Source organism: Cavia porcellus, unplaced genomic scaffold (genome assembly GCF_034190915.1).
Source record: "Cavia porcellus strain 051 isolate PalLab524CR breed Dunkin Hartley unplaced genomic scaffold, mCavPor4.1 scaffold_11, whole genome shotgun sequence".
Taxonomy (NCBI): Eukaryota; Metazoa; Chordata; class Mammalia; order Rodentia; family Caviidae; genus Cavia; species Cavia porcellus.
The window spans coordinates 51,840,599-52,128,956 of record NW_026947494.1 but is presented as its reverse complement, the minus strand read 5'-3'; the positions used below and the strand labels follow the sequence as shown (position 1 = coordinate 52,128,956).

At 34.0% G+C, this 288,358-nt stretch overlaps 2 pseudogenes; both read right to left on the bottom strand.

The window, feature by feature from the left end:
- Window positions 1-132,690: 132,690 nt before the first annotated feature.
- On the bottom strand, window positions 132,691-245,620 carry LOC100721382 (14-3-3 protein zeta/delta-like; annotated as a pseudogene).
- A 5,226-nt stretch (window positions 245,621-250,846) lies between these two features.
- Window positions 250,847-252,037, bottom strand: LOC100721662 (testis-specific serine/threonine-protein kinase 1-like; annotated as a pseudogene).
- Window positions 252,038-288,358: the final 36,321 nt, after the last annotated feature.

Sequence of the window (288,358 nt, the reverse complement as noted above, 5' to 3'; positions counted from 1 at the left end):
CAATTAGAAATGAAAAAGGTAATATCTTAATAGCCACTGAAAAAATCCAGAAATTATTAACAGCTACTTCATAAACATATATGTCAAGTAACTTGAGAACTCAGTAAAAATGAAGAGATTCTTAGGTACATATGAATTGCCAAAACTGGACCAAAACGGCTTTAAAATTTTGAACAATCCAATAACAGGAAATAAAATTGAAATGGTAACTACAACAACAACAACAACAACAACAACAATAATAAAACTACCAACTAAGAAAAGACAAGGACTTGATAGATTAACAATTGAATTCTACAAGAAATTCAAGAAAGATTAAATATCAATACTTCCCAAACTTTTTAACATAACTGAAATGGAAAGAGTATTTCCAAAATCATTCTCAGAGAATAACATGATGTTGATCTCTAAACCAGACAAGGATCCAAACAAAAATACAACTATAAGCCAATTTTTCTAATGAAGGGAGATGCAAAAATGCTTAAGAAGATACAGACAAACAAAATGCGACAAACCAACCAAAAGAATTTACAACATGAGAAAGTAGGCTTCATCCCAAGAATTCAAGGACTAATCACCTGCAAATCAATAAACTAAATGTAATTCATCAAATAAGCAGAAGTGAGGACAATACTCATGTGGTTATTTCAATAGATGTAGAAAAAGCCCTTGACAAAAATGCAACATCCATTCATGATAAAAACTCTGAAGAAAGTAGGTATAGAAGTTGCATATCTGAACATGATAAGCCCCGTTTATTATGACCATCCTACTGCCAACATCATAGTGAGTGGGAAAATCATGATAACCTTCCGTCCAAAATCAAGAACAAAAAAAGATGTCTATTATCACTATTCCTATTCACCATAGTTCTTGGAAGTTTTACCTAGAGCAATCAGGCAAGAGAAAGAAACAAACGGGGGTAAGAACAGCAAAAGATAAGGTCAAAATATCAATTATTTGCAAATGGTATGATCCTTTATATTCAAGATCCCAAACTACACCAAAAGACAGCCAGAATTGATAACCTAATTTGGTGATATAGTAGGTTAAAAATACGCATACAAAAATCAGTGGCATTCCTATCCATTAATTATGAACTCACGGAAAAACGAATAGGAAAACAGTACCATTTACAATGGCATAAAAATTTTTAAGTACTTAGGTATTAACCTAAGTAATGAAGTGAAAGACCTCTAAACTGAAAAGAATAAGGGACTGAAAAAGGAAATTGAGAAGGATATTAGAAATGGAAAAATATTTCCTATTCCAGGATAGTCAGAATAAATATAATCAAAATGACTACGCTCCCAAAACTGATATACAGATTTAATACAATCGTAATCAAAATGTCAATGTCATTTCTCACTAAAAATTGTAAGGAATCAGAAAAGATCCAGAATAACAAATGCAGTCCTCAGTAATAAAAACAAATCAGTTGGGATCACAGTCCTGGGCTTTGAAGTTATACTATAAACCTATAGTAGTTAAAACAGTATGTTACTAGAACAAAACAGGTAAGTTAGTGGAACAGAATAGAAGAAGCATAAACCGTCTGAAGAACATAGAGCTATTTCGTCTTTGACGAAGGCACCAAAAATATACACTGGAAGAAATATACCATCTTTAAGAAATGGTTTTGGGAAGATTATACATTCACATGCAGAGGATTGCATCTAGATCCATAGCTCACTATGTATTAAACTAAAAGCAAGATGGATCAAAGATCTAAATGTTAAAACATAAACACATAATCAACCAGAAGATGAAACGGTTCAAGTCTTGAATACATAGGCATAGTCAAGAACTTTCTAAACAAAATTCCAATGGCACAAGAAATAATACTGAGAATTCACAAAAGAGATCATATAAAACTAAAAAGTTTCTGCACAGTGAAAGAAACAGCCAATGAAGTGAAGAGACAATCTACAGAACAGAGAAAAGTTGTCAGTTATTACATGGTCAGGGAACTAGCATCAAGAATATAGAAGGAACTAAATAGCTAGCTCCCTTCAAAATAAAACACCCTAAAATGGACAACTGAAAAGAATATACACTCCTCAGAAGTATGAATGGCTACTAAATATATGGAAAAAGTGTTCATCATTGATTATTACTAGAGAAATGCAAATTAAAGTGATAATGAGATACAGTCTTACCCCAGAAAGAATGGTTACCATTACAAATTCTAAAAATAACAAATCTTAGCAAGGCTAGAATAGGAAAAGATCTCACCACATTTTTAGTGAGAACGTTAATTAGTACAACCAAAGTGGAGATCAATGTGGAAATTCCTCAAAAAACTAAAACTGAATGTTCTGTTTGACTGAGTTATTCCTTTCTAGATACCTTCTCAAAAGAGTTAAAATCATCTGGGATACATACTTTCCGATACTTATAGCAGTGCAGTGTTAGATCTTGGGAAAAGTATATATGTTCATCAATAGATGAGTGGATAAGGAAAACACAGTATTTATGCCCAATGGAGTACTACTCTTCGTAAAGTAAGACAGACTTAAGGCATTTATAGTTAAATAGATGCAACTTGAAAACAATGTTTAGTAAAATAAATCAGACACATGAATGTATATATTACACGATTGCTCATTAATGAGATATAAATAAAAAGCAAAATAGAGATAAATGAGAAGTAAAGGGAAGTTCAAATAATTTTACCAATTACATATTCCAGTGTTTTAAAAATTTCAGTACTTATGGTAATTTGTTTCATTTATAAAGAGTTTATCTTAGTTTATTGAAAAGTTTTTTATTGTCTGTTGCTTTTCTGTAACAGTCGTTTTGGTTTACCTCTTGTACTGTGTAAATACTTTGAACATAATGAGGGACAGTATAATTAGAGAGGGAAAATTAAAATTTTAAACAAAATTAAAAGCCAAGACCAAATGCCAGCCAAGACCAAGCAGACAAGTCCCCAGCAAGCCTGATAACGGAACACTTCTTTTATGTAAACCCCTGTCTTTGCTACTCTTGTGTAACTGATGACCTTACAATGTAATTTAAAATGTAGCAGGACATTTGCTCGTTTGCATAGCCCTGCTTTGTATAACTGTCAGCCTTATGTAACCTAAAATGGTCATATTCGCCTAATAGCCCATCATGCCGCCCAACCCTCCAATCATCTGTGCTAAATCTGCCTTTGTGCTTCCCTGCTTGCTTTCCTTTCAGAAGCCCTGAAGCCCCGCAGGCAGGCCTCTGCTCTTTAGGAGAGCCTAGTCAGAAGCCTAGGGTGTAGTAAATGCCTCCTCCTGCCATTTCTTCCTGTGGTTGATCTGTTTTTTGTAAAATAATAGCTACTGTTTTTCTCATTATTTGAAAATGTTTTATTTATCTAAAGAAAAAGTAACTTAAAAAAGAGAGCTTTGTCTGTGATGCAGGACCTATGGTAATTTTTTTCTCTGTGTATCTTTAAGATCTATCACATGTATCTCTAGATGGAGCTATTTAACCTTTTCTGTTATAAACTAAAGCCAGACAAAAAGAAATCAAAGGAACATGCTCATGGAATTTGCTCTGAGGATTTTAGGTTATAACTTCCTGAGCATGTGCACTGGCTTATTTCTTCTCTTATTTTTCTTTATCACAAAATCCAGCTATGCCAGGAAAAGCCATCCATGAACAAATTTATTCCTTCTTAGGTCTGAATTCAGTGTAACAACTAATGATGTCATCTGTAGTTAAACCATTGTTCAGTATTTCTTTGATCAAGGTAACAAGCATTAATTCATAGAATAGCAGAGGTGAAGAAAATATATACTAATGTGCTAGCAAAAACAGAAACAAAAAATATGTATGAAATAGTAGAAAAATTTTCAGTTTAATTTTAATGATAAATAAGTGGAGTGTCAATTGCAGAAAAACATCATTATTTGTTATAGTGATACTGACTAAACTATATACAAATTTATGTCCACACATCTTAGCTCTCATAATACAAGGGCTTTACATAATTTGTCATTTAATCCTTAAGACAAGTCTGTTTTTCATGTAATTACATATAAATTAAGTAGAAAATATTGTCTTCTGGTCTCGCATGCACTATTTAATATGCATTTTAGTTGACCTACTGAATCTTTACCATACATTAAAATTTGTATTTTACCCATGCACCATTTTAAATTCTTCTTATTCTATGAGTTGTTACAATGATTTATGAATTTCTGTTTCTAGATAGTGAGATTTTTGAGTGGAGAAACTGTTCTGTTCATGGTAAACTCTGGTCCTATACCTATTTTATCCAATATGGTAGGTTCTAACCACATGTGAAAATTACACTTGAGTTTAAATTAAAATAATATAAAATTAAAAATTCAGCTCAACGTAGGCACACTGCAAATATAGTTACCACTTGTAACTACGGGGTTAGCTTACTTGATAAACAGTACATAAATATTTCCTTCATCACAGAGTTTCTATTAACATCATCACCTAGAAAATAGATTTGTCCCAAAACTGGTTCATTATTCTAGTGGATCTATTAATGCATCCGTATTTTAAGATGTAGACATAATCTAGGCATAGGAGGTAGAATGAAAGCAAAAGGTAACATGGTGACCTATTGAATTCTGTTATGTCCTAAAGAAGAAATAAGGCAGTCCAGCATACATATTTAACAACACATTATTTCAGATTTAGTGGAGAAAGGCCCATTTTGAAATTATCTTTGTAAGGTTTATTTCCCTTCGCTTAGAAGAATCCCATAATGGAAGTACTTTATCTACTTTTTCGTCCCATGGCATCATCTAATTACTTTAATAAGCAACATAAATACCAGAGGTACAAAAATCCATTGTCTTCTTATAACTTGACAAAAGAATAAGTTTCTGGCTCCGCTGTGTAGGGATCTAGAACCTATTTCCAACAAAAAGAGGGAGAAGAGAGAAAACACTTAATACAGCAAGATTACAAGTGCCCTGCATTAAGATTGAACGTAAGTGTGCTGTCTTCCTATGTCCTTGATCATGGATATTTTTATTTCATTTCTTATAATGCTTTTTGCTTGCTTTTCAGTTAACCAGTTTAATGTGTACTCTGACATCAAAACCAGAGAGAATAATAAAGAAATCTCATGAAGACTTCTAAGCCATTATGTGGTAATAATGTACTAATCCTCTGGGAAGCAACAGTAGTTCTGTTGGTAAATACAAAAGAGTCACTTCTACTATCAGCTGGAGAAATGGATAATGCCAGTGTAAATTTTTGAATAACTGGTGGCATCAGTAGTTTAAGTCATTTCAATTGGCTAGATTGTGTTCCTTGAACTAATATGCAGGAGTGTTTATGTATGATTGCTGACCCTGGGAAAACTGTACCCTTGAGTGCATTTCCTCTACCCTCTAAGGAGTGAATTTACTCACTATATGTAAATAATTACATCACTAAGCACTGGTAAAAAGGGAATGGAAGTAAAACAGTGGCATTCTGTTTGTAAAGACTTGAGATACAGGGAACACGAGATTGTGAAAATTGTGTAAAGAGAAAGTTTCACTTATAACATATGGTTCATTTTATTTTTGAAATGTTAGGGCTCTAATTTTATAATGGAGGGTCAAGTGTCTGATGGAAATTATTTGTGATTTTACCAATTTGAGCAGATTGCAGTTTAACTTTGAGCTTTCCCCCAACTGTCTGCAGAATGCATAGAAGAAACATAAATAAATAAACACAAAGATTTAAAATGAGACTAGAATGTGGGCACTGACAGCTTGCATGGGTTGAATTTCAGCTCACCTGGAAAACCTGGAACTTTGCTCCCCGGTGGTAAGACCATGCACTGCATCTGACATCACTGGAAAACTCATGGGAGGTACCAGTGAGCCTAACCAAGCCATGCCCAAACACCTCCAAGCAGCAAGCAGGGCCCTGAATCCAGTCCCAGGTCCTGACCTTGTGTGGGTTTAATTTCAGTACCTGGGGAAGCCTTAGAACTTTGCTCCCAGGCAGTAAGACCACATCCTGCATTTGAAATCACCAAAGGATACACAGAGTCCCGATGGGCCCAACTGGCCCACACCCAGAAAGCTCCAAGTGGCAAGTTAGCAGTCTTGCCTGGGAGCCAAAAGTGGACTAGCTGATTCTCAGTGCGCTGAGGAAGCTTTGAAACACTGCTCAAAACCCAGAAATAGGCACAACTCCAGCCAGCACTGAGGAACATTACACACCCTGGGACCTTGGCCTGGGCAGCCACTAGTTCCCTGCTCAACTCCCGCTGGCCCTGGGGAATGTGTGCTGCCCTTGGACCTTGGCCCATGCAGTTGCCTACTTCTTGCCTAACTCCATTTAGCTCTGAGGAATGCCACACTGCCTGGGACGGTGGCCCATGCACAGCAGACACCTGGACAAAGGACATCTGCTGGCCCCTCGGGGACACTCCCTACCCCCTAGACCTAATACTGCTGTTGGTCTTCAACTCCCAGCCTTTCTCCCAGAACCTTGGAAAACAGTGGCTTAACTGTGCTAGCTTGAAGGGAGATTCAATAACTACCTCACCCAAACAGAAGATCTCAGCAGGCTCCAGTCAGGGTGTTGAGTATGCCCCTAAAATAGAGATGTATAGTGGGTAAATAGGGCCAGTAGTAACGCTCCCTCCATCTAACTGTAAGACCTTGGTGAGTGTGGCAAGAGTGTGGGTGACCCATTTCTGCACACAGAAAACATCAGACAGAATGAGGAGTGTGCCATTAAGGACTCCCCCAACTTGGAGAAAATCAAAAGGGTATATGAGACACACAGGCACACAATAGGGACACAGCAGGACCTCAGCTGACACAAACACTATAGACAGGGAGATTTTGGTGACCTGGAGTAACCTGAAGACAAAATAATAGCAGGAACTAAAAATTGACCTACATTAATACTACTAGGCTTGACAGTCCAGAAAAACTATAGGACTCACCCAATAGGCCCTGCAGTGGGAAGTCAGGTGACTGGTCCATCTCACCATTGAGGGACCCAGTAACTGGACAAGCATCAGCCTTACATTAGGACCCCAAGATACACACTACTAACAGTTGACACTAGTGGGATTGAAGGACCAGATAGCAACTCAAAAGGGGAAAATGGTAAAATGATAAAGCAAAATGCAATCTCAAACATCTAGTCTACCAGGTGCAAGTACAGGAGACATTGAAATAGAAGACTTCAAAAGTCACACACCAGAAATCTCTGAAAAGATAGTGAGTGAAATAAAAAAAAAAAAAAACTCGATAGGCCATAGAGGAAATCAAATTAGAAGTACTCTCCCATGTAAAGATAGAAATAACCACCTTATTAAAGAGTTGCTCAGCAGCTAAAGAAGAAATAGAGAAAAGGTACAGGAACATGGGAAACTGAAACCTTGAGTGAATAATATAGAAAACAAGCAGAATTCATGAAGCAAACTTGAAGAGACATCTAAGAAACAAAAAATTCTATTCAGACCTGGCAGAAGAGTTTAAATGTAGCTGGGGAAAGGATTTTGGACCTTGAGGACAGGATCGCACTTACCAATCCTGAAAAGATAGAACTCTTAAAAATAACAATGCAACATGAAATGACAATCCAGCAGCTTCAAGGTGATGCCAAGAGCAACAATGTAAGATTAGTAGGCATCAGTGAAGATAAAGAAGTCAATGCAAATGAAATAACAAAAATATTCACAGAAGTAAGAGAAAATTTTCCAAACATGGAGAAAAAACCTGATATGTAAGGCATATAGAATGCTAAACAGTCACAACTAACATAACTCTACACCCTGATATAATAATTAAGATCTCAGACATATAGCATAAAAACAGAATACTAAAAACTGCTAGAGAAAAGACACAACTCACCTATCAAGGAAAGCCCATTAGAATCACAGCAGATTTTTCAGCACAAATCCTCATTAAGACTAGCTTGGAGTGAGGTACTTAAAGCCCTGAAAGAAAACAACTTTCAACCCAGACTGATGTACACAGCAAAAATTTCATTCAAATTTAATGCAGAAACAAGATACTTCCATGACAAAGAACAACTAAAGAAATTCACATCCACCAAAGCAACCCTAGAAAGACTATTGAAAGACATACTAGACAAAGATAAAAATGACCACAATGCTCCAAACAACAACCGAAAGAAACCACCAGGTAGCACAAGCAAATAAAAAATGGGGGGAAAACAGAAAGCAAGCTACTGGAACATAACATGGTAAAGTCAAGCCATGTTACATATCAGTGATATCCATAAATGTAAGTGGCCTCAGTTTACCTATCAAAAGAAATGGATTGATAGACTCAATCAAGAAACAAGATGCCACAATATGCTGTATACAAGAAACACATCTGACCCAAAAGGAACCTTATAGATTAAAAGTCAAAGGATGGAAAACAGTATTTCATGCAACAGGAATTCAGAAAAAAGCAGGGGTAACTTATCCGTTTTCAGAAAACATGAACTTCAAACATAAAATGATTAAAAGAGTTGAGGAAAGTCACTACATACTTGGTGGAAAAATTCAGGAGGAAGAATTAACAATTATAAATATATATATATATATATATATATATATATATATATATATGCACCAAATACAGGAGCACCCAACTATATAAGACAAATAATAATGGATATGAAAAACCAGATACACAAGAACACAATTATAACAGGGGACCTTAACAGCCCATTGTCACAAAGAGATAGATCAACTAGACAAAAAGTCAGTAAAGAAATAATAGAACTGAATCATAACTGTGAGCAATTGAACTTAGTAGATGTTTACAGAATGTTCCACTAAACCACATCAGAATACACATTATTCCCAGTTGGGCATGGGACATTCTCCAAAACAGATCATATATTATCTCATAAAACATTCTTAAAACCCACAAAGGTATTGAAATTACCAATATCAGACCATAGTGCATTGAAATTGGAAATTATTGGCAAAAGAAATGGCAAAACCTGCATAAATACATGGAAATTAAATAACAGCCTTTTGAACAACCAGTGGGCTACAGATGAATTTAAGAAGAAATAAATAAATACCTACAATTCAATGAAAATGCAGAAAAAACATACTGCAATCTCTTCGATGTAATGAAAGTGGTCTTAAGAGGGAATATATAGCAATAAATTTCCATATGAAGAAAACAGGAGCACAAATAAACACCAAATGCTTCATCTCTAGCTTCAAGAAACAGAAGAGTAAGTTAACCCAAAGCTAATAGAAAAGAGGAAATTGTAAAGAATAGAGCAGAAATCAATGCAATTGAAGCTAAATAAAACAATACAAAGAATTAATGAATCAAAAAGCTGGTTTTTTGAGAAAATAAACAAAATTGACAAACCTCTATCTAACCTTTTCAAGAAAAAGAAACAAAAAACCCAAATTCACGCAATAAGGACTGAAAAGGGGAAAATTATGACAGATCCCATGGAAGTTCAAAAGATCATAAATGCCTACTTTTAAAATCTCTACTAACATAAAGTATAAAACAGAGGAATTGGACAGATTTCTAGAAACATATGAACTACCAAAGATCAACCAAGAAGATATAGCAACTTTGAACAACCCAATATCAACAGTTGAAATTCAGAATGTAATGAAAAACTTACCAACAGTGAAAAGCCCTGGTCCTGATAGATTCATGGCTGAATTCTACAAGAAACTTAGAGAAGACTTGATACCAATTCTCCTTAAGCTCTTTAACAAAATTGAAAAGGAAGCAATCCTCCCTATATCATTCCTGGAGGCAAGTATTACTCTCATACCAAAAACAGAGAAAGACCGAACCAAAAAGGAAAACTATAGGCCAATCTCACTAGTGCATATAGATGCAAAGTTTCTCAATAAGATACTGGCAAATACAATGCAGCAAATCATCAAGAAGATTATACATCATGACCAAGTGGGATTCATTCCAGGAATGCAGGGATGGTTTAACATATGCAAATTAATAAATGTAATGCATCACATCAGTAGAGCCAAAAACAAAAACCACATGGTCATCTCAACAGATGCAGAAAAAGCTTTGATAAAGTCCAAAACATGATAAAAATCCTTCAGAAACTCAGAATACACGATGTCAATATTGTAAAGGCCAACTATGACAAACCAATAGCTAACATCTCACTAAATGGACAAAAACTGAAAGCATTCACACTAAAATCAGGAACAAGACAGGGATGTACACTATCAACCACTCCTATTTAATATAGTTCTGGAAACACTAGCCAGAGAAATTAGAAAAGAGTGAGCAATAAAAAGAAGAAAGATAGGCAAGGAAGAAGTTAAATTATCACTATTTGCAGATGACATGATACTTTATATAGAAGATCCAAAAAACTCCATTAAAAGACTACTAGAAGTGATAAACAAATTCAGAAGTGTAGCTGGATACAAAGTCAACGCTCAAAAATCAATAGCATTCCTGTACACAAACAAAAAACTCACCAAGAGAGAAATTATGGAAATATCACCCTTCACAATAGCATCTAAAAAATAAGATACTTAGGAATCAATCTAAGAAAAAAAGAACCTATATACTGAACAGTATGCTACACTAAAAAAGGAGATTGAAGAGGATATTATAAAATGGAAGAATATTCTTTGCTCTTGGCTAGGAAGAACAAACATTGTGAAAATGGCCATACTCCCAAAACTTATACAGATTGAATGCAATCCAGTCAAAATATCATTAACATACCTCACAGATCTAGAGAAAGCACTCCTAAAATTCACTTGGAAACAGATGAAACCTAGAATAGCAAAGACAATTCTGGGCAACAAAGGTAAGGCAGGAGGCATCTCAATTCCTGACTTGAAACTATACTACAAAGCCAAGTGATAAAATCAGCATGGTACTGGCAAAGAAATAGACCTGAGGTAAAATAGAACAGATTAGAAGATGCAAGCACATCTACAAAGACACTCAGCCACCTGATATTTGACAAAGGGCTAAACATATTCACTGGAAGAAGGATAGTCTCTTTAATAAATGGTGTTGGAAAAATTGGCTCTCTATATGCTGAGGAATGAAACAAGATCCATGCCTATTAATATGCACAAAACTAAAGTCTAAATGGATCAAAGACCTAAATATAGAAACAGAAACACGAAATCTACTGGAAGACAAGGTAGGTAGAAATCTTGGAGACATAGTGGTAGAATTCATAGCAGAGAATTCATGAACAAAATGCAAACTGCACAGGAAACGCTTCAAAGAATCAACAACTCTGCAGACATAGCAGAGAATTCATGAACAAAATGCAAACTGCACAGGAAACGCTTCAAAGAATCAACAACTAAGATCTCCTATTATTGAAAAGTTTTTGCAACTTCTTAAGAAATCACCAACAGAGCGAAAATAAAATCCACACAATGGGAAAGAATTTTAGCCAGCAACCCCTCAGACAAAGGACTTATATCCAGAACATATAAAGAACTGAAAAACCTCAAGCCTTCGAAATTCAAAGATCCTCTCTAAAAATGGACATCTGAGATGAACACATATTTCTCAGATGAAGATATACAAATGGCAAATAAATACATGAAAAAATGTTCATCATCACTGGTCATTTGAGAAATGCAAATTAAAACAGGCATTGAGATTTCATTTCACTCCGGAAAGAATGGCTGCCATCAAGAAATTATTAGATAACAAATGTAGGTGAGGCTGTGGGAAAAAACGAACACTGCTCCATTGTTGGTGAGGGTGTAGACTGGAGCAACCACTATGGAAATCAGTATAGAGAATTCTCAGAAGACTAGGATTGAAAGTTCCATTCAACCCAGCTATTCTTCTCTGGGGTATTTTCCCAGAAAAACTGAAAAGGTCATGTCACAGTGATATATGCACACCCATGTTCATAGCAGCAACAATTTGTAATAGCTGAATCTTGAAAATAACCAAGATGCCCATCAACCACAGAGTGGATGAAACAAGTGTGGTATTTTTATACAATGGAATATGACTCACCTATAAAAATGATGATGTTGAGGTCCTCATATGCAAATGAAGACAACTTGAGGCTATCCTCATTAGTGAAATAAGTATCATATTTATAAATATCACATTGTGTCTCTACTATGAAAAGTAATAAGACATGTAGGAGTAATAAAACCTAAAATGTGTAATTGTTTCTGTAAAAGAAAGGAAAAGAAAGTGCTCTAAAGGATATAACTGCATGTATGTTTAAGTGTATAGGACTGATTACCATATAACTAAGTTTTTGTTGCAAAGTTGAATAGAATTGTTTGAAGTCTTGCTGTTTGATGGTCAACTTTCTTTCTTCACTTTTGAAACTTGAACAACTATAAGAGGACAATATGTAATTATCAACTAGTGATTTCCTACCATTTATTTTTAAAAATTATGTGTTATTTCTGTTTTTTTTTTTAAATAAATAAGTGAGCCTAGAATTCCTTCAGTGTTGCTAGACAAGATTTTATTCATTAAGCAGCTGACAATGGCATCTGTTTCTATATAAGTTTTAAGTGAAGTAATGGCCCAGTATTTGCTGAAACAGAGTGAACTGGGTTTTATTCTTCAAATTCATTTACTATTTTAATGATTTTAAATTTCCTCTTACTTATTTTAAAATATATATTCCTTATACAATATTTGTTAAAGGCAACAAAAGAAATAGTAGTATAAAATGGATGTTAATAGAGAACACGAAATAATAACTTCTGTTCATCATCTCATAAAATGTGTCCATCTAAGTTAAATTGATATGTATCAACTAAGGATTTATTTAGTACAACAAAAGCTGGGTTAAAAATAAAAATTATATTTATCTTCACTCATTTTTTGGCAAGTAACATTTTTTATACATTTTAAAAGAATTATTTGCAAGCACTCCTTGCAAGTAGCACATAATAAAAAGCAATTTAAAAACAGGAAGTCAAAATATCATACACTAAAGATACATTTTTGTTTTGATGTCAAAACTAACTAATTTTCAGTTTACGTTCATATATACATTTGGCCTATCTAAACAACATAAAAAGTGTAGCTTTTAAATATTTAAATAAATCACAATTTAAATAAAATATTATTTTAAAAATGTTTTTAATTTAAAGAAACAAAATGAAATGAAACAGTAAAAGGATACAAATAATACAGAATTTCAAAAAAAACAGTAAGAAATGATTACATATTGTCATCTTAGAAATAGTTGATCAAGTTACAAAATTAAGCATACATAGTGGACATTCAAACAGTGAGACTGCAGACAGTTCTGTTCAATGTTCCAACGAAAACTTAGTAATATGGTCATCTATCTTACACACCTAAACACACTTGCTGTTGTGTCCTTTAGAGCACTTTATTTTCCTCTCTTTTTTATAATAGCATTTACACATTTTGAGTTTTATTACTCTCACAGTTCTTATTACTTTTTTTTGGAAGAGAATAAAACCAAATGTGACAAAACAAGGCAGTCAGTCAAAACAAAGGATGGACATAGTACATGATGTAAAAACAGAATACAAGGTAATCAACAATGGTTACCATAATGACACTTGCTACCTGAAAAAGAATTGCCTATATCATCAGGTATAATAAAATTGAACAAAACAGTACAGAACAAAACCAATAAAACCTAAACATTTGAGACATTACTGAACTTCAAAAGAAGATAATTGTCAAAGCCGAATGGGCATCATAGTGAATCTTATTGCCTTCAAAGTAGTTGCCTATACCCTCAAACTTGATGCTATCAAACAGAACAGTCAAAACAAGAAGGTGAGAGCAATACAGGGCTTCAAATTGAGTTAATGGGAGATCAAAAAAGTTACTATAATATATCCTGCTAATTTTTAAAATTTTTCCCTTAATTAAAATAAATAAATAAATCTTAAAGAGGGGGACATTGAGATAAAAGAGGACATAACAACCTAACAATACAGGTGAGAACATAACAATTTAAGCAATCTAGTGTTTCACCACAAGATAACCCGACTTAATAGTAGTTACCATAGTGTTTCTTTCCTTGAAATGTTTGAGTATAACTTCGTATACTGTAGCATCAAACATATCAAGACAGTGTGAAACCATTCAAAAGATGAAAGTATTACGAGGTATTTAGAACCAGCTACCAGAAAATGAATGATGGTTTCTATATTATTTCTTTGCCTATAAATAATCTTGTTTATACTATCACATATAATAAAATCCAATAAGATACAACATGATAAAAGCAATGGAGACAGAAGGTCAACAGTTTGATGGGACTTCAAAACAAGATGATATTAAATCAGCAGTAGCTATTATGATGTTTTGTTTTCTTCAAAATAGCTGTTCATATCATCACAGGCAACAATATCAAACAGCCTGAATAAAAGCATTCTAATTAATGAGTGAAAACTTTGTAAGGCTTCAAAGGCTTATAATGAGGAATAATGATTCCCACATACTTTTATGTATTTGTATCATTTCTTACACTAGGGAAACTATTTGGTATTCATACATGTGAGTTTGATTTATTTCACTAATGAGTATGGTCTCAAGCTATGCCCATTTATTTATAAATAACTCAATGTGATACTTCTTTATAGCTGACTAGTACTCCATTGTATAAAAATACCACATTTTTATCCATTCTTCAGTTGATAGACACTTAGGTTGTTTGCAAGACCTGGCTATTACAAATTGTGCTGCTATAAACTGGGTGCACGTATATCACAGTGGTATGATGTTTTCGGTTCTTCTGGGAATATGCCTAGAAGTGGAATAGCTATAATAAATGAGACTTCCAATTCCAGCTTTTTGTGAAATATCCAGACTGACCTCCACAATGATTGCACCAGTCTACACTCCCACCAAAAGTGCAGGAGGGTTCCTTTTTCCCCACAGCCTTGCCAGCATTTGTTTTTGGTGGTATAAGAGTTTTGGGAGAATGACCATTTTCACAATATTTATTCTTCCTATCCTTGAGCAAGGGATGTCTTTCCATTTTGTGAGATCATCTTCAATTTTATAACTTTCAATGGAATTTTAGATTTCCTGCATATCTCTGTGCATCTGCTTTATGTATTCTGTTTGTTTCTTATATTGCTCACTCAAGGATTTTATCTTTTTGTTTAGTACCTCCAATTTTTTAACCATGTCTCCATTAGATATGTTCAGCATCTTCTTCATTTCTTTTATCATTTCTTCTTTTACCTAGAAGATTATTTCTAGTTTGAATTCCTTTAAAGCTTCCCAGAGTTGCTTCTTTATTTCAGTTGATATTATGTCCAATATTTCAGGTGTATGGCATATATTCCCTTCTATGTACATTGCTCCTAAGGTTTCTTTGGATAGGCTGGAGATTTGAGATTGTAATTTGGTTTTTGTTTTGTCATTTTCCTATATTTCTGGGTTCAAGTGTTTCAACTGTTATTCCAAGGCTTCCCAAGGGTCTTTGGAGATCATCTTCTATGCCCTCAGCTCCTGGGACTCTGGCCACCCAGCTCCCCGAACTGAGAGAGGGTCACTGTTGGTGGGGCAGGCTGGCTCAATCCAGCCCCCAGAACTGATGGCACCCACTCACCCAGAACTCCAGAGTCCTCCAAGCACAGCCTGGAATGGGGAGGCCACCACAGGTCCGCCCAGGACTTGCCATGCTGGTCCAGCACACTGGGAAGCCACAAAGTTCCCTCTCTGGGGCTGAGCGAGGGTCCCGAACTAGTTGGACTTGGGGAAAAATGTCCAGGGCACTTACACCTGGCCACAGCCTTGAGAACTGATGGCGCCCATTTGCTTACTTAGAATTCCAGAGTCTGCCAAGAAAGTCTCTACCTAAATTATTTCTACATTTTCTACTTGAGCATTTTACATTTTCTAAAGAAATTCTTTCTTTTTCTCAATTTTCAATTTGAAAAAAGATATTATTTAGTTTTTCATCATTTAGTTTTTGTTCAGAGATACCACAGTTTGAGACAGCTAGAAGCCTATTCTGTTGATATTTATTCTTGTTAATAAGAGTTCTTAGGCATCCATACTTTTTCTGTATTTGAAATAATTTTTAAATCAAGATGAAGATATCATATACACTTTATAGGTTGGGTATTTTTGCTCAGGCTTTAAAAAGGATAAAGATACAAAATGGTGACTTACAATTTATACACAGTAGTGTGCACCCCCATGTAGTATAGTATTATAATTTACTGACAGAGTGATAATGATGTCTTAGGTATCACCCTAGTGCAAGAGTTCCTGTGCTGTGATCTAGCCTTCTGGCCCTCCTTTGGTTCTCACAGGATTCTTGGCCTCTTTGGCCCTGAACTTTGTCTATAGATTGTATAAGCTATAAGATCTTTCTTTCTTTCTTTCTTTCTTTCTTTCTTTCTTTCTTTCTTTCTTTCTTTCTTTCTTTCTTTCTTTCTATCTTTCTTTCTTTTAGTTTGTTTTGGTACCAGAAATTGAACTCATGACTCCACATTTGCCAGGAAGGTGATGTGCCACTGAGTCATATTCCTGGCCCTGTTGTTTCTTAATTATTAACTTTCTACTTTTTAAAATGAATAAAGTCAGTATCTCTTATGTATACTGGAGAATACTGCTAGCTACAATTTCACTTTCAAGAACTCAAAAAATAATACTTTTGATTTATTTTTCCTGGGGAATGATGTGATTTTGAAATTCTATTTCCTAGGAAATATTCACCATGATAAATATGGCATTTTAAACTATTTTTCTCAATCACTCTTGAAGGAACATTACAAGGTCCTTAAGAGCCAAGAAAAGAGGTATGTCTCAGCTCAGGGCTCCCTATCCCGTGTCTTGTTCAACATGAGCCACCCAACTTTCTGGTATCTTTTATTCTTAAAAATAAAGGCATCATCCAGAAAAGACAAAGAATTGCTTCCCACTGCCTCAAAGCCTTGATGTCACAGGAAGAACAAATCACTGAAAATGAGGAGAGCAGCATGCTTCTAGTGACACAGTCCAGAATTTTTAGATTTTGGAATGTGAATATAAATATAAATATTAGTATTTAATTTTAGTATTGCCTACAATTAGCAACAGTACAATATTTGATACATTTCAAATGTGCAAAGTTATAGGTTAGTGACAAACTTTATTGAGAATAATAAAAATTACATAACCAAATATTAAAAATACTTAATCATAATTGTTGGAATATATTAATGGAATGATTTCACTTCATTGGAATATATAATTTGACAGATAAAACTAGATAACTGACAATAAAATATATTTCTTGTGTTTTAAAAACTATAAATCTTAAGTGCATAAATTGTCACTATTTACTTGCATATATTTTCTTACAATTTTTCAGCTGCTGAAGAAACTCTGAGTCTAAATTAATAGGGAAAGATCGAAGAGAATTAGAAACCAATGTTATCGTACTATAAACAGCTTTTTTTTTAACTTAAATTGGATTTTTGCTCCAAAAGACGTACTTCCAATTTGTATTCAAACTTATTTTTTGATCTTGTATAGATACAAATTTTTATGCATAGTTACCTATATGGGTTTCAATATGTTTATGTTCACATTCTTCTTACTCAGAAACCTTTGAACTAGAGTAAGAACTATTGTTAAAATAAAAGCCATGTTCACTGGACTGTTCAACTCTTCCCTGTGCTCCCCTGATGATTAAGGACATTACAGAAGGATATTTTTGTTCAGTTTGAATCAGTGAAGCACATAACTCCTGAGTATATCTCAGGATATAAATTATTTTAATTTCAGATTCTTTAAAGTATGAAACAAATCCACCAAACAAGAGATACATGCTATTTTAGAAGATAAAAATAACATAGTGTACTATAGAAACAAAAATTTGTATTATGTGTTAATTATTATGGACTCAGAATTATCCACTCATTGAAGGTTATAGCATCCTGTTTCCAAAGAGACTTCAAGACCATAGCACTAGAGCTAATACATAAATGTAGTCACACCAGCTGGATATTATCCTTATTAAAAAACCAAATTGAATGAGAATGAGTAAGTATTTGAGTGTGGAAAGAACATGCCAAAGATTTGTATTTCAAATCCTTTAGCAGGGCAGGCAGCCAACTGCAGCAGCAGCTGAAATCTAGGAGGGAAGACACAGCTAGATCTGCCCCTGCATACTGCTGTGCTGCTATTAGACAGCTTGCTTCCTGTGGGCAACAGCACAACCAGAGAGGATGTGCTGCCAGACCCACGCAGTGTGCCCACAGGCTGCCATTAGAGACACTTGCTTCTTTGTTCAGCCAGTAGCCACTGAGAGAATAAGACAAAAACACCTCTGTGTGCCTGTCACCATCGAGGGAGTCCCAGTGTGGACATGCAGTCTGAGAGAGAAAGCAGCCCCTCAATGATGAACCTCTGGCCATCTGGAAAGTCTCAATGTAGCTGAATAGTTCTGCAGAAGTCACCCCATGGCTTGCTACTTACTTCCCTGAGAACCTAAAGTCAGAGAAAGCCAAGTGCCTGACCTACTCCCCTATACTGTGGTGGGATACCCAATGTGAGAAGTAGCTGGAGCCCCACAACTGGCTTGTTGGGGGGAACCCAGGAGAATGTCAAAATGTCAAAATCTCAGACCTCCAGCCCACACAAACCAAGTCTGAACATACAGCATGAAGAAACTGGAAGTCACACACCTGAAATCTCCTAGAGGATAGCAACTGAAGTAAAGAAACAACTTCATGAGACTGCAAAAGTAATAGATCTAAAATAATGTCTCAGGTAAAGAAGAAATCAAAAACATAATAAAAAAATTGCTAAGCATATCTAAAGAAGACATAAATAAAAAAGGCAAGCATAGGAAAATGATGGAAATGAACAATATAGGAAGGAATTACAATGCATGAAACAGATTCAAAGAGATATCCAGTAAATTAAAAAGTCAATCAAAATCTGGCAAAACTGCTTGAAAGAAACTGAAATAGACTTTCAGACTTTGAAGACAAGATCACAGCTAGAATCACGAAAGGAAAGATCTCTTAAAAATAACAAGGAACCAGGAAATAACAAGTTAATAAGTGCAAGATGCCTCAAAAATAATTTTAATGTGACAGGTATCAGTGAAAAAGCAGGGGTCAAGATAAGTGAAATAAAGACTATTTACAGAAGAATAGCAGAAAACTTCCCAAACATGGGAAAGGGATCTGACATACAGATAAGTGAGACATACAGAAATCCAACTAGCCATAACCAAAATAAATGTATACCCAGGCATATAATAATAAAGATCCCAGAAATTCAGCACAAGAACAAACTATTAAAAGCTGTTATAGAAAAGATACAGATAATGTATAAAGAAAAACCAATTAGAATCACAGCAGACTTGTCAACACAAACCATCAAGTTGAAAAAAAAAGAAAAGAGTTTGGAGTGAAGTGTTTCAAATCCTGAAAGAAAATAACTTCCAACCCAGATTGATATACCTTGCAAAGCTATCTTTCAAAACTGATGGAAAAATATGATACTTCCATGATAAAGAACAAATGAAAGAATTCATGACCACCAAATCAACCCTACAGAGAGTGCTGAAGAATATTCTAGAGAGGAATAAAGATGATCATGGTTTCAGGAACAGCAGCAGGATCATCAAACAGGACAGGCAAATTGAATGAAGGGGAAAAGAGGAGGGCCAACAACATGAGGACAGCGTGGCAGAGACAAACCAATGTATGCTGGTTGTAATCATTGATGTAGATGATCTCAGATCAGCAATAAAAAGAAACACAAAGAAGTGGATCAACAAACAAGATCTATCAATCTTCTGTATACAAAAAACACATTAAACTCAAAAGGAAAGTTATAGACTGAAAATCAAAGGAGAAAAAACAATTGTTTCATGTGACAGGAGACCAGAAAACAGCTAGGATAACTTGCCCATCAACTTCAGAATGAATAAACAAGACATGGTATTTTTATACAATGGAAAGCTACCCACCTAAAAAGTAGTATAATCTTTAGGCTCTTGTACGTAAATGGATACAACTGGAGATCATGCTCATGTATGAAATTGTTCAGACTCATACAGGTGGACACAAAGTTATCTCTCTAGCATAAAAAACTGAGGGAGTTCCTGGGATCCAGAAAGCACAATAGATACTAGAAAGTTGAAATGCTTAAAAAGAGAAAGTGGTAACCACTGTTCATTTCCTATTATCTTGTTCTGAATTTTTTAAATCATTTTCATACTTTTGTTAACTTTGGTGTTATTCTGTCTTTTTTTTTTTTTTTTTTTTTTTTTTTTTTTTTTTAGATTTTACTGTGCTTGATGGTATGGGCAGCTATTTTGGTAACCATCATTGAATTCCTATTATCCTGCTTTGAGGTCCTATAATGCTTTGGTTTTGATTGGTTTTATTCCATTTTGTTTTTTATTATGTGTGATAGTATGGAAAGCTATTTTGAAGAAGATGAGAGACATTATAATAGCCATTGTTTATTTTCTACTGTCTTGTTTTGAATTCCTGAAATGCTTTCATTCTTTTGATTTTATTGGTTTTAGTTTATTTGTATTGTTTGATTTTATTATGTGCGATGCTATCGACAACCTTTTTGAAGAAAGCAAAAGATATTACAGTAGCCATTGTTGATTTCCTGTTATCTTGTTTTGAAGTCCTATAATGCTGTCATTGTTTTGTTTTGATTGTTTTTATTGTTTCATATTGTTTGATTTTATTGTGCAGGTATTTTGAAGGAAATAAGAGACATCATGGTAGCCATTATTGATTTTCTGTTGTCTTGTTTTGAAGTCTTATATTGCTTTCATTATGCTGATTTGTTTATGCAGTTTTGTTTTGTTTTGTTCTTTAAAAACAGCAAATCCATCAATAGGATGGATAATTAACTTATAACTTATAATAATTAACTTATAACTCAGTGGATTTTCATTTATAGAGGGGATAAAGTATAAACCCTAAGGATCATTTAGCACTTTCAGAGGCTTCTTTGGCTATTCAGTTTCATATAATTATTTTAATCTATGTATAACAATACCTAAAAGGATTTTTTTAACTTAGGAAAGGACTTTTTGAAATGATCTTAACCTTTACTATGTTAAAACTGTATCCCTCACTTTTAGGTATTGGGAAGGTGATTAAGAAATATATTTTGAAAATTGATGTAATATCTAAATCATGAATATACAGAGTTGTGTTACCATAATCTTTAGGTAGATATAGTTCTGAGTCATATCCCATCCATGTCTAAAGGGAAACACAAACATCTTAACAGTCTTGAAGGTTGATAAGTACCCTTGTATGAACAAAAACTTGGGATGGGATAGTGTAAATGTAACCTTAACCATTAACCATTCCTTAACCTTAGCCATTCCTTAACCATTAACAGCAGACTGGAAATATTCAAATAGCAAGATTGGTAAGAACATTACCAACTTTTTTCATTCTTTGATTCTCTACCTTTTCTATCATTACTAGTATAACTAAGAAGCTGTATAAATCTCTATTTGCAAGTTACATTTACACTATCCCATCCCCAGTTTTTGTTCATACAATGGTACTTATCAAGCTTCATGGCTGTCAGGATGTTTATATTTCCCTTTTTATCAAATAATTTTTACCAATCCACCATTTTATGCTAATTATAATCCTTTTCTTTGATTTGTGAAGAGCTTCTAATATAGTTTATTTCAATATTAAGGGTGACATTGCAGTTTGAAATTTTTGTAGTCTAGAATATTTCCATTTTCCTGTTTTTTGAAACCAATTGTGGATTGTGTATTTATTAGTACTCAAAATGATGGCAGGATGGTAGGATAAGCAAAGCCATCAGCTAACGAAAGAACAGAGTGATGTCTCAATGCTTAACTACAAGGCACATTGGCTCATATGCACTTCATTCTACTGCCTCATAGGCCATGAAAGCAACATGTATGAACTGTCTTGCTCAACACTGTAATGGATTAGCACATTCAAATATAAAAACATTTTAGATAAATGACATTCTGTTAAATCATCACTATGTAGGCACATGATTGATCAATCCTATCTAGAAGAATGCTAACATGGGTTTTTAATTTGACTTCACAAGGAATTTTTGAAAGCTAAGATCCGTGGCAAAGGAGTATTATTTCTGTTCTCATTCTGGCCTAGATTTCCCCTTTTCTAAATCAGATGGTGTTATGGGCTTTAAACACTATGACTTCTGAAAAAAGGAATACTTTCCATATTAGGTTCACTTTTGAAAGGCTTCTCTGTTCAGGCAGTACCCACAAATCATTATGCTCCCTAATAAATTCAGGATAGATTGGTTAGCTTGTCTTATGTAGTCTACTTTTCTGTGAAAGAGGACAGCCACATACTGTTACACATGGATCAGGGGGATATTTTAAAAAATTTGGACTTCTTGACTTGGAATAGAGCAAACCTCACCTTGATACCTTAAAATGTTCCTCAGAATGCTTAAAATTTGAAGAAAAAAAGTACACTTGTTATTCTTCAGCTGTGTGTTAAGACATTAAAAATCCTTGCCAAATGAAAAGCAGCACATACACACACACAGCACATCTAATCCCAAGGAACTTGTGCCTGGTTTGACAGACTCTTTCCAACCAAAGCATAATGCCTGCTTTGTAATGATTCTTTTACCATTAACAGCAGATTGGAAATATTCAAATAGGAAGACCTTGCTAAGAACATTATCAATTTGTTTCATTCTTCAATTTCCACCCTTTCTACCATTACTAGTATAACTATGAAGCTGTATAGATCTCTAAATAGCTAGTTACATTTATAGTATCACTGTTGAATACTGTTCTATTGTTAGGATAGGTGAAGTTGTTCTATTTAATAGACTTAGCAGGTAAATAGTAGATCCATATTTAATTTTTTTCAGTGTTCATACTATGATTACATATTCCTTTTATATGGTTAAGGGCAGCAGTTTATTGGCCCTTAATATCTGTCAATATTCAGTTTACATTTGATGCAGTATCAGGTGCTGATTTTATTACTGCACAAAGCCCCTGATTTATGAATGAGTTCTTTTCTGGGAGAAGGTTGATGAGCTAGATTCATTTGTAGTCCCAACAAAGTGAGCCTTATACACCTTTGACACAAATATACAATGTCTCTTACCTTGGGCTTCCTAACAATCTCCTCTGCCTTCCACTGCTTTTCCTTGTGTTTCCAGATGTCTTGAGCTCTGTTGAGCACTGTACATTATCACATGGTGTCGTAAGCACAGCAGTAGCCCAGCTGTGACAGTGTCTGGCAGATGCATGAGCTAGCTCTATGATTGAGATCTATTTGTATTTGTGAAAGTTTGCAACTCAAATATTCATAAGTCCAGAATTTACTGTAAATGAAGGTGACATAGGCATTGCTATTAATTTGTTTTCTTGGGATGGCAGTATTGCTTTGGGGCCAGTAAGGATTCTATGGCCCATTCACGGAGAACCTAGTAGTTGATGTAAAATGCTGCAACCTACCATCACAAGTAAATAGAGGTGACTGGATCCTGGGACAGAGGAAAACTCTATTAGATAGTAATGCACAGATGGTAACTCATGAAAGTGGACATTAACTGCAGAGATTTCCATACTAGAAGTGTACAATCGAGCAGCAAACCTCAACACAAAAGCAAGCAAACAAACTAAGATAGAAACATGGACGAGGCAAGGAACAAAATAAAAAACCCTCCTCATACTACCATCTGCTTACAGGGCTGATGTATGGGGCTCTAAAGGAGAGGAAACCAAAAGTCACAAACTTGAATTATTTGAAACGATATCAGGAGAGATAAGAAAACATCAATAATGCATTTGATAAGCTCACAGAAGATGTTATGGATTTAAAGCTGGTGGTCAACTTAACACCACCTGGATTACATCAGCATGGTGCTGAGCATGGATGTTCCAGCTGAGGAAAGCTGTGGGCATAAATAGAGATGTGTAGAAGAAGAAAGGCATTAAGGTGTTAATGTGTCGAGACATTGTGGGTTCTCCTATGTGTTGCTATTTGAGCTGTTGGTTCTCCTGGAGAAACTCCTTACATTGAGCTTTGCTTCCTGGCTCTAGAGAATAAGACGTGTGCTGCTTGGTCTCCAGGTCTAGTCACACTGGCTTACCGGCATGTACTCGACTGAGCTTGTCGGAGGAGAAGCTCAGGACCTCTGTGTCACCGAGGACGGCTGTGGTGCTTCTCAGGACAGTGCTGGTCTTTGTTGTGAGTATGACTTCTTGGCTCCAGTGTAGAACCCTCAACCTACCAGCACAGCTCCTTCACCCTGCTGGCATAGACTTCCTAGCTTCCACCCCTCACCTTTGGGCCTTCCCAGCATGGATCTGTAAAAGAGACTGGCATGAATCCTCCAGCTGGACTCGTGGGAGGTATTGACATGAACTCTGAGTCTTCATCTGGACTCACGCGGGACATTGCTGTAGGATTCAGACCCTTGGCTAAATATCTATGTCTTTAGTGTTGTGGATATATTTCTTGCATTTCTTTGTGTTAACTCTGGGTGACCATCATAAAAATAATATTATAAACTCAATGTCCTGAGTTTAATTGCTCTCCTCCCAACCCTTGACTACAACAGAAGAGATGAGTAAACAGATATTGGGCCAAATAAAATTTTAAAAAATCAAATTAAAACACAAATAAACAAAATCACTAAGTCTACCGAAGACATAATTCAGGAGCAAGGAGATTTAGTAAAGTTGTTTTGTAGGTTAAGTTGAATCTCGTAGTAGGAGGAGCTAAGGAATTGAAGTGCTCTGAGCTAATAGAAAGACTGACTTTATTAAATCACAACTAGTTCTTAGAAAATCTCCAAGAGCCGGAGTTGCACCTCTTGACAGTGTCAGTTGGTGCACTTGAAATCTGAGGTAAACCTCTGAGCTGTGTGACGTTGGATATATTATGTAACTTCTTTCTGCTTCACTGTGTTTCTCTATAAACTGGTGCCAACAATCCTGTCCTGAAGTTAAGAAGATTATATGAGGCCATATTGTTAACATGCTTTACAGGAAGTTTGACATAATTTAAACTCTTATGAATGGCAAACAATGTGGTATTTCTACAAAATATAGGGAATATGGTATTAATAGTAATGATATTGTTTTATGAAGAGATGAAAGAATAAAAAAGAACTCAGTAAGATTCTCAGATGAAGAGACTATGAATGCATTTTCTGTATTTTCCATATGATTAGAATGTAGAATTGAATCACATGTAGTGTAGAAATGTATATTTGACTTGTTAGGTAAAATTTGAAATTGAGGATATTGCTTTTAAAGTGGATCAAAATAACAATGGAGTACTGAACATAGATGAATTGGACTATCTTAAAGGATGTAATAATTTGAATTGCAAGTAAATTATTACCAAATATAGTATCTTTGAATATCTGATTGATTGATGAGTTAGCAAAGACCGGTGTTACTAGATTAATTCACATGAAATTGTATTTCTTAGGGATTTGAAGATAAATAGTTCTTCTCATAAAGCAGATTAAAATTTCTTGGTGTGTTTTCATCTTATTGTGTCAACAAATTTTTTATTTTTTCAGTAGACATTAAAAGCATTGCAACTAAAATTAAAAGAAATTTGGTTTAGTGATTAATATGAACTGAAAACAAAAGACATGAGAATATTCACCTAAATAATAAATTATGGATAGATCATACCACCAATTCTCAAATATATGTGAAATATTGATATATATATATACTTGGTCAAACTTGTTTTGGCTACAGGTAATAATACATGTAACTCAAGAAAACCCAAGGATGAAAAGGAATTTGTAAGTTTATATGTCCTTAAAGTAGCAGAAAATAGATTTACTTTCACTCTTTGATGAATATTTGAGGACACAACCACTCTTTTTATTATTTTTTTGTCTGCACTGATCCTGTTTCCAAGGAAGCTTGTGCTTTCCACCAACGAGATGGTGGCTACAGTACCTACACATCACGTCCAAATCTGCTGAATCAGTGTGTTTTTATTACACAAAAATTGGAAGTAATAGCATTTGCTTTCTAGTTTTGTAACTTTTATATGAGACTATAAATCATATAATTTACAAGTGCTCCAGTCTTAACTTTTACAGTCTAAAAGCTTAGTCAAAGTATTGTTTCTTCCATGAAACGGAGAAAACTATGGAAAGTGCTATGATGATAAAAATTCATAGCTTTTGGTCTTTAAATAATTTTCTGCTCATATGATATTAACATGAAATAAAAAGGAATTAATAATTACCATCAGTTATGTGCTCAGTTTATTATACTACTTACTTCATTTAATCTGCACAGTATTTACAGGAATACGAAATCCATTTGTGTGTGAAAAATTCAAGGTTTATAAAGATTGCACACCTTACTCGAACTATTTACCAAAGTGTCTAGTCTTGCTCAAGGTCACACTTTTGTGATGAAAGAGACTAGTGTCAAGCCTCTATACAGATTTTCAAACCCATTCTATTTTCATCATCCTGCATTGTCTGTCTAAAGAAAGGAATTAAAAATTATAGACTTCATTTTTACTGATTTCCAGAGAGTACTAGGAAGTTCATTATTTCCTATTCATTTTATATTTCTGTTGATTTTCCTTGCAGATATAGGGAGAAACAGCACTGTAGGGAAATAAGTGCAGACTACTGAGGAAAAAGTAGAAATCAGAATTGAATCCATAACTCAGTAAAAGAGAAAAGTTGGTATACATTGTACAGTTTCAGGAGACAATAACAATGATTTCTGCAGAAGTAAGCATCCATAATTATTGTTACATTTCCTCTAATTTGTATTAAGTTGGTAAGGATATATCCCTTTTCTTCTGAACTTTTAACAATAATATCACTTAAAATAGCATATGGATTCAAGTACTTTGAAGTACTTTGAGTACTTTCAATTACTCCCAGTACTTTGATCTTTAGCTATACAGTGACTTTGACTCATTAATTTCTAGCCAATGATTTTATAAAAATTCAAAAGGAAGTATATTATTGATAATTATTTACTGTTGAACATATTAAAGAGTTAACTGTATGCAGTTTCCCTAGAAAGGGTAATTGTTTTGCTTTCCCATAAAAAATACTGTGTCAATATAAAGATGGGGGAAACTATTAGCATTCAACTCTAGATTGTATGAATGTATTAAAAATAAAAGCTGACACATAAAGTTATGATTTCATGAAAATAGATCATTTTCTTAAGCATTGTAATCTTGACATGTAGCTACATTAAAGAAAGGCTTTTGACTATCTGAGGACATGAGGCAAGAACAAGAACAACTGGAAGGTGATGGGTAAGGAAATTGTAGTATCTTCTGCTTACCAGATACGTTCTTTGGAGTCTGTTAGAAAAACTCACTTATATCTGATCCTCAGTAAATGAATTGTTGCACTGAAATCTAACAGGATATTTAGAAGAGATTAAATTTTTCCATTTTTTTTAGGTTGAATTAAACTGTTAAAACAACCTACCATTCTTACCTGGCCATAGGATTTTTATGGGCAATAAAATGAGTAACATGTTTCTATTTCTATGGGGTCAACTTTTAAAAACAGAAAAACCCACCTATCATTTAGGCAGTCCCCAGTACTTTGGGCTGCATAAGGATCGACTACAGTAAAATGTCTAAGTGATAGACAGCAAAGTATAAAAGCAAAAGAATGAGAAGACTGAGATTTGTATGTAGTTTGTGTTTTCTTCAAATTTAATACTGTGTGACCTTATGAAACTTCCTGATCTGTTAAACGTAGATAAAATAGCTGTTTTGTAGGCTTGATACAAAAATTAAAAACATCATATATGAGTGAGCAATAGGTAATAGGGACATTTTTAATCCAAGTTGATTGAATTAAATAAGAAAATTAGACCCACGGAACTAGTAGAGAGGTCACTTGATAGGAAACTTCCAATATTTATGATTGATCATTATGTGAATGTGATTATCAGAATATACAAATAGCACCAGCTTAAGCAGTGGAACAGCTTGGTTCTAGTAACAATGGCTACTGACGAGGCATGTGAGTAAGTCAGTTACCATCTCTGCAAGAAGAAAGTGTTACGGTAGATTAGGTGTATGGACCTATCTAACCCTTATTTTAATGTTTTTAAAGGAGTTACTTAAGATATGAATTTTATTTTTAAGCCCATATACATGTAACACATGTATTCATTCCCATTTATTAAGAAGCATCTGATGGATACCTAACTCTACATAATGGTCTGTTGTAGCCAGAAGACATTTATTTAGAGATAGCAATCTTCTACCTTAAGAATCCCACAGATATATAAGTTTTACCCTTAAATAACCAGTAATTGTATTATAGGACATCAGAAAAGACCCCAGAGGAAAAAGGGCTCATCTACGTGTCTACCTATTTACTTAGGACACATAATAATTTTGAGTGTTTATTGAAAGTCAGGTATTGTGTTAAGTTCTTAAATATATGTGAAAAATTTCAAATGGAGTTTTTCAGAGGAAAGTGTGTCACTTGCTGAAGAGTCATGTCACGATTGAAGCTGAAGATCAAGTTTTGGGATATGAACTCGTATTAGGTGAGCTTTCAGGGTGATTCATGGAGTGGAGAGAAGAAAACTTGTTTCTTGTGAATTCTAAGCTGGTTAATCAGGGTAAGTTAGGAAATATAGTATTTGGATGACAGATGCCATCATAGGAAATGTTCTGGAGCAGAAAATGAGCAACTATTGATAAAAAGTGTAAAATGAGCACTTAATTATCTAAAAGAAGAGTGATCTTAGTGAATAGGTAAGAAAGGAAAGATGTTAAAAACAGTTCAAAGAGTGAACATCTTACGAAGAAACTTTTAAAATAAAATCCATTGACAATAAGTTGCTGATTTTATAAGATTTGTTGAGAAGAAAACACCATGCCATATTCTAATGGGGTGCATTAGATAGAATATGAGATGTAGTAAAAAAAATAGACTGTTAAAATTAAAAAAAAAATACAGTAAAATTTCCATTGGTGTTAATTGCCCTCAAAATGCTTCCCCTTGTTTACAGCTTGGGGAAGCAACTTAGAGTAAAAATGCATGAGTCCGTATTATCTATTACTTACTCCCCTTGCTTACCATACTGTGCTTCCCACATTGTTCTCCCCACTTGGTGAACCAGTTCTGAAAGCCTGCTTTTTTGCCTCTAGTCGAACTGTCATGGATGGCTCTCTATTCCAAATGGATTCCAAATATTTAACTTTCATAGTCATTTTGACTTTGGAGAAGACCCAGAGGTAACACAGGGCCTGATTCGAGGAACGAGGCGGATGCGGAGACACTGTAATGTTCTTAGGAGCTTGCCTTTTTGTTGGGTGGCACTTGGAAGCAGCATTTACTGTATTGGTGATCATATCTTATGAAGACAGGTACAAAAGAAGACTTCCAAGTATAAGTGTTTAAATCCAGAGGCAGTACTTACAGGAGGGTTAATGGCAAAGTGTCTTTCATTGTATTAATTTTTTAAAATGTAAGGATTCACAGTATATTTAAATCACTCCTTGTTTAAAAAGGATCAGACACGTGGAGATTAGACTCTATACATTTTTAGTATTTTCCCTTCTATTTCCTTATTATATCCATCCAAGATTATAATGCCCAAACTTTTATTTTATTTTAATTGCTGTGCTTAGCATTATATAATCTACTGGACTTTGTCCAGTCCTCTGATGTGCATTTACATTTTACAGTGAGCTAGAAAGACTTATGGCTGAATAACAATGTAAGTAAATACTGCTATATATCACTAGAATAAGATTATATGTGTATAAAATCTAGTCCTGACATATCTTTCCATAAAAGAGTAATAAAGTGGCTTCTTTTTATGCAAATTTCACAAGATTCATTTAAAGCTATTATAGTATATCATAAGAATTTGAAAGACTGTCTATGAAGAACTGTATCCTGGTTCACATTCATTTCTTAAATATATTTTGAGTTGTTTGCTCTTTATGGAATGAATTGCAAATGTGTATAAGCATTTCTATGCATGTTCAGCATTAACCTAATATGTTGATCTCTAGCTCAGAAGATCTAGTAGATTAGTAACAATATAATCCTGATAGTTTTTTTAAAATAATAGAATATAAGCCATTGAAAAAGAGAATTTATGGCTTTCTTGTCTAGAAGGTCAGACCACCGAGAAGGGTGAATATAAAGGTATAGGTTGACTTTCCATTATTTGCAGATGTGCCTCCATGGATTTGAGGAACTGATGATGGAAAATATTTGGGAAAAAATTGCATCTGTACTGAACATGCATAGGATTTGCTTTTTTGTTATATCATAAATGGAATGGCATAACAACTATTTAAATTACATTTGTACGGGTCAGGGATTTAGCTCTGAGGCTCAAGCACTTGATAAACACAAGGTCATGAGTTCAATCCCCAGTACCAAAATAAATAAAATCACATTTATATTACATTAGGCATTCCAAGTAATCTAGAGATGATCCATTATGTATGGAGAATGTATGTATGTCTATATATAAATTCTATGCCGTTTTTATAAGGATCTTGAACACCTCCAGATTTTAATGTTCACAGGATTCTCAAAACAGTTTTCCAGGACGCTGAGGGACCATTGGGCAGACCCAAGGCTGAGATTCAATTGCATATGAAGTGTCAATTTTCTAGTCTGCATCCTGGGGATAGCACTGCTTCTGCTTCTGGCTTATGGAATACTTTTCCTGACCACTATTTTTTGGCCCTATCTTAATAATTACAAAATAGTGTCATGTGGCTACAGTTTCAATGCTCTTTACTGTGCACAGATCTTATATCACAGTAGGAGGAACTATAATGGTAGCATTTGCCTCAGATCCATTTGTCTCTTCAGAATTTCACATCCCACATTTTAAGGTCAAATTCAACCTGTTATGTCTGCCAGTCTTCATGCTGTGAAACATTTTCTGTACTCCCTAAGTCTCGAGATATATAGATAAGAAAGCAACTCTTATTATCAGATACCTTTTAAAAGAAACTATTCATTTTGAAATTTTCCAGTAAAATGCCTGCACTTTATGGAAAAAAAATTCAAACATAAAAGAAATGTGTTTTATATTTAGTGTATCTTAGTCATTAAATTGTTGAAGCTTATTCAAGTTGGGGCCTATGTAAAAGCTATGAAAATGATAATGTGAAGAGTTAAATATTGTGCTCTTTAGAAAAACTTGAATAATAACTCAGCTAATAAAAAGTTTGGAAATTCTTAGTGTATTCCTTTGCAGCCAAATGCTGTAGCACTGGCAAAATTGATTCATTTGCTTTGTTCCAACATTTAAACTATGGTTGGTGAATTTATATTAACTTTTGCTAGTGTGTTGTACTTTCTTGATCTGCAAAAGTGAGGACTGCTACAAAATTAATAAAGTATTGGCCTTTACTCCTAAATCAAAAGGCTTTCATATGAAATTGAATAAATCTCCAAGAATGCACAAAAAAAGAAAAATTCTGGGCAAGGACAATTAATCACAGTGTTAACAGTGCTAAAATTTATATTTCTAATGAATGAACCATCTTAGGTAGATGTAAGCTTTGGCAAAACTGGTTTAAATTTCCAAGTATTTTCCAAAACACTGAGTTCATGCATACTGAGAATGTAACATGGGCAAGATGAAGGTTGTAATGGGGACACTGGGTACCACAATAAGGAGCAATAGATGCTTTATGTTATTGCTTTTCAAAATAATTTCATTTACCATTACACTTTTGGGAGTAGGTTGTGGGAAACAAAAAAGATTAAAATATTAAAATCTAATGCAAGCTTTGTATTTCATTATTATTTCCACATTATTTGCTCAATTTTATTTAGTTATAATGTTTGCTTTAGAAACATATCATTATTTGTTTTGCAGTTTACAAATTGCATTTGTCATTAAATTAATGAAATTTTAGATTTATGGATGATTTATCTCAACACCCAGTATTATTGATCAGGAGAATGAGGTACAGAGAAACTTAGCAACTGCTTTGGATACAGAAAAATATCTATGGGTAGAGTACAAGCAAATTGCTCATGCAACTATCCAGTACTATTTCCACTGTTTCCTAATCAAATATATAAATGATTGTGCATATGTATGCATGCATGTGTGTACTGGGCCATGAAATTGGCCATGTAAATGTATCATGACATTGGTGTAGATTTTCTTCTCCACATAGTGTCAGTGTAAAGTATTAATTTTCTGTATCATTTGGGGTTATAAACTAACAAAAAAGTACTTGAAAATAATACCACTTTACTGTCTATATATGTTTTAAACAAACTTTTCTTTATACAAATGCAGATTTGTTTGAAAGAAGAACAAGTGTGCCTTTAAACCAGATAGATAGAGAGATAGATAGATAGATCTCTTTATCTACATCTTCTTCTTCCCTTTTCCCTCTCCTTTCTTCCCTTCCTCTCTTCTTTTGATCTTGTAAGCCACTACCACACATCATACCTTGCTAACTCACAGTGGGTCTTAGGAAGTATTGTGAAGATTGCTTTTGTCTCAAACCCCTAACATTACCTGACACTTTCTCATATACCACCTCATGTAATCCTCACAGTAACTTCATAAGGCAAATACGTTTTAGTTCTCCTTAAAGATGTAGGAATTGAATATCAAACAGGTAGAGCATCTTACTCAAGTCTAACTGGCTTCAAGCACAGAGCTGGTGGTCAATGAGTACTTGTTGCTTGGATTCATGCTCATGTGGCTCAAGCCTTGGAGAGTTTACAATGAGGATGCCATGCCTGGGAATAGCCATCACATTGAACTAGCAAGTTAGTATAGCACTGGACAGTTGTGACTAGCACATTCCCCTTACTCTGGTCACCTAATGAATTCATGGTGTGTATTTCTTAAAGTCTTCTCTCTCTACCAAGTTGCTGAGGTGCTAGGTGGCCTTCAGTAGCTCTCAGGTGGCCTACTTTTCCATTACTTTTCCATAGTCTTTTTTTTTTTTTTTTGGTACCAGGGATTGAACTCACAACCTTGTGCTTGCCAGGCAGGCACTTAAGCCACTGAGCTAAATCCCAGGCCCCCTTTCTTTTGTCCCTTCCAGATCACTTCCTTCCCCACAGAGCCCATTATCAGTTCTCTAATGGTGATCAGTTGAGCCAAGGTATTAGTGATTATTTTAATCATCTGTCTTCCTCTTTAAAATATTCCTGATGAGAATCTCTTGCATCACAGAACAGGTGAGATATTAAGTAGGAAGGAGCAGCACCTGCCTCTGACCATCAGTTGTGAATTTCCTGGTTGTAGGCCTCAAGAGGCAAAAATGGGTTATCATCACTGATTTGGAAAGGAGTATGGGGATCATCTCTTCTAAATAGTACTGGATATGAAATATCATCTAGCTTTTGCTTGAATCTTCTTGTAAGTTTTGGAAGCAGCAAAAATTATAACCGACTTTCTTTTCCTTTTAGTTAATGGGTTAAGAAAAATCATTTTTTATTTATGTTGTAACTAATATTGTGGCATTGTAAAACTGCACTATTTGTGGACATGAAAAATAGTATAAACCAGAAATTTTTTCCCCAATTCAGTTCCTTCATGAAATATGTCAGCTTGAAAGGTGGCTCAGTTAGAGTCAGCAAGCATTCCTATTTTTCTCCATTCACTCCATGGTTTCATCTTAAGAGAGGGCTGTTATTTTCTACAAAATAAGTAGGTGAAAATTACTTTATTTTGTTTAGTTTCACACAGAGAAAGTTAGTGTGAAAATTCTAAAGAGACAATTATTTTAATGTAACTTTTTCTGCCCAGAATAGCATACTTTAAAATTAAAATGCCATTGAGATTATAGCAAAGTAAACATTTTCATGCACTATAGCACGAAATGTAAATTGACACAACCTGTCTAAAAAGCAATATGACAAAATAACTTATCTACTGATGCAATAATTTTATTTCTGCAATTATAGTATGAAGATAGTTCCTAAATGTCCAGGATCTTGGGAGACAACAAATAGACTGAGAATTAAATATTTCATGTTTTAATAGTTAATTTTCCTTGTATTTAATACTTTTAATTTGCTTACTTTTGTTGTTTATTAGTTCATATTATTTACTGAGTCAGGATTATATGTTATTATATAGAGAGGTCTACTGACTACTTCGGTGGATCTGGATTTATCGTGGACCATTGTTTTAGGCACTGAGGTGTGAGGACACTAGCCAGAAGTGTGTGTGAGATGGATATTCAGAGATGAGGGACTTTTGGGTTCACAAGGCCTAAACCTCCTGGAATTCATGGTTAAAGATCAAAAGGTAGCAAACAGGTCTGCAAGTCCAAGTAGGATCAGGCACATTTCCTTAAGAATATATGCTCTTGCCCTTGTCCTCCCCATACCCCCACTAATTACTTAGATGAACTGTAACTTCAGTCATGTAAAGACCACCCTGACCTTACCCTGCCCATCCTGTGTTTTCCCCTATCTCCCAGTACCTCCCTGCACAGGTATTCTTCTTTTGTCTCTTGTTCCTGGTTCCTGGTCCTATCATAAAAAGCCACAGAAACTTCAGGTTGGAGCTGTTTTTTCCTGAGATTCTCATGCTGAGGGATCTCAGTTAAGGTAGCCCTTTGGAGCCATCTTAAAAGTTAAACTGGGCCAAGCATAATGGTGCACACATGTAATCTTAGTACTCTGGAGGCTGAGTCTGGAGGGTTGCTGTGAATTCAAAGCCATCTGGGCTACATAAGTAAGTTCAAGGCCAGGGCTACATAAGTAAGTTCAAGGCCATCCTGCACTACATAGTGAGACCTTGTCTCAAAAAAAAAAAAAATTAAATGGAAATGGACTCTGAGTAATCTGTCATCATTTGTACCATGCCATAGTTATGAACTGAAAAACTAATGTTTTGTCATTTTGTTTTGGAAAATTCTACCATGGCACTGTACGTACTATAAAGACGGTAGACTGTTAGCAATATATTCTGGGGACGGAGATGAATGAAAGGTCATATATGTCATGTATGGGCAATGACTAACTCCTCAAAGTCTCAATTTTCTTAGCTAGAAAACTGAGACACAAGACCTACATCTGTGGCTGAGGGAGCATGAAATGTGACATTACAAGGGCAGTGCTTAATAAGAGATTAAAAAATAATAGTCATCATCATCACAATCATAAAATTCAACACTATTGTCATCATCATTCTCCTCTTCTTCTCCTTAACATTATAATATTTTTACTTCTCTGTTCCATGAATGACTTTTGCCCCAACAATATAGTTAAGAAATACTAGCCTTCATCTCTTTATCTTGCTTATGTTCGTCCACTCATCAAAAAATTTATGCAAAAAAAGTGAAACCTGGACACAGGAGCTAATATAAGGCCTGTTATCAAAATTTTAATTCACAGATCTTATCAATAGGTATAAAACCAACCAGTTGCTGATTCTTTTTGTTTCTAGTAGCTATTCTTTCGTAATTCCCCCTTCAATTTTTTCTTTAGTATATGTGTGAAGTACATACTATTTACATGCATGTTAAGGAGTAAGTACTGGTATGTATCTCCCTCATTTTTATGTTATTAATGTTTTGTTGTTCACCATTTTTAATAATTTTAGTATTCCGTCATCGTCTTTTTTCTTGTCTCTTCATTATCCTCTAACTTCCATGTTCTCATTCCTTAGGTCTCTGGATTTCCCTTCATGGTGTCGCAGACTGGAAGTCATTGAGCACTTGAAAGCCCTTCTAACAGTTTTTATCTCATTTTGAACATAGGCAGACTCATGAACCAGACTTCCTTGATTTTTCTGCTTGAAATGGAAGTTAGCCTGTTTTCTTAGGGACTGCTTTTTATTGCTTCCAGCATGATTATGTTGAAACAAAGAGCATATTAAGAAGTGCTTTATTTTACTTGTACAATTTTCTCTATGGGGGTGGAAATAGGAGTGTGGGAATAACTTTTTGGCAGTCCTAGACTTAACACATATATATTTTGTTAAATTTAAATTAAGGAACAGAGATTGTACTACAGGCCTTGTGTCAAGATATTTATGTGGTGTAACAAAGAGCCTCACATACTTGAGAGGTGTTAGGTAGCAGGAATGGGGGTATTCTTCAGGTAGGCTAGTAAATTCTTTTTCCATTTTTTTGATCTTTTGTCTTTTCATATTTGTTTCATCTAATTGTGTCTTTTCATTTTCTTCTCTACATTCCACTTCTGTTTGGTACAAATTAAGTAATAAATAGCTGTGTTAAATAAATAAACACATGTTCAACAAGTCACTTGCCATTCCTCCTATCTGGAAAGCTCTTTATTATACAGAATTTGCATCCTTACTTTGTTCAGGTTTGTGCTCAACTATTATCTCATCTAAAACAGAATGTTACTATCACTCTTCAGTACCTTCCTTTTATTAGTATATTTGCGTTTGTGTTTGTGTATTTGTCCATTATTGGAATGCAAGCCCTAGATGTTGGTTTGTTCCCTATTATACATCCAGAGCCTGAAGTAATACTTGATTTAGAATTGTATTGAATTAAATACTAAATGAGGCTCAGTCCCTGCTCCCAAAGACTTCAAACCATATCAAAGAATGAAAAAATATTTAATAATTCTAGCATAAATAGAGAAGTTCCAGAAACATTTTTAAAATGTAAAAAAAGGTACATCTAATTATTTGGGAGAAACTGAAAGCGGAGATTAAAGCCGGAAAGATGAGCGAGGGTGTCTGCTCTGATTCAGATCATGTCCACGTGTCTGTTTAGGATCCAAAGCTCCAGCCACTGGTACCTGGGTATGCTGCTCACTTATTTTCCCTTGCCATTATTCCGTGTATTGTTTGGAAGAGGAAAACAGATGATTTTGAATGATCATAATTTATACCAGAGAGTGTGAATAGTACCATCCTGATCCTATTGAAAAATGCCCAAAATGAAAACTCAAACATTTGAAGGCTGCTGCCTCAAAATAATTGTTAGAGTGTTGATGAGCAGGTAATGTACAGCAGCAAGTGAGTGTTCACTTTGGTTTTTCAAATACAAGCAAGTGCCTTCCATTTGAACACTCACAGTGATGCCTAAGAAGAGACTGAGTATACTTTCTTCCACTTTCTTCCAATCTTACTGTTGTTAGGAGAGAATAAAGTGTTTGCACAGGTTGCAAGAAAGCCCAAATCTTTGTGTATGGGTGTAAATATTTCTTTTGGATCTCTCCCTCCACTTTACTAAAGGTGTACATTTTATGGAACAACCAACACTGCAATTAAACCTGAATGCTGAGATTTTAGCTGCAAAAAAAACCAACTGTCATATACTGCTGAGCTGCTGAGGTGGCTTGGCTTGCATGCCCAAATCGAAGGCTCTGTGTGTCACATGTGCCGCAGATTCGCCACCACTGTTTTATCTATTGCTCGTCTCTGGGAAATGATTGAAAAGTAGCGTTCCATGTGAGAGTTCAACCTGTTCATTGTGACTGAAAATGTTCATGCCACCCTGAAGGCAACTGCAGGAATTGAGAATCTAGACAGTGAATGCTGAGAATGAACTGGTATCCTCTCTCTAACCTTGGACATTGTGACTTTTGTTTCCTTTCTGTAACCCGCAAAGTAAAAATCTTTCTAATTATCAATATCCTTTTGTTATTCCGTGGTTCCCCGAGAAATGGTTTGACAATTAGTAGTATTCCAGGTCCTTTTTGCCTCAAACAAAGGATGGAATGAAAGAAGCCAAAAATGGTGCCAAAATTTTATGTGAAAAGTAAGGGGTGAAGGAATGAAGGAATTAGGGAGAATCTGGCTCTGCAGAATGAACTTGTGCTAAACCAAAAAGAAAATAATTAAAATACTCCTTTGTCTGTGAGACACAGTGTTGACTACTGTGAAGTCATGATAGCAGACTATTGATGATGTCTATCATTTTCATGCTGTTCACATATTATGCCCATGAGGAATTTTACACAAGGGGTCCTGGAAATTATTTGATACTGTTCTGGGATCCTGTAATTAACTAGCTCCACTTACTTTCCCAGCCAGCCTTGCAAGCCCATGTCCTATCTCACTACAGAAAAAACCATTTGAAGGTGAAGAGTCACACAACACTTGTACTAACCCAGATTCTGCTAATAACTGTCTTTATAGCCATTAAAGTGAAGCTTCCCTGCACTTCAAATTAATACACCAAACCATAGACTTTAGAATAAACAGCTTTTGAAAAATCAAGGAGATGAACCAAAGAACATAGTACAACTGTAAATTGAAAGACTAGTGATGGACAAAACAATGAAAAGGAAATCAGGAAATTTTATATCTAGTTTTAAATTGGTCACTAACTAGCTTTGTGACTTTGATACATCATTCAGGCTCCAGAAGTATCAGTTTGCACATCAGTTTAACAAAATGAGGAGTTCTCTTTAAACTACAGCTGTTCAGCAAAATTTTCTATAATGATCACAATGTTCTCTCATCTCTGTTCAACAGAGAGGAGAGTTTTCATGTGTCTATTGTGCCCTGAAAATGTAGTGAGTACAATAGAAGAACTAGATTTCCAATTTACCCAGCTACTTTACTTTATATTTGTATTTCTTCCATAATTGTCTGTTACCAGTCTATTAGGCAGCAGAACTTATCCATAACTATAAATGTTAAAAAAAACCCAGATATTGCCTTTTCAGCTTTCTTATGGTCACAAGGTAGAAATGTGACCTAGGTTCACCCAGTAAGAGGCACTCACGTTGATCTTCTAATAGGAGCTAATTATGCAGAGACAGAAGCAGAAGAAAATATATACAATATCAACCACAACATCAAAGTCCTAGGGCAGTAATAATAACAGTAGTTATGGTGGAATCTGTTGCTCAGAACTGGTGAAAGAGTAAGTAAGCTACAGTGTCCTTTATTCGGTAGAGCAGTGAGTCTGTATTTAATTGTCCTGTTACATGATGTTATCTATGAACCTTAGTGCTATAAGGCACTCAAGATTGTTTTGAAGCCTTGTTCAACAACTTGATGAGTATACTTTCTCCTTTTTGTTTCTCAAGGTTTAGAAATTCTGTTTTTATGACTTGTATCTTTGACATCTATAGATTATACATGGAAAAGAGACAAACATTTTATTAATGCTTATAATGTGTGTATTGACTAAGGTACAGTAGTTCTTAGTAATTACAAAAGAAATGTAAACCTAGGTACTATAGCTACTACAGGAGTTCCGCTGAAACTTCCAAGCAAATAGTATACTTTCCCTATAGAAATGGTGGAGATACATGACCATAGGAGAAAAGACATGTGCCAAACCTCAGGGTTATGATAAATCATGCTATGATTTGGTCAAAAAGATGGAGAAAGGAAAAATTATGAAGCTTTAAAGATGGATTGGGGCTATACTTAAAGAAGCTTGTCTTTATGTTATATATTACAAGGAGGCAGCATGTGTCTGGGCTGCTGAGTGGTCTCCTGGAGGTGTATGGAGGGAGGAGACTCACGACAGAGCTTGGTTAGGTGGAAATTGTCATTTTACAGTCAGACAGAACGAAAAAACAAGAAAGTAGACAAACCACAGTTGACACTTTGATTTTACTTTTTCTTTCTTCTTTTTTATTTCTTATTATGTGTAGTGTGAGTGGAAATTAAAAATAGACTAGGATTTCTTTGGGGATATTATAGAGATGATGATGATAATTGAAATTGAGTCTACCTGAATAACAAGCATGCATAAAAAGATAACCAATTTAGATTTGTTCTGATAGAGAATTTTAGGAAATTTTGGGATATCTAAATAGAAATATAGGTAAATAAGCAAGTTTGAAGGTATGAAGGTAAACACAAAGTTGGCATTGAAGATGTGCTGTATAATCACATAAAAGGCATAAAGGAGCTCTGGGGTTTAGAACATATGAAGTACTCAAACTGTAAAGAGACAAGGTCATCTGGCAAGTATGGAAAGGATAGAAATGACAAGTAGTTTAAAGAGAAAATTAAGATTGGAATATTGATTTAGTTTGGGTAAGGACTTGCAAAAATAATTACTAAATATTATCATGAAATTAGTTTTGGTTGTAAATTCTTGAGACTATATAACTTTTCTAGTAATGCATTACATTTTAGAAAGATTATTGTTGAACTGATCTCTGCCTGGGCCTGTCAGGGAATCACCAAAGATTAACACTGAAGGGACTCTAGGTACCAGTGAGGAGATGCTGCCCCACAGGGTCAAAATGCAATAACATATAAGCTTAAAATCAAATTGCCTATGATAGGCTTCTGGACCTGTACTTTAACAACAGCTCTGTTTTCATCTATTTTATGTTCTGTGTTTTGTTTTAGTTTTAGTTTTTAAGTGTTTTAGGGTTAAGAATTTATTTTCAAAAAGATTTTATAGGAAAGTTGAAAAATTATTTTCTTACTGTAGAAAAGAACTTCTAAAAATGAATATTTCTGTGATAAAGTAAATTGCTTTGAAAAATAAGGAGTCTGAAAGGTTTTAAATGGAAGAGATAGCTCTGTTGACTGAGTAGGCTGGATTATATTTCCGAATAATTTTCTATCTCTAAATTGTTATAATTCTAGGCATTACAATGGCTTTATTAGGTCTGAATATCTCACAGTGACTATAAAAACATACTTACCTATACAGCTTGTAGTCATCTGCGAGAAGGCTGAACATTTTGAGATGTGTGAATGCAGGGGGAGAGGTGGTAGCAACATTGCCATGAAGCTTCACCCAGGGCGGTGGTAGGAAATGCTATAAGATGCCCTGCCAGACAAGTTTTCAATAGAACCAGAGGTCCTGGTGAGCTCCTGACTGGTACATGGTCAGTTCAAAGTCTCATGTTCCAGGATGTTTCTTTTCTAACAGAAGATCCTATATAGACTATGCATTTTTGCTATATTTCACATGTTCTAAAGATGATTAGCAACTTCTGCCAATTTGAAACAAGCAATAGCAGTGAAGGGTTCAAGAAAAACAGTGACGTGGCATAGTACCAAGAAAAGAACTTCGGAAATAGATCAAAAAACGTGTATTTGAATCATGGTTTCATCATTGCCTGATTGTAATTTTAGGCACCTGCTTTAATTTCTGTAGAGCTTCTAGTTCTTTGTCTAATAATCCCCGTGTAAATGTAGGTAATAAGTTTGGTAGAGTAACAAGTTAGAAGAGACATAAGCTAATCAAGTCACTTTTGCTTCCTGTTTGTGTTTTATTGGTGTGCGGGCAACTCTCTAGTGATGTGGTGTTTAATCTTGACTCAATTTTAATAAATTTCTCTGGGCTCAAATTTTTCTAGGATTTAATAGTGAGCTCTTACATGGAAAAAATGTTAAACTGACCCTTTAATGTCCTTCGCCTTTCTCTTATGACATCTTTTTTTCTTCAGTCATTTTATTCTCCACTTAAACGGACTGATGATGCCAGGTCAGTGTACCTCACACAAAAATGAGTGCTAGCAGCTTTTGCTTCCCCTCTGCCCATATCAAGTATCCTGTAAAACTCCTGAGTTCTGTTCTCTCAAAGGAAATTGGTACATTAGCAAACCAAGGAATTAATGATAAATAAGCTTAATGTGCTTAACTTTTCACACATAGATATTTCATTTGATTTAAATCTTCCTTGTTGATTGAGAAAAACAGTGATACACTAGATACTGAAAAATATGCTCACAACGTTTAAATAAGGACTGGCTTATTCATTTTGTTTCAGGTAAAGCTGGACAAAAGTATTTGGCCAGATTCTGGATTCAGAAACCCCACCAATGGGTTTCTGAAAGCTGCCTCCATCCAAGTCACCATATCACCAAGTTCTGTCCTTAAACCTCACATGAGCAAAGTGTCAATTTTCAGAGAAAGTTTCTTAACTAGCTTCATGCGGATGTCGGCTTGTCTCACACCTGCTCAGAATAGGGATTGAGCGTTGAGGCCACAAATACACACACAGGGGTTTAGTATTAAACACCAATCAACAGAGAAATGGGAATAAGCAGAAAGTAATTTACTTCCTGTCTTATTAATCGGAGAAAAACACTTGTCCAGTAGGAAAATCAAGTGAGAAATGAAAGAAATTTTGGATACTTATGCTTTTATTCATTACATATAAGAAGTGAGGGGTTTCTATTTTATGGACAAGGAGAAACAAATCAGGACAAGTATATTTTCTCCAATTTTACTGTACTTTAAGAATAAAATGGTGTTAAATGACCAAGATGGTGGAGTGGGAGGTGGAAAGAGAAAGAGCCTCTTGGAGACTGGCAATCCCATTGCTGGTATACAGCACTGAGAAAACAAGAAGAAAGGAAGTGGATTCCTCAGAACCAGGAAGAATCTGAAGTGCAAATTGAAGTCCAAGGGAAGAAGGAAGAGAGAAACTTTAACGAAGAAGGAGGTGGTAGCCGGTAGCACCTTCTCCCTGATATAGGACACACTGCATGAGAGGAGCAGTTCAAACCCTGTAGACACATGGTGACAGTGATGGCTGGCAACCCAGAGAGACACAGCAGTGGAAGGGAGCTTCAGGCCTGAAGGACTTCCCTAGATGGTGGTGGGTTCAATCTTCCTCTGGAGGAGAGATCAACTGGCATGAAGTCATCTTGCAGAGGAACCAACTGAGGTCAGAACTCAGACATGCTGCTAGCTCCATCTAGCCCTGCCCAGCTAGGTTTAGCCCTGCACAAGGTTCTTGGATGGCTGCAAGCTGAATGACTCTGGCGTTGGCTAGAACATGCAGGCTTGCTGAGATTTTTTACTACCCCACCAAAAAGCTGGCTTGCTAGGATAGATCAGCAAGGTTTGGGACCCTGTTTCCACAGGTTGTCTACCCATGAAAGCAGTGAAAGCCTTGTAAGTGGGACTATTTGTTTTGTTTTGTTTTCCTCTCTCTCATTTGTTTTTTGTTGTGGTGGGGTTTTTTTTTTTTTTTTTTTTTTGGTCTTCTTTTCCTCCTTTATTGTTTGATCTTGTTTTTATATGAGTGAACATGGTTTCTAGCCTCTTGATGATTGTGGTTCAGTTCTGTTCTTCTATTGATCTCTCTTTCCCTCCAATCTTCTGCACTGATTTCCCAAAGTTAATGTGATCCTGCTTTGTCCTCCGATCTTACTTGTAACCTCCAGCACTTCTTCCATTCTCTAGTTTCTCCCTAACCCATTTTAAATTTTAACATCTGAGGACAAAATTGACATTTTAAGGACTTGTGCACTACATATAATTTTCTGGTTTGCTTTAGATGTCTTTATATAACCACAAATCTAGTTAATATGATTAAAAGTGGGAAAGAAGTGGTTAACTCAGTTTGTATTTTAATAAGGAAAGTGTAAAATAAATGGACAGACTCCAAGATACATATGAATTATCAAAGCTAAATGAAGAAGATATAAAATACCAAGTAAAACAATATCAGTTGATGAAATTAAAAACCTATTAACAAAGTAAAACCCAAGCCCTGACAGAGTCACTGTGGAATTCTACAAGAATTTTAGAAGAGTTAATACCATTAATTCTCAAACTCTTTAATGAAATTGAAAGGGAAGCAATACTCCCAAATTCATTCTTGGGAGCAGGAATTACTTTGATACCAAAACTGGAGAAGGACACAACTAAGAAAGAGAATTACAGGCCAATTTACACAATGAATATAGATCCAAAAATCCTCAATAAAATTCTGGCAAATGTAATATAGTAAATCATCAGGAAGATTATACACCATGACCCAAAGGGATTCATCCAGGGATACAGCGATGGTTCGACACGCACACATCAATAAACATAAAATACCATATTGATAGAGTCAAGGACAAAAATCGTATGATCATCTCAATAGATGCAGAAAAAGCTTTTAACAAAGTCCAGCATGCATTCATGATGAAAATCCTGCACAAAATTGGAATAGATGGTCTTTATCTCGGTCTTACAACATCACAATAAATGGACAAAAACTGAAAGTTTCACTGTAAAAGTAGGAGCAAGACAAGAATGTCCTCTGTTTCCACTCTTATTCAACATAGTCCTGAAAACTTCAGCCAGAGCAATTAGACAAGAGAAAGAAATAAAAAAATAAAAGATAAGAAGTTAAATTATCATTATTTTTAGATAACATGATACTTTACATAGAAGATGCCAAAAAACTCCATCAAAAACTTGTAGATTTAATACCCAAATTCAGTAGCATAGCTGAATACAAAGTCAACACTCAAAAATCAATATCCCTGCTGTACATGAATAACAAATTACTGAGAGAGAAATTAGAGAAACATCCTTCACAATAGCATCCAAAAACTGAAATACCTAGGAACTAATCTAACAAAGTATGTGTCTTAGTTACTTTTCTCTTGTCATTGAGACAAAATACCTGAAGCCCCAAATTATGGAAGGTTTATTTCTTACAATTTGGAGGTTTCAGTCCATATTCAGCTGGCTCCAAGGCAGGGTGGCATGTCATAGCTGCTGTTTACAGACCTCACAAAACAGCAAAAGCAAACCACACAAAAGAGGAAAGACATACCTTTTTCCAGCCCTTACACTGTATGTTGGCTCCACCTCTGGGTGGGCATAGCACTCACACCACCAATCACAGTGCCAGACAACAAACCAGTCAGGAATGCTAGACTCCTCCCAGTCCATGTTTGCATGAGGCTTGCAGGGAGGCATCCAAACACAAACCATAACAGTATGTAAAAGATCTCTACATTGAAAACTGCATTGAAAACTCTGAAAAAGGAGATTGAAGAAGATATTAGCAAAAAAGATATCCCTTACTCTTGGGGAGGAAGAACAAATATAGTGAAAATGGTCATACTTCCAAAACTGTTATACAGATATAATACAATTCCAATCAAAATTCCAATAGCAAACCTCACAGATCTAGAGAAAACATTCTTAAAATTCATTTAGAAATACAAGAGACCTAGAATAGCAAAAGTAATCCTGGACAATGAAGGAAAGACAGAGGACATCACAATTCCTAACTTAAAATTATACTATGCAGCCACTGGGATAAAAAGAGCATGGTATTGGCAAATAAACAAACAACAATAAACATCAGTGGAATAGATTAGAAGATGCAGAAGCATCTTCAAAAATACTAAGCCACCTTATCTTTGACAAAGGTGTCAAATACATTCATACCTCTTTAATGAATGGTGCTAGAAAAACTGGCTTTCTATATGCTTAAGATTAAAATTAGACCAGTATCTTTCACCATGCACTAAAGTAAATCTGAAGTAGATCAAAGATATAAATATTGAAATGAAAATATTAAATCTGTTGGAAGATACAATAGGTAAAACTTGAAGATACTGCTTTAGGCAAAGATTTTATGAATGAAACCTTGATTGCACAGGAGTTATCACAAAGAATAAAAAATGGGGATCTCAAAAAGCTTTTTCACAGAAAGAGAAATCACCAACAGAGTGAAGAGACAACCAACAACGTGGGAAAAAATGTTTACCAGCTGTTGCTCAGGCAAAGGTTTGCTATCAAGAACATAAAAAGGACTCAAAAAAAAAAAAAAAAAGATCTCCTAAACTTAAAGGTCCAATCCAAAAATGGGTATCTGAGAGGAATACACATTTTTAAGATGAAGAATTACAAACAGCAAATAAATATATAAAAAATGTTAAAATCACTGATCATTCAAGATTATGAAAACTGAAACAACACTAAGCTTCCATCTCAACCCAGAAAGAGTGGCTATTATCAAAAAAATCAACCAGTAACAAATGTTGAAGGGTATGTGGGAAAAAGGAACCTTTCTCCACTGTTGGCAGGAGAAAGACTGGTGCAACCACTCTGGACATCAATATGGAGATTCCTCAAAAAACTATAATGAGGGTCCTATCTGACCCAGCTATCCCCTTCTGGGTATCTTTCCAGAAGAATTAAAAGCATCTTACTACAGCCAAGTATATGCACACATGTTTACAGCAGCACAATTTGCAATAGCTAGATCATGGAAACAACCTAACTGTCCATCAACCACAGAATGGATAAAAAGGATGTGATATTTTTATACAATGGTGTACTACTTAGCCACAAAGTATAAACATGAGATTTTCATAGGTAAATGGATGCAAATAGAGACCATAATCATAAGTGAATTAAATTGGTCTCACATGTGTAAACATTGTATTGTCTCCTTAGTGTGAGAAACTGAAAGAAATAATATGTATAAAAGATAGTTAATATAGTTATACTACTAATTTCTCTTAGTTCATTGAAAACAAAGATTTGTGCTAATGTTGTTTGTACAATTAAATGTAGATGTCTTGTCCTCTAAGTAACTAAATTAAAGATGAAAATATGCAATGTATTAACCATCAATACCTTCTAAGTATAGTGTTTTTAAATTTTGTTTTATTTGTTTTCTTTAAAATAAAAATAAAAGAACAAAATGTAAAACTCAGATAATTGAGGCATTTTTAAAGGGCAGATGTGGGCAACAAAGGCTTTTCTGGTGCCATTTAATCATTTCACATATGTATAAACTAGCTGTGTTTTTCTGATTATTGAGTTAAGCAACTTCTGTTGTCTTGTTTTTTAAAAAATCTGGTTATTTACAATTCCTTTTTTTTTCATAGTGAAAAGTACCAATGAAGCAGCAGATATTATTAGAATATTTTAGGTTCACTTCTGGTTAGAACTAACATTTACCACAGATTGTAAGTCTTTTAAACTGAAATTATATTTTTCCTTTTGCTCACAGAAAATAACTATCAGTTATTTTCCAAAAGGCAATTGAGGAAAAACTGATCCAGAATTACCAGCAGGCATCTTATAAAGTGAGCCATATGAAACTAATAGATATTTATATTTTATCAGTTCATTTAACATCTAAGTTAACAAATGGTAACAAAAGGAACAATACTTTTTGAACCTGCAACAAATATAACTAATCTCAGGTTCTGTATACTTTTCTGTTTTTGTGTTGGTTTTGCTTTTACAGTTCTGAGAATTGAACCCAAGGCCTCACACATATCTTGCTTAAAGTTAAATTGAAATGATTATCACTATGGAACCCTACCCTAATTTTAATGGCTCTGAAAATATTTGTAATTTTTGCCGTCTTTCCGGGGAATTCTTCCAACAATAGAACTACTGACTTAGATTAAAACCTAAGCAAAATAAATAATGTAAACAAACAGATACAAGAAGAGTGTTTTCTATCTCATGAGAATTGTGTGGTAGAAAATTTAAATGATGTTTTAATATTAACAGAGGTAAATTAAAGAAAATAAATTAATAAAACTGTTCATAATCAATAATAGAAATTACTCAAGGGTTGTTGATTTGGAAACATTGGGTGTTAATAAAAATGAAGGGGTAAAAAGGACTGTTACATATTTTGGATCTAGTCACACAAAATTAGAAAGGTCTTGGAGGTTAGCCAAAACTTCTGGGACAGGAGAAAAGATAGTTTCAAAATAGAGACCATGGGAATAAATTCAAACAGATCAGTACCTGATACAAGAGGACAATAATAATTATTGGTGGTAAAATATTGGCCTCCAGGGACAGAGCTATAATTGTATTATACTTATAAAAATTGGTGAACCACCAAAGAGCTCAAGGGAAGACTTACATAATGTGCAAACAGACAGTTAAGAATGGGATCAGAGCCTAATACCTGGGTATTGAAACAAAGGTCAGACCAACAGCAGAAACTTTGTTGCTTGGATCTTAATTTGCTAAGTTTTGTCCTACGGGTACTGAAAATTCCTGTGACAAGGCACAGAATCAGTCTTAGAAGAAGAGGTGAGCTAAATTTGTAAAAAGAGCTTAGATGATACTAACTTCTAAATTTAGAAAAGAACCAAGTATCTTTATATGAGAAGTGCATAAAAGGAAACATTCTGAGTTCTGTGTCACAACAATTTTTGAAGTTAGTAATTGAACTTTTTTCATAGGGTTGGAGGTCACTGATTTAATGTATAAATCTACAGAAAATATTTAAGCATTAATTTATTCTTATTGATATTATCTATGCTATCATTGGTTCACAGTTCTGCTCAGTTTCTGAAAGAAGCCAGAAGGTAAACAGAAGGGTATGAGGTTCTTTTGGACAGATAAGTTTTGAAGCCTTGTACTGGATACATTTTGAGAAGTAAGAGATGCTTGGCTTGTATGGATTATAGAACATGTTCGCAGTCGCAGTCCATGCGAATTAATGCTCTGGAAGGCCTGCAGACTGCTTATTTTTGAGACAGCATAATCCTTGATTTGACTTGAAACACCTTAATGCATGTTGATAAAAGAGGCCTGGAGTCAGATAAGTTTAGTTAATGAGCTGTGAAGGTAAAATTTGTCTTTAGTGCCTCTTCAGCATATCCCATTCTAGAAAAGTTCTGATGCTTGTAATTTTCCTGAATCACCTGAGACCGATTCCATCTTTCACTCCCAGCAACTCCCATCACTTTGCTTCCATTCATGTACTGCTTAACTGATTGTTTCATAATTTCCATATCAGTCAATCATACAAAAACTTCCAAGGATTTAGTAGACCAATGAAATATTAAAAGAGTAGCACAGTCTGTTATATTTATTTTGTATACTAAAAACATCTGAAAACTATATGAGTAAAATGATCATTTCCTATACCAAAAGACATTTTATCACCCTAAAAAAGTAGATACAGCAGTCCTCCTACCTCGGGCTATTAAGCGCTGCCGTGACAGGCACACACCACAAAAAAAGTGGACATAAAAATTATAATGAAGAATGTTTTAAAACAGTGCAATAGATTTTTCTCCTTGACAAACTCATTTTATTTCCATTCTTCTTCTTCTGTGGCTCTGCTCTAGGGGAAACTCCGGTGTGGAGTAGCAGTGACAAAATTCAGAACCACTGCCTTAAACCAAAATCTCCCTCCCCTTTTTCCGTGCTTACTTCACAGCTCACCCACAGTATTCTTTGCTTCTGCCAGTTTCCCTGCCTGATAAATGATCTCGCCTTTGGACGCTGTATTTTAGGCTTAGACACATTTTTAAAAGATGTCTGGAAGGCTGCAATAGCTCAACTTACATGTAATGTACCTTAAAAGGCAAAAGGGAGATATATATCCTTTATGTTCATTCTAGGGCAAAGAAAGTAAATTAATAATATTACCATACTAATCCTAAAAACAGGACTTTTCTCACCATTTTTAACTACCCCAAAATATCTATATTCAAGTATTATTTTTAACTTTATAGATCAGGCAAACAGAATTATGATTCTAGACTTATTAAACTTTTCAGAGGGGCAGTCATATTATTATATTACAGATTTTTGTATTACTGAAATATTCCTGGGGATGATCTGTGAGTAAGGGAAAGTTCTTGACTTTTTCATTTTTTGTGTGTTGTTTTATGAGAAAAAGAATTGTAGGTTTAAAATACTTGGAAACTACCAACTGACTATACTCTGAGCTCACATACAGTCAATTCTAGGTTTTTTCTTTTTATAATTTCAAATCTCTCCTGAAATAAAGCTAGTCATTATAATAATGTGTATAGTAATCCTTAACCTAAAAGTTACATAAATTCAGTTATTGAAAAAGATGAAAGCAGGTTTGTTTTGCAGCCAATACAAGAATTTGAATAAGAAAGATTGTTGCCCAGAGTTGTGGTGCATGCCTATCATTCAGCGAGCAAACAAACAAACATGTAGGATAACTCTTTTTCCTATTATGAATTTTAAATAATTTCCTGAAAGTGTTTTCTGGGGGAAGGTACTATTAGGAATTCAGTTTAAGGCCTTTATACTGGGCTATACTCTAACCCTGTTAAAATTTATTACTTTGAGAAAGGGTCTCACAGGGACATATCCAGGTGCCCAGCTGTTTTTTTTTCTTTCATTTGATTCTTGTTGGACTGAGATCCTATTAAAATTTAAATGCAGAAATCTCAATGTCACCTTTTAATCCACTGGCAGGAAACATTGACTAGATTAAAATCAGTAGAGTTCAGTAAAATACAGAAGCAGAGTTAATAATAGAAACACAGTGGAATCTAATCAATGCATTTTGCTATTCAATCATCAACTTATCTCTCTTCCTTGGAACTTAGAAATTATATTAGTTATTAGACATATTACTGTGAAGCTAATTTAAATAAATAACAACCTATTAAGTATTACTATGATTAAAATGCCGGTGGCCCTCCAAAATTCATGTTAACAACATAATCATGTTATATGATGGTTCTAGGAGGTGGGTCTCAGAAATTATTAGACCACAAGGGCAAAGCCCTGTGAATGAGATTAGTGCTTTTCTAACAGAAGAGTCAAGGACCTACCTTCATCCTTTCACCATGTGAGGACACAAAAATGCTGCTTTCCATGAGCCAGAAAGGAGCCCCTCAATCAACACCAAATCACCTTAATTGTGAACTTCTCAAGCTCAAGAACTGTAAGAAATAAATTTCTGTTGTTTCAAAGTTGCCTGATTTGTTACCATAGCTTGAACTTTCCAATATATAACAGTGAATGCATAAATTTTAAAAATGATCACAGTACATTGATAATGTGATTAATCCCTTCAAAAATATACCTCTTTACTTTGAATCATTAACATTCTTACTACTTTGTGAAGCAATTCTGAAACTGCTATTTCATGGTCATTTTTAGTTGTGCTTTGTAGACCCCTTTATATGCTGAATTGATTCAAAATGTTTACTTTTCAAAGTTACTTTGATTTCAGGCAAGAATCAGAAGTTTCACAATGCCAGAGGTGGTGAATAAGGTGCATCAGGATATAATAAAGGTGACAAATGGCAGAGTATTCACTGTATATTTTTATAACATCTAATAAAGTTACTAACAAAAGCAAACTCCAGAACTCCTTTAGAAAGTGAGAAGGACATGGAATAAATATGTTGGAAGGAAAAAGAAACAATTTGAAGGAGGTTTATAACAAAACAATTTTTACTTTAACTTTTAAAAATTTAAACACACTAATTTCACTCATTTTTATCTTAAATATTCTGTAAGTTAAATTTCATGTTAGTTTAAAAGAACTACTTTTTTTCACTCAGTAAATTTTGTACCTGAAAATAGTTGAAGTAATACACTATTCTTATCCAAGCTTCCGTGGGTGTGATAATTAGGAGCCACTTTGCCATAGCTTTTAGCTTTAAATGTCTTATGAGGGTGCAGTTCAGACACCAGCCAGGGTTGTTTTGATGTGAAGGGTTGAGGAGCAGGGTTTCTAGGAGGCTCCTTTCACAGGCTGTGGCAGAAGGTCTCAGGTCCTCAACATACAAAGCTTTCCTTAGTGCTGCCATAGTTTCTGGAAACATGGCTTCTGCCAGAGGAAATGACCTGAAGAAGAGGGCATGAGATCTTTCTAATGGTCATCACAGCTGTATTCTTGCCAGTGAGGTGACATTTGTACTGGTTTATTAATCTACTATTTAAATAGTTCTGCCTCATTTAGGAAAATTTTTAGTTTTCTAGGAGTTGAACTATGCCATAAAAATATTATTCTCCTTATTTCTTTTTCCCTTCATTCATTTCTTACCCCCTCTGACTCCTCTGTATCTGTAGCTTCAAGAACAAGATGTAGATAAATGACCTGATGAACAATTCTGTGTCTTTGCATATGTAGCCATGGGTTTTCTATAATAACAACTGGCTTGTAGATAATGAGATGAGCTATATATAAATTGTAACACCATGAGAGCCAGGATCCAAGACCTAAAAATAGGTGGAAAAGGGGCGAGAAAATGATAACAATAAAATTATACTTTTTAAGAAAACTGCATCTTCAAAACACAATCAATATTATCCAAGGTACAATTCCCTCTCAAGGAAACTCACTCCAAAGTTCCTAAGAGCACAGTAAGATACATGTTTTCCCTCAAAGAAATATTGCTGTTGATTAGGCATCATATCTCTTCAAGTATATGCAAATGGTTTGCATTATAACATAGCCTACTAACAGATAACCTGAAAGACTCTAGAAACACATATCTTGAATTATGTGTAGTGAAGATATTCTCAAGGTCACACAATATTCCCATCCACAAATCAATTATGTACCCCTCTCTTGAGTGTCCACTCTTTGCTCTGAGTGTGTGTGTATTAGTTACTTTTCTGCTACTAGAACAGAATACCTGGCTTTTGCAGTTTAAGAGAGAAGACACACCTTTGACTCACAATTATCCGGTGGGTTTAGTCCACAGTTAGCAAATGGAGGAAACCTGCTTATTCCATGGGAACCAGGAAACAGAGCAGGAAGTGAGGAGGTGGGGACAGGTCGTTCCTCCAGTGACTCACTTCTGCCCACCTCCTAACAGCACATCCAGCTACTGGATTCTTTAATGGATGAATCCACTGATGAATGTAGAACCCTCATGGTCCAATCATCCTCCAAACATAAGAGATCTCAGAAACATTTTACAACTAAACTGTAACAATATAATTCTTTAATTCTGCCATATAAATCTGTTTATGCCTATCACTGAGGCATCCTAAAATACTTTTCTGTGACAAGAGCCTATTCTATGGGTAAGTGTGAGTTGAGTTTTCCCTTTCTCTTTTCATGAGACCTTCCTGGGACCAGTCCAGTGACAGTACAACCACTTATGACACCCTGAAAAGGAGTTTCTAGATATTTGGATCCTTCATGTATTACACATTGCCATTTTCAGTTCACACTCATCTTAGCCATAGTGTGGCAGTTTTATACTCTAAATATGTGCTTTTGTATTTCTATTTCTATTGACATAGTGTAGGTCATGTCACCTTTTTTATAGGATTTTAAAAATCTATGTCAAGAAAGTCTCATTTGTTCACTGCAGAAGAAGTAATTATTTTCACTTTTTATATACATTTTATCTTTCATCCAGTATCTCTCATTTAATCCTGTGTTAACTATGGACTGAATTTTGTCCCTCTGAAAAGTCATATATTGAATTCCTATCCTTCAGTGTGACTACACCTGGAAGCCAGGCCTCTAAGGAGGTGATGCACATGAAATGAGACCATAAGAGTGGGGCTCTACTCCCATGAATCTTGTGTTCTTACGAGAAGGGAAAAGAGTCTGAGTTCCTCTCCCAGGTGAGAACAGCAGAAGGGGCTATCTGCAGTCCAAGGAAAGAACCTGATTGACTTCCTCACAGATTGTTATCTTGGCCTTCCCGTCTCTAAACCTGGGAGAAAATCAATTTCTGCTGTTGAAATTACCAGTCTACGGTATTCCTCAGTGATAGAGTAAGCAGTCTGACACACAGTCATCCATCTCTGTCACCTCCTTCTGTGCAATTATGTCTCTGGGTCTTGGCACCCTCTTTCCAGAGAAGAGACAACATATTAAAATATGTGGTAGATCTTTACTTAGCACGAGGCTGGTTGCAACACTCATCAGGTGACCAGAACATTTAAAACAGAATATTTTAGATGTGAGCAAATGATTTCACTTTGTAAGAAGAAAAATTGAAAAGTAACATTATCAAGATAAAGGAATTAGTCGAGAGGCTATTAAGGTCACATATGAGGTTAGTCTTTTATGTCATATTTATCTGATGAGAGTATTCTACATGGCATTACAGGCCACATAATCTTCTCAAAACTAGAATAACCAACTCTGTTTTATAGCTCAGACCGTTTGGGATTTTAGAAAATTAAGATTAATACAGTGAGTATTTCACAATTTAAAGAAATTAATTAGAATGAAAATGTTGACCTTTAAAGCATTTTTTATTTATTTACAGCTTTAATTTTCCAGACAAGCATAGGAAAATTTTTCTCTGAAATACAATAATGATAGTTGTTACTGTAAAATTCTTTGCTAAGAAAAAATTGAGTTTGCAAAAACAGGAATATGCATAAAGCCAGAATGGAAAGTGGGCTGGATTAGGAACATAACAGGAATTAATAATTTAGGAGAAAGAACACTAGCATTAAATATAGGCACCATTTTATAAAGTGCAGTGAGAGAAAGCACGTGGGCTGAGATTGTGCCTGAGTGACCATCACTTAAATGAAACTTTAATACTACAATAGACTTCCAAAATTTGCAGGGGTCCATTCCTATAGCACCCATGAGTAGTGAAAAAACTGTTAATTTCAAATATGGTCAGAAAAATTCCTATCTTTATACATAGTTTAAACACCACATATGTTATATCTCTCACAGTTATTTAACTTAATAAAACACTGTATTAATAAAGCTTTTGAAGGTACAGGGCATTTTGGCAACACAGAAATTTTAGGACTTTAATAAAAACAAAAGTGAGAACACAGGAGAAAGCTACACACAAAGCAGCAACCTGTTATGAGGGGCGAATGCTGGTACATCAGCGAGAAATGGGTTACAGAGCAGAAATCAGCAAGAACTGAATAACCTTTCAGACTGGCTGCTTGCAAACTTCCTGCCAAAATGAAGCAAAGCAAAAACAAAACAAAACTCCAAGGCAGAAGTGTATCGCATGGGATATTTGCAGTTTTCACAAACTTGCAGGGCTTATCACGGTTAGTTAGGTTGAAAGGAAAAATCTGCGAATGACTGAGTCACAGTCTAAACTGTGACTTTGCAGGGGAATTCTGTAATTCAATTACAACACCTAGAGAGCCGTGTGTGTGTGTGTGTGTGTGTGTGTGTGTGTGTGTGTGTGTGTGTGTGTTAACTCTTCTCATTTGTACTGTGGTGTTTTGTAATGGCACCCTGAACAATCTAATGCAGAGTTATGTATATCTGCCCCCTTGTTGAGGGCCAGAACCAACTATAAAAGGTGAACCAATACCAAAACTCAGCGTGAAATGGAAGTGTGATTAGCTTAACACAGATTCACACAAGTCAGAACAATGCCTGCCAAGGTTTCCTTACCAATGTGTCGTGATAATAGCAAGATTGGTTATCATGGACTACAACATCATAACTGGTAGGACTGGCAGGAAGAATGGAACATGATGGGGAATCAGAATATGAAAGATACCTGCCAGTAGCAGGTCCATAGACTCAAGAAAGATGGGTAGGGGTCAGGAATAACTGTTTTTCTCCCTTTTGGAATTACCTTACTTATGGAATGTACTGATTACCTGACAGGTGCCACTTTCATTCCTTTTCCATACCTAAAATTTTGATTAGAGAAATTACTGCTACTACTACAGCACCCTATTAAATAACCATCTTGTCTACATTGAATTTCAGCATGATTGCTACTCAGCAAGCTACAGTTTATTGGCTACTCACTTAATAGACTGGGCCCTGTCAAAGATGTTTCAGGTCATGGATTCTTTATGATGTTTTCTTTAATCCCCACAACACTTATGGGTTTAGTGTTACCCATCATGTTTTCAGATGAAGATAACCAGGATGAACAAGTTTATTGTTTCTATTATCTTCCTATTGTCTTCATTTAACAGGTCTTTGTTACATGCCTTTCTTACAGTGATACAAAAGTGAATATGCTGTATTCTTAATCCTAAGGGCCTTCATTTAAAGGAAAGACATAGAAACGTATTAAAGAACAAGCCATGAGTGGCATGGCTCAGACCTGAACAGTCTACTACGTAAGGAGAGAGACTAATCCACTCTGAGAGGAACAGGGTGCTGCAGCATGACTTTAAAACTGAGTTGCGGATGTAAGGCACACAGGACTTATGCAGACAAATCTGGGCATAGAAATAACAAGAGAAGCAACCCAAATATGATTCTTGTCTTATTAGCTGTGTTTGTTTTTGTTCTACTTTTCTAGAAGAATCACTTGTTTATCCTCTAATCTTTTGATGTTTCCAAATTCCAGCCACTTTATTTTAATACAAGCATTTGCTCACTTTTGAAGTTTTATCTTTTTTTGCATCCTGTTCTTGTTTCCTTTGTGAGTAAATTAACTATTTCTTTGTATATTTTCTGCTCTAGTTGATCTGCTAAAAATTTACAAGCCAATAATTTTATTCTTTACGACTATTAATATGTTTTATTGTACAATCTTTAAACATATTTCTCAGGAACTAAATCTCTCTAGGATAATCCAGAGAAAGAAAATTATTAGGAGATATCTCCATAGTTGTCTGTACCATCTTTGTCTATTTATCTTTCAGTCCTAGAATTATGGCGGCTATTAAATTGATTGAGGAAACCCTCCAAATTGTCATTTTGTCACAAGGTATTTTTATGACGTATGTGACATAATATGATAGCATGTGAGAAACTAAACTGCATAAATGATAAATTCTTAGCTATCACACACACACACACACTCACACACACACACACACACACACACACACACACACACACTCTTCTCACAATGAATAAACCCTGAATCAAAAACAAATGACCATAATAATGTTGCTATTCTTAAATCATATCAGAATTCTACCACTTTCTGTGTTTGTTTCAAATAACATTTTTGTGAGTTCTAAACATATAAACATTATAAAAATGTGTAAATACATTTAAAAGTGTTTCAATTACAAATGCTATGAAAACTTTTCTAAATCAACTTTAACAATTTACACAATTTTGTCATATTTTGGCAAAATTAATCTGTAGTAATTTACAAGTTGAAATATACAGATCAGAAAAAAAAATCAGCCTTAATCCAATTTTTCAATGGCACTGGTTATTAGTGCACAGTGTTCAGCTCCCTGATTCATCTCTCATGGTCTTCAATTAGTAGTTTCTCCTTCAGACTGCAGAGATGGAGAGCACCAAACCAAGGGTCAGAAGACCAGGTTCAGCATCATTGTTGTTCATATTCACCTGCCTGGCCTTAGGCAACCTTGAGATTTTATTTGTCAAGAAAAAAGGTTGGTTTAGAGATATTGTTAATGATTTTTTTCATGCCTACTGCTCTGTGAGGCTTTCATATTAGAGATAACGTCTAGATTTGTAGATCAAGAGAAAATCAGCCATCATTAGTTCACGGGTTTGACACTGAGTATGAAGCTAAATATGGATTCTCTCTATCCTTTCATTTTTTTTCTCTTCCCATTCCTATTTGCTTCATTTTTCAGGAAAGACACAATCATGATTTGTGCATTTGTCTTTTAAGGTGGGTTAAATATTACCTATTTTCTGGCACCACAGAACTAAGCTCACAATGCTAGTTACCTTGTCATTTACTGCAAGCAAGTTATGAGTGAAATTGTTAAAGCCATATCTTATAACCAGTCATACTTTGAAGTTGTAGATCATGATTTCTCTACACGATTGTTCTCTGCATAAAACAGATTTGGAATTGGTGCTAACTTGGACTCACTTGGAGTCAATCAAATTTCATCTAGTTATTCAGAAGCTCAACTTCATGGTATTTTAAAACTAGGGAATTCAGTTAAAATACCAAGTGTTGCACAATTTATGTTGTTTCTCTAATTATGACTTAGACCATGTTTTGTTGCTAAAATGTCAATAAATACAATCAAATGAATAACATTCTTCTTAATTTCAGAAGTCAAACATGGCATTTTAAAGCACAGTGTGTAGCTTTCCCAGAATTTAATAAGGTTGAGCAGATGGAGAATAAAAAGGCAAGCTGTGTTCCAGTTTATTTTCAAAGCAGTGCTATTTCTTGAAAACTGATCATTCTATTGGACTTTAGAAAACACCAACAAATCAGGAATGTAGGAGAAGGTGCTAGTAAATTAAGCCTTATTGCAAAACATTACAAGTAAAGTGACTCATTTAAAACTAAGAGGACACTTAAGGAACTGCTAATTTAGTTAATCAAGGCAATAAGACTTTAGAAAGTAAATGATGTTAGATGAAGTTGTGACGTGGTTCTATGTTTTCAAGAGCATGTGTATACTGATGATAGAATTACAAATGATAATTTCCTTGCGTTTTCTTGATTCAAGAGTATGATGTCAGAAAAGGAGAAACTAAAATTACTAAATTAAACTAGTCTATATCAGATGATACATGAATAAATGCACATCAAAGCCTTTCAAAATAATACACCCTCTTCTCACTACACTGAGATTAAGAAAATTTCTTTTTTTCTATAGTTTCCATTACAAGCCCTAGCACTGTCTTCCATTTACTAAATATGTGAGGTCTACATGTAGATGTTTGGGAGTGTGCTTAGAGAGCAGAGAGGAAAAATTGAGTACTGAGGATTATAAGAAGCTGGAGATAACAGCCCTACTAAGGGCTGTTATGTGGTCCTAGGTAGTTTTCTTATTGTCATCATTATATTCATCTTTGGTTACCACTTTTACAAAAGTAATTGATTCCATAACAATTGCCCTCTAAAATATTTTGATTTAGATGTATGATGAGATGTCTGTTTCAAGACATGGTGAATAAGCAGGAACAAAATTTACTTTTCTGCAGCAAGCAACTAACACCGATAATATATATGAAATAAGTTTTTAAACTTTGTCCACAGACAACATTAAAGTATGACCCTTGAGAGAAGCAAAATAAATGCAGTGACCTTGAAATTCCTGCAGTGTATGTGCTACAGAGAGTATCCAGCCTGTGGCAAAAGGGGAAGAAATGTAAATAGCCTGATACAGTGAGATAGAGAAGGAAATAAGTAAAGAGGGGAAAGCGACAGAGAGAGGGAGAGAGAGAGAGAGAGAGAGAGAGAGAGAGAGAGAGAGAGAGAGGAAGACGGAGGTAAGGAGAGAGATAGAGAGAAAGGGGGAGAGAGACAGTGCCTGAGAAAGCACACACCAAAAACACAGCAGAATGACTTATGCAAATATAGCAGTAATATCATCCTAGGAAGAAAGAGACACAGAATAGAAAATACAGTACTCAGCTGAAGTGAAAACATAATTAAAAAATAAAATTATATATTAATATCTTGTATTTTGTAGAACAACAAAGTTGACAAAAGATCAATTTCAATCAATCACAAGATTAATTCAGGAAATGAAACACCAAAACAAGATATAATGATAATTTACAAAGTTCAGGAAATAACCAGTTGCAAAATTCACCGTTAGAAGGATGAATTAGGTACAGAAGAGAACTAAATAAACTGAATTAAAATTGAACTGAATAACTTTAAGGAAAAAAGGAACAATACAGGCAGCAAATACATTGGAAATGAAGAGATGCAATCATAAAGTCTATATGGGACCACGGATAATCTCAACCATCAACTTGACTTGAGCAAAAGATTTCTGGAGAGGTGACTGAATTGTGAAGGCACTGACCTCATTAGTGAGTTAACTGAAGGCTCTTCCAACCACAAGCCAAGAGCCTATTCAGTTTTAACTAATGGTTATGCAACTCTGTGAGTTAATTCATTAATGAGTTTGTATCTGAATGAAGTATTAGAAAGTGGGATGCAGCTGCAGAAGTGAGTCACAGATGCGCGACCTAGGTGACTACATCTGCTTGCTGGTCCCTTCCTCTGTTTTTTTTTTGCTCCCTGCCTTCCTGATGCCATAAATTGAGCAACTTTCTTCTGTTGCATCCTTCAGCTATGATGTATGTGCTTGGGTGCCAGCCAACCATAGACTGAAATCTCAGAAATCATTTTATTTGGTTTGTGCATATCAGTTATTTTGTCTTGGTAATGGAAAGCTTATTCAAACAGGCAAAAAGAGTATATATATATATATATATATATATATATATATATATATATTTGTGTTGATAATTATATAGCATAGCAGCTTAATAACAATACAATAATTTCAAAAAATAGAAAAAAATCTCAAAATTAATACAATTGCATCTGGAGATTGAAAAACACATCTCATTAAAGAAAAACTACTGTAATAACCAAGAATGAGACAGTATTTAAATTATGTCTCTTTAAAGAAAAGTACATCATTCTTTAGGTATCACAATGGAAAGTGCAAAAAAACTTTCTATAACCAGAAAAGGCCAAGGTAATTTAATATTTTCTCAGCAAATAGTTAATAGTGTTCTGAGAAAGAGAGGCTTATTTTAACTGGACAAGCTGTTTTTATGTTAGCTAAATGGGATGAAATTTTCAGATAAATAAGTTAGCAGTCTTAGTGGCTAATATGCCAGCAGGTAATATTAGTATAAACCACATGGAGGCAGATATGCCATATGTGTCCATGTCTGTCTATCTGTCATCTGTCTGTCTATCTATCTATCTATCTATCTATCTATCTATCTATCTATCTGTCATTGACTAGATTAAGTTAATTTCTAAGGATTTAGTTTTTCTTGATGTTATTGTGAATATATTGTATTCTTAATTTCCTTCTCAATGAGTTCATTATTGATTTTCGTATGGGGACACTATTGTTTTTTTGTCTTGGTTATGTATCCTACTACATTGTTGACTTTGGTTATTAATTTTAGAGTCTTTTGGTGGAATTTTTGAGTGTTCTATATAAAGAAACATGCCATTTGGTAAAAGCAATAATTGTTCCTTGCCTATTTATATCTTTTTTATTTTTTCTCCTTGCCTGATTGCTCTAGCTAATGTTTTAGTACTGTTTTGAGTATTATGTTGAGCATGTTGTGATAGTGGACATCCTTGTCATTTACCTATTTTTAGAGGGAAACCTTCCTGCTTTTCCCATTTAACATGATGTTCATAGTATGTGTTTCAAGAATGGCTTTTATCTGATCAACGTAAGGTCTTTATTTTCTTCAGAATTTATATCTTGAATGGATGTTGAATTTTTGTCAAAGATTTCTCCTGCATTTATTGAAATCATCATAAGATTTTTGTACTTGCTTCTCTTTATGTAATGTATTATATTTATTTATTTCCATAAATAGCAACATTCTTGTATCCCAAGACAAAGACTACTTGGTCATGAGGTATGATCTCTTTGATGATTTGCTGTACCTTATTTGCTAGTATCTTGTTTAGGATTTTTATATGCATTTATTAAAGTGTTCTCTTTTTTGGTTGGATTCTTATCTGTCTTTGTAATGAAAGTAATGCCAGATTTCAGGAATAATTTTGGGAATACTCTTTTCCTTTCAAATTCTTTAAAGAGTTTGAGGAGTATAGCAATTAGGTCTTCCCTGAAGTTTTTGTAGAATTGAGGACTGAATCTATTGGGACCCGGGATTTTCTTAGTTGGTAGGTTTATAATTACTGCTTTAATTTCATTTCCTTTTATTGAATGTTTAAGGTTTTTTGATCTTCTTGATTCAGTTTTGGTAATTTATATGTATCTAGGAGTCTATTTCTTCTGAATTCTCCAATTTATTGGAGTACAGGTTGTCAAAATAATTATTGAAAATCTAAATTTTGGCAATACCCATTGTGATTTCATCACCTCCATTTCTGATTGAATTAATGTATGTCTTTCCTTTCTTTCCTTGTTTTCTTGCTATCATTCTTCTTAGTCTCCTTTATTGGTAAGGTTCGCTAGGGGTTTGCTTAGTGTGTTTATTCTCTTCAATTCATAGATTCTTTGATCTTTTTATTCTCAATTTCATGAATTTATGCTCCTATCTTTATAATTTCCTCCCTTGCACTGACTTTGGGTTTGGGTGTTCTTGTTTTTCTAGTTCTTTCAGGTTATTTATCTTCCTCTCAGGTTATTTCTTTCCCTCTGTTTTTCTGAGTTTATAAACTCAGAAAAGTTTATAACTCACAGTTATAAACTTTTCTATTTGCTGTACTTTCATTGGGTCCCATAATTTCAGATATGCTATTCTACGAGCTAACTTTTAAATTTTTTTTCTGTGATTTATCTTCTGTGGCTATTTGAGACTGTACTGTTTAAATGACACGCATTTGCATAATTTCTGTAGATTCTTTTGCCACTGATTTCTAGCTTCATTGCACTGTAATCTGCCAATATGCATGAGATTATTTCAGTTCTTTTACATTTACTGAATCATTACTTATTCATTAGTATTTGCTTTATTTTGGGGAAAAGTTTCATGTGCTTTTTTGAAGAATATGAATTCCATTTTTAGGTAGAATGCCTTGTAGATATTTACTAATATTTCTTCATCAGTTTCAAAGATACCTTTGCAGGACATATCAGTCTGTGTTTATAAGATGTTTTTACTTTAGTCTTGAAGCCAATTACTCCGAGCTCTTTTGACCTTCAAGGCTTGTGTTGAGAAAACTGCTGTAATTCTAGCGGGTTTACTTTTAAAAGTGATTTTTTACTTTTCCCTAATGACCTTTAAGATTGTGTCCTGTGTTAGAGTTCTGGAATTTTGACCATGACATTTTGTGAAGATTTTTCCTAGTTGTAGCTATTTGAGATCCAATATTTGTCACTTATCTATATGTTAATTTTCCCATATTTGAAAAGTTTTGTACTACTATTTCTGTAAACAGGTTTTTCATGCCATTTGTACTGATTTCTGATTTTCCCCCATTTCTAATTAATTTTAGATTAGTCTGCATCATCTAGCAGCTATTCAATTCATTTTTCATATTCTTTTGTTGTTTTTCTACATGGCCTGTGACAGCAGCTGTATCTTACAGTTCTCACACTGTTCTCACTTTGGTCACTTTTACTGCCCTTAGTTTCAGTTGAGTTTTTACTCTTCTGAACTTTCACTTGGTACCTTTCCATGGATTCTAGTCCTCTGCTAAACTAGCTATTCACGTTTCATATCACTTTATTTTGCCCAGCTAGCTTTTTATTACTATCTTCTATAAACTCCAGGACCATTTTGTTTATTAAGTTCATGATTTATTTAGTTATATCATCTTTGATCTTCCTAACCACTTTATTGTTTTTATCTCCTGTTATCCTTTTGATTAATAATATATTTTGTTAGAAATTAGATAATTGTAGTTTTGATGTCTTCCTCCTTGATGCTCCACCAATCAACTCTATGAGAGAGGAGAGTATTTGGAGACATTCTGCTGCCTCATTGTCTCCTATTTCTAGTTATTTACTTACTTTTTGTGCATGTGTTCATAGTTTGAATATAATGGAGAACTTTTTAGTTAGTGTCTGTTTTTCGGTAATGCACTCTGGGCATGGCTAACTATACATGTCTTTATTTCTATCCCAAAATTCAACAACTTCCATTTATTTGGGAGAAGTGGCTACAGTGTATTTGAACCAGCAAATGGGTCACAGTATTGTCAATGACACAAAAGCAATTTAGATACCAGCATACAGAAAAAAAAATTATTAAGAGCAACAACTATGCCAAGTTGGCAATAGCAATAACATCAGCAATCATCAAAGACAAATTGCACATTGACATACCCTATGAACTGGTAATGTTCCACCCATAACCACAGAAAAGAGATCTATAATTATAATATAAACCCTAAGACAAATCAAATATTGACATTCAGTAACATTTACAATATACAACTAACACTTCAATAAGAGCATTCAAAAGTAATAGAATATCATTATTTAACTATCTTAAGATTAATACTTAGTAATTGTCCTAGGAAAGATAAAAAGTTGGGTAATGAAGGAATTAAATAGTAGAATTTGAAAAATTAATCAAAGATAAGGAAGAAAGACATGTGGAATAAAGGAGCCTATCAAAGAGTAAAAAGATATGAATAATGTTAGATAAAATTAACCCCCATCCAAAAAAGAGAAGAAAAGTAATCAAAAAGTACAAGAAAAATAAGAAAATATTAATACATGGAACAAAATAAAAAGAGGGAAAAGGTGAATTATAAGGAGAAAACAAAAGAAAGAAGAAGGAAAAAGGAGGATAAAACTCTAATCCTCTAAAATCAATAAATAAGGAAAAAATTAAATATTTTTGAATTTTAATGTCTCTTTTGAATGAATAGTTTCTTGCTAGGATCTGCAGTTTTGAAATCCAGGAAGGTACAATTTTCTCTGCTTCACCTTACAGATTTTGGGTTTGTCAGCTGGTCACCCATACCCACTGCAAAGGTCTGCTACCATTCATCCCAGACTGCAGCAGCCATATATGCTAAGGAATATTCTTGCTCATTTTGGTAGACGGAGAGCAATCAACCTAGTGCTACCTACTGGATATAGTCAGCAGGCCAGTATCTGGCACCATGCTGGCCTAATGCCACACATTTATGTCCAGCTGCCTTTGAAATATACACTTGCCAAGCTTCATTTCCCATCACAGGAAGTGGACCTGTGTCCCTCCTGGCCCAGATTTAAACTTTTCGGGGCATCTATGCCTGATACAAATCCTTTCATGGTTCTGTCCTATGCCTCTAACAGTCACTGCAGGAAGGTAACTGTGGAGATGGAGTTTTCGTTTTCTTGTAGTTGTTCTGCGGGTCAATCTTATTTACTTATTTATCTATTTTTGGTACTGGGAATTGAACTCAGACCTCATGCTCACCAGGTAAACACTTAAATCAGTGAGCTAAATCCCTGGCATCTGCAAGTCAATTTTAAACAATAAACCCATTTGCAAGATGATGCCAGATTAAACTCTCTCTGGTACTATCGTGAGCACTATATTGGGTTATTTTCTAGCTCTAGCCTGTTGTGAAGCAATCAAATTCTATGTAAATCCTTATACTGTGTATGTAGTTTCCAAGCTCTGTGGGCTTTCCTTGAGTCTAGTGCTGCTGACCCTGCATGTTATTCATTTTGGAAGCTGTCCACTCTCCAAAGCTTACTTTCCCTCTGGAGGCATGGGCCTTGTCCACAATCAGGTTGGTTAGTTGGTTAGCACTTCTGCTGTTCCATGCCAAGGGGAAACAATACACAGAGTGGCCTTGGCAGGCAGCTAAGGTGGGACACAGCATTCACAGGTGTAGAGTTGGTTGGGGGTAAACACTATGGTACGACAGATTCCTCTCATGGTATGTAGGAGCAAATTTAATCTGTGGACATACAGAAATTAGAAGTAAAAGTGAGACTGAGCTGATAATGTTGTACCCTTTAGTAATTTTCCTCTAGTGCAAAGGCCAACATTCTTAAGCACGTACGAATTTATGGAAATGAGGAACTATGAGCCTTTCTCTAAAAAGCAAAAGGGAAGATATTTAATGATTATATCTATTCAACCAGGATATCAATAAAGAGAACTATGTTATAAAGGGCAGGTGGTTATCACCACATCTATTTAAAAAGAGAAATAGGACTGAATAACTGAGTCAATTATAGTTTTAGATCAGAATATAAGTATGATTACTGTAATATAATGGCACAACCAGTATTAGGGGGTGAGAAGTAAAGACTGAATTATATGTAAGAGTGGTAATTTGTTCCTATTTAAAATCAAGGGGTCAATTATGCTACCTAAAACCAAATCATGTTATTTTTTTAAATAAAGAAACTAGAACTATATATTTTTAATGTTGTTTCCTATTTTTCTTACCCATACAGAAAGGTAATTATAAAGCATATATTTAAAGTTGAGTAGTTTCTTCAGTTTCACTTAGGATTTTTCTTTTACAATGTGTATTTACTTTCTTTTAGAAACTAACATATACAGGATGATCAATTTTTTATAAAGTTACTTCTTTCTTTTGATTAGTCTTTCTGACTCTTCTCTGATGTGATTTCTCATGTCCATATTTGGTGTTTTTATTTGCTCTCTCTTTATTTTCTAAATATTCATAAAGTTTTGTAATACTAGCCCCTAAATATAAACCTCTGTGTATCTGAATTTTTTGATGAGCTCTTCTTTATATTTGTATCTATATTATAATTTAATTTTATACAATACAAATAAATTTGAGTATAACAACAAAGTCACTTGAGGCAGACTTGCTTGCAAATCTATTATGCAGAATATTTTGAGCAAGTAAATTCTTAGTTAACATTGTTGACAGAGGCAGAAGACAAAAGAAAATAATGAGTAAGGTAGGAAAGAGAATGGGATTATTGACATATTGTCAAGAGTTGCTGTCAAACCGAAGGAAAGGTCGCAGTCCTATTGGCATTCACTGACAGATCAGTCTAATTGCCTGTCTTTGCTTAGACTTTCAAATGAGTTTTAAGGATTGGGTTCTAAAGTATGTTACCTGCTGATTCTTAGGATTAGCTGGTTGTCTTGCCTGAGAAGGAAATTTAACTCAAATACCAAGTTGCAGTGCATGCTCTGTCACAGAATTTTCCTTTGACTTTGGATGCAGAGATCTGAAATGGATACAAACATGGCGAGAGATAGCAACATAGAGAACTCTGAAGAACGGAGAAATATATTACCCCATGAGATCTCTGCAGCAGCTTCAGGATCTAGGGGAAAGTCTCCAAGATGTGCTCTGCAATCAGTCCCCTTCTGCTTTTTCAATTCTATGAAGAACATGCTGAGAATGGACACATAAGAGAAATGCAGAGAACTGAAGGTTGTGTAACACTGTAGTAAAGTTAGCAGGCTCCTGGCTGATAGAGAACTGTAGAAAGCAAGAGACAAAAACAAACAAACAAAAACAACCAACAAACCAAACAAAAAACCAAACCAAAAAAAAAAAAAAAAAAAAAACTTGGAAAGACAGATGGAAAGAGAAAAGAGAATTAAGTCAGAGAACTTTGGATTTAAATCTGAGACTACTGCCAAAAATAAGTTGGGCTGAGAATTTTAAATGACATCTTTGTTCTTCAGACATCTGCATCTCGTGGTAAATTTTGAACTGAAATCTAATTTCAAGAGATGTTGGGATTTTATAAGACATATTAGAATTAACCATTTAAAATAACCATTCAGCAGTTTCCTGTGACTCACCATAACACTGATCCCTCTGTTCTATTTTTCTCCAGAGTCAGGCAGATTTGGATTCAAGTTATCCCTCAAGTGTATTTTGGTTGTGTGAACTCTGGGAAAACATCCTTTGTGATACTCCCTTTCCTTGACCAGAAAGTGGAAATAATATAATCCCTCTTCTAGAATTATAGTAATATAGGAATTTTATCAAGTATTTAGCTCAAGAAATGCTTAATAACTCTTATGGTTTTATTATCATTAAACAAATCTTATGTCTCTCTTCTACTTAAAATTCTTTCTCTGACTTTCCAAAGGCCTTGGGATAAAGTCAAAGTCTTTGATGGCTTCATGGCTTCTGGCTCTGCATATTTTATCAACCTTAATTTTGCCATTCCCATAAACACTAAACATACTTTTCAAACTCGTATCAGTGTGAAATCCTTTCATTCCTCAGCATGGCATCTTCTCACTCACCTCTTTGACCTGTCATACTAGTTCCCTCTGTCCTCTGCCTCACCCTGCTTGTGGATGCTATTTCCTACTGGACATTTTTTAAACAACTCTATGATGGTTGAGAGACATTGGGAGCTCCTGTAACACACTGAATTTTGTCCCTCAGTTTGCTCACTATCTTTTATTATAATTGCATCATCTCTCCAGAGCAATTTGAGAGTAACCTATTGCCTTATTTTTAGTCTTATCCCACAACTGAAGATATCACTGTACACATTTCAGTTGCTCAATCAATCTCTGCTAATAATGCATTATTTCACAAATGTGTGCTGTGAATTGAATACATGTCCTTTCCCAGATTTAATCTGTTGAATTCCTGACTCCCACTATGATGATATCAGTAGCTAAAGTCTTTGCTAAGTTCTTATGTGATGAAGGTGGAGTTTCAAGAATGGAATTAGTGTCTTTATAAGCAGGTGGAGAGAGCTTGTACTCTCTTTGCTCCCCATTAGGCAAGGAAAAAATGCAAAATCAGACTTCTGAAAATCAGAAGATGGGGTTTATTGGCTCCTTTATCCTGGGACCATAACTTTGGACCTTTCATTCTCCAGAACTCTTGAACTTAGTTTTCTGTTGTTTAAGCCACTCGGTCTATAGCAGTTTGTTACAGCTCCCCAAATAGACTAAAATAGTGCATACAGCCAAAAGAATTTTTTTCCATTCTCCCAGATTTACTGTTTCTTTTAGATACAATTAATAGTTGTGATGGTGGCCAAAGAAAAGAAATTCTCATCACTGCCAGGTATACACAGAAAGTTACTCTGAATAATTAATTACTATACACAACAGACTTAAGTTTATCCTCTGTTGGGAGCCGCGTCTGTGATAGCTCGCCTTGCGCGGCGGACGTGCGGCCTGTGGTAAAGAGCAAAGCCTGAGGTAGATTACCCCTCCCATCGAATATGTTAGTTTCCTGCTTACCGCGTAAACAACCCGCTCAACAATATAGCCTGCCTGGCAACTGATGATGTTAGCCAATCAGCTTGCCTTGCTTACTTTAACATGATTGGACACTGTACCCGTATATATACCGGTGCCACCCCTGGGCGGAAGAAGAAGCCAGGTAGAAGCCCAGAAGTAAAAGCCCAAAAGGAGCCGCGGAGAGCGGACCGGTAGAGGCTTTGGGGCAGACTGAAGCACAAAAGGAGCCGTGGGGAGCGGACCAGAGGAGGCTTCAGCTGGGAGAACCCAGGGCAGGCTGTACGGAGAAGGAAAATAAAAAGAAAAGGTTGTCCACTACCAGACTTTGTCGTGTGTCCTTCCTGCCGGCCGGGAGCGGACATCGACATTTGGAGGCCCGCCCGGGGACTGATCACCCCCGAGACGTGGAAGTGGACAACGCTCCAGTACAGAGCTGCGAGACAGGTGAGTTGGGGATAAGCCTGGGCTCTGGGTGGCGCGCACCTACAGGGCTTTTAGACTCCCCTCAGGCTCACGCGTAAGTGGCGGATTCCTTGGGCCTCACGCGGTGAGTAACATATTAAAAGATGGGAAACATGTTAGGTAGCAACACTAAGAGCGAGGGTGGTTGTGGAGAAAGCTCTCAAGAGCTTACAAAAGTACGCAGGGTATCTGAGCAGGCCCAGTCAGGGAGCTCCCGAGAGGGGTCCGTCAAGGGGAACAAGGATGCTAAGGAGGAGGACGGGGCTCTAGCCTCGGAGTCGTCTGACTCTGAGGACGAGGGAAAGTTGAATGGCAAGGAGGCCAAAGAGACCAGCTGTCAGGAGCCTAAATCGCTCAATAAGGAGTCGCAGGGTTCTTTTCCAGCGTTGCCCCGCGAATTGCGCTCTGCTCAACCTGGTCTGCGGAGGAGTAGAGAGCTCCTGAGCGCTCCCCGGCGCGAGAGGGAGGCGAAGCCTTCCGCCCCACCTTGGGGGCCGTTTCCGGAGGCGATTCCTCGCCATGAGGCGGCCGCCTGGGAGCTCTCTCCCCTTTCGCCAGAACAGGAAGTGATGCACGGGCCCCCATTTTCCGCCCAATCACGGCCGCTGTCTTATGCTCCGCCGCCGGCGGGTCGGTATTTTTACAGGCGGCTTTGGCAGGGGGGACGCTTGTCTCATGAGGTACATCCACCTGGGATAGATAGTGGCCCCTACGGGATATTTCCTGTACAAGTAGCTATGGGCCAGGGACGCAATGCATGGGAGCCTTTTGAGATAAAGCAGATTAGAGAACTTAAAAATGCAGTTACAACCTTTGGGCCGACTGCGCCTTACACCATTGCCATGCTGGAGAACCTGTCTTCTGGGCCCCTCACCCCCGCGGACTGGATTCAGCTGGCAAAGGCGTGTCTGCCCTCGGGCAGTTACCTGGATTGGCGAGCCTGGTACGCAGAGTTCTCTGCCGAGCAGGCTGAGAAAAACGCCGGTCGAGGAAATGGGAGCTGGGGATTTAGCTTAGCGGCATAAGCGCCTGCCTTGTAAGCAGGCAATCGCCAGTTCGATCCCTGGTACCAATAAAAAAAAAAAAAAAAAAAAAAAAAAAAAAAACGAAAAAGATAAAAATAAAAAATAAAAAATAAAAAACAAAAAGGGGGAGTAAGCCAAGGCCTGCCTCCAAAGGCGCGGTTATCTATGGCATGACAATGGATGGGCCCGGATCCGGTAGTCAGCTGGAACCGAGGCGCGGTTTGTGTTTTCCCACAGGAACCGGGACGAGAACCACTGTGGATACCGGAGAGACTGACACGGGCAACAAAGCCCTCGACTGAAGATCAGACCTGCCCTACTGGAGATCCATCACAGACCAACCAATAAGATGAATAGAAATAGCGGTAGCCCGAAATGGACAAGAAGATCCTCAGGCATATGCATGGCTTGCTCAATCGGCCCACGACCGAGTCTAGATATGGCGGGCATCCCTCATTCTCCTCCATAAGGTGACAATACACAGCAGGGTAGGTGAGTCAATGACGGGTAAGAGCGTGCCTCCCCAGCACGACTCGACCTAAGCCAGGCCCTACCCCATCCTGCACGTAAGCCGCTGGACTGTTAGATGCTGCCCAGGTCTAAATTTCTCTCCGAGGGGATTTCTTTACGGAGAGGAAATGAGTGCAAGCTTGTGTGCATCCAGGTTCCGTCCAGTTTGTGCCTGGCCCTAGAAAAAGGACGAGGGCCTCAGGGCCTTGGCAGACCATGGCATGGCCAACCAGGGTCTAAGCCAAGGACCTACGGTGGGCCTACACATAGGGCATAAGCCTCTGCACCCAGTCCAGGAAGGGCTACGATGCGCACATTCATAAAAAATAAAATAAGGGGAGATGTTGGGAGCCGCGTCTGTGATAGCTCGCCTTGCGCGGCGGACGTGCGGCCTGTGGTAAAGAGCAAAGCCTGAGGTAGATTACCCCTCCCATCGAATATGTTAGTTTCCTGCTTACCGCGTAAACAACCCGCTCAACAATATAGCCTGCCTGGCAACTGATGATGTTAGCCAATCAGCTTGCCTTGCTTACTTTAACATGATTGGACACTGTACCCGTATATATACCGGTGCCACCCCTGGGCGGAAGAAGAAGCCAGGTAGAAGCCCAGGAGTAAAAGCCCAAAAGGAGCCGCGGAGAGCAGACCGGTAGAGGCTTTGGGGCAGACTGAAGCACAAAAGGAGCCACGGGGAGCGGACCAGAGGAGGCTTCAGCTGGGAGAACCCAGGGCAGGCTGTACGGAGAAGGAAAATAAAAAGAAAAGGTTGTCCACTACCAGACTTTGTCGTGTGTCCTTCCTGCCGGCCGGGAGCGGACATCGACAATCCTCATATCAAGTCTTCCTTTGTTTAGGCATATTTGAAGATTAAGTGGTCAAGGAACACTTAAAACAGTCATAAATCTAAAAATTAATGCTCCATATGATTTGAAATATTATTTATTCAGCATTCAGAGAAATTGGGGAAGAAGGAAGTCCTTTTTAATGAAATTATTCTTTAACCAGGTTTAGAAAATAAACTTTTTGCTTTCAAATTATTGATCTTATTTGATTTGTAACTATATATATATATATATATATATATATATATATATATATATAAGTTTAATTTACTCCAATGCAATAGAGCTAAAAAGAGAGAAAATTTAGATAGAAAACTAACATCTTTGCTCCTAAAGGTGGGAACTTCCATTTTAGAAGGCCATTTTAGAAAGGGTTCTGCTGGGATCAAGAAAACCAACAACAACAAATGCTGGAGAGGCTGTGGGGAAAAAGGAACTCTCCTGCACTGTTGGTGGGAGTGTAGACTGGTACAGCCTTTGTGGAGATCTGTCTGGAGATTTCTCAAAAAGTTGGGATTGGAAATCCCATTTATTCTAGCTATTCCACTTCTAGGCATATTCCCAGAAGAACTGAAAGCACCATACCACAGTGATATATGTGCACCTATGTTTATAGCAGCACAATTTGTAATCGCCAGATCTTGGAAACAACCCACGTGTCCATCAACTGAGGAATGGATAAAAAAGTTGTGGTATTTCTATACAATGGAGTATTATTCAGCTATAAAGAAGGATCACATTGAGATATTTATCAATAAATGGGCGCAGCTTGAGACCATTCTCATAAGTGAAATAAACCAATCTCGCATGTGTGAATACCGAATAGTTTCCCTAATGTAAGTAATGATTCAAATATATAAAAATATGTGGTAATCATGATTCCCCATTATGTGGCCTTGAAGCCTTATAAAGTTTTCACTCATTAATTAGAAAGGCTTTATTCTGGGCTTCTTGATATGGAAATATTTGAAGCTAGAGTATATGAAGTTTTATCCAAATATTTCAAGGAAAAAGACAGACACTATGGTAACTACTATTAAGTTGGGTTATATGGTGGTGAAGTACTAGGTTGCTGAAACAGTCATGCTTTGACATCTATTGTTATATTGTTATGTCCTGTTTTATCTCAATCTCCCCCTTATTCTTTAAAAAATTATTTAGTTATTTCTTATGTTTGTCTTAATTAAGGGAAAAAATTTTAAAAATTAGGATATATAATAGAAACTCTTTTTGATTTCCTATTAACTTGTTTTGAAGTCCTGTAATACTCCCACGATCTTGTTTTGACTGATTAGACTCTGTTCCATTCTGTATGATAGTATCAAGTTTGAGGATATAGGCAACTACTTTGAAGGCAATAAGATTCACTAAGATGCCCATTCTGGTTTGAATATTGTCTTCTTTGGAAGTCCTGTAATGTTTACAATGCCTAAGTTTTATTGGTCTTATTCTCTACTGTTTTGTCGAAGTTTATAATATCTAATGAGATAGACAATTCTTTTTAAGGAAACAAGAGACAACGTTGATAACCATTGTTGATAACCTTGTACTCTGTTCTACACCATGTGCTATGTCTATCCTTGGTTTTGACTGACAGCTTTGTTTTGCCATATTTGACTTTATTCTCTCCCGCCCCCCCAAAAAAGTAATAAGAACTAAGGAGTAATAAAATCTAAAATGTGTAAATTTTGTTGTAAAAAAGAGAGGGGGAAAAGAAAAAGAGCTCTAATGGATATAACAGGAAGTGTGTTTAGGGGTGTTAAATAGCTGACTATATCAATGTTTTTGGATCATTGCACACAGCTGTTTGCAGTCTCCCTGTTTGAATGTCCACTTTGTATTCTTGGATACTGTGATTTGAGCAACTATTTTCGAGATGATAATATATAATCTATTAACAGGTGATTTCTTACTGTTATTTTTTTTTGTAGTTCTGTATTACGTGTACCCTTACACCGCTTTGTTTTGTTTTGTGTTTTTCTCTTTTTCCTCTTAAATAAAATAAAAAAAAAGAAAGGGCTCTGCTTAAATACCATTTGACTTTTATCATCTTGAAAAATTATATAGTTGGTTTGTAAAAGAGAAGAGAGCAGGGTAAGTTTTTCTTTTCTTCTGAGACCAGTGTTTGCATAAGTATTATTTAGCAATTTTTCCATTCTTTAAGAATAGCTATAAAACATATTATTAGTTAGAATGTTTTATATATAACAAAGAATTTTGCCATATCACTATATTGGATTCTTCATCAAAATTTTGTGATATGACTGTTGATATGCAAACAGACCTTGAAGATAGAAACTGATCACTATGATCAGTTTAACTAGGGAGACAAAAGTTTGACATTCAGATATTTTCAGAACATAGTTACAAAATAATCTACAGTCACATTCATCATGGTGTTTTGAACATGGAAGTGATGCATCTTAATTATTTTTATTTTTTGTCTCCTCCCATCCCTCTAAACATATACAAATAAAAACAAAGCCATGACACATAAAAAGATTACACAGAAAATGACAGGTGCATATTAAAACTGCATTTATATTTTAAAGATTGTGCACATCAAAAGCAGTATTATCATTTTAAAAACCTTACAATCCTCATGTTTTAAATAACTGTATATTTCGTGCATTATGCAATATACAGGTCTTTTGCATTGGGTAAATTATTTTCTAATTAGTTTCCTCTGAAAAATAACAGGACTCTCATATGAAGAAGCAGGGCACTAATTCTCTTTCCAGGCAGTAATGTTTATTTGTGCTAGCAAAAAATGCTGAGCCCCATTATGGAAGAATTTTGCTTTTTATACAATTTTTGTGTCTTTGTCTCCCTTAAATGGTAGCACAGTAACACAATATAGCCTATTTGAGTACAATTTATGTCACAGAGCCATACTGGAATTATATATGTGTATCTAGGAACTAACTGTGCCTTGTTGCCTTTCTAGATTCTGAGAAGACTATTCCTCCGTCACATTCCACACACCCCTCTGGGGAAGGGTCCTACCACATTTACCATTTTTAAAAACTTCACCAAGTTATTGACAGAATTTCCCATGCTTACAATTAAGCAAGTAGATGCATGGAAAGTATTTTAAGCCTTAACTTCTAAAGATTATAGAATATTTCATGCATTATTTAGTACATTTTACAAAATAATTTGCTTCAACATTCTGGGGCTTTACTTTGTATTTACTGTACACATAGTTCTTACAAGCATACTTAAAACTATGCATTTCTCTATTGCTTCTTTTTTTATTACTTTCTCAAATGTTTTAGTGAAATACACAAAAATGCTTCAGTGAATGGGACTTAAGAAATAAATTGAATTTATTGCTGAGTGTTTAGTATTCTCCCAGAAATTTGTAAAAAGACCATGAAATTTTTATTTACATTGTCAGTAGCTGTTTGCTATTTCTAATTGCTACTATGAATGAGATTTTTCTAGATTTTTTTTCATTTTGAGATAGGGTCTCACTGTACAATTCAGGCTGGCCTTGAACTCTCTATGTAGCCCAGACTAATCTTGAAATCTCCTTAGCCTCCTGAGTGCCTTAAACCCAGCCTGATCTTTTTACTTTTTATACCGGGAATCAAAATCCTGGTGTCATGGTTACTGGGCAGGCGCTGTGTCACTGAGCTATATCCCCAACTCCTCATTTTGATCTTTTGCTTTATTTTTGAATTGGTTATTGCTACTCAACAATAAAACAAGTAATAGTTGGGATATTTATATGTAATTAGATTAATATTTATGAATCAATTAGAATTTATTAAAAGTTTTTGTTCCTTTGTACTTCCTTGCATTTCTCCAGATATGATCTGTATCTTAAAATCCTCTTTGGTTTCTCACCAGACAATTCTTAGGTAAAAATTCATTCTGTTCGTGTGGGTGCTGGTTTCTTGAAGGTATTCTTTTTCTGAAATTTCATGAAGCTGTATATGTTTCATCTGTGGAAAAAATTTTGAAGTAGGACTTTTATATAAATCCTGCACCAGACTTTCTATCCTTGTGGTTTTCAAACTTCATGATGTGAAAGAATTATCTGAAGAATCACTAACAGTGTAAACTCTCAGGTCCCATGTCTCTAAAATTCTCATTCAAGAGCTGTGGAATAAGCACTAATACTTGGGTCTGCTGAACACCACAGTTGATTCTCACAGGAGACCCTTATCATATTTTCAGAATGCCACTGAGTACACATTTTCCCACAAGTTCTATTATTTAAAGTGTCAAAATGAAAATCACAGGATGCATTTCAATTAAGTCAGCTGCAACAGGTCAGCATGACTAAGGAATTCAATCATGATTTGCATTGACTTCCTCCAGATTTTAAAACACAGTCTAGACATGACGACTCATACCTGAAAAGCCCAGCCATCTGGCATGCTAAGAGAATTGTGAGTTCAAGTCTAATCTAGTCAACTTAGTGATTTTGCAAAGCTGTTTCAAAATACAAAACATAAAATAGTACTGGGGCTGTAGCTCCATGTGAAGGCTTTTGGCTCACCCCCTCCCCCCACTGCAAACAAAAACAAAACAAACTAGAGCACATCATGTATATGGAATCCCATTATGTAACAAAACTTCCATATCTACGTAATATCACATCAGTCGTGTACAAACTACGGTACACAGTTTGGATAAACTGATTTTCAGGGGCTGCACTGAGAAAAAAGTAATTGTTGTCTTGGGTCAACATAAAGCATATGATATAGCTAATGTTTAAAAATAGCAAAGCTTCATTTTTATTTTTGTGATTTCTAATGTTTCCTATTTTCAGCTGCTATAAATCTGCATAAAATTATCTTTCAAAGTCAGTATTGCATGGATTATTAAATGTGTAACATCAGTGTACAAAATTGTAAGGGGGAGAAATAAGCCTACTAACAATGAAATTAATATAAAAACACTTTCTTGCTTTCTAAAGTTATGGTTCAATGTCAATTTCTTTGATACTCTAAGCAATTAGAGATTTCCTAATTAAAAGCAGATTAAAACCAAATCATGAAAATTGAAAACATACATCACTAAAACTATTCTAAAGTATAAAAACATAAACAGTTAACTTTAATTAAAGGGTATATTTGCTGGAAATTGACCATTAAGAACCTTGGAACATGATCCTTTTGATGTGCTGCCTGATAAATTTCTTTTTTGAAAATTTAATTTATTTTAATTTTAAAGAGGGTAAAACAGAAAAACAACCAATCAAAACAAACCAGTGAAAGAGATATAGGACTTCAAACATTACAAAATCAACAATAGTTGCCATAATGCCTCACAGAACAGAATAGAATATAGAATATAAAAACAAAATAGTGAATGCAATAAAGGACTGTAAAACAAGCCAATAGTAAATCCAAAAATGCTACCATAATATTTCTTGCTATTTTTGAACTAGCTGCTCCTGCCGTTGGATTTGAAAGAATAAAACAAAAGAATATAAAACCCAAACCAACAAAACAGGGGAAAGGGCATAGACTTCCAAAACAAGACCATAGGGAATCAACAATGGTCACAATCATTAGAAGGAGATCACCCCTAGATGTCACACTGTGTACTGCTTTCTTCTGGACCTGTGATCAAACCAATGGACCTGCAATGTTAGCGAAACATCAAAGCACCACAGTCCAATTACATTTCACCTTCATAGCTATCATCACAACCTGCGTTTCTCTGAATAAGCCAGTCGCTTATTGTGGGAGTGAAGTGGGGTTGGTACTTCTTTTTTGCCAGCCCTACGCCAGAATGGTTTGGGGTCTGGCTGTTCTAGTCCAGCTGTGGACCACACATGGTGCTGGTTCCCAGACTGGGCTTGCTTTCTGGTGTGGCTGCTTCTTTCTACCTCCAGTCCACGAATAGCACTGACTCATGGGGAGAGGCTGGGATCTGTCTGTTCCAGTGTAAAGGGAGCCTACACATGGCACTGGTTCCCAGACTGTAAACTTCTTTTCATATAGTGAGTAACCACCTGATTCTTTCTCCAAACTTTTGTCCTGTTTTCCTTTCCATGGGTCTTTCCACAAGCTTATAGACTGTTCCCTGTATCTGCTCTACAATGGGTAAGATGAAGGCTGGCTGTAGAATATGCTACTCTTTCCACTTTCTCTCTGCTGATGTAACATCTTTTTTTTTTTTTTAATGACTTCTGCCAATTTATTAGTCTTTTCTGAGTTCTTCTCTCTGAGAATGCATTGAAACCAGAGTGAAGCATGGCATCAGTGCAATAAAAAATGAAAGGAGATAATTATCAAATGTAAAAACTGGTTTCTGCTCATTTGTTAAAGAAATAATGATTCTTCTATAAATAAAAAGTAAAGAATTTCTTTCCTCTTGCTTTTTCTGTTATCTCCAGCAAGAGGCCAAGAAAAATTTAAGCTCTTACTACAGGATCTATTGATTCCTGCTCTAATTCTTTCTCTTAGGTAGTTGTTTCCTAATATCTGCATTTAACTCAACCATTATCTCGCTCTGAACACATTGCTGAAGTTAATGAATCTGTCCTTGGTGCTCCCAAAGCCGAGTCCTGAGAGATCCATCAGACCAACATTCTCCCTCACCTTTCTTTGATTTTGAGAACTACTATTGGCCTACATAGTAGTCTGTATTACCTGAAGGGAGAAACATCATCACTTCTACAGCCTCCTGCTTCATTGTCTTGAGTCTGGTTCTCTTGGGATGGTTTTTTGTTGTTGTTGTTGTTTGCTCCCTAAGAGCCTCTTTTCTGGCTACTAGACTTCTTTGTTCTTTTATCCTATACTCTAAAACATAATCGTTATTAGCAATGAAAGTCTGTCCCCTTATTCTTCCTTTCCATGTCATTTTCTCCTAGTTGTCATGTGCTAAGTGGACCTTCATTTGAGACAATTCCTCTTCTCAAGGTCACTGGCTAGATTCATTTCTCTCTACCTTGTTACTGATTCTGATTTGACTATAAGATCAGAGTGAAGCTTGAAGTGATTCTTTCCCATTTTGAGTCTCAGAAACAATTCATTCCCAGGGAAAATTTCCTGAAACTTAAAAAAATTTCCAAAACTTTAGATCTTCAATATTTCTATGACTTTTGCTCAAGTTTAGTTTGGAAAATGATTGATCCTTATGTTATTTTTAATTGATAAAATATTCAAATCATGGGCTGAACTCACAGTATAATGCACTGAAATTCATATTGCTAATGAAGAATTATGCAGAAAATTGACAAAATTTAAAGAATAAGTGATGACTACTTTGTGGGTAGAAGAAGGTTATTTAAATCTATAGTTCTGTGGATACATTGCATATATTAAAGGGCATCTCTAAATCTCACTTTTAGTGTCTAGCTCATATCTACACAAGCCCCTCATGACCTAAAGTCCAGATTCAAATGCAACAAAAATATTTATTCCCATAAAAAGGATCTGTATTATCAAGTTCTCAGTTTTGTTTATAAAAGGATCTTAAATACTGTTTTAAATCATTAACATAGCTCTGTCTACTCTGATAGCTGTGGCCAAACTATTGCAACTCTTGTTTTTCACTGTGGTACTCGATTGCCAAATATTAGCCCTTGAGTGTTTTGATTTGTCTTTCCCTAAATTGGCTTCCTGCTCAGTGTCTTATGTAACTAAGGACATAAGACTAAAAGGCTAATGGTGTCAGTCATTTGTCTCTCCTAATACTGACTCTAATCAGTGAATATAAACAAAGATAACAGAGAGAGAATAAAGTATTTCATTCTATTCTTCTTAACAGTTTCATGATAATGGAGATTAAATCTAGGGCCTCCACACTGAGCTACAACCCCAACCCTTTTTATTTTGAGACAAGGTACCCAGGATACGCTCAAACATGCCATCTTCTTGCCTCATCCTCCTACAATGGTAGGCTTACAGTCAAATGCACCATGCTAAATATTAGTTTTGCTGATGACTGGAAAGCATTGCCAAACCCTAAAACACAGAGTTGATAGACCTGAAAACTGCTGTGGGTGCTATCAACTATCTTTTCTTGCCTTCTAACTCTAAAGTTATAGTAGGGGTTCCAGCTGGACCATAGGCATGCATCAGAATCACCTGAGCCCAGCAGGAGAGGATTTGTCATAACATATTATTTAGGGACTTGTTACCAGAGTTTTTGGTCCAGAAGGTCTAAGACAAGAATTAAGTATTTGCACATCTGACAAGTTCCAGAGTAATGTTCATGCTGCTAGTTTAATGGTCACATGCTGAGAAGAGCTGATTTGTTTTTGGAAAATTGGGAGAGTAAACCACTATGGATTAGAGTGGAGAATGGGAGATTGGTTTAGATAGGTAACTCAGTGGAATAATCCTTCCCCTTGGAAAAAGTGTCCCACTGGATGTCAGATTTAGTTGACTCCAAACATCATGTGAGTTACCCTTCCTCCAGGGGATGGAGAGGTGTGAGGAATGGAAAGTTAGAAATATGAACCCCAATTGTATGGTCTGAATGATTTGTAGTGTTGAAGACTAAAGTAATAGTAAAAAGGCCAAGACAAATGTTTCTTAAAACATATAAGAGCAATGATGAATTTACTTTTGTAAAAATTAGATGTGGGAAGTAACAGTTGAATAAAAATTTTAAAGGAGCCTACTGAATACTGTGAGGGAAACACTGACTCATTTTGAGTGACAGGATCATCTAGAAACAAATGTATGTGTGAGGTTCCTATATTTACAGAACTTCTGTTATAGTTTAAAAACTCTGTGATCTTGGGAAACAATTTATTTAGTCTGTACTTCTTTTTTTTTTTTTTTTTTTTTGTCTTTTTCCTTTTTATCGGTACCGGGGATCGAACTCATGACTGCCTGCTTTACAAGGCAGGCGCGTATGCAGCTGAGCTAAATCCCCAGCCCCTAGTCTGAACTTCTTCATCTAAAATATGGAGAAGTTTCTGAAAAGGGTTTTATGTGTATAGAAATGTGAGTGGTTTAAAATGGTGATTACATTGTTTGGTTTATAATATACATAGTAAGAAGGAGGTACTATACTTTAATTCAAATGTAGTATTCAGTAGTGAAAGATTAGTGACATATGAGGAGTTAAACACAAAAGATTCTTTAAGAGTATATTGGATTTCTATTGGTGATGCTATAATTCATTGCAAAGTTAAAGGGTTTTAACCCTGCATATCCTCTTGCAGTTGTGTTAGGTTAGCATTTGGACATGGCTTTCACTGGACTAAAAATAAAATGTCAACAGAGGTGTGTTCCATTTTGGAGACTCCAATACAGAATTCATTTCCTTTCTTTGTCCACTATAGCAGCTGCTCATATTCCTTGGTCAATGACTATCTTGTTCTACTTTCAAAGCCAGTAACATAGCATCTCCATAATCCTACTTCCATTATCTTCCTCTGCCCCACCTACATATTGAAAAAGAAATGGTAGAGAGATCAGCTTCTCTTGAGAGGTCTCACTGCATACCACAGAGGAAGTTCATGTTTTAATGAGTCTTCTTGGTCTTCATAATCCATTTGGTAAAACAATCCCTTTGGGCCATCCTTTCTTTCTTCCCAAGTCCTCTCTTGACTTCTGGTCTAGTATTCATCTACATTCAGAGAGAGCTTTGGGATTTGCCCTATGGTTCTATTCCTGGCTACCACCACCATTCTTAATGGCTTGAGTGCCCAGATAGACAATCCAAAAATCCTTGAGTCTAATGGTACCTACCTATACCAATTACAGGGATCATCTAACCTCTCTTCTATAATAGATTATAATACAGAAACTCAATCATTAAGAACTCACTATGTCTGAATCTTAAGCCTCCATTTGTTGGATTTTTGCCTCTTTGCATCCACCATCCAGGCTTCCCTACTCTTCTGTATTCCTCAGAGGTCTATTGATGTAGGTCAATAGACTCCCTTGTTTTATGGATTCCTGCAGATTCCAGAAATTGGGAATCAACAGGAGATCAGAAACAACATGAAGAAAGAATTCAGAGCACTTATTCCACATGCACCCTCCATTCTGTGGACTATCAAAAGATTCCTTCAGTGTATCTCTTCTTTTTGTTTGTGGTATCTGTCTCTTTTATCTGTCTCTTAATAATGAGATATAGACAAAGTATCATGATTGTTTTCCTTTGTGAATTGTATGATTTCTGTGGCTTGCATATATCCTATGCCTGCAAATATTTCTGCATTCTTACTTTACTAAATAATTCTCTAATTACTCAGTATGATACTTGTGTATGTTTCCTATTGGGATACTAGCCTAGCCTTCTTACATTCATATTCTGCAAACATACTTTCCAATCTTAACCACTTCTCTGTCAAAATACAAATGACTTTGAAATTTCCTTTTATAAAAATCTAAGCTATATTTTCTGGTCTTTTTCTTTCATGTCCTATCAAACTCTAGCCTTGAAACAATAGAGTTATGTAAATAAGTTATATCTATATTTTAGCATCTTAGTGTCTCTGGACAAAATCCAACAATTATAGGATTTGTGCCTGTCTTTTTAAGTTTCCTCATGGTTAGGAAAAAGTAACTAACACATGTAATTTAAAAGAGGTGAAGTTTATTTTGACTGTCCTACGGGCTGTAGTGATTTACAAAGTTGACACCAGGCAGCCAGTTCTACTTCACAGACCAAAATTGGTACTGTTAACACCTATATATATATATATATATATATATATGTGTGTGTGTGTGTGTGTGTGTGTGTGTGTGTGTGTGTGTATGTGTGTGTATATATATATATATATATATATATATATAAAATTTTATAGAAAACTAATTTCTCCAACACCAGATTCCTTCTTATATAAAACACTTTAAGAATTAGGTATGCAGTATGGTAATACCTTGGTTCATTATTCTATTTGTGAATACTCTGGTTATAAAAAAAAAGAATTCAGTAAAATGTTGTTTCCATTTGCCACCTTTGCATTGGGTGGCAAACAGGAACCACAGAAGCACAAATGCAGCGATCTCCCCTAAAATTACAAAACAAATTAATTTCATAAACCAAGGCTCCTCTCTCTCTCTCTCTCTCTCTATATATATATATATATATATATATATATACACACATTATATACACTATATATATATATATATATATATATATATATATATATATATAATGTAACATGAATACATGCTTATATGTAAATCCCATGTGTATGTCTCTATAGCTACTAGTACTGGACATAGAAAGATTGGAATTAGAATCAAGCCTTAATCATTTTCTAGTTGTGACTCTGTAGGAGGTGACTCATTTCTTTTCTTTTAGTCCTGGGGATCGAACTCATGACCTCATGCTTGCCAGGCAGATGCTTATGCCACTGATCTAAATCTCTACCACTCATTTCTTACCATAAGTATTGTCAACTTTAAACTTTAAAATTCAGCTTTAAACCTAAAAGTACAGACCTTACAGGTCTTTTGTGTAAAGAATAGACAAAGCATATGTAAGTCACCCATCACAGTTATTAATGATGAGTTAATTTATAAATGATGACCAATTTTGTTATTCCTTCTCCTTCTTAACTGAATGTGGGGGTGGATTGGGGGAAAGAGGGTAGGTTGTGCACAGAGAAAGGATGGGAAAGTGGTAGAAAAAAGTTTATCACCATAAAGTGTATGAAGGTGGGAAAATTCAAGGATACTCTTGGTCTGTTGGAATGACATCAGAATCGGACACACATTTAGAGGGCATACCTTACATGCCTTAAAGTGTTTTAAACTCTGGGAATGTGTGAGCAAGACAGAATTCTTTCATAATTTTAGACCATCAAGTTCAAATAGATTTAGATAGTTGAGAAATACTTATTTTGAAAATAACAACAGAAAAAATAGTTCTAAATATTGAAAGAAAAAAGAGGCAGAAGGGATTTAACCCCCAACAGGTCAGTATCTTACATTACTTATTGTTGTTTGATGGTGTAAGTCATGATTCTCCCATGCAATTATAAACTTAGTAAGGCAGGACTCTTCTAGTACATTTTCCCCACATAGCACTTGAGACAGAAAGGAGACTAAGCACTAGGTTAATATAGACCAGCCAAAATGCCAGATGTTTCATGTAAAAGTGGCCTTACTGTATTTTGGTTGAGTGGATAGGGAATTTTTTTTTAAAGAGTGCTTCCAAAGATGTCATCTCTCTTATCAGAACTTTTTTCTATTATATGTGTCCTTTGTGTGTGTTACTATTATTTAAATGATGCCTAGACAGAATTTCTGAGCATGGTTTATATTCTAAGATTTGATAGTTACAAAGAAAAAAGTATACAATGGTGAATGCATGGGAGAAATGACACAGTTTTGATCATTATTCCTTGGTCCTCAAAAGTCTGTATCCAGCTTGTATCATCCTGCCTATATCTTATAATCAGGTGCAAGAAAAAAACAAATTCAATCAACTTTCATATTTTGCATATATTCCTATTCATTATTTGAGTGTCAGTTTTAGTATAGATTTATAAAATAGAATTTTGGTGGATATTTTCAAAAGATTATTTTGATCTCAATGAGGTGGCTGTTTTTGGTGCTGTCCCAAAAATTGTCAGTGGAGTTTCAGTAGTTTTTGCTTCACATCGTTGTGTTATCTTCTCAGTATGGCACTGTTTTACCTGCTCAGTATTTGTTTTTTCATATATTGCTATGAGAAATAAATAATATTCATGATTCCTTTATCATTTAGTGATACTTGTTGAAGAGTCTCAGCTAAATAGCAAACTCTGAAACATTTCCTGATATGGGCAATAAAATGATTAGTGACATTTCTCTCCCACACTTCAAATATTGCCTTTATATTGATATCTTTTTCTTAGGATGATGGACATATTTGAATTTAAACGAGTAATGCTGGTATACCTTTATTTATTTGTCAGGACATTTTTGGTTTTTGTGTTTGGTACATAGGGATGCTGCAGCATATGTGTTTGCCTCCTTGACTTTGTTGCAATAGTTTCTAACTCCATTTATTCAGTTGTATCAAAGAGTGTTTGCACAAGGCTTCACTGTTCTGCATTGCCCTTTTTTGCCCAAACTCATTCATTGCTCTATGTGGGTTTACTATATACCATTTTTCTGACTTTTTGGTTAATACAGAATTGATATGGAATGTCATTTATATTAAAATGTATGGTTAGCTTTATTTTCAATTAAAGGGAAAGAGAAGTTCACTTATGTTTTGTTCACTCAACAAAACATTATATTTTAGGTTGCTTTTTTAATATTTCAAAAGGATATAGAAAATCTGATATTCTGAAATATTTGAGCAGGTGAGACTCATACAAGCAAATCTCTTGAGCTCTGTTATTTGCATCTGTAAAAATATATAGCATGGCTTAGAGTGTAATGAACTTTTGCAATTTAACATTACATCCCACAAACACTCACTCTAATAAGTACACACAACTGTAAAGCATTTAGAATTGTGAAAAATAATATCCATCTAAAAAATTAAATCCTTAAAATTACCTCATAAAATGGTAAGGGCATATATAATTGAATACATTCTAAAAATTTTAAAAATAAAAAAACTGAGGCTTGCAGTTCCCATAGATCTTGAATCTAAAAACTTCTGAAGTGAGAAAAATATGTGGCTCAAAGGACAGAATCTGAGGGTAATTCTTCCCTCAAAAATTGCTCCCCTTGAACATGATCAGTGACCCTTATTTTCATGGCTTCCAATAAAGAGAAAAATATAATCAGTCATCCTAACTCCCTATGATAGATTGACACTTCTGGATTTAAATCGTTCGCCATTTTGCTTACAACAAGAAGCATGGCCTGGGTGTAGGGATACCGAAGACTCTGTTTCTGGAAATTGTCTAGTTAGTTTCTTTTAGGCTCAGTGACTCATGTTCTATGTTTTCTGTTCACACATACTTTTGCTCATGATGTCACATATTTGGATGTCACTGTCACAAGAGATATCGTGGTTTGCTACACAGTACTTTCCCTAGCCTAAAGCTGAGAAAAACATAAATTGTTAGTGAAGATAAATTGAGTTTGTGCAAATAGCATTGATGTATGGTGTTTGGAAATAAACAGAAGGAGATAAATGTGACTAATACCTTGCAGTGAGAAGCTGATGATGTTCTGATACCAGATTGATAAACTTCACCCTCTACTTGCTCTCCACCAGCTCCCTGATCTTGGAGATCTATTCAACTTCTGTGTACTTCAATAAAACGGGAATAAAGATGTTATAAGTTGAGGAAATTATTATAAGGATTGAGTTGATAAATACATGTAAGATTCTTATAACATTACCAAATTCATTTTAGGTACTGAATGAATGTTTATTATTATCAAAATAGTAACATCTAATATTTATGGTAATTTTCTGTGTCAGACATTGAGTTCAATGATTTAGATTACCTCACTGAATTTTCATTATCTCAAGGGATAGGGACTATTTTTATCACAGTTTAATAGAAGAGAAAAATATAGTGAAATTAAATAACTACCCCAAAGTCACATGGCCAAAAAGTGACAATGTCTTTCTTAGACTAAAACCCTCAGCCTCTAAGTTAACAATGATTGTGCTGTAATAGAAGTAATTCAGGGAAAGAGAACATAGAAGTTTTATTCCAAGGTGCTTTTAGCTTTCACGTATACAAGAGTAGCTTTGAAATAATAAAGTTTGGCTTGCAAATATATGTTTGATAGATACAACATTGGTATTATCTTCATGTTTATATATAAATCATTATATTAAGTATATTAATTCAGAATATTAACTTCTGGGTGACAGTTTATTTTTAAAAGTTCTGAGTCTGTTTTAATTATAAGTGCATAAAATAAAAAATAATATCTAGCACTAATAACTTGTGATTTTAAGTTTAAAATAAGTATAATCACAAGAAAACATATTGTCATCTGTATAGTACAGGTACCTAAAATAAATTTGGTTTCCAGTGAGTTTGAATGATTCAGCTATTGGTACCAATTTTTACCATCATACACTGCAAATGAAAGTGGTTTACAATCACCGATCACATCTCTACAAACCTAATTTTCCATGACCATTCTTAGCAATGAAGTTGGTTCATTGAGAATATAGACGACAAACTTCAAGGGAGAGGTAACGTAGAAAGCATTAAGTTTAAATAGCTTAGATCCAGGTTCTAGATACAAACCTCATTGAGAAAGTTATTCAAAGTCTCTAAATATATTTCCTGATTTATGAAACTTAGGAATGCACTTTATAATGCTCCAGTAAAAGCCATTCTTTTCATCAAAGGTCTATATAACAAAACAGGAGCTGGCAGAATTTCACATGTAAACAGGGTTCTTCAGAGAAAGAGAAGCAATGAGATGTCTATTTTTCTATCTATCTATCTATCTATCTATCTATCTATCTATCATCTACCTACTACCTACCTGCCTGAAACTTTCAGGGCTGGCTAGAAGTGAAAATTCAGGAAGAGATGATGTTGCAGTCATCAGTCTGAAATCTGAAGATGGGTCATCAGACTGAGAAGTGAGGCAATATTTTTAGGTTGTACACTTGAAGTGGAATTTCTAATTCTTTGGAACATCTCACTCTTGTGCTTAAGGATTTGAGCCATTAGACACACACTAATCACACTCAAAACTACATTCACAGAAACACCTAGACTAGGCTTTGACAAAATGACTGGATGTCTTACCCTAGACAAGGCCACATACTACAGAACCTGTTTATTTGCAGTGTTAGGACCATCATCACATTAAGTGTTCTAGTTGTTTGTATTTTTAAGGATTCCTTGAACTTATTTCATTGTCACCTGAGATGAGACAACTGTTTAATAGAAGGTGAATCATAGGCAAAGTCACAATATTTAGTGCTGGGATTTCGTGTGCAAATGGAGTCAGTATTCTGTAAATTGACAACATAGATGATAGAGAGATGGCATGGGAATAAAGAGGCAAAGTGTGCTTTGATTTTTCAGAGATTTATCTTCTGGGTCTACTCATCTTTACCTCAGCTCAAGTCAGGTTCTCTGAAGGGGTCAGAATGCTCCTCCCACAAAACTATCCTTATTTACTAACTGATAAAAAATATCTCTTAGATCAACCTCCCAATCTTCACTGTTATGCTAGAATGAAGTGATTTCTCCCTTAGCAGATGCTGTGGCTGACTTGTTTCCCAAGAAACACTGGAGTCTGTGCAGGTGACAGACTATGTAAATTGCTTATTAGAGTCACATCTGAGATCATGTTGTTATTTTGGAGAGAATTGTGGGAACTATCTACTCAATTTCTTATGCAACATTTAAGATCTTCCTCCAAAGAAAATAAATTCAATACTGCATTTTTGAAATGAGAGCCTGATGGAGAGCCATATGTTAGCTGTTATGAGTATTCAGCCCACATGCTCAGTGGGTTAGATGCCAAGTCTTTGAGAGTATGTTATCTTTGAAAGAAAACAAAATAAATATGTATTGGCACCCTGTCCCTATTGAAAAGTGCTTAGATATAGAAGTAGGTATTAGCATCTCAGGTGCTCTACTCAGAATGAAGATAATCTGAAATGTTATGCCTTGATTTGGCACCACCACATAACATTATTTTCTCATAGTAAGTTCCACAAGCAGGTTATTGTAAGATACCAGGGGCTTCTGTGTGCCTTTAAAAAATCCTTCCAAAATAAAAGCCTGCTACTACAAGGTAGGAGATAGAGCTCAGTTACTAGTCTATAAACATTGTTCTGTCCATTTGGATTCTTTTTCTACAAGGTCTTTCAGGAAATGATACCATTGGTGATTAGTGAGCATATTTTCATTAAAATGTTTCTTTCTAAAATTCATCCTTCCTATTCTATTGAGAATTGACAGGTGGCTACACTGGAGAGTAATAAAGGCTGGTTGTTAAATCTTTCACCTGTACAGAGGATGCATAATGAGGATTCTTCTCACAGAGGCACATCCAGGTCCTTCTAGTGATGACAACCTGCTTGAGAGTACACGAAGAAACCATGCTTGTAGAATCACATGGTTTTAGCTTGACAAGGCTGCTATAATCCATTTCTTCTGCTAAGTCTGCATACTGACCGGACAGTGGCTTCCAAGGATGATTTCTTACACCTTTGGCATCTCATAATGAAGGGAGTTGGTGTACTTCTGAGAAGATGGGTTCAAGTTCAGGAATCTTAAGAATGAAATGTAGGAGTGTCGGGGATACTTCCCGACGCCACTGGCCACCCTGCCGCGTGGAGGAAGAACACCAAGCTCTGCCCCTGCTGGGCGGCTGATGCCCCTCGGTGCATCCTCACTGCTGCTGCTGAGCAGTGGAAGGTGCCATGCTGAGAGGCAGCCAAGCTTCACCCAGGGCATGCCACTGGACCTGCCTGAGTGTCTCAGTGTCTCCAGCCACCGACAGCCACCCTGTGGCATAGAGGAAGAACATCAAGCTCTGTCCCAGCTCAGGCAGCTGTGCCTGACTTGCCCTCATCAGTGCCCTCCCATTGCCACTGCACATAGGATGACTACAGGGCTCCTTCCTGGCTCAGGCTGCTGAGCTGTGCCACTGACCCAGCATGCTCCTCCAGTCTGCTGACCCATAAAACCAGCACACTTATTCTGGCTCAACCCGCTGTCCTAGCCACCTTCCCCATCTCTTAGACTAAGCACTGCTGTGAACATTGGCTCCCACTCTCCCTCCCAGACCCTTGAACTGCAGTGGACTGGCAGTGCTGGTTTGACGGGAGACTCAGTGGCATCCTCACAGACAGAGGATCTTGGTAGGTAATGGTCAATATGTACACAACAACCAGGCTGACACCAACCACACAGCAGGACCCTTGGACATACACAGTCCATAGTAGTGACTATTCAGATTAATAACCAGATATTGGCCCGGAAGATGAAAATGATAAAATGAAATACCAAGATGCAAACTCAAACATTTAGTTCATCAGATGCAAGAACCGGCAACAGTTAAATGGAAGACTTTAAAAGTCATACACCAGAAGTCTCTGAAAAGATAGCAAATGAAGTAAAGAAACAAATCTATGAGGCTATAGAGGAAATCCAATTAGAAGCAATGTCTTATGTAAAGACAGAAATAACAACCTTAGTAAAGGATTTGTTCAACATAGCTAGGGAAGAAATAGACCAAAAAAAAAAAAAAAAAAAAAAAAAAGGCACAGGAGCACAGCAAATTGATTGAAACTTTGAATGAACAATGCAAAAAACAAGCAGAATCTATGAAACAAATTCAAAGAGATATCCAAGAAATAAAAAATTCTATTGAAAGCTGGCAAAGCCGTTTAAGTGAATCTGAGGGTAGAATTTCAGACATTGAGGACAGACTCGCAGGTAGCAACCATGAAAAGATAAACTTTCTAAAAACAACAAAGCAGCATGAAATTACAATCCAGCAGCTCCAAGATGACACCAAGAGAAACAGTATAAGACTAATAGGCATTAGCAAGGAGGCAGAAGTCAACACAAAGGACATAACCAAGCTGTTCACAGAAGTAATAAAAGAAAATTTCCCAAACATGGGGGAAAAACTGATATACAAATAAGTGAGGCAAATAGAATGCAAAATAGTCATAAAAAACACAAATCTACACCCAGACATATAATAATTAAGATCCCAGACATACAGCATAAAAACGTAATACTAAAAGCTTTGAGAGAAAAGACATAACTCACCTATCAAGGAAAGTCAATTAAAATCATGGCAGACTTCTCAGCACAAACCATCAGATTAAGACGAGCTTGGAGTGAAGTATTTCAAGCTCTAAAAAAAAAACCTTAAACCCATACTGATGTACCCAGAAAAACTACTTTTCAAATTTAATGGAGAAACAAGATACTTCCCTGACAAAAAACGAGTGAAGAAACTCAGGTCCACCAAACTAACCCTAGAACGAGTATTAAAATACATACTAGAAAGAGATAAAAATGACCACAATCTCCAGAACAACACTAGAAAGAAACTATCAGGCTGGACAAGAAATTAAACAAGGGAAGAAATCAGAAAACCAACAACAGGAACATAATATGGCAAAGTTAAGCCAGTACATATCAGATGATATCTGTAAACGTAAATGGGCTCAATTAACCTATCAAAAGAAGCAAGTTGACAGAATGGATCAATAAACAGAACCCCACTATATACTGTATACAAGAAACACATATTTCAAAAAGAAACTCATAAACTAAAAGTCAAAGGATGGAAAACAGTATTCCATGCAACAGGACCCCAGAAAAAAGCAGGAGTAGCTATTCTGTTTGCAGACAAAGTGAACTTCAATCTTAAAGTGATTGAAAGAGATATCAAAGGCCACTACACACTCACAAATGGAAAACTAGAAGAAGAAGAGATAACAGTTATAAATATATATGCACCAAATACAGGAGCTCCCAACTATGTAAGACAAACACTAAAGGACGTGAAAAAGCAAGTACACAAGAACACAATTGTAATAGGAGAACTTAACACCCCACTGTCACAAAGAAATAGATCAACTAGACAAAAATTCAACAAAGAAATAACAGAACTGAATCATATCTGTGAATGAATGGATTTAGTGGATGTTTACAATGTTCCACCCAACCACATCAGAATATACATTCTTCTCAGCTGCACATAGGACATTCTCCAAAATAGACCATATATTAACTCATAAAACATTCTTAAGTAAATGCAAAGGGAATGAAATTATCCCATGCATAATATTGGATCATAGTGCAATAAAATTGGAAATCAATGGCAAAAACCTGCAAACCTGCATAAATACAAGGAAATTAAGATAACAACCTTCTGAACAACCGATGGATTACAGATGAACTTAAAGAAGAAATAAAACAATACTTACAATACAACAAAAATGCAGACACAACATACTGTAACCTATGGGATGCAATGAAAGCAGTCCTAAGCAAAAAATATATAGCAATAAACAGTCACACCAAGAAAATGGAACCAGACAATAAATAACCTAATGCTACATCTCAAGCTCCTAGAAAACAAAGAGCAAGCCAAACTCAAAGCTCATAGAAGAGAGGAAATTGTAAAGATTAGAGCAAAAATTAATGCAATTGAAATTCCCCGAAAAAAAAAAAAAAAACAATACAAAGAATTAATGAATCAAAGAGCTGGGGTTTTTTTTGACAGGATAAAAACATTGATAAACATCTAGTCAACCTTATCAAGAAAAAGAAAGAAGAAACTCAACTGAAAAGAGGGAAATTACTATAGATCCTATGGAAATTCAAAAGATCATGAATACCTACTTTGAAAATCTCTACTCACATAGAGTGGAAAACAGAGGAAATGGACAGATTCCTGGAAAATATGAACTACTAAAGCTCAATCAAGAAGATAGAACAATCTTGAATAACCCCATATCAACTACTGAAATTGAAAACATAATTAAAAATTTACCTACAAATAAAAGCCCAGATCCTGACATATTCACCACTGAATTCTACAAGAAATTTAGAGAAGATTTAATGCCAACATGCCTTAAACTCTTTAGTGAAATAGAGAGAAAAGCAGTCCTCCCTAAGTCATTCTTGGAGGCAGTATTACCCTGATACCAAAACCAGAGAATGACCAATCAAAAAGGAGAACTACAGACTGATCTCAATAATGAACATTGATGCAAAGATTCTCAATAAAATACTGGCAAACAGAATGCAGCAAATCATCAAGAAGATAATACACCATGGCCAAGTGTGATTATTCCAGGAATGCATGGATGGTTCAACATACACAAATCAATAAATGTAATACATCACACCAACAAAGCCAAGAATAAAAATCACACGATCATCTCAATAGATGCAGGAAAAGCTTTGGATAAAGTCCAACACCTGTTCATGATAAAAACTACAGAAACTCGGAATAGATGGGGTGTACCTCAATCTCATAAAGGCCATTTATAACAACCCAACAGCCAACATTATACTAAACGGACAAAAACTGAAAGCCTTCACTCTAAATCAGGAACAAGACAAGGGATATATTCTATCCCCACTCCTATTCCATATGGTTCTAGAAATATTGGTCAGAGCAATTATACAAGAGGGAGAAATAAAAGGAATAAGAATAGGAAAAGAAGTTAAATTATCATTATTTGCAGAAGATACGATACTCTACATAGAAGACCCCAAAAACTCCATCACAAGACTGCTAGAGGTGGTAAAAAAATTCAGCAGTGTAGCTGGATACAAAGTCAATGCTCAAAAATCAATAGCATTCCTGTGCACACACACACACAAACTCACGAAGAGAGAAATTATGGAAGTATCACTTTTCACAATAGCATCTAAAAAAACCAAACACTTAGGAATCAAATTAACCAAGAGTGTAAAAGATCTATATGCTGAAAATTATACTATTCTAAAAAAGGAGATTGAAGAGGATATTAGAAAATGGAAGGATATTCCTTGCTTTTCGTTAGAAAGAACCAACATTGTGAAAATGGCTATACTTCCAAAACTGTTATAACAGATTCAATGCAATCCTAAACAAAATATTACCAACATACTTCACAGACCTAGAAAAAATATTCCTAAAATTTATCTAGAAACAGAAGAAACCAAGAATAGCAAAGGCATTTCTGAGCAACAAAGGCATTTCAGGAGGCCTTTAAATTCCTGACTTGAAACTATACTACAAAACCACAGTAATAAAATCAGTATGGTACTGGGAAAGAAATCGACCTGAGGTTCAATAGAACAGATTGATTTTTTTAGATGCGAATATTACTACAGAGATAGTCAACCACTTTGTATCTGACAAAGAGGACAAACATGTTCACTGGAAGAAGGATAGCCTCTTTAATAAATGGTGTTGGAAAAACTGGCATTCCACATGCCAAAGACTGAAAGTAAACCCATGCCTATTACTATATACTAAAATAAAGTCAAAATGGATCAAGGATCTAAATATTGAAACAGAAACACTGAGTCTACTGGAAGACGCAGTAGGTAAAAACCATGAAGACAAAGGGATAGGGAGAGAATTCATGAATAACACGCAAACCACATGGGAAATACTTCAAAGAATCAACAACTGGTATCTCATGTTACTAAAAAGTTTTTTCCCTTCAAAAGAAATCACCAACAAAATGAAAAGAAAACCCACAGGAGGGGAAAGAATTTTAGCCAGCAATTGCTCAAAGGACTTATATCCAGAACATATAAAGAGCTGAAAAACATCAAGCCCCCCCAGTTTCAGAGACCTGCACCAAAAATGGGCATCAGAGATGAACACACAGTTCTCTGATGAAGATATACAAATGGCAATGAAAATATACAAATGGCAAATAAATATATGAAGAAATGTTCACCATCATTGGTCATTTGGGAAATGCAAATTAAAATAGCATTGAGATTTCATTTCACCCCGGAAAGAATGGCTGCCATCAAGAAAACAAGCAATAACAGATGTGGGCGAGGATGCAGGGGAAAAGTAACTCTTCTCTACTGTGGGTGGGAGTGCAGACTGGTGAAAGCATTATGGAAATAAGTATGGAGAGAGACACAACTTGCTATCAATCTGTCACAGTCTCATAGGTCAGTGCTTTTTATCATTAGCTTAATTCTCCCTTATTGCAAATACCTGCACACTGACATAGCTGAATGTGAAGACCAAAAAGGGATGTTTTGGTTCTTGGAAAGAAAATCTGTGAGGCGAATAGTTTTAATTGCCCTGTGTTATGTGATTTTGATAGATTTTTCAAAATTTTATTTATTACCCTGTAGCAATTATCTTTTATCAACATTGAAATAAGGATCTTTAAAATTGATGCTTTTCTTGTGCCTTGATAATCTTACTAAAGTTCTCTCTAGATATCTATGATTATCATCTGAGTTTACATTTTAATAACTTATATCTGTCATGTCCTTTTGTATTTCTGCTAATTTTATGCCTTCTTTGAGAAGACCTCTTGTCATCTTGTTTTGAATTAGACTTCATGACTAGACTTTTTCCAACACGAGCTAGAAAGAACAAATGGCATTTGGGGCACTTGTGGTTGACGTGAGGAAGGTCAGATACTGTGATTAGAACATTATAGCCTCTTGCATAACTTCTACCCTAATTGCAGTGAAAAATCATCGTATTCACACTTGGTAGGAGAGGCAGGAAGGCCTTTACTATGCTAGAGGCTGAAGATGTACAGTAACTGTTAACAGCCTGGGTCTCCCTTCCATGCCCTTTGATTTTGCTTGAAAATCTGTCATACAGTTTTCAATCCTCAAAAAATCAAAACTGTATTAGTTTGATATACTAGAAAAATACATATATCGGTTTGATTTTTATCCTTAAATCTTAATAGCAACCCAAGAAATCTATTCTAACTTGCCACTGTTAACTATAAGAATGTAAATTTTAGTTTCTTCTTCTATTTTATTTCCAGACAAAGATGATGGATACTTATGCCAGTTGGAGTGGTTTCAATTAACCTTGTGCCTTTCATCTGAGTGTCTTACAGTGTTCTCTTTGTTATTTTCTCATTTAGACACAAGAATACCTTAGGAGACAGATGTTATAGAGTGGCAGCAATGCTTTGTAGATAAAGACTTGGAATATAGAGAATTTAGAACATGTGAAATAGGTTGGGAGACTGATGACATGGTAATCTTTACTTTCAGTTCATAGTGTTCTGGTGATTCAACATTGTGTTTAGAACTACACATCTTTATTAGAAACAAGTCTTTTTGTGGTTTTATGCATTTTCAAATGTACCATTTGTTGGCAAACAAACAAACATAAAAAGAAATAAAAATAACTGAAGTGAGCATCACCTAAGATCTAAGGTATGTATTAAGAAAATAAGTCAAGGTTCCCTATATTTGGCTCTTGAATTCTCTATGACGAGAATCTGTTCCCTCATTCCACAGCCATTTCATTAATGTCTGTCTGAGTCAGACACTGCATGCCTTTCTCTCAGCTTTCCTCAGTTGATAACTTGACTTTGGCTGTGATAGAAATTTTTGGCCATGAAGAAATATACCCTTTCTATTTTTTCTCCTCGTTTTCTAAATACAGAGCAGAACATTAATCTCAAAAATGTCATGCAAAGCCAGATATGGTGGCTCATATCTGTAATCCAAGCACACGAGGGGCTAAGGCAAGAAGACTGCTGTGAGTTCCAAACCAGTCTGGGCATTAAAGTGAACTCAAGGCCAGCTTGAACTGCATAGAGAGACCCTGACTCAAAAAAGACAAAAAAGTCACAAAGAAATTAGGTAATAGAGAGACACTATAGTGGTTAAGTACACATTAAAATGTTTCTGACAATAGTTGTGGTATATGAATATATGTGGAAAGCTGAAAAGAAAATATTATGGAAATCACGACAGCAGAGAGATGGCTAGTAGCCTAGAACAGAGGCACCGTTTGCATGCAAGAGATGTAACTGAAATGAAACCTTGTAGAAAGAGTAAATTGTACAGGATTGGACATATATGATGTCCTTTTCTGATCTTTAGGAAGATTAGTAGGTACAAGAAAGAATAAACTGAGAACAGAACTAAAGATAGTGTAGATACATTGTTGAGAATAAATAAGATGTTTTTAAAGGGTAATGGGTCATTTAAAATTAACTTGAAGAGACTAAAAGTAATATTTTGAAGGCTCAGAGAGTGTTATTCTAAAAATAATTACCTATGGTCTCTGGAAGATATGGTGACCGTAACTTCATACAAGAATGTATAGCACATCTTAGTCTTTTAAAAATAAAAAAAAAATTAAAAAAAGAAGGTATAGCATTGGTTCGAGAGGGGAGTGAATAAAACAAAAGAAAATTAAGATGTTATGTGTATGTACCACTTCCCACAAAGAATGTAATCATTATGTATTGTAAACATATACTAATAACAAATAAATAAATAATAAAATAAACATTTTAGACATTGAAATATTTTAGACACAACAGTTTAAATTAAATATATTGCTAAAATTAATATTACTGGATTAATTTTTACCTTTCAAAAATGTATCTACTGGAACATGTTAAATTTCATGGGTATTATTTCTTTTGCACAGTGTTTTGAGATCAAACAGCTACAATCAGGATTCTGGCCCTGAGAAGAGAGAATTACAACTTAATTCCCTGTTGCTCTCTGAGGAATTTAGCAATACTGGAATTGTACATGAGGGAGCTGGAATGAAGAAATAGCTTCTAAAGTTCTGTAACTATGGTTGACAACAATTAATTGTATGCAGTATTTCTAAAATCTTCTAAAGAGAATTCTGCATCCCAACACAAAGAAATGAGGTGTGAGGTAACTGGTACATCTTGATCTGATCATTACAAATTATATGCACGTTTTGAAATATCACACTGTTCTTCATATATATGCGCAATTATTATGTGTCAATTAAAAAGTTTTTTAAAACCCAAAATTAGATGTTATGACTTGAAAGGATTAGACTTCATCAGAATAGAATTTAAAATACGATGATAATATGTCAAAATTTCTACAAATAGATTAAAATCTACTATTAGGGAAATGAAGAACAGATATGTTACTGAAGAATAAAAAAATGATATGAAGGGAAACAGTAACAGAGAAAATCACTGATATGTAAGAGAAAGAATAAAGACTCACATTTTTATGGCTGTATTTCTGAAAAGGTTCACAAGCAAGCAAATAATAATCATACGAAATGAGATAATAAGTCAGGTGTGATGATCCATGCTGGTCATCTCAGAATTCTGAAAGACTGAGGCAGGAAGATCTCACAAGTTCAAACTCAGAATGGGCAATTTAGTGACCCAATCTAAAAAAAAAAAAACAAATAAAGATCTGGGGATGTTATTCACAGCAAGGGCTCTAGATAGAATACGCAGTACCTTCCCACTGTTTTTCTTAAAATTATAATCATTCTGGCAGGAGAAAAAAAGTTACCTAAAAAATAGTTACTGTAGGCTTGAAGGGATTTAACAATCCCTTCTCTAATAATCACCAATCATGTGCCCAAGTCACTCCAAATTAAAATAAAGCTTAAAATACCTTGCTATACAATCATAATTTTAAATTCAGAATATTCTTCCCTCTTCTACCATTAGTAGATTACTATAGCTAGTCCTTCCTGGGTGAACATTCTTAACTCCCTACTTCAAAGACATGTAAACCAAAATGAAAAAGGAAAGAAAAACAAAAATATAAAATATCACAAGTGGTGTTTACAAATTTGCATCACGTTTACTCATTCAAAAATTTATTTGAAATGCTCATGAAGCATCTTCTACAAGAAATGTACTGTTCAGGGATCTGAAGATCTAAGAAAGGACCAAAAGACTCCTTTTTGTTTGAGGAAACAGAAAAATGAGAACACTATTTTAATATATTTGATTATGGGAAATCACTTCTTTCCATAAAAACTTAGATATTAAATAAAGGTGTTTCAAAGTGATTCAAGAATGAAGTTGACACTTTGAAATTCCTTTGATTTGAATTTGTTTTTTAAGATTAGGTGACTCATTCTGCTTTTTGACCCTGTGTACCGTTTAAGAGGTAGTGTGGTGTACAGTGACCAAAATGACAGGCAGATTGGAGTATGAACGGGGAGCAAGGAGTGCAAGGGTTGGTTAGAAAGTGAACTTAGTAGTCAGGAGAAAATATTCACTGGGTATTTGGGAGAGAAGTTGAAATGTTCAAGATTCTGTGTTTGGGATGTTAACCCTGACTTCTAGCTCATAGATCTTAGCCAAATATGTTAGTCTTCCTTAATTTTCATTTTATTTAACAGATGTTATGAGACATTATATATAAAATAACATACTCACATATGTGAAAAATCAAATATATCTAATATATGATATATTCAACTAGCAGATCTTCCTTAGTATCTGTATGTAGTTTCTGATATTTTTTTTATTTTTTCAACCCACTTTATAATCTAACTCTAGATCTGATATAACACAATTTTCTTGTCCAAATTATTTTTAGTTGAATTTTCTTGCAGGAAAATATCTGGAGAAAAACAAAAGTGAAAAATAATAATTTTGTCTTCAGTATCAATTAGAAAAGGAATAAATAAGGACAGAAAAATCCATGAATAAAGATAGTATTTATTGTTTTGAGGAAACCCAGTAGAGGACTGAAATTAGCAAAAGACTGTTGTTAACTTTTTCTGAGTTTTTGTAATTAGAAAATTAAGACTATATTGTGATGAAATTTTCTGTCAGCAGAAATCTTTGGAATAAATAGTCCTTCTTTTCAGAAGTTTAGACCCTTTCACTTCACATCCTCCCTCATCATTCATGTTCTGGGCAGCATTCTGTGTCCTTTACCAGTTTTTATGTTGCTGATATTATTGAAACTTCTAAGGACAAGTGCTTTTATTTTTCCTCTTTGAAAAGCCCCAAGTATTAACAAATCTAATGTCTGAGAGGAAAACTAACCAAGGGTGTAGGTGAATCTTATTTCACGAAAAATGGAAAATAAAGCAAAATAAAAAAAAATAAATTGACCTTATTGGAAGTTAACAACAGCAATCACTTTGCTTGGAATAGAAAAAGGTCTGACTGAGATGAACTGGTTGTTTTGAAATGTCTTATTTCTCTCAGAGATGTATAAATACATTTTAGTTATCCCATGTGTTTCAAAATAGATACAAACATTCTCTATTTACTGTGGTGAAAGCACATTTCAAAGGAATACATTAAATTCATAAATATATACGGAGTGATATTTAAGCAGTGAGAGCATATAATTGCTTATTCTCAATTTGTACATATTCCAGAAATATTATGATAAGTCAGAATAGTCTAAAGCATGTAGTTATTACATAGAACTAAATACCTGCTTAGGAGTCACTGAGTTGACAAATTATGGCCCATAGAGCAAAGTCAACCAAATTCAGTGTATACATGATGACTGCGTGGGCTCTAGGAGGGCAGGGCTGAGTCACTGTGAGAGAGGACACGTGACTTGTAAATCCCAAGACATTTATAAATTGACTTCTTTCCAAATCCTACCCCTTCCCTATTTCAGATTCAGAATGGCAATGTACTAGTCTTTGGTGACCATAAGGAATTTTTTTTTTTAAATTAGAATCTGTACAAATGAAGATTGCGAATGTGTAACATGACTTGGAGAATTCTCTGTATTCTTTAATTAGCAAATTTAAATCCCAGGATAATGGTATACTTTCTTGTCTACTCATAGGAAAAGTAACGTCATAATTGGTGAGATATATAGTGCTACTAGCTTTTTTAAAAATGCAGATGAAGAAAAGAGAGAAGGATTACCAGATACTTTATTAAAATTTAACATGTGAAGAAATAACCAAGAATAATAAGAAAGGAAAACTGATCTAGAAGGAAAAACTTTTTTAAAAATTCAGAGAATAGAGACAAAGATTTTTCCCCCAGGGGGTTGCATTAGTATGTGTCAGATAACTGCTCTCATGAGAATAACTAGAAAATTCAGATAAAGTTAAAAAGTGTTAAATACGTAGTGTTAATTACACAATTTGAAAGTGGCTGTATTGGTGATAACTAGAGGAGTAAAAATACCTGAGGAATGAGTATTTTTAAACCATCACCCATTATGCTACAGATGCTTTTTCTCTAGAAGTATTTGCTGATTCAAGGAAAGAAACTACAAATTCATAGTATGAGGCTTCACTGACCTCCAATAATGCCTAATTTTCCTCCAAACCATTTGGCTGATCCAAGACTGCACAGAAGGACCCTTGTATAGAGTTGCGAGAGTGAAAGACACAAGTTAAATTATCATTTGTAACATCAGAAGATTGTCAGATATTTCTAATACCTACTAATTTTAAAAGAATATATCTAGAAAATATGAAAGCAATCACAAGCATCAAGATTGAAACCAGTTAAAATGAATATCATGTAAAATGAATATCATGAAAAAAATTCAAATTTACTGTCACCTGATACAGGAAGTCTTTCATATTAAAGTTTGTGGGATGCAACTTAAAAAAAAAAAACAGGGAAATTTGCAGAATAAAATTCACACATAAAAGCAAGGAAAGAAAATCGATGATGTTAGTATTTTTTAAAACAAGTTAGAACAGAAATGGAATGAATTTAAGCAACCAAAAAGATAACAGTAAAATAGAAATCAATAATATAAAAAAAGGAAGAAAACATGTACATTAATATTTTCTGTGGAAAGAGAAAAATTTTAGGTAATATTAAATAGGATAAAGCAAAGTTAAAACTTTTAACATTATAAGTGGAAAACAGTTTAAGGCTAAATAAGTACCTGAGAAAGAAAACTATGAATATCTTTGTGTTATAAAATTTGTGATCTACCACCTTTTTCAATGTAAACTTCAATAATAACTGCTTTTGTTGCAGTGCCCATAGGTTTGGCTATAATAACTTTTTAAATATTTTATACTGCATATTTTTCAGCTGTGGTGATTTCTTCTTTGATTCTCTTGTTGTTTGTGAACATGTTTCTCACTTTCTACATATTTGTGAATTTTTCAAAATTTTTCTTGTTATTGATTCCTGGTTTTATACTACTGGGGTCTGAAATGCTCTATGTTATTTCAGCCGTTTGAAGTTTAAGATTTATTTTGTGACTTAACATACAGTCTTTCCTGGAGAATACACTACTGGCAATGGAAAGAAATAACTGGAGTTATGAGCACTGGAGAAAAATGTAATGTTAAATGTTAAAATTGCTAGTATTAGATAGTAAATGCTGTCTATGTCTATTAGGCCCACTGAGGAAAAAGTACAATTCAAGCCTAGTAGTTCCTTATTTATTTTCTATGATGCATCCATTGTTAAAGTGAAGCACTGAAGTCCTCTGCCCTTTCTGTATTTTCATTTCTTCATATACCTCCAGAAATATTTGCTTTATAAATTTAGGTGGTCCAAAATTGGGTACAGATAGATTGACAGTTGTTATGTCCTCTTGGTTAATTGGTTTATGATTAAACAATGGTTTTGTTTCTTGTGACTATTTTATGAATTGAAGCCTATTTTGTCAGAGATAAATATAACAAACTCTAATCTCTTTTGATTATAATTTTCCTGGAATATCATCTTCTATTCCTTGGCTTTCAACCTATATATGTTCTTAAAGCTAGAGAGAATTTCTTGTAGGCAGAATATAGTTAGATCCATGTTTCAGAAATTATTCAGCCTTTGGATAGATTTCTTCAATTTTTGTTTTTAGTAATACATATTTTCAGCCCTGGACATTTTTCAATTAAAGAATATGACCTATTTGCATTCAAGGTTATTGGTGAGAAAGATTTACTACTGTCATTTTGTTATTTGTTTTCTGGTTATTTTGTAGCTCTTTTGTTTCCTCTTTTCTCTTATACTTACTCTTGTGATTTAAAAATTAATGTAGCATTGATCTTTGCTTCCTGTCTTCCTATTGTTAATGTAGCCATCATATGGATTTATAAACTAAAGAGGCAATGCAGCAAAAAATATTGTGACTATGTATAATTAATTCTAAGATTAAAACTAGGAGGAAATGTATACCCATTGAAATTTCTTGATATGCTTATCTACTTAAAATATCCAAGATTATCTACAAATCACTGGCCTTAATAAAATAATTTAGTATAAATCCTGGAAAAATTAGTATTTAAAATAAGAGATAGATATATCTTTACTTCAAAAAAAGCATTCTTTAAAATATAATTTTGTAAAACACAATATTTTTATAAATTCCTTCCTTTCCTTAAATATCTCCTTTTTCTATAGAGGCTGGAAATACATGTATCAACCCTCTTACAGCCAAATTACTCCCCATTTCTAGTCCCACAAAGAATTACCAACAAGAGACTGGGAGCTGGGCATGTGAAACGGAGCAGGCAATTGAACCCAAGATTGGTTTCTAATGGCAATGCTAGTGGCATTTGGTTCTTTAGGAGTCAGTTATGAGCAAGGGTCTGTGGTCAGTTTCTGGCAATATGTCTCCCTTGGAGACCAATGGCAGTAATAACAGTAGGCTTCTTCTAACAGCACCCAGGGTTGGCGTATCATCCAGGGTCCTCCTTCAAGTAGCATAAAACTTGGCTCACTGCTCCTATTGCAGAATTTAAGGCCTTCTTCTAAACACTTTTCTTTTAAATTTTTTTCTCTGTATGATATCCTTGACAAATATAAGTAATCAGAATTAAATTAAGCAAAAACAATATAACAGATCCATAGTCATTTGATGACAGTAAAATAATTGGGAGACTTTTCATGTTCATAGATAAAGGAATTTAATGTTGCAACTTTTCCTTAAATTAATTTGTGAATAAAACACCACTACAGTCAAAAGCATATTAGGAGTTTTCGTAGTTCTTGACAAGCTAATCCAAAATTCATATGGAGGAATAAAGTGCCAGGAGAAGCTCAAACACTCATGAAGAACAAAGTGAGGAATGGAAGATATTTTACTAGGTCAAGAGAGTCACAAAACTTAATAATTAAAAAGTGAGATACTGTATTGGTACAGGATCAATAATAAACAAATGTTATTAAGACAGTGGGAAGACAGATTATTAGAAGTTCAATGTTGTATGATTATCTAACAGAGCTGATTATAATACCTTACAAAGTTAAAGATATATATATATATATATATATATATATATATATATATATATATCTCCAAACCCCAGAAATTCCATGGTTATTCTGCCCCAACTGTCTAAGAAGAAATGTCTAATAATGTTTATTGTAACATGGATTTTAAAATACGACAAAATGTTACCATCTGGTAAAACCTAAGATGTGGGTGTTGCACTGCTGCCTGTTCTATTGCCTTCTATTTGTAGTATTTATAATGTAAAATAAGTGGTTTTCTCTCGAAAGCAAATTTTGAATGGAAATAAGGAGGGTTTCAATAATATTGGCTACTCTTCTATTCATTTAAAATATATTCTTACATTGCTTTGATAAAATATTAAAATAATACTATAATTTATATGCTTTCAATCTTTTCTTAATTTTTTGTTTCATGATGAGTCAAGATCTGGACTAAGTAGAACTCAGGTCGGGACTACACGAGACTCAAGACAAAGCCCTTATTTTGAATGATTAGCCAGATGGGGTGATTATATGTGATATTCTTTTAAATAAGAATGTATTTTAAAATTAAAATAAATTAAAAGAATTCATTTTAAATCTTAAATTCAATAGTGATGAATTTCAAAGGGCTGCTCATGGACAATGTCATTGAGAAATTAGTTCATTTAACTGAGAAGTACATAGGTTCAGAAACTGACATGGCTATACTGAATGATAAATCTTTTTTGAATGCAATTTTCTTTCTTAAGATATGACTATTTGTAAACAGAGATAGAGAAGGGGCAATGAATTTATTTTTAGGTAATATTTATAGTTGTAGGTGGATCTCTGAATGTAGCAATTATTAAAATTCAATAAATCATTGTTGATCATGTGAAATATGTAGCTTTAACTCACACAAGTGGATTAGTTGATAGATGAAACTAAATTAGTCTTCAAGCTGGGGTCAGATTGTTTCTTCTTAGACAATCAAAGAGAAAAATCCAGTTTAACAAATATAATGTGATTCATGCTTAACAAAATATGAAGTTCATGTAGTAACAGGTGGAATCTATTATGGAAATTGAGCGCATGACCTCTGGAATAAGAGAGAAAAGGTTCAAACTCTGGCATTTTTATTCATTGCCACTTTTAATAATAAGAAATGACCCATGGAATCACAGGGAAGATTAAAATCTAATAATGAACATTTAAAACAAAAACAAAACAAACGAACAAAAACTATGTAGAATTCCTGGTAAACTGTTTCCTTGAAGAAATAAACTTTCAAATCACAAATATGTTTAACTTGAACGTGCTTTATATTTCTAATGCTCAATTCTTTTTCTTTAAGCATGGTGTAAATGAGCGAGATCACTAAAACAATGCTTGTCCTATATCATCCACTTATCTCAGATTTCGTTTTTTAAGTTCAGGAACTCATGAGCAAGACATGTGGGAAGGTTATATGGAACACCCAATGATTTTTAAAATAGCATTTTCTACAGTCTTTCAGGTAAACAAACTTTGGTTCTTTCAGCATCAAACTGAGAGTACACAAATGGACTGAAAGGATTTTTTTTTTCTTACTAAGTGATATACTACCCCTGTAGAAGCTTAAAGGCCAAAATAATAATTAAACATTAGATAATTTAATATGTGGAGGGTTATCACACTACAGGGATTTAGAATTGTGCTTCTCAAACTTTCTTGTGTATGTAGACTCCAAATGAAGATTCTGGTCCAGTCAGTGTGGAGTGAGCCTCTCATTTTGCATTTCTGTCAAGTCCCCAAGGGATGTGGAAATGCTACTTCATTGGCTTCATAGAACTCGTTGTTTATTTAAGGTTTGAATTATCTAAGTCTTCTGAAAAGTTTAGAATAGTGATGATGAGTCAGCAAGATGCATTACTAGTGCATTACTAGTGTATTATATTGTTATTATTTCTATTATTGGATAATATGAGGTACTTTTTCTAACACTATTATCACAATTAGATAATATGCATATCAGTCAGAGTAGGGGGATGTTGTTAGTGCTAACAAATACAAGCTAGCACGCCCTGCTTATTTTGACAGTAATATTTACACAGGGTTTATAATAGAACAAAATACTATTACAAGGTTTATGTATATTGTTATATAAGACAGAGAAGAACTTTGGAACAATATACTGCATTGCTTACTATGCACCTTACTCAGTGTATTTGCTCACACTGTACTCTGAGAGGAAAGTATTTTCATTATCATACATGTTTTATATAGAGTATAAGGATGTTGAAACATATTGTTTAAGTAATACAATTGAAATCATGCAACTAATTAGTAGAAATGTCAAGATTCCAATAGTCAATATAGTTTCAGAGTCTACATTCTTTAGTGCTAAAACAATTCTGCTTTGATGCTATTATTGTCACTTAGACTTAACTGGGTTCTGATTAACTTTACAACTCTAAGTTTTCTGTTTAATAGTATCTCCACATTTAGATATTCTTGTTAAGAGAAAATTCACTAGGGTCAAATTTAACATTTTTGATATGGCAGATGTGTTTATGCCTTAAAGATACACATCTGTCTCTGAAAGCTTATTTACTGTGAATTTGTTCTTGAATAATGGCTCAGCTTTCAGAACACCATAAACCTTGGCCTCCTGAGTCTGGAAGGCATATGAACATCTACTAAATGTGGTGAGTTTTCAACTAATGAAGACTACTGGGAAGAAACCAGAAAGTTACTCCTGATAACTGGACCATAGCCTTGTATCCAGTCTTCACAAACATTGTCAGCAATGGGCCTCTAAGGGTAGTCAGTCCACAAGCTGTAATTCAGCTTTTCAAGGCTAACACAATCAAAAGTGGAAGGCAGGAGGATGATCTAAGCTTGGGCTTTGAAAGTCATGTGAACTGAAAGAGTCCCTGGAGAGTTCAAATTGGATATGATCACAAAAATGATATTAATATGGAGCATAGAACTAACTAAAATGTAAACTATGAAATCCCTAAACGACAATATAGAAGAAACCTAAGTAACCAGGGATATGGTAATGACATTTAGATACAATATAAAAGGCACAATCCATGAAAGAAATGATCACTAACCTGGACTCTATTAAAATTAAAAGCTTTTCCACTATAAAAGACACCATGAAGGAAATGAACATTTTTCATATACTTGCAGGAAAATGGCTTGATCTTGAGACCATAATGTTGAATGAAGTAAGTTAGACCCAGAAAGTTAAATATTATGTGCATTTTCTTATGTGAAATCCAAAATAAAAATTCATTGAAGAATAAAATAAGGAAGACATGTTAAAAAAAGAGAGGGTGACTTTTTAGAAAAAGGGAAGTGAATCAGTCTAAGGATGGAGGACAAAGGATGGACAAAGGGCTTAAAATGATTTTAAAAATTAGTATATATGATTTCTCCAAGACAAATATAACTATTCTATTATCACAAAATACACAAATTCAAATAAAAGAAAATGAAAAGACAAGACATAAGTGAGGAGAAAAAATGCAAATGACATCTGTTCTTCAAAATACAAAAAGCTGTTCTTCAAAATACACAAAGAACTCTTAAAACTCAACAATAAGAAAATAAGCCACCCAGTTAAAAAAGATCACAAGGACCTTGTTTGTTCTCACATTACCAAAATGAAATAGCTAAAACTAGCCAACTTTATAAAGACAGAGGTTTATTCAGTTCACAGTTTTGGAGGCCAGAAATACAGATGCAGGTTCTGACTACAACCCCATGGAAAATTGTAGGTTTTAGGTGGGAAGCCAAAGAGATCATATCTCCACAGAGGGCAGGGAAAAAAATACACTAGAAAAACAAAATTCTTTGCAAAAAACAACACAATTTATTTAAAGACCACCAGCAGAATTCACGTCTTTAAAGGTCCAGTTAGCTCCCATATCATGACCCTGGGGATCAATCTCCCAACAAATATCTCTGGGAGGTAAGCAACATTTAATCATAGCAGACCTCAACATACTCCTGATTAAAGACAAAATTAAGCATCAGTGAGGAATATGAATAATGGTCCATAGCAGATCATTAAAAAAGGAAGCTATGAGACACTATTATATACCTAATTATATGACCAAAGTTCAGAATGTTGGCAGCACCAAATATTGATGAGATTGTGAGGTGACAGGAACTTTCAGTCATTGCTTATGGGAATACAAAATGGTCCACATACTTTAAAAGACAGAGTAGTGGTTTCTTGTATAATAAGCAGTTTCCCCATGTGATCCAACAGTCACATTGTTTGGTTATCTACCCAGAGGAACAGATAACATGTCCACATAAAAACATGTTTATTTATAGAATCTTTATTCACAATTACCACATCTTGAAAAAACTAAGATGATTTTCAGTAAGTGAAAGGATAAACTGAGGAAAATGCTATTGATGAAAATTACTTAAAGATAAAAAAAGGCTTGTAACACAAGAAAAGACCTGGATGAACTTAAACGTATAATTTTAAATGAAAGGAGCTGATCGGAAAAGACTGCAGTATCTGTTTTCAACTACATGACATTATGGAAAAGGCAACAATTAGGAGACTACAAAAACTTGGTAAAAAGGTCATAGGGTAAAATCAGAGGAAAAACCAGGAATTCAGAGCAGTAAGAATACCACAGTACCAAAATGATGGATACATATAATTACACATTTGTTCAAAACCATTCAGCGTACAACATCAAAAGTTATCCTTCTTATAAACTGGGGACTTGGAATGACTTACGATCTGTCTTTGAGTTTCATGCAAAAGTAACACTCCATTGGGGGATGTCAATAATGGGGGAGGCTGTGCATGAGTGGAGAAATGTTTATATAGGGAAATTTAGCACCTTTCAATTTTACTGTGAACCTAAAGTTGCTCTAAGAAATAGTTTTTAAAAATACAGCAAACAGTATTCCTACTGAAACTTGATATTTTTGAAAGATCTCTTTTCTCATTAATGATAATGAAAAATTATCTTTAAAGATATCTCATTAAAGATAATGAGAATTCTAAGAAACCATGGAGAATTGATAATACTTTCTTCTCTAGGTGCTAAAAATCAATCATTAACAATACTTGTGATTATTTAATAGATGTGAAACATTCAATGGATCCATTATCAGATAATTATAGTTCTGAATGCTGATATGCACAAATTGACTTAGAGCAGGGACCACTGTAGCACATTCTGTTGTACTGACTTGAACTTCCATGCCAAATTATTTCTTCCCCCTTCGATTCAAGCTGGACCACACACCAGCCTCAAGAGGCATTATTCATTGCTTAGCTTCAGATTCATGATTGGCTGGCAACATACTTTCTGTTATTTCTCTCTCCTTGTTGTGTTCTTCTTAGTTTAGCATTTTAACTTCAGGGCAAAAGTATTAAAAAGGTAAGAGTTTTCTTTCTCCATACCAGTTTTAAATAGCCCTGAATGTCTCCTCTCAAGGCATCTCAGAGATTTAACATATCTCCTTGAGAATTGTATTAATTTCCATCACTGTATAAAAACTCACTACAAGATTAGTGCTTGAAAAGAACAACCATTTGTTAACTCAGAGTTCTACAGATTAAAAATCTAGGCTCTGTGTGCCTATATTCTCTACTGAGAGCCAAAGGATAAAAATCAAGATGTTGGTTAGGTTGATTTCTCCTTAGGAGGCTAAGAAAATCCACTTTCAGCTCAATCTAGTGGTAGTGCCTTGGTATTCTAGGACTGAGGTCCCCCTGCTTTACTGATACCCATCAGGTACTGCCTGCATTACCTGCCATGGCTTCCTAAATCTTCAAGCCATCAGCCTCTTGTCAAACTCTTCTCATGTTTCAGTTCTCTATACTAGTTTTCTAACTCAAGCCAAATAATCTCTGCTTTAAAAGGTGTATATGATTACACTAGGCTCATCTAGATAACCTCCCTCTCTTAAATTCAGCTTTGTCATATTACAGAACCCAATCACAGACCTGAAATCTCTCCCTTTAACCATCCCAGAGATTATACAAGATGCGTGCACAAGGGATAGGAAATCTTGAGAGCCATTTAGAATTGAAACTACCACAAGGACTAAAATAGAAGGATACTGCCTAGAGTTACTTCAAGGATTTTGAATCTTTGAACATGCCTTGCATAAATTTTCCATCAATTTATAAAGGAATTAAAAACACAAAGCTTTTAAAAGTTTATGATAAAACTGTCTAAATTGTATAGTCTGTTTTCCTAATTAGTCTATTTTGTGATTCCTTATTTTCATGAAATGCTTATTAAATGTTATATTTTTAGCACTGTGGACAAATGATTTTTAACAGTGTATAACATACTGAGCAGAACTATTTTTATCACAATTTTGATTTCTTAAGTCTCCTTTAATTTTCAGTGAGCTTATGTTTCTAAAAAAGGTATCCTTATCCTTATCTAGTTCACAGGTACTTTCCTTTTAGGCCTTCATGTGATTCTAATTATTCTTAGTAGCTGTGCTATTGTTTGCTCTGTGAAGTAATATTCAGTTAAACTCATCATTCTTCATTTTTGTGGATTTTTAAAAATTTGTCACACATACAGATAAATTTTAATCTTGGAAAACATACATAATAATAGGTTTTGCATAGGTTTTGACTTGACCTCAAGTGTCAGAACTGCTAATCAAACTGCTTCAGTTCTTGATAGTTATTTTCTGTAGAGAATCAAAAATTGGAGAACACAAGGAAGACTGGGATACTGCATGACTGTCTGTCACTTGGTGACTAAATTAGGATGGTATGCATGTGTGAAGTACTGTGTTCCACTTCATGCAAGTAAAGTAGATTATGATGTTTTTATATATCCCTAGTTCTTCTTAATTAATTAATCAATTTTTTAGATGAGGTCTTGCTATATAGTTCAGATTGGCCTGGACTCAATATGTAGCCGAGGCTGATCCTCCTGCCTAGATATTTTTTAAAAATTTTTTATATTTTTATTTTAAAACAAAAAAAGAACCAAAACAATGATATAGAACTTCAAAACAATATAACAGAAGATTAGCAAAGGTTACTATAAACTTTCTATTTCTAATAACAGAAAAATAGTATACTCAGTGGTTTACTGAAAGAAATATGGTTGTTTATTTTCTAGTAATTATACTGTCTGATCTGGTAGGACTCATTATGTAGCCCAGGCAGGCCTCGAACTCACAGTGATCCTCCTGCTTCAGCCTCCCAAATGCTGGGAAGAATTTGCCTAGATATTTTTAATGAGATACGTAAATTCTATAAACAGGATATCAGGAGACTCTGAATGAGATCACAAATAATCCTGAAGACTATACTCATGACACAAATATTTGAGACACGAATCAGCAATTAAAAGAAGAGCCAGAGTTATACATTGTTGCCAATCCTCTGCATTTCTATAGAAATCAAGTAAAAAGGGTATGTTGCTGAAGCAGTTCAGAAATTTTCAGTATGCATTTAGATTTTCTCTTGGACTTTTATTTTGACCCATAAAAATAAATAACTATATAGAATAAAAACAAATGTTGAACAGTGATTAAAAAAACTGTGACACAAAACATGGGAAGAAGGCACAGATTCTAAGGTATTTTGTGAGGATGAGACTCTTACTATGCAGTTTCCTCACACTCTGTATCACAATTTTAACTTTGCATTTTGTTCAAGTATTTGTTGACATGTCTGTGTTATAATAGACTGACATTCCCTTGGGATGTTTTGTTGCTTACCATAGCACCAGCCAGCATCCAATACTTTACATTCACTTTCCCTTATTATTGATATTTTACCTTAGTATGGTATACTTGTTGGAATTACTGAGCCAATACTGGACACTGTAAGTAATTAAAGTTTATGCTTTATTTAACTTTCTTTAGTTTTTAATTATGTCTGGATTTTGAATTACTATTTTTTCTTTACAAACTGTTTTGTTGTTATTTCTAAAACATTGTCACTTTCCAATAAGGAAAGAATTTTGTGTCATAATAATTCATCATTCATAACAAATTCTGGATATTACTTAAAAGCAAACTCTTTTTAAGTCACATTCTTCAACTCTGAAAGCATGGATCAAGAATCCAGGGAACACACTAAAACAACAACTAGTAGGCAAGAAGTATTGAACAGCATTACTAGCAATCTCCTCGTGCACAAAGATTAAGTTGAATGTTGAAGCCTCATTAAGTTGAATGATTTACAAAACACTTTGTAGTTTCCAATGAAATGTCATAAGGAATACAGATGTCTTTAGAGGAAGGGTGACCTACTATTGCAATAGCTGCCAAGCACGAATCATGAATCAGTACAAACCAAGTTGGGCAAAGGAAACAATGCACCAGAAAAAAAAAAAAAAGTAACCATTTAGTGATTTAAGTGCATGCAGGAAATGACTCAATAATTTTTAGGAGAAAATAAGGGAATGTAAACTGTTACTCATTTTTCATAATAATCAGTATAGCATAAAATTTATAGTATTCATGGTCATGAGAAAAAATAGTTGAAAGAGACTCAACAGTGACCAGTATGTCAAGATAAACATGTCAAAAACTTGTCAGAAACAAATCACAGAAATAGGTAAACGTATACATAGATGTACTGAAAAAGAAAGACATAAGAAAACCTATCAATAGTCAGAAATTTCTGAAATAAATAGTACCTGCAATCAAGAAATTTGCGATGCCTGGACCGACACCACTGGCCCACCCCTCTGCCCAAGACCATGTACACCGCCACACTGCGCTTCCTGTGTGCCCCACAGACACCCCGAACAAGGACACCGGCTGGCCCCTCGGGACATTCCTTACTGCCTGTACCTAATACTGCTGTTGATCTTAAGCTCCCACCCTTTCTCCCAGAACCTTGGAATACAGGAAACTAACCATGAGAGCTTGATGGGATACCCAGTATCTGCCTCACACAAACAGAGGATCTCAGCAAGATCCAGTCAGTGTAGTGAGTATGACCCTAAAATAGAGGTGTACAGTGGGTAAATAGGGCCAGTAGTAAAGCTCCCTCCAACTAACAATAAGACCTTGGGGAGTCTGGCAAGAGTGTGGGTGACTCCCTCCTGCACACAGAGAACATCAGGCAGGATGAGCAGTGTGCCAATAAGGACACCCCAAACTTTCATCCCAGATTGAGTATAAAAGTGACATCCTTGAGTGCGAGACTTGGGGTGCATAACAGTAGCTTCATATCATTACTAAGAGAAGCAACTAAAATCTCTTGTGGAGAAAACTGATAGAAAACACAAACCAGATGAAGGTTGGTGGTCATGAAAAGAGTACACTTGAAATTAGAAATACAAACCTATGTCACATACAGTTTCGTCCTCATCCTAACAATGTAAAGACCTATATGCTGAAAATTATGTCATGCTAAAAATAAGATTGAAGAGGATATTTGAAAATGAAAGGGTGTTCCTTGCTCTTGGTTAGGAAGAACCAACATTGTGATAATGGCCAATACTCCCAAAACTGTTAGACAGATTTAACTCAATCCTAACTGGAATCCATTAACATACCTCACAGATCTAGAGAAAAACACTGCTAAAATTCATTTAGAAACAGAAAAAACATAGAATAGCAAAAGCAATTCTGGGCAACAAAAGCAAGGCAAGAGACATCTCAATTCCTGACTTGAAATTATACTACAAAGCCACAGTGGTACTGGCAAAGAAATAGATTTGAGGATCAATGGAACAGATCAGAAGATGCAAGCACAACTACAAAGACACTCAGTCACCTGATATTTGACAGTGGGGCTAAACATGTTCACTGGAAGAAGGATAGCCTCTTTAATAAATAGTGTTGGAAAAATTGGCTCTCCATATGCAGAAGACTGAAACTGATCCATGCCTATCACCATGCACAAAACAAAAGTCTAAATGGATCAAAGATCTAAATACTAAGACAGAAACACTAAATCTACTAGAAGACAAGGTAGGTAGAAGTCTTGGAGGCATAGGGGTAGGCAGAGAATTCATGAACAAAATGCAAACTGCACAGGAAACACTTGAAAAAATCAATAACTGGGATCTCATATTATTGAAAAGCTTTTGCACTTCTAAAGAAATCACCAACAGAGTGAAAAGAAAACCCACAGAATGGGAAAGAATTTGAGCCAACAACCTCTGAGACACAGGACTTACATTTAGAATATAAAGAATTGAAAAACATCAGGCCCCCTAAATTCAAAGACCCTCTCCAAAAATAGGCATCTGAGATGAACACACATCTCTCAAATGAAGATATACAAATGCAAATAAATACATGAAGAAATGTTGACCATCATTGGTCATTTGAGAAATGCAAATTAAAACAGCATTGAGATTACATCTCACTCTGGAAAGAATAGCTGCCATCAAGAAATCAACTGATAATAAATACTGGTGAGGTTGTGGAAAAAAGAACACTGCTCCATTTTTGGTGGGAGTGTAGACTGGTGTAGCCACTATGGTAATCAGCATGGAGATTTCTCAGAACACTAGGATTGGGAATTCCATTCAATCCAGCTATTCCCCTCTGGGTATTTTCCTAGAAAAACTGAAAGTATCATAGCACGGTAATGTATGTGCACCGATTTTCACAGCAGCACAATTTGTAAAAGCTAAATATTGGAAACATCCCAAATGTCTATCAACTGCACAGTGGATGAAAATGATGTGGTATTTTTATACAATGGAATATTACTTAGCTATAAAAAAGAATGGTCTTGAGGCATTCATAGATAAATGGAGACAACTAGAAACTGTCTTCATAAGTGAAGTAAATAAGAATCATATTTAGAAATATCACATTATGTCTCTAGTGTAAAAAGTAATAAGAAATGTAGAAGTAATAAAACACAAAATGTATAATGGCTATTGTAAAAAAGAGAGGAAAAGAAATTTCTCTAAAGTGTATAATTGCATATAGGTTTATGTGTGTAGGACTGATAATCATACTACTAAGTTTTTCTTGGATCATTGAACAGAACTGTTTGCAGTCTCACTATTTGAGTATTCACTTTGTATGCTTTAATTTTATAACTTGAACAGATATTTCTAAGAAGACAATATGTAATTTATCAACTAGTGATTTCTTACTGCTTGTTTTTTTGAAATTCTGTGTTCTACCTTTTTTCTGTTTTGCTTTTTTCCTCTTTAAATAAAAAATTTTTAAAAAGAAATTTATAGGGTATTATTAACAATGTATTGAACACAATAAAAAATTAATAAACTTGAAAATAGATTACTAGAAATTATCTAAATTAAAAACAATGTTTAAAAAGTAAAACAAAGAGATCTTCAATGACTTACAGGTGATTTAGAAGTGGGCTAACATTATGTCATTGGAGTCTCAAAAGAATGGAACAAAGAAATACGTCTGGAAAAATATCAAGAAATAATGGCACAAGGTAAATAAGCCTTCTTTTCTTAAATTTTAAGGTTATTTTTATATTTAAAGCCAATTGTATTGAAATAAGTATATAGCTATATGGAAATTACATAACTCACATAAGAATGGATAGATGTAACCAAATCTAGACTATAGAATTTATTATACTGATAAACGATATTTGTATTTCATATGTAATGATATAATGTTAAATAGATCGGGATAAGTGAAGGAAATATATTTCAGTTTTTAAAGGGATCATTTTATATAGTAAAATGAAGCATAAATGAATGTTAGAACTCTATATTTTAAAAACATCATAAATCCCATTTTGTTTCCTCTCATGCACCCAATGTTAGGGAAAGTATAAAAAATTTTAAAAAGAGATAAAATTAGAAAGAAATATGTAAATAAACACATTAAATATAAATGAATTATAAACCCGAATATGTAGATGTTGCCAGAAAAACATGACCCAAATATGTGTAATGTATAAGATATTGTGTATTTCCTATAAGTACACAGAATAGTAGAAGGTAAAAAGGATAGAGAAAGATATATCAAGCAATGACTACATTTTGGAAATCTAATGAGACTCAGTATAAAAGCAGTTTCAACAAAAATAGTATCGAGTATAGTCTATATTATTATATAATAAGCCAAGGATAAAACTTATAAAGTGCATATAAAAATAATGACAAAAATAAAAGGAAAACTGGACAAAACAAAGATTCTATTTGGCAATTTTAATTTTCTTTTCTTTTAAATTCCTTTCCCAAGTACACACAGACTATGTTCTGGCCATAAAATTAACATTAATATAGAAGTATTACAATCATACAGAATATTGTATCAACAATAATGAAAACATAATTGTTCAAACTCTATGGATGTATCTCAAGCAATCATAAATGAAAATAACTTTAAATTATGTAAATATCATTGTCAGATTCATTGAGCTAATTTTTTCTGTCTTTTAAGGTATTTTTTTGATAGTTTGATTTTTTTTTAAATTTTATTTAAGGAGAAAAGAAAAAAAAAGCAGAGAAAGGGTACAAGTTATACAGATTTGCAGAAAAAAAATGAACAGTAGGAAATCACTAGTCAATGGATTACATATTGTCATCTTAGAAATAATTGTTCAAGTCACAAAATTAAAGCTTGTAAAGTGGACATTCCATCAATGATACTGCAAACACTTCTGTTCAATGATCCAATAAAACTCTGTGATATCATATTCTATCTTATACACTTAAATATACATGCAGTTATATAGTTTAGAGCACTTTCTTTTCCTCTCTTTTGTACAATGACTATTACACATTTTGGGTTTCATTGCTCTCACGGTTCTTATTACTTTTTTGGAAGAGAGTAAAACCAAATGTGACATAACAGAACAGAATCGGTCAAGTCAAAAGGGTGGACATAATAGATAATGTGAAAACATAATACAAGGTGATCAACAATGGTTACCATAATGCCTCCCGCTATCTCTAATAGAATTGTCTATACCATTAGTTATAATACAATTGAACAAAAAGTAAAGAACAAAACCGACAAAACCAAACCATTGGAGACACTGTAGGTCTTCAAAAGTAGATAAAAGTCAACGAGAATGGGCGTTATAATGAATCTCATTATCTTCACAGCTGATGCCTAAATTTTCGAACCTGATACTATCCAGCAAAACAGAATAGGGGAACATCAGTTAAAAACCAGATGGTGAGAGTAATAGAGGGCTTTAAATCGAGGTAATGGAAAGTCAAAGTGGGTTACTATAATATATCCTGCTATTTTTTTCCTTTAATTAAAAGGATAAAAATTAAAAAAAAGTATTAAAAAAGTAAATAATGGAGTGGAGACTGAGATAAAAGAGGGCATAACAATGAAACAGCACAGATCAAAACATAACCATTTAAGCAGAATAGTGTTTCACCACCAGATAATCCTGACCTAAAAGTAGTTACCATATTGTCTCTTTCCTTGAAATCCTTGAGTACAACTTCGTATACTGTATCATTAAGTATATCAAAACAATGTAAAACCATTTAAGAGAATGACAGCATTACAGAGTATTTAGAATCGACTAACAGAAAATGAATAATGGTTTCTGTATAATCTCCTTGTCTTTAAAAGGTTTTTGCTTATACTATCGTACATAATATAATCCAGTAAGATACAGCCTATTTAGACCATTGGAGACAGAAGGACAAAAGCTAGATGAGACTTCAAAACAAGATGATACTAAATCAGTATTACCTATTAAGATGTCATTTTCTCCAAAATAGCTGTTCCTATCATCCAATCTTCTCTGCCTCATTTCTGTTGAGCTCTTATTCTGTCAGTAGCTGTCAGTTTGTCTTCTTCACTTTGTTCTCTGCTCCATTAGTTGTGGCCTCCACTATTTCTGGATTCTTTGTATTTTTCTTTTTTTAGAATATCCTGCAATACTCTCTGTAGAGTTGAATTGGTGGTTGCAAATTCCCCCAGTTCCTCTTTATCCTGGAAGCACCTTGTTTTTCCATCAATTTCCAGGGACAGTTGTGTAGGATATCTCAATCTTGGCTGGAGATTATTATCTTTCAAAGCTTGAATTATTTCCCCCCACGCTCTTCGTGATTTGATGGTTTGTGCAGAGAAATCTGCTGTAATTCTGATGGGTGCTCCCTTGTAAGTGGTCTGTTTCTTGTCTCTGACAGCTTTTAATATTCTGTTCTTGTATTGAATTTCTGGAATTTTTATTATTATATGCCTGGGTGTTGCTCTGTTTGGGTTGTAGGTAGCTGGGGTCCTGTATGCCTCATACATTTGAGTATCTTTGCCTTTTGCTAAATTAGGAAAATTCTCCTGGATTATTTCTGTGAGTAGCTTTTGTAGTTCATTTGTTTGTGTCCCTACTTCTTTTATGTTCTTAATCCTTAAGTTATGGATCCTCTTATCATCTTCTTGTCTTTGTATTATTGCTGTTTGTTTCTTTGTTATTTTTAAGAAGTTTTTCATTTCATTCTCCCATATTACAATTCTGCCCTCCAGTTCAGATAGTCTGTCCTTAGTTTCTTTCAAGCTGTTATGCCAGTCTTCGATAGACTTCTTAGTTTCTTGGTAGTCCCTTTGAACCTGCTTCACGTATTCTATGCTTTCCCTGTTTTCTCCATCAAACAATTCTCCCCTCTTTTTCTGTTCTTCCATTCCACCATCTGTTTTTTCTTGGGTGGGGCTTAGCATTTCTCTAACTATTTTGCATACTTCTAGCTTCAGGTCATTGATAACTTCATTCCTGAATTGGTCTATGAGGCTCTCTATATGGTGCTTTATGTGTATTGGTGCGGTGTCCGCTATTGCCTGTTTCTCAGAATTGGGGGCCGAGGAGCCTTTCTTGTTGCTGCCTCTTCCCATATTCTCTGTTCCTTATATATGCAAGCTTATATGAGAGGCCCAGCTTCTCTCCCTGTCAGCCACAGCCTGATCGAATTGCGCCGGTTAGGTGTTCCCACTCACCGCTGTGCACCAGGCAGCCTATGCGGGGGCCCGCCCCTCCCAACCTCCATCAGGCTCTGGGATCTGGGTTGGGCCAGCCTATGGGGTCCGCCGGCAGCATCACGCAGGCCAGGCACTTTTCACCAATCCCGCCCGAGAGGGGAATGTGTGGCTGGAGTCGCCACCATGCCCTGCTCCCGCAGGACTGCTCGGGCCCAGAAAGTCCGCTGGAGTCAAACTGTGGTGGACTGTCAGTTTCTCTCACTAACCTCGCCACAAGTCAGAACATGCCTCCCTGCCTGTCCTGTTTTCGACTCTGTTCGCAGACTCCCATTCTCAGAGTTTCCGCGCGTCTCTCTCCTTGCCGAGCCGATGTAGAGGCAGCCAGCCACCGCGCGGTGGGAAACCCAAATCGCGGCTTCCAATGGCGCAGGGTCCAGCCTCAGCAGCGAGACTTTTCTGTTCCTGTTTTAGCACCAGGACTGCATTCCAAGTTGGTTTCTCTCAGCCGAGTTCGTTCCTGAGTCAGCAGAGCATAACTCCACCTGCTTATGTCTCTTTAGTCTGCACCATACCTGACTTCTGAGCCTAGTTTTTCAGAGAGCCTCCGGTAGTTGCTGTTATCTGTCCGCCATATTCTCCCGGAAGTCCTTTTAAGGTCTTTAAGACTAACAAGCCAGGGATTTAGCTCAGCAGCATAAGTGCCTGCCTAGCAAGCTTGAGGTCATAAATTCAATTCCTGGCAGACACACACAAAAAAAGAATAGCAATTAAAATTAAGTTAGAGTAAGTAAATGAAAGAAAAAAGCTAATCATAGATATTGAAGTTAAACAAAAAGCAACATTGAAGACCCAGTGAAACAAAAACTTGGTTCATTGAATCATTTATAAAAATGATGATCTCTAGAAAAATGAGTTTTAAAAATACAAATTGTAAGTTGTTGGAATATTAATAATAACTTAAACAATTATATATTAAGAGATTTTAAAACTTTGGATAAATGAACAAATTCCATGAAAAATACAACTTCTAATGAATAGATTTGTAGCTAAAACCCTTCGCACAAAACCTGTAGGACCAGATGCCTTTAGTAGTAAATTATAGGGAAATTTAGAGAAGACATAATATTAATCATATGAAAATTATTTTGGAAAACAACAGAGAACATTTTCAAACTTTAATTTTCCTCTTAAAGCTGGCTTGATAAGGACACTGCAGAAAATAAATTGAATTTATTTTCATACCCATAATCCCAACACCCTAAGTGAATGAGCCAGAAGAATCACCAGTTCCAACCTAGCCTGGCAATTAGTGACTTGGTGTGATCCTACCCAAAAGCGAGAAAAAAAAAAATTAAATGTGCTGGAAAATGTATTTTAGTGTTAAAAACTTGGGTTTAATATACCATGGAAAGCAAAATAAAATAATTTTAGAGTAATATGCTTTCTCAGTACATACCAACAAAAATCCATAGCAGTATGTCTGTGAACAGAATCAGAAAGACAGAAAAATAATTAATAGATCAGGACAGTTGATATTCATCTAAAAATCTAAAGAGAGTTTGATATTTGACAATATGAAAACAATCCTAGAATTAACCTTGTATTGCCAGGGATTTAGCTCAGTGGCATAAACACCTGCCTTGCAAACAGGAGGTCATGAGTTTGATGACCAGTACCAAAAGAAAAAGAAATAATAAAGAATAAATATTGTAGTAAGTGGCAACATTGAAGCTTTATACCTAATATTAATAGTCATTATGACCCATTTATTATTACTTCTATTCAACATTGTACTATATAACAATATACATACATGTGTTTTAGATATAGTCTCTTTAAGATACTTTTAATCCTGCTTTTCAGACATTATAAATGTTTTTTTCTTTTATAAACATTTTTCCTTTATGAATGAAAAACTTTCCCCATTCTCAACATTTGTAAAAATTTTCATATTTGAAGGTTTTTTATTCTATGTTTTGTGTCATTTTAACATTGGAATTAATAAGCAAATATCCTAAATGTTTCTTGTCACAACATCATCTTGGTATTTTCATTACCTTGATCTTCTACAGAATGACATCCAATTCCAATTCCGTTATGTGACTTCTCTCATGAGCCTTAGAGAAATACCCCAGGACTGTCTATTTTTTCCCCAAATGATAGAGCACATTAAAAATGCCTGCTATGAATTATTATTCTCACCATGGGAAAAGAAAACTCCTTGTGAAATTCTGCAGCAGTGCAAGTAGGTAAAGAATGGGAAGTTATATACAAACCTCTTCTAAATTTCAAATTTATTTGGTCAAGTTTATGAAGCACACCAGAAGCAAAGGGAAGCAAAATAGTGACACCAAAAGGGGGCCTATGGCACATGCACAGAAGGCTTTCCTGTTCCTTCCTATGACAGAGCACTACCACAAGGTTTAGTATTAATCTTTCCCAACACAGAGAAATACATATTTACATCATCATTCTGAGGAAATTTATGTGTGAAAGATCTATACCTTGAGTTTACAGATTTATAAACATCTACTTTTTTTATATCTTGATCCACATGTACAATCAATAATGCCATGTACTTATTCATAAGGCAAGATTCAAGGTTTATACTCTGGGGGTGGAGGTGGGGGGCTCTGAATCATTCTGTTTCTAGGTTCTCAGGGTCTGGGAAAGCCTACTGTTTTTTTTACAAGATAAAGGTAAAATCAAAGCATTTGGGGATAGCTAGCATAGTCAGGGAGACCTAGCCAGATCGTCCTTGTTTGCCAGCCACTTTCGGAAGGCTTATTTCCTGCAGGCAGCCAATGTGAGCAGGCACATGCAGCTAGATAATCTCCATACACTCACAGACCGTCATTGGAGACTCTTGCTTTCTTTGGGCAGTCAGCACCACCAGAAGAATCAGAAAATGGTTGTATGCCTGTAACCACTGGGGTAGTCCTGGTGTAGACACAGGCTAAAAAGAAACAGCTTCACAACCACACATCCCTGGACATTGAGGAAGCCCTAGTATAGCTACATGGCTCTGAAGAAGCCCTCCCTATACCCTGATACCTTCCTGGGCACCTGACATCAGAGAAACTCAAGTGACTATCTCATTACTCTACATCTTGGAGAAGCAGCCAATGTGGGAAGTGCCTGGGACTTCACAACTGGCTTGTTGGGAAGAACCAAGGAAAATGTCAAGATAAAGGAGCAAAAGGCAATTTCAGACCTCCAGCCCATATAGAACAAATCTGAGAGATACAGTCATAGAAGAAACTGGAAATCACACATCTGAAATCTCCTAGAGAATAACAACTGAAGTAAAGAAACAACTTCATGAGACTGTAGAAGTAATAAGATCTGAAATAATGTCTCAGATAAAGGAAAAATCCCAACTATAATGAGAGAATTGTGGAACATATATAAAGACACAAATAAAAAAGAGAAGCATAGAAAAATGATGGAAACCTTGAATGAACAATATAGAAAGGAATAACAGTGCGAGAAACAGATTCAAAGAGATACTCAGGAAATTAAAAAGTTGATCAAAAGCTTGCAAAACTGCTTAAAAGAGACTGAAGATAGACTTTTAGACCTTGAAGGCAGGATCATGGCTAGCAATCGTGAAAGGAAAGATCTCTTAAAAATAACAAGGAACCAGGAAATAACATTCAACAGCTGCAAGATGACACAAAGAAAACTAATTTAAGGGTGATACCTATCAGCAAAAAGCAAGGGTCACCACAAATGAGATAAAAAGATTATTTACAAAAGTAATAGTATAAAACTTCCCAAACATGGGAAAAAAGGCATGCAGATAAGCAAGGCAAATAGAACTCCTATTAGCCATAATCAAAGAAAATATATACCCAGATATATAATAACCAGGATCCCAGAGTTTCAGCACAAGAACATACTATAAAGGCTATTAAAAACTGTTAGAGAAAAGAAACAGATCACCTATAAAAGAAAATCAATCATAATCACAGCAGACTTATCAACACAACCGTCAAGTAAAGGAGAGTTTGGAGTGAAAGTGTTTCAAATCTTGAAAGAAAACAACTTTCAACCCAGATTGATGTATGCTGCAAAACTATCTTTCAAAACTGGTGGAAAAATAAGATATTTCATGATAAACAACAACTGAAGGAATTCATGACTATCAAACAACCCTACAGAGAGTGCTGAAGAATATTCTAAAGAGAGATAAAGATGACCATGCACCTAGGAACAGCAGCAGAGGAAGATCACCAAACAGGACAGGCAATTGAATGAAAGGGAAAAGTACAGGACCAACACAAGCAGAATAGCATGTCAGAGACAAATCAATGTATGCCAGTGTTTGGGCTTGTTCTGTCAAGTTTTATTTCATTGTGTCCGATGGTATGGGCAGGTATTCTGAAAATAATGGGTTATGCTATGGTAAGCATTATTGATTTCCTATTATCATGATTTGAAGTCCTATAATGCTTTCATTCTTTCGTTTTGATTGGTTTCATTCTGCTGTGTTTTATTTGATTTTATTTATGTGATTTTATTTATTTTGAAGAAAATGAGACATTATAGTAGCTATTGTTCATTTCCTGTTATCTTGTTTTGAAGTTCTGTATTGATTTCATTCTTTTGGTTGGTTTTAGTCTGTTTTCTGTTATTTAAATTTTGGTGTGTGTGAAGGTACAGATACCTATATTGAAGAAAACAAGACATTATTGTAGTCATTGCTGATTTCGTTGTCTTGTTTTGAGGTCCTGTGTTGTTTGGATTGTTCTGTTCTGATTTGCTTTGCTCTGTTCGGTTTTGTTTTGTTTTATTTTCCTTCAAGTAAAAAATCAAAATGTTTTACTCAGCAGTATTTCTGCAGAAATATGTAAGAGTTCTTGAAAATTTTTACTGTAATCCTGTAACTACTAGATAACCTGTAAGTAGACAAGCTTCCTTTGTAGAACTACAATTATTTTTGAGCTGCATCTTTATGCTATATCATAAAATAGGGTCATATTCTCTCCCATATAATTTAGATGTTATTAAATTATTTTTAGTATATATTTGCAGCAAATCATGCATATATTCACTGTGGTGAGTTTATTTACATATGTAACATTTAAAGTCTTGAAAAGAAACATAGGCATATGGATATGTTTACTTTGAACTCATGCTCTTTTTTTAGAATTTTACTTTTAGTTTCTTGTGTTCCCTTTAGTTTTATTAGTTTTGTAATCTTGTGAGAAATTTTAGCCTACCAATAAAATACGAGTCTAACATCATACAGCGAGTGAACCGTGGTTCTATTGTAATTTCCGTACTTGAAATTCAACAATGAACTTTCAGGTCATTTTAAAATATGTTCTTAAAATTTAATTTCCTTTAGTTTTTGATAATATCAGAAAACTATGGTACTCAAGTCTAGTAAAGTAGTTTTATTTGTATATTTTTATATCTTTCCACTATTTTGAGATACTTTGAGGACTTCAAAATGTGCTTAGCTCAAGTACAGCCTGAGAAATTAAAAGGAGAGATTTTTCAAGTGTTGTAGAGATGGATTTCTTGACTGAACCTGAGTTTTATGATGCTTTTATATTTTCCCTTTTGCCAGATGAAAGTTGGCGTAATCATGGTAGATGCACGCTAGCTAATACCTGGGAAATATTTTAATCCAGAATATGGAGACTGTTACTTTCATTCTACTATAAAACAGTGAATTTTTTTGTCTTGTTCACTTGATATTGTATATAAAAACTATTATTTACATATTAATGTGTCATTGATACTTTGTAAGTTTTCAATTAAAATATACAAACATTATTTTCAAAATTATTCTGAAATCTGTATTATTCATCCTCAGTTCACTAATCACACTATTAATAGATTTTTTGAATTCTAAAAAAATCTTCCCCTTTCCAATGAGATTATATTTTAAGGGTATGATCAAGGTAAAACAAAAGAGAACTTGCATTTTAAATCCAAGTGCCCTGCTGTTATATCTTTTTTTAATTAAAAAAGAAAAGAAAAGAAAAACAAGAGACATACAAACAATTAAAAGAACAACAACAAAAATACCCACAACAATATCAATACAGGCTTTCAAAACATGATAGGAATCTGTGTGGTTGTAATATTACATATTGTTACCTTCAAAAGAATTGCTTAAATTACCAGATATAGACATAAAAATTTGATCTAATTATATGAATATTAACTGTTCTTTTCAAAGTTTAGTAGTATAATCATCTTAGCTATCATATATATTTTATATATATATGCAGACAAATATAGCTTTTTCCTTTTGCTTTCTTTCTTTTCTCCTTTTCCATATCCTCGTTATTTTCTCCTTTTGGGCAGTTTCTTACCCTTTCACAGTATCTATTTTAGATTTGGAATCCTATTTATACACTTTCAGCTCCTTACACTAAGGAGACAATACAGTATTTGCACATGTGAGTCTGATTTATTTTACTTATGAGTATGGTCTGAAGTCTCATCCTTATACCTATAAAGCCTTAATGCAATCCTTCTTTATTGCTAAGTAGTACTCATTGTATAAAAATACCATATCTTTCTTATCCATTCCTCAGCTGACAGGCATTTGGGTTGTTTCCAAGAGCTGGCTATTACAAATTGTGCTGCTATAAACATGGGTTCGCATATATCACTATGGTGTGATGTTTTCAGTTCTTCTGGGAAGATACTCAGAAGCAGGATAGCTGGGTCAAATGGGACTTCTAACCCTGTCTTTCTGAGGAACTCCACACTAGTTTCCACAGTGATTGCTCCAACCTATACTCTCACCAGCAATGGAGAAGATTTCCTTTTTCCCAACAGCCAATGTTTGTTATTGGTTGATTTCTTAATCTTGGCCATTCTTTCTGGAGTGAGATGGGACCTCAGCATTGTTTTATCTTGAATTTCTTTAATGACTAATGATGCTGAATTCTTTTTCATTTATTCATCTGAGAAGTGCATGTTCATCTCACATGTCCATTTTTGGATTAGGTCTTCGAATTTTTGGGTTTTCAACTTTTTAAATTCTTTGGATGTTGTAGATAGAAGTCCTTTGTCTGAGGGAGAGTTAGCTAAGATTGTTTCATGATTGATGGGTTTTCTTTCACTCTGTTGGAGATTTATTTTGATGTGCAAAAATTTTTTAATAAGACAAGATCCCAGTTGTTGATTTTGGTATTTCCCAGGCAGTTTGATTTTTGTTCATAAACTCTCTACCTTCTCCTATATCTTCAAGATTTCTACCTACTTTGTGTTCCAGGAGATACAATGTTTCTGTTTTAATATTTAGATCTTTAAGCCATTTTGACTTTAGTTTAGTGCATGATGATAGGCATGGGTCCTTTAAATTTTGGCATATGGAAAGCCAATTTTTCCAGCACCACTTTCTTAAATAAGCTGTCTTTCTTCCAGTGAACTTTCTTGGTCTCTTTGCCAAAGATAAGTTGGTCGAGTGTGTTTGTAGTTGTGGCTGTATCTTCTGATCTACTCCATTGATTTTTAAGGTCTGTTTTCTTGCTGGTACCATGCTGATTTTATCACAGTGGCTTAGTATTATAAAGTCAGCGATAATGATTCCTCCTGACTTGCTTTTGTTCTTCAGAATTGCTTTTGCTATTCTAGATCTCTTCTGATTCCAGATGAATTTTAGGACTGATTTTTCTAGATCTGTGAGGTATGCTAATGATATTTTGATTCAAGACAAGGATGTCCACTATTACCACTCGTATTCAATATATTTCTAGAAACATTAGCAAGAGCAGTTAGACAAAAGAGAGAGAAATAAAAGGAATAAGGATAGGAAAAGAAGTTAATTTTCATTATTTGCAGATAACATGATACTTTCTACACAGAAGACCCCTAAAACTCCACTGTAAGTTTTCTAGATGTAATAACCAAATTCAGCAATGTAGCTGCATACAAAATCAACACTCAAAATCAATAGCATTCCTCTACACAATTAACAAACTCACTCATATCTTTTGATATTTATTTGTTTGAGTATAAGGAATCAGAAAATCTATACTCAAAAATTAATAGCATCCCTGTACACAAACAACAAATTCACTCATATCTTTTGATATTTATTTGTTTGAGCATAAGGAATCAGGGTCCTTAATATATTGTATATAAGAAAAAAAGTAACAGCATCACTGTCCTGTCCTTTACTTTCTTGAGTCAAAATCTACTTGTACTTAACATCAAAAATGTATTACAGAGATACTTACAATATAATGCCTCAATTAATAATGTACTTAAAAACAGTTGATGACCAATGGAAACAGAAAATAAACTTAACCAACATGTATGTCTGATGTTCATGAAAGAAAACAGAAAATTATAACTACAAGAAAGGACAGGCAATATGACAGATCTGTTGCTTCAGACTTGCGAATCTACCCCAGAAATAATTTCAAGGAGCCACTGCAGGTTGATGTCAAATTAAGTGAAGGCTGCTTGAGAAAGTAGTCAACACACACAGGAAGCCAAAATCAGAAAGATATCTGGTTTAATTTCAACTCTGCCCAAAGCACATGACAGCATTTTTGTTTTAATAGCTAACAGGTCTTCTATGTTGGCAAATAGCTTGATGAATTTGATTAAATTATGACATTTATTCATCCATGAGTATATATATTGACTGTGTACTACAAGTTAGTATTTGTTACATTCTTTGTCCTCAGTTGCTTCTTCTATAAAATAGGGTTCCTAAATGTGCAAGGAACTTAGGGAAAATTTCCTCCTCTTAGCCCGAGTTTATGAGCAAGAATGTAATCTATGGTGGAAGGGTGAGAAGACTATATGAAATTAAAGTGCTACCTGTATCAAACTGCTTTAAATATTGAAACTATTCCAAAAGTCATGGAAACCATTTTAAAGCTGATGTTAATGAAGCTCAATATTCAAAGATATAAAATATTTCTTAAAGCAATGTTCAAAGCAATTGTGATAAAAATGCTTTAAGTTCATATTTTAGTAAACTAGGAACCTTCAATCAAATTGGTTTATGAGTTTTGATGAACTACTTAGTTATCCTAAGCAGACCTATGCTTGATATTTTTCAGCATAATTTTGGAAACTTTAACAAAATGACCTCATTCCTCTGTTTAAAAATATTTGGACTATGAGGAAAAAAGGAACAACTTCTCCACTGTTGGTGGGAATGTAGACTGTTGTGACCACTGTGGAAATCAGTATGGAGATTTCCTCAAATAACTAAGATTGGAAGTCCCATTCAATCGAGCTATTCCTTTCCTGAGTATTTTCCCAGAAAATTTGAAAATGTCAGATCACAGTGATATATGTGCACCCATGTTTATAGAAGCACAATAGCTGTCTTGGTAACCAACTGCCCATCAATCACACAATGGATAAAAGAGATGTAGATTTTTTATACAATAGAATATTACTCAACTATGAAAAGTATTGTCTTGAGACTTTTATAGCTAAATGGAGGCAACTTGACATCATAGTCATAAGTGAAATAAATCAGACACATTTGTAAATATCATATTTTCCCTAGGGTAAAAATAAATAATAATAAAAAACTGAAAGAGTAATAAGATCCAAAATATACAATAAATATTGTAATAATGAAAGGGAAAGAAAGTGCTCAAAAGGAAAGAACAACTGGGATAGTGGAAAGGAGAAATGGAAGAAAGGAAAGATTATATGTATGTATATATGTATACGATATATAAATATACTAATTCTCTATTATTTCATCAAAAAGAACAGTTTGCATTGTCATTGTTTGATTGATTTTTTAATGCCTAGATCTTGTACCCTCCAACTATTTCTAAGATAGCAATATGCAATATAGTAATTAATGTCAGTTTCTTTCTTTTGTTTTGAAATTCTGTATTCTATCCTGTTTTTCTATTTTTCTTTTCCAAAATGAAAAAAAAAAATTAAAAATCAACTTGGAGAAAGGGAAGTCATGTTTAATACGTCTCCAGAAAGAGGTTGACTGTTTAAACTGACAACTAGTGCACAAACTTATCACTTATTGTGAAAAAAGTCTGCTTATTTATAACTGAGAGCCAAAGTAAGATGACAAAGTAAGATGTTTCAATGATGACAAAGCTCTTGAAAAAAAATATATGTATAATTTTTTCTGAGTGAAAAATTGAATCCATTTAAATGAATAGTGCAATAAATTAAATTGAAAATAGATCAAAGAACTAAATGTTAAAATGGAAGCAGTCTCCTCTAAGATAAAATAAATAAAACTATTGAAGTCATAGGCACAGGCAAGGTCTTTCTTAACAGAACTCCAGTTGTACAGGCAATAGTACCAGTAATTGAGAAATGGGATTGTATTAAATTTAAAAGCTTCTGCATAGAAAAATAAACAACAGAATGAAGAGATAACCTACAGAATGGGAAAATTTTTTTGCCAACAAAAATTTCTATGTACATATTAAACAAAAGTCTAAGATCTACAATGTATGAAGAACTAAAAATATAAGACCTTCCCCAAATAACAGACTCAAGCAAAAAAGAGAAAGTGAAACAAATACGCACATCTCAGAAGAAGTACATGAAGGAAAGTTCAACATCAATGGCCACTTGAGAAATGCAAGTTTATACAACGCTGAGATTTCATCTTACCTCAGAAATGATGGCAACCCTCAATAAATAAAATAATAACAAATGTTGGCAGGACTGTTGGGGAAAGAAGGAAAACTTTTAGCATTCTTGGTGGGAATGTAAATGAGTACCACAACTATGGAAATCAGTGTGGAGACTATTGCAAAAACTAAAAGCTTAGCACTAGCTATTATGGAAATAACACAATATAAACTAATGGACCTCTGAAATTCTTCCTGGGTTCAGGACTATTTCCAAAAGAGTTTTTAATTTGGAAAACATTTTTACAGAAAAGCTTCAAATAAACAAGATGACCTTCAAGCTGAAAATATAGTTTAAAGGAAAAAGGACAAATACTGGTCTTACATTTTCCATTTAGCTCAAACACAGGAACACACAATTTAGTAATTTTGCCGCCAACTTTCAGTAGAGTCTTTTAAAACAATTTTCTTCATAAATTGTTCTTTCTGTCAAGAACTTTGGGATCCTTCCTAAGAAAGTCTCATTGGTATGTAGGAGGTTTCTGAAATGAGAAGTTTGTGATTGTCCAGACTTTCCTTTTGTCTAATATTGATATTTTGCACATCTCATCACAGAATTATACAGCCCACACCAACATTTGTTAGGTAGAAGGGACTGCTCCTGATGGCTCTCTGCCGATGGTGAGCTTGACTGGGCTGAATGGGAAGGAAATATGACTGACTGCAGGTAAGTTGAAGATTGGTGTTTAGAACCCCATATTGCATACAATATTTCTCCCTTAAATGAAAATGCTTTTTTACTGAAAGCTGAACGTATGTTTCACTATAATTAGAAACACTTTAATGCATTTTAACAAGTCATGCTGTAAATGACTGTTTCCTAGAAATCCCATAGAACTTTATTTTTTTGACTCTTGAAAATAATTTTTATAAAGATATTTGTAGACATCTAAGTGAAATAATGAAACATTTCCAGCAAGTGAGAGAAACCCAATCAGTAAGGATTAAGTTCATGTGACATCTGAGGAACCACCTTTTAAACCCTCTAATCTAAGGTTTTTAGAATTTTGATACTCAAAAATATAAATATCTTAATTATTAATCTTACTGGATCCATTTTACCATAAATATATAACAAATAAATGATAATCCCATGTGTTTATCTCTTTTATAAACATTTAAAAGGAAATGGTATGATAAATCACATGTTGGTGTGTATGCTACAGTCAAAAATCATGTCAAATATTTTCAGTAATAACTTGTATATTTTCTCATTTGGAATATTTTTCTTATAAATTTATCATTCTTAAATGAGATAATGTTACAATTTGTCTGTGAGTTATTATTATTGAGTCTCTGTTTATGAAAACTCTATCCCTTCAAAGTCAAATTCAGCTACTTCCTCTATCCTGCAAGTTTGCTGATTAGCTGTTCTATCTGTAGTGATTCACATCTGTTCTTCGGTGGACTGACATCTAGATAATGAACTTGACTGGTTAGAGAGAGAAGGCTCCTTTGTAGAAAAACAAGTATTAGGAATTATGATAGTATAATCAATTTCACATACAGCAGGAAACAGGGTTGATACACAATCTCATGGTGAAATGCAGAGTTCCAAGGAGCTTCACAGAAATGGAGTCCTCAGGTTAGAGGGTGAAAGATGTCTGTAAGCAGAGAAAAAGTGAAGGGAATTGTAGTGGGTGTATTAAAGGGATAAAGATGAGTGAGAAGTATGTCAAAGAAGAAAAAAGTGATTATACTCGGATTACCAGAGAACTGTTATATTAGTCTTTCAGGACTTTCATAATAGAATATCATAGGCAAGATGGCTGAATTACAGAAATAAAGTTTTCTACAATTTGAGAGGATGGAAATCTAGTATGTATTTTCTTTTTTCTTTGAATCATATGGCCTTCCCTCTCATGTAGTCTTCCCTCTGAGTAATATCTCTTCATCTGACATGAACACCCACCTTGTTGACATAGGCTTCTACACTAATGACTTCATTTAACCTTAGCTACCTCTTTAAAGGCTTACCATTTCAACCTATGAATTTTGAGAGAACGCAGTTTAGACCCATTTGAAAACTGATTTAGGACAATAGTTTTAAGTAATTCTCTGTGATGTTTTTTTTTTATCTCCTTCATTTTGACTAAACACATATTACTACAGATATTCATGTACATAATTCTTACTAAGACAAAATCCATGAAAGATTAGTAGGCTCTCCGCTGTCTCATTTGTAAAACTCTACCTTTTTACTTCAAATACATATATGAAGATTAAAATTTCCTATGAAGATACCTTGATTATGCTTAGATCAACTTAACATTAATTAAATTTTGTTGGGGATAAAATATAAAAGTATTAATACTAACAATTCTCTCTTCCTTGCCTTTGTAAGGAAAATTTTTAGCTTTGCTCCTGGACTCTGATTGTGATAAGATTTGGGAAGGACAGAATGATTGAAATACACTTAAGAACATTGCAATGGATATTTATTTACCATACCTGACTTCATCTCACCAAAGCCCAAGTGGTCTCATGCTTAGGCTGTGTTTTCCAGCTCCCCAAAATAGTTATATCCACAGGACTGACTTCTAGCCAATAATATTCAAGCAAAATTATTGAACACCATGTTAATTAAGCTTAACCACAAAATCCTCTCATATCCATTGATCTAATGTACATAAAGAGCTAAAACTAATCTCTGGGTACCTTTCAGATTAGTTTTAGTACAGCAGAAAGGAGTTGTGATTGGGAGGAGACTTTTAGGAGCTTCCTGATGCTGAGTGCATTTTATACCTTGAATTGAATGACGGTTACCTGAGTGATGACTCAGAAAGCCATATACCTACACCATATTGACTTGTTTGGTTTTATATTATATTTCAGTTTTCTTTTTCACCAGTTTCAGATTATATTTATAATTCATTCAAATGAAAACCCACCTTACTTATAAAAGTGATTATTTCACCTTCTTGGCCTGGGATCTGGAGAAATATAAGACCTGTGAACCAAGATCCATTATTCTGTCCCAAAAATATGTGATTTTTCTTCCTGGAAATAAAGACCTCAAGACTTCCATTACACATTTTTTTTTGAATGCTAATGTTTGGGGAAATTGTCCAAAAAGGCCCAATATTTCTCAATTTGAGTTCATGATAAAACAAGCAATAAAACACTGTTTGAGATTTCAGTTTCTCAACTTTATCATCAAGAATCATGCCCCACCATCAATATTTATTGAGCATTACAGTGTACTCAGCACAATAGAACACACAGAAAACATTGCCCTTGCTCTGGAGGAGCTCACATTCTAAAAGGAAAAAAAAATGCACTTCTTTTAAAAGGGCAATTTTGTTTTGTGTTTTCTGTAAAGCACTGAGGAAGTATTGTATAGGGTGAGCTTTAGGTATAATTTAGCCCCATCATTATTTAGAGAACAGAGAAAGAGAAAGGATATTAGAAGTGGACAATGGGCTGGTTATATAGCTCATAAGCACAAGAGTTTGCCTGGCAAGTGCGAGGTTCTGAATTCCTTTTCTGATTCTGGAAAAGAAAAAAAAAAGTGAACAGTAACAGATGATTCAGGATGGGGATGGTGTACAGGGAGATAAACACAATGTCAAGAACTAAGGGGTGATGTCCAGTATGAAGAGGATGAGAGAAATAATTTGTGGGATGCAAGCAAAAGAAGCAGATATCTTAGAATCATCCAGTGGAGCCAGAAAGATCATGTGGCCTTTTCCCAAAGATGTGGCCACCAAATAAGAATGGTAAATGACAAGACAGAAGGTGAGCAGAGGTACTCTTGTGCCTCTCACAAAGAGAATAAAGGACAAAAGTTGAAGGCAAGCTATAAAGAGTATCAAGAAATTCTTAAAAACTAAAAGTAACCTGAAGCATAAAACCTACAGTTCATGCTACCCAATGTTATGACCGCCAAGAACATTGTGATTTCCTATTAGGCAAATGTCATACACCAAAACTTTAAATGGAACATATTAATTTTTCAAATGTCCCCCATCATAATATAATTTTTTCAATTTAATTATTTTTTGGGGAGGAGAGGAAAAATATAGAACATGATTCATAATGGTAATTATGTTGTTAGTTTTTTATAATGACACATTTTGCCTATAAATGTGGAAAAATCCCATTAGTTGCCAAGAAGGAATAAGAAATAAATTTCCAAGAACATACAATTTCCTTCAGAGAAATTTCAAAATGGAAAAGGCTAATTTACATAAAAAACTTGTAGAAAAAGTAGTTGAAAAGTCCTTTCATACCATTTTTATTTCACTTACATGCACTTAATACATACATTCTTAACAATTATGCTTAGATTGTTTATGAAAATATTTTAAGACATTAAATAAAACTATCCATTATCTTAAATTACTTCCCTGTTAACCAGGGTTACAGCATATGCATGTTAATAAAGTTCCTAAAAAAAAATACAAAAGTAAAAACACCTAATAAAAGTTAAATACATGGTTTTTATGTTAGTTTACTGCTAGATTTGATATACATGAAGTAATGAATACTAAGCAGTTCATTTTGCTGCATCTTTACTTTTACATTGTTCTTAGGTTGCCTGAAAACATTTAAATAAAAATAAAATGTGTTAGAAAAATAATGAAAGCAAACAGGAGGTGATTTTACAAATAATGGAATGTGAACCATTTCTGCTCACAGCCAGAGTGAAAGGGTGCCAGCACTGTCTAAAGCTGCAGTCACGGGTGTGCCGCTGAGACTGCTTGCTCCCTGGAAATGTGTGCAGAGCCTGGAGCTCCTCATACAGAGAACACATGGAGTACCTGTTTCTATCAGTTTCGGAGGTGCTCCAGACCTTAAAATACCCACAATTACTACACCTGTGTCTGGAACTAATAATTCCTTTTATTTTCTACTAGGACAAACCCATATGTGGAGAGTTTTCTGTGTTTCGAAAAGTAGCAGTTTTAACACTGGCCCTTGTGAAGCCACAATGTACCAAAAGTCCTATGCCAAACTACTGTAACTTCAAAAATTCCATTTCCCTAGATTGGGCATCTAAAACTGAAAACAAATAATAACTTCCTAAACATTAACTGGCTCTATTCCCCTAACATTAAACATAAAACTACACAGGAAATATAGAAATTCAAATAGAAGTAATATGAACCTGTCATAGATCATCAACAAATATCTATTTGTGGAACGGCATGGATGACAAATGGTCTATTGTATAAATTTTTAAATGAGGCAGACAAAGGTTGGAAGGTCAGTTAATTTTCCCCTCTTTCTCCTGTTTCAGCTTCATCTCCTTGAGTAGCTGATGTCCACAATGTCAAGTTGTCTCCCAATAATTGGCACTCTTAGCATTCTGTCCTTGTATAACTCTTCATTTAATGAATCAGGTTCAGCAATGGCTTCATCCAAAGCTGACTTTACTAGAGAACAGGAATTGTCTGGGGAGTTCAGAATGTTGAAATAGAACATGAAGAAGTTCAGGACCAGATGGATCAGACTCCATCTGATAGGATGTGTTGGTTGCATTTTCTTTTTGCTGATTTCAAAGTTTCTTGGTATGCTTGTTGTGACTGAACCACATTCCCTTTCTTGTCATCACCAGCAGTAACCTTGGCCAAGTAACAGTAGCAGTCTACCTTTATTTTCAAATAAAAGATTTTGCTCTCTGGTTCTGTAGCAGCAAGGAACAAGAACCTTTCATAAGAGACAGTTCATCACTGCAGATATCCCTTGCTCAGTCTCAATTTTCTCTCTGTATTCTTGAGTCATCTAATGGTTTTTCTCAGCACCTCCTGTCTTTTGTTAGGTATTTGACACAACCCTTCAAGATGAACTACAAGCTCTTACATTTTTATAAGCAATGGAGACAAGATTTCTCTCCTCAAGTAACTCGGTGCTTTGCTCAGTTACAGACTCCATGCAGGCTGCTGTGCTCAGCCTTCTCAGCCAGTTTGACCTTTTGCATCAGTTCATTTGTATCCACGCCTGTGGATGGCAGTGGACAGACTGGCACAGTGGTTTTCTGTATTTCTGTTTTTTAAAATGCACTTGAATTGCTTTTTTTCTCAATGAAGGCTAGGCGTAGTCTTTTATCTGTCTTTTGGAGCAATGTGAATTTTTAAAAAATGTTCTGGGCCACCTCAGGTCACACATGTTAGAGACTACAGAACCCTCATCAGCCTGAGTATCCAAGAGCTGTCCTTTCTGTCAGTTATTCTATACATTAGAGTGGATTTTAATCATTTTATAATTTTTTATCTCATTGGTACAGGCACTAACTTTAACAAATATTCCCGTGACGCAGTCACCCATTTTTTTCCTCTTCCAATGTAAATGTACTTTCCATCATTTCTGACCACATTTGTGATTGCCTAGAACTAGTTGAAGCAAGTCAACACTGTCATTCTGCTGTTAATGGGTGGGCATAAAGAACAGAGTGACGGAATCTAGTGAAATTTAAGGAAACTGGTCGACTATTCCACAACAAAAGCTTCTCAGAGAAGTTATCAAAAGAAACATTGTCCTTTAGACTTGATATTTTGGTTAAAAAAAAACAGGAGCCAGTTCAGTCTCTGATACAAAAAAAGAAGTGCTGCCCAAAAGTGAGGCTGACACATTGAAGTTAAATTCAGAAATAGATCAGATAATATAATTTGTTGTAAATAAGGAGGGAAAATGGGTCCGAAGGAAAGGGAAAAGAATAGGAAAAAAGAGGAATAAAGATATATCAAGTGGAAGTACAAATTCCCTGTGACCAATGTGATGATTATGTATATCCAAACTGTTCCAATAAACTCAACAAATATAAATACAATTTAAGTGCTATCTAAAGCACAAGAGATTTTTTTCTTATTAAAAGGAACTTTTCTTGTTGGCAAATACCATGGTGAATTTTAAATTTTGTTGTTTATTCATCTATTAGTATAGACTGTTTTATATGCTAACATATATCACACACTTAGCCCTCAGTTGCTTCTTCTATAAAGCAGCATCACGCGAATGCTGAGCTGAGCTCATACTTTGAGGTCCTTTTAAATCAGGCATTAGCCTTCTGATTTTTGATGGGCTTTTTCTAACAGGACATTTTGTGAAATTATTTTGTCAATATTCATTTCAACAAATCTATGTTCCAGGTTTCATTTTAGCCTTGGAAAACATGTATTTTTTTCTATGTTATCTCTCCATCATCTCTTCTTTATGGAGTGTACACCAAAAATATGTCATGCATTTTTGTCCTATCAATGTTTTCAAATGAAATTTCGTGTATACTGAAAGTATTGTAAAATCATTATTTAAAATGAATAGCTTTATCTTTCAAACATTTGCTTCATTCTGTTCTACATCAGCTTAATTAAAATAGATACTAATTGTTGAGGGGCTGGTAGACAGTTCATTCTTGAATTATATTCATCTCATATAATTGAAAAATCTGAAGACATAGAGATTTGTCCTCTTTGGAACACCATAGAAGATCTAATTTTCCTGATATCGTTTTATTTATTCAGATAAAAGTGTGATGAAGAGGAGGTGATTGAATAAAATGAAAGTTTATTCTCTCAAATAAAATTAAAGTTCCCTGAATGATGTAAAGACAAACATGTGGTCAGGATAGGTGGATTATGAGCCAGGTTTTACCAATAATCTTCAGTGTAAGATCATTTATTTTACCTAGGTCTCAGTTTTTCTGCTGTTTGAAGCCATCCAATCCATAGAAGCCTTCTCAAAATGTATAATCTATGAGTAAAGACTAGTGTGAGTTTGGATTATAATTTACCCTCCTGATGAATGAAAGTAGATATACTCTTAGTACCTAAAAAATACAGGTGACACATGACCCAGCCTCGTGTGTCATCCCTGGATTTCACTATATTCCTGTTGTACCATTTGACAAGAAGGTATGTGTTTCTCTTGAGTCGCATGAAAACTTGTGGAAAATAAGAAACTTAAATTAGTCAGAAGACCTGGGTTTGACTTACTTTTGCTACTTATAAGATTTGTGAAATTTGGCATTCTGTGCTGCTACCTTGATCTAACTCATTCTGTTTTCTAATCTAGTAAAAATGCAAAACACAAAATCCAACCAAAACTTTATCCTAACAATGAATACTGTGCTCCTTCAGTGATAAAATATAAATATGATAATTCACTATGGAACCAGAGAAAACTGTGTTTCAGTACTGTGCTTGGTAGAACTTTAATGTTAAATGATCAATATATACAAAGAAAGAAGATAAAAGAGATCTTGCGTTAAAAGGCAATTATTCTGTTCATGATATCTTTCTATTGCCCTATCATGGAATACCACTGGAACCATCAACTGGAGGCCCTTTCTTGGAGGCCAAAATTAGTTCTTTATCTTGGAAATATTTGTGTTCATTTTGAATATTTCTGTGTATTTTCTTTAGCAGGAAACATGTAATCTCAATGCCTTTGTCCATAATCAGCATGAATCAAAATCCTATAAAAATGTGCTCAGCCTGCATGTCTAATTTCCTGTCCTAAAGGTTTTGAAATTTCTTTTCCAGCCTGTAGTTTTTCTACTCCTTAAAGAGAGACGAAAGGTTATTATTTTCAAATGATATTTTTGTACTACACAAATAATATGTACTCCCATTCCTTCTGTGCACACAGAAAGCACTCTGGTAAATGACTGAAATTGCTCTTTTTATGTTAATTTGATTACAGACTTATTGGAATCAATTTATCAGCCCCCGACCACCCACTGGGAGTTACCACAGGCCACTGATGTAAATGAGTTGTTGGGTCTCAATGTGTAAATACAGTTAGATATGAAAAGGAAATCTATTTTAGGAATTGCCCTTACTTCTCTCATATGTTTTGCAGCTGCTAACTAATTTTGCTTGTCTTAATATTAAAAGTGTCATCTGGTATTATACAAAAAAATCTTGTTCACTTATTATAGGAAAAGCCTGAAGAAACAGTAAAAATTGTAATTGGTATATAATTTAGGTTGAACCTGTGGTCCTAGGGATGAAAAAGGAAATTTTGCCAATAGATAAATGTAGTAAAATTTGCAGAAGTTATAATTATTACATGTCATTGTTTCTATGATAGTGACTGATGTTGAAAACATTCAGGGTCCCTTTAAATAGTAACGTGTTTACCCAGGTGCCAGCAACAGCCTGAGAAACTTAACTGAAAGCAGCTGATGCTGTGATAATGCCAGGCTTCAGTTTAAATGTCAGTGAGAAAAGAGAGTCATTTGTTGGTGTCTTAGTTACTTTCTCATCATTAAAACACCATACTGAACACTTGAAACTTAAATTAAAAAAAGCTTCATTTTGGCTCACAATTTGTAGAGGTTTGAGCCTCCCAGCACACGAAAGTTTTGGAGGACATTTTAGATCTAATGCATAACATTTGGTGTGGTTAGTTGTTTTTCAGAGAGAAATTTTACTTCAAGAAAAAGAAATTGCCTCAAAAGAGAACACAAGTAATATATATCTCTAAAGATGCATGGGAGAATTGATTACAGACAGGCAACTCAGAGTCACAGACTAGGTTAATAGAAAATACTGTATAGTTATATAATCAGAATAACATAGGTATTATATATTCACTTTCAACTGTTAGATTACATTCTTAAGCATAAGAAAACATGTAGCCCTAAGATACTGCAAATGTTAGACTTTGATCTAAACACTCCACAGTGCAATAACTGAGGTGAAAAGACAACTTCAAGTCCTAGAGTTCAAAGATTTATTTATTGTTGATAGAACAGGAAAAACTGTGCATAAACCTTCAAAGACAGTAGAAAAATTAAAATAAAAATTATACTTTGTTTAATTTATACTACATGTGTAGGGAGCATGGTAAATGTTTATCACCAGATAATCTCTAAAACTGGGATATCAAGAAGTAACCATGAAAACATATTATTCAGCAATATAGAATATTCCATTTGTCTTAATTGTCTTATTGCTGAGTCAAAATACCTGACACCCAAAGTTAAAGGAGGAAAAGTTTATTTCAGTTTGTAGACGTTTCTGTCCATAATTGATTGGCTCCAAGACAATGCATTGGCTCCAAGGGTAGCATGGTAGACAGGAATGGCAGAGGAGCAATAGTTCATTTCTAGCAGAAGATAGCACAGCAACAAGAGTTCTCTGTATGCTTTACATCTTCTACAAGATACTTAGGGCAAGTAGCACTCACATCCTTAATCCCAGTACTCTTGATCCTAGCAAAGCATCATGAATCAAGTCCAGCATCACACACTCTAGAACCAGCCACCCCAAAAAAGCCCTGCCTATGACCACATGAGGCTTTGAGGGGACATCTCAATAAAAACCACAGCAAAATTAAAGGAATTGAAAATGATTTTCCTTTGGAACATATTTGGGCACTGGAGGAGATAGAACTGGTAAGTTTTATTATTGTAAATATTTATATGCTATATCTTCCAATATAGTGTTAGTATTATTAGAATATGGTTTTATTTTTTGTATTTTATATTAGCACCATATATACACATATTAGTAAACTATATATATATACATTTAAATATAGCTATATAAATATACTTATGTTCTTTTCTTTCTCAACAAACATTGTGTAGTATTTGTGAAATTCATCCATTGTTACACATGATTTTAAATCTTGTTTTCATTCTGTCTCTTAAGTTAATGTTCCAAAATTTCTGTTCTGTTGGTGAATGACATTTTTACTTTTTCTTGATCCAAAACTTTTAATTACAATTGTCATAGACAGTTTGTTTCTTTATGCAAATAAATATGTTTATGTGAGAAGTAGAAATGCTGGGTAATATATACGTTTTCCCTATTTTCAAATATTATTACTCTAAATATTTTCACTGATTAATTTTACTAATTAATATAATACAGTAAAAAGTTTTAGAAGTTAATTATTTATTCTAAAAAACAAACTTATGCAGGTCATATAATTTTCCAATAATTGTCTTATTGCTGGGTTACAGACAGCAATGATTTCTGTTTGCTCTGGTATATCTCTCTGTGAGTTCCTAATGTGGTTCATACAATGTATGTTTTGCTAAGAAATCCTTCTTTTTTTACTCTGAGGCTACATATTTTTCATATTTTATAAACAGTTTTTAATGTGTGTCTTTCACTTATTTGGGTTTGATTTTTTGTATATGACTTTAATAAAAATCCAATTAGATTTTCTCCCCTAGTGAGTGTTCATTTCTAGCCAAAAGAATTTATAATATCTAGTGTTATATTTCATGACTTCATGTAAGGATTGATTTGTTTTCTGTGCATCTAAATTGTTTCATTCTTTTCTGTTTGAATACCTCTATGCTAACAACATAATTATTTATCACTATAAATTTATATTAAATCTGATATCTCATATAACTCTCATTGGTCTTAATTTTAAATTGTCTGGCTAGTCTTACTGTTTTCTACTTATGTTTTAAAATAAGCTTTCTATATTCCTTAACACCTCTGTGGGAATGTATATTAAAGACTTACTGAATTTATAAACTTATTAGGAGAAAATCGACAATCTATAATATTTATTTATTTTTCCTGTTTATGATCATAGCTTATCTCTCCATTTAGTTAAATCCTTTAAGATATCAGTAGATAATGTTTTAAAACATTTTCAGTAAGTTTATAGGCATTGTAATTATTCATTAGCATATACATGTTCTGTAAACTTTCTGTACTTACCATGTAGAAAATAGGTATCAATGACAAGTGACAATTTTTCTTCCATAATAGTTCTAATAAATTTTGTTTTATCTTCATAAATTAAAGGTTATAGCTATAACATTTGGAATTATTTTAAAGTACTATATGAAAAAAGATACAATAGAATCATATTTGATTTTCTGTTTGGTTTATTAAACAGATTGTTTAAAGAGATGTACTTTGTCAAGTTAAAAAATAAAATTTTCATTTTAAATATTTTTCTAGGAGCTTGTTATTATTTTAAACTTAATAGATTTTGAACTTGACAGAAGTCTTATTATCTTTAGCTGATAAATTGCATTAATAAAGTTTTTTGTTTATGATATAAGTGATTTATGTACAAAATAACATATATAAGGTAAATATATGCTTACTATTAGAAATATCAAGGTACTCAAATTAGGAAACAATATAATACCAGTAATTTTGAAATAACCACTTGCTTCAGTCTTTCTAAAATGTACAACTTACATGATAATTGTTCTTTTGTTTTTTTTTTTTTACAGGTTTATTATATGTGTATCTTCACTGTGTATATGTAACTATATGTGTGGCTGCAGACAACATATAGAAACAAATAATTAGGTTTCCCCATTTAAATATGTAAGCATGCGTAAATTAGGGAAACTATTTTTTCTTAAGAGTGATTCTTGAAATATTAATTTACATTGATTATTGTAATTTATTAACTTATTAATTGATTATATGTTTGTTTCCATTTTTAATGAGTCTACCATGACCTATTTATCAATGAAATACTGATGAACTTTTAGATTTTATTCCCTATTTTATTATTAACAATGCTCTCAGGCTCCCAGTGAATATGTGCTAGGATTTATGTATTTATTTATTGAGTATATGTCTGAGTAGAATTATTAGTTTGTAGAATAACACTTTTGCAATGTGTTTAGTATTGCACTCTCTGAATACTAATGCATACTTTCCCATATTCATATTGTTTTATCAATGCTCTTCCTTGACATTTCTATTGTTGACACCCTTTCTTTTTTCCTTCCTTTCTCCTTGTTCTTCTTTCCATCTCTCCCCCTCTCTCTTATTTTTCTTTACTCTCTCTTTCTGTAGAGATTTGGTTTCATGTACTCAGGTTACTAATATTCTTTGATGGAAAAATATTATTTCTTTCTAGTACTTATCCTAATTTTTTTATTCTGTGATTCTGATATCTAAGATCTCACTAAAATACGTGCTACAAAATCATTACTTTGTTCATGATTAATACCAAAGTAATATTAATGCTCTAGCATTGACCATGTTTTTGGTGGCAGTCATACCACATTAACAATATATATTTCTGTTCCTAGTTTAAGTTTGAGCAACATTAAATACTTTTTTCTTTAACTCCTTTTACAGTTTCATGTTTAGTTGCCACTAATGTATCAATGTTTTAATTATCCTAATTTTGTTACTCTAAATGCAAACAACTTATGAATTCCTGAAATATCCAGCTTGGTTATGATCTACTGTCTGTAATTGATTTTCATTGCAGTGAAGGTTTTTGTTGCAGGTGTACAACTTTTCATAGTGGGCTTGCCTTGCACACTTCCCTTTTCATATTGCCCTTTGTGGATAGCAAAATATTCTACTGTCATACAGTGAATGTAGGTGAACTCCCTTTATTTTCTCTTCTCTGAAAAAAATATATTGAATTGGAGTCATGCGTTCCATCAATATTTAATAGAATTACAAATCAATTTTTCAGAAATTTTTTATTTGTGGTTGAGTGGTATTTTATGATGGTATGCAAGCATTTTATTTTAAATTTTCACAGGACAAAGGTTTATAATTTTCTCTTATTCTAGAGTTTACCCATTTCACCCATGTGGTAACTATACTTTGCTAATTTTCCTTAGATTGTATTATGGTACTGATCTTTGTTGAATTTACATTTGTGAGCCTTTTTACATGTGTGCTGTTTAAGGGTTATTTGCCTTTTGTAGTCATCTTGTTAAGGGTTAGTGAAATTTAAGAATCATTTCAAAGAACAAAATGTGGTTTTGTTAAACTATTTTTTTTATATTTTCTTCTTGATTTTTGCCTTCACTATTCCCTTTTTTATATTTTTCAAAGGATCTTACTCATTTTTTTCTTGTTCTTGTTCCTTTTTTCTGATTTCCCAAGTTAGAAAATTAGCTCATTGCTATTATTTATAAATAAAGTCTGTAGATTTTCCTAGGTGATAGATTAGATGGAATTCTACACTGGGCCAAACTAGGTTTTGGAAATGATTATAGGAGCAATTGTAATTCAGTAAAAGGTTTTATGCATAGGAATGGCAACTTCAACAATAGTATGTCTTATTACTTCTCAAGCAATTAGCTAACCTTTTATATATCAACATAACCTCAGATGTAATAGGATTGTCCTTTATTTTCTTTTTTTCCTTTATGTTGGCCTCCATTAAAGTTCTTTTATTGGAAGCCTGGGGAGGAGCTGATGGAATGTGTTACAAACTCACAACAACATTGGCAATGATCCTCTGGTTTTGGGGTTCAGGGCACTCATTGTGGATCCAGGGATTTATCTCTTTGTTGTCCCAAACAGCAGAATTTCATTAGTTGTTTTTACACTTGTATCGATATCTAGTGTAATGTTTATTTTGATTGCCAACTTGATTGGATTAAGGGCTGCCTAGGAGATAAGCAAAGCATATGTCTTAGTTTTATTGCTTTAGACTTCTCTAAACAGTTGTCTTACATCTTTTGTTTATCTGCTTTAGACTTCTGTAAACAGTTGTCTTACATCTTTTGTTTATCTTATTTTTTTGTGGAGTTGATGAGATATTAGATAGTCTATCATTAAGAAATGATCATCGCTTTCAAGTTGATGGAGTAAGATTGGAACATATTTTTTGTCTGGTGATGCCTTTATTGCATATGCACAGCTTTTCTATACACTATATTTCCTTGAAGAACGCTTTTTGCATTGCTACTTTATCCATAATAGATCATTTGTTTTGTTTAAACAATATTGTGGGTTTCTAGAGGCTTTCATGTTTAATCTATGTGACAAATATACTTTATACTATGTGGAATGTGTAAACTATTTTTCTTAAAGCAGATTATAAAACAAATTTAACATAATAGTTTTATACCTAACTACATATGGTTTACTTTTGGAACTTACAAATGTTTTTTCAAAGAGTTTTATAATTTCTTTTGCAAAGAATTACATAGCTTTCAGAATAGAAAAATCTATCACGTGTCTAATTACTTCTGAGACATCACATATCTTTCTTTACTTTTTAAATTTCTACATAAACCATTCACCTTTCAAAATCTGATAGATTCATCAATGTAAAAATGTGGTCCATTTCCTGTATTCATGCCTTGATTTATACTATAATTTCTAGGAATACAGTGTTTATATTCCATTTCTCATGTCAATCATAGAAATTCTGGATTCTGCATAAATACCAGATTAAATAATGTAACTGTTATAATTGTTAGCATGACTAAGTATCCCTTTGAAAGAGAATGATCTATAGTTCCATGTAATTCATGTAAATTTCCTGTAGCACAGTGTCTTGCCTCATTCTCACTGTGTGTCTGCACTATTTCACACATTGTAATTTCCTTGAAGGCAGGAATTTTATCCTAACTAGTTTGTATTCTGCACAGCTTGTGTGCTTTGTTTGTGGTAACTTCATTCCCTTGTAATGAAGAAAGACTATGAGTTAGAGATATTGAGAATTAGACATGAACACCATGTCATATTGATTACTTTTCTGCATATTACAGAATTCTGTTGCATTTTAGCAATTCGTTGTAAGGATTAAGGAAAATGCAAATTGCTTTAAGTGTGAAAATACAAGCAACATAAATTTTGCACATATCATAAACTCTTGGATTCTCAGAATATTTATGAAAATAATTTGAAATTAGGTCTTTCTATAATTTTCTTCACAATTAATGTGAAAAGCCATCTCCCTTTTTCTGGTTTGTTTCTTTTGATTATTATTTCATGGTTCTCCCCCACTGTCATCACTCAGTTGAGAAGCTAAACTCTAAAAACATCAGGAAATGCCTGAGAACTTCTTTGGGGCTACAAAATCTGTGTGATATTTTGCAAGAATAATTATTTAAAGCTTCAAGCTGTTATCTTGAAAATGTATAATATGCATCTGAGAATAGAAATAAGCAAGTCTCTACAATGTTTTGGCTCGACAAACATTTATTTTATAATGACAACCCATTTCTATTTTTAATGGCACTTATTTTTGTAAACATAATGATCAGTCCTATCAAGGACATATACCAAATACAGAACTTTTCTCCCAAAGCTAGAAAACAGTATCTCTGTCATGCAAGTCGTTTTCTGTTCATACCACAATATATAAGGAGTTCTGTTAAATATCACATATCCTATTTGATTCTTTTTACAAATTTTCCCCAACTGTCAATATTCACTCAGGCTTCACAGAATTTGTTTAAATATTATTCTTCTTCTGTAACTTGTAGTTGAACCATTTACAAAAATTCAGCTTTCAGAATTGTCTGACAATTTTCCCACTGAAAGACAGTACAGAAGGAAACCCAGCTTTCCTTTCCGAGTTGTATTGCTGTGTCATGCCCAAAATGCATAAAATAATAGCCGACTGTCAGTTAAGGAATTAAATGGAATTCAGAGATACCCAGGGGAAAGAAGATGTGATGTTGATTATACAATGATGAATGTTTTTATAGTTGTACTTTAAGTATTCTTAATGAAGAACTACAGGAAATCTGAGGAGTAATAGGAATCTCACAATGCAGATTTTTTCATTGTTTAAGTAATAATGACTTATCAAAAATTTAGGACCCTCTAGTATCAGAAGCTATAGATAGGTTTGAAAAGAAGTTTATCCCTCTAGGTAACCTGAAAAATCTTTAAAATTTTCCTTTAAAAAGTAATACAATAAATGTTTGATTACTGCTAACATATTTATCTAAGTTTACATATATTTTCATATCATAATTTTTATTGGTATTACATAATTGTGTATTTTTAATAAATGATATGATACTCATAGTCTACTCTTTATTTTATGAAGAATAGTATCAAAATAAGATATAGCTTCTTTCCTTTCTGAAAGTTGTATTTTAAGACAATAGTTTAATTTCAATTGACATGTATTAGATGTCTTTAAATGAAATATCTATTTAAAATGTAAAATTTAATGAGATTTATGAGTTGTACTAATTGAAACCAAGGTCCAAGATACAAGACATTTCAATCACCCCCAAAAGGACCTGTAAACCTTCTTGCACTACTTTCCTTTTGCACAGGCAATCTCTGATCTTATGTCACTATAGATTACTTTGTACATTTTAACATTTTTTAAAACAACAGATAATACTGTATTTATTCTTTTTTGATGACATCTTTCCACTTAGTATGGAAAATCTGAGATTCAATCTTAGGTTTGTTATGTATCAGATATTCATTGATTTTTATGCCTATCATTCTATTGGTTTTTGTTTTTAGTTATGTAATCTCCTGCTAGTAAAAATGGGTTACTTCTTATTTTTGGTTATTGCAAGTCAAACTGCCATGAACATTCATGTATAAGTATCTCTATAAACATATATTTTTATTTCCCTGAGTAACTTTTGGAGGTGTGATGTCTCAGTCATATGCCAGGTATGTGTTGAAGTTTTTGCAAAAATTTTGAATAGTTTTCCAAGGAGGTTAAAACACTTTTTATTTTCTTTAGTGACATATGAATGTTTCAGTTTCTCTACATGTTGACCTAAATTTAATATTATATTTGTATGTGTCTTTCTGTGTTTAGTTTTATTCTATTTAGTATAAAATATCATTATATTATATTATTATATCCTGATATCTTGTGATAATGTATGTTTTATCATGTGTTTATTTACCATCCATAGATACCTTTTTGTGAAAAATCTATTTAAAAATTTTTGCCCATCTTTATCGGGTTGTCTGTCAGCTTCACAGTAAGTGGTAAGAGTTCTGTATATTCTTAGCACAAGTTTGTTATCAGATATATGGATCATAAATATTCTTTCCCAGTTTAGCTTGCATTTTTATATTTTTAGTCAAATATTTAAAAGATTAATTTTTTAAGTTTGATGAGTTTAAATTACGCTTTTCTTTTATAGTTTCTGCTTTTAGTGTTCTCAGAAATCCTTCAAAGATAAGGCCCCTGATTAATCGGCTTTTGATTATTTCCTTTAGAATGCTCTGATCTTAGCTTTTGAATTTTATCTGAAAACTTTAGTGGAAATTGTTACTAGAACTGGATATGTGACCTTTCTCCATCTTAGATGCTTATCTTGTAATGGTATTTAGAGACACTAAACATAATTTGGAAAGAAACGTACTTAGCTGAAGAAAATATTGAGAGAATGGGCTTTATAGATGTTGTAGAAGTATCTAGAAATAATCTGAGTATATGGGAAGTAATGTATATAAATGTATGGATTTGGACTCATAGGGTATCCCTTCTCTTATTCACTTCACTTGAATTACTGATTATCTCAAAAAAGCTGATTAATCTTCATGACATAGTATCATAAAATTATACAGGCCAATCTACTTCATATATCATTTATTAAGTATTCTTTCCCTATATTGCCCAGCACTAAACCTACACACCTTCTATATAAAAGCTCAGAGAGGATAATACTTCTCTCATGCTGGGCTGCATTTCAGCACAAGGATTGCCATGTACACTCATCCAAACAGTGATGGGGGGCAGGAGACAAGGTCAGTGGCTACTTTTCTGTGAGACACTGGCAGAATTTGGATCAAAACTTATGTGTCTGCTCATGAATCTACCTCACTCTAGGGCACTTCAGAGACTGTTATTTCTAAAGTTAGACAGAAAGAGTTAATGTGGGTAGATGCCAGTCCTAAGAAACTCTTGCATATTCCAACAGAATCACTGCATTAAAAATGGATTTCTTGATTTTCTGACATTTTTGCATGAAGGATATGGATTTTATGAGATAGAGTTTCAAATAATGTAAATATTTGGAATCTTATTCAATTTAACTCTCCTCTCTCTCTCTCTCTCTCTCTCTCTCTCTCTCTGTGTCTCTCTCTCTCTCTCTCTCTGTCTCTCTCTCTCTCTGTGTCTCTCTCTCTCTCTCTCTCTCTCTCTCTCTCTCTCTCTCTGTTTGTGTGTTGGGGGAGCAGGAGTTGGCTAAGATTTTTCCTAATTCATGGATTTTCTTTTCACTCTGTTGGAGATTTCTTTTGACATATAAAAACTTTTTAATAAGAGAAGATCCAAGTTGTTGATTCTACAAAGTATTTCCCATGTAGTTTGGTTTCTGTTCAAGAACTCTCTGCCTAACACTATGTCTTCAAGATTTTTACATACTTTGTCTTCCAGCAGATTTAGTGTTTCTGTTTGAATATTTAGATCTTTGATCCCTTTTGATTTCAGTTTAGTGCATGGTGATAGGAATCTAATTTTATTTTTTTTTTTTTTGGCATATGATAAACCAGTTTTTCCAGCCCTATTTATTAAAGAGGTTGTCTTTTCCAGTGAACATGTTTGGCTCCTTTGTGAAAGATCAGGTGACTGAGTGTATTTATATTTGTGGTTGTATCTTCTAATCTATTCCACTGATAATCAAGTCTATTTTTTTTGCCAGTACCATGCTGATGTATCACTTTATAGTATAATTTCAAGTCAAGAATTGTGATGCCTTTACTATTTCAGGTCTCTTCCGGTTCCAGATGAATTTTAGGAATGATTTATCTAGATCTGTGTGTTGAATCAATGGTATTTTGATTGTAATTTTGTGAAATCTGTATAACAATTTTGCGAGTATAGCAATTTTCACAATGTTTGTTCTTCCTGTCCATGAACAAGTGACATCTTTCCATTTCTTGAAATTCTCTTCAATTTCATCCAGGGGACCTAGGTGTGTCACATAGGGCCAGGGAATCCACACCTTCCCCCATGCCCAGAGACCAGCAAGCATCAGGGTGCAGTGCTGCACTGGGAAAAGACCTACCCAGAGACCCCAGCTATACACCAGGATTGATCTTGTGATTTGGTTTGCCCTGTAAAATGTAGGAGAAATTATGTTGTAAGACTTTCAGCCCCATGCTGTCTAAAAACCTTTCATGGCACCTGGGTCACCAACAGTGTAGTCACAAGCAGAATACTTACATAGTGAATGAACAAAACAATGAAACATGATTTTTGTGTAAGTCACTAAATTCTGCGTTTATTGGATATAGAGCAATCTACAATGCATTTTGTTTTGATAATTATGTTAATTTTTATTAGTGTTTTACCAATGTTTCTGATTTATAAAGTTTGATGCCACGCCTACTATCTTCATTGTGATTATTGCTTTATAAAGTAGATTTTGTCACATCTAATTCTTTTTTGAATGAATTCTATATTTACATTTCATGTAAAGCATAGTTAAGTGTGTGAGTTAAATTTAAAATATTTTCCTTTTAAAATTTATTACAACATTAACATTTTTAAGGAAGCCTTCAAGCTTTTTGTTATATTGTAACTTATAATTGTATTGTATTATAATTTCTATGTTTTATTTTCTACTTGATGTTTTCTTAGTTCTTTTAATTTCTTTTGGCACTTAGAAGATTTGCATTTTTATTACCTTTACCCTACTCTTTCCTCACTTACACTATAACAATATTGTAGGTTTTTAGTAGTATCCACGCACCCTTTATCATATGGCAAACAATGGCCTATTTTCTACTTTTGTGTTAGTTTCTCATATTTTAGAAAAGGTATGCTATTTTTACCATTCCACAACTCTCTTGGACATTTGAATAATGAACTATTCTTCCACCCTGTCCTCACCCTCTTTACAACCTAGATACATGATTAAACGCATGTAATGCTACCTCAAAATCATTCTGCCAGTGTGACTCAGTCATTTTCTCATAATCTGAAGATAATTCTCTCAAGGAAGACTATAAAAATATTATTCCTTGATTGCTTGCTTATTTGAGTCTTTCTAAGACATTTTTCTCACACATTTTTGGGTCTGGTGACTGAACAAAACACCTGATTCACAGTTTCGAAATAATGTTCTACTGTTATCTTGCTTTATATGCTAGTCTAAGAAATCTGTTAGCAACTGAATTTTGTTGCCTTTGTAATTTTTTTTTGCCTAACTATACTATTGAATTTCGTTCTCATTCCTTTTAAATTGGGAAAAATAAAATGAATATGACACAAATCTGTCAAGAGTATTTCTTGAAGTTAATCATTAATAGTCAAATTTAGAAAATAGGTAATGGGTACTTGCAATATGCACAAGTTGTATTCTTTAAATTATGTATCTTAAATTGTAGCCTTTATATATATAGTTGTTGCTGTTATTTTTTGTTTTTTGAAAACTATAAATTTGTTGGACTTTTTTTATCTGATCCACCATATTTTAGCACTTCCTTGGTTTTCACTATTATATTTGCTTTATTTTATTCTTTTACTTCTCAGTTTGCAATTTTTATTCATTGAATATTTTTAAAATTTGGTGTTTATTTTTAGGATGGTTATTTTTCTTCTATTTTTCCAGATTCAGTTTTGTTTCACTTCTTTGTACTTCTTGCCAGTATTTTTTCTTTTTTTTTAAAAAAAAGTTAAAAAGTTATTTTTAACTTTTCTGTTTCAAACATTTCCTCCCATATTCCTAAATGTTAGGTATATGTGCATATACACACATACATATGAAGAAGTATTATATCTTCTATACAAGAAGCTTTATATCTTCTATACAAACCATAAAATGATAATATATACATATATACATACATGTAATTTCTGTGTATGAATTGTCTTATATTTGACTATAGCTTTAATATATCCAAAAATATTTTTATATAGTTGATAACATTTCATAGTATCTGTATTGTGCCTCACTAAGGTTAAGGTAACCTATTTTTTTTTTGTAGTTAACAAAAATGAATTAGCAATGTTTTCTTCCTCTGTATTTTATATTATCTGTATTATATCACCAATATCATTTATATTTTAAAGACTTCCCCCAAATTTTACTATTACTTTTTCTAATTATTCATATTTAAAACAATTTTTATGTACAGTACCCACATATATACCACTTAGTTTAAAAAATAACTTACTAAACTTGCTTCCTCATCCATCCATCTATCTGTCTTTTTACTCATCTACTAGCATGACATTCATTTGATTCATTGAATGACAATTATTTTTTTTTGTTTTCTGTAGTTTGAAGGCCTATCTTTTACTGTATAGTATTTACCTATTAATCTTGATGAGGTCATAATATACATATATTGAATTATGATTTATTCAGAATGACAGACTGAGTCTTCTCTTTGAAAAAATATTAAATAGCTCTTTAAATAAGGCTGGGCAACTTCACCTAATAAAAAGTACCAGTTTTAGTATGATAAAAATATTATTTTAATCAGTTATTACCATGGCTTCAAGGAGAGAGCAGATAGTAAATAAATGGTACCAACTGTTCGTCTAACTGATAGAAATCAATCTTAATATCTTTAGGATTAAGTTTATAGATTCATTAAAGTGAAGAGACAATAACAAGGGGATGTGTTAAATGTATCCCATTGAACAGAATATAAAATATTGTTATATTTTAAAACAAAAAATTGAGTAAAGTTCTGATATATTTTTACTTCTAAACCAATTTTATTTATATTCTCCTCAGTACTTTTTTGTTTCACTTATCTGGTGATATGTGAATCATTCTGCTGAATTATGAGGGTTCCCGTAAATGAAATATTCATTGTTATTTATTAACTAAAATATCTTTGGGTGATTAAAATTGATGTCTCTTGGAGGCACTGTTGGGTGCTCTTCAGCACCCCACTAACAACAAGTCATTTTCCTCTTTTTTTCCATGTTTAACAAGTTCCGAACTACGTTGCTATTCTTTAACTTGGTGGATTCAAGACCTCTGTGTATGTGGTGTGCTCACACACATATTTTAAAAATATTAACATCTCTTTGTTTTTCAAACTGGAATTTTATTTTGGAAAAAAGGAACAATGTGTAGAGTAACGTTTTAATTCAGTTGTCATATTTTTAAAATAATTCAGTTGTCATATTTTTAAAACATGATAAGACAACGCAAAATCAGTATTAAAACAGAGATGACAATGCAAGACTCCAAGTTGGTGTCAATTTACCACTTCTCTTTCATTCAAAACGACTGATCTATTTGGTGTGAATGAGAATATGTGCAAAAATGCAATTTCTCCAACCAGAAGAGAAATCACATTCAGACTGACAATTCTCCCAAGGCCCTTAAAATTTACGGAGTGCCTCTCAGCATCCAAGTTATTGTACTCCTTTCCCAGGAAGATGTTAGAGGTTCAAAGGGCAGATGAATTGAATGGGAAAATAAAGTAGCATAAACAATGTTAGATGATATCAACATTGTTTCAAAGAATATGAAACATTTCAAATGCAATGGCCAACCATATTGTTAACACTACATTCCTATATTATAGAAGAGAATCATATACAGAGAAAAATTCCAAAATATTGTGGACATCTTCAAAAAATCCTGTTTCACAAAAAATGTCAATGATAGTTTCAAGTTATACTTTAAGTAAAGAATTACAGGGTTTTTTTTGTTTTGTTTTGTTTTGTTTTTTTGAGTGAGTTCTAACAAGTTTCTATTTTGGCATCCACTATTTTCTGCCCTGTAGGATTTCCCTGTGTACATGTGCTAACCTTTAAACTTCTAAGGTTAGATTTTCTTTCTGATTGCAATTTTAATTAACATCCAACAGAAAATATTAAATGAATGCAAAAATAAAGGCATGAATCAATGAATTGATGAAAAAACATGCATATCTGCAGGTCTTTTCAGTTTCTGTCTCTCTCCTGGCAAATGTAGCTCTTCTTGTTTCCTGCAATCTGCATTTGTATTTAAAATGAGTAAAAATGTATTATCTGTACTGTTTCATCCACTGGATTTGTCTTAAAATCTTGAAGTCCCTCTGGAGTGATATTTTTTTTATTTTTTGTATAATGGAAGAAAACCAAACCTTACTGATTCTTATTTTTCCCATATTTTGTTCATACATTAGAATATACATTTAAAAAGAATGTTTCTTGAATTTAAATTTTCTCTTACTTGGGCTAATGACAGCCCCACCATGTACTATACTACAAATCAAAAGGCAAGAATGCCTACCAATAAAAATGTCTGCCTAAATAATGTAGCATGGGGATAGGGCCTAAATTACAGGGGAAGTGGTTCTCTTTTGTCACTTGAGAAAATAGATTCTAAATAGCTCATGAAACAGTACAGTTTAACTGTGTACATGTAGCTGCTTTGGCAACTGAACAAAAAATAAATGCATGGACATTCTGCCAGTTCCTGCCAAAAGCTACTGATCTGAATCCAGGATTTATTGAAAGATAAGAACCAGGGGAACAATCCAATCCAATTAGATTTTGTAATTCCAGTATTAGGAGAAAGCTCTCTGAGACAGATAGAAAGAAACAGTGTTACTTGTCTTTCTGAGACCCATTCCAGAAATAGCTTTTCGTTTAGCACAGAGTCTTGGGGCTCTGATTCAGAGGCACATAATGGTGAAAGGAGACTATGACTTTCTAACATTTTTCCTCCAAGCACTGCAGACTATGAAAGCTTTGCTAAAATTATACTTAAGTCACTTCATTTTCTCTAGGATTCTGGGAGTAGATTCTTTGATAATCTAAACTTTCAGTATATTACATATATTACAAATTTTTATCCCTTGTATTCTTAGATGTGGGAATTTGAAATAATCAGTATCACTGATGGCTGTTTATTAAATTCATTCCCAGATCTAGATTTCAGAATAGTGAAAGTATAGAAGTGTGGTGGAGATACAAAAGTGAGAATGTGAGGCTGTGACAGGAGAAACAGTTAAATGACTTTCCACAAGAGAGGAGAAAACTGATGCGAGTTTGATCTAAAACCTACTAGCAATATTGAAAAACATGCTGGAAAACACTTTTGGTGAACTAGCATTTTCAAACAATTAGAGGTAAATAGTTGAGGATTGTGTGTGGTTTCTGTCTTCACTCTGATGCCATTAGCTGAAAATAGGAATGTAAGTAAAGGAAGAATTTGGGGATTCTTTTCAGTATTTAAGAAAAAAGATTTCGAGAGAAAGTCATGTTTGCTGTAATTGGGGGTCCTTTGGAGGAAGATAATTTTGGCATTTTTTAAATGAAAATTGGAGCTCAGAGAAGAGTTTGTGTCTAGAAATATAAGTAGTAAAATCACTTTAACAGTGACTTGTAGACATAGTGAAAAGAAAACATGTTTTAAATGAAATATTTTTCTTGTGTTATTCTATTTGGTCTTTACAATTATCTTCTATAACAGTAACACTATTCTTAATTGTAAAGTGAAAAACGTAACTTAGAAATTGTAGATATTTTGCCTAAGATTACCATCTATTTTGGTGCCTGTATTTATTTAGTGTGGGGTGCCATGATAAAATTAGTATTGAATAAGTGACTTACATAACTGAGTTTATTCTCTTACAATTCCAGAGGCTAGAATCCCTGGATCGGGATCCCAGCATGATCAAATTCTGGTGAGAACCCTTCTGGCTTCCTAACAGGGATCCTTTCAATGTGCTCATCTAAGCTTCTCTAAGTATGTGTGCATAAAGGGAGTGGTATTTTTCCTTTCTTACTCTTATAACAAGACCATCAAACGTATTGGATTAAGATAAAACCTTATAACATTATTTAACCTCAACTACCTCCTCAAAACTGTACCTCTAAATATAGACACACTGAAGATTAGGGTTCTGATCTATAAATTTTGAGGGCCTATGATTCAGCTCAAAGCAGTGGTCCCAGGATTTCATCCCAGATTGAGTATAAAAGTGACATCCTTTAGTGCTAGACTTTGGGTGCATAACAATAACTTCCTATCAATACTAAGAGAAGCAACTAAAATCTATTGTGGAGAAAGCTGATAGAAAACACAAACCAGATGAAGGTTGGTGGTCATGAAAAGAGTACACTTGAAATTAGAAATACAAACCTATGTCACATACAGTTTCATCCTCATCCTAACTAACAATGTAAAGACCTATATGCTGAAAATTATGTCATGCTAAAAAGAAGATTGAAGAGGATATTTGAAAATGAAAGGGTGTTTCTTGCTCTTGGTTAGGAAGAACCAACATTGTGATAATGGCCAATACTCCCAAAACTGTTATACAGATTTAACTCAACCCTAATCGGAATCCATTAACATGCTTCACAGATCTAGAGAAAACACTGCTAAAATTCATTTAGAAACAGAAAAAACTAGAATAGCAAAGGCAATTCTGGGCAACAAAATCAAGGCAGGAGACATCTCAATTCCTGACTTGAAATTATACTACAAAGCCACAGTGGTACTGGCAAAGAAATAGATCTGAGGATCAATGGAACAGATCAGAAGATGCAAACACAACTACAGACACTCAGTCACCTGATATTTGACAGTGGGGCTTAACATGTTCACTGGAAGAAGGATAGCCTCTTTAATAAGTTGTGTTGGAAAAATTGGCTCTCCATATGCGGAAGACTGAAATTGATCCATGTCTATCAACATGCACAAAACTAAAGTCTAAATGAATCAAAGATCTAAATACTTAGACAGAAACTCTAAATCTACTGGAAGACAAGGTAGGTAGAAGTCTTGGAGGCATAGGAGTAGGCAGAGAATTCACGAACAAAATGCCAACGGCACAGGAATCACTTCAAAGAATCAACAACTGGGATCTCTTATTATTGAAAAGTTTCTGCACTTCTAAAGAAATCACCAACAGAGTGAAAAGAAAACCTATAGAATGGGAAAGAATTTTAGCCAACAACCCATCAGACCTTTAAGGACTTATATCCAGAACATATAAAGAATTAAAAACATCAAGCCTCCCAAATTCAAAGATCTTCTCCAAAAATGGGCATCTGAGATTAACACAGAGCTCTCAGATGAAGATAGACAAATGGCAAATAAATACATGGAGAAATGTTCACTATCACTGATCATTCAAGAAATGCAATTTAAAACAGCATTGAAGTTTCATCTCATTCCGGAAAGAATGGCTGCCATCAAGAAAACCAATAACAAATGTTGGCGAGGCTGCGGGGAAAAGGAACACTGCTCACTGTTGGTGGGGTGTAGACTGCTGCAGCCACTATGGAAATCAGTATGGAGAATTCTCAGAAGACTAGGATTGGAAGTTCCATTCAACCCAGCTATTCCCCTCCTGGTTATGGAATGCTTTCAGGTGCAAAGTAGCATCAGTGATGCCTATGTTCTTCTATTTTTTAGTATGTGTGCTGTCAAAGCAAGCACAGTCTATTTTTATTCTGAAGCCACATGTCAATTGTTTGTTCAGGCCTGACTGTGACACAAAGACTGGAATCTGTTATCAACTTTTATGCAAACAAAAATGTGTATGTTGAGAACATTTCTATATATGTAGGGCAAAAGATCAAATAATCCTTAAAGTCATGTAGCTTGTACAAGAGAAACACAAATACACATTGAGTATTAATGTTTTTCTAGGAATATTTTTAAAAATACCTTTAACAGTGCTTCAGACTACTTCAACTATTTCTTTAGTATCTAACATGTGACTACAGTATAATAACAACAAATAAAAAATATGTTATAGAAATAACTTCAAAACTATTTTTTTCCTTGAGATGGTGTAGAAAATTTTATATAAAGAAGAAAGCTGATTGAATACTAAGATAGGGGAAAAAGTAATAATGTTTATGCCCTCTCCTATTTTTTTATTGTTTTCTTTCTGATCAATATATAATCAAAATGTCATGTTTATAGTTGACATAATTCATTTGTATTTTTCCATAAATCACTCCATTATGTGACCTCATCTTTAGAGTTCAGAAAAACAACCATTAAACTAACCCAAGCTTCAGGGTAGTTTTTTAGATAGGTTTCCATAATCATTAGTCTGTCAAAAATCCTGATAGATCTGTGAAACAGTTTGACCTTGTTTGTAGTTATTCATGTTATGCAATCTGTAATGCTTCCTTAGAAGTATGATTATCTAATTACCTGTTTGTTTTTAGGATAAAGGATATATATATAAACTTTCAACAAGTAATTAGGTAGAAAAACCAAACAATGGGAACACAAGGAAGAATAATAGGCAAATGGCTGTTTGCTCAGCAATCAATAAATGACAGTCAGCTTGAGGTGACTTTTCATGACTCCCTTTACCCAGTGAGTTTGAAACCCTTATTGTCTCTTAGCACAGTGGTTGAGGATATTCTTACCTTTTTGGCATAAAGAGGTTTAAATGTTATTTCAATATTGTGAGCATCCGGAAAGAGATATGTGTGTGGGGGTGGGGTGTGTGTGTGTGTGTGTGTGTGTGTGTGTGTGTGGTGTGTGTGCATGTGTGCATTTTAACCATACAGTGACTTATTTTCATTTTATATGAAACTGAAAGTAAAAATTTAACCTACCCTAAGTAAGACAGTGACTAGGATAAAAGGAATATGGTGGTTATTACATTTTCTAGAAAAATATAACTAAATGATACTGATGATTTCTGTTAGGCCTGTTATGGTTTGCTCAATACCACACAGCATGTAAAAGTTAAAATCAAGATTTAGAGTCTAGTTTGCCAAGATCTTAGTGCTTTTCTCTTGAAAAACTTGTCACTAAGTAAAGTAAATATTTCAAATCACCTCTTCTCTGTTTACTAGGCCCAGATTTGTTTTGTCAAGGTAAACTTGTCAGATTGTGTTTGCATATATTCTTTGGGATTTACCTAAGGTTAAATGCAAAACAATGATATAAAATGCAGTGGAAGTAAGTGAAACAATCCTAACTTGGATAATAAATGGAGATATAGACTCAGAGAATCAAGAGTACAACCAAACCCATCTTTACATGACCTGTTAGTCTCTTCAGAACTTTTTGTGCATCTGAGGATTCTCTGCCTAAGAATTTCCTACGGAAGCAGGAAGAAAATATATTTCTACCATTCTCACTTATGCATTGCTTATCTAGCTGTACAGATGTAGTCTTATGGAAATATAACCAAAAGAATATGGACAACAAAGACCCATTTTAGATGATGCATTTTTTTTTCACCGTCAACAAGTTGCAAAGATAAGTCATTTTATGGATTAAGATTCTATATGTAATGACTGTTTTGTAAATCTAGAGAATATATTTTAAATTTCTCATTTTGATTTGCCTTAAAGACAAAACAAAAATAATAAAACATTTTTATTAAGCAACTTAGATGAACTTTATCACCTCATATGTTTAATGCCTTTTCTCTAGTCTACACTAACCCATTAGTTATTTCCCCATGTGCTCTTACACGTCGAAATTTTGTGTCATGTACATTAGAGAAAAATCTGTAATTTAAAGTGATAATATTAATCAAGTTGCGATTACAATGTAAGTTGGGAAAGGAGGTATCTCTCGCGTAAAAGAAAGATTGTGATTAGACACAGACAAACCAAAGGGATTCTGGGAAACTGCAGTGTAAATTTTATGAGCAACTGATGGCTGCAGAAAGCTCATTAAAATGTACGCATCACACATATGCCCATGCACTGTTTGTTGACACTGAATTGTAGATCAGGCTACAGAATATCTAACTCAATTTTATATTGAGAAGTTTCATCCCTCATACTCATTATGCATTATGTGGTAAAGTTACATTTCATAAAATAAAAAATAGGGTTTTCTTGTGGTAATAATTATCTCATTAAAAAAATAGAAAGAGACCAACAAAATGACTGTGGTTGCAAACTTAGAATTTGTAGGAAACCAATCTTGGAGGAGGAGCAAGAGATAATTTTGAAGTAGTCTTTGTTTAAAGGTGCTTCTGCTATTGTGGGGAGGGTACCGGGAATTGAATTCATGACCTCACACTTGCCAGACAAGTGCTGTATTGCTGTATTCTTGGCCCGTGCTAACCTTTTTGTATCCTCTACTGATTCGTCAACTTCTTCAGCAAAATTCTGAAAAGATGGGGGGAGCCAAAGTTCACTTGTATTACTCAAAAGATTTTTGTACTTCCTTAAAATCAAAATGTAAGTATTTACATGCTCTAAGTGCATTATTGAAGTAATGTTTATGACAAGGTCTTTACACGCATATCTTGTACCTACATTTTGTTTGTATATCTATGAATATCATATCAAGGAAAAGACTAGGTCAGATGGATACTTCATAAAATTACTTGAAAAACTTTAGTTGGAGAAAAAGAGAATGTGACACATAAAGCATAGTTCATCTTCAAGCTTCTCTGGATTTGCACAATATATTTCTCTTATATCATTTTCTTTTCTAAATAAAATCTTGCATACCAATTATTTTTACAGTGAACTGTAAGCTCTTAAGCTTCATTAGTTTGCTTATGTTTCAGTTAATATTATTTATTTTTTCCTGAATAGTACAGTAAATATTTATTTTAAGCATAATGCCCATTGTATTTTTTGCTGATATGATTTAGCATAAAATATATTCATTTTTAGATGGAAGTGTATCTACATCTACATATGCATTATATGAGTGTATCTTACAAAGATGTCATAAATGTATTTATTTTGTTTTATAAATATAAATTTATATAATGTTTCTATTTTTCATATGTAAATTATATAACTATAAAGTTTATACATAACACAGTTTATGAATTTCATACTTATAAAATTAGTAATCTAAACTCCAAATGACAAACAGGGAAGAAATGGGGGGAAGTCAGGAATATTAGTGGAACTAAATAGCTAAGTGAACTCTTTGGAGCTATAACTAGATTCCTTAATTTCTTGTTTTTGTTTGTTTTATTTTTATGTATTTTCATTAGTGTATATTTGCTGATCTTAAAGGTTGCAGTCATTATGGGGTTGGGTACACATATATAATGTATCTTAATTCATTTTTTTGTATGCTTCCACTCTATACCTCCAGACTTTCATCCCATTCCTACTCACGAAACTCTATTTTTACTGTTTTCTTTCAATTATTTTTTCTAAAGCTTCCTCTTCCTTTCCTTCTCTCCCACCTCCCCCCATCTCCTGTTTCCCTTCCCATTGACCAATTTTTTTTCCTATATCCTTGTGCCTGTCCTCCATCTTGCTGCTTATTTATATTTTGGGTTTCTCACAAAAATGAAGCAATGCAGTATGTTAATTTGTGTGCTTGATTTATTTCACTTAAGATTATGCCTTGAGGTGTATTCATTTACTGAAAAGATGTCTCAAGCTTACCCTTCTTTATAGCAGAGTAGTATCTATTGTATATAAATATCACATTTTCTGCATCCATTCATCTGTTGAAGAAAATACGAATTATTTCCAAGACTTAGCTATTATAGACTGTGCTTATATGTACATTTATAACAGTGGCATGAAAACTTTAATTCTTTTGGGAAAATTCCAAGAAAGGTAGTGACTGGACCAAATGGAACTTGTAGCTTTAGATTTTTGACAAACCTCCATACTGATTTCCATAATGGTCATATCAATTTGCACTCTCACTAATGATGGAGAATGGTTTCTTTTCCCCCAGAAGTATGTCTAACATTTGCTATTGGTTGGGTTCTGGACAATTCTTTCTGGAGTAAAATGGAATCTCAATGTTGTTTTAATATGTGGTTCTCAGCCAGCAATGCCGAGTATTTTTTCATGTATTAATTGGTTGTTTGTGTTCTTCATCTGAGAAGTACTTGTTCATTTCAGATGCCCATTTTGTATTGAGTTTTTAAACATGGGGAGTCTAATTTTTTTGAGCTGTTTATATATTTTGTATATTAGTCCTCTGTCTGTGAAGTAGCTGACAAAGTTGTTTACCAATTTCTCTCATGATATAATCTTCTTAACCTCAGAGAATCTGAGTTAAGCTCATCAACACTTCCTTATTCTTTCTGGTAAGAAGCATACAATGGAAGTACTGATACATTCAACACGTCCAAATTTATATTTGCCTAAAGATAGTTAACTCCTAAAGTTGACCTTCCTAGTTAGAGCACTGAACCTATCCATGGAGTCACAAACTTTAGCACTGGAACTGCTGTCTATAGGTGTGTATGAAATAATTTTTATACTCTGTATGAAGTATATTCAACCTCTAAACATGATTCCAAGTTTAGAGGCCAAGATTATCTGCATAGGTAAATAGTGAAAGAACTCCATACTCAAAGGCAGTGATATATTTACATGATATGCATATGAAGAACAAGAGAGAAGCAACTGAAGGGAAAACCCATTTTTAGTAAGAATGGTTCCGAAGGAAGATACCATTTCCCCTTCATTATTCCATGGAGGCTTCATGGAGGAGGGAGGGAGATGGGAGAAAATTCCTTTCCTTGGGCAATGTTTTTATCTCTTTTTTCTCCTTGTTTCTCTATGTAAGTGTAAGTGATCAGAGAAACTGTTTAATGCATAGCACTTTCTGCTTCTGTTATTTGAAATACCTAGTTCCTTTGAAAACTGTTTAGTCAAATCTTTCTGTCTTTGTATTTCTTACACTTTAACATAAGAAAAACTGTACTACTAACAAGAACTTTTGCTGTAACTAACTGGAGTTATTGCCTACAATGAATCATACATATTATGGTCTGAAATACAATGCTAGCTGTTGTATTCACCTTACTCCTGCAATAGCTATTGATCTTTTACCATGTTCAACATTGTTAGTTCTCATTAGAACTAAAAACCAAATACAGTGAAGAAAAGTTAATAACATTCAGAATGTCATTTAAAAGAGTCTATAAGAGGCAATGGCACAGAAAATAATTGACAATAAAGCAGTAAAAGTGAAGAAAAGTAGCATCCTGTTAGGAAAGAGTTGTCAAGAATCAAAGGGAACTTTATGGAACATGTATCCGTTGATTTGAGGGAAAGAAGTAATAGGCAGTTCAATTGTGCAGTAGCAAAAACAGAAAATGATGCCCTAATACCAGAGTTACCTTCTCTTTGGCAATTTCACTGCAGAGTTGTTAAGCTTCCAGGGCTCAGAACACTTACAATGATTGAGTAGGTGTCTCATTCACATAGTTCTTGAAATATTTAAACCTATAAGTCTATGTTCCTTGTCATTTTTGAGGATTATAATATACAAAATATGCTTTAACATTTGTTCATCTCTGTAAATTGGCAGCAAGTTGGAATATGATATGCATGTTCTTTTTTTCTACCTAGATATGTTTCCCTGAGAGAAATTATCTTGATTTTTTTTGTTCAATCTTACAAGATTCACTGTTCTAACAAAATGAATAAAACATTTAAAATCCATTATATTTCTTCTTGGGTGAAAAATTCCAGGCTAACCTTTCAATTTTGGTTTGCTTTTAGAGCTAATAACATGAAAAATAAACTGAGCTATACTCAAAGCCACAATTTGTTTCCAGAAGTGGTAGGATAAGGAATTATATATTATTAATCTGGAAGAAGAAGAAGCAGCAGCAGAAATTGTGTTTGTGAATCATACTGGGAAAAGTGGAAGTCCCTGATCTGTGTTTAGAGGTTTGCACTAAATCTAAAAACCTGGGACAGGGTTCATTTGAGAAGTAGTCATTTGCATACAGATTTGCCCAGATATAGAGAAAAGTTTACTTTGCAATTGTAAAGCACCAATCTGGTTATTTTTAGATGAGCATACCTAATTACCAAAAGACACTTACCTTTTCAATACTGAGTCTCAAATTCTATTGGCATTGAGGTTATAGGAAGATACAATTTGAGACAATGGTGCTAAATTAAAGAAGTCAGACACACAACATTAAATATTACATGCTTTCTTCTATAAGAAGAAGCCAAAATAAAAGCAATTTAAAGAACAAAAGAAAAGAGAGAGGAGAGGAAATAAGGAAATCAAATTTATGGAGATTGGAATGGAATCTGGAGAAGGAGAGAGAGGATTGGAGTGAAGGAGGGAAAGAAAAATAATAGCCAACATGTAAAATATGCGTATATTAATTTGTCATGATGTGTGCAACTATCATGTATTGCATGCATACACACAAAATAAAGAAACTGTCACTAAGAAAGAGAAAACTATGGGAACATTGCAAGGGTGGGTAATGACAAACAAAAGTTGTTAAAACCTGATTTCATTCATGTACATTGATCTAGAAAAAAAGTAATCCCATTAACCAAATATAGGATTGGTTGATCACAAAAGAAATATAATATGCCTATTTTTGTTTATTTTTCTTTCAAATTTTTATTAGTGTATGTTACATGATGATTGCATTCATTAGGAAGAGTTGGTGCATACGCACAATACACACCAGTTCATTTTACCTCCTCTTTCATTTCTCCCTTCAACTTACTCTATCTTAGTTTCCTTCCCATTATCAAAAGATCTATTCTGAACCTAGTCATTAGTTTCACCTGAAGAACAGGAAGTCAGTGTCTCCTTCATCATTTCTTCCTTCTCTTATCTCAAGTCCACAAGCCATTAGAAACACCAGAGGGCAACAACCATAGAAGAGCTGTAGACTAGTTCAAAGACTGTGCTCCACAGTAAATACTAAGTATATTAAAATCTAATTTTCTCAATATTTGAGAATTAATGGTAAATATTAAATAGAAGAAAGTGTGAGTGCCCTATTATTAATTTATAGTTAGTGATATAGGTATGGAATTATATTTTCCTATATATCTGTAGAGGCTTTATTTTAGTCCAGATTTCTCCTTGCTGGGATATATACCTAATACCCACAACTTTAAAGAGGAGAGGTTTAATTTGGCTAATAGTTTCAGGGGATTTAGTACATAGTGGTAGCTCCAAGACATGAGTGTCATGACAGAAGAGCAAGATAGAAAAAAGCTTCTTGGTTCATAGCAGGTAGGAAACAGAGCAAAACAATAATACCAGAGAAGAAGGGCAGAGGATCAGATATAGACCTCAAAGTTATGTCTACATGTTCCACCAATCTACAACCAGAAAAATGGTTTACTAACTCTTTGGGCACTTTCTGAGACAATCAAGTTTAAGTATCACAGCTGTAGACAGAAAATAGATGCAAAAGGAGTGTGTGTGTGTGTGTGTGTGTGTGTGTGTGTGTGTGTGTGTCCTATCTCCAACAACTTACAAAGTTGTAATTAAATAAGCAAATTATAATATAATTATTGGGCCATTCCAAAAAGACAGATACAAACTTTAACTGGCTCCCCATGAAATACATAAACCAATTTTCTATATAAGTAAATGCTGTTAATAATAGCAGTGAACAAGAGGAGTACATAAAAAGTGATCTTGGAGTCCACAGTAAGCATATAAATATCAAAAGAAAACTCTTACAGGTAATTACAAAACAATACATATAGAAGAAATGATGAAATTGAAAAAGTCATGAAACTATAGTAGTAGTTAACCAATAAAGAACATTAAAGGATATTAATAAAGGGTATTTAAATGGCTCCAAGTATTTTCCCCCAGTAGTTAAAATACAGTGGGGAAAAGAATTACTCTAGATAAGCTTTAGTAGACTGTAATAAGGTCTCATTCAAGAGATCAAGTTTAATATCACCACAGATAAGACAAGCTGACACTGTATGCCAACTAATAAGATGGAGTGAAAAGAGAGAGTTTCAACAGTGTTTCTGCTGAAATGCATATCCCAAATGTAGTCAAGAGAAAGCTCACATTTAAATAAGAGTTTAAAAAACAATCTTATATATACTAGAAAATTTTGACTTATTTTTTCATAAGTAGTGTTTTGAGACAGCTGGCACAATTTGAATGGGACATCTTGATGAAGGTTATATATGAATGCTTTGCAATGTTCTTATAATTTTATTTTGTAAGGTTGAAATTATTTCAAAATAGAAAGAATAAAACAAATTGATGTAGATGTTCCACTCACACAGAATTAAATCTATATCTCTGAATTTGAATTTGAATGCTTTTTGTAAAACTTTCAAATGACTCCAACATCCAACCAGGGATAAGAACTGCTTGCTAAGGTATATCTGAGTGCAAAAGTTTTTATTAAGATCGTAGCTTGCAACTACAAGACCCTCAGTTATAGATTGTCTCATTTCATGAATCATGCATTTGCTAATGTACGTATGTCTTTTTTTCATTGGTGAGTAGATACAACAACTAAATTCCTTAGAATTGTTTTTGTGAAGCTATAATAACAAGTCTTTAATATATATTCCAACATTTATTTGCAATATTGTACATGATATATTTATTTTTTAAGTAAAATTGGAAAAAAAGGTACTTTATTTTGAGATTTGGTAAACTTAAATGAGATAGAAATATTAATTTTCTTTTTTTTTTTGTCTTTTTCATTTTTATCGGTACCGGGGATCGAACTCACGACCGCCTGCTTGCAAGGCAGGTGCTTATGCCGCTGAGCTAAATCCCCAGCCCCTGAAATATTAATTTTCTAAAGCTTGACTTGCTGTTACTTGAGACTGACAATGTTTTACATTCGTATGGCATATTTTAAATATACTTCAGCAATAAGTTCAATAGTAACCTATCCTCTGTACTATTAGTGCATCAGTTGACTTGTATTAAGATTCATTCTCTGTTCTGCATTTAGGCATCTAGAAACGGAGGTGTGTCCTTGTGTCCCTTGAACCTGCCTCTCTCATGTGCTTCATTTTGTATTGAGGCAGCTAGAGCATCATAGTCTCACTTCCGGATGAAGCTGATGGTTTGGGATCCTGCAGATAATCCATTCTATAAAACCTTCAAATGTGGACACAATTCTAGTAGACTGAAGATAAAAAGCGAAAGCAATTCAAATGCTATTGTCAAGGCCTGCCTTAAACAAACTTCTGAAATGCACTGGGGTTCTCACTGGTGCCCACCATCTTTTGCAGTGGCCCATCTAGTTTCGCTGCTTCTGCCTGTGAGGAGTCTATCTGATATGTAGTTCACATACTTTCAGCTGACACAAAACTTCCTAGCTGTTGGTAGATAAATTGTTATAAAGTAAAAATTTGCTTCTTTAGACCCCTCCCAAGGATAATTATTTTCTAAAAAATCATATTTGCCAAATTTATTTTTATGGGGAAGAGAGATTCTGAAAATATTATATTATGGCTGATATACATGATTCTATTTATCTGTGCAATGTTTCACTATAAATCATCTTTCATTAGGTGATTTCTTACCAGTATGCAATGAGGTGGATTCTATTTTTATTCCTACTCTGTAGACTTAAAGCTTAGAGCCATGACACAACTTGTCCAGGATGAAAAAGTCAGTGAATGGCAGAGCCTGAGTTTGATGTAGCATTTCTGTACTTAAAACACTCCAAAATGATATATCTACCAAATATTAGATGAAAGCTCAAGTTATATTCACTATGGCTTACTTAAAAATCTATCAATTTCCTCTTGTAATGAGAAAAATGCAGAAGTGCCAAAGGAAAAAACTAAGTAGTAGCCAAACATGACCTTTGAGGGTCTCTCACATTTTGGCTTGGGGTTACCTAGACTATCTGCCTCTGATTTAGAGAAAGGCATGAAGTATGAGGCTAAAAAATTAGCTCATTACTTCTTTTTTCTTGTCCAACAGACTAGTTCTTTCCATTTTGCTCAGCATGTATTTCTTTCTAGAGAATTCATTCAGGTATTCTTTTGCTTTGGGTACAATTTCAGACAGAAACAGCTCTTTAGTTTATATACTGGATGTTTATTTAAACCAACCTATGGTGGGGATACAATCCTGAAATTTTATCTCTTAGATTCATATAACAATTCAGGAATAATTCACTAGAGTGTGCCTTTTGAGGAGTCATGGAATGCATTTGTAAAGTTGTTCAGGCCAACAACCTGCAAATCTCAAGTAGAGAAAATATGCCATCCTAGACCTGTCCTTGACATGCTTATTTAGTTTGTCATTTTGCATAGTTTAAGTATAGCTGTATGTTCTAAAGCAATTAAATTATGATGAGGAAAACAAGATAACAGAGCGTCCAACATATACAGTGTATTTCAAGATAATTATAATCATTTTCCTGTTGAAGTAAAGTCATTTCAGTTCAGGCTCATTTAACTGAGGCAATCAAGTAGTCAGAAGACACTATGAAAACATTCTTGTTTTTGAAGCATTATTTACATATATTTATGACACATCAACAGACATTTTTATATTTGTATACCAAAGCATTATTGCTATATTTGATAGATTACTTCCAAATTATTCAAAAATTGAGCTGAATAAATACATAAATTAACTATATAAAAATAATGCCCAAATATCTTCTGTACCACTACTGAAAAAAACTTATGTGTCTTTTTAAATCACCAGACTAAAGGAAAGAGAATAGATACCTTCATTACTGTACTCTTTTCATTATAATAAAATACCTTTTGCAAAGAAAAGAAGATATTTGACTCTCTTCATTGTAACAAAGTAACTTTTATAAAGAAAAGAAGATATTTGAATCATCACATTGGAGCCTGTGTTATCCCTTTTTAATTCATATTTAAGCAGTGCTTTTTTAAAATTTTGGATGCAACTCTGTATTAAACTTCACTACATTTAATTTAAAAATTTGCAATAATTTCACAGGCTCAACAAAAACTGCTAATGTTTTCATTAGCTATTTTTCAAACATTAAGGAATAAAATACATCGAGAAAATAAATGAATGCAAGTGAGTTTCCAACCACTTACTGATGATCTCTTTTTGTTCTTCTGACATCTCACAGCAAAAGCTTATACCCTATTTCATTAATACTCTGTTAAGCAAAATTAATTCACTAGCTCAGTTTTATTTTTATCAAGAAATGAATAGTATAATTTTTTATTGAATAAAGAAATTCAGAATGACTCGAGGAGTACAAAAGTGATTTAATTAATTAACATCAATTATCACAGAATAAAACATTAGAAAATTAAAGGAAAATTAACAAAATGGGAACATTAAAATTGATGCATAAGAGGTTTGATAAATGCAAATATAATCAATGAAGTAGGAATAAATTGAAACATTCAGGATGATAAAGTTTATATATGTAAACATTGTACTAGTGTTCAAAGAATCATTTTGTTCTACTTCTACGCAGAGCAAAGAGATGTACATGAATATGAATCAGAAAACAGTAACTAATTATAAGTAATTACTAATTACTTGTTTGCAGATGTCATGATCTTACATGTAGAAAACTGGAATGAATATGATCTTACAAGATAGTTAAAATCTTTACACCAAATTCTACTTTAATTTTATATAACAATAATAAACAACCCAAAGGAAATTAGAAAACAACTCAATTTAAAATAGGATAAAATAATTTAACACTTAGGAATTAATATAACTAAATAAACATGAGACTTGTACACTGAAAACTGTTAAAAATATTACTCAATGAAATTAAAGAAAGATTTCGGAAAATCATGGATTGAAAGACATAATATTGTCAAGATGCAAATAGTGTGTAAAGCAAGCTACAAAATCAACATAATCCCATTAAAATCTCACTGGAGCTTTTTTGGAGAGATGGAAAAAGCATATTCTAACATTCACATTGAATTTCAGGAAATCAGAGGAGAAAAAATAATTTTTAAAAAAGAAAGTTGGAGGACTCATACATTCTGCTTTTAATACCACAGTGATAAAAAATAGTATGGTAAAGACAAAAGGATGTAATGTAAATGAGGTAGAACATGAAATTCAGAAACAAATTCTTTTGTAGATCTTGGCAAGCATGCTAACATCATGTTACAGGAAAATAATAAGTTCTTCCAGAAAATTTTGCAGCAAAACTGAATATTTAGGTGCCAAAAGTAGGTGGATCCTTATTTTACATCATAATCAAAAATTAATTGAAAATGTATAAAAAAGTTACATTCAATGCCTTAAACTCTAGACGCATACAGCAAACCTTGCTTTTGGTTTGGCATTGTTTTCTTATATATAACACCAAAAATCAGGCAACAAAGGAAAAAATAGATACAGTAAAATTTATAAACATTTAAAAAATTCTGGATAAATCATTTTTTCGGGGTAAACACAGGGATTTTAAAAAATCTTTGTTTGAGAATTAATTATACTTGTCCTCCTCAGGGTCATCCCTTCTTCTCTGATCATTTATTCACAATATACATTTCAACTTCTCTCTTAGACCTATTATAATGTGCATAGATACAATTTGAATTTCGGTAAATTTCTCAAGAAATTTACATTTTATTTATAAATGTCAATGTTGTTGGCAAATAAATGTAACATCATAGACTGGCATCCCTTTAAACAAAGAATCTTAAATATTCTATATAAATCCAAAGGAGAGAGTTTACATTTTGTTGGAGAAATCATCAGATTCTTAATGGATATTGGTTGCAGTTGGAGAGAGAGTGAAAAGCTGGAGAACCTGGATATGCACGGAGAAAGAATAATGCAGACAGGGAGCACCAACTTTTCATGTCCTAACAATTCTCAAATATTCAAATTTTGGCATTATAGAGTCAAAGAGTTCCAGTGATACCTCTTTCATGAAAACAGAGACATGAGACAGAGATTGAGGCAATTCCACTCCTACTTCAAAGAGCGTATGTCTGTTTTTTATTTTGTAGGTCTGCTTTATTTTAAGAGTGGTGCTTTTGTTAAGAACGTTTTTAAGTAATTAGGCCTTGAGGCAACTCTGAAGGCTTCCAAAGAGGGAATGCCATAATCAAATTAGTTTTAAAAGACTGTTCTAGTATTAGGATGTACTGAGACTATAAGAGCCGATGCAAAATAGAACCACTGGGAAGCACACTGCACGGGAAAGAAAGAAAAAGGCTGGCGAATTACGGTGGTAGTGATACTAAAAAGGAAAAGGTGCCCTTTCCTGAGGTGAAATCAATGACCCTCACAATTTTTGTGGTTTTTTTTTTGTTGGCTCAGCAGACAAAAGAAAAAAAAATAGATATTGGTTGTTTTAGATATTTACATATTTTTGACATAGAAAGTACAGTCATCCACAACAATAATAGTTCAAAAGAAGGAAGTATATGAAGTCTTTTTGTGAACATTTAATGTGTTAACATATCCTATTAGCAATAAATCTCAAGTCCAGTTTATGAATATAGCAAGAAGAGAAGTCACATAGTGGGTAAACTAAATCCCAGGGAGTAGGCAACAATTATATGAAAGGAGAGAAAGGCTAGTTTAGAAAAAGTCATATAGTCAATTATGAAGGATTGTGTATAACTAGGGATCTTAAAAAATTTTATTGAGCATATTTAAAACATTGAAATCAGATAGCAAGAGTGAATGTGAACAATTAATATGATTGTTTCTCTGCAGCTTTCGTCAATGGTTAAGGAATGAAAATTAAAATAAGCATTTAGAAGTATTTCAATTTGAGGTCTAGAGTAAGAAGACCAATGATAGAGAGGGAAGCATAAAAGAGGTTAAAAAATAAAGGAAAGCAAGTCAAAATGAAATTTAAAGACATGAGTGAGTGATAAAACTTGTAAATCTACAGGTTGTGACCAGAAAAAAGGCTAGCAAACTGTTGGATTCAGGATAAACTATTTTGAGTAAGGAGTAGGTCTGGGGTGTGAAAGATTTTACATATACTAGGTAGCACAACAGTGTAAGATCCAGGCTTCAGTCTTCAGTCTTCCTTTCACCCTGCATCTATTGCCATATGACTTGGCAGTTTGAGCATTAGTTTTAGGAGATTTTAGTGTTTGCTTGTCATGGTGACTTACTGCAATCACAGAGAAAAAGATATGCCCAGAACAGTCCACTGGTGTCAAGAAAAAAGTAACAGACATATTGAACAGAGCCATCACAACTACAGATTATTAGCCAGGACAGTTTGCAGCCTACTGACAGATGTAAGACTACACCAAATTGAAATCAGTGGTGAGCAGTCTAGGCTAGTAGAGGCTTAGCTAGCCATTATTTTTGACTACAGAGTTTCTGGTTGGTCTGTTACACAGCAATAATGAACTAATACAGACAAAATGACAATAAGTCAATGTACGACAAAGCATATGTCCTCAAGAAGAAACACTTTTGGATTTTTGAGTTTTACACAGAGATGAGGCAGGAATAAAGGCTGTAGAAATTTGTTGTTACCAGTTGATGACATGTTAATGCACATCTTGGGATAATATCATCAAAATTATTTTTCACTTAGTTTCCAAACTAGATTAGGCAAAATAAAAACAAGAGAGAGAGAAGGTGTACTGCTTATCTTATCCTTCTTGCCAACTATTTCTCCCTAATCCAATTTCTGTAAGAGTCTGTTATTCTTCTAGATTTTATGAATATTGTGTGCCTTGAATTCCCTTCCAAGCCATGGCAGATATGATTAGTCAGTTTCTTTGCTGAGTCAAAAATGTTAACATCAAAAACTCTTAAGTTTCCCGCCTTGAAATCATCTTTCTTTTTACTACAAGATTCTCAGTTCTATCCAGCAGTGATCATGTAGGTTGGAGCTACCTTCTCCATGGAGCTTTGCTTAATATATATACCAAATATGTATTTTTCTTTTAAAATGTAATGCTTCATTGATTGAATTTTGACAATGTAACATGTATTTGTTTATCATTACTCATACTAAACTTAAGCTTTTTTTGTTTATTTTTGTTTTTGTTTTGTGTGTGTGTGTGTGTGTGTGTGTGTGTGTGTGTGTGTGTTTCTCTGTATACTAGAAATCAAACTCAGGAATCATGTTGCCAGGTAGTGCAGCTCCACTGAGCTATGCCTTGGGGAACTAAACATAGGACTTTTGAAGTTAAAGATTCTGCCTTATAATTTTAAATCTTTGCAATATTAACATTAGCAGTTTGAATCCATTAGCAAACCCACAAACTTTATTTGGAATCCTGAATCACAAACTTGAAAACGTTTCAAATTTCTTAGCTCACAATTTTGGCAATAAAAGTTTAAGATACTTCCTAATTATCATGCAAATAAACGATTCTGCCAATGTTTCCATGTACTCTAAATGGTGATTAATTAATTTCTTTGCTAAGATATATACCTTAGAAGAATGTAAAGAGAAGAAGGAAAAGCACAGGAAATTTTTCTACTTGGCAAGGGAAAAACTGATGTTAAAAATTGCAGGTTTATCATTTTCTTCCAATTTTGTTTAAGAAAGTAAAAGAGACAATTTCCCCTTAGATGTTTGAGGTCTGTCTTCTTTTTATTGTTTTCCCAGGTCAAATTGACGAAAGCAATAACCTCTCCTTTTCTAAATAGTAACACACTCTGTTGAGAGAGTAGAGGAAAACAATACTCATTATTTTAATTCTTTGGCATATTTGGCCACAATCAATTATACAGAGATCCTGAATTTCAGAGTTATGATTTTATCTAAATATATCACATATATAAAAAAGTAATTTTTCATAAAGAAAGGACATGAGGAAATACTTTCGGTTTATGGAATGTTTTGTATGTTTGAATAAATCCTGCGTGAGTCTTTAAAAGAATCATATTTTTTGATTTTGATATTCAGAATTTTTATCAATTTTAAGCATCTAAATTGATTACATTAAATCACCTCTATAAATAAATGTACATTTGAGTGAAAATGCTTGTGATAATATCCATCTTGTGGCAAGATACTTGACTCAGTGATGCGATCTTTGCCTGGCAAGCATGAGGTCCTGAGTTCAACTCCTGATAGAAAATACAAAAAACAAAACAGAAATAGCAGTATACCATCTCAGTATCGTATGTTTTCATTGACTGTATACATTCACTTTTTATGTGTATGTGTGCAACTGGAAATTAATCCTAGGCCATATTCCAAGACCACTTTATTTACGTATGAATGTATGTATGTATGTATGTATGTATTTATTAGCGACAATGCATCACTAAGTTGCCCGGGTTGGTCTCAAACTTGTATTTCTCTTGTCTCAGCTTCCTGAGCCACTGGAATCAGAGAAACTACCATTTTCAGCTATCCTCACTTGATACAGCTTTTCTTGTGAAATTTAGAAATGTCATTTGATTAAAGTTATACTCATAAAGTAAAATAGAATATCAATACAATAATCACAAGAAATATTAACTGCATGCTTAAGTTATATGAATTGCTATTATGTTATTTCAATAAATAAAACTTATTGATTTGTAAAAGAGACTCATTTTGCATAACCAAGACCCTATCTCTTAACAAGAACTCCTTCTTCCTTCTCTCAGCAACCACTGACCACCACCGCTGCATAATCTAACTTCTATAACTGTTTTAGATAAACAGTGATTCTATATTTATCCTCTGTAACTAGATTATTTCACTTGTTATATTGTCTTCAAGTTTTCACCCATATTGTTGCACAAAACACAACTTTCTGATTTTCTGGATAGTTTTCCAACTTGTTTGTTCTATAAATTTATTTACCCACTAATCCCTAGATGAGTGAAAGAGTTGCTGGCCCAGACCGGACACTTTAACCAGGAAAAGCTGCAGCCAAGTTAGGGGCCTCCTGACTCCCCCGCCCCCTATAGATTTAACTGTAACCCTATACCCCCACCCCTAGGAACCTGTTTCTGGCGCTAAACATATGCCAATGAAATACCTGTGCATCTCTAATGGCCTTAGGGCACTGCCCTAAGCTTAGGCTATTTATATTTCCCCACGCCAGGTGTCCCAGAGAGAGATCGCCAGATTCCAGCAGCCAGTGCGCCAGTCTCCTCTCCCCGTGTTCCTGGAATAACCACAGCCCGGGTTCAGTGGAGATGCTGCGCCGGGCGGCGGGGGGGTGGGGGGGTGGGGGGGGGGTGGTGTCTCTCCCCACATTCCCGAAATAAAGGTTACTTATATTTTATATTTCTTACCTTTGTAGCCACCGCCGCCACTACTTTCACGGCTGTCCACTCCACTCCACCTCTTCCTCTCCCTCTTCCCATCCTCCCCCTTCTTCTCAGACCTAACAGTGAGTAGTTGGTTTTTCCCACATCTCAGGTATTGTAAACAGTATTACACTACAGTACCAATAGCATTAGTGTTGATGTCAATTTTTTTGGATTAGTAACCAGAGGCAGAATTTCTGGGTGACCTCATAGTTCTACCTTGTTTTTACTTTTTTTTTTTTTTCAGAAATTTCTATACTGCTTTCCAGAGTACTGCGTCATTTTACATTTCCACCAATAATGTACAAAATCTCATTTTTCTATATCATTGTGGTGCTTATCTTTTTATAAATAATAATCTTACTGATAAACATGGAATGATATGTTAGAGTCTGATGTGAACTTCCTTGATGATTAGTGATTAGTAGTGGCATATTTTCATAAATAGATTGGGTATTCAGAGTCTTTAGATAATTGTTATTCAAGTTTTTTGACTATCGTTTTTGAAAATTGCTTTTAGAGCAGTTATTGGCTCACAGCAAACTAGACAGAAATGTATAGGGAGATTCTATATTTTCTGTTCTTACTGTGTTTACATATATATCATATTTCTTATAGATAACATATAGTTAAATCTTTTTTGACACATTTACTTTCATTTACCCCAACAACTTCTATCTTTTACTTGGTATATTTAGACCATTTATATTTAAATGATTAATAGACTCACTGTATCAATACCTGCCATAGTTACAGCTAGTTTTTTGTTATGCTTGCTTATTTTTACTTGTTTTTCTTTTCCTCTTGTTCTGCCTTCTTTGGTTTTAACCAAATACTTTATATGAGCCATTTTATCACCTTTCATAGTTTTTCAAATTTACTTCTTCATTCTTCTTTATACTTTTTTACTGTTGGTCCTAAGGTTCACAATATATATTTACGAATAAAGATATTTTCATATAGTATTAGGCACAGGGCATGGAGATGCCTTGTAACAAAGTGTTTCCAATTCCTTTCTCTCATTCCTTGTAAAATTGTCATTCTTTATTCTGCCTACTCACATACTACAAGCACTTAGTTACTATCATTACTTTCAAACATGATCTATTAGATCAGTTACGTAAGAGAAAAATTGCCTTGCCTTTATTTACTTCTTCTTTGACCCTCTTTATTTCTTCATGAATATCTAAATTTTGACCCATTCTGTTTTCTTTTTTCTTGAAAAGTCTGTGTAATATTTATACAGAGAAAATCTTCTGTTTTGTTCATCTGAAACAAACAAAAGTTATTTCTCTTTCACTTTGGAGAATAATTTTACCAGATATAGAATTATTGTTGGTTGAATTTTTCTTTAATTAAATTAAATACTTTTTTATTAGATTTTAGTTGGGATGGTTGATGACAAGAATCATGGAAGTAGTTCATATGCAGAGCAAAGAATAAATATACAGAAAGAATGTGGTACTAATATATAATGCAGTGCTACTCTGCCATAAAGAGAGATAAACGAGTCATTTGTGGGAAAATTGATGTGGCTGAAGGTTTTAATATGTCCTTTAAATGTGCCTTAAGGCACATTAATATTAAGTGAAATAAATCAGACACATAAACTTATGACTCTATGTTACTCTTACATGAGAAAGATAAATTAACAAAATAAAACATCAATAATAAGAAATAGTTGGATCTTCATCAAATGGAAAGTAGATCAAAAGAAGAAAGGAAGAGGAAGGGAGTGGAAAGAAAGGATGAAAAAAGATCTGTGTGGTATACATGTATCAACTTCTCATGAGGAATGTAATTAATATGTACTATAAATATTTACCAATGAAATATAAATAGCAAAAAAAGAAAGCTGATGAAATTTTTATGCTTTTTTATAGATAAGGTGATAATTTTTTTCTAAACTTCAAGATTTTTTCTTAGTCATTTTATTTTTCATTTATGTATGATATACTTTAGATAAATATATATATATATATATATATACACACACACACACACACACACACACACACACACACACACACACACACACATATTTGGTACTTATGCTGCTTGTGATCTCTTATTTTTTGGGGGGATTGAATAATCCAGGACATTCACACTAAACTATATCTACAACTCTTTTTTCCTTTTTTAATGTATTTTGAAATAAGGAATCTGTAAATAAGTCCTAAAATGTTAAGTTCCCCGTGAAGGGCTTGAACTTCTCAAGCCTGCTGCCTCAGGTCTTGTTCCTTTGTTTCTCCTTCTAATTTCAGTTTGTTAAATGTCTACTTACATATATTCAAGCTCCCCAATTATTTTCTTTGTCTATTTTGTCAATGAGCTTATCAAGGGAACTTATTATTTATGTCATAGTACTTTTCATTTCTAGTTTTTTACTTTTATCTTGTCAATAATATTATTTTAGAAGGTGAAACCATTTTTTTTTTTTTTTTTTTACTGGTACCAGGGATCGAACTCACGACCACAGGCTTGCAAGGCAGGTGCTTATGCTGCATTCCCAGCCCCTAAAATGATGTATTGTTTAATAGCATCTAAGAAAACTGACCTTTAAAGTGAGATTTTTATGTTAATCTGAGTTGGATTCTCCTTAGGTATAAGACTACAATCTTACAATTCATTAAGTGACCTTGTTTTTGTCTCCCTCTTGACTTCAGTATTCTCTAAGTGTTACTTCTCAGACAGAGCCTACATCTTGCAGGTATTTCAACTGAATTCACATTTATTATACAGGGGTCATAGGACTTTGGCATTTAAGTGTTTTAACCACTGTATGTTTCTCCTGGCTTTTATTTTCAGGTAATTTGAGCTCACCTGTAACTTTCTGTAATTCTTAGGTTTCAGTATGGCAGTTTTCACATGACTTTATCTCTCTGATAGATATGAGAAGGCCTATATTGTCAATTTGTTCTGGGGTTTCATAGTAAAATAACACCAATGATTTCTGAGTCCTGTTGATGTATTTTAACTTATATTTAAAGATTAAATTAATTGAATGCATATTTATACACTTAATTTCCATCTGCCTATTTTGTTAGAGATGTATCTATTTGAATCTTTGTTACATTTTTTAATTTGCTTGTTTGAGTGCTTTTTGTGTATCTTGAATATATATCCTTGTCAGAAATGCTGCTGGTAAATTTTGTGGCATGGATTTTATAATATTAAAAGCCTTTTCTGAAAGCAAATGGGCTCAGTTATGCTACACTTCAATTTATCTTTTCTTTTTGACTTTGCCATCATATCAAAATCTCTCTGACTAACTTAAATCTTTCACATTTTCTTCTATAATTTCTTAAGTTTTAAATTTTTAGGTTATACATTTAGGTCTATTATCTACGTTGAGTTTTAAACAGATGTGAATTATATGACATAAAGTATTGATGTTCCAACATCATTTGTTGAAAATGTTTTTTTTTGTTATTGTTGTTGTTTTACATTGTTTCTGCATTTCTGCTGAAAATTAGTTCATCCATATTTTGAAAGCTGATTCATGGATCCTCCATGCTACTCCATCTGTGTCTTTCTTTTTTGCAAATACCACATTGTATTGAGTAGTATGAGGCTGACAATTCTTTTTCTGTTTCAAAATTGTTGTCTCAGCAATATCTAAATATTTTTTTCTAGAAATTTGTTAGGGATTGCATTGAACTTATATAGCATATTGAGAAAAATATATATCTGAAAAGTATCCAGATAAAGGGTGAGTACATTTTCCTACTTTTTTTTCCTGAACAGGCAGTAGGTAAGTAAACATTACTTACGTACCCTTTTAAAGAATAATGTGGGACTTGTTTTATCCTGACCTTCTACCTAACCAATATTGTGTAATATTTGGAAGCTCCTAGGTAAGAATATTACACTTATTAGTAGAATTTGTACTATAGATCTGCCTGACAAAATAAGCTTCTTCTGGAAAGAGTAAATGATTCAGAAAAATAAGTTAATACTTCTTTAAAGTATTTACAGCAAATTTTCAAGCCAGTTATAAATTGCTATGCGATTAATTTAATATGCTTTTATCAGAATTGTCTTTTGCATAATAATAGCATGCTATTATTTTTACAAATAAGAGAATGTACTTGGGGCTGGGGATTTAGCTCAGCAGCATAAGCACCTGCCTTGCAAGCAGGTGGTCGTGAGTTCGATCCCCGGTACCGATAAAAATGAAAAAGACAAAAAAAAAAAAAAAAAAAAAAAGAGAGAGAGAGAGAGGAGAGAGAGAGAGAGAGAGAGAGAGAGAATGTAGGTATGGGAATCATGGAATTAAGAAGCTTTTCAACAGACAAAGCCAAATTGGAATTGCTGAAAATGATAGATGAGCTCTTTAATGTCATATTTCTACATTAAAGGATATGTACTAGAATAATGCCTCTAATCATTTAGTGGTGGAGGACCAAACTGATTGAATCAGTGGCCAATGATTCAATCTGTTGGTTGAGGAGAGCTAGTCTGATGAAAGGTTTTAACTAGTGTTTAATCTTTTTTTTTTTTTTTTTTTTTTCGTCTTTTTCTTTTTTTATCGGTACTGGGGATCGAACTCATGACTGCCTGCTTGCAAGGTAGGCGCTTATGCCAACTAGTGTTTAATCTTATCTTATTCCTTCCTCTCTTACTTCAATTACTGTCAATTTGATTTGAAGAAAATTATTTTTAGATCCAAATGTTCCTTTAAAGAGGACATCCCAGGTGAGATTGGGCTGAATATTACTAAGCTTATTTAATAATGGACATAGATACACTATTCAAGTAGTTCTGCATTAGTCATTGGTTAGGGCTGATTTTGAAAATATTGGGGTCTTTCTTCAATGATTTTTTTTGTTAAATTTGATTAAGATGTTATTCTTTGACCCTGCCCTCCCCCCACCCCAGAACAGGTTACTTAATCAATGGGTTGAAAACATTAAGCAACAGACAAGGAATTGGAAATGATGACTAAATATGGAAAGCTGAAACTTTGCAGGTTAGGAGAGGTGATATAATCCTCAGCGTTTCCTGAGCAAGGCAATTTTGATTTCAGTGGATCACAATGGTTAACTGTATCTGCTATTTGCATATGGAAGCCATTTTAAATAGTCTAACACTTAATTTATGCTAGCTACAAAAACCATAATAATCATACTGATACACCTTGACATTAAAATAGACTAGTTTTTCTGTCTTGTTATGGCAGTTAGACTGAGTCAGAGAATACATTCTTTTAGGCATTACTTATCTAAAGAATATTTGTTGCCTTCAATCTGATCTGCATGTAAAGACTTTCAAAGGTAAGGTAGCTAGCAATGGTCTGCCTGCTTTACAGAACATTAGTAAGGGTTTTGCTTTAAAACATCTGTGGCATGCCTAAAAGGGCTATATATCAGCTGCTGTAAACTGTTTCTTTCTTTTCCGAATAGAAAGAGCTAAGAGAATGAAACTCCTGAATTTATGTGACTCACTGTAAGTCTTTTGAAAGTCAATACATCCTTTTCCCAACACCAGGTAGCTTTCTCAACTGAGACTTCCATTTAACCATGTAAGTACAAGTTGGCCTTTCACTTAATCACTTAAGTACTATCGTAACACACCCTGAATTCGACAGTACTATTTATTGACCACTTCAATATTTGCAGAGGGAGTCAATAAAAAAGACAGTAGAAGTTATAGTTAGTTCTTGCTAATTTGGCATCTGTAAGTTATTAATGAAGCAGAGAAATAGGAGAAAGGGCTAGGAAAAACAAAAGAAAATAAGAAGTGATTAGATACATGTTGGATTTTTGTTTATTTTGGTCAACATTTCTGGCTTAAATGTGATGAGACTATTAGGCAATAGAATAATGGTTTGTCACCTACATTGACTTTCTTAGTTATAGAGTTCTTCCTTGCTAAGAAGTTTACTAATTGAAGAAAAAAATTGTAGGGAATCTGATATTCTGAATTTTTCCACTATCAACCCATCAGCTCATAGAGCAATATACACTATTGTGCCTAGAACAAAGACACAAAGTATCCACTCAATCCTAGGCCAACTCCTACTGGGGATAACTTTGATAGTCCCTTCTTTGTTATTTTGTACCTTAATACATCACTGAGATACTTTGCATTGCCTGTTTGTACTTTCCATGAGCCTTAATCAAAAAAGCACTGGAGTAGATGAAGAACATTTATACCCCATTGGATAGGTGTGTAAATTTTGTAAATATATAATTTTCAGAGAAGTAAAATTAACTGGGATTTAACTATAGATAAAAGCTTTCTAATTTCTGCTAACAGTAAGAAGCGAATATAGAAAAATCTGAATCTTACACTAGCTGCTAAAGCATTGAACTTGAGTGACTTATACTCACAATTATTGGTCAAGAAAATGCATGTGATAGTGTGAATCTTAAAAAAACATTCTGCCATGTCACTCAGAGAAAGAGCCAGGGGGAATATTCATGACCTATTCCAATGACCTGCACAGTCCCCTCGACTCAGCAAATTTTCTCCTTTGGCTTTTTTATTTGACTGAATCACAGACATGTCTGTTTTCTGATTTAGTTTCACACGATAATAACTATGTCCCTTTTACAATCACATTTATTATTCCTGTTATGCGCTTAGTTGTATACCTTTCTCTCACTACATCAACTTATGCACTGAGTTCCTAACTGCTAGGACCTCAGATGAAAGAAAACCTGTTAAAACCTTGATCCTAGCCTCTGAAATTGCAAGGAAATGAATTATTCTTGTGTTTGTGCCATCTGACCTGTGGTACTTTGTTATGCCAGGTGTTGAAAACCAACACAAACTCTTCCTTCCATTTTGGTATTCATGAAACTGAATGATGAATGTCAGTAGCACTATTCACATATAATTGTTTTACCCAGAGATTTCTGGCCTCTCTTCCATGATGAGGAGTTTAGGAAAAGATTTAGAGTTTTTTCATCTTTCAGCCCCAGTTTGGCTGACTTGAAAGTTGGTCTGGTTGTTATGGTAAAAGGTTAAATACTGAAACTTAGAATTTACTCACCATTTTGAAAATAATGTTTTCTTTCTTTTTGAAAAATATAACAACAAAGCAAGTCTTTATTTTAACAAGGCCTGTGCTGTAGCACAGAGGTGTCCGTACAAAAGAAGGAGCCTTGCTAAACTAAAACCTAAGGAGTGGCTGAGGAGTGTAGCTTATAAAAAAATTTTCAGGCCTGCTTAATTGAGGCACAGGGCTGAAAGTTTTCAGGGCAAGTTGGACATCTTAATAAAGAACTTGATTCCTCCATTCCAGAGTGACCCCTCCATTTTTCACAAAAGCATCAGTGTCTTCTGAAGGGGCAGGAGGGGAAGGGGCACCACACAGGCTGTCTCTCTGCACTCATGTTGGATTAGAAAATGGTTTGATAGAAAGAACACTAGATTGCCAGAGAGGACCCTGAAGCAAGTTCTTCCAGTCTTTTCAGGGATAAGGAGGAGCCGAACAATGTGGGGGGCAGGGACACGTAGTCCCTAGCAAAGCCACTTCTCCCCAGCTGGCATGGGAAAAATGAAAAGTCAGGTCCTTCTCCTCTGTCAAGACTTCATCATCCTGAATCTTAAGAGGAGGTGCTGAAGGGCAAAGCTCCATCTCCTATAACTATTTCAGTGCTGATATGATGGGGAAGTTGATCCTTGTACCAGAGGAATAAAAAACCCTGAATAAATAGCTATTCTATCCTTCATGTCTTCTGAGACTTTACAGTGAAAGAGTCCCAGTAAAATTTCATGTATATCACTTATATGTAATTTAATTATGGCTAAAATAATTGACATATAGAGATCAATGCTTGCATCTTTGGAGAAATAAAGCTATTTTATATCAACTCAACAATCAATGCCTATTTTTCCTTTAGTTTCTATAAAAATTAAACCACAATCTGATAACAGAAATGTCTGTTACTCTCAAAAGTTTTCTACCCACTTAGCACTTTTTGGTATTGGAACTACACTCCAAGACTATTGTATTTTTTTGAGACACAGTTTCACTAACTCACACAGTTGTCCTCAAACTTGTAATCTTTTGTCTCAGCTTTCAGAGTAATAGAAACTACAGGCATGCATCCCTTAGCACTGGCTGACTAACACATTTTGAAATACACACTACTCTATTATTAACCATAGTTATTATGTTGTAGAGCAGATCTATAGCACTAATTCAACTTATGTACTTGAAATTTCAAGAGTTCAAAGATTTTTCAAGAAAAGAGATGGGCTTGCATATTTTGCAGTGGGTACTAGCATCTGAAAGTAATCTTACTTAGAGCATAAGTCAAAGAGTGTCTCCAAGCCAACTGAAATTCACACTTAATAGTTTTCATCTCACTGTTGGCTCTTTATGTCTGATAAATAATTGTTATTTAGAAATTGTTTTAATAAGTATTAAATAAGAATAAGGACCTGAAGAGATAGTTACTGGTATTCATAGATTCTAAATGCATAATGGGACTTTGATACAAACTTATGACCAATGAGTAGACAAATGTAAACATCATAAAAATGCATACTTCAACACTAAACACAGATTAAAACTCTCAATGACATTTTTGATGAGTTTACAGAGATTAGTAGTATAGTTATCTAAACAGTTTGTGCTTGTTGGTTTGTTCATTTTTTATGTCTAAATTTTGTGACTACTTGTAATATAATAATATGCAATATATTAACTAGTGTTAATTTCCTACTATTTTTGAGTCTGTAGCATTTCTATCTTTTGTTTTGTTTTTAAAAATTGTACACATTAACTTTGCCTCACATTTGAGATTTAAGTATCTTTCTTGGCTTCTACTATTTTACACTGATGATAAGGTAATAGTAAGTGAGCATTTTAAAAAACTTCTGAAGCAATGCAAGGTTTTTACATTCAACTTCAGTGATATTAAATGTGAGTTAGATGAGTGATATCAGCTTCTCAAAGGGCAGGATGCCTTAAAAGTCATCAATTGCTAGAAACTGTCAGCTACAGAAGTAGAAGAAAAAGTTTATAAGTTTATCATTTTTTGAAATGCTTTATGCCATAAGATTTACTTTAAAATTATACAATGATTTCTAGGACTTTTAGATAATATCTTTATATATGCTTAAAAGTTTTCAGTTGGAAAAGGGTGTCCCCAAGTCTATCATCCCCATTGTTTTTAACCCAGGAAGTCAGTGGTGCTTTTTCCTAGAGCCCCCACTTACTTATGTGTAGGGTAAGAAGCCAAACCTGGAAAGAAGCAAAACTTGAAAAATTTTCCTTCTACTGAGGTAGATGGGGTTTGAATCTGACCCGGTTGACCATGTTATCATTATTTTTAATATTAATAGCAATATTAAGCACAAACTTGCTTTAATTGTTCTTTCAATCTTATCTCCACTCATTTAATATAATGATTATGCATTTTTGTTGTTATTTTTCTCATTCCAGTTAACTTTCAGGAACTTTTTCCTTAGTTTTTGAAGGTTGAGGAAAGGAAATTCATGTGACAAATGTCATTATTAAAACTATGACATAGAATTTCAAATAGGAATTGAAGTTCCATTAAATAGTCCTATTTGTTTAACTATGTAATAAGATTTCAAAGCTTAAATTAAAATAGGATATGTCATTATTTTATACATATACATCCAATTTCAAATGCAGCAATATTAACAAAAGTTTTCATTATATTTGTAAGAAGATTTATGTTTCTTCTGGCTAGGTTTCTGAGGTTTAACTGTGTATTTATTTTACATACATTTTTTGTTTTCCAGAGCTAAATAAATTCAACTAAAGAAATACATGGTATAGTTTTTAATATTTGATGGAGGTTTTAAGTGATGTTTTTAAATGTCAAAAATATTTGTTTAGTGATAGGTATTCTTAGATATAATGACTGAATTACTTGATGTTTTTATCAATATTGTATTAAAGTATATACCATAAAATAACACATATTCAATGTTGTGTCATATGAAGTTGCCAATATTCAATTGTTTTTTTTTTACCTACAAATGTCAGTTTTATATAATTCAACTTGATATGAAGTTATTCTAAGTGAATTTGATTGTTTTAACATTGTTAAGATGTTTCTTCTTAAGGAATTAAAGCATTTCTCAGAGGAAGGAAGTAGAGGAAGAGCTTTAGAAACTATACTCTTAAAGAAAGACTTTCTCTTTTTATTTAAAGAGAAAAAATGCAAAACAGAAAAAAGTTAGAAATAATACAGAATTTCAAAAAATTAAACACTAAGAAATCACTAGTTGATAAATTACATATTGTCCTGTTAGAAATAGTTGTTCAAGTTACAAATTAAAGCATACAAAGTGGACATTCAAACAGTGAGACTGCAAAGAGTTCTGTTTAATGATCCAACAAAGAATTAGTAATATGGTCTTCTATCTTTCATACTTAAACATACATGCAGTTATATCCTTTAGAGCACTTTTTTTCCTCTCCTTTTTGCACTAGCAATTACACAATTTGGGTTTTATTACTCCTACAGTTCTTATTACTTGTTACACTAGAGACACAATGTGACATTTATTTCACTTATGGGGATAGTCTCCAGTTGCCTCCATTTATCTATGTAGGCCTCAAGATCATTCTTTTTGTAGCTGAGTAGTATTCCATTGAATAAAAATAAAACATCTTTATATCCACTCTGCAGTTGATGGCCATATTGGTTGTTTCCAAGACTTAGCTATTACAAATTGTACTGCTAAAAACATGGGAGAACATATATCACTGTGACATGTCCTAAGTTTTTCTGGAAAAATACTCAGGAGGACAATAGCTGGATTGAATGGAACTTCAATCCTAGTCTTATGAGAAAACTCCATAGTGATTTCCATAGTGGCTGCACCAGTCTACACTCCCAACAGTGGAGCAGTGTTCCTTTTTCCTCACAGCCTCCCCAAGATCTGTGGTCAGTTGATTTCTTGGCGGCAGCTATTCTTTCCCAACGTGAGATGAAATCTCAATGCTGTTTTAATTTGCACTTCTTAAATGACCAGTGATGGTGAACATGTCCTCATGTGTTTATTTGTCATTTGTATATCATCATCTTAGAAACGTGTTTATCCCAGATGGAGAGGGACTTTGAATTGGGGGGCTTGATACTTTTCAATTCTTTGTATGTCTTGGATATAAGTCTTTCATCTGAGGGGTTGTTGGCTAAAATTCTTTCCCATTCGGTGGTTTTTCTTTTCACTCAGTTTCTTACAAGTGCAAAAACTTTTCAATAATATGAAATTCCAGTTGTTGATTCTTTCAAGTGTTTCCTGTGTAGTTTGCACTTAGTTCATGAATTCTTTGCCTATTCCTATGTCTCCAAGACTTCTACCTACCTATTCTTCAAATAGATTTAGTGCTTCTGTTTTAATATTTAGATCTTTGATCCATTTAGATTTTAGTTCTGTGCATGGTGATAGACGTGGGTCTAGTTTCAGTCTTTGGCATGTGGAGAGCCAATTTTTCCAACATCATTTGTTAAAGAAGCTATCATTTTTCTGGAGAACATGTTTAGCCCCTTTGTCAAATATCAGGTGGCTGAGTGTCTTTGTAGTTGTGTTTGCATCTTCTAATCTGTTCCACTGATCCTCAGGTCTATTTCTTTGCCAGTACCATGCTGATTTTTTATCTCTGTGGCTTTGTTGTATAGTTTCAAGTCAGGAACTGAGATGCCTCCTGCCTTGCTTTTGTTGCCCTGAATTGCCTTTGCTATTCTAGGTTTCTTCTGTTTCCAAATGAATTTTAAGAGTATTTTCTCTAGTTCTGTGTGGTATGTTAATGGCATTTTTATTGGTATTGCATTAAATCTGTGTAACAGATTTGGGAGTATGGCCATTTCACAATGTTCGTCCTTCCTAGCCAAGAGTAAGGAATAACCTTCCATTTTTCAATATCTTCTTCAATCTCCTTTTTTAGGAATGTATAATTTTCAGCATATGGGTCTTTTACATTCTTGGTTAGGCTGATTCATAAGTATTTCATTTTATAAAATGCTATTGTTAAAGACAATATATCCAAAATTTCTCTCTTGGTGATTTTTTTGTTTGTGTACAGGAATGCTATTAAGGTTTAAGTGTTGACTTTGTATCCAGCTACACTGCTGAATATATTACCTCTAATAGTTTTCTATGGGGTTTTTTGGATCTTCTATATACAGTATCATGCCATATGCAAATAGTGATAGTTTAACTTCTTCCTTTCCTATCTTTATTCCTTTTATTTCTCTCTCTTGTCTGACTTCCCTAGCCAGTATTTCCAGAACTATATTGAATAGGAGTGGTTATAGTGGACATCCTTGAATTCTTCCTGATTTTAGAGTGAAATCTTTTTTGTCCATTTAGTGTGATGTTGGCTGTTGGTTTGTAATATATGGCCTTTGTTAGATTGATAAACACCATGTATTCCGAATTTCTGAAGGGTTTTTATCATAAACATGTGTTGAACTTTATCAAAAGATTTCCTGCATCTATTGAGATGACCATTTTGTTTTTGGCTCTTTTGATGCTGATTTATTGATTTGCAATATGTTAAACTATCTCTGCATTCCTGGAATGAATCACACTTGGTCATGAAGTATAATCTTCTTGATGATTTGCTTCATTCTATTTGCCAGTATTTTATTGGGCATCTTTGCATCAATGTTCATTAGTGAGATTGGCCTATAGTTCTCATTTTTTGGTTGGGTCTATCTCTGGTTTTGGTATCAGAGTAATACTTGCCTGTATGAATGATTTATGCAGGATTGCTTCCCTTTCAATTTTATTGAAGAGTTTAAGGAGTATTGTCATAAAATTTTCTTTAACTTTCTTGTAGACTTCAGCTGTGAGTCCATCAGGGACTGGGCTTTTCTTTGTTGGTAAGTTTTTAATCAAAATTTCAATTTCAGTAGCTGATATTGGGTTATTCAAAATTGCTATATCTTCTTGGTTGAGCCTTGTTAGTTCATTTGTTTCTAGAAATCTGTCCATTTCCTGTGTTTTCCAAAGTAGGTATTCATGATCCTTTGAATTTCCATGTACTCTCTAGTTATTTCCCTCTTTCCAGTCCTAATTGCGTAAATTTGGGTTTTTCCTTATTTTTTCTTGATAAGGTTAGCTAGAGGTGTGTCAATTTTGTTTATTCTCTCAAAAAGCAGCTTTTTGATTCATTAATTCTTTGTATTCTTTTTAGAGTTTCAATTGCATTGATTTCTGCTTTAATCTTCACAATTTCCTCTGTTCTATGAGATTTGGGTTTAACTTGCACTTCTTTTTCTCGAAGCTTTAGATGAAGTATTAGGTTGTTTATTTGTGCTCACTCTGTTATTGCTATATTTTCCTCTTAAGACCACTTTCATTGCATCCCACAGGTTCTAATATGTTGTTTCAGCATATTCATTGAATTTTAAGTATTGCTTTATTTCTTCTTTAATTTCATCTGTAGCCCACTGGTTGTTCAATAGGTTATTATTTAATTTTCATGTATTTACTCAGGTTTTGCAGTTTCTTTTGCCAGTAATTTTAAATTTAAGTGGACTATGATCAGATATTATGGAAGAGATAATTTCAATATCTTTGCATTTACATAAGAATTTTTTATAGGATAATATATGGTCTATTTTGGAGAACATCCCATGTGCAGCTGAGAAGATTGTGTATTCTGATGTTTTGGGGTAGAATACTCTGTAAACATCTACTAAGTCTAATTGCTCACAGGTATGGTTCAGTTCTATTATTTCTTTGCTGACTTTTTCTCTAGTTGATCTATGTCTTTGTGACAATGGGCTATTAAGTTCCCTGTTATAATTGCATACTTGTGTATTTGGTTTTTCTTGTCCATTAGTATCTGACTTATATAGTTGAGTGCTCCTGTATTTGGTGCATATATATTTATAATTGTTTGCTCCTTCTCTTGAATTTTTCACTAATGAGTATGTAGTGACCTTCTTCATCTCTTGTAATCATTTTTGGTTTGAAGTTCCCATTATTTGCAAATAGAATAGTTATCCCTGCCTTTTTCTGGGTTCTTGTTGCATGGAATACTATTTTCCATCCTTTGACTTTTAGTCTATTAGTTTCCTTTTGAGTCAGATATGTTTCTTATATGCAGCATATTGTGGAATCCTGTTTCTTGATCCATTCTGTGAACCTATTTCTTTTGATAAGTGAATTGAGGCCATTTACATTTTTGGATATAACTGATACGTACTGGCTTGTCTTTCTATGTTATGTTCCAGTTGTTTGCTTTCTGCTTTCTGCCTTGTTTAATGTTTGTCCTACCTGGTGGTTTCTTTCTGTTGTTATTCTAGAGATTGTGGTCATCTTTATCTCTATCTATCATGGTTTCAATACTATTTCTAGAGTTGGTTTGGTGAACATGAATTTCTTCAGTTGTTCTTTGTCATGGCAGTATTTTTTTTCCATTAAATTTGAAAGCTGTTTTGCTATGTACATCAGTCTGGTTGAAAGTTGTTTTCTTTCAGGGCTTGAAATACCTCACTCCAAACTTGTCTTGACTTGAGGGTTTGTGCTGAAAATTATGTCGTGATTCTAATGGGATTGATAGGTGAGCCATGTCTTTTCTCTAACAGCTTTTAGTATTCTGTTTTTATGCTGCATGTCTGTGATCTTAATTATTATATGTTTGAGTGTAGATTTATATTGGTTGTGATTGCTTGACATTCTGTATGCCTCATTTATCTGCGTATCAGATTTTCTCCTCATGTTTGGGTAACTTTCTGCTACTACTTCTGTAAATAGTTTAGTTATGTCATTTGCATTGACTCTTGCATCTTCACTGATGCCTATTAGTTTATATTGTTTCTCTTGGCATCATCTTAAAGTTGCTGGATTGCCATTTCCTGCTGCTTTGTTATTTTTTAAAGTTCTATCTTTTTCTGATCGCTAATGCAATCCTGTCCTCAAGGTCTGAAATTCTATCCTCAGTTCATTTAAATGGTACTGCCAGCTGTGAATAGATTTTTTGTTTCTTGGATGCCTCTTTGAGTTTGTTTTATGTCTGCTTGTTTTGTATATTTTTCATTCAAGTTTTCAAACAATTTCCCAGGCACCTGTACTTTTTTTTCTATTTCTTCTCTAGCTGCACTGAACAACTCTTTTACTAAGGCTGTTATTTCTGTCTTTACATGGGGGATTACTTCTAATTTGATTTCTTCTGTAAGCTCATGGAGGGTTTTTTGTTTTTTTTTTTTTTTTTTTTATTTCACTTGCTAGGTTTTCAGAGATTTCCAGTATGTTGCTTGTTAAGGCTTCTGTTTCAGTGTCACCTATACTTGCTCCTGATGGAGTAGATTTTTGAGATTACATTTTGCTTTTTCTTTTTCCCATTTTCTCCTTTTGGGTAAATATTTAGTCCTTGAATCCCACTATTTCCAGCTGTAGGTAGTGTGTATCTTGGGATGCTACAGTAAGGTTGATGTTTGTCCAATTGCTGGGTCTCACAGTGAGGAGGTGGGCCAGTCACCTGAATTCTCCCTTCAGGAGCTACTGGATGAGTCCTATGTTTTCTTGGGTAAGAAGTCTGGGAGAATTCATGGAAATCAACCCTTAGTTCCTGCTGTTATTGTGTGTTCAGGTTGTTCAGAGTCACCAGATCTTCCTGTTTATAGTGTTTGGCTCAGCTGGGACCTACTATGTCTCTGGGTGTCTCATAGGCCCTTTTAATTTCCTCCAGGTTTGGGGAGGCCTTATTGGTACCCTCCTCAACCTACTTGATATTCTCTGTGTGGAGGAAGGACTCACCTACCCAGCTGCCAAACTTACCAATGGCCTACTTCTGGAGGGGGCTTTGCTATTGCCCCTGTTTATCCAATGAAGGTGGCAAATCTATTCCTAGTTTAGGGGCAAACTCACCTCATTCATGGAAGGCTGCTGAGTTCTTCTGTTTGGATGAGGAGTTACTGAGTCTCCCCTCTGTACAGCATAGTTAATCCAGCAGTCCAATGTTTTGGAGGAGGTGTGGGAGCCAAGGATCAACAGCAATACTTGGTTCAGAAGGTGGGGGGTCCCTGGTTGCAGTCATGGGGGTTCCCAATAGCAGTGGTGGGACTCAGGTGGTCCGCTTCACTGGCTGGCATTCCTAGGTTCTGAGGTGGGTGGCCAGGACTGCAGTGACATGGGAGGGGCCCGGTTCTGGCCTGGCCCTGCCTGCACTACCTGCTGGAGTTCCTGGGTCCCATTAGGTAATCTGCCTGCCAGCAGGGGTTACAGGAGGGGCTTAGGTATAGCCCAGCCCTGTGCACATCTCTGGCTTAAAGAAAGACTTTCAATAATTTATTTATATACTACAGTTATAAATGTCTTTAGAAAAACTGAGGTACTTATGAGGAATTTTTTTTTTTAATTTTAAATTGAAAACTTCAATTGTCTTTAAACTTCTTGAGAGCATTTCTTGGAGATTGCTTTTGGAATCCTGCTCCACAGAAACAGCTGCTTATTAGTTCCCTCTGTCCTGACTGAATGCTGAACTGAACACAGCATCTCATTATGGTGCTTCCTGGTAACTTTTAAAAACTTTTCTCTGAAGTCTTTTCCAAAAAGCATCATTAAAACTTCAATATACAAATAATTCATCTCATTTGTCCCCCAAATGTGATATGTGCATCTGCAATTCTGAATAACTGCAGCATGATAGTATTTTGTAAAGCAAATATGATGGACTTTGAACCATTTGGCTGATTAAAACATTCAGCTTTGGTTTTCAAGAGATAAGAATAAAACAAATACCTTTATTTCCTTCAAGTAATTCGTCTTTGTATGATAGTAATATGTATAAAACAATTTGCAAGTAGAATGAAACATTAAAGCACTCACCAATAAATCTACTCCTTTATTTTTCTTTTCAAAGGCAGTTTCTCATCCTTATCTGGTTTTTTAAGTAGGCTGATTATAAAATTTCTTTGTGTCCTGGACTGCAGAGATGAGGCTATGAAATCTTTTTTATAGCATTATGAAAAATAGCAATTTGGAAAGTAAATATGAAATGAGAAAGAACCTCAGGGAAATGAGGATAAGGAGAGACTAAATAGGCACAAAATTCCCTTCTCAGCTGGTAGTGTTCAAAAAACATTCTTGTGATTTGAAAATCACGATAATATATGCTGATGAAAAAGCTTTGGTTTGTGCAAAATGAATACTATGAATGTCAGAGAAATTTTGTTTACCACATTAAATAGAACATTTTTGGAGATTTTGTGTGAATAATGTAACCAATATGTTTTAGAGTCAATCATATAAGATATTCTTGTTTAGGATGAGCTATGGCAGAGATATTTTAAGTTTGTAGGAAAAGGAAGTGAAGTATTAAAAACTAACTGAACTTGAGAGTAAGTATCTTAATGAACAATCACAAGGAAAACAAATTATCAGAATTTTCTTTGGGTTTTCTCAAATTTGAATTCATTCTTTAAATTTCACTAGAAGGTAAATTCACTGAATGTTTGTTGCAGTCGTATTATGTGTGATAGCCACTGGATCAGCTGAAAGTTTGTTTCAGGACCTTGCCCCCTAAAAAGGAGACAGAGTAATAAAAAAAAGATTGTAAAACACTAAACATAATTATAGAAATACAAAGAAATAGAGGATTCAAAATTGGGCAAATCAAAGCTGATGAGAGAGTGAGTCAAGATATGTTCTTGCAAGTGGTCACATTTGAACTGAATTTTGAAATGCAAGTAGAAGCTAGGTAGAAACATTTGTAGAAAAAGGCTAAAGTAAATGTACATTCAAGTCAATGAAATGAGAAAGCAGAGAATTTTAGGCAAACTATATGTACTCTGTAGAGCTAAATTGCAGATTATGAATACAGGCATAAAATATTGAAGTTCTTCCTCTAGAATTTTGGTCTAAAACCTTGATTTCTGCTTTTGCAGAGACCCAAAAATCTTGGTTTCCTGTTCAGATCCCTACATATCTGAATAACTTTCAGGAAAAAGGTGCACCTACTTCACCAGGAATGTGGCGGGTTAATTTAACAAACAGATGTTGAAACTTTATTCCTTCATGCAAAGGCTTTTTCTGCTTTTCTAGGAGGAGGAACTAGAGAAAAATCACCATTGTATAGTGGCCTCATAATAATTCTTTGTCCTGTTGCATGTGTAAATGGTTTGCTAAACATGGATACAAAAGGAAGGATAGTGAGAGGAAGAGCATGTGGTGTCAACTCAATATGAGAAACTTTATTCAGTCTGAGTAGCAATTAGATATGAAACAATTCTAAAAACTGAATTTATTTACATCATTACTGAAACTCTACTTTGAAATGTAACTACTATAAGACTAAAATATGTCTACATGTAGACGTATGAACATATACAAATGTAAATGCCTATGAAAAGTCTACAGACAATTTTGATTGATTACTGTTTCTGGGGCTAGTTTCCAGTTAATTACAATTTTATTGTATTACTATAAGCAAATCTGAAAATTGGCATATCTTAATGAATTGAAACTCGATCAACTTAAACCTTCAATGAACTTTCCATTTTGCATTCATTCATAAGCAGTCATTGAAAAATAAAAAGCTGCTATCAGTTTATTTCAAAGATCAGATAGGATGGCTGGTCAATTATATTGTCTAGTCTCTAAACACAGTGGGGGGGGTGAATTTATTGTTATTAGTGATAACTTTATACTTTTGTGAAAATTGATTAATGAAAGTTTGTATTTTATTTAATGAAAATTAAATAAAGTAGAATAATTTTGATATACTTAAGACCGAATTCTCTCTTCCTTCCAACCTCATGTATGTGTCTGCGTTTGTGTGTGTGTGTGTGTGTGTGTGTGTGTGTGTGTTCCTTTATGCCCTAAACCCAGTCAAGCAAAAATAATTATTTTGTTTAACCTTGCATCATTTTAACATATGTTTAATATTGTGCTATGTGCTGGACAAACAGTACAGATACTAACACATTTCATGCACATAACAACCCAATGAGAAAGAGCCTATTATTTTTCCTCTTTTATGAAGGTAGGAACTGAGACTCAAGGAGTTTAAGTAACTTGCTCAAGAACATGCAGCAAGAAATTGGTGATTTGAAAAAAAACCCTGGGTAGTCTGCCTTGAGTACTGCTATTTTTAATAGGATCGAAGAATATACTTTCAAGAAAACATAACAAAAGATCCCAGCCTAAGAGTTCTTAGTGAGTCATCTCTGCATTTCTGCAGTTAGAGGTCAAAGGTCATCTTCCTGTATAGAGTAAGACTTCCCAGATTGAAGACGCCTTGCATGAGGATTTCCTAGATCTCTCCATCCCAAACCATTTTATCCTAAACTCTCAGAGATATTGTTTTTCTTGCAAACTTATCTTCTGTTTATGTTTGTGTTTCCTGTATAATTTAGTTTTATATCTCCCATATCATTATATTTTATATACTTTATTTACTGTAAGATAAGATTCATTGTAAAATATTTTATATACCTCAACAGAAGAAATGCTATCATCTAAATCATAACACATTACTGTAACATCATTTAAAACTTTGCATTACACTTACCAAAAATTAATTAAGCTTGACCACCATGCTGGAAATGTGCAAGTAGATCTCTATGAGGTTAGAACAAATGTAGGAAACAAAGGAAATCCAGAGTCTACCTGGGATAAGAACATTGCATGACACAGAGTAGATGCTGACTAAAAAGTCTGAAAGAATGAATTCCAAATTTACAACTGAATTAAATCCCAATAATTAATTTCTCTCAGCAGTGACTTCAACAATTTATGCATTAACTAGTGAAAAAACTTTGATTCATTCTGTCTGTATACTAAAGTCTTTTCCTTTTAAATAAGCAATCTCTTTGACTATTTGGAGGAGCAATATTTGAATATGCAAAAACAAAATTGATGGCCAAATGAGATTCTACTTTGTACAGATATTAGTATAGGTAATGCTATAGCATGGATATTTGTGTGGGCTAGAATTAAAAAGTTTGACTGAGAATCTCAAATTCTAAGAACTTGGTCTTACCATATGACTTAATAACAAAGCCATTAACAAAACTAATAATCTCATAAAAATTAGCTAATAACATGAATAGATATTTCTTCAAAGAATTAGTTATCAGGTATATAAAAAATTGCCCAATGTCATTAGTTAAGGAAATGTAAATCAAAACCACAATGATGTATCATTTAACTTTCTTTAGGATATCAATTACCAAAAAAAAAAAAAAAAAAAAAAAAAGAAAGAAAGAAAAATCTTGCAGTTGGAGAAACTGGAATCTTTGCACACTGTTGTAAAATGAAACAACCACATGAAAAGTGGTATAGAGGGTCCTCAATATTTTAAAGATGAAACTACTGTCTGTTTCAGAAATTCTAGTTCTAGGTTCAGAATAAATCCAAAAGGACTGAAATCAGTATCTCAAAAGAGATATCAGGACCATTTTCACTGCAACATTATTTACAGTAGCCACGATGTAAAAAAAATGTAAATATCCACCTAAGCATGAATAAAGAAAATGTTATGTGTACATACTAAAGTATTTTTCAAGATTTAAAAAAAAGGAAATGTTATCATATAAGACATCATTAATCTTGAGGTCACTGTGCTAAATGAAATATTCCAGTCTTAGAAAGACTTATATTGCATATCTTAACTTACAGAACAAATCTAAAATAATCCAATTCATATACACAGAAACTAAAATAGTAATTACCAGTGGGCAAGGCGAGAAGGAAAACAGAGTGTTAGCTACATAATAAATAGTCATAAAAATACAGTTATGCAATATGAATAAATTCTAGGGATCTTCTATACTACATTTTTCTGTACAACATATTTCTGAGGATACATGTTCAGCATAGGGCAATAATCCTTGGACTACTTGCTAGTATTTGTGTATATCAATTAAATTTCAAATGGTGATTTGCTTAATAATAAAAGTAAAAACACAGGCAGTTCTAAAACTGGATGACACAGTGCAAACACTTCATTTAGAAATGTATTTGCAAAATTATTAACTGGACTATTAAATATTAAATATTATATTATAAAAATTTAAGAGAACTCAGAAACATTTGACCTTTAAAATGAAGACAAAAGAGAAAGGAAAGTAATTCTTAAGTGGTTCATAGTGTACACTTTGAAGTGTTTCAAAAAACTGAAACAGATATAGGCATAAATTTAAGTTTAAAATAAGGGTACATATTCTATGCTCCTTACAACCCAAAGATGGAAAGAACCACTATAGGTAACTGTGAATCCAGTTCCTTGAAATTTTGAATCCTACGATGGGCAATGGTTTTTAAAGATGTGATGAACTTCACTCAAGCATACCAGATGAATTAACCCAGGAGCTCATATGATCCCTGCTAACCCTTAGCTTTTATGATACTTAGAAGATAAGAAAGGTTGGTTGTTTGTATGATAAAATTAATACTTTTTGATTGAGAAACTAGAAATAAATAATGATATGTGCAAATGCTTTGTGATATGTATTAAGCTAAAGTGTCTGAGAAATCCTGCTCTTCTAATTATACTCTTCTCTGAATATTTAGCCTCTGCATTCTTCTCATTTTGCTGTTCAAGCACATCATCACTTTTCAAGAGCCAGTATTACTGGATCTTTCTCTAACATTATCTGTATTTGGAGCAACCCTGTAAATGCAATTATTTTCCCATCTGCTATCTTCCTATAATGTTTTATGCATAATTTGAGTAGAAGAATTTTATGACTTTTATCTACGTTTTTCTAATTACTGAGAAATGTGTGTTCCTTAACAGTGTACATGCACTCTATCATCAATTTAGCTCATCATGTACCAGGTAATTCATGTGTCCTGATCCGAGGGAAAAAAAAAAAAAAAACTCTCCATAGATTTTTTTTTTTACTCCTCCTCCACAGTCCAGATCTTTTAATAAGAAATATTTTTAATATCAAACAACATTAGAATCTACAGTTACATTTCTACCAGACAGATGCAGAACTATTCCCTTCTTTGTGGATACACTTCATAATTTCTGATTTAACAGTATTCTGGACATATATAGAAATGAGGGTATTAATAGGCATACATTAGTCCATGTAACCAAAACAAGAAAAGATGTGAAGTAAAAATATAATTACACTCCAAATCTGATCATTCTTTAAATATAGCAGTGTTATGGAAACACAGTAGAGGAAACATAAACTTCAAGCAAATACAAAAGGTTTTTAAAATAGTTGATAAAGGGTTAAGAGCCTGCATTTCCATTGGATTGTACTCAGCAGCAGCATTCACTGTATCTTTTATCACACCCCATAAAAACATGAAAGAAGATTCTAGAAAGTGGCAGGAATGGTGAGAGAAGTGTGTCTGAGGTGAGGAAATGCTTGAGGGGGATTACTGACATTGTGTCTTTTACTACAAGAATTTTAAACATTTAAACAGTCACCATACGTTTTGATCACCTCTTGTGTTCCTGCCCAGACACAGACTGTTATTTCTCTTCCTGTCTCCTTTCTGTTGGAACAATAGAGATGGAGCTGAAGTTCCAGTGGAAGAAAGTCAGTATCCTTGGGAGAAAGCAGCTAAGCTAAAAGGATTGCTAGATTTTGGAAGACTTGGTTGCTATAGAACCCCTTTCACTCATTCCCTGCCCATGGCCCCCTTTTAGCATCAGGCATACTTCCAGTCTAGTAAAATGCTGTGGGAAACATATAAATGTGTAGATAGCACCCTAAGAGACTGGAAGCTTCCTTCAATGAAGGACCAGCCAGGCACATCAACTTAGACTCAGAGACTAGTTAAGATACACAGTCAAATCCTCACCTGATTTTGGAACTCTGATGTGGTGGGATGATAACAATATGGAAGATAGCTTTAGAAAATCTGACTATATTGGCTTATAGGCACATCAACCTGTCAATATACATTTCCAAATCTTGACACACCAGGCACATGGGCAAGCATAACTGCTGGTCATCCCGTCTAGACTTACCAACCCATAACCAGTGACTGTTCTAGACACACTGATCCACCTGAATAGAGTACCTCAAGAAGAGTGGCAGTACCAGACCACTGATTGCTTCTCTATAATCCTACTCTCGTTGCCTTTGAGTACATAGGAAGATAGAAATGGTACCAAGTAGTTATGGCCCTCAGCCTCTTTCTGACAGCCTCCACTCTTTGAAATTCTGTGATGTATTTCCTTGAGCACAATAAACTTGATTATTCAAAAAAGTTAGTACAACTAATGAACATGTAAATATCCTGTAGTAACTCGAATAATAGCTGTCATTATTGTATACTTACTGCTCAAAAGCTAAGAGCTTTATATACACATTAACTTTTTCTTACTACAATCCCATGAAATAGTTCTTCTTACTGCCTCTATGAATAGTGGGAATACAGAGACAGTGAAAACTTTCACATTATGTCCAAGAATACAATGTCAATGCTTAGCCAGTAAGTAGTACACCTGAGCTCCATTAATCACTTTTTCTTAGTCTGTCTCTGTTATGGTTTATACCTGGATGTCTCCCCAAAGCCTCATGCACTCACTGGTGGGACTCTGGGGATGTGACTGGATCATGGAGGCACGACACTCATCCGTGAATTAGTTTACTTGTGAGTTTAGAACTAAGTGTGAAGTTGGGAAGTGAAGCTTGGTAGAAGGAAGTGGGTAACAGGGGCAGTGGTCTGGAAAGTATATCTCCATCCTCCTCCCTTGATCTCTCTGCTTCTAACCACCATTCCATCAGCTATTTCTGCTCTGCTTTTTCACTCTGCTCAACTGCCCTGCTTTGGAATCAGTCAACTATGGATTCAACCATCTCAAAATTGGGAGTCAAAATGTAATACTTTCATCCTTAAAACTAGACAGTATTTCATTTTTATAATATTGATCTTGATAGGTTGTAGGCATGGAGTAACTTTTCTATAAAATTCTTTTTTTCAATTAATAATTGTTCTTTTAATCTTATATCTTCTGTGTGACTTTCAACATAGACTATTCTGAACATAAACATGCATAACATCATTAAGTACTCATAAATGGTTAGAGGAAAGGCTTTTGAAAGATTCTGACAATTTCTTCCATAATGTAAAAACATAATGCTTTTCCACTTGAGAAAATGCATACTCAGTTGATGAAAACATTTTAGCTTATATTTTCAAAGGGTGAGCTTGGGCTGAAGCAGAAAGTCCCATATTCTCAAAGTCAAATAAAAAGGTCACCTACACAGAGTGGAAAGTTTTGTAGCAATACAGGTATAAGACAGTCCTATTAGGAGTGAGGAAAATGAAAACTAAAATTTTTGTTCTTGAAATCTTAGGTTGTTATGAAATGTTTGCCTTCCTTATTAGGTAGTTTTGAAATTATGAGTGAAGAGTATCCAGAAGTGATTTAAATCAAACACTCACACTTAAATATTGGATACTTTATCTTTTATGAGCAACCCAAAATATAAGTAAGGAACAAAGTTAAGATAAATAATAGGAAATAGGGAGATAGAACTTTTGCAAATGGTGAGGGAACAAAGAAATGGGAGATGGAAAGAGAGGAGAAAGGAAGAGATAAAAAGAATTGAGATGTGTTATGTACTTCCCCCAAGGAATGTGATCATTGTGTACTGCAAATATGAGCTAATAAAAAACTGAAAAACAGAATATTCAGAAGTATGAAATTCATGGTTTCACCACATTTATAGGAAGTAACTGACACAACTTCCCATATCAGTCTGACCTTTGTGAATGCTGAATACCTTCTGATTCAACTTTTGTTTCCAAATTTTACCACATGCTGAATTGACCTGGATTGTTTAGACTGGTGGAAAAAAATTGCTAAATATCTGTGTTATCCACCACTACCATTTGACACTGCCTTCAAACTGATTGCAAAGGAGTATGCTTCTATTCCTTCTGTTCTTCTAGTCAGCTTAGAAATGTAGTTCTTGGCTGCCCATTAAGAACACTTGGGGAGCTTCAAGCATACATACCTGAGCCAGAATTTCTGGCTTAATTGGTTTGGGGTGTGATCTTGAGCACTGGAATTTGGAAAACATCATGTTTTTCAGAAAAAATTTTGGAGTAACTTGGTTGTTCTAACTCTACTCCATTCTCAATCCACTCTCTCCCAACTTCACAACTCCATGTCCTAAGGAACAGCAGTTAAGAGATCTACACACCACAAACATTTTTCACCTATAAGGTGAAATCAATTTATAGAACTTTCCGGATAAATACTAGAAATATCATGCATTGTGTGTGTATCCTAAACTTCAGATCATAATTAGAATATTATGAGTAAGGATGCTGGTGCCTTAAGAAGCATAAGGGAAATAGTTTCTGCATTGCAATAAGCAGCTATACTGACAGCCTGTGGTTTGACACCTTCTGTGAAACTGACACTGACACTGATCCACCTCAGTTCCCCATACAGTAGGTTTACTTCTCCCATCAAAATTCCCTCATTAGCCCTCCAAACCTGGCAGTAAATCCATAAACAATCAAGAAATGACCCTTGGAGGGGTGAGATTGGATCTTAGCTCTTTCCACTAGCTGGCATGCAGCAGGAGCATTCACTGTATAGCAACCTGCATGTATGTAGTTGGAAAAATCATTTCCCTACTTTTTGTTTGTTGTTGGGATATTGTGATGTCCCACAAAAAGTCTAAGGTAATGATATTGATGAACATAGTTCTTATTTTATTTATTGTAGTGGAATAATCTACCCTAAACATTAAAGACTTTGTAGAAATGTAAAATTTATCTGTTTTGAAAAAAATGTTGGGCCTTTCTTTCAAAGGTTAACTACAAGATTATCACAAGATTGAGGAATTCTATTCCTTGGTGTGTACCTCAAAGAACTGAAAAAAGATTCCAACAGCTACTTTTATATCACTGTGTATTAAAACATTATTCCCAACATCCAAAGGGTAGAAACAACCCAAGTATCCATCTAGATTAATCCATGAATGAACTAATAGATAAATTAAAATATACAGTGAATTTTAAAATTAAAGTTGCATATCAGATACAGAAATGATGTGGAAGAATAACTCACCCATTAGTTCTTTCAAGTAATCAAAACCTAGTATAAGAAAAAAGTATGAAAAATTGTAAATAACATTCCACTGTAAAAAGAAAATGATGTGCATTTAGCAGTGTACATGGTGAGAAGAATGGAAGAAACAAGAAGAAAATCTCACCCTGAAGTTTGTAAACTATTTCCTGCTGTGTTCACCTATGGTGTCTTTCCTACCAGTAAACTGTCTGATACTGCATTCAGCATTGTCCAATATTGAGACTGAAAAAGAAAAAAAATCAGATATTTCCCTGACTTGCATGACAATTGTGTAATTTTAACAAAGCATAACAAAACATAAATTATATCTGAAGGAGAAGGGTAAAAATTCCCCAAAAGTTAGGAAGACAAAAATAATATTTGTGAGTTAGGAAAAAGTAACAGACTGAAGTCTCCTAGGCTGAGCCCTGAAGTGATCTTGGACAATAGAAAACTTGTTATTTATTCCACAGTTCTATAAGTACACAAACAGTTTACATCAAAAACTTCTGGGCACAGGTCCATCTCGTAAGCATGACCCAAGATGTGTTTGTTTATGTGGGGCAATGTGGTATTAAAGGGAAGCTATGACAAAGCCCATAATAAAATTTTGATCACTGTTTTATATGGTTTACACTCTCCTCTCTCTTTGGTTGACAGTAAATGAATCCTAATGCAGCCACTCTGAGTCTATTCCTGATGTCAATTATAGTATTTTAAATCCCCATTTGTCTATTAAATCCAACCAGATTACTCTGACAGAGTCATTTGCACAATGTTTTCCACTTTTGATGACTCAAGATATCAGGCAGAGGTTTGTTGTCTTTTTAGTCAAGTTTACAACATATCTAGCCAGTGGTTATGTTGCAGCACAAGCAATGTGACGAACTTATACTTCTTAAAACCTAAAGCTCAAAGTAAAGAATGAAGACATGTGAAAGAGAATTCAACGTTTTGAAGATTTCCTTTGGTTTCCACAAAATAAAATAAAAAAAACCTTTTAATTCTTAAATATTTAGATATCTGAAGGGAAAAATGAAGCCTAAATGGCTTCAGTATGGTTCAGGCTATGGGACAATGATTTTAGGAGGGACATTAAGTTAACAGAGTTCCCGTGAGGCACGTAACTCAATCAATGTACAGTCAATAATACATGAGCAAGGTCAGCACTGACCACTGTAATAACTTACGTAATTGGGATCATCATTTATGTAGTTATATTAGTGTGTCTTAGCAATATGTAAGCTTTATTTTCCTTGTGTGCAGTAGGTAAAAGTACATACATAAATAAAAGTTCATTTTAAAAAAGTACATACATGGTACATACATAGGTAAAAGTACATCTTAATTACTTTTTCTATCCTGTTACCTCCCCTCTCCACCTCTTGATTTCCTTTCCATTCCATAAAAATCTATCACCATACTTTCTCTTAAAAATAGAAATTTCTTTTATTGCTAGAGCTCCATTGCCCAGATAATAAATATATTAGATCAACAAGCATTTGCTACAATATTATATTAAAGACATGTGATGATTGGAAAAACAGTGAATGTTGTAAGCTTGATTCTTTTTATAATTTTAACAGATAATAAAATTAAGATTTTTAAAGATATTTCTATAGAGTTATGCATAGTTCCATAAACATTAAACACTCATATACACCCTACAGTTACATTTTGAAATACTGTTTTTGTTTCACTAACATAATGCTCTTGGGTTCTGTTGAATGTCAAGCTCCTGAGGCCATAAGCTTCACCAAGCATTGCGTGTCACCCACACTTTAGAAAGGGTGTAGGACAGGTGGCAACGCGCCATGCTCTACATACCAGAGGAAGCTTCGGAGCGCCAGACACTTGAAAAACATGTGGTCGCCAGAAACTCAGCTGAGTAGGGTGCCCTCCTTCACCCCTCTTATCTCAGGTAAACTTTCAGCTCTATGATTCCTTTCCTTTTACTTTTGCAATATTGTATTGCACTCTGTGGTGTACATGACAATCTGCTGGCCCTGGCAGAGGTTTGTGAAGCCTTTCTCTCTCGCATTGCTCTTCGACACTAGCTATTCATTATCAAATAAGTAACCTCAATACTAACGTACATGTGTTTAATCCATTTTAAAGTCCTTACTTGGATTCTCATTTGTATTAGTTATAGAATAGTTTTATAAAACAGGTTAATGTGAGGAGAATTTAACCAAGATTCAAATTTCCAGTATCCTCTGGATTTAGTAAAAAGTTATAGATCTATCTGTTAAGTTTTTCTTTCATGTTTATAAATACAAAAAACATTGAGGTATTTTCTAAATAATAGTCACTCATTAGATTTCTAATACTTTAAGCATAAAAATTATGTTTCATAATGAGACAATGATTTTTCAGCCAAGGTTAATTAAATGATTAAAAATTGACTAGTTGTAACAATTATAAAATGCTTTAAAAATATGTGTAAAGTAAAAATCTAATGCCCAAGAGTCTTTTCAATAAGGAAAAGTGAGAAAAATCAAAAGCAAAGGAGAACAAAAATGAGCAGAAAAAGCATAGCATAGTTTAAACAAATATCTATATCAATGAAAAAAATTATGGAACATAGAAAATACAGTGGGAATGCAATGTTATTAGAAAAAATCATTAAACAACAATCTAAGCTAGTAGGAGGAATGTTATGCACCAGATAATTAAGCAACCAAAAGAAATGATACCTGATAGCTATGTAGACATTGTTAATTGCATGATTTCCAATATGTTTGGGTATGGTGAAAATAAAATAAAATATAATGAGATTTTAAATACTTTTTTAAATAAAAAATCTTGAAAACAAAAGGAAAATTGGAATTTAAGTGATGATTGTAAAGAAAAATCTGCAAAGTCCTTTTTATAAAATGAGCAGCACTATTATAATTGGAAATAGCAAGAATTTCAACAATTTTCACACAGAAAGACTAAAATTAGATGATCATAATTAGATTTGATTTGAAATCTTCTCTAATGTGCTAATTTTAATAATTCATGTTAAGAGTAGGTTTTGCAGTGTACAATGTATCTGCACTTGAAGTATAATTCATGTTTTATTGCTCACTTTGAAAGATAACTAAGAACTTTCATTCCTCACCATTCATTAATATTACAAACTGTGACTTCTGAAGAGCTCTACAATTTCATATTTATTAAAAAATAATATGTTTTCTGTTTAAGAAGTGAAGAAAATGTTAAATAGATAGAATGTTCGCTATCCTTAATACTACCTGCTAGCCTTCTCCCAACCCTTCAGAACTTATAACTAGAAATGTGATCATTTGAACTACTTGCTTTTTAGAGTTGTTCTGATCCTGATAGACAATAGATATACGGGAACATAAACTTCTAGACACTACACGCTAAAATTATGTTCTGTTCGCTATTAAAGATGTTAAACCCATCAGACATACAGGATAGAGCACTTTATATAATCTAATAAGTACATCATGTTCTTCCCTACATGAAAAATAAACTCTAAAATTGTTTGGGAAAAGTTTGACCTAGCAAGATGATATCTCCAAGGAAATAAACATGCTGTTATCGCTGAAACAAAGAGGAAACAAATTCCAAGAAAAAAATAGATTTTTTCTACCCTAGGACACTTCTTACTGGACAACATTTAAGAAATGTTCACTTGCATGTTGAAAACAAATGTACGAATAAAATAAACTATTCATAAAATATATGACAGTAATATAAATAATAGAAATGGAAAAGAACTTTTATAAGACTCATGTAGCATTTATAAGGTAGTATAAATTCATAAGAAACTAGGTAGTATGATATGCATATGTACCATCAAAAATAATTGAAAATAAAATAACAAATTCAGGGCTGATCAATTGACAATGAAAATAAAATAAAAATTAGGTAGAATAGTGTAGAAAGATAAAAAGAAAGAAGTTTGATTTAAATCTGAATACATAAATACATACATTATCCTCATATATAGACTATTAATCTTTGTATCTAAGTGTCCTGCCAAACTGACTTTTCAGGGGTGGTAGCTCTAGGGTGTATGATGCTGGTATCAGGGATTTGATGGTGGATTGATTCATGGTTCAGTGCTAGGATTAAGGGTGCCCCACCCTGGGTGTGAGCACTACTGGCTGTACAGCTTGGTAGCCTGGAAGAATATAATGGACACATAGAAGTTTCCTGCTTGTCACTTGTCACTTGCTGCTAATTTGCTGTGTTGCTTCTCTGTTGCCTTTTGTCATACTGTCCTGCATTGGAGCCAGGTGACTGTGAACCACAACCTCTATAAATAAACTTTTCCTCCTCTAACTTGGGGTGCTGGGCATTTGGTCTCAACAATGAAAAAAGTAACTATGACATAGAATAACTCCAAAATTAAAAGGCAGACGTGGTATAAGAAAACTCAAGACTCAAATATACTACTCACTAGAAATTCACTTCACATGTAAAGATACCAATATAAAATAGTAAAAGGATGGAAATCACATATGATTCTAAATACAACTTTCAAAAATCACAAGTTTTGTTAAAGTAAATACATTACACATTTGTTTTTTTTTCCCCTGTTTCTCACAGCAAAAATCCTTGGACATTTACCAGAAGTCTCCATGTGATAATGAAAATAAAACAGACTGGCTAAAATCCTTGGGTAAGAAGAGCAAGCTGGATATTTCTTGCTTCCTTTATATCCTAGCATGTATGTTAGAGTAACTTCAATCCTGAACTACCAATGGGAGCAGACAGAACAAATCCACACTCCTGTACCCACATGAGATGCAAAGAAAAAGCTAGTGAGTCATATATATCTCCTAACTCTTCCTAAATTGCTAAGGTAGCATTTGTTTACCTAGAGTCATAAGATGGAGTTCTTATGTCAATCTCCTGTCCCTTACAGCAAAGTTTTCCCAGTGAAACCTGTGAGCATAGCTCTGTAGTTCTTCCCTTGTCTGCATAATGACGTGGCACTACATCCTAAAATAGCACTACGGAGACTAGGGGAAAGGCCTTCCATCACAGTAACACAATAGTAGCACTGTGGAGCTTTCATAAATTAAATTGACATTTTACCCACATGTGACCTAGAGAGAAAATTGAGCTAGACATGCACTCTGAATCTAAACAAGACGATCTTATGATATAGTAATTTAAAAAAGTAGTCAGTCTTATAATACTCAAAATATCCAAGATACTTTCCAAAATTACTCACCATGTCAAACCCTAGAACATTTTAACTTCAAATGTAAAATGCAAACCAAGACATCCAAATGTCTATATAAAACATGTAATTGTTGGGCAAGGATTTCAAAGGACTTGTCATAAATGTTCAGATGAGAAATTAAACATACTTTTGAAATAATAAATAATCTCAACAAAGAAAAACATAATAAAGAAAGAAATGGAAATTTTGGAACTGAAAATTAAAGTATCTAAAAAATTAAAATCAAATCAAACACAATATTTTGGCTGAGTTACTAGAATAATGTAGATGAGACTGAAATGAATTAATATAATTTACAATAGACCAATAAAAATGATCAAACTGAACCACAGAAAGGAAATTGATTTTTTTTTTAAGAACAAATTTTTTAAGAAACTGAGCCTCAAAGACCTGGGGAAAGGACAAAGATCTGCTATCATAGGTACTAAAATCTGAAAAAAGAAAGAAAAAATAATAGGTAAAATATTTGAAGAAATAATGACTGAAAAAATTCCTATAAAATGAGATTTGGTAACATAAACCTCCTTTTTTGTTTTTTTGTTTTTTTTTTTTTCCAAATGGAAGACAACCAACCAAGTGAATCAAAACAGAAAACCTTACTGAAATGAGAAATGAAGCAAATTTCCAAAAGACTTAAACCAGAGAAAAACATACTCAGACATACAAGCATCAAGTCAAGAAATGTAAGACAAAAGGACAATATCAAGAACATCCGGGAAAAAATTATTCATTATCCATAGGAGAATGACAATTGAAAATTCTAAAAGTTGTCCACCAAAAACAATTTCCAGCTACTGAAAGAAAAGTATTAATGGCACAATTCTCTGGCCAGTGGAATTACACTTCAGGATAGACATGGCTTGGAATATTCTCAGATGAAGAAACAGTCAGAGAAAGGATATTTATTTATTTATTTGTTTATTTATTTGGTACTGGGGACCAAACTCACAACCTCACACTTACCAGGCAAACACTGATGCTGAGCTAAATCTTCAGCCCCAGTGAGACAAAGTTTTACTAGTTTTACAAGCTGACCTTCTGTAAAACAAAAAGCTATGGCAGTATGGAAATGGGAACAGGAGGAAATGTAGAGCATCAGGAATATAGAAGAAAAGCAGAAAGGATAAATACATGATTAAACAAAGCAAGATATTTTTCATGAGTCTTTTTAAATTTTAAAAACAAAAAGAAACAAAAATAATTTGGAATTTTAAAACAAAATAATAGATCAACATTTGTTAATATACTGCATATTGTTATCTTCAAAGTAGCTGTTCAGATTACAAGACATAGGCATTAAAAATGATCAAATAATCAAACAATGAAAGAACAGATTGTTCTTTTTGGATGAACTATCAGAGATCAGTAGTATAGTTATCTATCTTGTATACATAATGATTGATTAAACCAAAATTAGGAATGACAATCCAAAATGCAATAATACTGCTTTTGTATTTACAGATGTAACTAATTTTACAAGTGACCTTTCTCTTTGTATGACTTTGAATTAGTGTAGTGCCCTGTCATTTCTGCTTGAAGGATAGTTAGATGGAAAGTATTTTTTGTAGAACAGGAGCCTATGTTGTAAGCTGCCATTTACCTGGGGTTGTTTTCTTCATTTTTCAAAAACAATTTTGCCAGATGTGGAATTCTTGCTTACAATTTTTGTTCTTCAGCACTTTAAATATATCCCTGAGATATCTTCTGGATTTTGTTTAGAAATCAGCTATCATCTCACTAAAGGAGCTAAGTATATGATTAATCACTTCTCTTTGGCTTCTGCTTAGGAATAAGATACTATCTTACCAAAGAACCCAACCATATGACTATTTTTCTTTTGTTTCTTTCAGAATTCACTGTTCTTGGCTTTCAACTGTTTGAATAAAATATTTCCTCTTTCATTTTACTTTCTGTTCCCAAGTTAAACACATAAATTTACATATTTTCAAGTTGACTCATTATTCTGCCTACCTAAATTTTGCTATTAAAAATCATTAGTGTCTTTTTATCTTAATTATAATACTTTTTCACTCAAAACTTTCCATTTTTATTATTTCTTTATTAATCTTTATGTTAACATTTTGTATTTTTAAAACATTGTTTTCTTGGCTTTCTTTAGATCTTTGAACATTTTCAAGATGATTTAAAATATTTGACTACTATGTTCAATGCTTTCTGTGGGTTGGTTTCTTTTAATTTTTCTTGAGAATGGGCCATAGATTCTTTTTGTATTTTGTGCTTTATTTTATGTTTTTATGGAACACAGGATACTTAAAATAGTATAGTGTATTAACTCTGAAAATCAGATGTTTTTCTTCTTGCAATCTGTTTTATAACTTAGATGTTGTGTTGTGTTATGTGAACAAAGCAGATCAGAACATCATTATTTGCTAATTATTTTTCTGAATTACTTTTCTAAAGTCCATATTCTTTATACAGCATCTGTGACTTCCTTAGAGGTAGCCTGCTAATATTTTGACAGATTCATTTATTTCTTTTTAGTACCAGGAATTGAACTCAGGATCTTGTACTTGTCGGGCAGATACTGGGCCACTGAGCTATATCCCTGGCCCACAGAAATTTATTTTAATATTTGGACCCTAACAATAAAAGAAAGAGGAAATAAAAGAGAAAATAAATGAAAAGTCCATCTAGTCTTCTTTAAAAGTAAATTCTGTGTTGGGATATCCCTTCAACACTTAATGATGCTATTTATAACTGTGACATAATCTTCAAAAACATTTACTAAGTCTGCAGATAAGCTAGAAGTGAAAATTGAGTCTTCTGAGCATGCATCCTACCCTGGGAAGTCATTTGTCTTTCTAAATTTCCCATATATGTGGGCAGTTTTTAACAATCTGATTTTGCAAGCAAATTTTCCTTAGTTTTTCCTTTACTTTCATTATGTCTATCGTTTGCCTTGACTTTATTTTCTTGTCTTAAGGTGCAATGTGCTGTGTATTTTTTTTTTTACAAGATTCTGTAGCTTACCTTGTACATAGCTATCTTCTACCTGAGAAATTCTGACTTAAGCAAGACTTGCCTCAGACCTTCAAGTAAGACATATAAAATTCAAAACTTTGTTTGAGAATAAGATCTGTTGTGCTCTCTCTGGAAGAATGGACCATGTTCTCATTGGCCATGGAATCTACTATGTTTAAAACCCTGCCTTTTTAGAAAGATGAGTAGAACAAGGGTAAACAAAAATTATGAAAACTTTTTTATCATCTTCAAGTTGGCTTTTCAGCATTTGTCTAGTTGATATTAATCTTTGACTAATTTCTAGAGTTTTGAAAATCTTATTCAGACTATCTTTACTCCACTTTTTATTATTACTCTGTTGGGGTTATCTAATCTGATATTTTCACTACTTTTTGAGTTTTCTTCACCTTGAATCCATATTACACTTTTATTATTTGTTTGTTGTGCTATTATAAATTTTTCCAGTTAGGATCTGAGAAGTTTCCTGCAATCTAATGATCTTTGATCACCTATTTGTGCTTAAAGGAAGGAATATCAAAAGCTTTTTGGAAACAAATTTCACCTAAATAAGGTCTTATCACCTGCAGGCTTCGGTACTGTACATAGCATTTTGCATTTGCATTATTGTGTTAATTCATTTTTCTTTGATCTATTCACAGGAGGATAATCACCCAATCATCTCAAAAAGTAGGAGTAACTACCATTTATTTTGAGTGACATATAGAAGAGTGTTGAAGGATTGTACTATTCAAAAATACAAGTGTAATGAAACCTTTTGCAATCAGTGCCTACGGGAGCCCCAACACAGAGTCTTGCTTTTTTGGTCTTGAGTTGGTAGCATGTGTACTACTATTGCCTGCCTATAGGAGGCCATTATTTCACCTCCAGATACTAGACTAATCTTTACCCTATTTCAAAAGTGCAAAGAGAATCTTTTGGAACTTTTCTGCTGCTAGACTAAATTCAGATGTTTTGTTCTAAGTTATAGTCTTGCTGTGGTCTTTTGTTATAGTCTTTTGTTTTCTCTCTTCATTTGGAGTTCTTTTCTTTTTTTATTTTAAAGAAAATAAAACAAAACAAAGCAGAACAAAGCAGATCAGAATAAAATAATGCAAACAACACAAGATTTCAAGACAAGACAACAGGAAATCAACCATGGTTACCACAACGTCTCCTGACTCTCCCAAATAGTTTTCCATCTTCACACACATTGAATTCCAACAAAACAAACAGTATATAATTGATCAGAACAAAAGAATGAAAACATTACCAGCCTTCAAAACCAGACAACAGGAAAATCAACAATGGCTATCATAATATCTCTTGTTCTCTTCAAAATAGTTGTCCAAACCTTCACACATTTTGAAATCAAATAATAGAAAACAGACTAAAACCAATCGAAACACTGTGGAATAAAAGCACTATTGGACTTCAAAACAAGACAATAGAAAGTCAGTAACGGCTACCATAATATCTCATTTGCTTAAAAGTAGCTGTTGCTGTTCATTCCATTAAACATAATAAAATCAGTTCTTGTAAATCCTTTAGGAGAAGTTCTAGGCATGTGTAAGCCTATACATATACACCTATCCTTTCTGTATTACAGGGAAAGCAAAACAAAACCAAGAAAAATACAAACAAGAAAAAAAAAAAAAAAAAAAAAAAAAAACAGGGGCAAATAAATAACAATAGCAAACAGCCCCAAACAATAACGATATAGGCTTTCAAAACAAGATAGTAGGAGCATAACTAAGGTAGTTATTTCCTTCAAATTACTGTCATTTTAGAGTTGGGCATGGTGGTACACTCCTGTGATCCCAGCACTTGGGAAGCTAAGGCAGGAGAATCATTACAAGTTTGAGACCAACCTGGGCTACAAAGTGAGCATAAGGCCAGCTTGAACTGCATCATGAGACCCCATCTCAAAAGGACAAAAACAAATGAATAAAATAAAGTAAAATAAAATTGCTGCCATTTTTATAGAATCTGTTGATCAAGAAGAATTAGATGTGTCTTCAAACCATCTTTATTCTGAAATTTGTTTGTGAGTTTTCCCATTAATTCTTTTTAATGCATTTCTAGAGTAAGACTTTAAAAACATTTCTAGGATTCTAGCTTTAGGAAAATAAAGATAATTCTTAGAATCAAAGTAGGAATAAATAAAACAAAGTACCCAGGAAATTTGTCTGAGTTATAATGGATATCTTTTCTAAAATCTTGAAAATCATCACAATATTTTACTTCAATGTCTTCATCCCTTAATATTTTAACCCTTTTATAGAAGGCTAAAAGTTAGACCAAAACCTGTGCACATGAAAAAAAAATTTAAAACTTCCAGAGTAAAACTAACACCAGACAGCTCATTCAATGAGAGTCATTTGATTAATTTCTTTATCTTTATTTTCATATTACATTGATTGTAGGCCAGACCTTTTTTCTTGTATTTATTAAGTTATTGCTATATATATGTATACATATATATGAAGTAAAATTGATGTGAAACATTATTTCACTTAAATTATCAGCAAAGTATTTGTATTAAAAAAACTATGAAATTCCCTTCTAATTTGTAGTCAAAACTGCAAAGTTGCATCATTTCATTATCTGTAAAAATTTTGTACAGCACACTTTTTCATGATATCTTTGTTGTCGTTTTTAACATTTAGGTTATTAAAAACTATGAAAGATCAATAAATGAAAAATTTAGGTGACTCATGAACACAAAAAGTAATTGACAGCACTGTTACTGTTTATAACAAGCATGAAAAACAAATAGAATTAAATGTGTTGTTTCTAAGTGAACAAAAAGTAAAGCATCAAACACACAAAAAAAGACCTGATGTAAGGCATAGGGAGGTTATGAAAAATGGAGAATACTTCTGAGTTCCACAGTGCCTAGGGGAATGGCTGAAGCTGGAGATATGTCATATGTAGGGTCAGAGCAAGGCCAGCCTCAAGAGCACAGCACACCTGAGGCAAGTCACATAGATAAACTACTCTAGTCTCAAGAACACTGGGTGCCTGACACAAACCACGTGGATAAGCTATTAAGCGAAGAGGTTTCACAGGATATCAGTATCCCAAGGGTATAAACAAACGCAATGCAGCAGTTGGATCTCTTCTTTTCCTCCTCCTTTTTCCCCTTTACTTCCCATCAGGAGGGAGGGCTCCAGAGAGCCTCAGTTGTCTGTTTTCTAACTCTTGTCCTTTTTTGCTCCAGACTCTCACTGTCCTCATCCTGGAACATCGAGAGTGGTGTGGGACACAGCAAATGCCAAACAGTAGTAATGCTTACTCTAAAACTGTAGATCTCAAATGTAATAAAGTGAAAAAGGAATGGATTAAAAGGTAATTATTTGTGTTTTTATCAAGCTAAAGTCATTAGAGACTGATGAGAAAGAAGTATTTCAAGGTCAGTTCTCAGAGTTTCTGACAACTGCTCCCCATGATGCCTTGTCTTGTCATAATCTTTTAATTTACTCCATTTTTCCAAAATCTTCTCCAGTTTTGAAGTTATGGCTTGTTTTCTAACCACCTCTCACCCCTTACCAGGTATTTGATCTTTAAATTTATGTTCCTACATTGGCATAGGGTTGAGACATAATCAATTTTTTAACCTTGTCTGGGACAAGAAAATAATTAGTTCTTTGTAAATCTGGTCAAGCAAGTCCCAGTGCATTTGATTTAGATTCAGAAAGCAATAACCAACAATGTTTTTAAGAATAGAAGCCAGGTCCTTAGAGCAAGAAAGGTAAGAATCTGGGAATATTTTATCTTCTAGGCTACTTCCAATTCTGAATTGCACAGATCATGTGATGGCCTTGGGAACCATCCATGTCAACATCAATGTCTAACTGATCCAGTGTTGGAAGGGGATTGGCAGAGGAGGTTAGGTAAAAAGACATTAGCAAGGACAGGCTTTGGGAAACAACCATTTTAAGGAGATTCACAATCAGAATTTCTGGAATATTCATCCTATTTGATGTAAATAGTACTTACCAGCAAGAGAGATACAAGTGAAGTATATACTATTTCTGAACACTGTGCTGTCTTCTTTCTTTGCTCTTTTTTTCTTGAATATTTCTTGAAAACAGTTTGTGGCTCAGCCTCACCTTAGTTAATTCATTAAAGCTTGGAATTATACTGATATCTAAAGGTACACTGATGTTCTATGCCTGGTGTCTAGGATACTTTGGAGTAAATGAGAAGTTATAAGCCATGAAGTACCTTTCACAGACATGAGCTATAGCTGTTTTCTCATAGCTACTGTTCTCATAAAAAGGAAAATAATGTATGTGAAAGGGCAAACAGAGAAAGCTATTGCATTGCAGAAGGAGCACCATGCCAGGAGAACTAGCCCAAACTGTGCCACTGACTAATTATGTCTCCATAAAAGTATCCCAATTCCAAATTTTAGGTGCCTTAATCTGTAAAAACAAATTAGTCTAGATAACCTCTTTGATTATTTCTAGGTCCAATTATATCATGATTCTAAAAGTTAGTAAAATTATAGCTTTATCAAATTTCCATTTAAGGAGCACCATTTCTCTACAGTTCTATTGGCTAACCATTTTTTAAAATTTAATTTTAAAAGGAATAAAATAGAGAAATAAAATGAAAAAGTGGTAAGACAGTGAGAAATGTACAATAGTTACTATATTGCATATTGTTGTTCTCTAAATAGTTGCTTGGCTTTAGGCTGCAAAGTTAGACAATGCAGTTCCTCCAGATCGGTGAAGAAGCATGGGGGCTGTTCTTCTGGCCAGCTCACAGGCAGGGGCACAGTTTACTTTTCCATTCTTCCTCATCTGTCCTTGGACTGGCTCACAGGTGAAGGCTTCCCTTCTTTCCTTGTTTTCCAGATCCGTGCTCTGACTGGCTCACAGGCAGGGACTTGGTTTCCCTCAGCTACCCATTCTTAATGAATTTTTATTGCATATAAGACACATCAGAAAGCTTACTCAATAAACTTTTGACTTGCCAACCTGTTAATAAGTGTGGACACCTTTTTCTAAATGGTACAATCGGAATGGACTTGTCTTGCAAATCTGAGATAACGTTCTACAATATAACCTTCTTTACCTGACTTTCAGTAACTTGATAGTATGGATTTCTACCAGCTTGAATGCCAGAAAGCAAATCACTTCCATTTGCTTTTCAGTTATTTCTAGCAGTCCTCAAGGAAGTGTGTTGCATATGTGCAAAATGGATATGTACATGCCTGAATTCAATGAGGGGGCTGAGTTTAATCTCTGGAGTTGGACCTCCAGGACTTGTATTTCTTAATACTTCTTTCATGTATGACTTTACCCTAGTTAATTATTTCCATATTTCAAATTCCTGATTCTGACAAATTAATCTAATGTTATTACTTCTTTAAAGGTTGCAGAGAGATGATAGAGTAGAAGCAATATACATGAACATTTTGTTTCAGCATGACATACCTCACGTACTTAGTTATCATTAAACTCTACTGGTATTCACAGAGCAAAAGCAAAATGATAGACCAAGTATTATATTAATGGCCTTATTATTGTTATTTTATTATATAATGAATTATACAGGGCCTCATCATTAAGAATTCAAATTTAAAAGCCTCCACTTTCAAATGCGCATCTTAACAAAAGTGTTTTGAGGATATTCTGAAAGGGACTATTGTGTCATTAATACTTATATAAGTGACCACCAAAATCTTTATTCATGCCTCATATCACAGTCCTTGCATCTTCCCAAAGCACTATACTTTCACTCACTCACCTTACAACATTCAAATTTCTATCTCCTGTCTTTTTATTTTGTCTTTCCTATAAGTGCTTCAACAATACTTAGAATTTTTGTATTTGTGTTTATGCAAATAATTGGTATATGATTTTCCTTTCATTAATGGCCTAGTCAGTTTTTATCATGGAACTTATTTTGCCCTCATATAATTGTTAATTGTCCCCATTTTATTATTTGTATTTATTTGTTTATAAACTGATTTCATAATACTCATTTTTAGACTCTTCACTGGATTCCTTTAGTGGCAGTCATTTACGACTCAGTGATTGCATATTCAGTGTCATAGTTTATTTTAGTAATAATTTTAACTTTAGTGAATATTTCTAATTATTTTTGTCTGTTTTGTTAAATTGTATGTGTGTTTATAGAAATTATTACATTTCATCAAAATGTTTCATCAGACTTATTTGACCCTGTAATGCTGACATATTTTGCAAACCACATTTTTAGATAAATAGATGAATTCTTTGCAAATATCTTATGGATTTTTACCATCTATGTTTATTAATGATATTGGCTTCTGATTTTATAAATGAATTCTTATCCAGATAATAGGTTAATTCTAGCTTCACTGATGGATTTGGAAACATTCCCTCTTTTTCAGTTTTTTGAACAAATCTGAGGAGGATTGGCATTAGTTGTCTGATGTTCTCTTATTCACTGGTTCCTGAGCTTTACTTGGTAGAATTTTTATTACTGCATCATTTTAACTGTTGGTTAGCAGTTTCTTAAAGGGTTTTATTTATTCTTGATTCATTTTTAGTAAGCCAAATTTTGGTTTACAAAATTATTCTTTTCCTCTAGATTGTCCAATTTATTGGAGTGTAAGGTTTTCAAATAGTGTCTTATAATCCTGTGTATTTCAATGGTGTTTTGCAATTTCACCTTTTAAATTTCTAGCTATATTAGCATGAATCTTCTCTCTCTTTTCTTTAGTAAGTTTACCTAAAGTTTTATTTATCTCATTTATTTATTCAAAGACCTAACTAATGTTTTAATCCACTATATTGGTTTTTAGTTTCAACTTCATTGATTTCTGATCTTCATAATTTCTTTCCTTTCAATAGTTTGGGGTTTGCATTATTCTTGATTTTCTAGAGCTTTAAGATACATTATTATATATTTATTTGGGATTACTCTATTTCTCTAACAGCTATAACCTTCCAACTTATAACTGCTTTTCAGGTTCTCCCATAGATACTGTTGTGTTGTATGTCCATTGTTATTTGCTTCTAGGAATTTTTATGTTTTTTATGATCTTTTCTATGATGCATATTATTCAAGAGAACATTATTTAATAAAATAGAACTGAACTATTGAAATACCTGAAATAAATATCCCGGGAATTATACTAACAGCTTCAAAATATTATGTACTGTATGATTCCATTCATGTATCTTGAAAGTGTAGTGATCATTTAATAGGCACACATATAGTATTGTTTTAAGTTAAACACACAAGAGTGCCGGTATTCTGAATAAGGTGGAAAGACTGTCTCAAAGCTAACAGCCTGGTTGCGACTATGCTGTGGTTATATAGGACATTAGCAGTTGTCTTGACTGAGTTGATGGATTGTCTCTATTAGTTTAATAAAAACTGCATAAGAATCTAGAATGATCCCCTAAATTAGAATACAAATGCAACATTAAAAATTAAATAGTGAATATTATTAATCAACATGAAGATGAGAGAGACTAAAGTAGTACAAATTAGAATGACAAAATAAAATCAAATAATGATACCAGTGTGAACCATCTATATAAATATTTACATAAACTATTAATAAAAATTATGTTAGATGAAGTACTAAGATCTTCCTGCTAGATTTATAATAATACACTGAATGCTTTTTCTTGGCCTCTAGTTTTTTGGTTTTTTTTTTTTTTTTTTTTTTTTTTTTTTTTTTTTTTTTTGTCTTTTTGAGACAGGGTCTCTCTATGCAGTTCAGGCTGGCCTTTAGCTCACTTTGTAGCCCAGTTGGCCTCTAGTTTAAATAAATGGCTAAATGGCTATATAAGGTTGAAAATAAAAGCAAGGACAAAGAGACTCCATCCAAAGCCTATCCAAAAGAATTTTGGTAAAATAATTACAATTGCAGACAAAGTATCCTTAGGGGAAGAAGCATTTTTAAAGTTAGAGAACAATTACAGTAATAAAAGAGCCAATTCAAGAAGATATCACTGTCCTAAATCTGTCTGCAGTTTTTAAATGGAGTGAAAGAGATAAGAAGAAAGGGGAAGAGGGAGGCAGGAAGAGAGAAAGAGAGACAGAGAGAGGCATAGATTAAAAGAAGTAATAAAGGATGATTTTAATAAGGTCTATGTTTAGTTAGGCACAACTTTGATAGAACGTGAGAAGAGCAGATAAGGGGGAAGACATAATATCTGGCAGTGAACTGGAATATATGATTTTAAAATCTAGTGACAGGAAAGCTAGCAGTAGCTTGTAAGTGGGGCATACAGATGGAGATTGTGGGCTATGAAGAGTAAATAATCCTTCAGAAATTTCCCCATACTGAGGCAAGGGCTCTGAGGTTTTATAACCCTGACAGTCATTGCCCAATCAAGAGAAGTCCTCTGAAAAAGGTTGTTACATGTCATGGATAATTAAAGCACACTAGCTAGAAGAAGGAATGCACATAATTTTTAAACAAATTTTTAAAATCTAGATTATTTTCAATAATCTATGGAATTTGGTGATTGTGAAGTTAAAAATTTATTACTGTTATACAGTGTATAGAAATATAATTTGCTATATAAATTCCTATAAACATGTATTATTACTAAACTATACCAAAATTTTTATGATTCACATTTGTACTGCCTATGTGCTACTGACAAAGTAAACTAATAGTATAACTGAAATACCTAGAGTAAAATTGATGTATTTAAAAATATTGTCTGGAGAACAAATAAAAATGTTTCCAGTGATGTCACTTAAGGCAGAAATAGTAACTAGCAATGTCCTCTCTTTGGAAAAATAAAATAGGTCAATAACAAATTTTAAAGTATAATATGTGACATATATAAAAAATAGATATTACTGGCTTTAGAAAAAATAAAACTTCTCTTTTGCCTGCTCAGATTTCACTGTATTTCTTTGGTGATTTCCCATATGAAGTTGCTTATATACATTATTGCCTATACTAAATCTCTACGCTCTGTGAAGTGTGACTTCCATGGAAGCATGAAAAGCACTTCTGTCACTGTGTCATCCCTGTTGCCTAATTCATGAGCTTAAGAACCCTTAAGGGCCTCTAATAAGTTTTCAATACCATACAATATTCCACTTACATTAGTATTAATGAGTTGAGCAGTACTAGCTCTCCACCTCATGGCTTAATTCTGGAAAATGGTTCTACAATGAATAAAATAGATTTACTGCAAGTTGCACAACAGCTGACAGTAGGTGGTACATCCAGAAATCCTTAGGCACACATAGTATTTAGAAAGAGTACTAACAACCATTTAAATACTGCCCTAGAACAGAGCTTCTCCTGTGCCTTCAAAACTTCTTGGTAAGGGACCAAAAAAGAACAGCAAGCACTCTCTTTTTTTTTTTTTAATTTAAGGAGAAAAAGAAAAAAAAAAACAGAAAAAGGGTACAAGTAATACAAAATTTAAAAAATAAACAGTAAGAAATCACTAGTGAATAGATTACATATTCTCATCTTAGAAATACTTGTTCAAGTTACAAAAGTGAAGCACACAAAGTGGACTTTCAAACAGTGAGATTGCAAACAGTTTTGTTCACTGATCCAAAAAAACTCAGTAATATGGTTATCTATCTTATACACTTAAACATATATGCAGTTATAACCTTTAGAGCACTTTCTTTTCTTTTCTTTTGTACAACGACAATTACATATTTTGGGTTTTATTACTCCCACAGTTCTTACTACTTTTCTTGAAGAGAGTAAAACCAAATGTGACATATCAGAACAGAGTCAGTCAAATCAAAAGGATGGACATAATAGATAATGTAAAAACAAAATAAAAGGTGATCAACAATGGTTACCATACTGCCTCTTGATATTTTAAGAAGAATTGCCAGTTATAATAAAATTGAACAAAACAGTAAAGAATAAAACCAAAGCATTGGAGACATTACAGGACTTTGAAAGAAGATAGTAGTCAATCCGAATGGGCGTCATAATGAATCTTATTGTCTTCACAGTTTTACCTATACCTTTGAACTTGGTAATATCAAGCAAAGCAGAATAGGGGAAAATCAGTCAAAACAAGATGGTGAGGGCAATACAGGATTTCAAATCAAGTTAATAGGAAATCAAAGTAGGTTACTATAATGTATCCTGCTATTTTTTAATTTATTTTTCCCTTAATTAAAAAGATAAAAAGAAAAAAGTAAATAATTAAAAAAAGGGGGGATTGAGATAAAAGAGGGAATAACAACAGAACAGCGGTCAAAACATAACCATTTAAGTAAAATAGTGTTTCACCACAAGATATCCTGACATAAAAATAGTTACCATAGTGTCTCTTTCCTTGAAATCTTTGAGTATAACTTCATATACTGTAGCACCAAGCATATCAAGACACTATAAAACCATTCAAGAGAATGACATTATTACTGGGTATTTAGAACCAATTAACAGAAAATGAACAATGGTTTCTGTATAATCTCCTTGTCTATAAAAGTTTTTACTTATATTATCATATATAATAAAATCCAATAAGATACAACCTTTTAAGACCAATGGAGACAGAAGAATATAAGTTTGATGGGACTTCAAAACAAGATGATACTAAATCAGCACTACCTATTATGATGTCTTGTTTTCTCCAAAATAACTGTTCCTACCATCCAACCTTCTCTGCCTCATTTCCGTTGAGCACTTTTTCTGTCGTTTGTTGTCAGTTTGTCTTCTTCATTTTGCTTTCTGCTCCATTCATTGTGGCCTCTCTGCCACTCTTTCTGGAATCTTGGTATTTTCCTTTTTTAGAATATCCTGCAGTATTCTCTGTAAAGTTGAATTGGTGATTGCAAATTCCCCTAGTTCCTCTTTATCCTGAAAGCACCTTGTTTTGCCATCAATTTCTAGGGACAGTTGTGCAGGACATATCAATCTTGGCTGGAGGTTATTATCTTTCAAAACTTGAATTATTTCCCCCCACGCTCTTTGTGATTTGATGGTTTGTGCTGAGAAGTCTGCTGTAATTCTGATGGATGTTCCCTTGTAAGTGATCTGTTTCTTGTCTCTGATGGCTTTTAGTATTTTGTTCTTATATTCATTTCTGGAATTTTGATTATTATATGCCTGGGTGTAGATCTTTTAGGGTTGTAGGTGGCTAGGGTCCTGTATGCCTCGTACATCTGAGTATCTTTACCATTTGCTAAATTAGGGAAATTCTCTTGGATTATTTCTGTAAATAGCTTTTGTAGTCCATTTGTTTGTGTCCCTACTTCTTTTACGTTCTTAAGTTATAATACTCTTATCATATTCCAGCCTTTGTATTGTTGCTGTTTGTTTTTTTGTTATTTTTAAGAAGTTTTTCATTTCATGCTCCCGTATTACAAATCTGCCCTCCAGTTCAGAAAATCTATCCTTAGTTTCTTTCAAGCTGTTATGCCAGTTTTCGATAGAGTTTTTAGTTTCCTAGTAATCTCTTTGAACCTGCTTTACGTATTCTATGTTTTCTCTATTTTCTCCATCAAACAATTCTCTCCTTTTTTTCTGTTCTTCCATTCCACTATCTGTTTTTTCTTAGGCAGTGTTTAGCATTTCTCTAACTATTCTACTTATATCTTGCTTCAGGTCATTAATAACTTCATTCCTGAACTCGTCTATGAGGCTCTGGAGATAGCGCTTTATGTCTATTGGTGCCGTGTCTGATATTGCATGTTTCTCAGGATTGGAGGCTGAGGACCCTTTCTTGTTGCTCCCTCTTTGCATATTTTTTGTTCCTTTTATACAAACGAACATAGGAAGCCCAGTTTCTTTCTTTGTCGGTTACAGTTTGTTTGAATCGCGCCGGCTAGGTGTTCCCACCCACTGCAGTGTACTAGGGAGACACAGACCTGGGCAGCCTATGCTGGGCCTGCCCCTCCAGGTCAACCTACCAAAGGCTTCACTGCTAGGGTGCACCTCCAGGCGCTGGGACCTGGTTTGGGCTAGCCTACTGGGTCTTAGTCAGCTGGATCATGCAGACCAGGCACTCCTCACCAATCCCGCTTGAGAGGGCAATATGTGACTGAAGTCACTGCAACAACCTGTTCCGGCTAGTCTGCCCAGTCCCAGTATGTCCTTCGCTGAAGCCTCTTTCTCTATTGAAGGGTCCCAATCTGCTCACTCACTGCAGGTCGATGCAGGGCTCCCGGCCAGTCCCGCTCTCAACTCCATTCACTGTTTCCCACTCTCCGAGCTTTTGTGCCTCTCTCCTTGCCTTGCCAATTGGGATGCAGCAGCAGTGCAGGAAATTCAAATCAAAGCTTCCAGTGGTGCGGGGTCCAGCTTCTGTGGTGAGATCTTATCTGTTCCTGTTATATCACCAGGATTGCGTTTCCAGTTGGTTTCTCTTAGTTTAGTTCATTCCTGGGTCGGCAAAGTATATCTCCCCTTGCTTAGGATTTCTTGCCTGGCACCATTCCTGGATTTTAAGTGCGGTTTCTCAGAGAGCCTCTGCTGCTGCTATCTATCCACCACGTTCTCCCGGAAGCCAGCAAGCACTCTCTTAAGTCCAACATAAGTCATATTAGGCAAAGTGCTGGAAAACAGGAATGTCTGAATTAAAAAGAAACATATGATAGGACAATTGGATGTTTTGGTTGCCTAAGAGGGAAGAGGGAAATCATTGTCCAAGGGTCAGAGTTCAAAGAATATCTATCTGCTATTTGATGAATAGAAAACAGTCTTCTCATTATGAGATAAATCTTATGATGAACTGGTTTTTATTTTTAGTGAGAAAGACTTTTTTGATTTCACAAATAATCAAGAAAATTTCGATCATGTTTTCTACAAACCAGGAAAACTATTTTCAGATATTCATGGAATTTGTGGATATGTGTGAGTTCTTTGTTGATATCTGACATCTGATAAAAAGTTCTTTTTAGCCTCTATACAATAGACAGAAAAAGTCTGACTCTTTAAACCCATCACTTGTTATGAAACCAGGTCAGAGAGTTTTCGCTTACAGGGTAATATTTCCTAGAATCAACATGGAGATAGATGTAGATATAATAATGGATATAGTAGTAGGAGGTATTTCCCAAGTGAGAAATACTTTCCTGATGAAGAACAGGAACATGAAAATACTCTCAACTCATATGAGTTAATGGTGTTCTTGATAAACCATTAGTGCCAAAACTGTTTCCCTTTATAAGCAGAACCTCATATCTGATAGTGTTTTAATCACTTTCCTGGTGTTGGGCCACAATATCTGACACTTGCAATTTAAGGGAGTAGAGTTTTATTTTGGCTCATTTTTTAAAGTTTCAGTCCATATTTGACAGGCTTAAACACAAAAACAACAAGGTCAAAAGGCCTGATTTGAACAAAGTCTCTAGCCTCATGCGACCAGGAAGCAGAAAGTAGAGTCAGGAAAGGAGACACACTTTCCCATTACAGATTTGTCTCTTCTGCCCAGGCTCCAGCGCACAGCACACTCAACTGCTGAGCTGTCAGTAGAACGGTTCCTCTGATGAGTACAGCACACGTAACATCTAATCATCTTCCACAAGCCCCACCAGGGAATGCAGACATCCCTTTAAAAGGAATATTCTTGTTCTAAACCAGTGGTGGTGAACCTATGGCATTATCTTCACATTGGCTCAGTCAATTAAGCCTCCTCCTGCTTTCTGAAAAAAAGAATGTAGTTTGCACAGTGATATAACATTCATCTGGTGCCTTCTGAATCTTTTAGCAGATTTAGTAAATATTTTAATAAATTGATATAAAACCCATGATATTTTACTTAAAATCAGTCACTTTGGCCTCTTTTGACAAGGCCATAGATAATTACTGTTTTCACAAATGGATGCGCCAAGTTTTCATGTCCTAATTTTAGATTCATAAAGTTGCCTTTTAATTATTTTTGTTCCATTGGTAGGATTTTTTTCATCTACAAGTGCAAAGCTATGGTTTTAAAAAATTATAAAAAAAGAACTCTATCCTTGTCCTCCACTTCATTCTCCTGTACAGAATATTTAATATGATTCCTTTATGATATATTTTAAATATGTACAAAATATATGTGTACTTAATGACACATATTTGTTTTCACATGCAGAATTGTACTAGATACACTATTTTGTGATGACTACATCCATTATAGTATTTCAGGTTTACTCATAAGTGTAAGTATTCAAATGTTTTTCTCCACTAATTTGAAATTGAACCTTTATCATTTTCTTTCTTATGTATATAATTCTGGACCCCTTGTTTCCTTCCAGTAATCTGCTTTATCTATACCTACATCAGTCCAACACTAACTCTGGAAGTTCTATATTGTATTTAATATATTGCGTAAATAATCCATATTTTCTAATTTCCCTGTTATATTTTTCTTCATTGTACTATAAATTTTTGATTCAAAATAACTCTTTGATTCTATAAATAATAAAAGCTCTCTTGGCTTTAAAAATAAAATAAAATAAAATAAAATGCATCCACATGATTGCTTTAGAAAAATGATATTAATTTATTTTAAAAGTTTCCTACTAATATTTAACCATATTTTACTACTATTAAGAATAGGAATAATTTATCTCATTTCTCAGAAATTAATAGTTTGTTTGCCAGAAAACTACTGAACTGTATATATTATGATACTGACCTGTGAAAATAAATGATTAGGAAGACAATATAAAGCTATTTTATACTTGCATATTGTACTTAATATGTACTAATTGAATAAAAAAATAACATTTCTGAATTTTTTTGTTTTCTGAAAATTGATAAATGTTATATAAAGTCAGTCTAAAATACTATGATTTTATTTATTCAAATGAGGTACTTCACTCTACTTCTTTCAAAATAAAAGTACATTCATTCAGTAATATACAATTGCTTATTTCTTCAATAAACAGATTATCAAAAGACCATCTTGGATACTGGATACTTCTCACAACAACAGTTATAATAGCGGCCAAGACTCACTTGCCTAGTAGTTGACAGAAACTGATAGAAACTAGTTGTTATGTTGCATCTATCTTGTATTTCAAAAATTATATGCATATTCTCCATACGACTCATAGAGAATAAGAACTTGAGTATAGAGGCAAGAAGAAAGAAAGAAAGAAAGAGAGAGAGAGAGGGAGAGGGAGAGAGAGACAGAGACAGAGACAGAGACAGAGATAGAGAGAGACACAGAGAAAAGGAGAAAGAAAATAAAAAAGGAAAACTGAAAAAAAAAAAAAAGGCAATGAGTAACCCTGGAAAACCAGAGAGATTTAAGTTTTAGGTTCAAAAAGCTCTTAAAAGTGATTAATACAAGTGCATAATTTGTGTTCTTCTTTAATAGGACAAAAATTCTTGAAGTATCCATCACATAGCCACAGAGCCCATATCAAGGGACCGAATTCAGCACATTTTGCCAAGACTGTTTTCTAATAGATGGACTGCACTCTGGAAGTTGATAGTTTAAGAGATAACACATTTTTGCATTTCAGTGAAGGTCAGACAACAGTAAAGATTTACTAATCACAATCCAACCCTGACTTACATTTCTTTTTTGCTTATTTTCCTGAAAAACATACTTTTTGAAACTTAATGTTTTTCTTCTGACGTGTAGAGGCACCCTGCCTCTGAAACTTTTACTTGTAAGCCATTCATTCTTTTTAATTCAGTGAAAATTCAGAAAAATTCAGGATGGCTTGTTTTCCATGTTTCATTGAAGAACACTTCACTACACATTGTGCCAATTTTAAGGGTCTATAATACCCTTTAATATTTTATCTGAAAGGAAATTTTAACACAAATATATTTTGTTATGAAGAGACTCATTCAAAACAAATATTGTCCTGAGCTTTTTTAAGGAGAAAGGCTTGGGGAAAAAAAAGCCTTGACAAATAGATTCCATTTACTGATCTGTTTCACAGCAATTTACTTTCTTTGTTTGAGTAAAAATAGGTGAATGTGAACCATCTAAAGAATATTTTGTACATTTCAACTGAAGTCACACAAAGCACAGGTGGATTTGCTATAATCTCTCTTTAAACTTTAATGTCACATTTTAATAGAAGCCAGAAAAAGAGGAAAATCCTGGTTTTTTTCTCAGTCATGTCAACATCAGAGCAGAGGTATCATGTAAAATGAAAAAAAGTAGCTGGTTAGAGTTGATGAATGATTTCATTATCAGCTTTCGCTCTTTCCTTTATAATATCCACAGGTATTGTCCAATAAGAATCTTAGGGCTTTAACATATGTGGGTTTATTTTAGATATGAATTTTTTTAAAATTACTTTTTAATCTCCCATGCTTTTTGATGTGGAGCCCTTATTCACAGAATAGATGTCACAGTCTGTGGATAAGTAACATTCTAATTTTCATACCTGTTCTGGAATCTATTCTAGAGCACAAGTTTAAGTATACCGTGAATACGTTAGACTACCTTCTCAACTATTCCCTGCTCATGTGTGAGTAATTGACAGAAATTGTAATTATCTATTAAAAATAAAATACTGGTATAGAGCTGAGGGTACATGAAACACAGGATTTTAGACCAAGCTAATAATCTTGAAGAATAGTATAAACAGGGAAGACAGTGAAAGACAACAGGCAGAGAAACAGAGAGAGAGAGAGAGAGAGAGAGAGAGAGAGAGAGAGATTTTTAAGACCTCAATTGAAATCAGGGCAGGGATTTCTCATAGAAATTAGTGACAAGAGAACAGAAAAAAGACATATTGGTGATCCAACAAGTCCCTTATTTCCACCACAAAAAATTTTCAATTACAAAGTATCTTCAAATATATACATATTCCATTTTAACAATACCTAAGAGAAGGTATAATTTGCAGAAATAGACAGCTTAATTAAAAGAACAAAACATTGATCATAAAGGGGTTCTTAACGAAATTTTCAAATTTAGAAAATTACATTAACATATCAGTTTTCCTTGCTATGTCTCCACCATGGCAAGTATGGATTCATGAGTTCAGAATTAGATCCCATTTTCAAAGATATTTTTCTGTACTTCTAAAGATGGAGCCATTTTCCACTAACATTTTGATGATATTTGTATTGTTTCCATTTGGTTATGTAATATCACACAATGCATAACTACATAATCTTGACTTTCAAAGTTCTGTCTTACAGTGTTATTTTTATATTACACATTCTAAATCACAATTCCACTAAGTATATTTTTCTCAATCACTTGTACACGTATCATTGTAAAATTAAATTAAGTCTGTATACAAAGTCTCTTCCCCTTCCTTTTATTTTTCTCTCTCCCTCTCCCCATGACCCCTCATCTATCACTGGAGACGAAATCTATGGCCTTCATACTCACCTACGCCTCCAGCCCCTTTTATTTTCCTTTCTTTGAGATAAAAAACTAAGCTTCCAGGTTTCCCAACAACAGGCCTCACTATGTGATCCTCTTGCCTCAGACTCCCAGAGTGTAAAGATCACAAGCATATATCACTGTATCGATCTGAGCTAAACTTCTTACACTAGGTGCCACTTTTTAAAGGTTCTACTCCATCCCCATTATGTTATAGACTGTGCATCCAGCATGAAATACATGGGCTTTTAAGTGGACACTGAAGATACAAAATATAACATTAATTAGGTACCTCCATGTTTTTGTAGTTTCCTAATTTATCATAATTTTCATGGATAATTGTTACTTGCTTATTACATGTAATATTATAATTTTTCATAAATTTCAGACACCATTTCATGTGTATCCTGTATTAATCTCTGATATCTACAATACATATGACCTTTCCAATATACATTTAAATATCTTCTTTCATAAATTACATTCAAAAGTTCTTTTTGATGTCTAACTTATATAGTGGCCTAAAAAAGTGTATATAAATCTACTACTTTTTTTCCACTATGGGCTATTTTTGTTTCAGTAATACTCTAAAAATTTTAATAAATAAAGTAATATTACTTTCAGTTTTTTATTGGTGCCTATTAATTACAGAAAATATTTGGTTTCTATCTGACATCTTCATACATGCAGGTAGCATATTCTGATTATGTTCATTCCTCCATGATCCTCTTCAGTCTCTTCTTGATCCCTTTCCTCTTCTATGATTGTCTCTCTTCTATTCATTATTTTCTAGATTTCATACATGACAGAGTATGTGTGATCCTTCTATTTTTTAATCTGATTTATTTTGCTCATGGTCGAATAATACACCATTGTTTATATGTACCAAATTTTGTCTATTCATTTTTTGACTGGCATGTAGACTGATTTCGTAGTTTGCCTACTGAGAGCTGTACTGCCATCACATGGGTATTCTAGGTTCTCTATAGGATGTTAGTTTTAATTTTGAGGGATATAAAGATGAAGAATGGTGTGGCTGCTCTGCTTTTAATGTTTAAAGAAACCTCTATAAGTGACTTCCTTCGTGTCTAAACTAAATGGCATTTCCAGTAACAGTATATACATTCATTTTCTCCTCATCTCTCCTAGAATCCATTGTATTTTGATAAGATGAAGTCTCACTATTGTCCTGATTTGTATTTCCCTAATGACTAAAGATGTTGAAATTTTTTCATACAATTACTGCTCTTTTATATGTATTTTTCAAGTGTTCATTCAGTTTCTTTGCCCATGCATGATCAGATTCCTTGCTGATTTGCTGTTGACATTTTTGAGTTCTTTTTATAATTATATTCTGGATATTAACTCTCTTTGAGAAGAGAAGTTGGTGCAGATATTCTCCAGTTTTGTAGGCTGTCTCTTTACTCTGTTAATTGTCTCTTTTGCTGTGAAGAAACTATAATTTTATGTAATCCTTTTCATCAATTCTACTATTTCCTGAGATATGGGAATCTTATTCAGAAAGTCATTGCCTGTGCCTGTAACTCAAAGTGTTCTCTGAATGTTTTTTTCTATAAGTTGCTAGTTGAATGTGAGCCTGGCTTTATATTTCCCACTTGGCCGGGCTGGTTAATAGTGCACATGTTGTCAGTCACAGGGCTTGATTCTCTCCTGAGGCTTTTTTCTTTTTGTTTTTGTCTGAATACACAGAGACCAGCTAAGCCCAACTAGCTTCACAGCAGAGACTTACCTTCAATTGCATTAATAAAAGAGCAGACCCCTCAGGTCTGTACTGAGGACTGAGTTCTGTGATTTAGAAAACCGGAAGACTGGTGCTGTCACGACAGAAGCTGGTGGTGCTAACAATCGCGTTTTCAATAGCTCAGTGCTCCTGCTGCTTAAACTTCTCAGTGTGTCTGCAACTAATCCTTCTCTCTATAACTGTCTCTCATGGCTGTCTCCCAGCAAGTCATTAGGGCAGGATATCTACAAGAGTTTTTGTGACTTCTGATTTCTAGAATAAAATTTTCCCAAACAATAAAACCTGTCTTAAGATGAATTCTGGATCTAGAAGTTCAGGTTGTAACAAAAATGGAGGGGATTTTTTTTTTTTTCTTCAAACCTAACCTTCTATAAAGTAGGAATACTAGTCACTTTCAGCCTAAATCCCCATGCTGAATTTATAACGTTCAATAACCTTTGGTTTCTTCTGTGTCTAGGGTTGCTCAGTTGTTATCACTGGGGCACTCTCAGCACTCTCCAGGCTTACCTGGTGCTTGCAGATTTGGGTAAACCTTGCCACAGGGATCTGGCATTGGCATTACAGATTACTTCACTTTTAAAAAATTGCTTTCCTGGTTCTCTATGCTGTTTTTAAGTTTTCCCATTACTTCTTTCTTGATTCCTAGAGCTTTTTCCTCCCTTTATGTTCTTGCAATATGGATTCTCCCCACAGTTCTAATTCTTCACACTCAGAGTCACATGAAAGATACATTTATTCTACCATCTTACAGAAGAGTGTAATCTTTCTCTGAGAAAGATCAAAATATATTCTCATTTTAATTTCCGCATCATTGGAGAATAAAAGCAAATGTTAATTGTGTGTATGTATCAATTGGGTGTATTTTTAAACTGACTTTGAATCACTTAACTAACTCCTGCAAATATTATGTTGTTCATATTGATTTATTATTTCATTAAATTAATTCTCATTAAATAAATACTTGTTTCTTGATTTAATCTAAGATTAAGGAAAGTGCATAATAAAAGGCAACCAACAATTCAAAATTAATAAGAGATATAAATTTTACTCACATTATATTTCACAGTGTGTTAAACTTAATGACTTGTTTCTACAGTTTAGAGGGACACAATAACTGCTTTGCACTTTAATTCTGATCTTTGGTTACCTTTGTGTTAAAGAAAGCAAGTCATTTTTACTTTAGAATAAAATGCACTAAGAACCTGGGGATCGTGTGAAATTTGTTGTTATTCAAATATCTTTACATAACTCATTTATATATCTGAGTATGATTGGGGCAATATAAACATACCAATGAGAAATTAATAATATTATGAACATATATGTTCACAAAATATTACAAAACTATAGAATTATGTGCATATACATGTAAAGTGTGGTACTAACTATACAAACTATCCCTTATAAAAATTTTCAGATATTAACTATTATCTCTAAAGAATGGAATTATATGTGATATAAAAATGATCTTCTTTACATTGGTTTTTTTACAATTTTTACAATTATCATTTATTATTTTTGAACATAATAAGTGATATTGATATGATGGATAGAGCTATGAAATGAATTATGATGATCTCATGGGTATTTGTCTATCATCAAATACATCTGGTAGTATGTTCTAATATTTATTCAATTTTTTGTATGTGAATCATAATAAAGTAATTAAAGCACCTACACACCAATATTAATAACAAAAAGCTATTTCAAAATTAGAAATTTATTTCTGCCTCATTTCATTGTTTTATCATAGTCCTTTGATCTGTCCTATTTTAAAGCAAATTATTTATTTATTTATTTTGTCAAATAAATCATCTTTACTGAAAATCTAAAATCACTTGAAATTACAAGGATGATAAATTTTTATCTATTTATTTGGGAACCTTAATGAGGATGTTTCTAGAGTATATTTCCTTAAATATATTTATCATTTTTTGCAATGATTTTTCTTAAGATCCAGTAATATTTGCTGTGTGGAAACAAGGAGAAATCAATTTAAAATTGTAAACAATTTTCTTATTATACATTATTTGTATTATTTCCCTCCTTGAAGTGAAAATGATGCTACAGCAATACTCCTCAAATAAGCTATTCTTTGTAATCTTAACTTTTCACTGTAGTTTTATCTTCAAAAATCTAAGTCAAGTTTTAAGTGGAAAGCAACTGTTAAACACATTTTGTCACTTTTGGATTTCTTTTGTGTCACCCGAATGTGGTTCACAGAACTTTCATTATGGAATTAACGTTTCAACTAAGTTCAGTATTTCTAATCCTAAATAACTTTGGATAAAAGTGACATTTAAAAAGTTTCTAAAGAAGAAAGCTTTTGAGGTGATTTCACCAGTTTTTAAATTATTTGTTATTGGAACATTTGGAATCTCTCATGTAACAGAATTTCAATTTTAAAACTATTTTACCTGTAAGTGTATTGTTCAATGAGTCCAAGGCTATGAACTTCTAAAGTTGAGAATTGAAATTGCTGACTAAATGTGCTTCCTTATTTTCTTTATTATGATTAGATTTTTAATAAAAATAATTTGCATTATTTCTACTCCAAAACAGATTAAAAGCAAATAAGAAGAGACCATCAAAGATTCTTTCATGGTAGTTTATCCTTTTATACTTATTCACTTTACACATATTTATTAATGGTAAACCCTTAGTTAAGCAAACATTTCCCTTCTTTTTAAATTTCATTACAGTTTTGAAAATAAGAAGCTTGTAAAACACTGGCAAATAAGAAATTGTAGGTAAAAAAAAGCAAAATCAATATGCATGTAAAATCACCAATAAAAGTGATGACGTTTCTTTTGCAGTGGAATGAATTTGATAATGTGCACTGAAGTCCAACTTAAATGCTTCATTAAAGACTTACCTTTCAGTTATCTTTGAAAACTGCCTTTTCTGCAAAACCAAAGAAATATACAACCTAGACAAAGTTACTTGTTTATGTAGGATGATATTTTTTTTTTGCAAATAACAGGTCAGAACATGTTATCATTTGTTTGAATATAAATGCAAAAAACTTTGTTTTAATATTTATATCTTTGATCCATTTTGACTTTAGTTTAGTACATAGTGATAGGTATAGGTCTAGTTTCAGTTTTCAGCATATGGAGAGCCCATTTTTCAGCACCATTTATTGACTGTTGTTCTTCCAGTGAACCTGTTTGGCCCCTTTATCAAAGATGAAGTGGATGAATGTGTTTGTAGTTGTAGTTGTATCTTCTAATATATTCCATTGATCTTCAGGCCGATCAATTGAGGAATGGATAAAAAAAGTTGTGGTATTTTTTTTTTATTTAAAGGGGAAAAAAATAACCAAAAACAGTATAAGGGTACAAGTAATACAGAATTTAAAAAAAGTTAAGAAATCACTAGTTAATAGATTAATTATTGTCATATTAGAAATAGTTGTTTAACTTAAAGGATTAAAGCATAGAAAGTGGACATTCAAACAGTGAGCCTGCAAACAATTGTGTTCAATGATCCAACAAAAACTTAATAATATGCTCATCTATTTTAACACACCTAAACACACTTGCAGTTGTATCCTTTAGAGCATTTTTTTCCTCTTTTTTACAACAAAATTTACACATTTTGGGTTTTATTACTCACATAGTTCTTATTACTTTTTTTTGGAAGAAAATAAAACCAAATAGGACAAAACAAAGCGTCAGTCAAAACAAAGGATATACATAGCACATGATGTAAAAACAGAATACAAGGTTATCAACAATGGTTAGCATAATGCCTCTTGCTTCCTTAAAAAGAATTGCCTACATCATTGTGTATAATAAAATTGAACAAAACAGTACAGAACAAAGCCAATAAAACCTAAACATTGGAAATATTACGGGACTTCAAAAGAAGATAATAGTCAAACCAGAATGGGCATCATAGTGAATATTATTGCCTTCAAAGTAGTTGCCTATACCCTCAAACTTGATACTATCAAACAGAACGGAACAAAGTATAATCAGTCAAAACAAGATAGTGGGAATAATATATGGCTTCAAATCAAGTTAATAGGAAATCAAAAAAGTTACTATAATATATCCTGCTAATTTTTTTGAATTTTTCCCTTAACTAGAAAATAAATAAATAGTTTTTTTTAAAGGAGGAGATTGAGATAAAAGAGGACATAACAACATAACAATACAGGTCAAAACATGACAATTTCAGCAACCTAGTACTTCACCACAAGACTACCCGACTTAATAGTAGTTACCATAGTGTCTCTTTCCTTGAAATATTTGAATACAACTTCGTATATTATAGCATCAAACATATCAAGACAGTGTGAAACCATTCAAGAGGATGAAATTATTACAGGGTATTTAGAACCAGCTAACGAAAAATGAACAATGGTTTCTATATTATCTCTTGGTCTATAAAAATTTTTGTTTATACTATCACATATAATAAAATCCAGTAAGATACAACATGATAAAACCAATGGAGACAGAAGAGCAACAGTTTGGTGTGACATCAAAAAAGATGATATTAAATCACCATTAGCTATTATGATGTCTTGTTTTCTTCAAAATAGCTGTTCATTTCATCACAGGCAATAATATCAAACAATCCAGAATAAAGCCATTCCAATTAATGAGTGAAAACTTAATAAGGCTTCAAAGCCACATAATGGGGAATCATGATTACCACATACTTTTACATATTTGAATCATTTCTTACAATAGGGAAACTATTTGGTATTCATACATGTGAGTTTGATTTATTTCACTATGAGTATGGTATCAAGCTATCAAGCTGTGTCCATTTATTTATAAATGTCTCAATATGATCCTTCTTTATAGCTGAGTAGTACTCCACTGTATTAAAATACCACAACTTTTTTTATCCATTCCTCAGTTGATGGACACTTGGGTTGTTTCTAAGATCTGGTGATTACAAATTGTGATGCTATAATCATAGGTGCACATATATCACTGTGGTATGATGCTTTCAGTTCTTCTGGGAATATGCCTAGAAGTGGAATAGCTGGAACAAACGGGACTTCCAATCCCAGCTTTTTGAGAAATCTCCAGACTAACCTTCACAATGGTTGCACCAGTCTACACTCCCACCAACAGTGCAGAAGAGTTCCTTTTTCCCCACAGCCTCTCCAGCATTTGTTGTTGTTGGTTTTCTTGATCCTGGCCATTCTTTCAGGAGTGAGATGGAATCTCACTGTGGTTTTAATTTGCATTTCTCTAATGACTAATGATGATGAAAAATTTTTCATGTATTTATTTTTCATTTGTATTTCTTCATCTGAGAAGTGTGCATTCATCTCAGATGCCCATTTTTGGACTGGATCTTTGAATTTTGGGGGTCCAATTTTTAAAAATTCTTTATATGTTTTAGACAGAAGTCATTTGTCTGAGGGAGAGTTCACTAAGATTTTTTTCCCAGTTTGTGGGTTTTCTTTTCACTATGCTGGAGATTTCTTTTGACGTGCAGAAACTTTTTAATAAGAGTTGGTCCCAGTTATTGATTCTGGGAAGTATTGCCCATGCAGTTTGAGTCCTGTTCATGAATTCTCTACCAAATCCTATGTCTTCAAGGTTTCTACCTAATTTGTCTTCCTATAGATTTAGTGCTTCTGTTTTAATATTCAGATCTTTGATCCATTTAGATTTTAATTTAGTACATGGCGATAGGCATGGGTCTAGTTTTAGTTTTCAGCACATGGAGAGCCAATTTTTCCAGCACCATTTATTAAAGAGACTGTCATTCTTCCAGTGAGCCTGTTTGGCTCCTTTATCAAAGTTAAGATGGTTGAGTGTGTTTGTAGTTGTGGTTGTATCTTCTAATCTATTCCACTGATCTTTGGCTCTGTTTTGATTCCAGTACCATGTTGATTTTACTACAGTTGCTTTGTAGTATAACTTCAAGTCAGGGATTGTGATGCCTCCTGCCTTGCCTTTGTTGTTTAGAACTGTCTTTGCTATTCTAGGTCTCTTCTTGCTCCAGATGAATTTTAGGAGTGATTTCTCTAGATCTATGAGGTATGTTAATGGTATTTTTTATTGGGATTGCATTGAAGTTGTATGAGTTTTGTGAGAATGGCCATTTTTACTATATTTATTCTTCCTATCTTTGAGCAAGGGATGTCTTTCCATTTTCTGAGATCATCTTCAATTTCTTTTTTCAGTGTATTATAATTTTCTCTGTATAGGTATTTCACTTCTTTTTAAGAGTAATTCCTAAATATTTCATTTTTTTGGTTGCTAGTGTGAAGGGTGTGGCTTCTCTTATTTCTCTCTCTGTGACTTTGTTGTGAGAATGCTATTGATTTTTGAGTATTGATTTTGTATCCAGCTACATTACTGAATTCATTTATTATATCTAAGAGTCTTTCAATGGTGTTTAGGGGGTCTTCTATGGAGCACGTTGTGTCATCTGCAAACAATAATTTAACGTCTTTTCCTAACTTCATCCCTTTTATTTCTCTCTTGTCTAATTGTTCTGGCTAGTATTTCCAGTACTGTATTAAACAGGAGTGGTGATAAAGGAAATCCTTGTCTTGTGTCTGCTTTTAAAGCAAAGGCCTTCAATATTTGGCCATTTAGTATGATACTGGCTGTTGGTTTGTTGTAGATGGCCTTTGTTGTATTGAAGTAAAGACCATCTATTCCAATTTTCTGTAAAGTTCTTATCACGAATGAATGTTGGACCTTATCAAAAGATTTTTCTGCATCTGTAGAAATGATCTTGGGATTCTTACTTTTGGCTTTATTGATATGATGGATTACATTCATTGATTTACGTTTGTTAAACCATACCTGCATGCCTGGGATGAATCCAACTTAGTCATGGTGTATAATCTTCTTGATGATTTGCTGCATCCTATTTGCCAAAATTTTATTGAGGATTTTTGCATCTGTGTTCATTAGGGAGATTGGTCTGCAGTTCTCTTTTTTAGTCAGGTCTTTCACAGGTTTTGGTACTAGAGTAATATTTGCTTCCAGGAATGACTTAGAAAGGATTGCTTCCCTTTCATTGAAGAGTTTGAGGAGTGTTGGCATTAGGTCTTCTTTGCATTTCTTGTAGAATATTGCAGTGAATCTGTCTGGCCTGGGCTATTATTTGTAGGTAAGGACTTAATTATATTTTCAGTTTCATTAATAGAAATTGGGTTATTCAGCAGTTTTGCATCCTCTTGACCTAGCTTTGGTACTTCATATGTTTCTAGGAATCTGTCTATTTCTTTTGTGTTATCAAACCTTTGAGAATAGAGGTTTTTGAAATAAGTGTTAATGATGTTCTGTATTTCTATAGAGTCTGTAGTGATTTCACCTTTTTCATTTCTTGTTGCATGAATTTGAGATTTTTCTTCCCCTTTTTTAATAAGGTTGGCTAGGGGATTATCATTTTATTTCTTCTTTCAAAGAACCAACTCTTTGATTCATTGATTCTTTGGATTGTTTTTGTATTGATTTCTGCTCTGATTTTTATAATTCCCTCTCTTCTTTTGGCTTTGGGCTTGACTTGCTCTTCTTTTTCTAGCTGTTTGATGTGTAGCATCAGTTTATTTATTTGTATTCATTCTGTTTTTCTGATGTGAGAACTCAGTGCAATAAATTTTCTGCTATTGCATTGATTTCTGCTCTGATTTTTATAATTTCCTCTCTTCTTTTGGCTTTGGGCTTGACTTGCTCTTCTTTTTCTAGCTGTTTGATGTGTAGCATCAGTTTATTTATTTGTATTCATTCTGTTTTTCTGATGTGGGAACTCAGTGCAATAAATTTTCCTCTCAGGACGGCTTTCATTGCATCCCACAGATTCCGGTAAGTTGTATTGGTATTTTCATTTGCCTATAGGTATTGTTTAATTTCTTCTTTAATTTCCCCTGTGACCCACTGATTACTCAAGAGTGTGTTATTCAGTTTCCATGTGTTTGTGGGATTTTTCAGTATCTTTTATCATTAATTTCTAATTTCAAAGCACTATGATCCAATAACATGCAAGGGATAATTTCAACTCTTTTTCATGTATTCAAATATGTTTTGTGAGCTAATATATGGTCTATTTTAGAGAATGACCCATGTACTTCTGAGAAGAATGTGTATTCTGATGTTGTTGGATGCAACACTCTGTATATGTCTATCAAGTCTATTTGTTCACAGGTATGATTCAGTTCTGTTATTTCTTTGCTGATTTTCTGTCTGGTTGATCTGTCCCTTGGTGTCAATGGTGTGTTAAGATCTCCTGTTACATTTGTGTTACTGATAATTTGATTTTTCATTTCTGTTAATACTTGTTTTATATAACTGGGTGCTCTTGGAATTTGGTGTATGTATATTTAAAATAGTTAACTCTTCCTCTTGACGTTTTCCTCTAACGAGTACGTATGTAGTGACCTTTTTTGTCTCTTCTGATCATTATTGGTTTAAAATTCACATTGTCTGCAAATAGAATGGCTACTCCTGCATTTGGGGAGGGGGGGTTCCTGTTGTGTGAAGTATTGTTTTCCATCCTTTGACTTTCAGTCTGTGAGTATCCTTCTGGGTTAGATAGGTTTCTTGTAGACAGTGTATGGTTGGATTTTTTTTTCTTGATCCATTCTGCCAGTTGTTTCTTTCAATTGGTGCATTGAGACCATTTACATTAATGGTTATAACTGTTATATGTTGGTTTATTGTTGAAATCTTAACTTTCTGCTGTTATATCTTTATCTTTCTGTTCTGTTTAATTATCTGCTTTGCTTAGTGGTTTTTTCCTAAGTGTATCTAAACTGTCTTTCAATATTTTTTGCAGGGTTGGGTTGGTGATCATGAAGTTCTTCAGCTGTTCTTTGTCATGGAAGCATCTTATTTCACCATCGATTTATGAAGGATAGTTTTTCAGGGTACATCAGTCTAGGTTGGAAATCATTTTCCTTTAGGATCTTGAATACTTCACTCCTTGCTCTTCTTGACTTTATTGTTTCTGCTGATAAATCTGCTGTGATTCTGATAGGTTTTCCTTTATAAAGTGATCTGTCTTTTCCCTCTGACAGCTTTTAATAATCTATTCTTGTGTTGGATTTCTGGGATGGTGATTATTATATGTCTGGGTGTAGTTTTCTTTGGTTATGACTATTTGGAGTTCTATAGGCTTCACTGAACCTGATGTCGGTTTCCAATCTCATGCTTGGAAAATTTTCAGCTACTACTGCTCTAAATATCCTCTTAATGTCCTTTATGTCATCCCCTTCTTTTTCATTAATCCCTATCAATCTTATGTTGTTTTTCTTTGCATCATCTTGCAGTTGTTGAATTGTTATTACCTGATTCTTTGTTATTTTTAAAAGATCTTTCCTTTCTTGTTCACTAGCTGCAATCTTGTCTTCAAGTTCTGAAACTCTATGTTCACTTTCATTGAGGTGGCTTTTACAGCTTTCAGTGGAATTTTTGATTTCATGTATATCTTTGTGCATCTGCTTTATGTATTCTGTTTGTTTCTTATATTGTTCATCTAGGGATTCTATCTTTTTGTTTAGTTCTTCCAATTTCATTTTTTTTTTGTCTTTTTTATTTTTATCAGTACCAGGGATTGAACTCACGACTGCCTGCTTGCAAGGCGGGCGCTTATGCCCCTGAGCTATATCTCCAGCCCCAGTTCTTCCAATTTTTTACCTGTGTTTTCTTTAGATATATTCAGCATCTCTTTCAGTTCTTTTATCATTTATTCTTTTACCTGGGAGATTATTTCTAGTTTGGATTACTTTAAAACTTCCTGGAGTTGCTTGTTTATTTCAGTTGCTATTATGTCTGATATTTGAGGTCTATGGCATATATTTTCTTCTATATACATTGCTCCTAAGGTTTCATGGGATGGGCTGGAGGTTTGAGATTTTAATTTGGTCTTCCGTTTTGTCATTTTCCTATATTTCTGTGTTTCAAGTGTTTCAAGTGTTATTCGAAAGCTTCCTCAAGGTCATTGGAAATCTACTTCTATGGCCTTAGCTCCTGGGACTCTGGCACCCAGTTCCCCCAGGCCGCAGGGCCTCTTGAAGTGGTGGTGTTCACCTGCTTGCTTAGAACTCCATAGTCCTCCAAGCACAGCTGGGAACCAGTAGGTGGATGCAGGCACCCCAGACCAGCATAACTGTTCCAGTGCACCCTGAAGGTACGAGGGTCTCAAACAAGCTGGGCTCAGGGAAAAGTGCATGGGCACTTACCCCAGGATGCCAGGCCTCTGGAACTGGTGGCACTCACCTGCTTGCCTAGAACTCCACAGTCCTCTAAGCACACAGGAAGATGGATGCAGGCGCCCAGACTCATCTAGCTGTTCCAGTCAAGATGTGGTATTTTTATGTGGGATTTTTAGGCATTGGAGCTATAAAGAATGATCATATGAAAATTTTTATAACTAAGTGGATGCAACTTGAGACCATACTCATAAGTGAAATAAATCAAATTCATATGTGTAAATATCGTATTGTATTCCTAGTGTAAGAATTGGGTAAGAGTACATAAGATACAAAATCCTCAATAAATACAGTTAAAGGGTAAGAATCTGCTCAAAGGGGAAAAAATAATACCTCAGAGAAAAGGAGGCAAAAGAAAAAGAAAGGGAAAAAATATCTAAATTTGTACAAACACACAGGATAGCTAAGATGATTGTGCTACAAATTCTGTAAGTTTGTAGAACAAAGCAGTTAACATTCATAGGATTGGAACAATTTTGCATGTTTGTGTCTGGTGATCTGAGGAACTCTTGCAGATCACTATGTAAAATACCAACCTCAGTTCTGTTCCTACTACCTTGTTTTGAAAGCCACTGTTATCATTGTTTTGGGCTCTTTGCTATTGTTATTTATTTTTCTTTTTTGTTTCTTATTTTTGTAGCAATCTGTTTTGTTTTGTTTTGTTTTGTTTTGTTTTTCTCTCTAATGCAGAGTGAATAGGTATACATGTAGAGGATTATGCATGCCTAGAACTTCTCCTAAACAGTTTACGAGAATCAATTATATTATGTGTGATGAAATGAACAGCTACTTTGAAGAAAAACAATAGCAAAGAGCCCCAAACTATGATGATATAGGCTTCTATATCATCATGCTGTCAGATCCAGTAATGCTTCTATTCTTCAGAGTGGTTTTAGTCTGTTTTTTATTGGCTAATTTCAACATTCATGAAGATAAGGAAAACTATTTTGAAGAAAACAAGGGACATTACAGTAGCCATTGTTGATTTTCCTATTGTATGGTTTAAAGGCCTGTAATGCCTTCATTATTTGGTTTTGATCAGTTTTATACTATTTTGTTTTGTATGAATTTGTTGTGTGTAAATATATAGACAACTATTTAGAAGAAAACAAGAGACATTATGGTAGCCACTGAAGTTCTCCTGTTGTCTTGGTTTGAAATCTGTGTCACTTACAGTGTTCTTTTCTGATCTGCTTTCTTCTGTTTTGTTACGTTTAGTTTTACCCTCTTTAAAAAAAAATTAAAAAGGCTAGATGTTATGCTCCAGTGCTTACAATAAATATGATCTACTATATTTATAATAAACTAAATTAAAAATTATCAAATGAATAGAGAAAAAGGGTAAAAATAAGAAACAGCAAGATATATGGGCCCTTTGGAGGTTTCATTTTTATACTGATTTTATTCCTGGTTTGAGAATATAATATTGTTTTCTCTTTTCCAGCTGAAGTGAAAAATTCGAGATTATAAATTTAATTACTTATTTAAAGCATTAACAATGTGATAGTACCAGAGGAATTTTTAAAAAATGTTTTAAAATAAGTTTGAAAAGTTAAAATTTAAAAATTTAAAAGCAAAAATATTGCTTTTAGAATGAAAACATGTGATAATTTTAATTTATATGTTATTTTGGGTCTTTTTGTGTAAAGGTCTTTAACATTTAGTGCTTTCCAAGTCTTATATCTATATGAATCTATATTTTTAGTCTTAATGCTAGTTCATTTTATCACATTTACAACAATCTGCCCAATCTACCACAGCAATTCTGACACTAATCCCTAATAATCACATCCTTTATCTTTGTTAGTTTTTCCTATACTTATATCTCTAAAACTGGAAGATTATTTTTTTTTACTTTTATTAATAGATGTCTGCAATACATAATATGTACATTTGCTATAGAGGTTTGGTGTATGTACATAACATATTTCAATTCCCTTCCCCTCCTTCTTCATCCTTTCTTTTTTTTTCTACAATTGGATTCATTTGTTTTATAATGCCTTATAAAAAATAATTATATGTAGAGATTTAAACCAGACTTATAGGCCAAAGAACAAATAAAATGTGCAAAACAATTGTATTGAGTCAAGGTACACGTCTAGATACACTGTCCACTTTGGATTACAATACATTTGGTTTTCTTTCTCATTTTTCCTATTATCTTTCATATATTCATGCCACTTAATATTAAGGTCCTAAGGTACATCCATTTTCCCATACATGACTCAAGTTTGTCCTTTTTAATGGCAGAGTACTGTCTCATTGTATATAAATACTACATTTTCTTTACCCATTTACATGTTGATGGGTATATAGACTTTTTCAAAGATTTAGGTATTATGAATTGTGTTTCTAAAAACATGGTTATGTGTGCATTACTGTGGTATGATATCTTTTACTCTTTTGGAAAGATACCTAGAAGGATAATAACTTGGTAACATGGAATTCCTACTTTTAGTTTTTTGAGGACTCTTTATACTGATTTCCATACTGGTTATACCAGTTTACTGCCCTACCCAACAATGAAGAAGAGTTTCTTTCTCCTCATACCCTCGCCAACATTAGTTAATGGTTGATTTTTTGATAGTAGCCATTCTATCAGGAGAGAGATGAAATTTCAGTGTTGTTCTTATTTGCATTTCCTATGTGGTCAGCAATATTGAATATTTTTATGTGTAATCTTTGGCCTTTGTGTTTCTTCCAGGAAGTATCTACTTCAGATGTCCATTTTTAATTGGTTCTTTAAATGGTTTTGAGTATAATTATTTAAATTTTTATATATCCTTCATATAAGTCCTTTGTCTGAGGGATATCTAGCAAAATTGTTTTCCTGTTCTATAGGTTATGTCTTCATTCTGTTAGGGGTTTCCTTTCCTGTTTAAAAGCTTTTTAATTTGATATGATCCATTTTCCAGTCTTCATATTATTTCTTGTGTAACTGAGGTTTTGTTCAGAAAGTTTTTGCCTACTACAGTGTCTTCAAAAGTTTTACCTATTTTGTCTTCCACCAAATTAAATGTTTCTGTTCTAATGTCGAGATCTTTGATTTATTTCAGGCCTAGGTTTAACTTTGGCTCTTGAAATTTTGGTTTTCCCAGCACCATTTGTTAAAGAGGTCATCTGTCTCCCAGAGAAGAGATTTGACCCATCAAAAACAGAATAACAGAATGTACCAGGAATTGTTCCTGTGTCTTTCTTTTATTCCATTGATCCAAAGATTTTTTTTTGTGAATATCACACTGTTTTTTTTATCACTATAGCTTTGTAGTATAACTTGAGGTTGGTATTGTGCTGTCCTTGCCTTGTCTTTGTTGCCCAGAATTGCTTTTGTTATTCTAGGTCTCTTCTGGTTCCACGTGGATTTTAGGATTACTTTCTTCAGTAAGAAATGTTAGTATTTTGATTGGGATTGTGTTAAGTCTATATAACAATTTGAGTCTATATAACCATTTTGACTATGTTGGTTCTGTCTTTCTAGGAACAGGGTTTATCTTAACATTTTATGAAATCCTCTTCAATATCCTTCTTCAGAGTACTATTGTTTTCACTGGGCAAGACTTTCACCCAGAAGGGTAAATATTTTAAAATCTAAGCTCATCAAATGACTCCCTTGACAGCTATCTCTCCTCAATTCCCTTATATTATTAGCATACCCTAGTATCTCTATAATCGTGAGTATTCTAAATGTATTTTCCCCCTTGATCAGGATTATTCTTTTCAGAAATTCAGTCTCTGGGCAGCATAGCCTTCCTTTTTAAAAAACATAAGGATTTCTATTGGAAAATGTATTCTCTCATATAACTAGCTATCAGATAAGATAATTACTTGATACACCCTTTCAAAAATATTTTAATCTGTAATGTGTGCCAGGCACTCAACTAATTCTGGATCATAGTACAAGAAGCACTATGAATTTAGGCTCTGTTCTTCTTACAACGTATAGAAAAGATATACATAGACAAAACAATGTAAAATTGAAACTTTCTGTTGTTTTTCTAGTTGTAATTATAGCATCAAGGAGAATCCAGGGACTTGCATCTGCTAAATAAGAGCTTTTTCACTGAGCTATGTACACAGCCCTTTTTCTTTTACTTTGGGACAGAGTGTTGCTAAATTATCCAGACTGACCTAGATATTGCTGTTTTCCTGGTATAGTCTCCCATGTGACAGGGATTACAGGCATGCAGCTCCATAACTAACTCAGAATTACAAACTTCAATAACACTACAGCCAGATTTTATACTGTTAGAAGAACATACATCACCGGAATACAAATTAGGCTCTAGATCAGTAAGTAATTCTCCAATTCTTGTGGCCATAGACCATATTTATCTCTGAACTTCCTGGGCTATTCATTGATTTTTTTGGGTATTATTATTTTTCTAATATGTCAAAAAGTCATGGTTTTCTATAATTAGAAAAATGACAGACCAGTTAAATAGACCATGAGTAAAAGGCTCATTTCTTCAGAATCAATCTTGTTAGAGGGCCTTTTCAGCATGATTCCACATTATGACCTGAGGATGATAAACTCAGTATACACAGAACCACTGGACTCATATCTGTCCTCAGATTAATTCTGTTATTTTTGAAGTAGCTTCTCATGGACATTAAATGATAGTATACCATACCATTATTTTCCTTCTGATAATAGTTTTTACCTGGCTGCCTGAAACTGGACTGAAAACAGTATCTGGAATTTCCTGAGTTACATATGTTTGGCTGAATACTAAAGAGTTTATGTGTATTAAAAAAGAGGACAGTCTTCAGATCAACAGCAGGAAAACAGGGATTTGTATACTACTCTGTATTACTAGCAAGGATGAGCTAGCTTAACAGATAATGAAATTTTGTATGAAGAACAAAAACGCTGGTACCTTATATTATATGAAGCAAGGACACAGATTGTGATTTGATGTTTCATATTAGAATCAATAGGAGGCAGAATAAAAATCTGAACAGAGTATCAGTGGGACTGTATTGTGATCTCAAGTCACATTTGGTCAGTTAGATTCTTAGTTTTATTGCTCATTAAATGGAGGTAATAATTTGTTTTATAACTATATACTGGGTTTGATCATAGGCAGTAGTAAAATTATAACCAAATTAAATATAAAATTATAAGCATTAGAAAAATTACAATTAAAACAGAGTTGAAAACTATATGCTGTATATGCCAGTTCATCTCACCAACTTGACTCCTGGAGAGATGACTGGATTATAGAGGCAATATACTCATCAGCAGATTAATACATTTCTGTTCAAAGCTAAATGTGCTGCTACAATATAGGGCCAAGTTGGAGGTGTGACTCAGTGAGGTCCTGTACCTACAAGTCTTGCTTGTGCTCTCTCCCTGTGCTGTCTTTCCAGGCCGCAATGAAATAAGATTTCCCCTACCACATCTTTCACCATAAAGCTTCTCCCTAGGAGCCAAACAAACATAACTGAAATTTCTGAAATGCAACATGCCAATTAAACCTCTCTTGTTTTAAGTCATAGGCCTGGGATATTTTTGTAACAGCAATGAAAAACCATCTAAAAACAATGGGTATACTACAAGTATCAGTATGGTTAAATAGAATGCTAATTATTCAGAAGTCAATTTCTGATCAGAGAAAATTAAATTAAAGATACTGACTACTTTATTAACAAAGTGAGTAATAATTACAATAAAATTAAATAATAGATTTATAAATAATCAAAGAGGAGCCACCAATTCAGTACCCCTTCTGTCTCTGTCAGACAGAAGTTATCCCTCTTTCCATAAACTCTTTTACTTTCCAAAATAAAAGTGATCAAAGACTGTAGATAAAGTTATGAGAGATGTAGCTAAAACAGTGGCTGGAGAGAAGCATAAAAGTCTAAATGTTTGTATTAGAGAAAATTCTCTAAAATCGATGGCCAGCATTGTAAACAACAAAGATGAAAGCAAAGTAAACTTGAAATAAGTAGAAACAGTAAATAGGTGCAAACATTCACAACAAAGAAACTGAATAGGAATAGAAAACAAAATGGATAGAAATAGAAAACAGATATACAGAAAATGGATAAGAATTGAAAATTAAGGAACTCCAGTGATGACTCAAATTACTAAAGGTATCACCCAATCATAAAAATAGGAAAGAAAATACAATTTACCAATATCAAACATGTAGAATGACATATCACCAAAGATCCTTCAGGCATAAAAAGTTGATAACACATTATTATGAAAATTTCTATGAATTCAAATTTAACCATGAAATGAAGTTTGTTTTTCAGCCATTAATAAAATACTTGAGTTTTTTAAAATACATTTATTTACATTGCTGTTTCTTTTTGTGTCAGTTTTGAGTAAATTGCAGTTTTCAATAATTTTTTTTATTTCATTTCGTGGTGAAGAAATTATTGAAAACTGCAATTTACTCAAAACTGACACAAAAAGAAACAGCAATGTAAATAAATGTATTAAAAAACTCAAGTATTTTATTAATGTCTCAAAAACAAACTTACAGAAAAAACAATGTCCATATTATGCATATATTTACACAACAAAAAAAGAAAGTAGATCATGCCCCAGTTTGTTTGTGAGTCTAACAAGCTAATATCATTGCCTGAGAAGGTCATTACAAAAAAGTTTAAACTAATGTTCTTCATTAAAATGTCATAAACATGGAGGAGGCTGGAGAGGGAGACTTAGAGACCAAAGAAGAGACAAAGACAAAAAGATGAGGTGGATGGTAGGGGGAAAAATATATAAAATAAAATAAATAAAAATAAAATGTCATATGCAATGTTCTTTTGAAATATTTTAGTACAGAAAATCAAATATTCAGTTAGTCTTCTAAATTCTGTGATATTGCAGCTGTAGATTCAGACAGGAATTATCTGGGAGAAAATACTTCTATATTGAATGTGTATAGGCTGTTGTTCTTCTCATTGTTCCCTAAACAATATAACATCCACTTATATAGATTTCAAAGTGTTAACTGTTATAATTAATACAGAAATGATTTAAAGTATACAGGATGATGTACATATATTCAATGTAAATGTTGCACCATTTTTACAAGGGTCATGAACACTAATGGAATTAGTATTTGATGGAATTCCTTAAACCAATCCCTTGTGGACACTGAAGGAAAATTGTATGAATAACCTGCGTTTTGACCAAATAGACTTTATTCTGAGATCTGAGGTAGGTTTAACTTTTTAAAATGTAGTAATGGAATTAACATTAACATGAAAGGAGAAAAATTGTATGATCATTTCAATAGAGTGAAAAAAATTGAAAATGATTAGCACCGATTCATGATTAAAATGCTCAGTAACTAAAAATGAAAATTAGAAACAAATTTTTTAAAATTTTGAGCTCATTGTTTGTTCTACTTTGATATGTAGGAAGCTTTGAAATTACCATTTACACTAATTAGTTAAAAAGCTGAACTAACTAAAATTCACCAATTCTTTGAGGTCAGTAAGAGAAGTGTGGTCATAGATCAAACTGCTGTCCCCAGAACTAGAAAGACCAAGAATTACAGTATGCTATCAGACCATAGACCTCTGTAGAAATTAGTATAAAGTAGAAAAAAATTATGCTGCAATTGATAAATCATGAGAGGCCTGTATTAATTATATCGGAGACAAGGAGTCCATCCTTTTACTGTGTGATCTAACTGTTTTGACAAGTAAGCTACTGCTTCAAAAGATCATTTTTTGTGCCCTAGTACACCTATAGCATTGTGGCCCTGACAAGTAGTGTACAAGATGAAAGGTTGGGTGGGATCAGTAAGGGTAAGAGCTGGAGCTTTTAGGAGAGCCTCTTTTAATCTATGAAAGGAGGCATGTATGTGCCTAGTAGGGTTCAGGGGTTCTGATAAGGGACCCTTAGTGGCCTTGTAGAGGGGTTGGACTAGGGCTGCAAAGTTAGGAATCCAGAGACGAAAGCAATAGCTAAACCTAGGAAAGATGTAACCTGATGTTTAGTTGTGGGCACCTGGAGATCACAAAGAATTGCCTTATGATCTGAGGTAATGGAATGAGTGGTGGGGGTGAGAGTGAGACCTAGGTATTTGACTTTTGGGGAGGCTATCTGGGCTTTAGCAGGAGAGACCCTGTATCCACGACTAGCAAGGACATTAAGAAGCTTGGCTGAATGGTGTATGGTTAACATATGGGATGGAGAACATAATAGAAGGTCGTCTATGTATTAAAGAAGAACACTAGGTTTGAGATCAAGTTCTGTGAGGTCAGTAGTGAGAGCTTGACTAAAGAAGTGGGGACTATCTCTGAACCCTTGGTGGAGCACTGTCCAAGTAATTTGTTGAGACCTGAGAGTGTCTGGGTCAATCCATGTAAATGCAAAGAGGTTCTGGCAATCAAGGTGTAGGGGATAGTAAAGAAGGCATCTTTAATATCTATAACTGTAAAGTGAGTGGTGGAGGGAGGGATATGAGAGAGCAGGGTATAGGGATTTGGCACGACTGGGTGTTGGGGTAACAGCACTGTTAATTACCCTAAGGTCCTGTACTAGGTGATAGGGCCCATCAGGTTGAGTACCGGGAGAATGGGAGTACTGTGGGGTGAATGGGAAGGTTTAAGAAAACCGTTGTCCAAAGGTGTTAATTATGGGTTTAAGTCCCCTTAAATGTTGGGGAGCTATAGGGTATTGGAGAACACAGGGAAAATTTGAGGGATCCCTGAGACAGATTAAAACAGGTGTGGCATATGTAGCCAGAGTGGGATTGGATGTGACCCAAACTATGGGGTCAACTAGAGAAGGAGGAAGGGGAGGGAATGGCTTTGCGACACATTGTGGGGCTGTTTGGAGGATTAGGGCTGTGGGGAGAGAGAAAGTAAAGGAAAAATTAAGCTTTTGAAGAAGATCTCTACCTAAAAGGGGTGTGGGACATGTTGGGATTACTAGGAAGCTATGGGTAAAGAAAAGAGTCTGGAATCAACATGGGATAGACCCAGTTTGCAAAGGTTGAGTAGGCTGGCCTTCAACACCCACAACAGAAATCAAGGACTTACTACAATGTTCTGAACATTCAGGAAGTACACTATAAGTCGCCCTCATATCCACAAGCAGAGATATTATCTTATCTGAGACCTCCAGTGAGACTCGGGGCTCTGACAAGGTTACCAGAGTGGGGGCTGTGAGCCCTGAGCCCCATCAATCTTCTGCAGCAAGTCCAAGGAGGCCAGTCAGTGATGAATCAGGCATTGACGGAGTCTCCTATGAGGGCAAGGGATTAGAGGATGGCTTACCCGCTCACTGGCGGCTAGGACAATCACTCTTCCAATGGCCCTTAAGGTTGCAGTATGGACATGGTCCTGGAGGGATGCCAGGGTTGGGGCAATCTTTTGCCCAGTGTCCTTGTTTGCTGCATTTAAAGCACAGTCCAGATGGGCCTCGGGCAGCCACACCTTGTTTTGGATTTCTTGTCCTGGCAGCCCCGAGTGCCACTGCTAAGAGATCAGACTGATATTTAGCAAACTTTAATTTTTGAGCTTGCTTTTCCTCTTTTAGAATTTTTTCTCTGTTGTTGAAGACATGGAAAGTTAATTTGAGTAGATCCCCTTGCAGAGTTTGAAGGCCTTGTTCAACCTCTTGTAATTTTGCACAAATATCAGGAGCAGACTGGGAAATAAAATAAGAGTTAACAACAATTATCCTTTCATGAGAGTCTGGGTTCACATTAGTAAACTTAATCAAGATTCCCAAAGCCGATTTAGGAACACAGCTGGGTTTTCATTAGCTTCCTGGACTTGTTCTAAAAGTTTCTTATAGTTAGTATGTTTGTGAGCAATCTTATTAAGGCCCACAATCAGACACCCAATCATTTTATGTAATTTTGTCGAACCTTCACTCTTTTGATAGTTCCAGTTAGGATCTTGTTCTGGCACAGCTGCAGGCCCAGGGTCATTATCAGTGGTGTTCGACTTATGTCTCTGATCAGCTTCTTCTCGAGCTGCCTGCCACAGCTGATTTCACTCTTGTGAGCTGAGTGTGGTATTTAGAATCACATAAACATCCTTAAAACGTAAATCATAACAATTAGTTATAAATTCAAATTGCCTGATATAATTCTGTGGGTCAACAGAGAAGCTACCTAATTTATGGGTAACCTGAGATAAGTCAGAAAAGGAGAAAGGCATATGTATATTAACAAGTCCCTCGGGGCCAGCTTGCTCCCAAAGTGGTAGCAGATATTGAGGAGAAGATTTCAGAGTAGATGGCCATTGGGCAGCCATCCACCCAGTAAATGCGTGTGAGCAATTATCTGTAGATCAGCTACAAAGCAGCTGTCAGTTACCCTGGGATGAGGAAACACTGGCAGATGGCATCTCACTGTGTGCCTTGTAGCGATGAAATTGCTGTCCACAGCACAATGAACAGTCATGAGGTCCACAACAGGGTGGCTGTTGCTGATCACAAGAGAAGCCACAAGGAGGCAGCCATTGACTGTGAGATCCCAAGATGGTGGTGCCCTGTCACATGGTGGAGGGCCACAACATGGCAACCATTCCCGGCACAAGCTGGAACAATCACACTGCTTGCTGGAAGGAAACACTGACCGAGACCTAGTATGGTGGGCTGGAGGTGAGAATGCTGAAGGGATAGAGAATTTTCAGGAGAATAAGAAGTCAGAGACTTCGAGGAAGCACTAACAGAGGGATTGGAGCCACTGGGAGAGTTATGGGCTCTGAGAGAGGAAGGGGAAAACAATCACAGTGGGAGATAACTGTGACACAGAGGTATTAGAGCCCTAGGGGTCAAGGGAGGGGAAGACAGTCACATGGCAGGAGATAACGACAAGGAATGATTTTGGGGGTAGGTGGGTGGCAGCCAATAAATAACCGGGGGTACTTCATCAAGTGGATCATGAGGACAGGAGGGGAGAGTTTGTGGCCCAGCAGTTAGCTAAAAGTACCTGGGTGGGGGTACAAGATTTAATGAGAGACGGGCATGTTCTCAGAACAAGGAAAGCCTGTACATAAGGGATCTCTGTTAACTTGTCACTAGACTGACAGAAATCATACAGGTTTTTGAGAATACAGGGGTCAGATGTCCCCTCTCTGGGCCAAGGGCTGCCAAAAAGTGGGTAGGTCGGCCAAACCTTCTAGCAGGAAAAAGTTAATCATTTAGTTTTTATGGTGCTTTTAATCTTAAGAGTACATAGATTGGCAATTAGGCATTGTAGAGGCGTCTTTTGGGAATTAGAAAAAACATTCCCCATGACTAATTCAGGCAAGAAACGAGCTGTGGTCCCCAGGGTGAGCAGTCACTCATCCCGTGGCACCAAACAGCAGCTAGGGTTCCAAAAACTCATAATTCCAGTAGTCACTGAGAGATTTATGAGTGGAGCCTATGTGGGGTCAGTAACGGCTCTGCCCATGAGAGCGTGAAGCTCTGAGGGACTTGAGGGTCTTACAGTGTTGGCGGTCCAGAAAACTCTGCCTTGAGGTATCCAAACCCAAAGGACATGAGAGATTTTCGAGTGTGGACACAGTTTGCCCAGAAAGACTCTGCCCTGGGCTGTCTTAAGGATGTGAGAGTGTCACAAACCCACGCGAAAGGGGAGAAAACTCACCTGGGGCTGAGCCCAACACCAAGAATGCTCCCAAGTTTGCTCATCTGAGATTAATCAGGCCGGTGCTGTGTGGGAGCGGATGGTGACAAGTCAAGCAGGTCCTGGGAAAGAAAAGCAAAGAATTACTCCAGGATGTAATCCATTCGTGAATCGGCTGGGGACTCAAATGGGTGTGTCCCAGGAGTCAATCACCTACTGATCAAGTAACGGCACCAAATAAGATTATATCCAAAAGATGAGAAGTATAAAACAAAAGAGGCCTTTATTCTGAGAACATGGAGAGAGAAAACCAAAACCCCCGACCTCTGGAGTCTGGCTTTCTCTCTGGAAGACATGTGGCGTGGGGAGTATGTAAGTAGCCTTGGTTTGGGGTGGAACCTAAGGGGCATCAAGGATGCACAGGTAGCCATTGGTCTTGGTTTGGTGCCATAGGTAAATTCCTAGGGGGCGGGGAGATGGAGTCACAGGTAAATTCCTAGGGGTGGGGGAGATAGGAGCTCCTTGGTTCCACCTCTAAGGCTTCACCGGCTACAATGTCCTGTCTGGGCCAAAACCCTTTCACAAGTCATTTTACAAGTAAAACCATAGTTTGAACCATTATAGCAGCCATCAAAACCAGACCTATATATATGGGAGTAATGTTGGAATTAAAATTTAAAACAATAATGATTAATATATTAAAGGTTCTTAACAGATAAGGTAGATAACATGCAAGAACAGGTGGGCAATGAAAGCACAAGGAAATTCTAAGTCACAACAAAACATTAGAAATATAATAAAGCACTATAAAAAAGTGAAGAATAACTTGATGAGTGCATTAGGTATGATATCTTAATAAAAGAATCACCTAAAAAGAAATTAATTATTAAAATCATGCGAAACATGAAGGAATTACAAATATACACTACACTACTTTATTGAGTTAGAAACCAATCAGGAGTTAATTTGAGAAAGCTACGTACTTTGTGGCAAAACCATGTAAACAGCAAAAAGAAAAAGGCAAAACTATGTAAACAACAAGGCTCAGTGGTTGTTAGGGATTAGGAAGGAGGCAGAAAAAAGTAAGTGGAGCACAGGAGAATTTGAAGACAGTGAACTTATTCTGCATTAAACAATAATGATAAATAATCATCAGTATATGTTTGTCTAAACCTGAAGGTTGTATAGCACCAAGATTGAACTATGGATTAGAATAGTTGGGATGACTATGTGTGTGGAACCAGAGAATACATATGCACTTTAATTTGCAATGGAATTACATCCTGATAAATCAGTATAAGCTGAATATCATAAATTAAAATTGCATTTATTACACTTAAACCAACAAATACCCTAGCTGATTAACGCAATATGTTGGCTGCTTGCACTGTGGTTGCAGTGCTTTTGGTAGCTTGGCTTATTGCCACTGCTGGGAGCCATTGCAACTGGAAATTGAACACACATGCAGGGCTGTTGCATGGCCAGAGCAAGATATGATAAAGGCTGAGGACAGCTGGCTCCACTTCCAATTAACTAAATGAAGACTGCAGCCATCAGCCACTTCACCCCTTATTGAAAAACAGCATAAAGATCTTCTCCTAAGATACTTTTCCTTGTTAACATAATTTGTTACTTGCAAAGTCCTTGAAACACTCCCAAGGTCTGCCATATTTGAAAAAAATAATAAATACAGTTGCCTAGAAGCATCTTCTGTCTTAGTCCTCAAATTCTTGAACTCTGCAAAGGGTTTTGATCTTTCTGGAGCCCTAATATCATACCACTTGTCTCATTTATTTTAAACCTTCACTGTATACTTGTTTGGGAAATTGTGGCTCTAGGCCAGGTCCCCAGTACTGCCACAGCACAGAATCACTAGAGGATATAGAGTCCAAGTATCAGTTAGTCAGGAAAAAACACCAATATTCAAACTAATTTTTCTACAAATACATATGGCTTTTTCATTGCTACAAAGACAAAAAATTAAACACTGAACTTTCATAAGTCAAAGAATGTCTATATACAGCAACTTTGTATATTCTATTCAATTTTACTATAAATTTAAACTTGCTTTAAAATGGTCTATTAATTTAAAAAATAGAAACAATATGATATTTTGATTAAAAGAAACTGAAGTTTTTCTCGCAGAGATAAAGATAAAAGTAAGGATGTCAACTTTAAACATGTTTATTGAACGCTGTACTATACATTGCAAAAGTTTCAGAAAGAAAATAAAATAAGACGAACAGCATAATATAAAACTAGGACTGTAACTATTTGAAGGGAATATGATTGCATGTAGGAAGATAACCATAGGGTATATAGAAATACTGTAATGACTGAGGTAAAGATTTGGTATTATTTTAAAATATACTGTTTATATAAAAATCAGTTCTTTATGAAAATAAATAATTAGGAAATGCTGTTCCACAATTCCATTTATTTAGTTATACCACAAATATAAAATACTTAAAAAACCTAAACAAACAACATCAAAGCCTTCATATTACAAATCATAATACATTACTGGGAGAAATTAAATCAATTTTAAATAAACACAAAAGTATATTATAATATTGGAAGATTCAATATTGGTGCAATGGCAATTGTCCATCTATTAATCTTGTATTAACACAATCCCAATAAGCTCCCTATACATTTTTATATAGTAATTGTTACTAGACAATTTAGTAATTTACCAGATTATAAGCCTATAAAACCTGTAATCATGAAGTATGTATGATATTGCTAACAATACCAGTTATTAGACTAAAATGATTGTAAATTTAATAACAGACAAGGGATAGTTTTCTGTAACAAACTGCACTATTTACAACCAAGTCAAAATATTCATCAGGGCAAACTTTAGAGTGCTCTACAGGGCCGTCATTAATTAATGTAAGTAATCTTAAGATCTGTCATTAATTAAAAAACCCTAGATTTTAAGTAATTAACATACTAATATAGTTGTTAGTCTACTAAATTAGTTTCTCAATATGCTTCTACTAATATGTTTCTCAATTTTGGGAAGAACTATCAACCCTCAACTTTTTTAAAGTTATAAAGTCATTTATTTTTTAAATGAACTCAAGAACTAACTGTAAAGGTATGTCATCAACAAGTAGTGGAGAAGATAAATTTTGGATTTTAAACTTATTAAATGAATGTTATTATTAAGTACTTTATAATATATATGACAGATGCATTATCAAAGAAAGAGTCCAAAGAAGAGATCATACCCAGACTCCAGATGTACTTTTATCATTAGTAGTACTTCATAGAGTTGCCGTTTGAAAGGCTATTCATGATGTCATACAATTTTCACATGCAAAATAAAGCAATACAGTTTTTGCTCCTTTAACTAGCTTTATTAATGTTATGAAATGAGCCAAAAATGATTCATCAATTAAAACCTCCAAGGATGATCATTATTTTAAACGGTAAATTCACTAGCATTCCTATGTGTGTTTAGTATATAATACTGAATCAAATTTTTCTCAAGCTTGTAATATTTTCATGTTCATTTTTATCTTATAAATTTCACTAAAAATCCATTTAATTATTTGACTCCATTTCTGTATGTGTGTGCATGTGAAAGACAGAGACGGGGACATAGAAATAGAGAAAGTTCAAGTTTTAAATTCTTATTTCTTATTTCAGTAGATCAACAGATACTCAGTACAGAGTCCATGGGTCTAATGTGTAGATGACAAGTTCTGAAAATCTCAAACAGCTTTTGTTTCTCCCACTTCAGTACCTGAGAATAAAAAAAATATATCAATGAACTTCAACTTTCATTGTACAGCTGCCTTTTCCTTGGATAGGTTTTGGAATCACTAACAAGCCTTTAAGCCTTAAGAAACAAAGTTTTGCTAGTATCACTGAATCCCTGAGTAAAATATACACTTATTCTAGAGTTCTTAGACATGATTTCTTCATAAATAATGAACAAGGAATTGCATATTTGTTATAAAAAATTTTATCTATGAGGAAGAATGAAGTACATAAATTCACTAATACAATGATTTATTGTTTCTTTAGTCATGTGCGCTATCAAATTTAAAGGGAAGAAGAAGGAACTGTCTGCTCTTCCTGGGCCACACACAAGAGGAACCTGTCTGCTCTTCCTGGGCCCCACACAAGAGGCTCTCTCCATGTGTGCCCTGGAGATTGCTTGGGGTGGGGAGTCCTCTTCAATTCCTTGGCCACCTCCTGGTTGCTGATGTCCAGGATCTCCAGATGTCTGACCACTTGCACAGTATGCTCATCCAAGTCTGTCTCACTCTGTTCCTTGGATCGTGTCTCTTTCTGAGGCTCCAGTTTGGTAGTAGATTTTTTTGTCAGAACTAGGTTTAGGAATGCAAGAAGGCTCAGATCTCCAGGAGCATTCCCCATCATTGGTGGCTGCAGAACACAGACCCTGTGTCTTGTGCTGCAGCCAGAAGTGACTACAAATCTGGTCAATGTGCAACCGCTGGTTGACATCTGGTTGTAGCATATGGTAGATGAGGTCCTTGCACTACCTGGTCAAGTGCTTACAGCGTGGAAAGTTAACATGGTGTTCCTTCTGAAGATGCAACATTCTCTTGATGTTGGAGTCATCATAGGGCATGAAGCCACACACCATGATATAGAGGATCACACCCAGACTCCAGATGTCATACACCTTGGGTTGGTAGGGGATACCTTGTAGCACCTCAGGTGCTGCATATGCAGCTGACCTGCAGGACGTCTTACTTAACGTTAGTTGACCACTCTAATCCCATGAGCAGTACTTGGAGAAGCCAAAGTCTGACACTTTGATGTTAAAGTCCTTGTCAAGCAGGAGGTTCTCACACTTGAGATCTCTGTGGACAATGTCCAGGTCATGACAATACTTGATGGCTGAGAAGAGCTGGTAGAACTTGTTTTGAGTATCATCCTCTTTCAGGGATCCCTGGTTTCTGATGAATTCAAGGAGATCACACTGAGTCCCAAGCTCCATGATGATATAGAACTTGCCCTGCATTGTCTCAAAGATTTCATAGGTTTTAATGCTGGAGCTATGGTTTAGAATGCTTAAAACTTGAAGTTCCTGAGGAAGGAATTTCTCTGAAAGTCAGAGGATGCTGTCTTGCAGTCAGTGATCTTGATAGCCACATTGACCTCTAGGCGCTCAGAGTAAGCAGATCTGACTTTGGCATATGAGCTTTCCCACAAACCTATTCCCATAATGTAACCATGTCTCCTAAGAACAACATCTTCATCCATGGATTCAGAAGTTCCCCTTGCCTCTGAAGCTACCCTTTGTATCACGATGGGACCTGATCACCAGTGAACTTAATCATATGATAGACAGAGTCCTCTGGGGTGGCTGAATCTCCTGTCCCTGTCTTCTAAGAGGCCAAGACGCTAGAATGGAATATTCAACACTGTCTACCAAGTGACTTCAGTGGATGAAGTCACAAAAGAGTAGTGCCCTACGGGAATGAGGCTCTGACATGAGCCACTTGGACTTGGAACCCTGGGAAGTTCCGCAGGGGGCTGGAGCATGTTGAAGAGCAGCAGAGTGGCCTCATGCTTAGTTGAAACCTGAAGGAGAAGGAGGTTATCAGTGACACAAAGATCTATCCATCTTTTGAAACCAAGACCCAGGAAAGCATGTGGATATGGAGTGGCAAGCTAGATCGCTGAGAATCAGATCAGCCCACAGTATTCAAAGCAAGTAGTCCTATCAGTCATAATCCTAACAGGAAAATGAAGATAAGCACAATTTGGGACAATCTAAGGGGGGATTAACAGAGCATCAATTTACCACGGTAGAAGCAGGATATAGAAAATTCCAATGATAGATGTCCCATGATAGTAGCAGATCCCTGGCCTGCATAGAAAAACCAGCTAATGGGAACATTATTATAGAGAAGGCCACCCTGAGAGGCAGTGATATTTGGTGGAGATAAAGAGCCAGATTGTAGTGACCCTGTAGACCAATGGCCCAGAGCCTACCTCACCTCTTTTCCTTCCTCTCATCTTCCAATGCTGTCTAGAAGAATGTCAGTGATCCAGGAAAGAAAAAGATTTGTGGTCCTGCTTTTACTGAAGTTTGGGAAGATAGGACTGCTAGTTTTCTCTGTGGTTTTGCTCAGTTTTAAAATCTCTCTGCACTTCTCTTTCTTCTCCAGAACCTTGGATGGCCTGCTTCTCTTACAGTGGAATTCTGCTCTTGGATGAGAATTCTCTCCTAGTGATCTATCCACCACATGGCATTGGAAGCACCGCTAGAGAATATCTGGTCAATGTGCAGCTGTTGGTTGAATTCAGGCTATAGAATCAGTCTGGGAGATGCAAAACTGGACCCAGACCTCAAGCTGAACCCTGGCAGCTACTCCTAGGGTGATCTATGAGCCCCAAAGTACCGTTCTTTCTAAAGCATGTGACTATGTGATCTATGTGTCTCACATCCAATTTAACTACTCCTTAACTAATTATTTAGGCATGTGTGTGTGTGTGTGTGTGTGTGTGTGTGTGTGTGTGTGTGTATATATATATATATATATATATATATATATATATAATATGTATTTTTGAAAGCCAAGAGAACAAATTCCTCCTTTTAATTTGTCCTAGTCTTTATATTTCCTTTGGATATGCCTGGAACTATAATAGCATACTTTTAGGTCTTTTCATTTGGTTTTCCAAAGAAACCAAGTAATTCCCCCCACTATACTTTTTGTATCCTTTAATTTCTGAAGCCAAAGTTTACACAAATCTTCTGCATCAGTTGGCTGCCAATTGCTTTCCATAATTCTGCTACCAAAAACTTCATCAATTGGCTATTTTAAATATAGTTTTCATATTAACTAGCTTTATTCAAGCAACTTAAAAGCAGATAACATCACTTATTTGGCTGAAAATTATCTTGATGCACTTGCTGAAACTAGGTGATAAAGTATTAAATGAGACACTACCTTTATAGGACATATTTACATTTTCTTTGTTTATTTCCCTAGAAATTGCCTAGATCCATTGTTTGAATTAAAACCCATTGATACATTTGAGAAACATATTTTATATTCAGTCAATGTGTCAGTTGCTTTATTTAACAGTATTATAAAGATTAAACTTGTTTTCAAATTCAGTTAAGGGAACATAGGAAGTAAGTCCTTCATCTTTTCTCAAAAAATGAAATGAAAAACTTACTGTTTGTCAGCCTTCTTAGCGAAGCAACATCTATTGAAGTTTACTAACATTGAGGGCAGGAAGCAACCCATTTGTCAACAATATAAACAGACTCACAATCATTCCTAGGTCTATTAGGTTTCTCTAAGAGTGTATAGAAACCGTTTTGCAATTCCAATTTAGCTTCAGATATAATTGAAACTGAATTGCTTATTTAATGAGCACTCTAGGCATTAGTAGTAATCAATAAAACAAAATTAGGGAAGTATTACATAAACAACAAAATGACTTAATATTGAAGTGTTGCTGTATACCATCGAATCATTTTAGTAAAATCTTTTTCAAACTGGTTATGAAGGTTAATAAATATTCATGGTTTCTTTCTCATTGTTCTGACAAAAAATTAAATATTAAATAATAATACAGGGATAAAATAATTCAAGGGAAGTGATGCTAGCCTGATAGTTCAACTTGATTCTCTCTAATATACTCTCAAACCTTGCTAATAACTCTTCTCTGCTTCTTTGAATCAATGAACATAACAGCTCTAGCCATAGTTTTTTTTTGTATTACCATTCTTTATGACAAAAATAGCTTGCATTTTTAGAACAATTAAACTTTAAAAAGTTTTTATAAAAATATAAAATCTTAAATTAATCTCTCTAAATACTCAGTTATTAGTGGCCAAAGGGTTTAACTCTGTCTTAGTTCTCTCCTCCTTACTGAAACAAAATACCTGACTCTCAAAGTTAAAAGGAGAAGAATTTATTTAGCTCACAACTTGTAGAGTTTTCTGTCCATAATTGGCTGGTAACAAGGCAGGGTGGCATGGTAGAAGGTCATCACAGAGAAGAATCAGTTCATGGTGGGCAGAAGGTAGCAAGACAAGCAAGGTACAACTACAGACTCTTTCTGCTGTTTTCACCTAATCCAGGATACTCAGAGTGGGGAGGACTCATACCCATAAAACTAATACTCTTGAGCCTAACATTGCACCATGAATCAATTCCAGCATAACACACATTAGATTCAGCCACCTCTGAAAATGTCTCACCTATATGACTGCATGAGGTTTTGGGAGTCATCTAACCAAAAGCCAGAACAAATGATATGATAAAATTTTTCATCCACTTTTATGGACTTAAATTCTTTAAATCATTCACTAGACAATGTGTTGAGATTCCAAATTTGTAGAATCTCTATTCAACAGTTTTTAATATGGGGTCAAAACTTCAAAATATTAAGTAAGGTGTAAACCTCTTGAAATTGTGCACAGAATGCTATATGTGCACACAGGGAAAAATCATGATTTTCATAAGCTTCCTTAAAGGATATTCAGAAAAATGTGGTCAAGAATCATGTATTTAACTGATAGTCTTCTTTTTTCCCTTGTATTTTTAAGTTGAAGGATTTGAAGAGCATCTTGATAATATGTATATATATATATATATATATATATCAATATATCAAGTGATTCTCTGTTATAATAACTATTTGGAGGAATAAACAATTGTATTGTGCTCTCCAGCTATTCACATTCTAATCAGGAGTACTAAAGGAATGTGATCCACTGATTTTTCAAAGTAGCAACCTTTTTTTGTTTTGTTTTTTGTGAGAATGGGATTCTTGTCTTAATGCATACATTGAAAACAAAAATCAGCAACCAAATCTTTTCAATTTCCTTCTTATACATTTCTCAGCTACCCACTGTTTCATTACTTTAATCTCATTCTTTCAGCTGTCAGCTGTATTACAATAGTTTCCAGATCAGTATTTTTGTTTTCCCTTCCCTATATTTCATGTTGACATCACAATGATCTCTTAAAAATATTTAATCTCAGATACTACTTTAAAGCTGCAGTGTCTTCTCACTGATTTTAAACACTTCCCATTATCTTTTGCAAAACTTTTTCCTTCTTGATTCTGCAACCATCTTATTATTGTATTTATTTGTCCTTTGACCTCTCCATTCCAAAAATACTGAGTCGTTTTGATTGTTTATAAAAGCTGATTCCTTACAGCTTCTAGATTTTCTCATGTATTAGTCTTCACTCTAGAATGGTGATTATCTTTACAAAACAGCAGCATCAACATATTATGGAAACTCACTAGAAATGTAAGATCTATTATATCTCCATGGTCTACTGAATTGGTGATCTGTTACTTTTCTATCATCTTATGTTACTCTCTTTAGTTCTGAAGTAAAGAAGCCGTGTTGCAAAAGATTTTTTTTCTCATTTTTCCTGTTCATTTTAGAACTCTGAGGAATTCTTTCACGTTTTGAGTTTTTCAAAGAATCCTCTAATCCTTCAAAGTTAACATTATGCTTATGTCATATATGCTGATAGAATTCTAGTCCCACAAAAAATTCTGATCCAGCTACAGTATCTAAATGGAGGACAGAAATGTGACCATTAACACACATATGCGTTGCTTTCCTGGGTGATATTGATACCTCACTATGTAATCATTTACATAGATGGTTTTCACTATTAACTTTGAAAATGATCACAGAAAAAGCTTCTCATTGGTAGGTAGGTGAATGCTTGGACTTAAACCAGGAAAAATTTTGGTTGTTGGTTTGTCTGATTTACAATGAGGAAATGGTGTTAAGTGTGTATTTTGAGAAGTAAGAATTAATAGAAAAGGAAGGGTTTCAGGTACAGAAGAAATAGGCTTGATATTTATGATAAAATGATAAGGGTACAAAATAATATTGAAAGTTGAGGTGTGTACTATTTTACAGGCTAGAAAGGTAACAGAGAAGAAGATAAAATGTTTTACCACCAAACTAAATTCCAAAGTTTTAGGTTCTTCCTCCTGGTCCTGTTTGTCCTTCACCTCTTCTTCTAATGTCCTCCGGGAATCCACATTTCCTGCACTAATAGAATTTCCCTACTTTTTATTAGAATGAAAACAATGTCTACAGATAAACTTTTCAGAACATCTTCTGAGGCTTTCACAAATAGATTCTTAGGAGAAAAAGGAGAACGCAAAGAGGATACAATAAGAAAAAGAAAGGGAAAGGGAGAGGAGAGAAGAGGAATGGGGAGGAGAGGAGGAGAGAGGATAGGAGAGCGGAAGAAAAGAATACAAAAGGACTAGATTGTAAAGCATTGAATCAATCTTTTTGAACCAAATTACAAGTTCCTCCATGAGTTACAGACTCATGCAGAAAGAGTGAAAATCATATAGAGACAGGGAAAAGATAAATAGCCTAGAAAATCATTTTCAAGAATTGAACATAAAATATTTAATGTACTTTCAAAGGCAAGTGATGAATTAAAGGAATACTTTTACATAAGTGGCAGGTAGTATTATTATCAATAATATATGGCATGCTTGTAAAAGATGTCAATACAGAAAAGACCATTATCCCCCTTGGTGGTATCCTTCAAATAGGTTTAAATGTCATATTTAATGTATAACAAATAACTCAAAGTTTATGAGAGAGTTTTAACCACTTTGATATTTTCCATTTTATTCTTTTGCTTCACCAAAGTATCCCTATATCATAACACAGCATGTTAGTTAGGCATTTGATACAAAAATACTTCACTTATTTTCTCCCTTTTCAAAACTATGGAAATTTTTGTGTTTGTTTTCTTGTATTAATTTAGGATTACTTTTATGTATTAAAAATCAATTGCAATTATCATGGACAATATTTAGATTAGAATGGTGATAAATTTAACTTACTTTGTACATAAATAGGCTGGTAACATTAACTATTTTACCCAAGAATATAGACTGTTTTATTCAGTTTTGCTACCCTACATAAATTTGCATCTTTCTATTGTATTTAAATACTGTACATAGTTTCTTACATATTTAATTTTATTTTCTTATTCATTGAGCTTTTTAATAGAAATGATTGATTTTTAAGAACTCTGTAATTATAGTATATATTTTTGAATAGCTTCAATGTTCTCATAGCAATAAATAATTCTTATAGTAATTTAATAGCTCTCAGGATTACTCTTATATTATAAAGTTCTGCCTTGTGTAACAGTAAGATATTTCTCTTACATAAGGTAAAAAGGGAAGCAGAGCCAAGAAAATAATTCTCAGCATCTATTACACATCTCCAGTATTTTGTCACTAGAAACTAAATATTCCATTCAGGATTATGGTCAAAGACCGCTTGCTCACTTTACAGAGGATAGGTGGTTAACACTCTTATCAGAAGTTAATTCAGTGATGTGAACAAGGCATTAATTTGTGTTGCTCATTTATACTTTATAGTGAACAAAACAATTTATTTTTTCTTAAAATATATGTCAAGTATATTTTCTTAAAATATATGTCAAAATATATGTCATCCTGGTATTAAATACCAGGATGAGCACGAATTTCATCACTACACACTTAGTACATTTTCATAGAATGAACATGGGCAGGAGCCAGTGACCAGACTAAGATTTTGAACATAAGCACCACTGAGTTCCCTAGTACTCCTAGTGTGTAATCATTATTCTACCTTCTAACAGCTTGAGTGTGGCCAGTTTGTTTTAAAGAGTGAAGCACTATCTTTTTACTTTGCTAACATAAAAAGCAAACTCAACACAAAACAATAAACTCCTAAGTACCTGAAGAAGATAATTTCACTAAATATTTAGAAAATTATGACTGCCACTATGCCAACAAAGACACATCTATCAGAACAAATGCTTAGTTTTAGACAAGAGCTTCAGGTTATGCACTTGGGAACTCAGTATTCTTGTTAGAGACTTAGAAGTACAATTAGCTGCTTACCTGCTCTGATGCTAAAGTACACTTGTGTGCATGCAGTTAAACTCATTGGCAAATGGAGCCAAGCAAAATTTATGAAGCTTGAATACTTGTTCTAACCAAATAAAAGTGGAGAAGATTATGAAGTGTGTAATCACTGTGTTTTCACTATCTGAGATATTCATCAATCCAGAGCAGTTAGTGTTAACTGCTTAATCCGTTTTACACCCTAATGTGACACTTTGATGTGTTGTGCAAATTGTTGTTCTTTATAATTTTCTGCACTTCTCAGTTAAAGGAGCTCTGTATTGTGGCTTGCAGGGTAATCTAAGGATAAGTCCCTTCCACATCCTCCACAAAAGCAGCACTTCTGTCTCTATGGGCCCATGATGACAGTGAAGTGGAATGTCTTCTTGCTCAGGATGCTTATAGTTTAAATGGTAGCTGGCTATGTCCCAAGATGCAGGATAATAAGGTAGTTAAAGCAATTCTTTTGGACTTGGCCTGAGTCCAAGCTGAGCATGTGTGCGATTTGGAAAATTTGTTTACCCCTCTGTATATCTCAATTGGCTTTACTGTGAAATGATAATACAGTGTTATATTGCTCATAGGGCTTTTGTTAATTTAAATGTGTTTTGGTGTATCAATTTCCTACAAGTCAAGTGTACTACAAAGGTTTGGTGTTAGTGTTTGTTAAAATCATTTGCATTTACCACTCTGAAAAAAGATAAAGTAGGAAAGCAAGGAATTACATGGACCTTGCCTCTGTCTCTTTAAGGACTGAGACTTACTGCGGACTCATGAATGTTCTGGTAGCACCTCTGCCATCCTCATAGGTTATGTATGCATGCTCTAATTGAGGTGCACAAGTTATTGTAGCCTATGATATTGTGCAGTACTGCATCTTTTCTGTCCTCTTCTCAAATTGTCAACATTTCCTCTATTCTGATGCATCTTTGCTTTATGTCCTGGATTCTGTATTACTGTCATTTATTTGGAAACAGACTTTTTCTCATGCCTGACTGACCATTTAATCAGCCTTGTACCATTGCCTTTGTTACATTTAAAGAAAGAGGATGGATACTCTTGGTTCCATTAATGTATCTTTTTTTCAATATAGGCTGTTTCTTCAGGCTTTGATACTGTACAGATAGCTTCTTAACTCAGGCAGGCAGCATGGGTGGCAAAGTACTATGCCCTAATTGGGTGAGTGGGGGGGGGAATGTTGATCATGATGTGAGAGAAGAAGAAAGACAAGAAAACTCAAAACCAAAGATTGAAATTAGAACTCATTTTGGCTAATTTATTTGCTAAACTCGGTATATACAGTCATCTTATCTCTAAATTGGAGTGATAATACTTACTTCATTAATTGTCCTAATAACAAAATGAAATCAAAATTTAAAGTTCTACTTAAGAAGGAGCCACATATATAATTAGGATAGATAACTGACAGTGAGGAGTTTTGTAAAGATTAAATAAACTTATAGATTTTAAACCTTTCATATAATACCAAGTTTTAGGAAAATGCTTAATTACTCTTAAAAAGAGTTTTATAATAATGGGCCAGAATATATAGCTCAAATAACAATAAGTAGTTCAAAATTTGGAGGGTACATCTTTCTTAAATATAGTTGGTGAAGGAAATATTTAGACTTTAGGGGTTTATATTAATAATAATAAGTGATACTATATTGAAATTGTGGACTTCATATTAAAATAAATTAAATTTAATTCTAAAGGCTATGGGTGAAATATTAGATTTTTCTGCTTCCTATTTACATACTGTCTTACTATTGATAACCTATCAATAATGATAATATTAAAAGCACACATTTATTAGAACTTAATTTTTGTGGTAGTCTTCTAAGTATATTCAAATAAGAGTGTGTGTATATGTGTTTGTATGTATATACATATAAATGTATATATATATATATATATATATATATATATATGTTCTTTTTTGGTTCATTTTCACAAATAGTCCTCTAGGGCAGTAATGAAAAACCAGCGGAACATGTGCCACAGTGGGTTATTTGTGTCACTAAAATCTCTAAAAGTTTCATCATCACTTCTCTAGTGTATTTATTATCATTATCTTCATTTTATCAATGAAATAACTGAGAAACAGAGAGAGGAACCTGACCAATGACATGGGACTGGACTATTGTAAAGTTTTAAAAACATGGAAGTTCAAGCTCTTAACCTATTTTATGTAGTAAAACATTGTTTTCAACTCTACTTAGAATCTGAGAGCCCTGACTCATATTCCTTCTATTCTGGGATCCAGATAAAGCTCAGTTAACTTGTGGCCAGTCTGTATGATTTTTGGCCTAAACATGTAAATATTTATGGAGAACTTTTGACTTTTGATGGACATGTCCAGTACGAGGCATAGACAGGATCGTACTGAACTTGGACTACTTCCAACAGAATTTAAAGAAAACTTAATCCCCATTCTACTCTAGCAAATTGGATTGATGATTCGTTTTGACCTCCTTAGATGAAGTAATGCAAAAGGTGAAAAAACACTTTGGGATCCTACAATACTATCTCAAATTGTACAGAAGAGAGTCAAATAATCAATAAGTATTGTACTACACATAGTGTGTCTAAAATAGTGTATATAAACTATTACAATTTGCCTTTATCAGTTTTAGAGCAGAAAAATTATAGTCTACACAGTACATTTATTTCAAGTTGTACAACCAGGAGTCTCAAGGCACAGTGTAAGAATCTGTCTTCATTAGAGTGTCACCTAATTCACTAAATGACTTATAATTATTCCTCTTGAGTTTTGTATATATGTAAGTTCACAAACCTCTACCCTATCTTCCTATGATCTATTATCAAGTTAAGAATCATTTATACATGACAGTATGTGTGTATTTTGACTGATCTACCCCAGGAAATGCACTTCACCCTGAAAGACACAGTGTATATGTGTGCATGTGTGTATGCATACTTTATTCTCTATGTTGTTCTTTATTTTTAAGAATATTGATTGAGATTCATTATTTTTGATTGATTTCATGATTCACTGACTGGTCTGGACTTACAATTTGGAAGTGTTAGTTTAGGAAATGGTTACTAACAATTCAAGTAACCTTTTCATTAATAATGTTGCTTCCCATGAGGAAGTAGGTCATTTTTCTTCTGTGCTCATTACATTGTTTCTGTGTTTTCCAATAAATTCTTAGTATAATCAAAGTTTAAAAAAAACCTCAAAATATATTACCCAAGAATGACAAGTATAATGTTAAAGAACCTAACTTGAAATGCTCATCACTGGCTGCAACACTAAAAAATAATTTGCAGATTTTGTGCAATGCAAAACTCTGAAGCATCCTTGGCTGTCTCAGTGGAAGTATTTTTCCTTGAGTTTTAAGAATTTAACAATAGGAGGTGGTGATATAACTCAGTGGTAGTAGAATGTTTGCCTACATTGAGCAATACCTTGGGTTTGATCTCCTTGACTAAAAAAATCAGTCTTAAAAATGAGACCAAACTAAGAAACTCTTAAGGTACAGACAATTTCTCTTTCAGAGTTCATATATTATACCTTTATGTTTTTATTCTCTCTTCCTTTGATCTGGTCTAGTATGTTTATGTTTCATGATCATTCACATTTACAGTGGATTTCTGCATGTAGACAAATAGATGAAGTCAAAGTCTTAAATTCAGTTATGATTACTCAGCTTTGTGACCACTCTCTCATTTTCGCTGCACCATCTTATTTGTTTGTGACTAAAAGCTGATTTTATAAAGCCTTTAATGCCTAAAAGAGGTCAAATTATGTTCCAATATTTTCTTCCAAATTTTATTTCCAGAATATTCTTTAATTTCACCTCGTAAATGTCTTTGAATATTAAACATGCAATAGTATTAATAGACACTCCTCAACAAAACTTAAATATATAATCCCAACATAACATATTTAATAATTGCTTCCTTCCTTATTATTTCCATTAAATTGTTCCTTTATCACACATTAAGATTTCACATATCCTACAGTTTGTGATATAGTTATTTGTTCTGTTAATTTCTATTTTTACACTAATACTAACTCAAATGAAGTACTGAAAATATGATTATGTGGTAGTACAAGTGTCTTCCTAGTTCTCTATTTTCTGTTTGATAATAGATGGAAAAACACAAACTTGCAGTCTACTAATTTTCCTTAATTGAAATTTCAATTCATTTACTCTCTTATATTTGTAACTATTTTCCATCAATTCATCAGTCACCCAGATGAACATGTTTTTACCAATATCTGTATTTTTAACCCAGTAAGTCAGTAATCAAGTTATATTCCTTCCTAAAGACTGCTTTACTTCTGATATTTTGAGCTGTATATATTCAGCATTATGATTAAGCAAAAATTCATGTATTTTTCATTTATCCAGCTTTGGTAATCCTTACTCATTTTGATTTTGAAAATGTACTCAATCTTTTACTGTCTCTGAACATATAGTTTAAAAATTTTTATAATACTTTTTAGAATTTCCAGAAGAATCGGTAAAATTTATAATAAAATTGGTCCATATTTTTAAATGTTATATTTTAGTTATATTTTTATGATTTGTCAACAAAAATTATTTTCCTATAATACCTTAAAATTATTTATGGCTTCAGTTAAATTCATATCACATGGTTATATTTTTCATCAGGCCTTTTTCTTTATTATTCTCATTTCTCTTTATTATTAACCTAGTTTGCTACTCTTCTTAAATAGCAAAAACTTCAATAAAGTTATGAAATCTTCTTGATAATGAATGAGAAATACATTAGAATATTTTCAATCACAGGTTAACTGTGAATATGGTACAACAATTTTAGATAAATATTTTCAATGGACTTTGAGCAATACCATTTGTAAGTTTTTCTGTGCATATGAGACTTGCTTCTCTAATACTTGGAAATATCATTGGTAGAAGACATTTAAAAGTCATAATATTATAAAATATGAGTATTTCTGCCTGGTCAAAATATGTTTACATAATGGAGCCACTGTGAAGTTAAATTTAGCTTACTTGCTAAAATATTGCTCTTGCTTTGATTTTGAAACATTTACCTTAAAACACTTAATGGAAAATATATCCTGATAGTCATCAATGCCTTTTGTCTTTTTGTTCCTTTAAAAAATGGCTTTATTTATGATTTATATGCTTTATTTTTAGATATTTTGGGAACAAAATGAAATATATTTCACTACATTATTTCTTTACTTTTAATTAGAATATCAGACATTGTTAAAATTCTTAATTGCTATATTTACAATTTAGTGTTTCAAATTAAAATTTTCTGATAGTGATGAGAGTTGTCACTTTTAATCCTAAGAATATTTTAGTTTGATATTTCCAGATACTTTAGCAATAAAATAGATGTTTATGGATGTTTTAAAGTTTGTGTTACTTGTCATCTTAGTAAACATCTTCAATTTGTTACTTAACTCCTTGTCTTTTATATTTGCATGACAACTTTCTCATTTCTTTTTGCCATGTGCAAGACCAAACTTCACTAAAAGGTAAAATTAAAGATGAATTTGAAAGAAAATCAACATTTGGAAAAGTATCATCTACCCTCTGCACTTACTGCTGCCTGGTCTCACCTGGACTTATAAGTAGTAATTTATTTCATTATTCACTTTGAAGCTTAACTTTAGGAAAGAAGATAATAGTGGGATGACAATGATTATATGCTAAAGACTAATAATTTAGAGTAATTTGAAGATATGTTTCACTGGATATAAAGGATAAGATAAAGACATAAAAGTTAGTTTAGGTAATTCTTAAGAGATAAGTATCAAAATTTGGAAATAATAGTCATTTAAATAAACCGAACTTGAGAAGAATTTGCAACTATTATAAGGAGAAAAGAAACTATAAAGTAGTATTAATCATATCTAAATGTTTGAAGGACTTATAGAAGAACCATTAAACATTTCCTACTAAAATGTACAATAATTATCAAAATTAAATAAAAATTTGATTGTATAAATGAGAATTTTTAGGACTTCTACCTTAAAAGTATCCAACAGGGAAAAGAAGGCGTGGGTCACATTGAGGGTGCAGCATGGGCCTCCCAGAGTTGCAATCTCGAGGGATCAAGAGCCAAGGGTGCAGTGTGGGTGTGGACTGGGAAGAGGGAGTCTAGGACAAGAAGTGCCATAGGGAAGGGACAATGTGGGCCCCGCTTCTATAATAAACAGCTACCATTTGTAAGGCACTTTCAGGGTTCCTGCTTTGTGCTCCTTTAGATAAGACTGCATTACCTGACACAACTTCAAGGTAAAGCAAGACCTCATAAGGAAGCAATTCATGTTGATTATAGAAAATTAGACACCACAGACAAAAAGAAGAAACTAGAGTACTTATAATTCATTGCTCAGAGATAATTGCTGTGAATGTATTGAACCTAGGACTGCAGTGGATTAACCATGCTATGTAGATGAGAGACTCAGGAACTCCTCATCCAAACAGAAGACCTCAGCAGGCTTCCATCAGTGTGGTGAGTTTGTCCTTAAAATAGAATTAGAGTTTGTCTCCTTCAGTGAGTAAACAGGAGCAATAGCCAAGCCCCCTCCAGAAGCACAATGTTGGTGGGTTTGGCAATGTTGTAAATCAGTCCTTCCTCAACACAGAAAACATCACGTAAGTTGAAGAGGGTGCCAATAAGGCCTCCCCAACCTGGAAAAAATTAAAAGGGTTTATGAGACACCCAGTGACACTGTAGGGTCCCAGCCGAGACAAACACTGGAACAACCTGCAGATATAGTAACAACAGGAAATAGGGGCTGATTTATGTGAGTACTTCTAGGTTTATTAGCCTACGAAGAATATAAGACTGACTAAACAGGCTCTGCAGGAGGATTTCAGGGGGTGGGCCCACCTCTTCATTATGGCACCCAGTAGTTGGACAAATATCAATCACACAGTAAGACCCTCTGATACACACTACCAATAGGTGAGACTAGTGGGACTGAAAGACCAAATATTAGGCTGAAAGGTGAAAATGACAAAATGAAAAAGCAAAATCCAATCACAAACATCTAGTCCATCAGGAGCAAATAAAGGAAACAGTGAAATAGGGGACTTTAAATGTCAAACACTAGAAATCTCAGAAAAGATAGCAAGTGAAATAAGAAAAATCCATGAGACTATAGAAGTGATCAAATTAGAAGTAATCTCCCATGTAAAGACAGAAATAGCAACCTTAGTAAATGAATTGCTAAGCACAGCTAGAGAAGAAATAGATTTTAAAAAACAGTACAAGAGCTTGAGAAACTGAAACTTGAATGAACAATACAGAAAACAAGCAGAATCCATAAAAAAAAAAAAACTCAGAGATATCTAAACATCCAAAAACTATATTGAAAGATGGCAAAATGTTTAAATGAAGCTGAGGAGAGAGTTTCGAACCTTGAGGACAATATCACAATTAGTGATCACAAAAGGCTAGAACTTATAAAAATAACACAGCAGAATGAAATGACAATTGAGCAGTTTCAAGATAATGCCAAGAGAAACAATATAAGAGTAATAGGCATCAGTGAAAATGCAAGAGACAATGCAAATGACATAGGCAAACTATTCACAGAAGCAAAAGCAGAAAATTTCCCAAACATGGGGAAAAATCTGATATGCAGATAAGTGAGGCATATAGTTGCCAAACAGTCACAACCAACATACGTCTACACCTAGACATATAATAAGATACCAGACATACAACATAAGAACAGAATGCTAAGAGCTGTTAGAGAAAAGACACAACTCACTTGTCAAGGAAAATCCATTAGAATCACTGCAGACTTTTCAACACAAACGCTTAAGACAAACTTGGTGTGAGGTGTTTTTAAGCCCTGAAGCAAAACGACTTTCAACCCAGACTGATGTACCCAGAAAAACTTTCTTTCAAATTCAATGGAGAAACAATATACTTCCATGACAAAGAACAGCTGAAGAAATTCATGTCCACCAAATCAACTCTAGAAAGGGTATTAAAAGACATACTAGGCAGAGATTAAAAATGACTGTAATCTACAGAACAAAAAGAGAAAGAAACCACCAAGCAGGACAAGCAATTAAGGGGAAAAGCAGAAAACAAAAAACTGGAATATAGCATGGCAAAGTTGAGCCAGTATGTATCAGTGATATCCAGAAATGTAAATGGCCTATCAAAAGAAATAGATTCACAGAATGGATCAAGAAACAAGATACCAAAATATGCTCTATACAAAAACCACATCTGACTCAAAAGGAAACTCATAAATTAAAAGTCAAAGATTGGAAAACAGTATTCCAAGCAACAGGAACCCAGAAAAAAGCAAGGGTAACTATTCTGTTTGCAGACAATGCAATTTCAAATCTAAAATGATTTAAAGAGATCAAGAAGATCACTACATATTTGTTAGTGGAAAAATTCAAAGGAAGAACTAACAATTATTAGTATATATGCACAAAGTACAGGAGCACACAACTATAATACAATAAATACTAATAGACATAAAAAACACACAAGAACACAATTATAACAAGAGACCTTAATACTCCATTTTCACAAAGAGATCAACTAGACAAAAAGTCAGCAAAAAATAATACAACTGATTCATACCTGTGAGCAAAAGGACTTAGTAGATGTTTACAGAGTATTGCACCCAACCACATCAGAGTACACATACTTCTCAGCTGCATGTGGAACAGTCTCCAAAGTAGACCATATGATAATCCATAAAACAATCTTAAGTAAATGCAAAGGGACTGAAATTATCCATGCACATTATTTGACCATAGTGCATTGAAATTGGAAATTAATGGCAAAAAATTGCAAAACCTGCATAAATACATGGTAATTAAATAACAATGTTCTGAACATCCAGTAGGTTAGTGATGAAATTAAAGAACAAATACAAAAACAATTCAATGAAAATATGGTAAAAACATACCATAATCTGTGAGATGCAAAAGAATAGTCTTAAGAGGGAAATATAGCAATAAAATGGTCATATCAAGAAAACAAAACAAGCACAAATAAAAAACAATGCTACACCTCAAGTTTTGAGAAAAAGAAGAGCAAGTTAAACTCAAAGCTCATAGAAGAGAGGAAATTGTAAAGGTGAAAGCAGAAATTACTGCAATTGAAACTTAAAAAATAGTACAAAGATTTAATGGATCAAAAAGCTGGTTTTTGAGAGAATAAAAAAATTGATAAATCTCTGCCTAACCTTATTAAAAAGCAAAACCCAAACTCATGCAATAAAGACTGAAAAGAAGGAAATTATTACAGATCCCATGGAAATTCATAAAATCATGAATATCTACTTTAAGAATCTCTATGCACATAGAGTGGAAAACATAGAGGAAATGGACAGATTTTTAGATACATATGAAATGCCAAAGCTCAATCAAGAAGATATAGCAATTTTGAATAACTCAGTATCAGCTATTGAAATTAAAAATGTGATTAAAAACTTACCAACAAAGAAAAGCTCAGGTCCTGGTGGATTCATGGCTGAATTCTACAAGAAATTTAGAGAAGGTTTGATGCCAGTATTCCTTAAACTACTCAATGAAATTGGAAGGGAAGCAATCCTCCCTAAATCATTCCTGGAGGCAAGTATTACTCTGATACCAAAATCAGAGAAAGACACAAACAAAAAGGAGAACTATAGGCCAATCTCACTAATGAACATGGATGCAAAGATTCTCAATACAATACTGGCAAATAGAATGCAGCAAATCATCAAGAGTATTATACATCATGACCAAGTGTGATTCATTCCAGGAATGCAGGGATGGTTTAACATACACAAATCATCATGATTTAACACACACCAAATCAACACAGCCAAAAATAAAACCACATCGTCATCTCAATAGATGCAGAAAAAGCTTTCAATAAAGTCCAACTCTTGTTTGTGATAAAAATGCTTCAGAAACTTGAAATACACAGTATACCTCAATCTCATAAAGGCCAATTATGACAAACCAACAGCCACATTATACTAAATAAAAACAAATCTTTCACTCTAAAATCAAGAGCAATATAAGGATGTCCACTATCACCACTCCTATTCAATATAGTTCTGGAAATACTAGTCAGGGCAATCAGATAAGAGAGAAACAAAATGAATAATGACAGAAAAGAAGAAATTAAATTATCACCACTTGCAGATGGCATGATACTCTACATAGCAGACAGAAAACTCCATTAAAAGACTACTAGAGGTAATACAACAGTGTAGCTGGATACAAAGTCAATGGTCAAAAATCAGCATTCATGTACACAAACAAAAAACTGAGAGAGAAATTATGGAAATATCACCTTTCAAAATGCATCTAAAAATATGAGATACTTAGGAATCAACCTAACCAAGAATGTAAAGGACCTATATGCTGAAAATTATACTATGCTAAAAAAGAAATTGAAGAAGATATTAGAAAATGTAAGGATATTCCTTACTCTTGGTTAGGAAGCCCCAACATTGTGAAAATGGTGATACTCTCAAAACTGTTATACAAATATAATGCAATCCAAGTCAAAATATAATTAACATACCTCACAGATCTAAAGAAAACACTCTTAAAATTCATTTGGAAACAGAAGAAACCTAGAACAACAAAGACAATTCTGAGCAACAAAGGCAAGATAGGAAGCATCTCAATTCATAGCTTGAAACTATACTGCCACAATGATAAAATCAGCATGGTACTGGCAAAGAAATAGACCTGAGGATCAATGGAACAGATTAGAAGATGCAAATACTACTACAAAGACACTCAACCATCTGATATTGACAAAGGGTCTAAATATGTTCACTGGAAGAAGGATCGCCTGTTTAATACGTCGTGCTGGAAAAGTTGGCTCTCCTCATGCCCAAGACTGAAACTAGAGACATGTCTATCTCCATGCATTAATTAAAATCAAAATGAATAAAATATTTAAATATTAAAATAAAAACACTAAATGTACTGGAAAACAAGGTAGGAAACCATCTTGGATACATAGGGGTAGGGAGAGATTTATGAACAATGTGCCAACCACATGGGAAACACTTTAAAAAAATCAACAACTGGGACCTCATTAAAAAGTTTTTGAACTTATTAAAAAGTTTTTGAACTTCAAAAGAAATCATCAACCAAGTGAAAAATAAATTCACATAATGGGAAAACATTTAAACAGCAACCCCTCAGACAAAGGAATTATATCCAAAACATAAGGAATTAAATATCATTAGGCCCCCCAAATTCAAAGATCCTCTCCAAAAATGGACATCTGAGATAAACACATATTTCTCAGATGACAATATACAAATGACAAACACATGAGGACATGTTCACCATCACTGGTCATTTGAGAAATGCAAATTAAAACAGCATTGAGATTTCATCTCACTTTGGGAAAGAATAACTGCCACCAAGAAATCAACTGATAACAAATCTTGGGGAGGCTGCGAGGAAAAAGGAACACTGCTCCACTGTTGGGAGTGTAGACTGGTGCAGCCACTATGGAAAAGTATGGAGATTTCTCAGAAGAGTAGGATTGGAAGTTCCATTCAATACAGCTATTCCCTCTTGAGTATTTCTCCAGAAAAACTGAAAAGATCATGGCACAGTGTTATATGTGCACCCATGTTTATATCAGCACAATTTGTAATAGCTAAATCTTGGAAACAACAAAAATGCCCATCAGCAGCAGAGTGGATGAAAATGGTATGGCGTTTTTATCCAATGGAATATTACTCAGCTATAAAAAAGATGATCTTGAGGGCTTTATAGGTAAATGGAGGCAACTGGAAACTATCCTCATAAGTAAAATAAATAAGAATTATATTTATAAATATCACATTGTCTCTGGTGTAAAAATTAATAAAAACTGTAGGTGTAATAAGATTTGAAATGTGTAACAGATATTGTAAAAAAGAAAGGGAAGGAAAGTGCTCTAAAGGATATAACTTCATGTATGTTTAAGTGTGTACGATAATCATATTACTAAGTTTTTGTTGGATCATTGAACAGAATGGTTTGCACTCATTACTTGACTGTCTACTTTCTATGCTTTAATTTTATGACTTGAACAGTTATTTTTAGGTGAAAATATGCAATTTATGAACTAGTGATTTATTAGCATTAATTTTTTTGGAATTCTGCATTATTTCTACACTTGTTTCTGGTTTTTTTCCTTTCAGAAAAAAAAAAAAAACCTCTGCAACAATGACAAACTTATTAGACTTTCAATTTCAATTTTAACATGACAAGAACTTGGAAACAATTATGCCCATCATTGTATCAAGAAAGAGATGCCTAGATTGAGACATAGTGATTGGAAGCAATTTGAGAACTGAGGGTACAAGACACATTGCAAATCTGAAATCTGGAAAACTAACTTCGGTCAGCAAACCAGATCCTCATATTGCTGACTTGGGGCAGAAACTACTGGACACTTACTGGTTTATATAGTAATGGAGGCAGTTAGGAGCCCTTGAATAATAATTTTAACAACTTACAGGAAGCTGAGGGAGTAGAATGAGAGATAATGCTTTTGATGCCTGCTGTCAAAGGAAGTCAGACAGCTTGTCCAATTTTCAAAATAAGTGCCCAAATTACTCTAAAGACCTGGTTAGGAGGGTACAATTTGCTAACCAGACCCTCCCTGTTTCAAATATTTTGTCTTCAGAGGGAACAAATTTATGGGAGGAAAATCTACATTTCTCTATATCGATGAAGGCACAATACTTTCTTTCTTTCCACATCTATTTCCAACCTTAAAATAAAATGCAAATAAACTGTCCATAGTCAACAAGAGAGATGATGTCAATCAAAAAGAAAGAAAAAGTAAAACTAGTAAAGACTTGGTAATCAAGGAAAGACACAGATTGGGGAAAATTCTTTACTCACAGAGAAAGAATAAAAGCAATTCTGATGATCAAAGATGCAAAATAGGCCCACAGCAAGATTGATATTGATTTAAACTAGAGAACATTTCCCTTCACATTAACACAAACCACCATGAATAATAACTGGTTTGCAGGTAAAGTAGTTTCAGGGCACACACTCTCTGAGGAATAATTCAAAAGATATCCTCCCAAAAGAGTGGAAATTAAAGCCACTAGAAGAACTCACAGCCTTTGAATACTACAGCGACAACAAATTTTAAACAGAGCCTAACTTCAAGCCAAAATAGTGTAATACAGTATAGGCTACTAATTCAATATGTATTACAATATTAACTATATGATGAATGACTTATAATAAATCAATAGAAGGGTTTGTTACAGATATGTATGGCTTATTCAATATTTGAAGCTTAGGCATGGTAATTTTCTACATTAGTCAACAACTATAGAAACAATAAAATCATCATACTATGGAAAAGCATTTGCAAAAATTTAGCATTTTATTGATGAAACTTCAGTAAATTAGGAATACAAAGGGATTTCTTTACCAGCTAAAGTTTTGTATTTCTACAAAATATCTATTCCTAATATCAAACATCATTGCAAACTGAACGTTTAAGGATAAAGCTAGACTGTTAGCTGTACAATCTCATAACCATCAGTATATGGTTGTACTAACCATTGCAACATGACAAGAAAAAGAAGTAAAACCATGGAGATTAGAGAGATAAAATTTCTAATTCCATTTTGAGAAAATATTATTGCTTTCAAGGATAAACTGAATGAATCCTGGAAAAGATACTAGATCAGTAAGTGAGCTTAAAGATGTCACAGGGTAAAAATAACACAAATATCACACCAAAATCAATTGTAGATTTATAAATTAGCAGTAAATAGCTTTAATTTGAAAATAAAAATAATGTTTACAATAGAACCAAAAATTAAATCATCAGTATTAAATCTAGCAAGATAAATTCGACAAAACCCACAAAAACTCTTATAGCAGAAGCAAATAAACCACTTACAAATGAAAAGATATTTCGTGTTTATGGACTGAATAACACATTATATTTAGAATGTCATTTCCAAATTAGAAATATAAATCACACAAACTACAAAAATCACAGGATGACTCTACAATATATAGTATAACATTTTCATATTGATTAAAACAGTCACAGCAATTTTGAAAAAGATTAGAGCCACACTACCCAATTTTAACACTTTCTGTATAGCCACTCTGTACTCTATATTAAGAAAGAATACCCAGATAGATCAGTGAGATGAACAGAGAATCTGGAGATAGATTCACATTTCACTTAGTCAATTGATATTAAACAAAGATGTGGATACCAGATAAATTCAGAAAAGAGGATTTTTTTTTCAAAAAAATAGTGTTAAAAATGCCCCTGTGCAGAAATGAAACATAGTACATGCCTTTTGCAAAATAAAAATTAATACAAACTAGATATTAGCTTTAAATGTAAAATGTAAATTTATAAAATGCATTAAGAAAATCTGGCATATCCTTGTCAAATAACTTTAATGCAACTAAAATGTATTAATTACAACAAATGCAAAAAGTTGTCATACAAATTTTCATCAATAACAAAGTGTCCGACTATAATTATGAATTCATTTAATTTTTCTTGACAATCTGTTTCGCTCTCATGTATTTTGATACCTTATTATTAGATGAATGCATTTTAAAATCCTTTCTGGTATTTTTAACTGAAAAATAATAATTGCCTAAGGTGTATAATATATTTTGATATATGTTTGCAATATGAAATAATGAGTCAGGCTACTTAATAAAACCATCTCCTTTCATACATCTTGTGATGAAAACATTTAATTTTTTTGTTTTCTAATTATACCGAACTGATTTTATTCTTTTTTTAAAAAAAAGAATAAAACAAATCAAAACAAAACAAAATGGAAAAAAGCAGATCATAATAAAACAATGCAAGCAACACAGGATTTCAAAACAAGACAACAGGAAATCAACACTGGCTACCATAATGTCTACTGTTTTCTTCAAAATGGTTATCCGTATCTTCACACATAATGAATTCAAACAAGACAAAAAATACTATAAAACTATTTAAACCAAAAGAATTAAACATTTAAAATGCAACTTTGTCATAATTTTGAAATATGCAGCACAGCATTGTAATCACTATTTCCTCCCATAGATCTCTAGAGTTTATTCTGACTGAAATTGAACCTTTTCATTAACTTGTAATTTGAACTTTTCTTTTCTCGTTTGCCTGCTTACTCACCTTCCCAGCCTCTTGTAAATATCATATTACTCTCTTTTTCTTTCAATTTCCCACATTTCACTGTTATTCTCTATATTCTACTCTGTAACTTCAAATTTGAGAGAGTGTCTTGTCTCTGACAAATTTAAGAATTTTTGATTTCCCAACTTTTCAGCTTTTTTCTTGTTATGAGACTGAAATGATAATTATTTGTCTGCTAGATCAGAAAAAGAGTTCTGTAATTTTAAAGTCTCATCACTTACTAAAACTGCTAGAATTTATGTTCTTACTTAAATAGCAGGTTTTGAATTTGATAAAACGGGCTAATGTTTTGGTTTCTCTTTTCCTGTAATATTTCTATTATGGGAATATTCTTTTTGGAACATTTGATTGTCTCTGCGTTAATCTCAAGTCCTTCTTTTGTTTTTTGTCAAGAAAATATTCAAGTTCACATAAAAGGTTAACTTTTTAACCCAATGATTGAGTTTTCTATATGTATCAGTCTATTTTCTGATATTTCTTAGACTATCAAATGACAATCTGCTGGTATTTCATTTTGCTAAATTTAAATGAAAAAGGAGAATAATTCTCTTAAATCATTGTTGCATTATTCATGTGTGTGTACTATTAAATAAGTTTAATATTTTATGGTGTAATATTAAATGGGTATTAAGAGTTAAATTCACACAACAATATCTTATAGAGTGCTTGGGCTTGAGCCATAGTAAAATAGATATAATGCCAAATGTCCTCATTCTGAATATTAAAATTCCAGAAGACCAAAATGCCTAAAATCTAAAATCATCAAAAATAACAATTCTGAAAATATATTTGTGGCAAAATTATTTCAATATATTTATTTTTATTGTAAAAGAGGTTTATCTATAAAATAGAAACCACATCATAGTCTATTTTACACAATAGAAAGACAATAACAATATATGTATTTTTTCAAACAAAAAAATACAGATTTACTAACAATCATATAAGTATAATAATTATGAGAAAATGAACTATATAAAGAAACAGATCAAACAAAAATAAAATGTGCCATTATCATTATTAATTATGTGCTCTCCACTTTACAACTCTGACAGAAAACCTAAGTCTTTAGATGAGATCAGTCAAAACCTGTGATGGGTTATCACTATATTGCATTCACCTAAAAGACTGAAATAGCTTTGTTGTTCATGAATGCATATGTTCAAAAAGAACATATTTTCATTCACTAAGGATATTCGATATTTTTGTATTTTATATGCAATGCTTACTACTGAAAGAGTCAATATTGTTTCAATGGATTTTTATTACAATTAAATTTGAAAAAATGTCAAATGAATTAGGGGTCTCAAAGTCTTCACACAGTGTATACATCCAGTATATGAAATGATACAAGGAGGAAATGCACAACTGAAACTAATCTTAAAAATGTGATATAAGAAAAAGTGGGTTACAGGGATAGATTATAATCAATTTCACAGAGATAGGCTATTAGAGCTGGCCAAATTCCATGACCATTAACGGTATTTTGATATCTTACATCATGATGAATAGCTGTTTCATTGTTTTCCTTTTAGAACCAGACATTCCTTGGAGAGTACACTCATATTAATTTTCTGTGAGTTGTGGCTCTTTTTGAAATTCTTCTATGATTTGATATACACGAGTATGAATATTCTAGAGTCAATGTTCCTAATTCCTGTGCCATACTTTGTGCTATTTTGGGTATGTAGATATCGCACATGTACTCATAAGAAGCCAAGATTTTTGATGGAAACAATACTAGAACATACATAGAATATGTTCATGTTTACTGTACTCAGTGTAGTATGTTGTCAATTTCTTTCTGCAAAGAAATTGTTTTAGTAATAATCAAAGGATAAATGACATGCAAAAGAAAGAAAATACATAAATTCTTACAATTCTTATCAATTCTTTCTTGACTTACCTTCACCACTTTTTTTTTACCTCTGTCATATATATGCAGGTTTATAGCACTGATTTCTGCCTTAATATGGTCAGTATTATCTAAAACGTGATGCCCATGTAGTGGGAAGTCAGCCTCATTACATGTATCTTAATAGAAAAATTCAAGTTCACAAATTCCTCAAACATTTTATGCTGCATTAGAGACTTCAAAATTGATTTAGATTTATTAACAAAAAATTAACAGTAGCAACATTGTATGCTGGGCAATCAACAAACAATGTTAAAGCTGTTGCTTCAGCAAAAACAGAGGATACTTCCCATCTAGGCAGATTAGGGCCATGTGTCTGTGCTACAACCAGCAGTGCTAATACAAAGCGAAGTATATGAAACCTATATGCCACCCTATCTCTCCCATGACTGTGGCTGGAAATAAAGTTCTCCACATGGCACAGCTATACGTGCCAAAGTGCCACATGCTGAAATTGGACTGTGAGATGAACGACAAATAAACATATCATGCTGGCCCCGAAGACTTGGGGATCATTTTTGGTAGATAGTGAGCATTATGTTCTCTTTCAACAGAACTCAACTACTCAAATTCCAGAAAGCTAGAAGATTTTAGTTATATTTTATTCCCCAAAGAAATACGTCACCAACTTAAAACCATAAAGAAGTGAAAACTTACTATGTCCATCTTTACTTCACAGTCACTAGGAAACTGCCCCTATCTTGCTGAAGCAACTGTCTCTGGGGCCACATTAAATTCTGAAATAAGTGAGGCTCCAGTGGCCAACTGTTAGACAGCAAGTCAGAGTGTGTATGATAAAGGCTTACTTAAAATTCTTTATTTGCCTTATTTTTAGCTGATGCAAATATTGCTTCACTTCATATCTTTAGAATTCATCTTCTGATTTCAGAAAGGTAAAATTAGTAGGACCAACTTCCATTTCCTATGTGAAAAGTACTTATTCCTTAATCATATATCGAAGACTCAATCTAGTAGTGCTGTGAGTAAACACATTTGCATGTCAGATGGTGAAACTCAGACTCCAGAATTTTTTAATTTAATTTGAATAACTTGCATAATTTACTTTGAGAGGCCAGATATTTAGCTCAGTGTGAGTTCGATCCCCAGTCCAAAAAAGCAAGCAAACAAACAAACAAACAAACAAAAACAAAAAAAACCTGCGTAGTTTACTTTGGATACTTGATTTTGTCTATTTAAAACCTGTAAATCTCATTTTCAGATGCACCTCTGAAGTAACCACAAATTTTTGGATTGGTATATCTAACATTATTTAGAGAAATACATGATTTTCAGTTAAAATAATCATTGTAATAATATCTTTATTAGCATTATTTTAACTACAATTAAAGTCAGTATTTATTTTCAAACTGCTATGCCTCAGTGCCTGTTTGGAATCCATTTCCTTTTTTGGCTGACTTACAAAAATCTCAAAACATTCTTTCAGATGAAGAATGATTTCTTCATCAATGTGAAGAAAATAATTTTTTAAGAAGTGTCCTCAAACAGAGGATAGGTAGATGTCATTACTGATGACTAAAATTTGAATATTATCATCTTTTACTTAAAAAAGTGATGCTTATTTAATTGCATTTAAAATCTTAACTAAGCTGGAAACATTACACCTAAATTATAGTCTATGGTAATTATGAAAATCAAAAAGGTAAGATTCTGTGACTTTTCAGTACTTTTTGCTTCTCATTCTTCTCATGATGATATTAGATTGCACATCTCACTTATGGTTTGTCTAATTCTTTATTCTTGAACATTTCCTTTGAAATCAGTGAATGAACTTGACAAAGATTAAAACTGAAACAAATAATACCACTTAAAGCTTGTTTTCACTAGTTTTTAGAAAGAAACACTAATTTGCATTTCATTCAAGTCTTACCTCACCAAAACATTCTTTTTTGCCAAAGGACCTCTTACTGTTGAAATAAGCTGTTAGATCTATTTGAAAAACATTGGTTCAAATATGATACACATATGATTCAAATAATAAAAACTTTTTCCTTTTGCAGCTTATAATTGGGACTAGAAAATAATATTCAGAATAGAAGGAAAAGTCAAACGGAATTATTTAAAAAAAACATTAGAGCAGATGATGTAGGAATAATTTTCAAGCACTGGAATTACAAACCCTACATAACTAGCATAGATTAAAGCCTATACTTATTATTTCAATGCTTTTGATTTCAAAATTTTATAACAGCATACATTATTGGTGAGCTCCCCTCATAATCACGTTACCACTCATTTAAAGCATTTCTAATTGGGTTTTGTCATTTCTGTACATTCTAAAACTGCAACTTTTGGAAAAAAAGTTATTTCAGATCCTTTTCTTCCTGCCTGCCTTCTTTTCTTCCTTCCTTCTTTCCCTCCTTCTTCCTTGCTTCCTTCCTTCCATCCTTTCATTTAAGTTGAGCATCTGTTTATTGGTCATTGTTTATCAAGATTAACTGAATCGTTGCCCTTGTGGAAATCCTTTTGGTCCATTATGAAAGAACATGAGCACTTAAAATTGGTGAAATGTGTTTACCTGATCTATGGGCCAAGGCTGGATTTCTTCGGAACAAAAGCTCTCCTTCTGACAATTAAACTGATTGTCATCCTTTGTAAATCAGAAAAATATTTCCAACAATTGAGATAGTCATAATCTCATTTTCTGAAGTTTTGTCCTTGGTTTCCAATACCTTGCTGAAATTAGATGTCCATGGTCAGATCTCAAGCACAATATATTTAAAACTCTATAGTTTGTTTTCTTTCTGTTTGTATACATAAAATCTATCATTGCATTTTATTTTGAACCATGCCTCTTCAGTTTCCAGGAATTGGATGACCCCTTCATATCCCTAGCTATGCTTATTTAAGGTGTTGGAAATTTTGTTGATTTTGTCTTTTACATATTTTTGCAGTTTCATTCCTTTAGCCAGTTTTCATAGGACTGCCTCTCTTTAGACCCTATCGTCTGTCAGTTGAACCTTAAGCGTCTCTACTGCATGCATCATTATCACCATACCTCTTGTTATCCACTCTTCACATTGCCATACTAGTTGGAGAGTAACACATTAAAATGTCATGTTGTTTTACTGTTCAAAGTCCTTGAGTCATCTACCCATTTTGATTCCCTAAAATGCATACTTTATGATGCTAATTCCACTTTCATGGTAGTAGCTTTTTTCTTTACACTTTTTTGCAGAATGTTTTACAATCTTCAAAGAATTTCTCTTTGCTAAACTTGGAGTAGCTATGATTGCTTCAAAACCAAGTTCAAGTTATTATCTCTGCAGATAACCTTCCCTTCCTTGGTATTCTGAAATTATGTATATGATACAGATTTCTGTAGGGCTGACAAACAAAAATAATATAATAGCTGTAACAACCTTTTTTAGCCTTCATCACATCTTTTGGCTTTGTGCTTACAAGAATATACCAAGGAGTTGGGATAATAATTAATAATAACAATAATAACCAAAAATGAAGAAGAAGAAAAGGAGGGGGAGAAAGAGAAAGAGAAAGAGAAAGAAAGAAAGAGGAGAAAGAAAAAGAGAAACAGAAGATGATACCCGGGAAATATTAAATAGCTATATGTGTACTAGAAGAAACTAACTTGTAAATAAACAGGGAATATGTAGGTTTAGCGAGTCCTACCAAGTTCACTCAGTGTTTCTTTGTGGGTTTTTTTCCCTGAAAAAATTGAAGTTTTAATTCTTTCATTAAGAATATATTCATAAGTTTGCCAAATATATCCTATAAGCAGAAATACATAAAAGGGAAATTTGAAATTCCTCTTTTTCAAAATAATGAATCAAAACATAATGGTTTCATATATATTTACAATAATATTTTGAAATTTAACCTTTTGTATAACACATAAACCACCATGACTTGATACTCAGATTAGAAGTACAGAAAATTGTGAATGAAAGTTATTACCAACTTTCCCTTTAGTGTTCAAAATTGGAGTCGATTCTTTTTTTTTTTTTAGAATTTCCTGAAGAAGGTGCCAATTAAAAGTAAAGTCGTGGTTCCTATTTTATACCTTTTAATAAACCTCAAAGGTGTCAGTGGCATAATTATATTCAGTTCTTTTAACAAACTTTTTCATTTTAGTACTCTGTAAAACTTAAAAGCCAATTATATCATTCTATTACTTAGTGTCTCTTAATTTTTGCTTGAAGACTGTTAGTTGTATGAAACTCCCAATTCCTCAAAGCATTTTTAAAAGATTTTTAAATGACAGTGTCCATAAAATGTGAAATACTTTATTTTCACTTTATTCAGTTTCACTGGCAACATATACCCATGTAATCATCACCAGATAAGATACAGAACATTTCCATTACCCCAGAAAACCTATTCTCTTATGCAAAACTTCTCATGCAATTCCACACACTTAGAGGTAGCTCCTTTATGTTGCAATATCTTGAGAAATTCTATCACAAGAAACTATCTCTGATGAGGGATGGAGTGAGAAAGAGAGAGAGCCAATATTTAAAAGTCTAGTCTAGATATCATCTTGACAGCCTACACATATTCTTTCTCAGGGTTGTCTGTAATAGAGATGCCTTCAGCTATACCTGAAAGTGGTCTAATGAACTGAAGGCTTAAACCAATGACATTTGCTTGCTCCAGTCATTACAGGATTTTTCTCTTTTTATATCCAAACATTTTGCTCACTATTTGGAAAAAAGTATACACTGTCTTATATTCAACTTCTTTAACCACTCTTTTTAATATGATTCAGGCACTTTATTGAACCTATATGTGGGTTTTCTGTTTTTGTTTTTGTTTTGGTGCTGAGAATTGAATCCAGACCATTTACACAGAACTATACCAAGTCTCTTTAAATTGAACAGATTGAATTAAAACTCATGATTCTTCTTCCTCAGCCTCCCAAAGTGCTGATATTATAGCTATATGCCATTATACCTGGATTTTAGTTCATTAATTTTTAATAATAATCATTTAGTAATGATGACTACTATGTTTTATTTATTCACTTGCTGATTGACATTTTATTTATTTCTTCTCTTTTCTGAGTGTTATTAATAAGGCTTCTTAAATATTGTTGCATAAGTAGTTTTGTAGAAATATGTCGTAGTTAACCTTGAATGAAAACTTGATTGATTTGAAAGATACCTATAAATATTAGTATGCACACTTCTTGTGCCTGAGTACAACATGTGAGGCATAACCTTAGAGACTTGTCTCGTTTGTGGGACCTTACGTTCTAGGTCTTTCGATGGTCTCTGCTTTCCAGATGCCATGAGTTGAGAAGCTTTATGCCAACAAATCCTTTCACCATGAAGTTTCTGCCTTGGAGCCAGCTGAGCATGAACTAAACCTTTGAATCATGATTCAGAATAGCCTCTCTTCCTTTAAACTGTAGGTATCAGGTATTTTGTCACAGCAATGGAATGCAAACCAATACAGAAAATATGTTTTCACTTATTTTGAGTAATTGCCTGGGATTGATGGGTTTATGGTGTATTCGTGTTTAACTCCATAAGAAAATACATTGGATAAAGATTTCCAATAATTATTTTTCAAGGCACAAGCCAAAAAAAAAATAGTGTGGTAAACTTAGGATGGAAACATTAGAGTCTGAAACTTATGCCTAATGCTGTAAGACAAGGTATAAATGAGAGCAATTTTTTAAAAATCTCAGTTTGCAAATATTTATTCTGCAAACCATTGGTTGAATTTAATGAATTTGGCTTGTATGGTGACAAAACAGTCTTGGGAGATTTATATAGAGAGAAATGAGGTTGTGCAGAGGTTAAGTTCCTACGTCAGGAGAAACCTGAGTACAGGGTTTATGCAACTGATTTCTTATGCACATATTTTTTTAGAGCCTAATTCCTCTCTCACAATTTCTATAACTGAGAAAATCATTGCTCTCTACCTATCCTTCTTTATATGCAATTTGGCAATAATTATCTACTTTGTGATAAAAATGACTGGCACTTTAACAATTTAGTGGCTGATTTAGGGCATCATTTCTTATCATCATTATTTTTCCCTTCTAGATGTGTAATTCCCAAGGCAACTCTTCTAGGTACACATTAAATTAGTAACAAGAGCATTTTCAAAGGCACAAAAATGCATTTAACTCTAGTCTCTATCATTTAACTTACTGCTTTTTCTGTTCTTCAACACTTTCTGATATACACTTATTGATGATCTATTTTGTACACAGCACTCTAGGAAGCATTAACTTCCTGGTAGCCATGCTAGTACAAAATGTTATATAGTGCTATCTATATCCAGCAGAGTAACACATGTGCACACATCTTTAAACTGTTGCTCACTGACTACTGATTTCAAAGACATGTCAGTCTACATGTCCTGGAAATTCTCTAGAACAACTTTATAAACCTGACAACCTAAGAAAAGAATTGTATAAATTATTTAAATGTATTATTAGTCTTACAAGATAAGAAAATCACTGGACATCAAAAAACTGGAAAGAGATAATTATCTAAATTCAAAACAATACTGACTCTGTTACTATGGGTTGTTGCTACTATGGCTGGTCTTACTAATCAGAGACCTAGAAAATGATGACATTCATTCATGGATAAGTGTGAAGGCCTGGTATCTATAGAATGTAAGGAGTAACAGTTGAAACTCTGCATGAAATCTGGATCCTTAAAAGATGATACATTTAATAATTAGGAAATTTTATTCTAATAGGATAATAAATACAAAGAAGCTTCATTCTTAAAAGTCTACACAAAGTGACACTCTATATTTGATATAAAATATCAACTAATAGGAAACATTTTAAGCAGGTAATAGTATTTAGGAGAATTATTAAATATACAAGCATTGCAGCTAATCATAATGTTGTAAAAATTAGTTTTATGCCTTATATTTAGAGACATTCACAGTTACTTTACAACTAGTTAAGCATTGCTTAGTTTGATACCATTGGCTTAAAAGAATGCCCCAATGCTGATTCACATGAGTTTGTGGCAGAAAAATGAAGGGTCAGAAGTAGTGTAGAAAAATAAGGGGTTCTATGGCATCTGTCATGGACATATGTAGACAGAGAAAGAGAAATAACGTTTGAGAGAAAATAAAAGTGATATGTAGAAAAATCTTTGAATGATAAACTGTGTAGAACTATAATGCAAAAATCCAGATCCAATTAATCAGTTAATAAAACATTCTTAACAAGAACAGTCTCAGTTATAAAGTATGTATGGATGCCAGAATTTTATTTGAGAATCATGAAAAAGAATTTATTAATACATTGCTGTTTAAAGAGCACAAGTCAGTACCAGTGCTAAAAATGACTACAGTTGTATACGTGCAACTTTCCATATGCTTTTTGCATCCTACAAATGAATCCTGTCTTAGCACATCTGGTTTAGATAAAGTCTAAAATTTCCTAATGAACTGACATGTGAAAATGTCAGCAAAACATGACCCCACAAAGACAAAGTTCCTACATATATATTTACCTATAAATAAAAATATGTAGGATAAGAAGAACCAGATTTTTAAATGAATTAAATGAGCTAGGAAATGAGGGATTTTTAGATATATTTGACCTGGTCTTATGAGTGTGATAATTTCTGATTAATTTTGTTTATCAGTACATTTTAACAATGTAATTGGGAAAGAAGAATCACTGTGTACTTTCTACAATTAGAGATTTATTATAGGATTTAGAACTTGTATAATTTTTAGACATGCAGCAGAAATAATGATCCCAAAACAAGGTAAATTAAATTAGAAAAAGTTACTTGCCAGTTGTGGCACAGTCAATAAATCTGATAATGAAGCACAGAAAACTGCTTTAAGTGAATTCTGAGTAGAGCTGGTATAGAGTATCATGGAAGAGTGCTGGTTCCATATAAATTAGCATTGCTTTGTGTTCACAAAGGACTGTAGGGCAATAGACTTGGGCTTTATCCATAGGGCCCACAGTTTTAAAGGAATGCTGGGTTCAAAGCAGTTCATGTTAAAAACAAAAACTTGTCTATAGTTTTACACCTTTCTTCTGAAAAGTTTTGACTCAGAGTCAAGTGATTGATGCTTTGTTTTGTGCCTTGAACTTTGTCTAATTTAATTTGTTCTTATGAACCCTGAACCATATAGAGAAACTGGGAAATGCATTTTTCATTGTAACTAAGTTGAGAATGAAAATATCCAAATATCTACATATGTTCCTCTGGAAGTTTTATTATAGAAAAATAGTTGTGCTACTAAAAGCAAATATTCTCACAGAACATCAAAAAGGAAACTAAAAGAAAGAAGTTTGAAAGAAATGAAAGTATACAAAAGTTTTATTACAAGAGAAACAAATTCAGATGGTAGAAATTTTGAAGGAAAAATATAGCAATTGCCAACTATATATATATACATGATACAATGACAGTAGAAGGAATAACTTCCAAATAAAACCACATGAAAAAGGAAAACAGAATGAATAACAAATATTGTAATTTTTCTGGACAAGAGTCCAGCTTCACTGTAATGAATTATTTGTGTTCTCATAGTTCCAAAAACTTTCATACTGCCTTGTTAGGAGGAACAGAAATTTAATTATTAATGAATCTTGTTTAAATGAAAGGCAGTTTCATTTTTCATAATACAAAATTCATAATATGACACTCTAGTGAAGGCAGTGAGATAAAATAAATTAATAAATATTGTTGATTTTAAAATGTTGTTGACTTGTTATTGAAAAGAAAAAATCTTATATATACTATAAGAGACCTTATACTGTATATATGAAATTGATAAATTTCTCTAAATTTTATAATTTCAACACAAGATGACATTATCATTTTTAAATTAACAGTTAAATTATTTAAATCTCATAGATTTAAAATGGTTTAACTCTGACAGAAAAAGGTTTAATCATTTCAAAATATTCCACAATATTTAAAAATTGAGGCTAGATGAGATTCACAAAAAAGTGAATTTCAAATTAAAAGTATTATAGACATAGTATTATAAATATTCATTATAGTATTATAAAGAATGACTAATAAAGTATATTTTTATTATTGTACATTGTGATATATAACTTGCTATTATTTCTTTTCTCTGCCTAGTAAAAGTTAACTTATATTCCTACTTTTGTGTTTTAATTTTAATTAAATCAATATCTTGGAAACACAAATTATAACATAAAGAAAAATGTTAAATACAGTGTTTGAAATCTGCTATATTCATGCAATATGAGGGAAAGGATTCAATAGATCATCATTTTTTAAAGTTAACTGCAGTTCACAGTGATTTTGCACATAGAAAAAGCATCCATTCCCAACTCAAAATGTTTGTAGGATACAAACAAGATACGTGCAAGATTCATGAATACCTATCTATGCTCAACTTTCTAATTGATGGATGCTTAAAAACATAGCTTGTATACTTTTATCTCTGAATGTCAGATATTCAATAGCAACAGTGTTTGTGAGTTCTTTTATGAAATTTTTGTAGAACTTTTAAAGCATGGGTCAGTTATTACCTTATTTAGGCCTGCATTTACTTCCTAGGACTGTTGTAATGAAGTACTACAAACCAGACAATTTAAATGTCAAATATTCACATTTATGAAAACTAGAAGTCCAAGATCAAAGTATTGAGAGATCTGGCTTCCTTCAAAGATTGCGAGAAACAGCCTGTTCCATGCTTCTCACTTGCTGGCCATATTTGCCACCTTTTCAGTTTATAAAAGCAGCACCTTGATCTTTGCCTTCATTTTAATATGTTGTTTCCCTTTTTATAAGGACATTATTCATACTTGATTACAGACCATCCTATCACAGACTGACCTCCTCTTGACCAATTATACATACACTGTCTCCACTTCTTAATAAAAACTCATTCAAAGGTACTAGGGGTTAGGGATAGGCATCAACAACTCACTCCATTATATGGTGTACATGAGGAGTATTACTGAGCAGCAGAGAGTAACAACAACAGACTGCCTTGAAGATCTTACTTACATATAAAGTACACATATGGGGAAATCTTTTTGAACTGATTATGTCTTATTGTTAGATGAGAAAACTCAGGGGAACCACAACAAATTCATGCTTGATTAGTTCAACATTGGTAGGAGTATGTTAGAGAGATCTAGTTAATCCAAGTAAGATCATTTAAAAAATGAGAAATAAACTCAAAGTAGTTACTTTGAGTATTAATATAAATGAGAAAGAAATTATGCACAGGTTCAGGTAAGGATTAATCAGAGAAGCAAAAAATTAAGGCAGTGGGTGAAGCATTTGAAAAGTTCATGATTGCTATTTTGGCAGCAACATCACAGGCATAAAAACAAATCTTCATTTGGAATAAATGTCTATTGAACTTCCTTGTTCATGATAGAATAAAAGCAATGTAATTCACTTGAGCTAGCTACATAAGTGATCACCTTCAAAAAATGGTGCTACATCCGGGGCTTAGGGTTAATTTCTGTGGCTGTCACTTTGACACTCTAAATTGTGCATCATCGGCTGGTTCTGGAGAGTGCAAGACTTTCTTGCTGAGACACTGCATGAATTGAATCCCTTCAACATGGTCACTTTGCACATAAGGTTAGTTGAAAATGACAAGAATTAATGTGGAAAGGGCACCATGAATATTCACATAGCAGATCATACTATCCACCTGATAATTAAAATCATCTTAAACTGAAATCACTCAGTGGTAAACACATGAGACACGAATATCTTCACATTGTTTGACTATTTAAAGAGATCTATTCACATATCTAATTGTTTTTCCCAAAAAATGTCTTGTCACCAATATTTTATAGATTTTTTTTTTTTGTCTTTTTGCTTTTTATCGGTACCAGGGATCTAACTCACAACTGCCTGCTTGTAAGGCAGGTGCTTATGCCGCTGTGCTAAATCCCTAGTCACCAATATTTTAATTGTATTCCTTCCTAGTTTGCGACCATCTAGCCAAACCACTGGCAACAATTCTGAATATTTTTGCAACCTCCTGTCATGGTGTATGTTGGTGGCCCCCAGGCGTCATGCATCTGCATTGTGCATTTGTGATTGGTTCATTTTCTAGCACTTGGATTGGGGCTGTGAGTGCTACATTGGCTTAGGAGTGGAGCCAGGATATAATGTAATGGCAGGAAGAAGGTGTGTCTTGTTCTCTTGCTGGTTTCTGCCTTGCTTTTTGCAGCTGCCATAAACAGTGGCCCCTTCATGCCACCCTGCCTTGGAGCCAACTGAGTATGGACTGAAACCTACAAAAACTGTAAGAAATAAACCTTTCCTTTCCCAACTTTGGTCATCAGGCATTTTGTCTCAGTGACCAGTAAAAAGTAACTAAGACAGAATTTGGTACTAGGAGTGGGGTTATTTGCTGTGGTATACCTGACCATGTGTTTCAAGAGGCTTTGGTAATGGCTTGTGGGCAGAGATTGGAAAGGTTCAAACATATCACCTGGATGCATAGAGCTGGAGCAGCTTAGGATGTTCTGTAGTGGAGATTCTGGTCAGAGCTCAGGAGACCAGAATGCTGATAGGAAGCCTGATGATAAAAACCATGCTTGGGAGGTTTCTGCTGAGAAGGACTGCATTGGTTGTTGAACTCCTCATGATGTGTGTTATGGCTTATCAAAAAGCTTGTCTGCAGTTTGCTCATGCCCAGAGACTTTGCCTGAGACAGATACAAAGGGCAATAGACTTATTAATCTGGAAAAGGAAATTCCAAAGCAGTGGAATATTGAGGCTGTAGCATGGCTATTGTTGGGGCCTTTTAGCCAGCTTTATGTTGCAAATCAAGAGCAAAGAGCCCAGCAGCATAATTTACAACTCTGTGAATTTGGCCAAAAGGAAAATTCCAGAAAAGCTGTGAATTGTAAAGACAGGGTTGAGATTTTGATTGCTGAAAAGAAACAGAGAGATAAAAAGATGGCCCTGGGACATCCCAGGAAGCATTGGGTCACCACCCTTTGCAGTCTCAAAACTGCAAAAGTGAAAGAATTTGCTCAGAGGAAAAAGCTGCAGAGCATTGTGCTCCAGAATGGTGACGGAGGCCACATGAGGTTCCAAAATGGCAACAGAGACCACATGAGGTTCCAGAATGGTAACAACATAGAGAACCTTTTCTTCACAATCAGGTTCACAGAGCCCAGTGATCCAGGCAATGGACTCCTACAGTCAAAAGAGAGAAAAGCCTGGTTACTGCTCCAGCTGGCAGCAGACCTTGACGGCATCCACAAGGTGCTGATTTTAGGTGCAAGGAAAATGCACAAATTCTGAGGGTAAGACAGCTTCCACCTCGATTACAAAGGGCCTGGGGGGCCAAGCAGTGTGCCCCTGAATGGGAAATTTGTAAAGATGTAAAGGCAAAGCCAAAGGTGCAGTGGAGACCCCAGAAATTTGGAAAAGCCAGGAATGTGGATGATCCAAAGGAAGCTGCAAAAAAGGCGAGCAGAGAGGATTTAAGAGAAAAGCTGCTGGAGCAGAAATCTCAGAAAGTGCCATGGGGGTGGAATCACCCAAACCTTTTGGAGCTTGCAACCCATTTGCATTCAAATCCTGAGCATGAATCTCCAGGACTTAATGCTCACTCTGCTGGATGTT